The sequence below is a fragment of the Embiotoca jacksoni genome, unplaced genomic scaffold, assembly GCF_022577435.1.
Source record: "Embiotoca jacksoni isolate LCO1_2020_lvr unplaced genomic scaffold, fEmbJac1.0.p SCAF_48, whole genome shotgun sequence".
NCBI lineage: Eukaryota > Metazoa > Chordata > Actinopteri > Embiotocidae > Embiotoca > Embiotoca jacksoni.
This window is the reverse complement of record NW_027185401.1, coordinates 64652-348606: the sequence shown is the minus strand read 5'-3', so window position 1 is coordinate 348606 and position 283955 is coordinate 64652. Positions and strand designations below refer to the sequence as shown.

Here is a 283955-nt window from a genome sequence, read left to right as displayed (position 1 = left end):
CTGCACTGCAGATGACCCCCCTCAGAAACAGGCAGCAGAGGTCACTTCTCTTCATAATAATAATTAAACAAATAAAAAAGGTTTCAAACAAGCTTTGATGCTCTTGTAAACAGCACGGACGATGTTATTTACCAACTAATCACATTATCCGTTAGTGATGCTCAGGATTTCTGTGCAGCGTGCGGACGGAACTTTTTTCATTTCTCTGTGATGTTTCTTCTTTTCATGTCTGTCTTTGATTATCTGTGTGTGCAGTTTGGAGTGTTTTTTTTTTTTTTTTCTGTAAATCCTCTTTAAAAACACCTGACATGATGCTGCTTTTCACGGTGTGTCTTTCGTCGGTAGATTATAGTAACGTCATCCCGGCTCACGATTATCAGTGCCGGTCTCATTAATTCCTGCTCCTGCTGCTCCTCTTTATAGATATCAGGGAATGAAGATACTGAGGGTTTATATTTTCTATTATACATCCTAGTTTTTTCTTCCTTCTGTTGGAAGTTTCTTCCTGTTAAAAGAAAGTTTTTCCTTCCTTCTGTTGGAGGTTTTGTCCTGTTAAGAGAGTTTTTCCCTGATCCCTCGTGGGAATCGTTGAATTGTTGGGTTTCTCTGTATGATGCTGTAAAGTGCTGCTTTAAGGACTTTAATGTGTTAAGGGCCATGAAATAATCTGTGTTGTGATTTGGTGCTATATAGATCAAATTTAATTGAAGTGTATCAGCAACCTGTAACCTTGATCCAGTTTGAACTTCTTCAAGTGGAGCTCGTCCAATCACATGACAGCGTTGTATGACACGTTATACCGTTATAAAAGCATATTTTTGTTGATCTAGGCAGAGTTGACGGGTCGTTATGGTTTGTTTCAGTTATCATCGCTGAAGATAAGCGTTGCCAGCCGATTGGCCGTCTCCACCGAACACCGTGATGAAGCATGTCAGCAGTTGCTAGGCAGATTTTAGGCAGCTTATGTGCACTCTCCTGGCATCACTTACGAGGTTTACATTTAAAAAAAATAAAGAGTTTATACCCTTCGAAGACACAAATGGCAGATTTGTGGTTTTCTAAACTGCAGTATATATACCTGTTGTTTGTTTGAAGTTCTCCTAACAGTCTATTTTCCTCCCGGCATCCCAAAGCGCTCCTTTTTTTTTTTCTCTTCTTCAATTCATTAGTTCTGGAAAAAAAATAAAAAAGTAATTTAGCAGTGGAAAAACAACAAGGAATTCATGCTGGATTGCTCATGCATAATATCCGCGTCTGCCAGTCTGAATTAAGGGAAAAAAAGGGAAGGAAATTGATTCTATTGTTGCTGTGAGTTACAGCATTAATGAGCAGAGCTGGCAGCGAAAATGAAACTGATCAGAGAGATTTGATCATATTTAATGACTTTATAGGAACGGGGAGATATTTAAAGCAGCAGTTATTTAGAGAAACACCTTCTGTAACCTGGATATTTTTAAAACTGCCTCTTTTTCAAAGGCTTTAAAGGGATGTTGCTTAAAGTTGTGTGAGCACTGAAATAAAAAGGAAATAGTGTACATCAGTGTAGATATTTTGAATTCAAGTATCTACTTATGTGCTGAGGTGCGTTTGGTTGGTTGTACGTTATGAAATCTGTGATCCACTCGCGAGGGGAAACATATGAAAGTTCAAAAGCTGAGTGACACGACATCGTTGTAACTTCTTGCACATGAGGACTCATGATGTCATGTTTTCTTTCATGTTTTTTATAGGGTTACAAAAAATAAGTTGCCTGACAGTCGACCCCGTATTTGAGAAATACCATCTTAGACTCGTTATCGGTTCAAACCGGAGACCTCATGCTGGAACTGTTAACCTCGTCTGCCTGAGTTATCGGGTGCGATTAATCCTTTTGAATCTGCTTGCAGGTAAACTTTGGTCCAGAAGTGTGAAGGTGGCGTACAACCTGCTGCACAAACTGGGAACCAAACAAGAACCGCTGGTCAAGCCTGGAGACCGGGTGAGTGAGAAGAAATTAAATGAAATGTAATAATAAAATTATTATTTGGAGCCGACCTCTAGTGGCACTCGCTGGTATTGCGGTTTGTGACACTCCCACAGCTACGTCCACTTTTATACACAATCTGGCGCTCACTATGTTGCGCAACAGGAAAAGTCTTATTTTGGTTTCTATTATTAATTTGGGTATTTTGAGTTAGCTGACTGTTTAACATGAGTCCGAAACAGCTGAACTCACAAACATCAGAACCTCATCCTGTGTTTTCTTTTGGTTTCCTTTGGTATTTAAAACTCACGCTGGGATTTAAGAAAAAAAATAAAAATAAACGTGACATCACCTCTCTGCATTTTTTGATCCTTCTCAACCCGCCACACGGCCATTGACTCAATACCTAAAACATGAAGACGCGTACGGTCCTTCCTTCCTTCTCTTGTCGTTCCAATCATCACATCCCACTCGTGGGCCGCTCCACACGCCTCCACACACGAAGGGACGGTCGCACCGGAGCGGAAACGGATTCGGTAATAGTCCCACATGTTCCTGCTGCCACGCGACGCCTCCGCCCTCTTTCATCTTTATTTTAAGCTCGATTTCCCGCTCGGCTGGAGACTTTTAAGTCGCGGAGCCGCGACGGTGTGCGTTTTAATTACGTTTTTTTTAGTTTTTTTTCTCTTCTTGCTCAGTGTTCATGACAAACTGGTGTTTTTCTCCAGTTTATTTATTTATTTATTTTTCTGCAGCTTTATCAGCTGCACACAGACATATCACAGTGTTGTTGTGTTTTTAAAAAAAAAAATTATTTCAGCAGAGCAGCGGGTCTCGCATGACGATGAGACAAATTAGTTTTAATGAGAGTGTTTAGAAAGCCGAACAGATTTAATTACACCCAGAAACGATAAAGGAGATGTCGTGTTATGAAAATACAAGTTTGTGATTCACAACGAGGAACGAGGCCGGCGGAGAATCAAATGAAGTCTGTCCATTTTGGGTCGAAGAAAACAGGTGTTCTGTTTGCGTTTCATCTTTTATTTATTTTTTATAACAAAGCCGTGTGTTTTTATTGGTTTCAATTAAAACCGTAACGGGAGTCAGTCTAGAGTTATGAAATATAAAAACATCCCCCGGAGCTGCACATGATTGCTGACAACAAACATGAAATGTCATGTAAAATTAAAAAGCCTGAGGACGCTTTGATATACTCACTGTAGTTTATTAAGTATGAATATATTTATGCACACTCTGTGGTCACTTTATTAGGTACACCTGTAACAATTCAACACACCTCTTCTGCCATAAAATCTCCATTTATTATGTTTTTAATTTTCAGATTTTGTCAGAATTGTGCAGGAGATATTTATATTTAGGTATTTCTAACATTTTATTTCCTATTTTCTTACATGAAGCGGGCAGAATATTGGAAAATTGTAAATAATGTAGTCCGGTACACCATCATGAACTAATCTTAATATTGAAACATTAATAGCTGAATTAATACTTATGTGCAAGAGTCAAAAAACTAAAAGGAAACACTAGAGAATATTGAATTGCACCAGGCTGCACAGGTGTACCTAATAAAGTGGCCTCTGTGTATTTCAGTTATTTTAGATATGAAAATTATGTTTTAAAATGAAAATTGGAATTTAAAAATAAAGTTTGCAATCTAAATGTTCTGTATTTGATCAATTTCAGTAACTAAGACAGGCTTCTGCATTCATCAGTTGTAATTTCTAACTAATTTGAAGCGCCACACGTGAATCGTAGTAAAAATATTAATAATAATAATAATAACAATGATACAGACAATAAACTGTATTTATACAGTGACTTTCATACTTAAAATGCAGCTTAATGTGCTTTACAGAAGGAAGAAACAATAACATGAAGCAGTTCGTAAGATAGGATTGCAATAAAAACAAACTTGGGAGAAAAAATACAACTTTTATAAAAGTCAAACAAAGAAGTGTCGAAGAAAAATAATGTAGTAACAGAAAAATGAGTAATTCTGGGTTGTTTCTTCAAACTGTTCACAAAAGTTGCTCCTCCAGTGTTCAGAAAGCTGCTTCACTCTATTTTTTTATAGTTATTTTTTTTTTTTGCTGATGTACAGTTTATGTGCACATAGGTATATTAAAATAAATGTCGATTTAATTCCACACGTTGAATTATATAATTAACATTGTCATTATCGTTTTATTAATTAGGTTTGGTCTGAAACCGTTTGGTCCGAGAAGACTGAAGGGAACAAACTCGGACAGAAAACAGGGTTCGAAGGGAAGGTGAAGCAGAAAATAAGAGAAAGTGGAAGAAGTCTAAAGATAAAGCGTCGGGTCAGACAGGGGGAGATGTTGACCAGATGCCCCCTCCCTCCCTCTCACCCCACCGAAATGATTCGTCTTTATTCCTTCTCTGATAAAAACCCGACTCGACTGCTCGTCTGAACCTTCTGTCTCTCTGGCGGCAGCTCCTATCAGTCATCATCGCTCAGCATCACAGAAACATGCTCGGAGCGCGTCGGCTCGTTCTGTCGTAAAAACAAAAACTAGAGAAAAAAAAAAAGATGCTGCTGTACGATGATTCAAAGTTTTTTATTTTGGGCTGCTGTTGGTTTCAAATCAGAGATATAATTGAATTCTGTTTGCATTAACCAATCAGGACTTTTTTTGTGGATTATTTCCATCTCTCTCTCTCTCTCTTTCTCTCTCTGTGTCCTGCAGGTGGCGCTGGTCTTCCCCAACAATGACCCCGCCGCCTTCATGACGGCTTTTTACGGCTGCCTGCTGGCGGAGGTCGTCCCCGTGCCGATCGAGGTCCCGCTGACCAGGAAGGTGAGAGTCCGCAACCATAACTTCATTTAGATGTAAATTACTGATGAAAAAAAAAACAACCAAAAAACATTTTATGTCCGTATAATTACAAATTTAAATGGAAGCTGTTAATAAGATGTAATTTCTAAGAGGTTAAATGTGTCAAAAAGTTCAGATGGTGACATAACGTGGAGGTTAAACTGCACATTCATTATGAGAGAGGTTTTTGGATTTAATCAAAAAGAAAAGGACAAAACGCATGTCGATATACCGCAGTTCAGTGAAAGTAAAAGAACAGGATGCATCCAAATGGAAAACTGTCCAATAAGAAGAAATTTAAGTGTTAAAAAAGTAGAATACTAAAGATGTTTAGCAGCCAAACTGGTCTGTAACACAGTTAGGCCGCGTAAAGGAGCAGAAAAATATAGATTCTGGGTTGATATGTTTAATAAAACATTTAATAGGAACGTTTTTGCGGGAGAAAAAGTGATTGGCTGTTGTAAGATCATGAAAATGTACTTAATAAACTTCGGACTTGTGTGTTAAACCAGCTTTATTTTTACATTACCGTCCAAGGATTCATGCTGCCTTTTTATGCTTTTTGAAGCCGCCCCCTGGTGGCGCCCGGTGGCATTGCAGCTTAAAGCTCTTCGACGACGAGGGCGACGGTCTGTAGACGGACGTATAAATAAAACCGTGTCACCCAGCGTAGCTACTCGGACGGTGTTACCACGGCAACCCATGCAGATAGGCTGGCGCCGTCACACCAAATCTGATTCGTTCGCTTCCCAACGACAGCGATCTGTTCTGTCTGAACAAAAGACCGGTAAAGGAAAGACTTATCAGTCATTCTGTTGAGGAGAAATAATGACAATTACGAGCACATTTATAATTAAATCCTGCGAGAAACCGCGACGGAGGACTTTTTCAGTTTGTTTTTGTTTTGGGTTTTCAACTTTTTTTTTTGGTTCTTCCCCGTCAAACAGCATATTAGCGAGTTGAAAAGAGGACACGCAGCAGAGTCAGTGCAGCTAATTCACCTCCGGGGGAGATTTTATTAAAAACCATGAGTCATCCGAGGGCGCGCGGTGACGCAACACAGGACACCGAGCTTCGCCGAGGTGTAATCTGAGCCAAATGTCTCTGAAGAAACATCTTCTGCTGCTGGAGGTTTGTTTGAGTCATAGTTTATAACCGGCAGTAATCACGCTCCGGGAGGAGTCGGGAGGAGTCAGGAGGAGTCGGGAGGAGTCGGGAGGGCCGATATGTCTTCCAGCTTTATGAAAACCAAAAACTCTGTTAAATGTTTTTGAATAATTCATTTAAGAAAAGCTACAAAACACAATAAATAGCAAAAACACACATGCATAACTGAATAACATATAGGTAAGTGCAGGAATAAACAAATTAATTCAGGCAAAACAAAAGGGAGTTTTTATAAATATTTTAGTGCATAAAAAAACAAAAGTAGAATTTTTTTTTAAGTTTGTGGATGAATGATAATAATAATGATGCAATTGGATCTTTTTTTTTTTTCATTTTCACTGCAGGAATCACATAAAAGCTTGTTGTGATCTGATTCAGACTGATGAGTGTTTAATCGGGTTTTTCACACTTTCTTTTTTATGTCTACGTGCTTTTACCGTTTTGTACGACAAAGATTTATTTTTATTTTTTTTGCTTTTCGACAACAAAGCTCTCCTTCAGGATCAAAACGACTCGATCGGTCGTCTTGCGATAAAACATCTTCCTCCTTTATGTATTGCGTGCACGTGTAACCATGGAAACCCTTTGTAATCGGGTCCATTTCCAGACATTTCCATTCCTGCGTGATTGCGTTCGTGTGGTTTTCTCGTTCATTTTCAGAGGAGTTTCGCGTAATAGAAATTGCCAACTTCCCTCTTAACCGCTGCATGTACAGAACAGAGAACCAGGGAGCCGCGTATTCATCGATTAAACATCCAATCCAGCTGACTCATCTCGTCTGATCTGTGTGCGTCTCTCTGCAGGACGCCGGCAGTCAGCAGATCGGGTTTCTGCTGGGCAGCTGTGGAGTGACGGTGGCTCTGACCAGCGACGCCTGCCATAAAGGATTACCCAAGAGTCCCACCGGGGAGATCCCACAGTTCAAAGGTCAGACACACACACACACACAGAGCATCTTTCATTACATGTGTGTTCGTAGCAGCGTGGACTGAACACAAAATCTACTCCGTGGGATTTTTCAGCATGTTTAACAGGAAAGATAAATGGATGAACTTCATGTTACGTCTTATTGAGAAATAACAGCATAATTCATTAGAAAATAAGATTCGAATAGACCTGGTTTTTGGGGCGGGCGTGTCTGTTTGATTGACAGGCCTGCGGTGCAGTCAGGTTACAGCTATCGGTGGGCGGGACGTAGTATCGTCAGGTTTCCAGTCAGATCCAGATCCACCGCTGGAAAAAAATGTATTGACTTAATTTTTTGGAGCCATCCTACTAGTGGCGCTCGGTGGTATTGCATCCGCATCGGCTTTATTTTTCAGACCTGGAAGCTACGTCCACTTTTATATTCAGTCTGACTCCAACCTTAATCTGAAATCTTAAACCTTCAAACCCGATCTGACAACGTCCTCACAGAGACACACAGAAACGGGTCCTCACAAAGATCGCTAAACACGACACACACACACGCAGTTCAGAGTTCGGAGTTTGCTGCTCTTGTTTTTCGCGGCCCCTTTTTATATATTATTTTTTTTCAACGTCGGACGAAGGGACAGCCTGATGGCAGCTGACAGCTGGGTTTGAGCAGCAGATGATAGAGAGACGTAGACAGAGACAGAGAGAGAGAGAGAGAGGAAGGAGACGAGCGATGGATGGAAGAAACATTAGCAGCGAACAGAAAGAGAAAATCTCCCCGTGATTAATAACCACTGTTTGCTTTGCAGTAATGGATGTATAAATAGTAACATGATGCCGGCAGATGTATTGCTCCTGACTCAACATGGACTCAGCAGTGTGTGTGTGTGTGTGTGTGTGTGTGTGTGTGTGTGTGTGTGTGTGTGTGTGTGTGTGTGTGTGTGTCATTAAAGTGGAGTGCTCCTCGTATTGATCAGCAGGCTTTAAGCTCATCTCGTCCTCATGGCTCATTGTCTCTTCCGTCTCGCTCCCCCGGCAGCATCAATTCAGACATTAACAGCCTCTTCAATGATACAAGGATTTTACATCAACTCGTTTTCAGCCATGCAAACCCTCCTAATAATAATAATAATAATAATAATAGTAAATGATCATTATAGCAGGACAGCAGTTACAAATATAACATTTATTTGTGAGTGCTATTCATTTTCGATTCAGTCGCTTCCGGGAAAATCAGACACCCTTAATCAAACCTCCAAACCACAGACTGGATAAGAAAATGTAGACGTAGACGTGAAGCTAATGTTGAAGAGCCTTTAGGTGTAATACCACTAACGGTCACTAGGCTGGCTCCAATAAAAAAACAAAAACAAATCTGTCTCCAATCGTTGGATAAATTCCCTCCTTGTGTTCTGGTGAAAATAATCCCGTCATTATTTAGACATGAGTCCTTAAAGAGAGCGATGTTTGTCTTACCCATAATCCCCTAACACATAAAAACACCGGAGGCATTAGTGGACGTTTGTTTTGTGTCCCTGCGCGTGCCAGGCTGGCCCAAGGTGCTGTGGTTCGTCGCCGAGTCCAAACACCTCTCCAAACCGCCCCGAGACTGGTTCCCACACATCAAGGACGCCAACCAGGACACCGCGTACATCGAGGTGAAGCACACTGAAAACACAGAAAGTCTCCCGGGCACCGAAAACATTTTCTACCCGGGTATTTTTTATTTTTTTATTTTGGTTCTCATGAAATCAATGGTGCCGCGTGTCTTTTGTAGCGGAATCACGTGCCGGTCAATGCGATCTGATTGATTTGAATTTACCTAACGGCTCTTTAATCGCCCCCGACAGCGAGGTGAAATGTCTCCTTGATTGTTTCCGCGGATTGAAAACGTCTGAAAGGAAAATGATGAAAGAAGAGAGACGATTGAAAAATGACCTTCTGCAGGGTTTTTTTTATTTATTTTTTTTAAGCCCAGACAGTCGAGACGGATGAAATTACCGCGGGCACTCTTTATTTTTCAAACTTGTCGCTCAGAAAAAACAAAGAAGCTATTTTTCAGGAACATTTCAATGAAAAGATAATGTTTCGGGGTGATTCATAACTTAATGTCTGTTTTTCAACAAAAAAAAAAAAGTTGCCAGGCTTCTTCAGCCTGAAGACGTCATGGATTGCCTTCGACTCCACTCAGACATCATTTCAGTTTCAGACAAAAATATCAATTAATCTGTATTTTCAAACCCTCGAAGATGTCTCAAGATGACTTTTTGTTTTGTATATATATATATATATATATATATATATATATATAATATTCCACTTGTCTCCATCCGTCCAGTACAAGACGTGTAAAGACGGCAGCGTCCTCGGAGTGACGGTGATGAGGATAGCCACGCTCACTCACTGCCAGGCGCTCACACAGTCCTGCTCGTACACAGAAGGTAACACGCGCATTTACACTCAGTTTCAAGTTTTCATTTAACATTTACAAAGCTGACAAAAGTGAAAAAAAAAACCAAAACTGATGTGTTTCAGTTGATCTCCGTTTCTGTTTGTCGTCCAATCAGCTGAGACCATCGTGAATGTATTAGACTTCAAGAAGGATGTGGGACTGTGGCACGCCATCCTGACGGTAAGAGAAACACACATTTAACTCAGTCCAAATATTAAATGAAAGCACAGCACGGCAAAATCTCAAAGTTCTTCTTTTTTATTGTTGACTTCTGAGCAGGAAATAGAGAATATAGAGTTAAATATTAAAATAAGCAGCGGTGGAAGAAGTAGTCTGTTTCTCAAGTAAACCTCAAGTAAAACCAGGTAAAAGAACAATCTGGAAAATGTACTGAAAGTAAAAGTACAAAAAAATGTCATTAACCGGCTGATTATATTTAATTAGATGAATTGATTGATTGTCCAAATTGATGATTTCACAGTGCTTGTTTTATCCAACCAACTTTAAATTTGTTAAAATATATATAATTAAACACACTTGAGATGCTGGAAGTATTTGTTATTTTTGAATGAAAAAAGATTTAATCCAAACTCTTTGTTGGGTTCTTAGTAAAGTAAGTCGTATAGCAAAGTGGTTCGTCCCCAAAAATGCCGGAAGGAAATAACTCAGCTCGGGTACGATATTGAATGAGGCCCTAAAATGGAGTCCAGGTGCTGAAACTGAACCAGGTCTTTATATCCTGACCAAACTCCATCTGTAGTTGGTCCGGATGTGGCTGAATTTTCCAGTTTTATACACCGAACCTGGCAACCATCACCGGGCCGGAGCCAGAACACTATAATAAAAAAAAACACCAACTGTCTACTTTATGTTTCCTGCCTCTTAAATCCGTTTTTAAAAATCCCGTTTTTCCCTGAATCATCCTGCTCTTTCTGTCTCTGTGAATTGATTTTCCCTCAGAGCGTGATGAACATGATGCATGTCATCAGTATTCCCTACGCCCTCATGAAGGTCAACCCCCTGTCCTGGATCCAAAAAGTCTGCCAGTACAAAGGTAACCGAAGCGGCCTCCGATCCGTTGTCTGGATGAAATAACTCATTTCGGCCGTCAGCTCATCGGACCGTCGCCTTGATTTTTCCTGCAGCTCCGTGTTTTTTTTTTACTTTGTGACCGAGCTTCACACATTTCAAAAGGGCGGTTTTACAACATCAATCGAAAGTTTGACTATTATTTTAATAGCGTCAAATTTAATTCCGCGGGCTCCATTATTTATTTTTTTTTTTACCTCCGCTTTTATTAAATTTCATGACATTGTACAGACATCTGAAAAGAAAAATGGGAAGTAGCTGAACAGAAATCAAAAGAGTGTACGCTCACTTTTGATTTGTTTGACCCGGAGTCAGCTCGGCTAATCGTTTACAGGAAAATGTAACGTACATAAAATCCCGTGCGATTGGGGTTTTTTTTGTGTTTTTGTTTTACTTCGTAGCTAAGGTGGCCTGCGTGAAGTCGCGGGACATGCACTGGGCTCTGGTGGCCCACCGGGAGCAGCGCGACGTCAACCTGAGCTCCCTGCGCATGCTGGTGGTCGCCGACGGCTCCAACCCCTGTAAGAAAACGCCAAACGTGCGAAAGCATCGCCGTGACGAGCTACTTTTAAACCTTCGCTTTTGCTACGATGCCGGTAACCGAACTGTTTTTAACGTGTCTCTCAGGGTCGATCTCGTCCTGCGACGCCTTCCTCAACGTCTTCCAGACGAAAGGTTTGAAGCCGGAGGTGATCTGCCCGTGCGCCAGCTCCCCCGAGGCGCTGACTGTCGCCATACGCAGGTACGCCACCACACCAGTGACACGTTTGTTGTCTGTGTGGGTCTTTTTATAGTATTTTTTTTTACTTTTTTTATATTCAAAGAAATTCGACATGAAACTTCTGGGAGTTAACGTCGTGATTACTGACTTTGCTTTCTGTTTAACACATCACGAGAGACATGAACGGACTCGGTTCACTGCTCGAAGACAAACTTCAATTTTATTGGAAAGTCAGTAATCACTACGTCAACTTCCAGAAGTTTCATGTCGAATTTTTAAAAAAAAAATTTACAAAATAATCATCACAAAGAGTCACATCCACCAATTTTAAACACTTATGACTTATTTTATGGCCAATCCAGCACCTTGAGTCTTCAATGATTTTATTAAACAGATGTACCTAGTCCCCTTCACAAGAAGCTTTTGGTGGTGTCGAAATTTTTTGAATTTTGTACAAAATAATCATCACGAAGATTCACATCCTCCAAATTTAGACATTTATCACTTATTTCATGGCTGTACCTCCCATCAATACCTTTCTTCGTTAATGAATTTGACTAAACGCAGATGTATTTCGTCCCTTCAATAAATACGAAGCTTTTAGCGGCTTTGGCTAGCTTCCATTTTACCCCCATTTTTTTTAACCCATTTAAGTTCCTGACTTTAGAGTTTTGTGGCTTCAGAAAACACTAAACTCACATTTCCACCTCTTTCATCATCCTCTTTGTAGTTGCAACATCTGAACTCCACATTACGCTCAAACCAGCTGCCGTTCACAAGCTGGCTGCAGTTTATTTCTTCATTACAACACTGTAAAAGCTGCTTGTGTGTGTGTGTGTGTGTGCTAATAAATAGCACTTTGCCTCATCGGGTGTGGCAGTAATGAACTCACTTTATTTTTAAACCCACTCACACATGTGTTTGTTCTTCTATTTGTGAGCTCCCTCATTGACATTCAGCAGATCCAAGCCTCTAATCCGGACTTCAAGCTGAATTTAATTACCTTCAAATGGTCCGGTAACAACCGGGAGGGGGGTTGGGGTTTGGGGGAGGGGGGAGGGGGGGGTACTTACCGTCACTCTCCCAAACTAACCTCCCTTTTTTTTTTTAAATATCCTGGCTTTAAAAAATATTCAGACTTTATAAAGTTAAATTTTCTTTAAATGTTCTCACTTTCCAGTAATGTCTTTAATTAAAAGGTGAAATCTGCAATTATGAAGAATTCCCTTCGGTTCTGAAAAAGACCAAAAAAAGATCAACTTAACGCTCCAAAATGCATCAACACCTCCGCCTCTGATTGGCTGCTTGCTCGTCCCGTCTGCAGGCCGGCGGAGGAAGGCAGCACCCCTCCGGGTCGCGGCGTGCTGTCCATGCAGGGTCTGAGTCACGGCGTGATCCGGGTCGACTCGGAGGAGAAGCTGTCGGTACTCACGCTGCAGGACGTCGGTTCCGTCATGCCCGGAGGTGAGACCAGATGAAGTCGCGTTTTTATTTTTATTTTTTTTAAGTTGTGGCGTATATTATATTTACATTTTTTTCTTCTCGGATATTAAAATTCATCACTACTTTTGTCCGACCGCTGGAGCGACCGGCCGCTCATAAGAGTCGTAAATCAGCGTTTTTATTTTTAGCTCGATTTCTCTCTGACTTTGAAATATTATCTTAATTTTTAAGACTTTGTTGAATCAGTTTGAGACATTTCTTTGTTTTGTTTCTTTTATTTTTTTTTCGGTCTAGACATTTCCCAACTTTATTCATTGTTTTTTTAGTCCCCTTTTTTTGTTGTTTTTAAGCACATTTTTCTTCCTTTTTGTTCTTTCCTTCTGTCTTCTATCTTTCATTTTTATTTCCAACACGTCTATAAGCATAAAAATCCCCAAAACGTGTAGTTGGAATTATTGAGATCATATTACTGGTATTATTTAATGAACAAATTTAAGACTTGTATTTGAAAGAGCTTATTTCTCCTCTGTGTTATTAATATTTCAGTTCAAGGAATGGTTTGGTATTTTATTTTATTTTATTTTATTTTTGGAATCCCAGATGGAGCTTATTGATTACAAATCGGCCAAAATATGGACACACTTTTTGTAAATAAAACTGAATTAAAGTTTGTTAAAAGCTCCTTATTGATTTGCTATAAAAAGACAAAAAGAATTATATTTCTAGAAGTGTGGATGTCTATCTGATTGGAGTCTGGAGTTTCAAAATAAAACCTGCAGGACCTTGATTTTTTTTTTTCCTTCCATGAAGTGACAAATAGTGATTTGTTTTTTTCTGTCTGCAGGGATGATGTGCGCGGTGAGGCTCGAAGGCGTCCCCCAGCTCTGTAAAACCGACGAGATCGGAGAGTTGTGCGTTTGTACGGTTGCCACGGGAACCTCTTATTACGGCCTGGCCGGTATGACGAAGAACACCTTCGAGGTGAGGGTGTACATGCTTTTGTTAGTTGTATTTTTCCTGTTCTGTGTGTTTCATTCAGATAATTTTTAATCTATTTATGTCTTATAAAAAATTTAAAAAAACAACGCAGGTGTTCCCCGTGTGCAGCAACGGCACGCCCATCAGCGAGTTCCCCTTCACCAGGACCGGCCTGCTGGGATTCATCGGACCCGCGGGTCTGATCTTCGTTGCCGGGAAGATGGACGGTCTGATGGTGGTCGGAGGGCGTCGGCACAACGCCGACGACATCGTTGCCACGGCGCTCGCCGTGGAGCCGATGAAGTTCGTGTACCGGGGCAGGTAGGCGTCAGACAAAATGATTCTGCGCTTCATCTGTCAATCAAACAGGATGAATGGGACTGTAACGACCTCATCTGTTGGTTCATTAAGTTTCTGTCTGTTGAAGAAATCCTGCATGAAAAGTACAAAAAGTTCAAATTCTTCATTCAAATGTGTGCAGAAGGAAAAAGACCGAAAAGTTTAATATTAAATTATACTTCTGAATTGTCTGTGCTGCAATTAATTGCGTTTAAATCTGTATTTACATGTTGCAGTGTTGTAATTTTTTATGAAATATAAAAGCTCATTTTTAATTTGATGGCAGCAAAAAAAAAAAGTTGGGACGGGCAACAAAAAACTGGAACAGTCGTGTGAAGCTGAAAAAAAGAAACAAACAAAAAAAACACCTGGTTGGACATCCCACAACTAATTTGGTTACCTGGCAACAGATCAGGAGCATGATTGGATATAAAAAGATCATCCTGGAATGAAGGTTGTAATGTTTAGGACTCACTGTGTGTGTGTGTGTGTGTGTGTGTGCGTGTGTGTGTGTGTGTGTGTGTGTGTGTTCTGCAGGATAGCGGTGTTTTCCATCACGGTGCTTCATGATGAGAGGATCGTGGTCGCGGCGGAGCAGCGGCCCGACTCGACCGAGGAGGACAGCTTCCAGTGGATGAGCCGAGTTCTGCAGGTGCACGCACACACACACACACACACACACACACACACACACACACACACACACACACACACACACACTTTTGTAAGACTTAGAACAGCAATACGAGTGTGTTTAAACATACATATTATAAACCACAACTTTGCGTTCATCTGAGTAAATACATATCTTATTGTTCTGTGCCATGGAGCTCCATTATTTTACAAAAACTATTAAAAACACATCAGCGAGCCTCACGGTTGCCCAGGGCAACATGTCCCTTTATAACCATGTTGTTTATTTTCTCACATAAACCGCCCTGCTGCCCCCGATTGCCCAACAGAGCGGCCGTAAATGGATCCATCCGCTGCAGAAAATAGTCCTAAAAAAAAAACGGAACCTCCATCTGTTTTTAGTAACATTAATTAAAAACAATCTTTTTTTCTAAATATGTATTACGTCTTCGGAGACGAAGACAGCGTGGAGAAGTGAGGACGTGTTGAAAGACTGAACAGACGTTGCCGGTTTTGGTCTTTTCGTGGGATTTGTTGACGATAAGAAAACGAGAGAATAAAAACCAGACTGATCCTTTAACATGAACCAGACGGTTTAATAGAGCACTTTATGAAGCTTTTCACACCACATCTCTCGTCTCTTTCACTCTAACACACACACACACACACACACACACACACACACACACACTTATATACAGTGTGTGATGCTGAGCTATACGCTCATACTGAGCTGCAGCAGATAAAATCTGAGTCCGTACTTCGGCTCTCTAAGCCGGCGTGGCGACTGTGGTGAAGCTATAAAAGCCGTCTGGACTTTTAACGGCTGCGATTGAAACCAATTCTCTTTATTCCTTTTTTTTTTTTTTTTAATTATTTTATCCATCGCTGTCTGTTTTTTGCATTCAGCTTTTTGAGTTTACAGAAACAGGCAGCAGTTTCAAAACGAGATGACAAAGTGTGACGTTACGGGGCCGAAACATTAACGTTTACTGCAGCTGGTGACGAATACTTAAAGAAAAATGTACTAAGATTGGCTCTTAAATTGTCAATAAAGTACCGATTCAAACCGCAAAATTAAAATCGAATTATTTTGCAGTCATTTTAATCCTTTTATTTTGGGAGGGAGGCTGCTTGAATTTTCACATCGTCTCAGTCTACCTACTTTCAGTCTGAACCGTATTCTTCTCCGAACGCATCCTGAATTTCCAGGCGATAGACGGCATCCACCAGGTCGGGGTCTACTGCCTGGCTCTGGTGCCGTCCAACACGCTGCCCAAGACTCCGCTGGGCGGCATCCACCTCTCCGAGACCAAGCAGCTCTTCCTGGAGGGGGCGCTGCACCCCTGCAACGTGCTCATGTGTCCGCACACCTGCGTCACCAACCTGCCCAAACCGCGGCAGAAACAGCCAGGTACCCCACACAGAAATGACAAAATAATAAATCTCAGTATGTGGAGAGTCACGGTTTATATGAATCTGCAACTCTGGAAAAAAAAAAAGAAAATGGAAAGAAGCTACTAAAAGTTTTGATTTAAATGCCATTTTATTTGGATGATTTTGCACCTAGAACACAATCCATACTAATATCTTCTTTTAGGGCTTCTATATATAACAAACTACTTTTATAAACAACTAAATATTGGCAGCTTATGAGGAGGAAGGATGACTGCAGTTAAATGGAGTTTAAATCATAGGCCGTAGATAAAAATGGACTCCAGGTCTGAAAAGTGCCTTAAAGTGTAATACCAGTGATCGCCACTAGGTGCTGGCTCCAATAGACTCGCATTGAAAAATGTAAATGTTTTCTGCGAGTCATTATGGGGCCATAAGTTAAATTCCCTCCTTCTGATCAGAGTTTCCTTCTGGACATAATTTCGTCATTGATTAGATATTAGGCCTCTAAAAGCAGTGTATTTAGGGGCGTGTCCTCGGGTTCTGGCTCCTCCCCAGTTCGTATAAATAACGTGAAAAAAAATAAAAAGGATAGCAGCGGCCTGAAAGTCCGACTGAAGGCTTCAAAACGTCGCAACACAAACCGATGGGTTCTGGTTTAAATGAAATGATGTCATCGGCGTATCCAATCAGGAGGCAGCAGTGTCTTCAAAGGAACCAATCACCAAGGGGGGAAAAAAACGGGGAAACGAACGCGAAATAAATATCTGATCTTTTCATCTGATCTCCTCTAGAAATCGGTCCTGCGTCCGTGATGGTCGGGAACCTGGTGTCGGGGAAGAGGATCGCTCAGGCCAGCGGCCGCGATCTAGGTCAGATCGAAGACAACGACCAGGCAAGGAAGGTGTGTGTGAGAAGGGGGGCTCTGCTGGTTTTCTTCATCATCATCATCATCATCATCATTATCATCAGAAACATCACACACACACACACATACGTGTACATAATACGGTTTCATTTCATGCTTCCCTCCATCTTGGTTTTATTCGTTCGGATCAATTCTTATCGATTCGTTTGATGTTGTCGTTTTAGTTTGTTTTTTTAGAATCGTCACGTCGAGTTTTGCTTTAATTCATTTCTGCGTTGCGTCGGTGTGCGAGTGTCAACATCTACCGTTAAACAAAACGAACTGTTACACACGAACGCAACTCTAAAAATCGCTGATGACCTTTTGAAGGAAGTTTTCATATTTATCAGATAAGTTTATCTAATGTCAATCAAACAGACACGCCCCCAAAAACAGGTCTTCTTGAATCTTCTTTTTTAATGAATGAGGGATTATTTTCAGATGGACCTCCAGAAAACTAATAAGAAGGAGTGACTTTAGCTAACAACACCGAGATAACTTGTAGGAAAAGATTTATTGACTTGAAGTTGAATGGGAGTCTATGGAGGCTTTTTGGAGCCGACCTCTAGTGGCACCCGGTGGTATTGCAGTTTTAAGGCACTTCTGCGTCGTCCTCGTTTTTCAGACCCGGAAGCTACGAACACTTTTAATATCCAGTCTATGGTTGCAATTCGTAAATATTGCTGAGTCATCACATATTATTCAGGATACCTGGCGGCGTCGTTCGTGGCAGTAAAAAGGAAGACGAGAATCTAAAGTGAACCCGAGAGAACTGGACTGAAAATGGAGGACCGGAGGTCGCGAGAGCAAGAAATCAAAAGAGGAGAGCGGAGGAGACAACAACGATGAGTTCGGAGACAGAAAGGCGTGAGATCGGGGCTGATGGAGAGCAGGAGGCGCCGTGTGTTACCGACACGAGTGATTTCCTCTCCGCTCTCACTCGGGGGGAAAAGAAACGCCATCAGCTGCAAACACGCAGCGTCCTGTCGACTCTGACGAGAAGCGACAGGCCTCCGAGTAACAACGGGCGGCTCGGCGGCCGCTTCGGCTGCACGTCCGACGTCCACGTGGTGGTTTAAAAAAAAAAAAAAACGTCCCCCGTCCTGTTAAAAAAAAAAACAGCCCGAAGACCTCAGATCGACTGAGATATAGTTCAGGAACCCAAAGTGACATGAAAACACCGATCCAACGCTCCGTCGCTTTTTATTTCATCGACTTAAAACGACGTTTTAAAAGTGAAATGCAAAAAGTCGACGAGTCAGAAACCTTTATTTATCCGAACTTTTAATGATTAATATGTCGTTAATTAGTCGCCGCTGAACAACTCGAGGGCTGAACGGATGAATCTGGTCCGTCGGGGTTTGAAAGACAAATCGGAGCTCGTTCGTACTCTGATCTTCGTCCTCGTTGTCGTCGCTTCGTTCTTCCAATCTGTCGACTTGTTCATCCATCATCCCCTTCCCCCCCACCATCACCTCCACCCCCATCATCCCCCCCACCATCACCTCCACCCCCATCATCCTCCCCCTCCCCCCCACCATCACCTCCACCCCATCACCCCCCCCACCATCACCTCCACCCCCATCACCCCCCCCCACCATCACCTCCACCCCCATCATCCCCCCCCCCCCACCATCACCTCCACCCCCATCCTCCTGAAAACCAAGCCCCTCTGTGTGTGTGAGCTCCTTTTTATTCTTACAAACATACTATCGGTGCAGCCGTTATTTAAAGTCTGTGTTTGTTGACATGTTTTTTTTTCTACGTGTGATTAATAACGTTTATTCGTGCCGTGTCCATAAAACGACATCCTAATGTAATTTTTTTTTTTTTTTTTTTTTTTTTAAACCTATATCTTTACTTGACTCACCCGAAGTGTCTGTTGAAGTTTTTTTGTCCACTTTTAAAATTCCTCAAACAAAACAGCGATTTTCAGGAATTTCCTCCAAAGTTTCCGCACCGTCATCACTTTCTAAACGAATCCGAGAGGAGAAATCTTTTTCCTCCTCAAACTAACTCGACAGTACTCTGTCGGATTTGAAGATGTGTGTATTTTAATGCGAATGTCAGTCACGTTGTCCCTGCCGGGCGGGTCGCCGCGTCGGGCTTCGGCGAAGCGACCGATGATGACATCAGATATACGGCCGAGGCGTTAAAAACACGAGACTCCGACGCTGGCGCTGAAAGCCATTTCATTCTCGCTATTTGAGACCAGATTCGTATCTGCGGCCTGGAATTCAAGAGCTCCTTTGTGTCGGCGTTCGGCATGCCGGTCCTCTCTCTTCCAGATAACAGGGTTGTTTTTTATTATCAGCGGTGTATTTTTTTATCTCCCGAGGAGCTCCGCGGAGGTTTAAATGGGGGTCACCGCTTCTCTTACATCCAACACAAACCACTTTAACCGCCTTAAACGTGATCGCTCTGATGGCGGAGTCTGAAATACGCTCGTTTGAAGGGATGATTTGTTATGCAGGCGTTGGCCATAAAATTTAAAAAAACAAATCTGAACGTATTTCTGGATACTCTGAAATGATACCCGGCTCTTCAAGAGTTTCTGTACGCCGGTAGCTATGCTTGGTCTGACGATATGTACCTTTCAGCCTCTTTAAAGTGCTGAAATTTGATCAAATAACAACTGTTGTTACATTACAGAAAAATCACACGGATTTTCAATCTCGTGTGATTTTACACAAGTGAGACGTGGTTTTGAGACATTTTCACGGTGTAATGTGTGAAGTAGATTCCCATGTAAAAAAAACGTTTCCACAAATTTGCCCCACGTGATCATATGTTGCAGACTGGATATAAAAAGTGTTCGTAGCTTCCAGCTCTGAAAGATGAGGCCGATGCAAGAAGTGCTTTAAAGCTGCAATACCAGCGAGTGCCACTAGAGGTCGGCTCCAAAAAGCCTCCGGCTCCATAGACTCCCATTCAACTTCTCTCATCAAATCCAAAGTGAATAAAAAAAAGAAAAGTATCAGGAAAGAGGTTTAAACACCCTAAACAGACCGTCCGTAAAAACACTATATTAAGTCACATAAATACTGAAACCCAAACTACCGCTTTGATTTCCCCGAAGAGGAAAAAAAAAACCAAACAAACCTCTGTCAGCTCTGTCGATCAGAAAAAAACAGATCTCACTCGCAGCCCAGTCGGTCTTTCTTTTTGTACAACTGCTGAGGATACAAAAGGTTCGCAGACTTTACGAGCTCCTTCATCTGCTTCAGTATTCAGTATCTGGTCCCCGTCGGTGAAATTTGCAGCACAAATCAAGCGCACCCCCCGGACCGCAGAGTGGGAGCTTTACGGTCGGAGGGTTCAGACTCTTGAGTCTTCATCTGTCAGCGGAGCGGCCGGCAACACACACACACACACACACACACACACACACACACACACACACACACACACACACACACACACACACACGACTCTGTCTGGCAGAGCAGAACGTAACAGGCATGAGCTCCACTCAGCAGCAATTCCTGAAAAATTCATGAGCCCAGAAACAAACTCGCTCCGTCTTGATTTGTTCTCTCCTCCCGTCTCCAATTTCCATCGCTCCCGTCTTCCTTTTGTCTCCGCTGTCGTAAAGTGTGAAGTCCCCCCCACCACCACCACCACCACCCCCGTTACACTCCCTCCCCTCCCCGCCAAATTAAGAGCACCCCTCCAGCCCCCACCTTAATTTCCCAGCACAGTAAGATCCACTGAGCTGCCAGATTTATATTTTATCAGGAGACTGCTATCGAGGCCCAAAAAAATTCATACATTTACAGGGATGTTTCCAAGAAATTACGCTCACCCAATTAACTGTGGTGATATTTTAAAAAGCTATATAAAAAAAAAAAGACACCATTGAAAGAATTTATTGGAAGTAATAAAGTGAGAACAGCTCCTGAGTTCATGCGCTGGCTTTTCTCCAGGAAGCTGCTGTTAGCTGTACAAAGAAGCTGAGGACATTTTTAAATAGTATTCTGAGTTGGAACTATTTATGAAATAGTTTTTCATTTAAAAATGGAAGTTTGAGGTTTGAGTTAATCATTTCTTAAATTTCTGATTTTTACCATCTGTAAATCTGTTAAGGTTCACTGAACTTGAGAAAAAAAAAGTTGGTTAAAGTCTGTTTGTCTGTTGCATTTTAAAGGGGTCAGTCTGCACCGAGTCCTTTTAAAGCTGCAGGTCATTTTCTGAAATATTATCAGAGGAAACAACCGAGAATTGTCTTAACGCGTACAAAGAGACGTGTAATAAGTTTCCATCAAGAAGAAATAAGGTTTTCTGCAGAATTTTAACTTGTTCAAAGCACACAAGGAAGTATATTAACGTGCTCAGCATGTTTTCTCTGATCCTGTTCAGACGTGGCATCAACATGCCTCTCGAGTGACCTCACTTCTCCGCTCTATATGCAAATGAACACGCGCATCAAAACGAGTAAATAAACACGTGAAAACGTACAGAAACAGGAGAAGAGAGCAGTCGAAGCAGCTGGTGTTTAACACGCCGAGACATCTTTGCTCATTTCAGCCTCATTTTAACGCTCCGGCTGTCAAAAATGTACGACGTGTTTGTAAATGTCTGAATTCTCGAGTTTGTAATTGACAACTTGAACCGTCAGACCCGACCCGATCCTGTCGGTTGAGGCTCCGATTATTGAAATATTCCGGCGGGTTTGAGAGGGTCGGTGTCTGCGCTGCGGTGGGTCGATGAACTGATGTCATTTTTAACAGTGAATCCTCCCGCGGTGTTTGCAGCTCTGTTCCCGGTGTCGATATGATTCAGTATAATCAAATGCGGTGTATATATTATAATTATTTTTGACTGTTTGTGTCTTTCAGTTCCTCTTCCTGTCTGAGGTGTTACAGTGGAGAGCCCAGACCACTCCAGACCACGTCCTGTACACACTCCTCAACTCCAGGGTAACACACACACACACACACACACACACTGTACATGAAGATATCCACCAACTATTGTCTACCTGTTTACAACTTGTATTGCTTTTGAACGGGAGGTCAGCAGCGAGGTCCTGTCGAGGTTAAAACATAAAACAAGTGCAGCAAACAAACAAATCTGTGTATTTTGAAATTTATAGTTGCCAGGATTTCCCCTTTTTTCTTTTTTATGCTGCAAAATCAGCTTTATTTCCAGTGTTGGTTGAAGAAAGAATAGAAATGGTTCTCATGATGCAGTTTGAACGTGAGATCGTGTGAACAGGTCGCGTGTGACCCGTTTGGTTTGTTTGCATGATGACAACACGAACAGCTGGTTTGCTTACAGCTGTCCGGCGCTGAGATGCTGCAGCGGAAAATCTGACATGACGTCTGCTGATACACATCGCTGATTGAACGTGTCAATCATCCGCTGCTGTGTGTGTGTGTGTGTGTGTGTGTGTGTGTGTGTGTGTGTGTGTGTGTGTGTGTGTGTGTGACCTCCTCCAGGGTACGATAGCCAGCTCTCTGACTTGTGTTCAGCTGCACAAGAGAGCAGAGAAGATTGCCGCCATGCTGGGTGAACGGGGCCACCTGCAGGACGGAGACCACGTCGCACTGGTCTACCCTCCGGGTAAACAACACAACAACACAACACAACACAACAACACAACACAACACAACAGCTCGCTCGCCTCATGTCTAACACGCCGATATCTATAAATTCATTCAGGTTTCAAAATAAAAGCTGATCCGACCCAGCGCGCCTTTAGCTTATCTCGTCACAATACGTTGGTGCCGCTTCGATATGTATTGCAATTTATAAATAGCCAAGCAAAGCAAAATAAAGTACTGTTATAATAAATCTCAAATAAATCACGGTTATAATAAAGTAAAAAAAAAAAAAAGTACTGTGAGCAGAGATGCTGGTGCTTTTATTTTGAAGCTCCCAGCTCGTCTCAGGCAGGAAGTGATGTCTTTTAGCAGTTAGCAGAAAGTTAAAACCGCTTCGAGTCAGCGGTGACGTTGACCGGGACGATTTATTCACTTTCGGCGGGAAAACCAGCGACTTTCCGCCGGCGTTGGAACAAACTTCTCCGGTTCAGTTTGTTCACGCGCCAAGACGCCGGGCTAACTGTTAGCTTTTATTATAGTAGCTCGTTATAGCTAAATAATACACTGATTATTCCACAATCAGCGTATCGATAACTTAACTGAATTGATTTATTCAGAATTCATTGAATTAAAATGTAAAAATGTAGAGCCACCAGTTTAATTAAATTCCAGAACTGACTGTAAATAGGAGAAAGTGGAGAAAGATTTTTCTTTTTTTTTCTTTTTTCTCCAAAATCCTGAATTACCTTCTTGTCTCCCTCCTCTTCCTCTTCCTCTTCCTCTTCCTCACCCCTCCCCCCCCCCCCTTTTTTTTTTTTTTAAATCTCCCTCCTCCCTTTGCAGGCATCGACCTCATCGTGGCGTTTTACGGCTGCCTTTACGCCGGCTGCGTGCCGATCACGGTGCGGCCGCCTCACCCGCAGAACATCGCCACCACGCTGCCCACCGTCAAGATGATCGTGGAGGTAAACAACAACAACAACAACAACACCGTCAGCGATTTTACTGTACTCGTAACTAGTCGCATCGTCCTCACGCTGAAGTGGAGGGACCGTTTTTAAGAGAAAGCGGACGGACGCGTTTACTTTTTAAGAATGATCGGACTAAAAAAAGATTGACTGATTATTCTCAGCAGAGAAACTTTCATCTGTTTCAATCCACCTGAAAAGATGGACGCAAAGAAAAGATGCTGTTCGGGGATATAAAAAAAAGATTGTTTGACTAATTTATAAGTTGCATCCAACCGGTGCCGTTAAGAAAATGGGGCAAAATTATGCTTCAAAGTTATTGTTGTTGTGATATATGGGAGATATATTTGCTTCTTTTAACCACAAGTCCTGATTGTATTCGTTCACATTCTTAGCCACGTCTTACCGGAGGCCTCCACCAGAGGGCGCATCACGAAATTTGAGGGATAAAGAAATAGAACATCTGGATTTGCGTGATTTAAAACGATCGATTAAAAAAAATATATAAATATATATATATATTTGAATGCCCTCGTTTAATTGGTCGTCGCAGGTGAGCCGGTCGGTGTGTGTGATGACCACGCAGGTCATCAACAAGCTGCTGAGGTCGAAGGAGGCCTCGGCGGCCGTGGACGTCCGGTCGTGGCCTCCCGTCCTGGACACAGGTACACACACACACACACACACACACACACACACACACACACACACACACACACACACACACACACAGACACTCACACACACACACACACACAGACACAGACACAGATATCTTTTACTGACACACTGAGGCTAAAACTGACATATTTGAATTCCAGTTTCAAAGAGGTCATTTCAGATGAAGTTGGTTTATAGACAGTTTTATCTGTTTATTTGCGGGAATTAATTATTTTTTTCCCCTTAAGTTCTGTTTCAAATCATGGAAATGACGTCGTGCCGATGGTTGATTTTTTTTTTTTTTTTCTTTTTGAAGACGATTTGCCAAAGAAGAAACCTCCTCTGCTGCATAAACCGTCCAACCCCGACACCCTGGCCTACCTGGACTTCAGCGTCTCCACCACCGGCATGCTCGCTGGAGTCAAGGTAATGACTTATAAACAAAAATGTCCAGCCGTGGAGTCAGGAAGGAAGTCTTCCAAAATCACACACACACACACACACACACACACACACACACACACACACACACACACACACACTGCACAAAAATACTCGTTAAAAACAGTCGGATTATTACTTCAATGGCAGAATTTTAAATGTATATCATAATGTCTCAAATTACATTAAAAAACATTGTTTTTGGTCAAATAATTGCCCACCATCTCCGCACTGCTGCGTCAGCACCCAAAGCCCTTTCAGAAACTCTTGAATTTATCGAAGGTTTTCCGACCTAAAATCCTGATTTGTTTCTCGACGTTGCAGCGGGAAAAAAACCAAATACTGTAATCTGTATTTTCTTTGTTTTAACGTTTTTTTTATCTGTCCGTCGTGTCTCCGTCTCCCGGCAGATGTCTCACACAGCCACCAGTGCCTTCTGCCGCTCCATCAAGCTGCAGTGTGAGCTCTACCCGTCCAGGGAGGTCGCCATCTGCCTCGACCCGTACTGCGGCCTGGGCTTCGTCCTCTGGTGCCTTTGCAGGTGAGACGCAAAAAAAAAAAGTATATATTTAAGTGTTCACTCAGACCACGTTTGTTTTTCATAACTTTCCTTTACAAAGTGAGAGTTTTGTAGACAAAACATACAAAAGATATGTTGGAAAATGTGTTATTTACAGATTAAACAACACAAGAGGGAAGAAAAGTTCAGTTTTTAGTTAGAATTAGTGGATTATATTTATTTAAAGTCTTTTAGAGGTTTTTTTTGTATACAAAATTCTGACATATTTTATGGCTCCAGACATTTTTCCCGATCTTTAAAACATTTGTTTCACTTTATTTCTAATAATTTGAAGCAAACAAAAGGCTCCTGTCAATTCGGTCATTTCTTGCCCTCTCTACCATTATAACATTAAAACCACCGTAGCTTCACTATAAACTTTATTTTGCCAACGTTTGGTGATTATGTAGGAGACATATTTTTTTGTATTATTTAATTCAATATTACTTTTAATATATATTGCAATGATAATAGTCTATGGTTGTGAGAAAATGCATCATTTTTTTGTCAAATAAAAAAATAAAAAAAACAAGGGAAAATATATTCTATTCTATATTCTGCTTATTGGCAACAAAATCCATTAAAGCACCAATTTGAAGTTGTGTTAGATTTAGAGTATAGAGTTGGTAGAAACGTCCGGCTCTCTCTTGCAGTGTGTACTCAGGTCACCAGTCCATCCTCATCCCTCCGTCCGAGCTGGAAGTGAACCCGGCTCTCTGGCTGTCGGCCGTCAGCCAGTACAAAGTGCGCGACACCTTCTGCTCCTACAGCGTCATGGAGCTGTGCACCAAAGGCCTCGGCCTGCAGACCGACTCCCTGAAGGTCAGAGGGGGACGGCTTCTGTCTCGCGGTTTTTTTTTTTTGTTGTTTTTTTCAAATCCCGTGAATCGAGGGTCAGAAGTGATGTTTCCTCCAACAAACCTTGTCACCCCCCCCCCACACCCTCCCCTCCCCACCTTCCCCTCCCTACACTCCCCACCCTCCCCTCCCTTCCCTCTCCAGTCTCGAGGTCTGGACTTGTCCCGGGTGAGGACTTGCGTGGTCGTGGCGGAGGAGCGTCCCCGCATCGCCCTGACGCAGTCCTTCTCCAAACTCTTCAAGGATCTGGGACTCCACCCTCGAGCCGTCAGCACCTCCTTCGGCTGCAGAGTCAACCTGGCGATCTGCCTGCAGGTCCGTCACATTTTCACCTTCTCGGTTTTCCATTTCACTTTTTTTTTTTAACAGAGACCGAGGGCATCTCAAGAACCGACCTGCTTCTGTTACAGTTAGCTGCTGTAGACTTTTTTGAATTTCTTTTTGAAAATATTAGTTACTGTAATTAAAATGGTCAAAAATGGTGTAAAATTTCATCATTTTATTTGGAAAAAAAAGTTACATTTTCCGGGAGGAGTTGAACCCTGGAAAACATCCACAAATATGAGACAGGTTGGGAGTTTCAGGAAGGCGTCTCCGTTTACTTTTCCTCCTGCTTCCAGTTTTTGTGCTTAGCTCGGCTAAACTCAGTCTTTATACGCAGAGATTAAACTTCTATCAGTCTTCTCGTCTTAATTCTTGAAACATGCTGAGAATATCTGACTTTTTGTTTTGTGTATATTTTTTGGGGTGAATTTGAACGTTTTAACAACCTTCGTTCATCGCTTGAAAGATTTTCACGGCTCCTCGGGTCATTTGATAACTTTTCATTTTCTGCCTTTGAAGTGTAAAAATATATATTATATACACATCAGTGCAAGAATTACACATTAATCCAGATATTAGCAGAGTTAAAGTCACGGGTCATTCTCTGCAACCTGCTGTCTTTCATCCAATCAGATCAGTTCCTGAGACATTCATTTTTTTTTTTTACTGTATGTCCTTCAGGTTCAGAGTCGTCCCTCCATCTCAAGCTGATCATCGCTTTTACATTTCAACTATGATTTTACAAACCTCGGATTGTTTCACATCGAAATGTGCTGTTATTAAAACCCGTTTTTTTTATTCCTGATAAAAGTATTGTTTCAGATTTTTACCTCAATTTATTCTTTTAATTTTAAGATTTCTAACTGCACGACTCGATTAGTTAACAGACTTTCAACAGTATGTGGAATAATTTTCCTAAATCCTTTTAACAAGCGGCTTTAAAACGACCAAACTAACATTTGGCTGAACAATCTTTTCTGCTCTGACTTTTTTTTTTTTTTGTTTCTTTTGAGTTTTTCCATTTTGACGTGTTTTCCTCCCTCTTCCCTTTCTTGTTTTTGTGCATAACCCCGCCCACATTTCTCATCCTTGGTTTTGTCTCCGCCCTCCCTCCTTCTTTACTTCCTCCTCTGCCCCCTTCACTTTCCTCCTCCTCCTCCTCCTCCTCCGCCCCCTCTTCGCTGCTGTAGCCTCACAGGCTGGGAAAGCTTGCCGACCAGGTAGGGAACCACCATCAACCTCACCCCCCTCCCCCGCCCAACAACCACCACCACCTCCACCACCTACTGCCTGTCAGCACATCACTCATCAGCTGGCTTTCGATCAAACTTTAAAGTACCACTGAAATCTCAGATCTCAAATATCGCACCTAAATATATTTATTATTTTTTTTTTTTGGGGGAACAATCATCGCAAATTCGCGTCGCTGCTGGTTTACGTACTTTTAATGCGTACTTTTCACATTTTCATGTCATTTATTCGTTAACGCATCCAAGTGTGACGAATAAATGACTTTAAGAAGAGCATTCTGGGAAACCCAAAAAAATACCCTAAAAACTTTGCACTGGAAATATTCCTCCAACATTACATCATTTCCTGCAGGATAACTTACCATGGCAACGCTATAGCGGCTAGCTTGTGCTGGCATCAAGGTCAACAGAGGAACTCCACAACAACAACAAAAGACTGTATCTAAAAGGACATAACTTCCAGATCTGAAAATTGAGGCCAATGTGAAAGTGCCTTAAACTGCAATACCACCGAGGGCCACCACTAGGGGTCGGCTTCTATATGCGCCGGCTCCATAGACTCCCATTCAACTTCTCCAATGAAATCTAAAGTCAACACAAAATTTTCCACGTGTCAACTTGGTGTCGTTCACCAAAGTCACGCCTCCTTTATAGTTTTCTGGCGGTTTATCTGAAAATAATCCCGTCGTTTATTAGATATTAGGCCTCAAAAAGCAGCATTATTGGCGGGGTGTCTGTTTGATTGACAGGCCTGTGGTGCAGTCAGGTTTCCGCTATCAGTGGGCGGGGCGTAGTTTCCCCGGGTTCCCAATCAGATCGAGTCAGATCTTGCTCCTCCCACAGCTCCATCCAAATATGGTCACTTCGGACTCCCAACGGACTTATTCCGCTTTCAGGCTTTCGGTTTTACTAATTTTTTTTTAAAGCGTGTTAGCAACTAGCTTATTAGCCACAGTAGCTCGCTAGCCAGCACGGCTGAATTTCCGTCTGCGTTTTTTCTGGTGTAACCGCACTTTTATAAAAGATTCCAGTGTCAAAAGAAATGAAAAACATATCTTCACCTTTGGTCTGTTTGTTCCAATCAAATGCGAATAAATCACTTAATTAAAGTTCTTCTTCTGGGCGGAGTTTCAAACCGCCTGTGATCACTTTCTCCTTGGAGACGCTGGGTTTTTCAGCCTTTTTCAGGGGGGTGGGGGGGGGGGGGGGGGGGGGGGGGGGGGGTTTGGGCCTTTCGACTCCCAGCATGCAGCTGTGTGTCCGGCGTCGGGCTCTTTGTGGATAACGGAGGGATGGTGGAGGAAGAGAGGGGTCGGATCTCTTTTCTTTTTCTCTTGTCTTGATTTTTCTTCCCTAAAAATTTCACTCACGAGTTTCAGCACTTATAAACGATCATAAACTAACAGAGATATAAGAGATGTAAATCAAAATCATGGATATTTTATATTGGTGTATGTGTTTTTCTTCTCAGGGCGTCATCACTCTTCACTTTCCCACCTTTTTCTCTTTCCTCTTCAAAGCACTTTTAATTGTGACGTTTCGTTTGCATGTCAATCAACTAGAATCTGATTTAACACGTTTTTTTTGGGGGGGGGATATCTTCTGTGTTATTTTGATCATTTCCTTTAATAAATTTAATTTAATAAATGCCGTAGAGCTTTTGGGATTCCCACCTTTGTTCTCAAACCCAAAGCTTTGACTTTCCTCTGGCTGTGGAGGTAAAAAAAGAAAAAGCTTTGGTCTCTTGTCGGCACTAATGCACGAGAGGAGTAGCTTCCCGCCGCGGCCCGGTCCGAGTAGAAGTAGCCGTAGTCGTATTTTCTGTAAACGATGGTCGTGGCTAACTGTGCCGTCGCCGGTGTTTCCTCAGGGCACCTCGGGACCCGACCCCACCACCGTGTTTGTCGACATGAGGGCGCTGCGACACGACAGGTGAGTTAACGCTTTATTTATCATTTATCGTATCAAAGAATGAGAAACTTAAGATTACTTTTCCTGATGGAATAAGTCCAAAACGAAGAAAGCTCAGTCATTAAATCATTTGTTTTTAAGTCTTTTTTTTTTTTTTCTCCCAATTATCGATATCAGGTTGATTAAAAACAAAAAAAAAAACGAGGCTCTTCTCCACCATTTATTAAACATGTCAATAATCATCTTTACTTCTCATCGCCGTCATCCATCTTCTCAGTTCACGACAGAATTAAACGAATTGAAGTAGCTGCTTAAAACCACGACAACTTTGGGATTAACTTTACAATAGTTTGAGGCCATATGTTTCATTAGAAATATTACATTCATTTCCATTCATCCGTATGAAATATAACAGAAAGTCACATTTAATCTCTGTATTTAAGTCGTTTTTTCCATCTCATCCTTTTCTTCTTCTTCTTCTTCTTCTTCTGTGGTTTAATGGCACGAGGAGTTTTAGCATCTCCATAGCACATATTTCATTTTGAATGTTGGTATCTTTCATAGTCAGTCATTTCTTTTATATAAAAGTCGTAGGCGTTACATATTTAGGTTCATATTTATGTTTTAAAAAGGCAAACAGAAATGTTATTTTTTATTCATATGTTCTAATGTTAAATGCCAATTCACGGCTGTTCTTCTCCATAAGATGAAATATGTGTATCAGTAAACTATGATTAGGTTTTTTTTCTATAATAGTGACATAAAATGAACACAAAAAGACAATTAAATCATTAACCTCCATTATTTGTACGACAATTAGTCATCGATTAAATTGTTAATGATATGAAGATTGATCAAAAAGGGTTGTTTTTTTTTTACCTTTAAAGTTGCACGCTTGGTCCAGTAATAAACCTCCCGGTGTATTTTATTTTCTCGGCGCAAAATTTCATCTCACATCGAGTCTGTTTCTGGAATCCGCTCTCACGCAGACATTAAATATATATAGTGTGTTTCTAAACTCCTGGGTTCGGTCCTGTGGGATCTCCGTCCTGCTGCGGCCCTCTGCTGGGCAGCTCAGCAAACACGCCGCATAAATAAAGATTTCTATTCTCGTGCCAGACATGTCCTCTACAGCCCGGAGCCCTGTGAAGTTAAAAAGTATGAGTCTAATGAGAAGCTGGAAAGTTTCTCCAAAAAACAATGTGACGCTTTCACCTCCTCTCCACATCCCGTCTGACAAACACGAACTTTTACAAACCCGTCGAAACCCAGTCGGAGTTGCGTCTCGTGCTGATTCAGCAGCTCCTGAATTTGTTTTTTTTTTGGGGGGCTTTCAGCGGGGAGACAAAGTGTGACTTTAATGAACCAGCTAGCGGTTTGGAAATCGCCGCTAGGGCTCAACATTACTGTCAGAGTTCATGTCTGGAGGTGGTGAAACGCTGTCAGTTTCCAGGCAACGGAGATGGACAACGACTCCGGGATAACGAGCGACACGAGGAGTTATTCAAATCTCTCCTGACAAGGTGGTCCCGTGGGGATTAAAGGAGCAACACCTCGGCTCGGGCCGACACCAGCCCCAACTGTAAAATGTAAATTTAAACTTGTCAGGAGTCGTTACCGCTCCCCGAAGTTTCCAGACTGTCATTATGGTGTCTGCAGATTCTCATCCAGAGAAGTCCCAGCGAGGCTGTGCAGCCCCGCTGGGACTAAATATAACCGTCAGCGTGCATGATTACATGTAATCACTGTTGATTTCAGCAGGACTGCTCCTACCAGAGACTCTCCATGTTGCTTGTTTGTAATCTGACAAACCGCATCTGTCGCTTTATATATTTTTTTTTTTGGTGGTCAGGAGGATTTCTGTTGTTCCGCATTCTCCTCTTTATTTCATCTCAAATTTAATTCGGGGAGTTAAATCTCTCGGCAGAGACTCGCGGAAAATTCGATATCACTGCAAAAAAAATGGAGAGTTCCCAGATCGGTTCCCCGGAAATGTCCTGTTAAAGTTCTCTTGAGCTGCAATCACAGCAGAGAAGATGGGAATAATACGAATGTGTCAAAGGGAAATGAAATGTTGAAATATGAAATAGTCCTGAGAGGAGAAGGAACCGGTATTTGGTGAACTCGCGTCTTCTTTTATTCCCCAAAGGGAGAAAAAAAAGTTATAAAATAAAATGAATACATTACTCAAAAAATACATTAAAAAAACAACTTTTCATATTTATATTATATTTATCTATGTAGGATATGAATCTGTTGAAGTACGTTTTTATGTTTGCATTTGTTACTGTTATTTGTTGCTTAAAATGGAGCGTTTCTCAAGCAACTTCTGAATGGGGATGAAATTGTGCCGCAGGTTACGTCTGGTTTTTAGACTGTTTGTTCACATTTTGGAAAATAAGTCCATATATATATAATATATTCATTTATATATATATATATATATAATTGTATATAGATGGAATTAAATTGAATAACCAAAATACTTGAGATAGTTTTCTCATCATTAAAAGAAATGGCGTTGATTAATAATTATCTTTAACCTTGTAATTGCGAGATAAAGTCTCCAAATTTTCTGTTCCTTCAGTAAATACTTTGCACTTACTGCACTTGTCTGAGTGATTGTTTTGTTGTCAGATCGTTTTCTTTCATGGTGTGATGTCGCTTCGCTCCGCAGGGTCAGACTAGTCGAGAGGGGGTCGCCACACAGTCTGCCGCTGATGGAGTCCGGCAAGGTGGGAAGTTCTTCTTCTTCTTCTTCTTTAAAAAAAAAAGATATATTATATTATAAATATGTTGTTTTTCTCCGATTCATCTTCCTCACTCCTCGAGCAGATCCTGCCGGGGGTCCGGATCATCATCGCCAACCCGGAGACCAAGGGACCAATGGGAGAGTCGCACCTGGGAGAGGTTTGTCAGAACATGAATATTCACTGCTGATTATCGCATCTCTAAGTGTTCATTAAAACTAAAAGAACGAACTCGGCTCCCCGATATTTACAAAATGATGAGGATTGTCCTCTAAACTGACAGTTTATAGATAAAAGCAATTCAAAATGAAAAGAATAATTATCCCCCAGTATTAATGAACATAACACTTGATCATTTTTGCGTCAGTAGGTACCTGATTGTCTGTAATGTCTGGACGTGCGTTTGCAGATCTGGGTGCACAGCGGCCACAACGCCAGCGGCTACTTCACCGTCTACGGCGACGAGGCGCTGCAGTCGGACCACTTCAACTCCAGACTGAGCTTCGGAGACACGCAAACCGTCTGGGCTCGGACCGGATACCTGGGCTTCCTGCGCCGGACCGAACTGACCGACGCCAGTGGAGGTGAAAGACTTTTTTATCAACGGGGTTTTTCTCTCTGCAGCTCTGAGGGCTCAGTCCTCTAAATCTGGGGCGAAACTGAAATGTTACTTATTTATAATGGAATAAAACGGTAGTCAGATGTTCAGATGGGGAATTTTGGTAGTAAATGAGCAGGGTGCGGGATTTAAAAGGATTTAAGGGAAGGACAACAATATAATATTCATTAGTATGTTTTAATTAGTGTAAAATCACAACAACAAACTATTTCATCGTTACAGTTTTGAAAAAGATGCATGTTTATTTTTTTATAATGATGAACAGAGACTGTTCAGATATACAGAGCACATCATGTAAAACTTTATTCTGCAACGGCAGCCTTGTTTTAAATGTACGACCTTTAACCTTTGACCCAGTTTCAGATTTCAAATCCACACTGAGGGAGACGACCTCCAAACTCAGCAGCCCGTCACTTCAGACATAAATAAAGCGATTATGAATTAGAAGTTAACATGAGACTAACGTCAAAGCTTATTGTTAGAGTTACAGTTTCTACAGGAGCCCAGAGGGGACAAACCAAACACGAGATCGATCTTTAGTGGGGGTTTTTTGCAATCTGCAACTTCACCACTAGATGGCACCAAATCCAACAGACTGCTCCTTTAAATTCAGGATGTTTATTTGTCAGTCAAGTCGTACAATTGTGTGAAAATTCTTTGGCTGTGAGGCCCCATCACAAAAAATTAATATAGAAAGATATGAGGCAAAAAATAACCACAAATATAACTAAATAATTTTTTTTTTTTAAAAAGAGTCTGAACGACTCAACCAAACAAATTCTGGGTTTGTTTGTTTGTTTGTTTTTTTAAATGTAGGAAACTTCTATGACAGAAAATATTTAACATTGTAAAAACATTTCTCCAAAAAGAAACGCTACTGTCAGAAAAACTCAAGTTTGTGTGCGTGTGTGCGTGTGTGTGTGTGTGCGTGTGCGTGTGCGTGTGCGTGTGCGTGTGTGCGTGTGCGTGTGCGTAGAGCGTCACGACGCCCTGTATGTGGTCGGAGCGCTGGAGGAAGCCATGGAGCTGCGAGGGATGCGCTACCACCCCATCGACATCGAGACCTCCGTCATCAGGACGCACAAGAGCATCACAGAGTGGTGATGAAACACACAACAACAACAACAACTACAGTACCACATTGACAACACAAAAAAAAAAAAAAAAAAAAAAAAAAAAATTTTTTTGGCTGCAACAAACCATCCCAATATAAACAGGTGACTAAAAATAGACTGATTTGTTTACGAGAGTTTAATTGCGGAGCTGGAAAGCATGAACGAAAGAACTAAATTAACCTGTCAGCCCAGGTTCAGGGAAAATTGTCCTTTGGCTTCTAGTTCAGGGTTTTCCAGACTATGATCAATCTTAGTTGCAGCATTCAAGCCATTTTGGACACCATATTAGCCCAATCAATGTAAAACGAATCAATGACTTTTCCCAGATTAAAAGGTTGTAGTTGCTCTGCAGTGAACTTCCTGGGCAAGTTTTGCTTTAAAGCTTTTTAGGTGCTGTTTCTTTATTTGCCATAGTTTTTACAAAGTTTGGATATTTTTTTGCTAAGATTTTATATTAATAAGTCAAAAAGGATGTGAAATTGCTGTTTTTATTTGAAAAACATCAAACTTTGCCTTCACTTTCTGTTTGTCAAATTGAACCCTTTTATTTTGACTTCCTGTACGTGAACTAAACACACATTTTTGGTAACACTTTCAATTGTAATCAATCAACTGAAAAGCGCAGTATTTGAACACTATTTCACCTGCAACCAGAGCCACATTAAATGTTTTCTCAACAGGATGCTTTGAATATACCGACCCGTAAAATAAAGCATTACCGAAAGAGGTGTTAAATTTACCGATGAGTAATTTTTCGTAACGCTATTTAAGAACACAAATATCACCGCTATATTTTTAGCGCTCACATTTTTTTTTAAATGAGCAGCTACTAAAAAACCCAACAACCCTGTATGTGGTTTCTCTGTTCGGTGCCTCCAGCGCGGTGTTCACGTGGACCAACCTGCTGGTGGTGGTGGTGGAGCTGGACGGCTCGGAGCAGGAGGCCCTGGACTTGGTGCCGCTGGTCACCAACGTGGTGCTGGAGGAACACTACCTGATCGTGGGCGTGGTGGTGGTGGTCGACATCGGCGTCATCCCCATCAACTCCCGCGGCGAGAAGCAGCGCATGCACCTGCGCGACGGCTTCCTCGCCGACCAGCTGGACCCCATCTACGTGGCCTACAACATGTAGCGCCCCCCGGTGGGCGGACAATCGTTCGGGGGGAGGGGAGGGGAGGGGAGGGGGGGGACGCAAAGACACTTAAGGTCCTGAGGCTGAAAAGAATAAAACCGGAGTCCGAGGCTGAGTTTCTGGCACGGGGGAGGGAGGGAGGGAGGGAGGGGGAGGACGGCTTGACTTGGTTGGTTTTTTTTTTGGCCCTGAATTTAGTCTCTCAGGCAGCGCTTACTCCCAAGCTAGCTCCCAAAAAAATTGAGTGGTGGTATTCAGGTCATTCGTGTTCAGGGCTGTGGTTTCAGTTCGGAGAGTGAGATTTGTACTCGGCCTGAGAGGAAGGGACGCCACCTCCTTCCAGGGAGAGAAAGTCGCCCATTTTGTGCCGACTGTTTACCGAAAAAGTGGCAATCTTGCAGCCAGGAGGCGGTCGAGGACAATCGTTAACGTAGCAAAGATTCTGGCTTTTAAAACTACGTGTGGCTCACTCTATATTTTCCTGTTAATTGTTTGCTAGTTGCTTGTTTTTTTGTTTTTGTTTTTTTACATGTCCTCGGAAAAGTTTTGGCTATTTTTTGGAAAATGATATATACATGAAAACGAAACAAACTGTAGCAAAAATGATATTTTGAGTTTTTACAATATCAACCATCACAAAGTACCAGATATGTTTTGATACGAGGGCGGGGTCTGAGGTATCGCAGCCGTCCTTCAATTTTACCATGAGGTACGTTCGTTTCATTATTTTTTTTTTAAGCTTTTTTTTTTTAATTTTTTTTTTCGACATTATTTTCTAAACCAACCGTCCCATCTGAGCGGGAAATCAATGTGCTAACTTTCATACAATAACAGCTGCAGCCTTTAAACTGTTTATTTTTCCGTACAAACTAGCAGCTTCAAATGAAGCCAAACAACACACAAATTCATATCATGTAAGTATGTACAAAAAGAAACTGATTTAATTTATTTTGTCTCTCTTTTAGAAGTATATGACGAGACGTTCAAGAATGTTTTGCTCTTGAATATTTGCTAATATAAAAAAATAAAAAAATCATTGTATTATCTTGAGTGAAACAGACGCACATCAAGCATATTATGGAAAATAGAAATATATGATTATAGATTATATTAAAGATGAGTTAAAGCATTACTCGAGGACAAAAGCAGTTTGACATAGGACGCCGTTTGTCTGAAATGTGAGTCAAATGGAAAATTATAAAGTGACGCTTTGAGGAGTTTTATTCCAGCTTTTATACGAAGAGTTCTGATCCAAAATGTGGGGAGCAAAAATGAATTTAATAGTATAGGAGCTTTTTTTTTAATATAAATTATTTGTGATCTTTCCTCAAATTTCAAACTGGTCAATACTTTACTTTTTTTTTTAATTTTTACTAACTCATTTACGTTTGTACTTCCGAAATGTGAGTTTTTAAAAAGTGACAATTGTAACGTCAAACATTAGACTCGACATAATTCAAATATTTTTACCGTTAGGTTTCAGTTTTATTGCTGTTGGGTTTTGACCACTGGTGGCGCTGTGGAGCAATGCTTTTTTTTTTTTTTACATTCAATCTTGTTTTTTGTGGTTTGCAGTACACATTCCTGCCGTCCATTTTTCGCTTTTCCGTTCATCAACAGTTGGTGACGACAGCATGCAAAGAAAACTGCTAGCTACTAAACATGGATTAAAACAACGCAATATTTATTTGCCATTGCAAATGTTTTACTTTTTTTGAGGGAATGCATTCACCGCTTTAACGAAGAGTCTTTACACAGCCTCTTTAAGTTTGAGGCTTCCAATTGGCCATTATCATATATTTCTTTGAATTATTTCAACTTTGAGCTTTTTCTTAAAAGGGAGCGTATTTTGTGCAACGACGAGATTAGAAACTACTCATTGTTCAGTCTGTTAGTCTAAAATCAAAATGAACTTGTTTTAAAGGCTAAACGTAACGTCCTTTTGAGGCATGAAGTAGATAGACATACTATACACTTTATTAATCCCTCAGAGGGAAATTTTTAATGATTGAATGAAGGGGAAAACTCAGAATATCAAGTATTCAAATTGTCATTTTAGGCAGCAGTTTACAATTAAGATCACGTGAGGTTAATTCAAGACAAAGATTCATAATAAACCGTTTCCTCCGACACCTCGGGACATTTTCCGCCCTCTAGTGGTGACCAGGAGGAATTATAGCAGTTTTGCATCAGAACTCTTCACATTTATTAGGGAACAAAGCAGGTTTTCTGCTCTTTAAAATGTAATGAATAGGAGTTTTTCTGTAATTTTTCAAACTCTCTTTCCTGGAATGAAACTCCTCCCTTCTAACAGACCGACAGCAGTACTGGACTTGTTCGGTTTTATCGCCTCCGGCTGGGAAAAGGTGACTCAGCACCTTCGCGAGTGTCCCCCAAAGCGGCAGGCGGGCGGGCCGCCGCTTTGACTGTAAATATCAAAGTGAGAAGTTCTTCATATTTTTACATGGACAGATCAATCAGGGCTCATACAGTGATGTCACGACAGGAAACAATGAGGGCGTTTTACCAGAGACCCTTTAACTCACGAGTTAACTCAAGAGCTGTGCAGAGGTCAAAGGTCGGAGGAGCGCCGCCTTTAGTCCGATTTGAGGTCGACGCTTCTTCTTTGGTGGAGAATGTTCTAGTTTCAACACGTGAGGATTTTTGAAAAGAAAAAAAAAAAAAAGCACTTTCTTCACTGTTTGTTTTCTTTTATCAGCGAAATGTATGTCCCCAGTTTTTTTTTAAGGTTTTAAAAATGTCTTATTTGAGTTGACATACAGTCTTTCACTTAAATAAATATTTCAACAATTTTGACAATGCAAAAATTTGTTTTGGTTTATTTATTCGTCTATATTAGTCTAAAAGTAGTGTTTTATGTTGCCTTTTGGTCATCTGCACACATCATTTTATTCAATAACAGTATGCTTTGAGATTGTCGCACAACTTACTGACGTGACTTATCTTATGAATCTTGAAAAAAAAGTCATCCGGAAAGTGATAAAAAAAAAAAAAGTCATACTATAGCACAATATAATATAGCAAAATAGCAACATATTCGTATTATGGATTTAAGGCAACATACTCATAATCCCATATTCAAAGCCACCAGACTCAACTCCAGCGTTTTACACATTCAAATTACAGCAGAAGGACGAAAGAAACTTCTGTCTTACCTTCAGCTGTATTTTGCCATGAAATCGTTTTTGTTTCCTTCGCGAGGAAATTAAATATGTTCATCAGTCTTCCCAGAAACATCTCGTGGTTGCATATGTCAGGGGTTTATAAAGGAACTATTTCTTCAGCGGAGTAGTTCCAGTTGACCAACATCATTCAGGGTAACTTATAGACTGAGTGTGGAAGAAGACATTAAATCTCTAAAATATGTTTTTCAACTTGGAGAAATGCCACTTTTCCAACATCAAAATCGAGTCATGAAAAGCAGAACCACATGAACTTGTTGATACATTTATTTTCTCCATGTTAGCACATAGAATATATTTATATACATATTGCTAGCTAAAGTGTCAAAAAAAAAAAAAAAAGTCGGGAGCATAGAAAATGTTAAGCCACGATTAATAGTTTACATATGGACAGAACAGAAGATCATGACCTACAGGAGGTGAGAACATCAGAAGCTTTACACCAATTTCATTCCTGTTAAAAGTACTTTAAGTACAAGACGGTAGCGTGTACTAAAATACAGTAAGAGTAGTGAAAAGTACAGTTATGATCGATTTACTCATTATTCCGAGCTGAAATTGGCTCGACAGAAATTTCTCATTGTCATATTGCTTTACTCTGAAAAGGAGTGCAACTATGTCTTTTTTGTTGTTGTTGTTGTTGTTGTTGTTTACATGAGGGGAAGAAAAAAAAAAATTTAAAAAAAAAAGAAACAACAAAAAGAAAAAGAAAGAAAAGAAGCTGGAGATACACACCTTTACTCATGCAGTTAAAAACCAGAGTTACAAACTGGAATGACATCAAAAAGTCGTACACAAAAGGGGACAAAAAAAACAAAACAAAACAAAAATCACTGAAACCTTCACGGCTGGATGGACGAATATAAAAACTGTGAAAAACAAAAAAACAACAACAATAAAATCAGGACGCAGCCTCGCGGGTTTGGGGAGAGAAACATGCATTTCATTGCACCGGTTGGTTTTTTAACAATTAAAAAAAAAAAAAAAATAGCAATCTGATGAAATATTTAGACACATTAAAGGTGCAGTGTATTAAAAAAAAAAAAAAAAAAAAAAAAAAAAAAAAAAGCTGAAAGTAAAACAGATCTGATATGATAAGAGTTGTACAAAACTAAAACGGTAAAAAAAAAAGAATATTTGTGAATTAATTTACAATGTACATACAAGATGAAGGAGAGGGATATTGACAGAATGACATTTTATTTACACGTAGTGCAATGATGAAGGGAAGACGACACGTTTGCAGAGGAGAACTGTGGCAAATACGAGAACATGAAGTCCAGAAACGTCATGTACAAATAACATGTTACATCTTAAAGTGATACACTTAAAAAGGTTTTCAGAGAAAGACGAAGCAAAACTTTTAGAGATGAAGTCTGGAACAAAAAAACGACTGAATTCTCAAACAGTGGGCAGTTCTCAAAATACCAGAATAGTTTTTTTTGTTTTTTTTTGTTTTTTTAATCAACAAAGTCCAGGAAAACACCAAAAAAAAACCTTTTTCTTTTACAAAAACTAGAAATAATGTGAGGCTTTTTTTTTTTTTTTTTTTTTTTCCTTTTAAAGGAATCTTAATATTTGTGTCGGGAAGATTTGTTGAGAAAAAAAGAAACGTACAAAAGAACGCCGACTTTTGCTTTAAAGTTGCTGTTAATGAAACTCCAGCGATTTCAAAATAAACCCCTTTCCAGGTAGAAAATTAAGAGCAACTGTTAATTATGAGAATCGAAAAATACATTATGTAAAAAAATAACTGATTAGTGTGATCGAGAGACAAAATAGTTAGTAACAATTTTGAGGGTTGGTGAATTAAATGAAATCAATTTATCAAACAGAAATTTCCATTATTTCTTCGATTCGCTGCTTCTCTCAGTCACGTCGATATAAACTGAATAAGTTCAGGTTGGTCGGAGAAAACAGGCACTTTGACGATGAGATGACATTTTTAACTCATTACATGAACTGACGATTTCGATTCAAAGAAAAAAAAAAAAAAATAAGCGAAGTAAGTAAATAATCATGAAATAAACAGGGGAGCTGTTAACGTCTGCAAAATATATTAAGTTTATCCCCCAATGAAAATCTAATTTTTGATAGGACAGACAGGGAAAGGTTTCATACATCACAAACCAGAGGAACCTGGAAGTGGGCGGGGCTTTCCATATGATTGAGGAAAGTCAGAAGGGTGGGTGGAGACAGAGGCGGGGACTATTTGCATATCCTGAAGGCGAAGGTGTCGGGTTACAGCTAAGCTACATTAAGGCATGAGGGGATTTATTTTCTCTGAAAAAAAAAAACAAAAAAAAAAAACAACAACTTGTAAATATGTGATTTAGATAAACAGAGATGAGTTTTTCCGATGCACGGAGAGGTAAGAAAAAATAATGGAGTAAAATAAAGGAGCTACTGATATCTGCGAAAAGTAAAAGAAATAAATAGTGTATGGTGGTGAAATGGCTCAAGAATGACAGTAGAAAAACAAACAAACCACAACAAATAATTAAGTCTTTGAAAAACACAAGTTTGAAGAGTCACAACAAAATTGGCCGGCGATCGTTTGGGCACAATTTTTCCTGCGAGAGCTGATTGGAAACCCGACTTCCTTTTAAACGAGCCTTTAAGTAACGAGTACAATATAATGCACATAATGTCTGTAATTGGCATGTAGCGTGGAAAAGAAGATTTCTGTTTCCAACCTGGAAAGATGGAGGAAGTGCTCAGTTTTTCATGAACAGCATTTCAAAAAAAGTTGTTTGTTTTTTTGTTTTTTTAAAAGCACCTTAACACATGAAAATCTAGCTGAATAAAATTCCTGCCCGCTGTGTGAAGATTCACCAAATTTCATTTTCCGTGTTACCAGAAATCTTTGTTAAAAGGCAACGCGTCTGTACAGTGAGTCAATCGTTTTCCTCCGTTCAGATAATCTTCATAACTGAGGAAAAAAGCCAACAGACGTTCAAAAAAAAAAGAATTAAAATATTTAAACCCAGCAATTAAATTGCCCCTTTGACAAAACAAAGTGTTTCCCAAGCATCACATTTACACATCGACACTCGACATCCAGCGCGGGGAAGAAATAAAAAATAAACTACAGAGGAGATTCATTTGATCATTCACATTTGCATAAAGTTTTATATTGGTCCATCCATCGTCACTCCTTTTTAGACACCGTTGAGCTTCTGGTCTTTTTTTTGTTGTTGTTGTTGTTGTTTTTTGTTTTTTTTACCGTAATGATTGAAAAAGACAAAACTATGAAACTATCAACATGCATGTCGCCTCACTGGGGAGCTTAAATAACACATTCGGACACAAAATTAGCACTTCAGTAAAGAAATAAAACACCCAAAAATTAAAAAAAAAAAAAATAAAGATCATACCGCTACTCTGCATTCGAGCCTTTTGCTCTCGGGCAATCTGATCACGATTCAGAGGAAAAACAAAATAAAAAAATAAAAGTATAGAAAGAAAAACAATCAATACAAAGGGTACGTTAAATAATAGAAACAGAAAGAAAAAAAAAAGGAATAAAAAAGAAAAATCGCCGAAAAAAACAACATCGGGTCCACAAAGTTTTCAGGAAGGCAAGTAGAGAAGCAGGAGGGAGAGGTGTGTGTGTGTGTGTGTGTGTGTGTGTGTGTGTGTGTGTGTGTTTTTTTGTAGACACTGACTGACAGGAGGAGGAGAGGGCGAGAGCCAATGGCGCGCTGTGTGTTGAGGGTGGGGGCGGGGCGGGGGCGGGGCTTGTTCATCTCTTCCTGCGGCAGGTTCGTTTGTGGTCGGCGTGCCAGTGCTCCTGCTGACACTTGATGGAGCAGTACGAGGTGTTCCAGCAGCAGTGGTACATGGCCTCCTCCTCGCAGTTATAACACTGGAACACACACCATGACAACAAACTTTATTGTATTATAATAATAATAATAATATCAAGATGTCTATTATAGGTGATCGAACAGCTGGATTGAAAATAACTCATCACTATTTGCATGTCTTTTTTTTTTTGATTGACGGGACGTAAAAAGTGACAAATGAGGCCAACGCAGAAGTGCCTTCAAACTGCAATACCAGCGAGTGCCACCAGAGGTCGGCTAAAAAAACAAAAAACAAAAAAAAGCCTCCGCAGACTCCCGTTCAACTTCTCATTGAATTCTCCGTCAGTAAATGTTTTCCACTGGTTACCTCGGTGTCGTTAGCTGAAGTCGCTCCTACGTATTAGTTTTCTGGCGGTCCACGTGAAAATAATCACGTCATTAATTCAAAAATAAGCCTCAAAAAGACCTGTTTTTTTGGGGGGCGTGCCCGGCAGGCGACTGCGTTTAAAATGACATTTCACTTTATCGCCAATTTCAAATCAAAATCCCAGCCCTTACTTTTTATCAGCTAAATAAACCGAAATATTGAAGAACTCATCAAGTGATTAAAATAACAACGTGCAGCCGCCTCCATTATTTTGTTATGCTCGGTATTTCCAGCGGTGTGATCTGGGGGTGTCCAGGCCCTTTGTGTCGGCGTGCGATGCCCCGACACTCACCCACTGCTTCTTCTTGGTCTGCGAGACGAGCTGCTTGTTTTGCGCCACCAGCTTCTTCACCTCCTCCACCAGCTCGTCTTTACACTTCTCCTTCACCTGCTTGCACTTCCTCTCCATCTCCGCCTGAGCCGCCGCCACCGCCTTGCTCACCGCCTGCCGCTTCTCCTCCTCCATCTCTGCTCGGAGCTGAAGGGGGACAGAGAGGACATGCGGAGGGACTGTTTATTTTTTTTTTTTTTTGTCCTTTAAACCTCGACTAGATCGATTCTTTAAAAAAAAGAAAAAAAAAAAGAAAACGCGACCGCCACCTTTTCCAGAGCTTCCCTGACGACGCGCTCCGTCTCCCTCTTGTTGTCGGCCTTCATCATCTCCTTGACGTCGTTGAAGACCTTGGTGTACTTCTCGTGGCACATGTTCTGGCAGGCGCCGTCGCTGCTGGTCTGGGTGCCGCGGTGGAGCGTGCGCGGCGACCCGCCGCTCGCCTTCTTGGTCTGCGTGGACACCGACAGCTTCTCGGGCTGCGGCGGCGCCGACGACACCGGGATCTCCTGGCTGGAGCTCACCGCCTCCACCTCCGGCTCCAGGTCCTGGGCAGAAGACAACGATATGGAACCGATCCAGGCGGCGGCGTCATTAAAATGTTCACGATTTTTTTTAAGTTGCAATTGGATGTTTTTAATCTTTATTTATCACAGATCCTCTGAGGAGACCGTGACTCGAAGTCTGATTATGTGTAATCAATTATTATTCTCTGGTCGGAGCACAGTTTTAATTCCTAATATCTAAAATGTACCTGTAATATCTGCATCGGTGCGAATATCATTTTTCATCTTATATGATATACAGTTGTTTGTGTTATTTTGTAAATATTAAAACATTTTTTTTAAATGTTTGTTGTAAACATTTCCACCCTGGTTTTGATCATATTTAGTAGAATCTATGCTTTACAGTTGGCACGCAAACCTTTACGTACAGGATTAGAAATTTGGCTCCAAATAAAAACAGAAAAAAGTAAGTAAAACGTTTTCCCACTCCGGCTACAGAGACGGTAAATAGTCAAATAGTTTGTTTGTCAATGAACCGACTTACACTGACTTCCTCTTTCGGCTCGACCATTTGAGTCCGGCGGCTTTTCTTTGCTTTTGGCTCCTGGCTGCCTTTGAGCTGAAAAACAAACAAAAGCAAAAGCAAAAACAAGGTAAATATGAAATAAGTGAATATTTTAGGGTTGCGCAGTATTTGGATTTTTGACATAATGATATTAACAAGGTGTTCCAGCAGAAAACACGTGGAAACGTGAGGTCTTATTTAAGGAAATCAGGCGGCAATATGAAAAACAACATGGCATAAAGTCGCATAAAACACATGAATTAGCCACAAAAGTACCTTTTTAAAACATATTATCGTCAAAGGAACATTTGGAAGTAATAAAAACTTTCTGGTCCTCAAGATGCAAACTTGAATCAAACCCTCAGACTGCTGTCTCTCATCTGTAACCTTTATAATTACTATTTATGATTATTATTTATCTGTCTTATCAGTGTTAAAGATTGTTGATTGTATAGTTTTTAACTTGTAGTCTCATAAAATAAGTTTTACAGCCAAACAAACTGAGAAAAACACTGAAATATTGTGCCACAGTTCAGCCACCAGATGGCACTATTTGCTGTATTAAAGTCTAAAGTGCTGGAATTTGGTGAATTCTGCAACTAGTTTGTAGATGCAATAAAACAACCAAAAAGATCCTAGAGAAGATCCTTTTCGGACCAGGAAACAACAACAGGGTCAGTTTTTGCTGTTTTATGTAATAAATGAATGAAAAGGAGACTGAAGAACCACCACACATGCTTGTTTCACTTATGGCCACAATTCAACATGTGGTTTTGTAAAACTGCGGCGACCGCACTCACATGGCGGACCTGCTCGTTGCTGGTGGAGGAGATGCTGGACTCGGCCTCGTCCGTCCGCTCTAGCCTGTCCGTCCTCCCGCTGCCCTCCTCCTCTTCCTGCTGCTGCTGCCGCTGGCTCTGGCTCTGGTTCTGGTTCTGGTTCTGGCTCTGGCTCTGGTTCTGGTTCTGGTTCGGGCTCTCGTTCTGGTTCTCGTTCTGGTTCTGCTGTTGCGGCAGGCTGGCCTCCTCCATTTTCATTTTCCAGAAGCGCCCCTCCCTGACGAAGCGCTGGTACACCTCCAGCTCCTCGCACGCCTTCTTCCAGCCGTTGCTGCGCTTCACCTGCAGCTGCTGGACGCTCACCTTGATGTCCTGGATGTTGTCGGCGGGGATCCACGCTCTGCGGGGTCACAAAGAAAACACAGATTCAGATTAACAAAGCAGCTCTTTAAAAAAAAAAATATATATATTCTGTGACGTCCACATCAGCAGGTTTAAAGGTCCGAATTGACGAAATAGAAAGCTCGTCCGGGATTTCCGAACTAGACCCAGATCATTTAAACTGGAGCATGATGCTGTGTACTGTTGTGCTGACCTCTGGTGCTGGTGTCCAAAGAAGCGTACGTCCACCTGGTTGTCCTCCCTCTGAAGAACTTTGGCCGGCCAGTAGCCAAAACCTTTCATCTTGGCCCAGACCAGGTCGTGGCTGGGGCTCTGCCGAGGTAACGCACGGAAAGAAATCATATTAGACAGAAGGTCCAACAACTTGTTTCAGTCTAAAAATGGTCAGAAAAAAGTAAAACTGTAATTCTGTAGAGCTCGTTTGTTTTGTGAAAATAACCGTGATCCTGATGGTGAAATACATTTAAAGAAAGAGCCCCTTTTTGCCATTCTTGAATAGCTTCAATCCCCAAAATATCCATTTTTGGGGGGTTTAAAAGGGAGAGGTGTACCAGAGCTGCATCTTACAACTGCTACCCAAGACGTTTGGTTTGTTGATACTCACACAGGGGTAACAGAACCAGTTGTCCGGCCGGGCGTTCGACAAGTAGAAACAGTTCTTACACAACAACAATTCATTCAACTGGAAGACAAAATGAAGGTGTGTTAAGAGGACTTTCTGAAAACATCTGGACTCCACGCAAATTTAAAAATCAAAGTAGACATTTCCGTGACACTAAAAAGATAAAAACAGCCGTACCTCGTGGCACGTGTCGCTGAAGAGCAACCGGGCGATTTCTGCCTGGTCGCTGTGAACTACAACAAAAGCAAAAAAACAAAACAAAAATCTGACAAAGTGTGTTTAAGTGTGCATTTAAAAGAAGAAAAAAAAACTTTAACTTTCATTAATTCTAAATAAAAAAAATAAAAAGTCAGGGTCAGTAGAGGGAAAAGAAAAAGTGATATTAAAAAAAACAAATGAAAGTCTAAGAACAAGAAAAACTGGAACACTGTTTGACAGCAGCAATATTTACATCCTGTACAAAGCCGTGTTTTGGGGTTTGGTTTTAATATCCACTTCTGCTCCTGAGCTCTTTCTGAAATCACCTTCTGCAGGTGTTGCGGTTTACAAATGGTATTTTAATGAATATTTTCATCACTACGTGTGGACAGTTCTGCAGTGATTGCACTGTTTGTTTGGGCCAGTAATGTTTGTTGATTCATTTCCATCATGTTTTCCAGCAGTGGGGTCACACCGTTGGTGGTGACGCTTTAAAAAAAAAAAAGCTTTTTAAAACGTAGCAGCAGCAAAAAGATTTTTGGGCTTTTTTCTTTCTGGAACATTGTCATTTTGCTGCATATCTTTTATAGATGTATTGCTTTTATCCATCTGTTTTTATTTATTATTGTAAAGCTTAAGATAAACAACCCAATTTCTCAATGTATTCTCAATACAATTTTATCTTGTATATATTATTTTTCTTAAAAGGTAATAAAGTCAAAACCCACAATTTATATAAAATACTACCCTGAAATCCTCATATTCCTTTACAATAATTCTATAATATTCCACATACAGTTTGGGTTGATTGTTGAACCTCAACGGACTGAAATGTGTCCACAACACTGATTATTGATGGCTGTCCATCATAAATAACTTCCTGATTAGATTCCTTCTCTTATTCACTGATTCTCTCATCAAATGTTTTTCTGTTTTATTTGGAAAAAAAAATCACTCATCTGTTTTAGACAATAATGAAAAATGTTGGGGTTCAGAAGACAAAAGATTTCTCAACATAAGGTCAGTAGATTATTCTGTACATTAACCAGAAAGCAAAGGAAACCCACGCTGGGCAAGCGTATTCAAAGCTGGACAACTTTCAACCCACCTCCATACAAGATGGCCGTGTTGTGAACAATCAGCTGAGCGTCTGCTTTGAACTCCTCGAAGCTCTTGTACTTCCCTTCAGACAGACTCTGAGGGAGGATGGCAGAAAGAGAGAGAGAGAGAGAGTCAGAGGTAGAGGAGACCAGTACAAAGAGGTCCATTCACATGCTGGCTGAGTGTGTGTGTGTGTGTGTGTGTGTGTGTGTGTGTGTGTGTGTGTGTGTGTGTGTGTGTGTGTGTGTGTGTGTGTGTGTGTGTGTGTGTGTGTGTGTGTGTGTGTGTGTGTGTGTGTGTGTGTGTGTGTGTGTGTGAGTGTTTTTGGTGACCAACATGAGGGAGGTCCAAGAGAGGGCAGTGTGCTTATTAACACTGAAAAACACACACGTCTGGGCAGAGATCCAATATGTCTGGCAGAGGTTGCTGCGTGATGCACCACTGACCAAAGCACAGCAGAGTCCTGCCTGACCTCTCTCACACACACACACACACACACACACACACACACACACACACACACACTAGTGCTGCTAGGAAACACCACAGCTCTGAATGAAGATAAATTAACTGCAGTCACCTTTAAACGCCTTCTACGCTTCTGCCTCGAACATTTCTATCAACAAATTCATAGTAAAATGAACCAAACTCGGCATTATCGTATTAGATCAACATGGAAAGAGTGTTTATTTTAACTTTTAATGTAGTGTAAATAAAGAGTTGAACCTTGTAGAGTATATAAAAGTGGACATCGTGTCCGGGTCTGAAAAATGGTTCCGATGCAAAAGTGTCTTCAGCTGCAATACCAGCGAGTGCCACTAGAGGTCGGCTCCAAAAAGCCTCCGGCTCCATAGACTCCCATTCAACTTCTCTCATCAAATCCAAAGTGAATCAAATGTGTCCATCAGTTATCTTGGTGTTGTTAGCTAAAGTCACTCCTTCTTATTAGTTTTCTGGAGGTCCATCTGAAAATAATCCCTCATTCATTAGAAAAGAAGATTCAAGAAGACCTGTTTTTGGGGGCGTGTCTGTTTGATTGACAGGCCTGTGGGACGGTGAGGTTTCAGCTATCGGTGGGCGGGGCTTAGTATCGTCGGGTTTCCAATCAGATCGAGTCAGCTCGTCCAAATATGCTCACTTCCGGTTCCAAACTAGCAAGATGGCGACGGCGTTTAAACAACCGTCAACAAATCGTAAAAAAAAAATAATTTCCGTATTCATCTTGTGTACAGAAGTAAAGAAAACAAAACAATGACCAAAAAAAAGCTATAAAGGACATAAAATTAGAAGATAAGAACGGGTGAGCTTGTGCGTTTACCTCTTGGATGTTGGAGACGTCCAGTGCGGTGTGGATCAGTCGTTTGTACATGGGATGTTTAGTGTCTTTGCCTTTTTTGTTTAGGTCCACCGCCTGCGATGAAGAGGAGGGATAACAATTTAATACCGTTTCATATAGAGGGGAAGTGATGCCGGGATGAAGGAGGAGATGGAGATGGTGCAGTGGGAGGAGAATATTTCCGCTAAATTGGTGGTGGAGTGAGGATTGTTGGAGTGCAGAATAAAAAGGTAAACAAACTTGTGGTGGTAGCTATAGTTTACAAGCCAACGGGATATATACCGTGTTTGGTTGCAGCAGTATTAAAGAATTAAGGTCAATGAAAATCCAAGGCTGAGTTATACACTACAAAAAATTAAAAGATTTGCTGACGGTAAACATGATTAAAAAAATTCCCTGCGGTGTCAGAAAAAAAAAAAAAAGAAAGCACCAGGCGGAGACAAAAACAAAAATCAGTTTCAATAAACATGGTTTCAATTTTTTTAAATACAGTATTTGTGGTGTTTAAAATGGACAACAGCGTGTTGAAGGTTTGACGAGCCGCAGACGTAAAACAGCGACAACAAAGGGGAAAAATAAATAAAATGATAAAAATCCACGTTCTCACCCTCTCCTTCATCCGCTGGACGATGAAGCGCAGGTATTTACTCATCTCCTGTTTGTTCAGGTTCTTCTTTTTACTTCCCTGAAGGAGATTAAAAAAAAATTACAAAAGAAAATTGGACCCCGTCAGCAAAATCCTCCAATAACACTGACACACTTTCCTTTTAACATTCATTAGAACAAAAATTCTTCCATTTCCAAAATGATGCTCAGGAATTTAAAAAACCCTGACATAATAACAATTCTCACTCAAAGTCAAACTCCCTCCCTTATGTTTTGACTTTCACCGACTAAAAAGCTGAAATTTCATGACCTATAAAGAACAGAAAATCAGGCTGTGCTACTTCACTCTATTTTGGTAAATGGCAACTTAAAAGTTAAACAAAATTCCCTGATATTTCACGACTTGGCCCCAAAAAGAAAAAAAAAGAAAAAAAAGAAATCGATTTCCACGACTTCTCCGGTCTGGAATTCCCCGACCCGTGGAAACCCTGTAATAAGACGTTAAAAAAAAGAAAAAGAAAAGGTAACACCGACCCTGCAGGCGACACACTGCCAGTGGGAGCCTCCGTCTCGGGGCTTGCCGTCCTCCGACAGACACTTGAGATGGTAGACGCGGAAGCAGTTGTCGCACGCCATCACGTCGCCCGGTAGGTGGCAGTCGAAGCAGTACCAGTCGTGGCTCTCGGCCTCCCACTCCTGCAAGGCAGACACGGCGGAGCAAAAAAACAGTTCTGGTGACCCCCACACCTCCCACCACCCACAACCCGCCAAGCACAGCAGGGAGGGCGGGGGGTTGATTTAGTGAACTTTTTCTCTCACTGAAAAGACAGGAACTCTCTGGTTAAATTAAAACCTGAAAACAAAAACAAAAACACACAAAAAAAAGAAGGGAAGGGGGGAGGGAGGGGGGTGCTGTACTCGCAGTTCAAGCTCCGCCTCTTTCTAATTGTGAACTTCCAGACTCAAAAGTAGAAGTTAATAAATTCCAGGTCGGCCTGTAATATTTCTTTCTCTCTGGTATTTAAGCAGCAACTTTAAAAAACACCATTTCATCAAAATGGGGGGGGGGGGGGGGGGGGGCGCTAAATAAATGTACCCGTCGATCGCCCCTCGCCGACGGTCACCAGCTTCGAGTAGCAACCAAAGAGAACGAGTAAAGACTTTTGTCGGGTAAAAGTTGCTTGGCTGGTCTTGAATTTTCCTTGTAGTTTTTTTTTTTCATCACTTCACTTTAATGTATCTTCAATTCGCTGTAAACCAGACGGTGACTTGTGTGATGTTAAATCAAATGTCTGCGACTTCTCGGGACTATCTATCACCGGCGAGTCACATGGCTGGATATCAAAGCTCATTTCTACCACAAATGTGTTTAAATCGCAGGATATTAAAAAACTGTCAAGCAGTAAAACATTGGCACCGATCCGACTTTTTAAGTTCTCGGACCAGATGCTTCTTGTTTGGACAACTTTTTTTCATTTTTTTTTTCATTTGAGGATTTCTGCTTATTTAGTTTTTTCCTAAAAGCATACCGTAACAAATTTCAAGCAAAACACAAAAACGCTCATCGTTAATAACCTTTGAAGCGTTTATGGACGGTAGCGAGTGAAATGAGGCTCGTGTGGAAAACTTGGCCCCAAAATAAATAAATAATTGCCTTCTTTCAATCTCATACAAACAGACTGCAGCAGTTGTGTTTTTTTTTTAATTCATTTTTTTTTTTTCATAAAGGGGTTCAAGTGAAGGGCAGCAGGGCAAGAAGTATGAAGCGCTAGAAACTCCCCTCCTCAGCAGCCTGTCAGGAGTCCAACTCCACCCACTCACCGTCTGGACCGACTCAGTCGTGACCGAGTGCCGCGCAATAAAAACTAGAAGAAGAAAAAAAAGACAGCTCGTCTGTCTCCATTTCTTCTCCATGTGGCGATGGGCTCTGGTTTAAAGGAAGCTCACGACATTTAGCGTACGAACGCACCAGCGACGATCGCGAACGCAACTTCACGACGAAAGTGGGCGTGGCCAGAAAAACCCTGAAAAATCCAGAGCTAGTTTTTTTTTTTTTTAGCCTGCCAGATTGCCTATAACGAATTTGATCGCAATCTACCGGGAAGACAAAGGAGGTCTCGGAGGGGGAAGACGTCGGAGACCGACAAAAGTAGTCGAGCACGTGCCGACACGACGCTTTCAAAACTTTAATTCGGAAAGAAAACAAAATCTTGAATGTGTCGTTCTGCAAAAGTCATATATAAAATATATCATATGTAGCCTCATATATCATCACGTGGACAAAAATAAAGTCCATCCAGGTGTGAATTTACCCCAAAAATCCAACAACGTTCTTCTTTTTTTTCCGTCCTCTTCACCCACACAAACACTTGAAAACACAGCGATGGTCCCTCTTGTGTTCTGCAGAGCGTCAAGAGCCACTTCACTACCGTTGGGACCGTCTGATGAAAGACGAGTGGCTGACTTCAAAAAAAAAAAAAAATACAAAAGCTGCAGCTCTCCGTGGCGTCGGAGAGTTTCGTTTTCTAACATCGATCCATTTTTTCCCCCCAAGAACCTGGTTTTGCCATATTTAAAAGTTACGATGGGTGCCACGGCTGTCTGTGAGGCGGGAGTATTCCCCCGGAGGTCAACCGAAACGTCCAATTCAAGCTCCGGTCCGTCCCACCGAGCGACGGCTAACCAGAACCAGTCGGCCGTGCTGCCGGCGTGGAGGGGGAACAAAAAAAAAAACACTAAAAAAAAAACTAAAGAGCACAAACCACCCAGCTTCCCTCCCTCCTCCACCGTGACGTAGAAATAAAAGAAAGAAGACGACGAGAAGCATGCCAGACAGAAGTTCACAAACACACCGTGGAGGAGAACTTCAACGACCAACACCAAAAGACCACAAACGCACAAATGCTTGCAACCAACCTGCAGCTGCATCGCTGCTCGTCGATTCAATTAGGCAATAATAATAATAATAATAATAATAATAATAATAATAATTTACGTGATATTTGACGAGCAGCGGGGAACACCTGCAGGTTAGCGGCGAGCTCACATTTCATCAAGAACGTTTGGCCACGGAGACACTGCAGACTTTCATGAAGCTTTCTTTTTTTACAGCATAACTGCGTGACAGGAAGTAGCCCCCCCCCTCCTCCCCCTCCGGCGTGATTACCGCTGAGCGATTTCCAAATCTTAAAATAAACAGCGCAGCGAGTGGACACACTTTCCATCTCGTCGTTTTCAAGTCTGTAACTTGGTTTTTAAGGTTTTTTTTTTTTTTTTCTTTTCTGCAGTTTGCTTCAAAAGATTCACTCCAGTCGCTGAGCACGTTGGCAGAATGATGTTAGTAGAGGATTTAAATAAATAAATAAATAAATAATGCAGCCCTTACCTTGCTTCCCTCGGCTTTCGGATCCTGTGATTGCAAGCGATTCAAAGAGTGTTTAAAAGACTTTTTCTGTGATTTTTTTTTTTTCCTGGCCTGCAGTCATAACAAACATTTATATCTACAGCAAAGCGACTAAGAAAAGAAGCTTCGTTTGTTTTTAATCTTTTTTATAAACCTAACAAATCACGGCAGTTTGTTTTCTGGTTTTCCTGCCATGTGTGTATTTATCCTTTTATTGCTCTTATTTTTTCATCTATATTATTTTGTTTATTTCATACGTATTTGTAAATCTGTTCGTACTGTGTGTGCTGCTGTGACGACTAAATGTGGGATTAATAAAAAATCTAATCTAAGATCTATATATTCTGGATGTCCCGCTCACCCAGGACTGATAAACGCTCATTAAAACTGGGATTTTTTTTTTTTTATTATTATTCATTATCAGGTTTCAGTTATTACGTTTTGATGAGAAAACAGGTTTTTCAGCTACAAAAAATTGGATTACTTTTTTTTTTTGTTGTACGAAGGATTCTTTGCCGTTTTATTCTCAGTTAAACCACCGGTGACGACAATGTTTACTGCATTTGAAGATTTCTTTACGGTCGTGTGTCACGGCTGATTTGAAATCGGGAAACTAAAGCAAAGAAAAATTGAATTAATTAAAAACTGAACTTTTTTTAAAATATTTTTTTTAGTGTTGTGTTGTTTTTGCATTTCTTTGTTTTATTACCACAACAGGAAGTCAATTAACCAATTTGTCGATACTTGATTGCGTAACATTTCTAACGTGTTTTTTTTCCAGAAGCGTCGAGCTTCGATTCGACTGGTTTCTGTTCATTTTACACTTCGCAACTAAAACACGTTATAAAACATAAGTCCAATTGATAAAATAGGACTGAAGTCAGGAGGCTGATGAACGAGCTCCCCGGGGGTCTCACCATCTCGTCCCCCGGCAGCCAGTACCCCTCCTGCTCGATGCCGGCCTTGGAGCCCTTGCAGCCGACGGTCAGGGTCTCCACCACCAGGCCGTCCTTCACGGCCAGGCTCAGCTGTCTGGCCGTCTCCTTCGGGTGCATGCCGAACACACGGCTCAGGTACCTGCGGAGAGACGGGATTGAGAAAAATAAATTAATTAAATAAATCGCAAAAGCAGCCGCGCTAATGACGAGTTATTTCACATCCGGAGGTGAACGTTTTAAAAGTGTAAAGGAGGTAAGGAGTCTGCTGCATTAATAGGATTAATTAATATGAAACTGAATCCTTTATCGTCCGTCCGTCCATCCATCCATCCATCCATCTATCCATCCATCTATCCATCCATCCATCCGTCCGTCCATCCATCCATCTATCTATCCGTCCATCTATCCATCCATCCATCCATCCGTCCGTCCATCCATCCATCTATCTATCCGTCCATCTATCCATCCATCCATCCATCTATCCATCCATCCATCCGTCCGTCCATCCATCCATCTATCTATCCATCCATCCATCCGTCCATCCATCCGTCCATCCATCCGTCCGTCCGTCCGTCCATCCATGGGGAAGCAGCTGAGCGTCTGTGTTTACTACCGAGTAACACAAGAGGAGCCCACAGTGTGTCGGGCGACCCGATGTCCAACAGCATTAAATAAACCGGAGGTTCACTCGAGGTATCATCAACCCCCCACCCCCCACCCCCAACACACATCTTTAAATACACGAGAATGACATTTCCATTTATAGTTTTCACTCTCACCGCTATCGTCTTCCAAACTGCAGGAGACAGAAAATAAAGAACAGGTTGTTTATTTTTCTGTGTTGAGTTGTTTAAAAACCTTTATTACCGACTCAATCTGCTCTATAATGGCTTTATTAGCTCAATAAATAAATCAACTAATCCATTTTATATCAGGCAATTAAAGCTGCAACCTTCAATTATTTTTCTTTAAATTTGATCTAAATTTAGTTCATAATTTAAATTATTTTTGTCAATAAAATGTCAGGCAAATAAAATGACAAACTGCCCAGAGGGGGAAAAAATTAATATTTGTGTTGTTTGTGTTTTGTCAAAAGAAAAAACATAAAACAAAGAAAGAAAATAAAAAACAGCAAATGCTCATCGAACGGTTTGAAACATTTGCATAAACAATCAAAGCCTGAAGATATAAGCACAAATAAATGCCACCTAATAGTGAATCCACAAACCATTTCAGCTCTAATCGCTCCAACTCTGCTGACGCGGCAGGTTTTTACACCCGGCTTTGATTACCGAACTATTTCCTTGTGATTATGTATCTAAATTAGAAAACGAAATCAAAAGCAAGAAAACAAACCAACACAATTAAAATTAATCAATTTTACAGCGATTAAGGAAATACAAAGCAAAAAAAAACAAAACCAAAAACACATTTGTCTTTGTGCGTTTTGAGTTTTCTCTCCTCGTTTCATTTGAAAGGAGATTATCCATAAGTTTACCAGCTGGTTAAATATATTCCAGACTTTTGTACATTAGCAGTTAGCTTTGTTAATGACTGACGTATTGATTTGAAGCTGCCTGATAGCGGCAGGTTACCCATTAGCCTCCTCCTCTCCTCAGCCTTCAGCTTCCTCTGTCTCCACATCACACCCTTAAAAAAAAAAAAGAAAACAGCCACGGAGGCTCGCGAAATCAAGCTGCAGAAGGTCGCGCGGCGGCGCCTGCATGCCGCTGCTTGCCGTTGCCGTGGCAACAGCCCGCTCCTGTTTCCCGCCGCCCCGGTAACTCGTCTGGCGAGCCGCCAGCTCCCGAAGGTGCTCGCCAAAACTCGCTGGAAAAAAAAAAAAAGAGAGAGAGATGTGCCGAGGAGTGTTTCCTTTAAGTCTGCGCCCCTGAACGATGGCGAGGTTCCTCCCAGTGGATTGAAAAAATGATAATAAATAAATCACCACGCTTTTAAAGCGGGGAGAAGCCAAGCGCGCTGCGGATTGGAGGCGGGCGGGATTGAGGTGGGATGCAGGCGTACAGGGTGGTCCGGCTTCACGGCAACAATGGCGACCGAGCGAGCAGCAGTCGGAGATCGTCGAGAACTGAGCGTCCGTCGATCCCTTTTGGCTTCGCAGCTTGAACCGACAACCTCACGAACAACGGAAATAAAGCGAGGTCACAGATGAATAAGCTGAGCGGTCCGAGAATCGCTTCAGGATCTCCTCCAGACGTGAAAGCAAGACATAAAAAAACACAAAAAAAACCTCTCTGCTCGGAAACATTCACGTATGTCTGATATGACAAAATAAAAGTTCGATTGTCTCGTTAAACTTCTTAAAATGACATCTTCTCCTTCTGACTAAGTTTAACTTCAGAAGTTTAACGTGCCAACAAAAGGTGAATAAAACAGGTAAACGACAATATTTACTGCATTTGAAGATTTCTTTACTGTTGTGTGTCTGTTTAATCAGGCAGTGATTTGAAATCAGGAAATTAAGCAAAGAAAAATTTAATTAATTAAAAACTGACTTTTTTTTTTTAGATGACTCACACGTGACGTGTTGCTTTTAAACTTTTTTCTTATATTACTGCAACTAAAACTTAAAGCAATTTTGATTGCGTAACATTTTCTAATTTGTGTTTTTTTCAGAAGCGTCGAGCTTTGATTGACGTGTTAACAAATTAATAAGCAGAGTAGTCCGATATGGCTGATAAAAAAAACTCTCTGCTTGAAACAATCACGAATGTCTGATATGGTTTTCCCCACAAAAAAGTCCTTTCCTCAGTCTAGTGAGCAAAAGAGGCTCCACGTTTCCACATTACACCAAGATTGGCCTCCAAATTATTTGTGATGTCACAGATCCTGCACGTCGGCCCCACCCATTAAAAGTTTTCATATTTCACACCGTTTCAGTGCTTTATTTGCAGTTTTGTAGTCCGTAAGAAGGTTTTTGCAACAGGTGGATTTAAAAACGCTGAACTATCCCTCAAAACTATTGAAAAAGCCACAGAAATGTTCCCCCGCTACTTTCTGGCATCTTACAGATAATTAAATGATATAATCAAAGTTATAAAAAATAAATAAGAAACAGATAGAAAATGTGCCCTACACACTGCGAACATACTGTTTACGGTACGATTCAAAAGCAAACATACAGAAATGGACTTACTTGGAGATCCGGTCCATGTTGGCGATTTGTTTCTGGTTGCGAATGACCTCGATGGCCGACCACACGTACTGGACCACCTTGGGGTCCGCCTGCCTCTTCTTCACCACGCGTGACATGATTTCCTTATTCATCTTAACTATAAAAAAATAAAAATAAAAAAAAATCAGCAAGTGAATGAAAAGTAAGATTATTAAATTGCAAAGAAACGTCTCACAAGACGTCACACGTTTGATTGCAGAGATGTTTCATCATTATGTCAAATAATCCAACTCAAAATAAAGTGACATGAAACAAATGTAAAAACAGTTGTTTATATGGTCGCTTATTGCATTTTAAATATGTGGTTTTAAACCAGATTATCTTATAGGGCATGAATGCTTCCAATATATTGTATCGTTCGTGATAATATAATTCAAATTTTTTTATCTTATAAAAAATAATAATATATATATGTCATTATAAATTCAATATTTTGACTTGAAAATGAAAGCCGTGTTTGTTGATGATGGACGTCATCTTGGGACAAGATCATTTTTTAGTTTTTACTTGAAATTTGCAGGTAAACTCTTACGTTTATGCCGACATATAAAACTATAACATTTATTTTGTTGCATCTGTATGTTCTTAAAACTAACAACATTTTCCAGTGTTTTTTTTTTTCATATCAGGAACATCTTTATGGCAGAGATACTCCAAAATATATTATTTTAGGATAGTAGGATTTCACAAAAATATACAATATACAGGAAACTAATATACATTTATCTGTGATCAGTGTAGAAAACGTAGGCAAAATATAATACTGCTTCAACAATCTGGTGAACTAAACAAGAAAGTTATAATAATTAATAATTCTTCAAATAATTCTCAAAACCTTGACTTGCTGAGGATGGTTTAAAAGATTAAAAAAAAAAAACTGCTTCTAATTCAGTCCAAGACAAAAAAACAACCTAAAAAATGCGTGATTTGCGATGGTTTAAAAGAAAAAGCAAAATCAAACTTTTTGGTCCACCAATTTTTTCCCCCCATTTATTTCTAGTCATTAACTCTCATCTCAAATCATTCACAGGATGCACAAATATTATTCCAAACAGAAAAACGTGTAATTTCCTTACAAAAGTACATCAATCACAATATGGGAAGAAGTTTTATCAAAGGCGATGCTCTGAACTTAAGTTCTTGGGAAATTGTACACGCGATCGCTTTGATGCAATGAGAACAAACCCAGCTACAAAACGACATCGTATTTCTGCAGAGAATCATCGAGATTAATTCTCTCCAATCTACGCACCATTTATTTGAAATTCATCACGCGTGAGCCCCGAAAAACTCCGATTACACATCAGCGAGGAGATATTTGTATCACGCCTCGTTGTTCAACACAAGGAAATTCTCAATAGTTCCTTTACAAATATCGCGCCGAGTTAAGCTCACAAAGGGCCAGAAGGGAAACGGGGGGGGGGGGGGGGAGAAAAAACTACCACGAATATCTTAAGAAATTCAAATCCGATTTCACGCGGCCCTCCTCTTCAACAATCCGTGAAACTTGAGATGTCACTTTCTTAAAAAAAAAAAAATCTCAGCCCAAAGCCAACTATGATAATACTTAAAGCGCTTTAATATGAAGGAAGGCGCCTGGCTTTAGTGCCCGTTGTGGTAGGAGAGGCGGTGACGGACGTCGAGAGAGGATGTTCCTTCTTCACACTCTTTTTTTCTTAAATAAATAATACAAAAAATAAAGAGTGTAGGGGAAGGATGCAAATCAGGGGGAAGCTGTGCAGGAAATTAAATAATAATAGCTGTTACAAGTGAAAAGAATGAGAGCCTGAAAGGTTTATAACTCGGATTGCCTCTGATCAAAATCGTGTCATCACATATGATCTGCCTTGATTGGCTCTGATGGTGATTTCCCGGATCGATAAATCACGTTTAATTTTATATATAAAAACAATTCAACAATTTTCAGACAAAATGTAATTCAGAAAAAGATGCTTTAGAAAACTTTTCCTGTAGTAAAAGTTTAGTAAATATACAAACAGAATACTATTGAATTAAACTAAACAACAGTTTAATCTTCTTCTTTTTTTTTTTTGCTTGATATTTGAATCACTTGTTATTCATTGTTTTTAAGTGAAGCACTTTTGGATGTGCTCTACAAATAAAGTCTCTCTCTGCTGGAGGAGGAGGAGGAAGAGGAGGAGGCACCTCCTGCACCCCCCCCCCCCACCTGGTCTCCACCGAGACAAGGTGTGGGACACCGGGAGCCCAATTACAAGGCAGGTTGACAGCTGTTTTGTTTTTGTTTTGTTTTAAACAAAAGACACCACACAAACACTGTGACACCCCCCCCTCTCCTCCCTCCTCCTCCTCCTCCCCAATAACCCCACCTGACATTACGCCAAGTGAACAGTCGCCCTACCCCCCCCCCTCCCCCCCTAATAACCCCCTCAGGTTACAAAACCAAGTAAATAAACAGTTGAGAAGACGCTCAGCTGTTGGAGAGGAAACGACCGGATCTGTTAGCATCGAGCCACGCTAACAGCAAACCATGTGACAACGGCACCGATACGTGGACAAAATATACACCGCGTATATATGTTTGCATATATTACACCCACATTAAAACAACAACAACAACAACAACAAAATCATAACAAACGTTTTAATTTAAATAACACACCGGAAGGTAACTCGGTCATATTTGGCAAAAACAAAGAGACCAGCTGAGGAAGGCCAACGGAGCTGCTAGCAGGCTGCTAAGCTAACGTCCAAAAAAAAAAAAAAAGACAAAGATTTCACCCGTTTATTTATATTTATTGAGTACAAGACTCCGTGACGACGTTAAAACCAGAGAACAAAGCAGCGGTCGGCAGGTGAAACGTGTTGTTGTGGGGAGTTTACTTTTCTTTTTTGGGGTTTTGTTTTTTTTTTGTTGTTGGCGAAGCTAGTAAAGTGCTACCTAGCCGGTGAACCAGCGGAGGGAAAATACAACAAATAAAAAGAAGCTGGCAGGAATTCACACAAAACAAACAAACACCGACGTCTGGTCGTCGTCTTCAAAAAAAACCCAACAACAAATAAAGCAGGGAAACACACCGGGCTGGCGGAGCTCCTCCGACTCGTTTGTTTTGGAGGGCGCCGTGTTCACGATCCTCCATCACGGGAGGCGGACGGGCAGCTAACGGCTAAGCTAACGGAGCTAGTGTTGTCATTGAGCCGTTAATAATCAAAATAAAGAAACCGAACTCACCTCCGGCTGCAGTGAAAACCCGCGGAGGAACCGGGGAGGCGAGGCAGCTCACATCGGCGTGTCCGGAGCCAGCGGAGGCCGCGGATGGTGGTTTTTGTGTGTCCAGCTATGCCAGCGTTGGAAGCGGCGCTGAAAGCTGGGAGGTAAACACAGACGGCGCCGCGGCAAGCGGCGGAGCGGCGGCGCGGCAAGCGGCGCGGCAGCGGCGCGGCAAACGGCGCGGCAGCGGCGCGGCGCAGCCACGAGAGGAGGGTAGGGGGACCTCTAGCGGTGGAACCCGGCTCATTGCACCCTGCACTCTCCAGCCGTGGATTTTTAAAGAGGCACTCTCTGGGATTTTAATTTGAAACAGATACAGGAAGTGTTTAGTTTTGTATTTTGTGTTATTGAACACAACGTGATGACACGAAGATAAAAAAAAAACCAGCGAAGAGACAATAACGAAAGAGATCAACATGAGGGAAGCAGACGAGTCATCTGTTTCCGCTTCGTCTGCTCGGGCAGGACGGAGGCGTCCCAGCAAACAAATTAACTGAACGCGAGGCATTCTGGGATATGTAGTCTTCAGCTGCAACGAGCGCTGTCAGTGGGCAGAGTGCTCCCTCTGGTGGCAATTTTGGAAACAAGCAGCACCATTTTGTCTAATTCAACTCAGACAAGTGGTGGATGAAGTATTCAGAACATTTATTGAAGTAAAAGTACAAATACAGCAAAGAAAACAAAGATACTCCATTACAAGTCAAAGTCCTTAATTAAACAGCTTCCTCAGGTAAAAGTACAGAAGCGTTAGCAGCAACATTTAGTGAAAGTATTAAAGTAAAAGTGCTGCTTTGTTCCCTCTGAATAATCTATATTACTATATATGAAGCAGTGAAAGAATTCAGCTCCTTTATTTCAGAAAAAGTTCTGATACCAGACTGAAAATACTAGAAGTCCTGCATTCAAAACCTTGTTGAAGTTAAAGTATCGTCAGCAAAAATACACTGAAAACACAAAAAGTAAAAGTACACACGAAGCAGAAAATGTTCCCTGTTAGTGTTTTCCTATTATATATGTGATGTTTGTAGATTCATATTGCTGCTGGATTAAAGTGAATTTTACCGTCATAGTCACTGAAGGTTTTGCTCATTTCAACTACTTTATATATTGTTGATTTGTAAAGCGTCATATTGAACCAGATCATCACATATTTGGAGCGTTGCTGTCCTGTGAGAACCACGTATCTAAGAAATAAACACCTTTTCAGCTTTGTTAGGTTTTTAAAATAGTTAATTTAGCAGGAGAATCATCTCAGTCCATAAAAGAACATTTAAATCTCTTTAGTTTATCAGAAAATAATCTAATTCAACTTCACCAAATTTAGAGATACGTGGTTTTCACAACAGGAACGGTGTGAAAAGAGCTTAAAAACAATAATAAAACATATTAACATGAAGATAACAACTATTTAAGAAGACGTCCAGGTGACGCCCATAATGCTTGATTGACAGCAGATCTTTGTTCAGAGCAGAAACGCCTCAATGATGGAGAGAAAATGAAATGGAAAATGAAAATGCAGGTTTAAACCCACTGAAACCTGAAAGACTTCAGTTTATTTCAGTTTACAAAACTCAGCAGTGCTTCCAACGGAGACAAACCCTAACCCGAACCCTAACCCAACGTGGAGCGGCTGAGTGAACGTGGTCTGGACTCTGTGGAGGAGAGTCATGGTCTCAGAGACGCTGTAGAAGGACAGAGTACCTGCACTGTGATCCAGGTACACCCCCACTCTGGAGGATGGAGGACTTGAGACGGGAGTTTCAATGTTGTTGTAACAAAACCTGTTATTGTAACAATTTAATGACCAAGATTTGTCATTACGTCCAAATCTACTTTCCTTCACGCTCCCTGTTCTGTTGATATTCTTGTATGCGACTGCTACATCAACTCCTCTTCCTCTCCTCTCCACCTCAAAGTAACAACGTCCAGTCAGACTCTCTCTACTCAGGACCTGCCAACATCCAATGAATCTGTCTGGATGATCAGAATAAGACTGATTCTGTTTCATTCGTGTTACTTTTCTGTTCCCATCAGATAATAACAGGTAACTGAATGCTGTGTTTGGATCCAGTGTGATTTCTTGTGAATATCTTAAGAATCCAGCTCTGGTCTTTGGTTCTGGTTGTGACAGTAAAACGTCCACTTCATTCACTGACACTGAGATCTTCTTCCATTCTTCATCCAGAACTTGCTGTAGTTTATCTCTGACCTCTGACACAGCTGCTGTCACATCCTGAAAGTAGGTGAGAGGACGGATATGGATGCTGGATGAGTCTGTAGGCTCACTGAGTGCTGACACTGAGGGGTAGTTGTGCAGGAACTCGTTGTGATCCTCTGTGTGTGAGAGCTGCTCCAGCTCGGCGTCTTTCCTCTTCAGCTCAGCGATCTCCTGCTCCAGCTTCTCCTGAAGCTCTTTGACTCGACTCACTTGGGTTTCCTGCTGGGATCTGACCTCCTGCTTCACATCGCGGCTTCTTTCCTGGAGGAGACTCATCAGCTGGGTGAAGAGCTTCTCGTTGCCCTCCAGTGTTTTCTCAGCAGACTGATTGATGTCCTCCACCTCCTGCTGAAGCAGCTTCACATCTTTCTGTCTGTCCTGGATTTTCTGCTGGACGTTTCCTCGACTCCCCTCGAGCTCTCTCTGCCTCTCGGTCCTTTCTGCTGCAGCTGAGACGGTGTCGTGGTCTTTATGTTCCTCCACAGAGCAGAGATAACAGATACTCTGCCGATCGGTGCGGCAGAACATCTTCATCACCTCGTCGTGAAGAGAGCAGATGTTCTCCTGGAGCTTCTTGGAGGGGTTCACCAGCTTGTGTTTCTTGAATGGAGCGACATCATAATGAGGCTGAAGGTGTTTCTCACAATAAGAAGCCAGACAGAATAAACAGGACTTGACAGCTTTCAGTTTTCTCCCAGTGCAGACATCACAGGCCACATCTTCAGGTCCAGCATAGCAGTGATCAGCAGGAGCAGCTTGGAGTCCAGTCTTCTTCAGCTCCTCCACTAAAGCTGCCAACATGGTACTTTTCACCAGGACAGGCCTGGGTATGAACCTCTTCATGCACTGAGGACAGCTGTAGACTCCTGTCCCTTCCTGTCCGTCCCAGTGGACTTTAATACACTCCATGCAGTAGCTGTGTCCACATGGAAGAGTCACCGGATCCTTCAGTAGATCCAGACAGATGCAACAAGAGAAGGTTTCTCGGTCCAACTGAACTCCTTTCTGCTCCATTTCACCTCTCAGCAGCAGTGACTGTGTGAGTTTCACCTCCTCAAAGATAAAACTGGTTTCAGCTGATTTAAATATCATGTGACTCTGCAGCCAATGAGGACGTCAGCTCTTAGACAACACCCACGTTGGCTCCGCCCATCTCCTAGCTGCAGATCTGATGGAGGGAACAAGGAAACGTGACAGACTGCAGCTGCTGAGTTTGAGAGCAGTTTTTTTTATTCCTCCTCAAACTCGTCGTCTCGGCTGTGATTCATGACTAAGTTGAAGTTTCCCCACAAACTGAGACGCCCTCTGTTTCTGCTGCTGTAACATGAAACAAAGATTTGAGGATCTTTGTTTTACCTCTGATAAGTTCACTTATTAGTCTCCAGGGGCAACGAGCGCTGTCAGTGGGCAGAGTGCTCCCTCTGGTGGCCATTCTGGAAACAAGCAGCACCATTTAGTCTAATTCAACTCAGACAAATGGTGGATGAAGTATTCAGAAACATTACAACAGTATTTAGAACAGACGACAGAGTTGTTGAAGTGTTCAACCACCTTATTTAAAGAGCTCTCATGATTATATGGTTCAAGGAGTGTCTTTTGAACCAGAATTTGCCCTTTAGTCGTTGCCATGGTTACAATCACATCACAAAGTACACAGCGATGGTCAGAGAAAGATAATTCACGTCCTGAAACCTGATCCACGTGTAACCCTCTTGTTATCACCAAGTCCAGGGTGTTACCCTGCTGGTGGGCGGCTTCCTTTACATGTTGGGTCACTTCAAAGCTGTCCAGTAAATCCATCAGCTCTGGAGCTTTGTGGTCGTTCTTCTTATTTACATGAATATTAAAGTCTCCGTTCAGAATGAACCTGTCATATCTGGTGATACCTGGTGAGATCGACTCTGAGAGTTCCTGCAGAAATAGTGCCGAGTACGTCGGTGGCCGGTAAACTGTGATGATCAGTACTGTTGATTTACCTTTCAGCTGCAGAGCAACATATTCAAATGATGTCAAATCAGCGAGGTCGATGTCATTACACCCAAACTGTGGTGAAGATCACTGCGATCCCTCCTCCTCTCTTGTTCTGTGTAACTGACTGATAACATTTATAGTGAGGAGGACAAGCCTCTATCAGAGTTGCTTCACCAGTCGTGTTGTTAAGCCACGTTTCAACCAGGAACAGAAAGTACAAAGTCTTATCGATGATGAGATCATTAACCAGAAAAGATTTATCGGTCAAAGATCCGACAATAAAAAAAGGCAATTTCAGCTGCAGGGACTCTCAGACTGGAGAGGAGGCTGGTTGTGGATGAACTTTGACAATTTTGAGATCGCCGTCTAGTAAGATAGTAATTTAGGTTGTAGGTCGGCGCCGAGAAGTCTGGATCCAGTGAAGTTCAGATGAACTCCATCAGGTTGAAACGCTCCTCACGGTTCCACAAAGGGTTAAAACTGTCAATCAAACGTATCCCATGTTTGAGGCGTGTTGACGTCAGCCATGTTTTCAGGATCAGGAGTCCACTGAACGATTCACTTCCTTTCTTGCGCGTCGGAATCGGTCCGGAAATAAACGCGTCTTGTGATCGATGGTCACTCAGGGTTTTCAGCAGCAGTGTGAAATCTTTTTCCAGAGTCTCAGAGCCCGTTCTCTTTTGCAGGATGTCAGAAGAACCCGTGTGGATCAGAACCCTCAGACTTCTTGGACGAGTCCAGAGGATAACTGGGAGGAGCTCCGTTAACTCCTTCACACTGGTGGTATCCAAACACAGATTTTCAGCCATTTTAACGTGCTTGGTGATGGCGTCCTCCATCAAAATACCGCCTGGTGTCTGAGGGACCTGAACTGTGTCTCTTCTGGCTCTTGATCTAGCAGTGGTTTTGAGGCTGTTTCTCGTGCTTCCATCAGCCTTGTTTCTGGTGATGTAATGACCAGTTTCCACAGACTTAGTGTCATCACACACTTCATGAGTCAGCAGCTCATACCTGTTGTGCAGGGAGAGTTCCAGCGGTGGAGTGAGCGTTGGAGCTGTGTTCCTCATGTGTTTGTTTCTGTGGTGGATAACATCAAACTGAGCCCTGGATGGAGGTGATGTTTTGGGCCTCGCTCCAGTGCGATGTGTATTTAAAAACTCTCAGATCATATTTGCTCCGGACTTGCCTGAATACTGAGATCATTTCTGACGTCCTCCCGTGTTAGTCCGCTGATATCTAAGTGGTGGACTGCTGCTTTAACAATGATCTGAATCCTCTCTGGTTTGGATTCGACCTCCATCGTAGCATTTACTACCCCCTGCTGTGAAAGTGACCAGGTTTGTTTGTGTTTTGTAAGTCGACCGTTGTTTCCCCCTCGTTTTGTCTGATGGAGGACTGCTGTGGCTCGTTTTGCCGGCTTTACTTCTTCCATCGGCTCCTCCACTCTGGCTGAACCTCTTCACTGCCTCTGCAGAGGTGGTTTTTATTCTGCACCTTCACCTGCTGTATTTCCCTCTCCCCTTTCTCAATCGTTACTCCACTTACTTTCTTTTTGGATACGGTTTCTATTCACTAGTGATGGTGACATGAAGCCTCATGAGGCATCGAACCACTTCAGCCAATTGGTTCTAGAAAGGGTTCATTTCTCAAAGCTTCACGTGAACACGAAACCACCTGCTGGCCAAGTGTATAATCACAGGCAGCTGTAGCTGAACCACATCATGTGATGCATTGAATTTTTGTGTCTGTTATGGCTGTTGGGAATGACTATGAATTACAAAAATGTATGACCAAATAATTTCTGTACATAAATCATCACATATGTGCATAATAAAATATTTTTTGAATGTATTCTGTGTGTAAATTTTCCCAAAATGGTCGTATCATATGATATGGCAGGTTGTGTAATCATGTTTTTCTGTCACTTTAGGAAAATGTCATGGGCTTAAGCAGGCAGAGGACAGTGGAAGTGTTTGTGGAACTAGGAAGAGGGGACTGAATATGCTTGTGCAACTTGGACAATGATGTACAGGACAGGGGACATTTTATTCATTTTTATTCAGAAATAACAGTTTCTCAACAGTTTTTGGTTTTGTGGATGTCCACATGTCAGAAGTAAGGCTAACAGCAGCCACCTTTTCCACTTTAGCCTTCTCCTTCTCCTTAGCTGACTCATACTTGGCCTCCACCATGGCCTTCAGAGCCTCAAGGAAAAAATACATAGTGCTGAACTGTGAGACACAATAAAGTACTCATTTGTTTCATGCATGCACCCATACATACCTGCCTTGTAGGGAGAACATAATTAGGATCCAGTTTGGACACAAATGCCCTGAATCCAACATCATCCACAATACTGAAGGGCTGTGTGTCCTTCACTATCATGGAGACGAGGGCTTCATCCAGCTCTTGTTTTCTGGTGGCTGGTTAAAAGAGAATAAATACAGTGTCTGGTACCTGTCTTTATTTACACAATAAACAAACGTGAAGAGGGAAAAATTGTGATGGTGCATTTGTAATATTGTAATGACTTACCTTGGCTGGGTGAAGCTCCAGTTTCCTCCTTATTCTCATGCAAGGCACGGTAACGCCTCAGCATGGATGAGGTGTTGTTATTGTACCCCAACTCCTTGGAGCACAATAAACACCTCACCTTTGAATAAAATAAGAAACTGTGAAAAATACAGTTCTTGATAAGCAAACCAAATGTGTCTGAAATAGAGTTAGATTTAGCTTATTAGGAGTTATCAAATCAAAGTGTTCCCACAGGGGAAATCCTCCTCTTCCTAGCTGGCTCCATCTTATCACCTCCTTCTCTCCTCACTCTCCGAAATCTCCAAACTATCTCTCTCTCTCTAACTTCTCCAAACTATCCAAACTCTCAACTGACCTCAACTCTCCACCAACAACCCACATTTTGAATGGAGCCTGAAGAGTTTATATTGATGTCAAACCTCCAGGCAAAATCTGAACCACTTCCTGAAGCAGTCACGTGGTACAGCCGGGCAGCCTGGCTTCGGACGTCATCATTTTTGGCTCCTCCCCTAAATGAAGCAAGCCTCGACACGCGCTTCGAAGCGTCGGCACAACTCGTGACGTCACTACTATTCACTACTTTAAAACGACATGTTTCTTTAATCCCGTCCGCTCGCTCTCTTTGTTCTGCATTTCTACACACAATCAACAGGTTTCCATCTTTCCAAACTTTAGCCTCGAGAATATCCTCAATCTGGGAAGTTTTCACCATCCAACTATAGAAAATTCACCCCGCTCCTCACTTCCTGGGAACGAAGACTGAACGCGAGGCATTCTGGGATATGTAGTCTTCAGAGGCAAACACCGCTGTCAGTGGGCAGAGTGCTCCCTCTGGTGGTCAGTTTGTGAAACAGCAGCATCATGTTGTCTAATTCAACTCAGACAAATGGTGGATGAAGTATTCAGAACATTTATTGAAGTAAAAGTACAAATACAGCAAAGAAAACAAAGATACTCCATTACAAGTCAAAGTCCTTGATTAAACAGCTTACTCAGGTAAAAGTACAGAAGCGTTAGCAGCAACATTTAGTGAAAGTATTAAAGTAAAAGTGCTGCTTTGTTCCCTCTGAATAATCTATATTACTATATATGAAGCAGTGAAAGAATTCAGCTCCTTTATTTCAGAAAAAGTTCTGATACCAGACTGAAAATACTAGAAGTCCTGCATTCAAAACCTTGTATAAGTAAAAGTATCGTCAGCAAAAATACACTGAAAACACAAAAAGTAAAAGTACACACGAAGCAGAAAATGTTCCCTGTTAGTGTTTTACTATTATATATGTGATGTTTGTAGATTCATATTGTTTCTGGATTAAAGTGAATTTTACCGTCATAGTCACTGAAGGTTTTGCTCATTTCAACTACTTTATATATTGTTGATTTGTAAAGCGTCATATTGAACCAGATCATCACGTATTTGGAGCGTTGCTGTCCTGTGAGAACCACGTATCTAAGAAATAAACACCTTTTCAGCTTTGTTAGGTTTTTAAAATAGTTAATTTAGCAGGAGAATCATCTCAGTCCATAAAAGAACATTTAAATCTCTTTAAATTATCAGAAAATAATCGAATTCAACTTCACCAAATTTAGAGATACGTGGTTTTCACTACAGGAACGGTGTGAAAAGAGCTTAAAAACAATAATAAAACATATTAACATGAAGATAACAACTATCAAGAAGACGTCCAGGTGACGCCCATAATGCTTGATTGACAGCAGATCTTTGTTCAGAGCAGAAACGCCTCAATGATGGAGAGAAAATGAAATGGAAAATGAAAATGCAGGTTTAAACCCACTGAAACCTGAAAGACTTCAGTTTATTTCAGTTTACAAAACTCAGCAGAGTTTCCAACGATGTAAATCCAAAGTCCAGCATGGAGCGGCTGAGTGAACGTGGTCTGGACTCTGTGGAGGAGAGTCATGGTCTCAGAGACGCTGTAGAAGGACAGAGTACCTGCACTGTGATCCAGGTACACCCCCACTCTGGAGGATGGAGGACCTGAGACGGGAGTTTTGATGTTGTTGTACTGAAAACTGTTATTGGAACAATCTAATGACCAAGATTTGTCATTATGTGCAAATCTACTTTCCTTCCAGCTCCCTGTTCTGTTGATATTCTTGTATGCGACTGCTACTTCAACTCTTCCTCTTCCTCTCATCTCCACCTCAAAGTAACAACGTCCAGTCAGACTCTCTCTACTCAGGACCTGACAACATCCAATGAATCTGTCTGGATGATCAGAATAAGACTGATTCTGATCCATTCGTGTTACTTTTCTGTTCCCATCAGATAATAACAGGTCTCTGTTTGCTGTGTTTGGATCCAGTGTGATTTCTTGTGAATATCTTAAGAATCCAGCTCTGGTCTTTGGTCCTGGTTGTGACAGTAAAACGTCCACTTCATTCACTGACACTGAGATCTTCTTCCATTCTTCATCCAGAACTTGCTGTAGTTTATCTCTGGCCTCTGACACAGCTGCTGTCACATCCTGAAAGTAGGTGAGAGGACGGATATGGATGCTGGATGAGTCTGTAGGCTCACTGAGTGCTGACACTGAGGGGTAGTTGTGCAGGAACTCGTTGTGATCCTCTGTGTGTGAGAGCTGCTCCAGCTCGGCGTCTTTCCTCTTCAGCTCAGCGATCTCCTGCTCCAGCTTCTCCTGAAGCTCTTTGACTCGACTCACTTGGGTTTCCTGCTGGGATCTGACCTCCTGCTTCACATCGCGGCTTCTTTCCTGGAGGTGACGCATCAGCTGGGTGAAGAGCTTCTTGCTGCCCTCCAGTGTTTTCTCAGCAGACTGATTGATGTCCTCCACCTCCTGCTGAAGCAGCTTCACATCTTTCTGTCTGTCCTGGATTTTCTGCTGGACGTTTCCTCGACTCCCCTCGAGCTCTCTCTGCCTCTCGGTCCTTTCTGCTGCAGCTGAGACGGTGTCGTGGTCTTTATGTTCATCCACAGAGCAGAGATAACAGATACTCTGACGATCGGTGCGGCAGAACATCTTCATCACCTCGTCGTGAAGAGAGCAGATGTTCTCCTGGAGCTTCTTGGAGGGGTTCACCAGCTTGTGTTTCTTTAATGGAGCGACATCATAATGAGGCTGAAGGTGTTTCTCACAATAAGAAGCCAGACAGAATAAACAGGACTTGACAGCTTTCAGTTTTCTCCCAGTGCAGACATCACAGGCCACATCTTCAGGTCCAGCATAGCAGTGATCAGCAGGAGCAGCTTGGAGTCCAGTCTTCTTCAGCTCCTCCACTAAATCTGCCAACATGGTGTTTTTCACCAGGACAGGCCTCTGTATGAACTTCTTCATGCACAGAGGACAGCTGTAGACTCCCATCCCGTCCTGTCCATCCCAGTGGACTTTAATACACTCCATGCAGTAGTTGTGTCCACATGGAAGAGTCACAGGATCCTTCAGTGGATCCAGACAGATGGAACAAGAGAAGGTTTCTCGGTCCAACTGAACTCCTTTCTGCTCCATTTCACCTCTCAGCAGCAGTGACTGTGTGAGTTTCACTTACTGAAAGATCAAAATAGTTTCAGCTGATTTAAATATCATGTGACTCTGCAGCCAATGAGGACATCAGCTCTTAGACTCCACCCATGTTGGCTCCGCCCATCTCCCAGCTGCAGATCTGATGGAGGGAACAAGGAAACGTGACAGACTGCAGCTGCTGAGTTTGAGAGCAGTTTTTTTTATTCCTCCTCAAACTCGTCGTCTCGGCTGTGATTCATGACTAAGTTGAAGTTTCCCCCACAAACTGAGACGCCCTCTGTTTCTGCTGCTGTAACATGAAACAAAGATTTGAGGATCTTTGTTTTACCTCTGATAAGTTCACTTATTAGTCTCCAGGGGCAACGAGCGCTGTCAGTGGGCAGAGTGCTCCCTCTGGTGGCCATTCTGGAAACAAGCAGCACCATTTAGTCTAATTCAACTCAGACAAATGGTGGATGAAGTATTCAGAACATTTATTGAAGTAAAAGTACAAATACAGCAAAGAAAACAAAGATACTCCATTACAAGTCAAAGTCCTTAATTAAACAGCTTACTCAGGTAAAAGTACAGAAGCGTTAGCAGCAACATTTAGTGAAAGTATTAAAGTAAAAGTGCTGCTTTGTTCCCTCTGAATAATCTATATTACTATATATGAAGCAGTGAAAGAATTCAGCTCCTTTATTTCAGAAAAAGTTCTGATACCTGTTGGACTTGGGCTCCTGCTAGTACAAAGCCAATATGTGTCAGACTCCAGTCCTGTGTGTTCTTTAATGAGGCAACAGGAGAAGATGTCAGGCTTCAAGATATTTATTTAACAGCAGCAGAATAATCAGTTTACAGAGCTCTGGGTCCAGACTATGTTTCCCTGACCGCAACAGAGTATGTGTCCGTTCACGAAGTCTGACTCCTGACTCTCCCTGACCCAGTCTTCTTATAGTACAGGAACCAAAAAGTCATGTGTGTTGATATGTCCTTTGTTGGTTGGTCGAGGTGGTGGTTGTCTTCCTTCACACCCTGGAGTTCTCGCGATAGCAGTTTGTTCCTGTTTATGACTCAAAGAACAACAGTATGTGACCCCAAAGGTCACAGACCTCCTCCTGTGACCTTTTGGTTTGGCCCAGCAGTATCACTGTCATTCACAAACACAGCCTTTTGTCTCCACCTTAGGATTAATAGTTGATAAAACGACTTTATATATAAGTAATATGATATGGCATACATATATGTTGTATTATTGTAAACATAACCTCGCAGTGAATCGCACAATTCCCCCTTTTGGTCTCTCACAGGAGACCAACAACCGTAAGAAAGAAAGAACATGCACATACCTGCTGCCGGCGTGGCTCCATTATAACTAAAACGTTCCAGATGTTGCTGTTCAATATCTTCTCTGTATTGTTCGTAAAAATGTTTCTCACAAGCCCTTGTAACCTTCTTATTACAGCTCATTACCGCTACAGCACTTCACACATTGCATATATATCAAAACACACAATCACAGTTCTTTCTCACAGGTGATTCTTTTTTTTTTCACTTACTGTTGATCCTGATGTTTCAGATCAACTGTTACCTGACCCAGCGTCCACTGGGGAGGTTCTGCTGCCGTGCACTGTGACCAGTGGTACCAGTTCTCTCCTTTGCCGTCCAGCCGGACCGCGTGCGTTGTCCTCTCCTTAACTCTGTACGGTCCGGTCCACCTCGGTTCCGACCACTTCCTCTTGATCACCTTTAGGAGGACCCGCTCCGCTGTATGTGGTGTTCCTGGTTCACTGCCCCCTTTGGCCTCCGTCACCTGTGTAGAGAAACCTGACACCAAAGCTGTTAGTTGATCATAGTATGGCTTATATTTCATCCAGGAACTTGTTTCGATCGTCACCGGGTTTCCTGCGCCTGGACCCGGAAACTGCTGTCCAGTCCACAGCTCAAAAGGAGTGAACCCTGTGGTAGAATTCACAGAGCTGTGCACTGCCATCAATGCTACTGGCAGAGCCTCCACCCAGGACAGCTTGGTTTGAGCACATCCTTTACTGATTTTACTTTTCGGTGTCTGATTCATTCTTTCTACCCTCCCCTGTGACTGAGGGTGGTAGACCGGGCCAAATGCGTGTTTTAGGCCCAAATGTTTTTCTCCTTCTTGTAAGTCTTTATTTTTGAAATGGGAGCTGTTATCTGAACGGATGCGACGAGGAAACCCATGCACGGGTATGTAGTGATTTATCAAGAATTGGATCACTGTTTTTGCATCCTCTTTTTTAGCAGGTATTGCCTCTGGCCAGCCAGTGTATGCATCCACGGCTACCAGGAGGTACCTGTGTCCTCCCACTGTGTCAATCATGTCGGTGTAATCAATGAAAATGTCCTGCCCCGGAGCTGTGGCAGGGGAAACTGTCCTTGGTGAGGCTTAATGGTCGCCTTTACATTGTATACCATACACACACTACACTCTCTCACGTGGTTTTCTATCATAGCTGGTAGAAATAGATGCCACCAATGGGTCTGATGTCTCTGCATCTGTTTCTGTCCACAGTGAGTGAGACCATGTGCTTCCTGTAATGTCCTCTGTACCAGGCCTGGTGGCAGAACTAGTCTACCATCCGGGGCTCTCCACAATCCATCCTGTTCTGTGGCTCCTCTGTCCTGCCATACACTGGTGTCCCATGGAGAGGCCTTTGTCTGCTCCTTTCTTATCATGTCTACATCACACTGTGGCAGCATGTCCTGTATTGTCCTGTCAGTTTGCAACATAACGTACTCAGCTCCATATCCTGCCGTTCTCTTGGCAGCCTGGTCAGCTTGATCATTGCCCATTGCAATCCAGGTGTCTGTTTTGTCGTGTCCTTTACACTTCATGATAGCCACAGCTTTTGGCTTCATTAGTGCCTCCACCAGTCTCTTCATGTCTGCTTCATGTCTGATGGGTGTCTTGTCTGCAGTCAGGAATCCTGCTCTGATCCATTGTCTCAGCTCTATATGAACAGCACCCACTACATATGCTGAGTCTGTGTAGATGTTTACAACTTTCCCTTCTGCCCATTCTGGTGCTCTAATCATGGCCTGTAGTTCTGCTATCTGAGCTGACTCTTTTCCAACTACTGGTTCTGCCACCACTTCCTGAAATCCTTCCTGTGTTCTCCTGACCACCGCTAGGGCTGCTTTCAGTCCGTCCGTTGGGTGTCTGTAACAACACCCATCTGTGAACAGGGTTTCATCAACATCAGGGAAAGGGATGTTCTGCAAGCTCTCTATCACCCTGACATCTTTCTGCACTCTTTCCTCACATACATGCGGCTCCCCTTCTCCCATGTTGTCTGCCATGTTTATGCCTTCATGTGTGTATGTGATGTGTGGTGATGTCAGTGTTTTGTCCAGCCTGGTCTGTCTTAGTGATGACATGGTGTGGAGTTCACATATGCCACGACTGTGTGTGTGGTGAGTACTATCAGTTGATGTTGCATGACTATGTGTGCCGTTTTCTGCAAAATGTTCACTACTCCTGCTGCATGTCTTGTGCATGGTGGGTGTCTGTTCTCTGTAGCATCTAGTGTCACACTTACGTACATCAACACCTTCCTGTCACCCCCCTTTTTCTGAAACAGCACATCATTTGCTGTCTGGGCTGTTTCAGAAACATCCAGATAGAATGGATCCGTGTAATCTGGTACCGACAGGTCAGTGGCATTGCTCAGGGCATTTTTGAGTGATATAAACACCATTTCAGCCTGTGTGGTCCAGAATAAGGCGGCAGTAAGGTTCCTCCTCGTCTTTTGCTCATTACCTTTTCTTTTATTTATTTTATGTTGTGGTCCTAATGTTCTATTATTATTTATCTACTTATTCTAATCTGCCCTTCTACTTCTGGTGTGACTACTGCTCTCCTTTACTACACTGTCTTTGGGCCTCTTTAAACTTGAACTTTTACATCTTAAATCTCAGTATTCTCTTATTTTCTTTGATCTATCTTATCCTTAACTTTGATCTATTAACTTCGATCTATCTTTTCTATTAACTCATCTCTAACTAATCTCATATTATTTTAAGTTGATTTATTTTACTTTATCTTATCCAATCAATCAACTATTCTTCTGAGACAGGTTGTGTTTCAGAAGTTGAATTGCTGGTTCATCAGACTTCCTATTTGATTGTTTAACTCATGTTTCCACATCACCGCCCCCTTTGATCCTCTGTAGTATTCTGTTGTTAGCGTCTCCTATCAGTGATCACCTGACAGGTATGAAAGGAGTTGGAGTCGGTGGAGTTTGTCGAGGTCAGCCAACTGTTTCTGACACCCAGATTGTCCGTGCCTCCCGTACTTGTGGGAGGACGTTTCCCCACCGGATCCGTCTCGGTGTTTTACGGCCTCTTGTCATGATTTCAGTGTGTCTTTTCTTTTTTAGTTTTTATTTTGATGCCTGTTGCTGGTGGTTGCTCCGAGGAGGACTGTTTGTCTCTGTCCTCACTCTCTCTGTCCACTTCTTGCGGTGCAGACATGGTGCTGGTCTGCTGTATTGCCTCCTTTGCTCTCAGGGTGTCTTGACTGTGTTGTTGCAGAGTTTCATCTTCCTCTGCACTGGTAGAGTCCTCCTGCTTCCCTCTCTGGCTACCACCCAAACCCTCTCAATCTGTCCGTGATCTTTGCATCTTATAATATCTCTCGTTTTTACTGTGGGTTTGTTTGATTTTCCCACCTTCGGGCTCTCACGGGGCTGTGATGCAGATTTTGATGTCTCTTACCTAATTTTCTCCCTTAATCTCTCCATTGTTTGTGTCCTTTTTACTTATCAGTAGCTTTGCGTCTGGCGTCATCTAATTGGAGTTTTAAAAGCTGAGCCTTTAACAGCTCCTCCTCCTGTTCCTTTTTCCTCTTTTATCTCTATGCTATCACTTATCTTAAGTTATTCTTGTTTATTCATGTATTTTCTTCAATCTTTAACCCATATTTGTCTGTTTCTCTTTTTATTATTATTAATTGGCTTCCTGAACCATATTGCTTCTCTCTATCTTGTTTCATTATTTTATTTTTAACTGTCACTATTATTAATTGTTCCCGTTCTTTTATTTATATGTCATTACGTTCTGAATTATTCTAGTCATTTGTCTGTCTCCGTTGTTCTAAGTTTTTGTTTGTTGTAGCGCGATCTTTCAGCGTTAGTTTTACTCTGTTCTGATTTTATTTTTCGCTTACTTCAATTTTTTTTTTCTGACTGAGATCCTGCCTCTGTTTATGTTATCCTTCTCTCTCAGTAATTTTGTTCATCTGGTCTTTTCTTCACCTGCTCTTTCCGTTTACTCTCCCACACTTGCTGTGTGGCTCCGCCTGCTAATGTCATATTATGCAATCTTCTTCTCCTATCCTGCATCTCTTCCATTTCCTTTTTCCACTTCCTTTTTTCTGTCCACCCCTTAGGACCTTCTTCTTCACGTTTCTTTATGTCTTGTCTGGTCTTATTTTCTGCTCTACTCAGCCATGGCCATATTACCGTCGTGTCCTGGTCCGCGGGGAATCCTTCTGTTTCCTTCAGTTAACTTATCATATTCTCTCATTTCTCTCTTTCTGACTCCCTTGTCACATCCACTACTCAACTGCATCCTAATGAGACCTCACTGTTCTCCTACATTCACTTCTGGGCCACAGCCCCCATACTCCACACACTCTCAATCAAATTCACCTTCCATCTCCTTTTTTTAATTTTTTTTTTTCCTGTTTATTCAATACTATCCCACAGTGATAATTCAACACACACGTGGAGATTGAGTGTGAATGACTTCTTTAGGTCAATTTGTGGATCTAGTGAGACAAGCTTCTAGGCTGAATAACTTCAGTCCGGTCTCACTCTAGGGGTCGCCCCAGATACCACAAATCTTTTAATTCACGCTCACTTTCTCCACCAACACCACCCTTTGTCCCCACAGAACAAGAACTTGCCGAGACTGGATGTCTCTATAAAACTTGCTTAGTTCTTGGAAGCCACCCACATTTCCCCGTATTTAAATGCTTTCAACAATCTTCAATTTCACTTCAACATCAGACTGCAGTGGTCAGTTCTCCATAAGAAAAATTAATGACCTCACACACGTTGTATCGCCGGCCCTCTTTAAGTTTACGCCTTATACAACGATCTTTTGTTCCGCCTCTAACGGATCCAGGTATGTAACCCTTGGGATTTTTGGAGGACTCTAACCTCTCTGGTTTCCAAACCTTTTTGTAGTTCAGACTTCGTCTTGGGCCTCTAACCCCCACTTTTTTTTTTTCCGACGGTGGGCCTGTAACCCCCGTCTGACGCTTATTATTCTGCCGCTTACTAGGACATCTAGGTCCTCACCATGACAACAATATAATTTGACAATATCCAATTGCAGAACTTCGTTAAAACAGGTGTCTGCTTACCTTCTTAGATGTGGGCCCACTGTTGTCACCGTTGACCAGATGTCCGCTGTTGGTTCTGTCTCTTTACCGCCTTCCCTTCTCCGTCCTCATCACGTCGGGGTCACCAAATTGTTGGACTTGGGCTCCTGCTAGTACAAAGCCAATATGTGTCAGCCTTAATGAGTCAATAGGAGAAGATGTCAGGCTTCAAGATATTTATTTAACAGCAGCAGAATAATCAGTTTACAGAGCTCTGGGTCCAGACTATGTTTCCCTGACCGCAACAGAGTATGTGTCAGTTCACAAAGTCTGACTCCTGACTCTCCCTGACCCAGTCTTCTTATAGTACAGGAACCAAAAAGTCATGTATGGTGATGTGTCCTTTGTTGATTGGTCGAGGTGGGGGTCTTGCCTTGTGGGGACGTGTTGCTCAGGTCAGTAACTTATTCCTGTTTTATGACTTGGAAGAAATAAGAAAGACAGGAGGTGAAACTAGTGGTCGTGCCATCAACCGTTACAGCCTTGTTATTATGCACAGCAGCATGCTGACCCCAACAGGATCGCTGACCTCAGCAGAAACAGCCTGTTGCATACGCCTGAGGATTAATAGTTGATTAATACGAGATTGTATATAAGGAATATAATATGGCATACATATATAGTATTATTGTAAGCAAAGACTAGCATAGGATAGCACACTGGAGAAAACCAAGCAGACAACATGAGACCGTCCAACGTCCACACGGAGAAGCTTTCTGCTCTGAGGTGACCGTGCTCAGCACAGAGCCGGGATTTTATTTATCATGGAAGTCATTTCAGGAAGAAACTTTCTCAGCCTGAACATATTGATGAAGCTGAGGGGCGTTCCTCTCTCACAGGGATCTGCACCAAAGGCTGGAAGATTACATTTCATGACCTTTGAGAGTCTTCAGCGGCAACCAGCGCTGTCAGTGGGCAGAGTGCTCCCTCTGGTGGTCAGTTTGTGAAACAGCAGCATCATGTTGTCTAATTCAACTCAGACAAATGGTGGATGAAGTATTCAGAACATTTATTGAAGTAAAAGTACAAATACAGCAAAGAAAACAAAGATACTCCATTACAAGTCAAAGTCCTTAATTAAACAGCTTCCTCAGGTAAAAGTACAGAAGCGTTAGCAGCAACATTGAGTGAAAGTATTAAAGTAAAAGTGCTGCTTTGTTCCCTCTGAATAATCTATATTACTATATATGAAGCAGTGAAAGAATTCAGCTCCTTTATTTCAGAAAAAGTTCTGATACCAGACTGAAAATACTAGAAGTCCTGCATTCAAAACCTTGTTGAAGTAAAAGTATCGTCAGCAAAAATACACTGAAAACACAAAAAGTAAAAGTACACACGTAGCAGAAAATGTTCCCTGTTGGTGTTTTACTATTATATATATGATGTTTGTAGATTCATATTGCTGCTGGATTAAAGTGAATTTTACCGTCATAGTCACTGAAGGTTTTGCTCATTTCAACTACTTTATATATTGTTGATTTGTAAAGCGTCATATTGAACCAGATCATCACATATTTGGAGCGTTGCTGTCCTGTGAGAACCACGTATCTAAGAAATAAACACCTTTTCAGCTTTGTCAGGTTTTTAAAATAGTTAATTTAGCAGGAGAATCATCTCAGTCCATAAACGAACATTTAAATCACTTTAGTTTAACAGAAAATAATTCAAAATTCAACTTCACCAAATTTAGAGATACGTGGTTTTCACTACAGGAACGGTGTGAAAAGAGCTTAAAAACAATAATAAAACATATTAACATGAAGATAACAACTATCAAGAAGACGTCCAGGTGACGCCCATAATGCTTGATTGACAGCAGATCTTTGTTCAGAGCAGAAACGCCTCAATGATGGAGAGAAAATGAAATGGAAAATGAAAATGCAGGTTTAAACCCACTGAAACCTGAAAGACTTCAGTTTATTTCAGTTTACAAAACTCAGCAGAGTTTCCAACGATGTAAATCCAAAGTCCAGCATGGAGCGGCTGAGTGAACGTGGTCTGGACTCTGTGGAGGAGAGTCATGGTCTCAGAGACGCTGTAGAAGGACAGAGTACCTGCACTGTGATCCAGGTACACCCCCACTCTGGAGGATGGAGGACCTGAGACGGGAGTTTCAATGTTGTTGTACCAAAGACTGTTATTGGAACAATTTAATGACCAAGATTTGTTGTTACGTCCAAATCCACTTTCCTTCACGCTCTTTCTGTTGATATTCTTGTATGCGACTGCTACTTCAACTCCTCCTCTCATCTCCACCTCAAAGTAACAACGTCCAGTCAGACTCTCTCTACTCAGGACCTGAAAACATCTACTGAATCTGTCTGGATGATCAGAATAAGACTGATTCTGATTTATTACTGTTACTTTTCTGTTCCCATCAGATAATAACAGGTAACTGAATGCTGTGTTTGGATCCAGTGTGATTTCTTGTGAATATCTTAAGAATCCAGCTCTGGTCTTTGGTCCTGGTTGTGACAGTAAAACGTCCACTTCATTCACTGACACTGAGATCTTCTTCCATTCTTCATCCAGAACTTGCTGTAGTTTATCTCTGACCTCTGACACAGCTGCTGTCACATCCTGAAAGTAGGTGAGAGGACGGATATGGATGCTGGATGAGTCTGTAGGCTCACTGAGTGCTGACACTGAGGGGTAGTTGTGCAGGAACTCGTTGTGATCCTCTGTGTGTGAGAGCTGCTCCAGCTCGGCGTCTTTCCTCTTCAGCTCAGCGATCTCCTGCTCCAGCTTCTCCTGAAGCTCTTTGACTCGACTCACTTGGGTTTCCTGCTGGGATCTGACCTCCTGCTTCACATCGCGGCTTCTTTCCTGGAGGAGACTCATCAGCTGGGTGAAGAGCTTCTCGTTGCCCTCCAGTGTTTTCTCAGCAGACTGATTGATGTCCTCCACCTCCTGCTGAAGCAGCTTCACATCTTTCTGTCTGTCCTGGATTTTCTGCTGGACGTTTCCTCGACTCCCCTCGAGCTCTCTCTGCCTCTCGGTCCTTTCTGCTGCAGCTGAGACGGTGTCGTGGTCTTTATGTTCATCCACAGAGCAGAGAGAACAGATACTCTGCCGATCTGTGCGGCAGAACATCTTCATCACCTCCTCATGAAGAGAGCAGATGTTCTCCTGGAGCTTCTTGGAGGGGTTCACCAGCTTGTGTTTCTTGAATGTTGTGGCATCATAATGAGGCTGAAGGTGTTTCTCACAATAAGAAGCCAGACAGACTAAACAGGACTTGACAGCTTTCAGTTTTCTCCCAGTGCAGACATCACAGGCCACATCTTCAGGTCCAGCATAGCAGTGATCAGCAGGAGCAGCTTGGAGTCCAGTCTTCTTCAGCTCCTCCACTAAAGCTGCCAACATGGTGTTTTTCACCAGGACAGGCCTTGGTATGAACCTCTTCATGCACAGAGGACAGCTGTAGACTCCTGTCCCGTCCTGTCTGTCCCAGTGGACTTTAATACACTCCATGCAGTAGCTGTGTCCACATGGAAGAGTCACCGGATCCTTCAGTGGATCCAGACAGATGGAACAAGAGAAGGTTTCTCGGTCCAGCTGAACTCCTTTCTGCTCCATTTCACCTCTCAGCAGCAGTGACTGTGTGAGTTTCATTTCCTCAAAGATAAAACCAGTTTCAGCTGATTTAAATATCATGTGACTCTGCAGCCAATGAGGACTTCAGCTCTAAGACTCCACCCATGTTGGCTCCGCCCATCTTCCAGATGCAGATCTGATGGAGGGAACAAGGAAACGTGACAGACTGCAGCTGCTGAGTTTGAGAGCAGTTTTTTTTATTCCTCCTCAAACTCGTCGTCTCGGCTGTGATTCATGACTAAGTTGAAGTTTCCCCCACAAACTGAGACGCCCTCTGTTTCTGCTGCTGTAACATGAAACAAAGATTTGAGGATGTTTGTTTTACCTCTGATAAGTTCACTTATTAGTCTCCAGGGGCAACGAGCGATGTCAGTGGGCAGAGTGCTCCCTCTGGTGGCCATTCTGGAAACAAGCAGCACCATTTAGTCTAATTCAACTCAGACAAATGGTGGATGAAGTATTCAGAACATTTATTGAATTAAAAGTACAAATACAGCAAAGAAAACAAAGATACTCCATTACAAGTCAAAGTCCTTAATTAAACAGCTTACTCAGGTAAAAGTACAGAAGCGTTAGCAGCAACATTTAGTGAAAGTATTAAAGTAAAAGTGCTGCTTTGTTCCCTCTGAATAATCTATATTACTATATATGAAGCAGTGAAAGAATTCAGCTCCTTTATTTCAGAAAAAGTTCTGATACCAGACTGAAAATACTAGAAGTCCTGCATTCAAAACCTTGTTGAAGTAAAAGTATCGTCAGCAAAAATACACTGAAAACACAAAAAGTAAAAGTACACACGAAGCAGAAAATGTTCCCTGTTGGTGTTTTCCTATTATATATGTGATGTTTGTAGATTCATATTGCTGCTGGATTAAAGTGAATCTTACCGTCATGATGTTTTGTCCATGAATCTTTATCTGAGCATCAACTCCTCTCTTCCTGGTGAACAACACTGTTTTATGTGGCCTGGTTAAAAGGATGATATGTAGGTAGCATTCATTTCTGATCCATCATCAGCAAAAAGGGATCGTCCAACATCACCCTGAACTTGAGAGGAAACATCATTTATCTCTTTAATCCGATGACATGTTCTGACACATATTCCTATCATATTGAATTTCATCAACAATCCCTCCTTCCAAACCAAATCATGATGCCTTTTCCACATCAAAAAACACATCACTGACTCCTTATTCACTTGAGCTCTTTTTAAATTTCTGTTTCTAAACAAATAACTGGGTCGATAGTTCCTCTACCTTTCTGAAATCCACTTTGATGAGTTGGTATCATTCTCCCTGGTTTCAAAATAAAATGTGAATCTGTCTGTAATCATTATTTCCATAATCTTATAATCTTAACTAACCTGCCGTACTCTTCTAATTCCTCTCCTGCTTCTAATCATCCCCCAAATCTGATCCAATAACTCTTCCAGATTTCCCTCTTTGCTTTCAGAATGATTTTTTATGAACCCTCGTTTCTGCTTGTTCGTATTGTATTAAATTCTGGAAGTGATGTGATTTTTCTTCATAACCTAAGAGAGCTTTGTTTCTTTCTGTCGCTGCTCTCCAACACTCATCTGTCCACCAGGGGGCAGCCTTTCTCTTCATCCTTCCTTCACCTTCAGCACATGTTGGATTTGCAGCTTCCAGCACTGTAAATATTAATTTTCTATCAATCTCTTGAATATCTTCATTTAAATCTATTTGATCCATTTCTCTCTCACATATATATATTTTAAAGACCCACTTACCCACTATATCTCCTGCTTCCTCCTTTGTAATAATACTTTACAACATATTGGAAAATGGCCACCACCCACCGATGTTTCATCTTCTACATCCCACTCACACATCCCTGCTAGATTCCTCCATACTATAGTTAAATGTAGTGCAGACGTGTTCCCCTTGTGAACATCTAATCTAGTTTCAAATTCAACTCAGACAAATGGTGGATGAAGTATTCAGAACATTTATTGAAGTAAAAGTACAAATACAGCAAAGAAAACAAAGATACTCCATTACAAGTCAAAGTCCTTAATTAAACAGCTTACTCAGGTAAAAGTACAGAAGCGTTAGCAGCAACATTTAGTGAAAGTATTAAAGTAAAAGTGCTGCTTTGTTCCCTCTGAATAATCTACATTACTATATATGAAGCAGTGAAAGAATTCAGCTCCTTTATTTCAGAAAAAGTTCTGATACCAGACTGAAAATACTAGAAGCCCTGCATTCAAAACCTTGTTGAAGTAAAAGTTTCGTCAGCAAAAATACACTGAAAACACAAAAAGTAAAAGTACACACGAATCAGAAAATGTTCCCTGTTGGTGTTTTACTATTATATATGTGATGTTTGTAGATTCATATTGTTGCTGGATTAAAGTGAATTTTACCGTCATAGTCACTGAAGGTTTTGCTCATTTCAACTACTTTATATATTGTTGATTTGTAAAGCGTCATATTGAACCAGATCATCACATATTTGGAGCGTTGCTGTCCTGTGAGAACCACGTATCTAAGAAATAAACACCTTTTCAGCTTTGTCAGGTTTTTTAAAATAGTTAATTTAGCAGGAGAATCATCTCAGTCCATAAAAGAACATTTAAATCTCTTTAGTTTAACAGAAAATAATTCAAAATTCAACTTCACCAAATTTAGATACGTGGTTTTCACTACAGGAACGGTGTGAAAAGAGCTTAAAAATAATAATAAAACATATTAACATGAAGATAACAACTATCAAGAAGACGTCCAGGTGACGCCCATAATGCTTGATTGACAGCAGATCTTTGTTCAGAGCAGAAACGCCTCAATGATGGAGAGAAAATGAAATGGAAAATGAAAATGCAGGTTTAAACTCACTGAAACCTGAAAGACTTCAGTTTATTTCAGTTTACAAAACTCAGCAGTGCTTCCAACGAAGACAGACCCTAACCAAAACCCGAACCCTAACCCAACGTGGAGCGGCTGAGTGAACGTGGTCTGGACTCTGTGGAGGAGAGTCATGGTCTCAGAGACGCTGTAGAAGGACAGAGTACCTGCACTGTGATCCAGGTACACCCCCACTCTGGAGGATGGAGGACCTGAGACGGGAGTTTCAATGTTGTTGAACCAAAGACTGTTATTGGAACAATTTAATGACCAAGATTTGTTATTACGTCCAAACACACTTTCCATCCAGCTCCCTGTTCTGTTGATATTCTTGTATGCGACTGCTACATCAACTCCTCCTCTTTCTCTCATCTCTACCTCAAAGTAACAACGTCCAGTCAGACTCTCTCTACTCAGGACCTGACAATATCTACTGAATCTGTCTGGATGATCAGAATAAGACTGATTCTGAATCATGAAAGTTGCTTTTCTGTTCCCATCAGATAATAACAGGTATCTGTTTGCTGTGTTTGGATCCAGTGTGATTTCTTGTGAATATCTTAAGAATCCAGCTCTGGTCTTTGGTTCTGGTTGTGACAGTAAAACGTCCACTTAATTCACTGACACTGAGATCTTCTTCCATTCTTCATCCAGAACTTGCTGTAGTTTATCTCTGACCTCTGACACAGCTGCTGTCACATCCTGAAAGTAGGTGAGAGGACGGATATGGATGCTGGATGAGTCTGTAGGCTCACTGAGTGCTGACACTGAGGGGTAGTTGTGCAGGAACTCGTTGTGATCCTCTGTGTGTGAGAGCTGCTCCATCTCGGCGTCTTTCCTCTTCAGCTCAGCGATCTCCTGCTCCAGCTTCTCCTGAAGCTCTTTGACTCGACTCACTTGGGTTTCCTGCTGGGATCTGACCTCCTGCTTCACATCGCGGCTTCTTTCCAGGAGGAGACTCATCAGCTGGGTGAAGAGCTTCTCGCTGCCCTTCAATGTTTTCTCAGCAGACTGATTGATGTCCTCCACCTCCTGCTGAAGCAGCTTCACATCTTTCTGTCTATGCTGGATTTTCTGCTGGACCTTTCCTCGACTCCCCTCGAGCTCTCTCTGCCTCTCGGTCCTTTCTGCTGCAGCTGAGACGGTGTCGTGGTCTTTATGTTCCTCCACAGAGCAGAGATAACAGATAATCTGCTGATCGGTGCGGCAGAACATCTTCATCACCTCGTCATGAAGAGAGCAGATGTTCTCCTGGAGCTTCTTGGAGGGGTTCACCAGCTTGTGTTTCTTTAATGGAGCGACATCATAATGAGGCTGAAGGTGTTTCTCACAATAAGAAGCCAGACAGACTAAACAGGACTTGACAGCTTTCAGTTTTCTCCCAGTGCAGACATCACAGGCCACATCTTCAGGTCCAGCATAGCAGTGATCAGCAGGAGCAGCTTGGAGTCCAGTCTTCTTCAGCTCCTCCACTAAAGCTGCCAACATGGTGTTTTTGTCCAGGACAGGCCTTGGTATGAACTTCTTCATGCACAGAGGACAGCTGTAGACTCCTGTCCCGTCCTGTCCGTCCCAGTGGACTTTAATACACTCCATGCTGTAGCTGTGTCCACATGGAAGACCCACTGGATCCTTCAGTAGATCCAGACAGATGGAACAAGAGAAGGTTTCTCGGTCCAACTGAACTCCTTTCTGCTCCATTTCACCTCTCAGCAGCAGTGACTGTGTGAGTTTCACTTCCTCAAAGATAAAACTGGTTTCAGCTCTGAATTAAACATCATGTGACTCTGCAGCCAATGAGGACATCAGCTCTTAGACTCCACCCATGTTGGCTCCGCCCATCTTCCAGCTGCAGATCTGAAGGAGGGAACAAGGAAATGTGACAGATAAATAAATAAATGAAAATAAAAATCAACCTAAAATATAAAATATAGGTTTTACCAATTCAGTGAACAAAATTATTTTCCTCAAACCTGTTTCTTTCAAGTATTGTAATAACACTTCCTTCCCATTCAGGTTTATTTCATCTCTTTAACTCAACTTCTAGCTTCTTCTTTAAACTTGTCTCGCTCTCGTGTGAATTTCTGTCAATAACAAATGATATGATCTACAGATTCTGGTATTTTGCAGCACTCACATAATCCCGTCGGGTGTTTTATTCATTAACTGTATTGTTTTGTTCAGCCTTGTGTGTCAGACCCTCAGTCTGGTTCATGTGTTTTCCTCCGGAAATCCGGTGTGTATCACACCTAGACACACAAAAAAGTTACATTGCACTGTTATGTCAACTCGACAGGAAGTCCACCATTTTGAATTTAGTCGCCATTTTGGGCAATTCTGACACGTTGTACTTTGTCAAACTCCTCTGAGGGATTTTGTCGCCCCGACTTGAATTTAGGTTCTCTGGATAGAAAACATGTTTGGGATTAAAAGTTATCAAAATAATTCGTTTTCATCGATGTGTGTGCCGTAGCGTGGCGGCCATTTTTAGCGTCTCGCCATGAAACTACGAGTTGCTTTAAATCTTATGTACATGGACCGACCTTCTCCAAACATCACAGGTATGATAACAGCCCCGCCCTGAAGACCCCTGTGGGGTAATATTCCCTCATAGTCATAGCGCCCCCTGTTGGTCACTGGAAATGACACTTTTCATACTTTCACATTCTACATCGAGCTGGTTGATCCCATGAACCTAAAGTCGCGTCAAAATAACCTAAACATGTAGTTGATGATATATTGAGACATTCCTTCGACTTTGTCAATGGGCGTCGCCGTGACGATGCGGCAGAGTTGGATGTCTCGCTGTGACACAGGAAGTTGATGTTTAAGTAATGAAGTAAAACATTTTGTGATTTAAAAATAGATAGAAGGGAACATGTTTAAAGGAATGCACCTTATCTTATCTCATCTTGTCTGATGAATCGGACGAGTTACCACAGACTCCGTCTACGACTGAAAAACACAAACTACTGCTGAAAACCGGAGTATCCAAACATTTATAAAAACAAAAATAAAAAAAACAGTCACAGAGAGAAACAAATACTTGGAGATGAAAGTAAAAACATCAGAAGTGTTAGTCAGAATATTTAAAATAAAACTCACGGTGTTGCCGGGCGGCCGGAGATGCTGCAGGTGGTGGTGATGGTGATGATGATGAGGAGGAGGTGCTGCTGCGACACACACTGATCACACACTGATACAATGCTGTTAAAAGGGAAATGTGTGTGTGTGAAACGAGCCTTCCTCTTTCACCTCCTCTTTCACCTCCTTCTCTCAGCTTCCCTCAAAGACACCACCTGAACTTCATCTCTGTGATGCGTTCACGTTCATGAGGTGAAACAGGAGGCGGGCCTGTCGCGAAGGAACGTGGTCTGACAGGCCAGTCTGGTTTTCAGGGTGTGAAGCCCTGTTGTTTTTCAAGGAATTATTTTTCTCTTTCCTTATTATTCTTACGTAAAGTGATTTTCCTTTTTGGAGGCTTTATCATATTCAAAAACTCATGAAAGTGGATAAACATTCGTCTCCCGGCGAAAAATTTGGTATTCCAGTGTTGTTGCGAGTGGGCGTGGCCAAATGGCTCGAGAGCGCCCCCTAAAGAGATGCCCCGGCGGCCACATTTACCTAAATTCACGAAATCCGGTGGACAAGTGTATCAGAAAAATGTTACATTGCACCTTTATGTCAACTCGACAGGAAGTCCACCATTTTGAATTTAGTCGCCATTTTGGGTGATTCTGACATGTTGTACTTTGTCGAACTCCTCTGAGGGATTTTGTCGCCCCGACTTGAATTTAGGTTCTCTGGATAGAAAACATGTTTGGGATTAAAAGTTATCAAAATAATTAGTTTTCGTCGATGTGTGTGCCCAGAAGAGGTGGCCATTTTGAGCGTCTCGCCATGAAACTACGAGTTGCTTTAAATCTTATGTACATGGACCGACCTTCTCCAAACATCACAGGTATGATAACAGCCCCGCCCTGAAGACCCCTGTGGGGTAATATTCGCTCATAGTCATAGCGCCCCCTGTTGGCCACTGGAAATGACACTTTTCATACTTTCACATTCTATGTCGAGCTGGTTGATCACATGAACCTAAAGTCGGGTCACAATAACCTAAACATGTAGTTGATGATATATTGAGACATTTGTTCGACTTTGTTAATGGCCGTCGACGTGACGATGTGGCAAAGTTGGATGTCTCGCCGTGACACAGGAAGTTGATGTTTAAGGTCAAAGGATGCTTGAAACCTCACGGAACGTGTGACATACATCCGCCGCAGTGAGACAATACATCTGATATGGGTTTTGCGAGTGGGCGTGGCCAAACGGCTCGAGAGCGCCCCCTAAAGAAATGCCCCGGTGGCCACATTTACCTAAATTCACCAAATCCGGTGGACACGCATATCACACCTGGACGCACAAAAAAGTTATATTGCACCATTATGTCAACTCGACAGGAAGTCCACCATTTTGAATTTAGTCGCCATTTTGGGCAATTCTGACACCTACTTTGTCGAACTCCTCTGAGGGATTTTGTCGCCCGACTTGAATTTAGGTTCTATGGATAGAAAACATGTTTGGGATTAAATCTTCTTAAAATAATTCGTTTTCATCGATGTGTGTGCCCGTAGCGTGGCGGCCATTTTGAGCGTCTCTCCATGAAGCTACCAGTTGCTTTAAATCTTATGTATATGGACCGACCTTCTCCAAACATCACAGATATGATAACAGCCCTGCCCTGAAGGCCCCTGTGGGGTAATATTCGCTCATAGTCATAGCGCCCCCTGTTGGCCACTGAAAATGACACTTTTCATACTTTCACATTCTACATCGAGCTGGTTGATCCCATGAACCTAAAGGCAGGTCACAATAACCTAAACTCAGGTCACAATAACCTAAACATGTAGTTGATGATATATTGAGACATTCGTTCGACTTTGTCAATGGGCGTCGCCGTGACGATGCGGCAAAGTTGGATGACTTGCCGTGGCACAGGAAGTTGATGTTTAAGGTCAAAGGATGCTTGAAACCTCACGAAACGTGTCACATACATCCGGTGTGGTGAGATGATACATTTGATGTGTTTTGCAAGTGGGCGTGGCTAAACGGCTCGCCAGCGCCCCCTGCTGGAGACAGGAAACAAGACAAAAATAGCAACTTTACACAGGGATACTGGGTCCCTGGTGTGCTGCACTTCAGGGAGACTGTCCTTGGGAGTGGGAGGGCCAGTACATCACTGCTTGCAGTTTTAATTAAATTTCTGTTTCTAAACAAATAACTGGGTCCATAGTTCCTCTACCTTTCTGAAATCCACTTTGATGAGTTGGTATCATTCTCCCTGGTTTCAAAATAAAATGTGAATCTGTCTGTAATCATTATTTCCATAATCTTATAATCTTAACTAACCTGCTGTCCTCTACTAATTCCTCTCCTGCTTCTAATCATCCCCCAAATCTGATCCAATAACTCTTCCAGATTTCACTCTTTGCTTTCAGAATGATTTTTTATGAACCCTCGTTTCTGCTTGTTCGTATTGTATTAAATTCTGGAAGTGATGTGATTTTTCTTCGTAACCTAAGAGAGCTTTGTTTCTTTCTGTCGCTGCTCTCCAACACTCATCTGTCCACCAGGGGGCAGCCTTTCTCTTCATCCTTCCTTCACCTTTAGCACTTGTTGGATTTGCAGCTTCCAGCACTGTAAATATTAATTTTCTATCAATCTCTTCAATATCTTCATTTAAATCTATTTGATCCATTTCTCTCTCATATATATATATATTAAAGACCCACTTACCCACTATATCTCCTGCTTCCTCCTTTGTAATGATACTTTACAGCATATTGGAAAATGGCCACCACCGACCAATGTTTCATCTTCTACATCCCACTCACACATCCCTGCTAGATTCCTCCATACTATAGTTAAATGTAGTGCAGACGTGTTCCCCGTGTGAACATCTAATCTCGTTTCAAATTCAACTCAGACAAGTGGTGGATGAAGTATTCAGAACATTTATTGAAGTAAAAGTACAAATACAGCAAAGAAAACAAAGATACTCCATTACAAGTCAAAGGCCTTAATTAAACAGCTTACTCAGGTAAAAGTACAGAAGCGTTAGCAGCAACATTTAGTGAAAGTATTAAAGTAAAAGTGCTGCTTTGTTCCCTCTGAATAATCTATATTACTATATATGAAGCAGTGAAAGAATTCAGCTCCTTTATTTCAGAAAAAGTTCTGATACCAGACTGAAAATACTAGAAGTCCTGCATTCAAAACCTTGTTGAAGTAAAAGTATCGTCAGCAAAAATACACTGAAAACACAAAAAGTAAAAGTACACACGAAGCAGAAAATGTTCCCTGTTGGTGTTTTACTATTATATATGTGATGTTTGTAGATTCATATTGCTGCTGGATTAAAGTGAATTTTACCGTCATAGTCACTGAAGGTTTTGCTCATTTCAACTACTTTATATATTGTTGATTTGTAAAGCGTCATATTGAACCAGATCATCACATATTTGGAGCGTTGCTGTCCTGTGAGAACCACGTATCTAAGAAATAAACACCTTTTCAGCTTTGTTAGGTTTTTAAAATAGTTAATTTAGCAGGAGAATCATCTCAGTCCATAAAAGAACATTTAAATCTCTTTAAATTATCAGAAAATAATTCAAAATTCAACTTCACCAAATTTAGAGATACGTGGTTTTCACTACAGGAACGGTGTGAAAAGAGCTTAAAAACAATAATAAAACATATTAACATGAAGATAACAACTATCAAGAAGACATCCAGGTGACGCCCATAATGCTTGATTGACAGCAGATCTTTGTTCAGAGCAGAAACGCCTCAATGATGGAGAGAAAATGAAATGGAAAATGAAAATGCAGGTTTAAACCCACTGAAACCTGAAAGACTTCAATTCATTTCAGTTTACAAAACTCAGCAGAGTCTCCAACGGAGAAAAACCCGAACCCGAACCCTAACCCAACGTGGAGCGGCTGAGTGAACGTGGTCTGGACTCTGTGGAGGAGAGTCCTGGTCTCAGAGACGCTGTAGAAGGACAGAGTACCTGCACTGTGATCCAGGTACACCCCCACTCTGGAGGATGGAGGACCTGAGACGGGAGTTTCAATGTTGTTGTACCAAAGACTGTTCTTGGAACAATTTAATGACCAAGAATTGTCATTACGTCCAAATCTACTTTCCTCCCAGCTCTCTGTTCTGTTGATATTCTTGTATGCGACTGCTAAATCAACTCCTCCTCCTCTCCTCTCCACCTCAAAGTAACAACGTCCAGTCAGACTCTCTCTACTCAGGACCTGACAACATCTACTGAATCTGTCTGGATGATCAGAATAAGACTGATTCTGATCCATTCCTGTTACTTTTCTGTTCCCATCAGATAATAACATCTGTCTGTTTGCTGTGTTTGGATCCAGTGTGATTTCTTGTGAATATCTTAAGAATCCAGCTCTGGTCTTTGGTCCTGGTTGTGACAGTAAAACGTCCACTTCATTCACTGACACTGAGATCTTCTTCCATTCTTCATCCAGAACTTGCTGTAGTTTATCTCTGACCTCTGACACAGCTGCTGTCACATCCTGAAAGTAGGTGAGAGGACGGATATGGATGCTGGATGAGTCTGTAGGCTCACTGAGTGCTGACACTGAGGGGTAGTTGTGCAGGAACTCGTTGTGATCCTCTGTGTGTGAGAGCTGCTCCATCTCGGCGTCTTTCCTCTTCAGCTCAGCGATCTCCTGCTCCAGCTTCTCCTGAAGCTCTTTGACTCGACTCACTTGGGTTTCCTGCTGGGATCTGACCTCCTGCTTCACATCGCGGCTTCTTTCCAGGAGGAGACTCATCAGCTGGGTGAAGAGCTTCTCGCTGCCCTTCAATGTTTTCTCAGCAGACTGATTGATGTCCTCCACCTCCTGCTGAAGCAGCTTCACATCTTTCTGTCTATGCTGGATTTTCTGCTGGACCTTTCCTCGACTCCCCTCGAGCTCTCTCTGCCTCTCGGTCCTTTCTGCTGCAGCTGAGACGGTGTCGTGGTCTTTATGTTCCTCCACAGAGCAGAGATAACAGATAATCTGCTGATCGGTGCGGCAGAACATCTTCATCACCTCGTCATGAAGAGAGCAGATGTTCTCCTGGAGCTTCTTGGAGGGGTTCACCAGCTTGTGTTTCTTTAATGGAGCGACATCATAATGAGGCTGAAGGTGTTTCTCACAATAAGAAGCCAGACAGACTAAACAGGACTTGACAGCTTTCAGTTTTCTCCCAGTGCAGACATCACAGGCCACATCTTCAGGTCCAGCATAGCAGTGATCAGCAGGAGCAGCTTGGAGTCCAGTCTTCTTCAGCTCCTCCACTAAAGCTGCCAACATGGTGTTTTTGTCCAGGACAGGCCTTGGTATGAACTTCTTCATGCACAGAGGACAGCTGTAGACTCCTGTCCCGTCCTGTCCGTCCCAGTGGACTTTAATACACTCCATGCTGTAGCTGTGTCCACATGGAAGACCCACTGGATCCTTCAGTAGATCCAGACAGATGGAACAAGAGAAGGTTTCTCGGTCCAACTGAACTCCTTTCTGCTCCATTTCACCTCTCAGCAGCAGTGACTGTGTGAGTTTCACTTCCTCAAAGATAAAACTGGTTTCAGCTCTGAATTAAACATCATGTGACTCTGCAGCCAATGAGGACATCAGCTCTTAGACTCCACCCATGTTGGCTCCGCCCATCTTCCAGCTGCAGATCTGAAGGAGGGAACAAGGAAATGTGACAGATAAATAAATAAATGAAAATAAAAATCAACCTAAAATATAAAATATAGGTTTTACCAATTCAGTGAACAAAATTATTTTCCTCAAACCTGTTTCTTTCAAGTATTGTAATAACACTTCCTTCCCATTCAGGTTTATTTCATCTCTTTAACTCAACTTCTAGCTTCTTCTTTAAACTTGTCTCGCTCTCGTGTGAATTTCTGTCAATAACAAATGATATGATCTACAGATTCTGGTATTTTGCAGCACTCACATAATCCCGTCGGGTGTTTTATTCATTAACTGTATTGTTTTGTTCAGCCTTGTGTGTCAGACCCTCAGTCTGGTTCATGTGTTTTCCTCCGGAAATCCGGTGTGTATCACACCTAGACACACAAAAAAGTTACATTGCACTGTTATGTCAACTCGACAGGAAGTCCACCATTTTGAATTTAGTCGCCATTTTGGGCAATTCTGACACGTTGTACTTTGTCAAACTCCTCTGAGGGATTTTGTCGCCCCGACTTGAATTTAGGTTCTCTGGATAGAAAACATGTTTGGGATTAAAAGTTATCAAAATAATTCGTTTTCATCGATGTGTGTGCCGTAGCGTGGCGGCCATTTTTAGCGTCTCGCCATGAAACTACGAGTTGCTTTAAATCTTATGTACATGGACCGACCTTCTCCAAACATCACAGGTATGATAACAGCCCCGCCCTGAAGACCCCTGTGGGGTAATATTCCCTCATAGTCATAGCGCCCCCTGTTGGTCACTGGAAATGACACTTTTCATACTTTCACATTCTACATCGAGCTGGTTGATCCCATGAACCTAAAGTCGCGTCAAAATAACCTAAACATGTAGTTGATGATATATTGAGACATTCCTTCGACTTTGTCAATGGGCGTCGCCGTGACGATGCGGCAGAGTTGGATGTCTCGCTGTGACACAGGAAGTTGATGTTTAAGTAATGAAGTAAAACATTTTGTGATTTAAAAATAGATAGAAGGGAACATGTTTAAAGGAATGCACCTTATCTTATCTCATCTTGTCTGATGAATCGGACGAGTTACCACAGACTCCGTCTACGACTGAAAAACACAAACTACTGCTGAAAACCGGAGTATCCAAACATTTATAAAAACAAAAATAAAAAAAACAGTCACAGAGAGAAACAAATACTTGGAGATGAAAGTAAAAACATCAGAAGTGTTAGTCAGAATATTTAAAATAAAACTCACGGTGTTGCCGGGCGGCCGGAGATGCTGCAGGTGGTGGTGATGGTGATGATGATGAGGAGGAGGTGCTGCTGCGACACACACTGATCACACACTGATACAATGCTGTTAAAAGGGAAATGTGTGTGTGTGAAACGAGCCTTCCTCTTTCACCTCCTCTTTCACCTCCTTCTCTCAGCTTCCCTCAAAGACACCACCTGAACTTCATCTCTGTGATGCGTTCACGTTCATGAGGTGAAACAGGAGGCGGGCCTGTCGCGAAGGAACGTGGTCTGACAGGCCAGTCTGGTTTTCAGGGTGTGAAGCCCTGTTGTTTTTCAAGGAATTATTTTTCTCTTTCCTTATTATTCTTACGTAAAGTGATTTTCCTTTTTGGAGGCTTTATCATATTCAAAAACTCATGAAAGTGGATAAACATTCGTCTCCCGGCGAAAAATTTGGTATTCCAGTGTTGTTGCGAGTGGGCGTGGCCAAATGGCTCGAGAGCGCCCCCTAAAGAGATGCCCCGGCGGCCACATTTACCTAAATTCACGAAATCCGGTGGACAAGTGTATCAGAAAAATGTTACATTGCACCTTTATGTCAACTCGACAGGAAGTCCACCATTTTGAATTTAGTCGCCATTTTGGGTGATTCTGACATGTTGTACTTTGTCGAACTCCTCTGAGGGATTTTGTCGCCCCGACTTGAATTTAGGTTCTCTGGATAGAAAACATGTTTGGGATTAAAAGTTATCAAAATAATTAGTTTTCGTCGATGTGTGTGCCCAGAAGAGGTGGCCATTTTGAGCGTCTCGCCATGAAACTACGAGTTGCTTTAAATCTTATGTACATGGACCGACCTTCTCCAAACATCACAGGTATGATAACAGCCCCGCCCTGAAGACCCCTGTGGGGTAATATTCGCTCATAGTCATAGCGCCCCCTGTTGGCCACTGGAAATGACACTTTTCATACTTTCACATTCTATGTCGAGCTGGTTGATCACATGAACCTAAAGTCGGGTCACAATAACCTAAACATGTAGTTGATGATATATTGAGACATTTGTTCGACTTTGTTAATGGCCGTCGACGTGACGATGTGGCAAAGTTGGATGTCTCGCCGTGACACAGGAAGTTGATGTTTAAGGTCAAAGGATGCTTGAAACCTCACGGAACGTGTGACATACATCCGCCGCAGTGAGACAATACATCTGATATGGGTTTTGCGAGTGGGCGTGGCCAAACGGCTCGAGAGCGCCCCCTAAAGAAATGCCCCGGTGGCCACATTTACCTAAATTCACCAAATCCGGTGGACACGCATATCACACCTGGACGCACAAAAAAGTTATATTGCACCATTATGTCAACTCGACAGGAAGTCCACCATTTTGAATTTAGTCGCCATTTTGGGCAATTCTGACACCTACTTTGTCGAACTCCTCTGAGGGATTTTGTCGCCCGACTTGAATTTAGGTTCTATGGATAGAAAACATGTTTGGGATTAAATCTTCTTAAAATAATTCGTTTTCATCGATGTGTGTGCCCGTAGCGTGGCGGCCATTTTGAGCGTCTCTCCATGAAGCTACCAGTTGCTTTAAATCTTATGTATATGGACCGACCTTCTCCAAACATCACAGATATGATAACAGCCCTGCCCTGAAGGCCCCTGTGGGGTAATATTCGCTCATAGTCATAGCGCCCCCTGTTGGCCACTGAAAATGACACTTTTCATACTTTCACATTCTACATCGAGCTGGTTGATCCCATGAACCTAAAGGCAGGTCACAATAACCTAAACTCAGGTCACAATAACCTAAACATGTAGTTGATGATATATTGAGACATTCGTTCGACTTTGTCAATGGGCGTCGCCGTGACGATGCGGCAAAGTTGGATGACTTGCCGTGGCACAGGAAGTTGATGTTTAAGGTCAAAGGATGCTTGAAACCTCACGAAACGTGTCACATACATCCGGTGTGGTGAGATGATACATTTGATGTGTTTTGCAAGTGGGCGTGGCTAAACGGCTCGCCAGCGCCCCCTGCTGGAGACAGGAAACAAGACAAAAATAGCAACTTTACACAGGGATACTGGGTCCCTGGTGTGCTGCACTTCAGGGAGACTGTCCTTGGGAGTGGGAGGGCCAGTACATCACTGCTTGCAGTTTTAATTAAATTTCTGTTTCTAAACAAATAACTGGGTCCATAGTTCCTCTACCTTTCTGAAATCCACTTTGATGAGTTGGTATCATTCTCCCTGGTTTCAAAATAAAATGTGAATCTGTCTGTAATCATTATTTCCATAATCTTATAATCTTAACTAACCTGCTGTCCTCTACTAATTCCTCTCCTGCTTCTAATCATCCCCCAAATCTGATCCAATAACTCTTCCAGATTTCACTCTTTGCTTTCAGAATGATTTTTTATGAACCCTCGTTTCTGCTTGTTCGTATTGTATTAAATTCTGGAAGTGATGTGATTTTTCTTCGTAACCTAAGAGAGCTTTGTTTCTTTCTGTCGCTGCTCTCCAACACTCATCTGTCCACCAGGGGGCAGCCTTTCTCTTCATCCTTCCTTCACCTTTAGCACTTGTTGGATTTGCAGCTTCCAGCACTGTAAATATTAATTTTCTATCAATCTCTTCAATATCTTCATTTAAATCTATTTGATCCATTTCTCTCTCATATATATATATATTAAAGACCCACTTACCCACTATATCTCCTGCTTCCTCCTTTGTAATGATACTTTACAGCATATTGGAAAATGGCCACCACCGACCAATGTTTCATCTTCTACATCCCACTCACACATCCCTGCTAGATTCCTCCATACTATAGTTAAATGTAGTGCAGACGTGTTCCCCGTGTGAACATCTAATCTCGTTTCAAATTCAACTCAGACAAGTGGTGGATGAAGTATTCAGAACATTTATTGAAGTAAAAGTACAAATACAGCAAAGAAAACAAAGATACTCCATTACAAGTCAAAGGCCTTAATTAAACAGCTTACTCAGGTAAAAGTACAGAAGCGTTAGCAGCAACATTTAGTGAAAGTATTAAAGTAAAAGTGCTGCTTTGTTCCCTCTGAATAATCTATATTACTATATATGAAGCAGTGAAAGAATTCAGCTCCTTTATTTCAGAAAAAGTTCTGATACCAGACTGAAAATACTAGAAGTCCTGCATTCAAAACCTTGTTGAAGTAAAAGTATCGTCAGCAAAAATACACTGAAAACACAAAAAGTAAAAGTACACACGAAGCAGAAAATGTTCCCTGTTGGTGTTTTACTATTATATATGTGATGTTTGTAGATTCATATTGCTGCTGGATTAAAGTGAATTTTACCGTCATAGTCACTGAAGGTTTTGCTCATTTCAACTACTTTATATATTGTTGATTTGTAAAGCGTCATATTGAACCAGATCATCACATATTTGGAGCGTTGCTGTCCTGTGAGAACCACGTATCTAAGAAATAAACACCTTTTCAGCTTTGTTAGGTTTTTAAAATAGTTAATTTAGCAGGAGAATCATCTCAGTCCATAAAAGAACATTTAAATCTCTTTAAATTATCAGAAAATAATTCAAAATTCAACTTCACCAAATTTAGAGATACGTGGTTTTCACTACAGGAACGGTGTGAAAAGAGCTTAAAAACAATAATAAAACATATTAACATGAAGATAACAACTATCAAGAAGACATCCAGGTGACGCCCATAATGCTTGATTGACAGCAGATCTTTGTTCAGAGCAGAAACGCCTCAATGATGGAGAGAAAATGAAATGGAAAATGAAAATGCAGGTTTAAACCCACTGAAACCTGAAAGACTTCAATTCATTTCAGTTTACAAAACTCAGCAGAGTCTCCAACGGAGAAAAACCCGAACCCGAACCCTAACCCAACGTGGAGCGGCTGAGTGAACGTGGTCTGGACTCTGTGGAGGAGAGTCCTGGTCTCAGAGACGCTGTAGAAGGACAGAGTACCTGCACTGTGATCCAGGTACACCCCCACTCTGGAGGATGGAGGACCTGAGACGGGAGTTTCAATGTTGTTGTACCAAAGACTGTTCTTGGAACAATTTAATGACCAAGAATTGTCATTACGTCCAAATCTACTTTCCTCCCAGCTCTCTGTTCTGTTGATATTCTTGTATGCGACTGCTAAATCAACTCCTCCTCCTCTCCTCTCCACCTCAAAGTAACAACGTCCAGTCAGACTCTCTCTACTCAGGACCTGACAACATCTACTGAATCTGTCTGGATGATCAGAATAAGACTGATTCTGATCCATTCCTGTTACTTTTCTGTTCCCATCAGATAATAACATCTGTCTGTTTGCTGTGTTTGGATCCAGTGTGATTTCTTGTGAATATCTTAAGAATCCAGCTCTGGTCTTTGGTCCTGGTTGTGACAGTAAAACGTCCACTTCATTCACTGACACTGAGATCTTCTTCCATTCTTCATCCAGAACTTGCTGTAGTTTATCTCTGACCTCTGACACAGCTGCTGTCACATCCTGAAAGTAGGTGAGAGGACGGATATGGATGCTGGATGAGTCTGTAGGCTCACTGAGTGCTGACACTGAGGGGTAGTTGTGCAGGAACTCGTTGTGATCCTCTGTGTGTGAGAGCTGCTCCAGCTCGGCGTCTTTCCTCTTCAGCTCAGCGATCTCCTGCTCCAGCTTCTCCTGAAGCTCTTTGACTCGACTCACTTGGGTTTCCTGCTGGGATCTGACCTCCTGCTTCACATCGAGGCTTCTTTTCTTGAGGAGACGCATCAGCTGGGTGAAGAGCTTCTCGTTGCCCTCCAGTGTTTTCTCAGCAGACTGATTGATGTCCTCCACCTCCTGCTGAAGCAGCTTCACATCTTTCTGTCTGTCCTGGATTTTCTGCTGGACGTTTCCTCGACTCCCCTCGAGCTCTCTCTGCCTCTCGGTCCTTTCTGCTGCAGCTGAGACGGTGTCGTGGTCTTTATGTTCCTCCACAGAGCAGAGATAACAGATAATCTGACGATCGGTGCGGCAGAACATCTTCATCACCTCGTCGTGAAGAGAGCAGATGTTCTCCTGGAGCTTCTTGGAGGGGTTCACCAGCTTGTGTTTCTTTAATGGAGCGACATCATAATGAGGCTGAAGGTGTTTCTCACAATAAGAAACCAGACAGACTAAACAGGACTTGACAGCTTTCAGTTTTCTCCCAGTGCAGACATCACAGGCCACATCTTCAGGTCCAGCATAGCAGTGATCAGCAGGAGCAGCTTGGAGTCCAGTCTTCTTCAGCTCCTCCACTAAAGCTGCCAACATGGTGTTTTTGTCCAGGACAGGCCTCGGTGTGAAGGCCTGACTGCACTGAGGACAGCTGTAGACTCCCGTCCCGTCCTGTCCGTCCCAGTGGACTTTAATACACTCCATGCAGTAGTTGTGTCCACATGGAAGAGTCACAGGATCCTTCAGTAGATCCAGACAGATGCAACAAGAGAAGGTTTCTCGGTCCAACTGAACTCCTTTCTGCTCCATTTCACCTCTCAGCAGCAGTGACTGTGTGAGTTTCACTTACTGAAAGATCAAAATAGTTTCAGCTGATTTAAATATCATGTGACTCTGCAGCCAATGAGGACATCAGCTCTTAGACTCCACCCATGTTGGCTCCGCCCATCTTCCAGCTGCAGATCTGATGGAGGGAACAAGGAAACGTGACAGACTGCAGCTGCTGAGTTTGAGAGCAGTTTTTTTTATTCCTCCTCAAACTCGTCGTCTCGGCTGTGATTCATGACTAAGTTGAAGTTTCCCCCACAAACTGAGACGCCCTCTGTTTCTGCTGCTGTAACATGAAACAAAGATTTGAGGATCTTTGTTTTACCTCTGATAAGTTCACTTATTAGTCTCCAGGGGCAACGAGCGCTGTCAGTGGCAGAGTGCTCCCTCTGGTGGCCATTCTGGAAACAAGCAGCACCATTTAGTCTAATTCAACTCAGACAAATGGTGGATGAAGTATTCAGAACATTTATTGAAGTAAAAGTACAAATACAGCAAAGAAAACAAAGATACTTCATTACAAGTCAAAGTCCTTAGTTAAACAGCTTACTCAGGTAAAAGTACAGAAGCGTTAGCAGCAACATTTAGTGAAAGTATTAAAGTAAAAGTGCTGCTTTGTTCCCTCTGAATAATCTATATTACTATATATGAAGCAGTGAAAGAATTCAGCTCCTTTATTTCAGAAAAAGTTCTGATACCAGACTGAAAATACTAGAAGTCCTGCATTCAAAACCTTGTTGAAGTAAAAGTATCGTCAGCAAAAATACACTGAAAACACAAAAAGTAAAAGTACACACGAAGCAGAAAATGCTCCCTGTTGGTGTTTTACTATTATATACATGATGTTTTTAGATTCATATTGCTGCTGGATTAAAGTGAATCTTACCGTCATGATGTTTTGTCCATGAATCTTTATCTGAGCATCAACTCCTCTCTTCCTGGTGAACAACACTGATTTATGTGGCCTGGCTAAAAGGATGATATGTAGGTAGCATTCATTTCTGATCCATCATCAGCAAAAAGGGATCGTTCAACATCACCCTGAACTTGAGAGGAAACATCATTTATCTCTTTAATCCGATGACATGTTCTGACACATATTCCTATCATATTTAATTTCATCAACAATCCCTCCTTCCAAACCAAATCATGATGCCTTTTCCACATCAAAAAACACATCACTGAGTCCTTATTCACTTGAGCTCTTTTTAAATTTCTGTTTCTAAACAAATAACTGGGTCGATAGTTCCTCTACCTTTCTGAAATCCACTTTGATGAGTTGGTATCATTCTCCCTGGTTTCAAAATAAAATGTGAATCTGTCTGTAATCATTATTTCCATAATCTTATAATCTTAACTAACCTGCCGTACTCTTCTAATTCCTCTCCTGCTTCTAATCATCCCCCAAATCTGATCCAATAACTCTTCCAGATTTCCCTCTTTGCTTTCAGAATAATTTTTTATGAACCCTCGTTTCTGCTTGTTCGTATTGTATTAAATTCTGGAAGTGATGTGATTTTTCTTCATAACCTAAGAGAGCTTTGTTTCTTTCTGTCGCTGCTCTCCAACACTCATCTGTCCACCAGGGGGCAGCCTTTCTCTTCATCCTTCCTTCACCTTTAACACTTGTTGGATTTGCAGCTTCCAGCACTGTAAATATTAATTTTCTATCAATCTCTTCAATATCTTCATTTAAATCTATTTGATCCATTTCGCTCTTATATATATATATTTTAAAGACCCACTTACCCACTATATCTCCTGCTTCCTCCTTTGTAATGATACTTTACAGCATATTGGAAAATGGCCACCACCCACCGATGTTTCATCTTCTACATCCCACTCACACATCCCTGCTAGATTCCTCCATACTATAGTTAAATGTAGTGCAGACGTGTTCCCCGTGTGAACATCTAATCTAGTTTCAAATTCAACTCAGACAAATGGTGGATGAAGTATTCAGAACATTTATTGAAGTAAAAGTACAAATACAGCAAAGAAAACAAAGATACTCCATTACAAGTCAAAGTCCTTAATTAAACAGCTTAATCAGGTAAAAGTACAGAAGCGTTAGCAGCAACATTTAGTGAAAGTATTCAAGTAAAAGTGCTGCTTTGTTCCCTCTGAATAATCTATATTACTATATATGAAGCAGTGAAAGAATTCAGCTCCTTTATTTCAGAAAAAGTTCTGATACCAGACTGAAAATACTAGAAGTCCTGCATTCAAAACCTTGTTGGAGTAAAAGTATCGTCAGCAAAAATACACTGAAAACACAAAAAGTAAAAGTACACACGAAGCAGAAAACGTTCCCTGTTAGTGTTTTCCTATTATATATGTGATGTTTTTAGATTCATATTGCTGCTGGATTAAAGTGAATTTTACCGTCATAGTCACTGAAGGTTTTGCTCATTTCAACTACTTTATATATTGTTGATTTGTAAAGCGTCATATTGAACCAGATCATCACATATTTGGAGCGTTGCTGTCCTGTGAGAACCACGTATCTAAGAAATAAACACCTTTTCAGCTTTGTCACGTTTTTTAAAATAGTTAATTTAGCAGGAGAATCATCTCAGTCCATAAAAGAACATTTAAATCACTTTAAATTATCAGAAAATAATCTAATTCAACTTCACCACATTTAGAGATACGTGGTTTTCACTACAGGAACGGTGTGAAAAGAGCTTAAAAACAATAATAAAACATATTAACATGAAGATAACAACTATCAAGAAGACGTCCGGGGGCCGCCCATAATGCTTGATTGACAGCAGATCTTTGTTCAGAGCAGAAACGCCTCAATGATGGAGAGAAAATGAAATGGAAAATGAAAATGCAGGTTTAAACCCACTGAAACCTGAAAGACTTCAGTTTATTTCAGTTTACAAAACTCAGCAGAGTCTCCAACGAAAGCAGACAAAAACCCAGCGTGGAGCGGCTGAGTGAACGTGGTCTGGACTCTGTGGAGGAGAGTCATGGTCTCAGAGACGCTGTAGAAGGACAGAGTACCTGCACTGTGATCCAGGTACACCCCCACTCTGGAGGATGGAGGACCTGAGACGGGAGTTTCAATGTTGTTGTACCAAAGACTGTTATTGGAACAATCTAATGACCAAGATTTGTTATTACGTCCAAACACACTTTCCATCCAGCTCTCTGTTCTGTTGATATTCTTGTATGCGACTGCTACATCAACTCCTCCTCTTCCTCTCATCTCCACCTCAAAGTAACAACGTCCAGTCAGACTCTCTCTACTCAGGACCTGACAACATCCAATGAATCTGTCTGGATGATCAGAATAAGACTGATTCTGATCCATTCGTGTTACTTTTCGGTTCCCATCAGATAATAACATCTGTCTGTATGCTGTGTTTGGATCCAGTGTGATTTCTTGTGAATATCTTAAGAATCCAGCTCTGGTCTTTGGGTGTGACAGTAAATCGTCCACTTCCTTCACTGACACTGAGATCTTCTTCCATTCTTCATCCAGAACTTGCTGTAGTTTATCTCTGGCCTCTGACACAGCTGCTGTCACATCCTGAAAGTAGGTGAGAGGACGGATATGGATGCTGGATGAGTCTGTAGGCTCACTGAGTGCTGACACTGAGGGGTAGTTGTGCAGGAACTCGTTGTGATCCTCTGTGTGTGAGAGCTGCTCCAGCTCGGCGTCTTTCCTCTTCAGCTCAGCGATCTCCTGCTCCAGCTTCTCCTGAAGCTCTTTGACTCGACTCACTTGGGTTTCCTGCTGGGATCTGACCTCCTGCTTCACATCGCGGCTTCTTTCCTGGAGGAGACTCATCAGCTGGGTGAAGAGCTTCTCGCTGCCCTCCAGTGTTTTCTCAGCAGACTGATTGATGTCCTCCACCTCCTGCTGAAGCAGCTTCACATCTTTCGGTCTGTCCTGGATTTTCTGCTGGACGTTTCCTCGACTCCCCTCGAGCTCTCTCTGCCTCTCGGTCCTTTCTGCTGCAGCTGAGACGGTGTCGTGGTCTTTATGTTCCTCCACAGAGCAGAGAGAACAGATAATCTGACGATCGGTGCGGCAGAACATCTTCATCACCTCGTCGTGAAGAGAGCAGATGTTCTCCTGGAGCTTCTTGGAGGGGTTCACCAGCTTGTGTTTCTTTAATGGAGCGACATCATAATGAGGCTGAAGGTGTTTCTCACAATAAGAAACAAGACAGAATAAACAGGACTTGACAGCTTTCAGTTTTCTCCCAGTGCAGACATCACAGGCCACATCTTCAGGTCCAGCATAGCAGTGATCAGCAGGAGCAGCTTGGAGTCCAGTCTTCTTCAGCTCCTCCACTAAAGCTGCCAACATGGTGTTTTTGTCCAGGACAGGCCTCGGTATGAAGTCCTGCCTGCACCGAGGACAGCTGTAGACTCCTGTCCCGTCCTGTCCGTCCCAGTGGACTTTAATACACTCCATGCAGTAGTTGTGTCCACATGGAAGAGTCACCGGATCCTTCAGTAGATCCAGACAGATGGAACAAGAGAAGGTTTCTCGGTCCAGCTGAACTCCTTTCTGCTCCATTTCACCTCTCAGCAGCAGTGACTGTGTGAGTTTCACTTCCAGGAAGAGGAGAGAAGCACTTTGTAGTCAAGCCTCCTTTTCAATCATTTCCTGTTTAAAACACTCGTCACCTCAAGTTTTTAAATTCTAGATCCTTCTTTGATTCTGTGTTCACAATTTGCACTCCAGTTTTCTGTTCTCCAAAATGTTGTCCTGTGTTGTGCCCTCAGACTTTATATAAAAGTGGACAAAGATATGAAACAACTCCTCCCATATTATCATATTCCTCCAGATTCTGGCAGTAATCTTCCACTCGAGCTTATCAATTAACCCCAGACCTAAACTTTGTGGTAACTCCTTTAAAAAGTCAGACTTTTAGTCTGTTACACCCAAATTGAACATTTCTCTCCTGTTGAGATCTCCAAGCTAACTTCAATTATTTTCTCATCTGGATCATCTACCGGTCTCTTGGATCTCATCCCAACTAAACTCCTCGAGGAAGTCTTCCCTTTAATTAGTACTTCTATATTAGATCAGATCAAACCTTTCTCATGGAACCGTTTATGTACCACAAGCTTTTAAAGTGTCTGTAATCAAAACTGTACTTAGAAAGCCGACTCTTGATCAGCTGTTTCAGGAAAACTTACAGACCAGTTACCAACCTGCCGTTTGTTTCTAAAATCCTTGAAAAAGTTGTTGCAAATCAACTTTGTGATCATTTCCAGAGGAACGGTCTGTTTGAAGATGTTCAGTCGGGCTTTAGAGTTCATCACAGCACAGAAACAGGACTGGTGAAAGTTACAAACCGTCTTCTAATAGCCTCAGACAATGGACACCGGTCCCCGCGCTCCACACCGGGCAGCAAGGTGGTCTCCGAGGAACCGACGCCGAGCAGGGGGCCGGACACCCGGTGGTCTCCGAGGAACCGACGGAGGACGGCGGGTACGTACCACCTGGTAGCAGACAGACAGGCAGGACCGCGGCAGGCGGGAGACAGACAAGGGGGGTCAGAACCGGACTTACCGAACTTGCAACGTGGTACCAGGTGAGACGATCGGACGGACGGACGGACGCAGGTGGAGTCCAGGTCCGGGGTTCACGTGCTGCCAGGTGGTGATTACCGGGATGAGAAGCAGCTGTGCCAGCTGAAAGAGGTGTGGTAGTGGGAGGTGACTGGAGGCGCTGACCAATGAATCCAAACCCTCCAGACGCAGACCAGAACATAGAAACACCTGGAGGACAGAAACAAACAGGGGAGACAGGAAACACCAGGAAAAGGGAGATCGGGGGAAACGGAGGGAACGACAAACAGAGACAGGCGCAGATCCCGACGGAGAAAATCTGAATCTGTGTGGAATCATTATTTCCATAATCTTATAATCTTAACTAACCTGCCGTACTCTTCTAATTCCTCTCCTGCTTCTAATCATCCCCCAAATCTGATCCAATAACTCTTCCAGATTTCCCTCTTTGCTTTCAGAATGATTTTTTTTATGAACTCTCGTTTCTGCTTGTTCGTATTGTATTAAATTCTGGAAGTGATGTGATTTTTCTTCATAACCTAAGAGAGCTTTGTTTCTTTCTGTCGCTGCTCTCCAACACTCATCTGTCCACCAGGGGGCAGCCTTTCTCTTCATCCTTCCTTCACCTTTAACACTTGTTGGATTTGCAGCTTCCAGCACTGTAAATATTAATTTTCTATTAATCTCTTCAATATCTTCATTTCAATCTATTTGATCCATTTCTCTCTCATATATATATATATATATATATATATATATATATATTAAAGACCCACTTACCCACTATATCTCCTGCTTCCTCCTTTGTAATGATACTTTACAGCATATTGGAAAATGGCCACCACCCACCGATATTTCATCTTCTACATCCCACTCACACATCCCTGCTAGATTCCTCCATACTATAGTTAAATGTAGTGCAGACGTGTTCCCCGTGTGAACATCTAATCTAGTTTCAAATTCAACTCAGACAAATGGTGGATGAAGTATTCAGAACATTTATTGAAGTAAAAGTACAAATACAGCAAAGAAAACAAAGATACTCCATTACAAGTCAAAGTCCTTAATTAAACAGCTTAATCAGGTAAAAGTACAGAAGCGTTAGCAGCAACATTTAGTGAAAGTATTAAAGTAAAAGTGCTGCTTTGTTCCCTCTGAATAATCTATATTACTATATATGAAGCAGTGAAAGAATTCAGCTCCTTTATTTCAGAAAAAGTTCTGATACCAGACTGAAAATACTAGAAGTCCTGCATTCAAAACCTTGTTGGAGTAAAAGTATCGTCAGCAAAAATACACTGAAAACACAAAAAGTAAAAGTACACACGAAGCAGAAAACGTTCCCTGTTAGTGTTTTCCTATTATATATGTGATGTTTTTAGATTCATATTGCTGCTGGATTAAAGTGAATTTTACCATCATAGTCACTGAAGGTTTTGCTCATTTCAACTACTTTATATATTGTTGATTTGTAAAGCGTCATATTGAACCAGATCATCACATATTTGGAGCGTTGCTGTCCTGTGAGAACCACGTATCTAAGAAATAAACACCTTTTCAGCTTTGTCACGTTTTTTAAAATAGTTAATTTAGCAGGAGAATCATCTCAGTCCATAAAAGAACATTTAAATCACTTTAAATTATCAGAAAATAATCTAATTCAACTTCACCACATTTAGAGATACGTGGTTTTCACTACAGGAACGGTGTGAAAAGAGCTTAAAAACAAGAATAAAACATAATAACATGAAGATAACAACTATCAAGAAGACATCCAGGTGACGCCCATAATGGTTGATTGACAGCAGATCTTTGTTCAGAGCAGAAACGCCTCAATGATGGAGAGAAAATGAAATGGAAAATGAAAATGCAGGTTTAAACCCACTGAAACCTGAAAGACTTCAGTTTATTTTATTTTACAAAACTCAGCAGTGCTTCCAACGATGAATAACCCTAACCCAACGTGGAGCGGCTGAGTGAACGTGGTCTGGACTCTGTGGAGGAGAGTCATGGTCTCAGAGACGCTGTAGAAGGACAGAGTACCTGCACTGTGATCCAGGTACACCCCCACTCTGGAGGATGGAGGACCTGAGACGGGAGTTTTGATGTTGTTGTACCAAAGACTGTTATTGGAACAATCTAATGACCAAGATTTGTTATTACCTCCAAATCCACTTTCCTTCCCGCTCTTTCTGTTGATATTCTTGTATGCGACTGCTACTTCAACTCTTCCTCTTCCTCTCATCTCCACCTCAAAGTAACAACGTCCAGTCAGACTCTCTCTACTCAGGACCTGATAACATCTACTGAATCTGTCTGGATGATCAGAATAAGACTGATTCTGATCCATTACTGTTACTTTTCTGTTCCCATCAGATAATAACATCTGTCTGTGTGCTGTGTTTGGATCCAGTGTGATTTCTTGTGAATATCTTAAGAATCCAGCTCTGGTCTTTGGTTCTGGTTGTGACAGTAAAACGTTCACTTCATTCACTGACACTGAGATCTTCTTCCATTCTTCATCCAGAACTTGCTGTAGTTTATCTCTGACCTCTGACACAGCTGCTGTCACATCCTGAAAGTAGGTGAGAGGACGGATATGGATGCTGGATGAGTCTGTAGGCTCACTGAGTGCTGACACTGAGGGGTAGTTGTGCAGGAACTCGTTGTGATCCTCTGTGTGTGAGAGCTGCTCCAGCTCGGCGTCTTTCCTCGTCAGCTCAGCGATCTCCTGCTCCAGCTTCTCCTGAAGCTCTTTGACTCGACTCACTTGGGTTTCCTGCTGGGATCTGACCTCCTGCTTCACATCGCGGCTTCTTTCCTGGAGGAGACTCATCAGCTGGGTGAAGAGCTTCTCGCTGCCCTCCAGTGTTTTCTCAGCAGACTGATTGATGTCCTCCACCTCCTGCTGAAGCAGCTTCACATCTTTCTGTCTGTCCTGGATTTTCTGCTGGACGTTTCCTCGACTCCCCTCGAGCTCTCTCTGCCTCTCGGTCCTTTCTGCTGCAGCTGAGACGGTGTCGTGGTCTTTATGTTCCTCCACAGAGCAGAGATAACAGATAATCTGATGATCGGTGCGGCAGAACATCTTCATCACCTCGTCGTGAAGAGAGCAGATGTTCTCCTGGAGCTTCTTGGAGGGGTTCACCAGCTTGTGTTTCTTTAATGGAGCGACATCATAATGAGGCTGAAGGTGTTTCTCACAATAAGAAGCCAGACAGAATAAACAGGACTTGACAGCTTTCAGTTTTCTCCCAGTGCAGAAATCACAGGCCACTTCTTCAGGTCCAGCATAGCAGTGATCAGCAGGAGCAGCTTGGAGTCCAGTCTTCTTCAGCTCCTCCACTAAAGCTGCCAACATGGTGTTTTTGTCCAGGACAGGCCTAGGTATGAACCTCTTCATGCACAGAGGACAGCTGTAGACTCCTGTCCGGTCCTGTCCATCCCAGTGGACTTTAATACACTCCATGCAGTAGTTGTGTCCACATGGAAGAGCCACTGGATCCTTCAGTAGATCCAGACAGATGCAACAAGAGATGGTTTCTCGGTCCAGTTGAACTCCTTTCTGCTCCATTTCACCTCTCAGCAGCAGTGACTGTGTGAGTTTCACTTCCTCAAAGATAAAACTGGTTTCAGCTGATTTAAATATCATGTGACTCTGCAGCCAATGAGGACATCAGCTCTTAGACTCCACCCATGTTGGCTCCGCCCATCTTCCAGCTGCAGATCTGATGGAGGGAACAAGGAAACGTGACAGACTGCAGCTGCTGAGTTTGAGAGCAGTTTTTTTATTCCTCTACAAACTCGTCGTTTCGGCTGTGATTCATGACTAAGTTGAAGTTTCCCCCACAAACTGAGACGCCCTCTGTTTCTGCTGCTGTAACATGAAACAAAGATTTGAGGATCTTTGTTTTACCTCTGATAAGTTCACTTATTAGTCTCCAGGGGCAACGAGCGCTGTCAGTGGGCAGAGTGCTCCCTCTGGTGGCCATTCTGGAAACAAGCAGCACCATTTAGTCTAATTCAACTCAGACAAATGGTGGATGAAGTATTCAGAAACATTACAACAGTATTTAGAACAGACGACAGAGTTGTTGAAGTGTTCAACCACCTCATTTAAAGAGCACTCATGATTATATGGTTCAAGGAGTGTCTTTTGAACCACAATTTGCCCTTTAGTCGTTGCCATGGTTACAATCACATCATAAAGTATACAGCAATGGTCAGAGAAAGATAATTCACGTCCTGAAACCTGATCCACATGTAACCCTCTTGTTATCACCAAGTCCAGGGTGTTACCCTGCTGGTGGGCGGCTTCCTTTACATGTTGGGTCACTTCAAAGCTGTCCAGTAAATCCATCAGCTCTGGAGCTTTGTGGTCGTTCTTGTTATTTACATGAATATTAAAGTCTCCGTTCAGAATGAACCTGTCATATCTGGTGATACCTGGTGAGATCGACTCTGAGAGTTCCTGCAGAAATAGTGCCGAGTACGTCGGTGGCCGGTAAACTGTGATGATCAGTACTGTTTATTTACCTTTCAGCTGCAGAGCAACATATTCAAATGATGTAAAATCAGCGAGGTCGATGTCATTACACCCAAACTGTGGTGAAGATCACTGCGATCCCTCCTCCTCTCTTGTTCTGTGTAACTGACTGATAACATTTATAGTGAGGAGGACAAGCCTCTATCAGAGTTGCTTCACCAGTCGTGTTGTTAAGCCACGTTTCAACTAGGAGCAGAAAGTACAAAGTCTTATCGATGATGAGATCATTAACCAGAAAAGATTTATCGGTCAAAGATCCGACGATAAAAAAAGGCAATTTCAGCTGCAGGGACTCTCAGACTGGAGAGGAGGCTGGTTGTGGATGAACTTTGACAATTTTGAGATCGCCGTCTAGTAAGATAGTAATTTAGGTTGTAGGTCGGCGCCCAGAAGTCTGGATCCAGTGAAGTTCAGATGAACTCCATCAGGTTGAAACGCTCCTCACGGTTCCACAAAGGGTTAAAACTGTCAATCAAACGTATCCCATGTTTGAGGCGTGTTGACGTCAGCCATGCTTTCAGGATCAGGAGTTCACTGAACGATTCACTTCCTTTCTTGCGCGTCGGAATCGGTCCGGAAATAAACGCGTCTTGTGATCGATGGTCACTCAGGGTTTTCAGCAGCAGTGTGAAATCTTTTTCCAGAGTCTCAGAGCCCGTTCTCTTTTGCAGGATGTCAGAAGAACCCGTGTGGATCAGAACCCTCAGACTTCTTGGACGAGTCCAGAGGATAACTGGGAGGAGCTCCGTTAACTCCTTCACACTGGTGGTATCCAAACACAGATTTTCAGCCATTTTAACGTGCTTGGTGATGGCGTCCTCCATCAAAATACCGCCTGGTGTCTGAGGGACCTGAACTGTGTCTCTTCTGGCTCTTGATCTAGCAGTGGTTTTGAGGCTGTTTCTCGTGCTTCCATCAGCCTTGTTTCTGGTGATGTAATGACCAGTTTCCACAGACTTAGTGTCATCACACACTTCATGAGTCAGCAGCTCATACCTGTTGTGCAGGGAGAGTTCCAGCGGTGGAGTGAGCGTTGGAGCTGTGTTCCTCATGTGTTTGTTTCTGTGGTGGATAACATCAAACTGAGCCCTGGATGGAGGTGATGTTTTGGGCCTCGCTCCAGTGTGATGTGTATTTAAAAACTCTCAGATCATATTTGCTCCGGACTTGCCTGAATACTGAGATCATTTCTGACGTCCTCCCGTGTTAGTCCGCTGATACCTAAGTGGTGGACTGCTGCTTTAACAATGATCTGAATCCTCTCTGGTTTGGATTCGACCTCCATCGTAGCATTTACTACCCCCTGCTGTGAAAGTGACCAGCTTTGTTTGTGTTTTGTAAGTCGACCGTTGTTTCCCCCTCGTTTTGTCTGATGGAGGACTGCTGTGGCTCGTTTTGACGGCTTTACTTCTTCCATCGGCTCCTCCACTCTGGCTGAACCTCTTCACTGCCTCTGCAGAGGTGGTTTTATTCTGCACCTTCACCTGCTGTATTTCCCTCTCCCCTTTCTCAATCATTACTCCACTTACTTTCTTTTTGGATACGGTTTCTATTCACTAGTGATGGTGAGATGAAGCCTCATGAGGCATCGAACCACTTCAGCCAATTGGTTCTAGAAAGGGTTCATTTCTCGAAGCTTCACGTGAACACGAAACCACCTGCTGGCCAAGTGTATAATCACAGGCAGCTGTATCTGAACCACATCATGTGATGCATTGAATTTTTGTGTCTGTTATGGCTGTTGGGAATGACTATGAATTACAAAAATGTATGACCAAATAATTTCTGTACATAAATTATCACATATGTGCATAATAAAATATTTTTTGAATGTATTCTGTGCGTAAATTTCCCCAAAATGGTCGTATCATATGATATGGCAGGTTGTGTAATCATGTTTTTCTGTCACTTTAGGAAAATGTCATGAGCTTAAGCAGGCAGAGGACAGTGGAAGTGTTTGTGGAACTAGGAAGAGGGGACTGAATATGCTTGTGTAACTTGGACAATGATGTACAGGACAGGGGACATTTTATTCATTTTTATTCAGAAATAACAGTTTCTCAACAGTTTTTGGTTTTGTGGATGTCCACATGTCAGAAGTAAGGCTAACAGCAGCCACCTTTTCCACTTTAGCCTTCTCCTTCTCCTTAGCTGACTCATACTTGGCCTCCACCATGGCCTTCAGAGCCTCAAGGAAAAAATACATAGTGCTGAACTGTGAGACACAATAAAGTACTCATTTGTTTCATGCATGCAGCCATACATACCTGCCTTGTAGGGAGGACATAATTAGGATCCAGTTTGGACACAAATGCCCTGAATCCAACATCATCCACAATACTGAAGGGCTGTGTGTCCTTCACTATCATGGAGACGAGGGCTTCATCCAGCTCTTGTTTTCTGGTGGCTGGTTAAAAGAGAATAAATACAGTGTCTGTTACCTGTCTTTATTTACACAATAAACAAACGTGAACAGGGAAAAATTGTGATGGTGCATTTGTAATATTGTAATGACTTACCTTGGCTGGGTGAAGCTCCAGTTTCCTCCTTATTCTCATGCAAGGCACGGTAACGCCTCAGCATGGATGAGGTGTTGTTATTGTACCCCAACTCCTTGGAGCACAATAAACACCTCACCTTGGAATAAAATAAGAAACTGTTAAAAATACAGTTCTTGATAAGCAAACCTAATGTGTCTGAAATAGAGTTAGATTTAGCTTATTAGGAGTTATCAAATCAAAGTGTTCCCACAGGGGAAATCCTCCTCTTCCTAGCTGGCTCCATCTTATCACCTCCTTCTCTCCTCACTCTCCTAAATCTCCAAACTATCTCTCTCTCTCTAACTTCTCCAAACTATCCAAACTCTCAACTGACCTCAACTCTCCACCAACAACCCACATTTTGAATGGAGCCTGAAGAGTTTATATTGCTGTCAAACCTCCAGGCAAAATCTGAACCACTTCCTGAAGCAGTCACGTGGTACAGCAGGGCAGCGAGGCTTCGGACGTCATCATTTGTGGCTCCTCCCCTAAATGAAGCAAGCCTCGACACGCGCTTCGAAGCGTCGGCACACCTCGTGACGTCACTACTATTCACTACTTTAAAACGACATGTTTCTTTAATCCCGTCCGCTCGCTCTCTTTGTTCTGCATTTCTACACACAATCAACAGGTTTCCATCTTTCCAAACTTTAGCCTCGAGAATATCCTCAATCTGGGAAGTTTTCACCATCCAACTATAGAAAATTCACCCCGCTCCTCACTTCCAGGGAACGAAGACTGAACGCGAGGCATTCTGGGATATGTAGTCTTCAGAGGCAACGAGCGCTGTCAGTGGGCAGAGTGCTCCCTCTGGTGGCCATTCTGGAAACAAGCAGCATCATGTTGTCTAATTAAACTCAGACAAATGGTGGATGAAGTATTCAGAACATTTATTGAAGTAAAAGTACAAATACAGCAAAGAAAACAAAGATACGCCATTACAAGTCAAAGTCCTTAATTAAACAGCTTCCTCAGGTAAAAGTACAGAAGCGTTAGCAGCAACATTTAGTGAAAGTATTAAAGTAAAAGTGCTGCTTTGTTCCCTCTGAATAATCTATATTACTATATATGAAGCAGTGAAAGAATTCAGCTCCTTTATTTCAGAAAAAGTTCTGATACCAGACTGAAAATACTAGAAGTCCTGCATTCAAAACCTTGTTGAAGTAAAAGTATCGTCAGCAAAAATACACTGAAAACACAAAAAGTAAAAGTACACACGAAGCAGAAAATGTTCCCTGTTAGTGTTTTCCTATTATATATATGATGTTTTTAGATTCATATTGCTGCTGGATTAAAGTGAATTTTACCATCATAGTCACTGAAGGTTTTGCTCATTTCAACTACTTTATATATTGTTGATTTGTAAAGCGTCATATTGAACCAGATCATCACATATTTGGAGCGTTGCTGTCCTGTGAGAACCACGTATCTAAGAAATAAACACCTTTTCAGCTTTGTCAGGTTTTATAAAATAGTTAATTTAGCAGGAGAATCATCTCAGTCCATAAAAGAACATTTAAATCACTTTAAATTATCAGAAAATAATCTAATTCAACTTCACCAAATTTAGAGATACGTGGTTTTCACTACAGGAACGGTGTGAAAAGAGCTTAAAAACAAGAATAAAACATATTAACATGAAGATAACAACTATCAAGAAGACGTCCAGGTGACGCCCATAATGCTTGATTGACAGCAGATCTTTGTTCAGAGCAGAAACGCCTCAATGATGGAGAGAAAATGAAATGGAAAATGAAAATGCAGGTTTAAACCCACTGAAACCTGAAAGACTTCAGTTTATTTCAGTTTACAAAACTCAGCAGAGTTTCCAACGAACGCAGACCAAAACCCAACGTGGAGCGGCTGAGTGAACGTGGTCTGGACTCTGTGGAGGAGAGTCATGGTCTCAGAGACGCTGTAGAAGGACAGAGTACCTGCACTGTGATCCAGGTACACCCCCACTCTGGAGGATGGAGGACCTGAGACGGGAATTTGAATGTTGTTGTACCAAAGACTGTTATTGGAACAATCTAATGACCAAGATTTGTCATTATGTCCAAATCCACTTTCCATCCAGCTCCCTGTTCTGTTGATATTCTTGTATGCGACTGCTACATGAACTCCTCCTCTTCCTCTCCTCTCCACCTCAAAGTAACAACGTCCAGTCAGACTCTCTCTACTCAGGACCTGACAACATCTACTGAATCTGTCTGGATGATCAGAATAAGACTGATTCTGATTCATGAAAGTTACTTTTCTGTTCCCATCAGATAATAACATCTGTCTGTATGCTGTGTTTGGATCCAGTGTGATTTCTTGTGAATATCTTAAGAATCCAGCTCTGGTCTTTGGTCCTGGTTGTGACAGTAAAACGTCCACTTCCTTCACTGACACTGAGATCTTCTTCCATTCTTCATCCAGAACTTGCTGTAGTTTATCTCTGACCTCTGACACAGCTGCTGTCACATCCTGAAAGTAGGTGAGAGGACGGATATGGATGCTGGATGAGTCTGTAGGCTCACTGAGTGCTGACACTGAGGGGTAGTTGTGCAGGAACTCGTTGTGATCCTCTGTGTGTGAGAGCTGCTCCAGCTCGGCGTCTTTCCTCTTCAGCTCAGCGATCTCCTGCTCCAGCTTCTCCTGAAGCTCTTTGACTCGACTCACTTGGGTTTCCTGCTGGGATCTGACCTCCTGCTCCACATCGCGGCTTCTTTTCTTGAGGAGACTCATCAGCTGGGTGAAGAGCTTCTCGCTGCCCTCCAGTGTTTTCTCAGCAGACTGATTGATGTCCTCCACCTCCTGCTGAAGCAGCTTCACATCTTTCTGTCTGTCCTGGATTTTCTGCTGGACGTTTCCTCGACTCCCCTCGAGCTCTCTCTGCCTCTCGGTCCTTTCTGCTGCAGCTGAGACGGTGTCGTGGTCTTTATGTTCATCCACAGAGCAGAGAGAACAGATAATCTGAAGATCGGTGTGGCAGAACATCTTCATCACCTCGTCGTGAAGAGAGCAGATGTTCTCCTGGAGCTTCTTGGAGGGGTTCACCAGCTTGTGTTTCTTGAATGTTGCGGCATCATAATGAGGCTGAAGGTGTTTCTCACAATAAGAAGCCAGACAGAATAAACAGGACTTGACAGCTTTCAGTTTTCTCCCAGTGCAGACATCACAGGCCACATCTTCAGGTCCAGCATAGCAGTGATCAGCAGGAGCAGCTTGGAGTCCAGTCTTCTTCAGCTGCTCCACTAAATCTGCCAACATGGTGTTTTTGTCCAGGACAGGCCTCGGTATGAACCTCTTCCTGCACAGAGGACAGCTGTAGACTCCCGTCCCGTCCTGTCCGTCCCAGTGGACTTTAATACACTCCATGCAGTAGTTGTGTCCACATGGAAGACCCACCGGATCCTTCAGTAGATCCAGACAGATGGAACAAGAGAAGGTTTCTCGGTCCAACTGAACTCCTTTCTGCTCCATTTCACCTCTCAGCAGCAGTGACTGTGTGAGTTTCACTTACTGAAAGATCAAAATAGTTTCAGCTGATTTAAATATCATGTGACTCTGCAGCCAATGAGGACATCAGCTCTTAGACTCCACCCATGTTGGCTCCGCCCATCTCCCAGCTGCAGATCTGATGGAGGGAACAAGGAAACGTGACAGACTGCAGCTGCTGAGTTTGAGAGCAGTTTTTTTTATTCCTCCTCAAACTCGTCGTCTCGGCTGTGATTCATGACTAAGTTGAAGTTTCCCCCACAAACTGAGACGCCCTCTGTTTCTGCTGCTGTAACATGAAACAAAGATTTGAGGATCTTTGTTTTACCTCTGATAAGTTCACTTATTAGTCTCCAGGGGCAACGAGCGCTGTCAGTGGGCAGAGTGCTCCCTCTGGTGGCCATTCTGGAAACAAGCAGCACCATTTAGTCTAATTCAACTCAGACAAGTGGTGGATGAAGTATTCAGAACATTTATTGAAGTAAAAGTACAAATACAGCAAAGAAAACAAAGATACTCCATTACAAGTCAAAGTCCTTAATTAAACAGCTTACTCAGGTAAAAGTACAGAAGCGTTAGCAGCAACATTTAGTGAAAGTATTAAAGTAAAAGTGCTGCTTTGTTCCCTCTGAATAATCTATATTACTATATATGAAGCAGTGAAAAAATTCAGCTCCTTTATTTCAGAAAAAGTTCTGATACCAGACTGAAAATACTAGAAGCCCTGCATTCAAAACTTGTTGAAGTAAAAGTATCGTCAGCAAAAATACACTGAAAACACAAAAAGTAAAAGTACACACGAACCAGAAAATGTTCCCTGTTGGTGTTTTACTATTATATAGTAAAACATATATAGTAAACTAGTTTCAGCGCTGATTTAAACATCATGTGACTCTGCAGCCAATGAGGACATCAGCTCTTAGACTCCACCCATGTTGGTTCCGCCCATCTTCCAGCTGCAGATCTGAAGGAGGGAACAAGGAAATGTGGACAGATAAATAAATAAATAAATATCAAAATCAACCTAAAATATAAAATATAGGTTTTACCAATTCAGTGAACTAAATTCTTTTCCTCAATCCTGTTTCTTTCAAGTATTGTAATAACACTTCCTTCCCCTTCAGGTTTATTGCATCTCTTTAGCTCCTCAACTTCCAGCTTCTTCTTTAAACTCGTCTCGCTCTCGTGTGAATTTCTGTCAATAACAAATGATATGATCTACAGATTCTGGTATTTTGCAGCACTCACATAATCCCGTCGGGTGTTTTATTCATTAACTGCATTGTTTTGTTCAGCCTTGTGTGTCCGACCCTCAGTCTGGTTCATGTGTTTTCCTCCGGACGTCCTCCCTTTGCCAACTTCTCTCTGAATAGCATGAAGGCGTCTTCCCGTGTCTCCAAACTGTGCTGCCGCTCCTTCACCATGTTTCTTCTCTATTAATTTAGCTTCTGCTTCGCTGAATAAAATCTCTGTACTGTGCTGACACTCCAGAGCTTGTTTTGATAATTCCCTGACAGAGCAGTTTGGACCCACGTTCTTTATTTCTTTGGCTGTTAATTTATGGTTGATTTGATTTTTGTATTAAACATAGTTATTTCAACCCCTTCATTATTCCCTGTGTTTAGTTGGATTATCCAGTCGACTGGAGATACGTTTTATTTTCTATAATGTAATAAAGTTCACATCTTTGTCTCCGTCGGTCTCAAGTTCCAGTTTATTCTGTCTCCTGTGTTTTCTCACCTGGTCACATATACAATAACCCACACACCCATGTGCTTCCAATTACTGCTACCAGGTCTCCAAAAAATAAGATCGCAAAACATCTAATCAAAGATTTGTTTTTCTCTCTTTTGTATTTCATGAGATTCGAAGGAACGTTTTTTGTGTCATTTTTACATTTTCTAATACATTTTTACACTTTGTTGTTTTACTCCAATAAAACGACAGCAAGACCGCCAAACAATCTAATCAAAGATTGTGGTCCATCCCTTCACTCAAGGCCTTGTGAGATAGAGGGAAGATAAATCACTCTCTGGGAAACAGGAGAGTTTAGATCGTGTCCACAGACGCTGGTTTGGGGAAGCGTTCTGCAAAGTGTGATGTAAAGTCACTTCAACACCAACCTGTGACTAACGGTAAAAAGGACACTGGAAGGAAAGGATTAGCTTTACAACTACTGATAGTCCAAATGATAAAGAAGTTTTGGAAATGAAATCCCTTCCTCTAAATTATATCCCTCCAATCTTACCTACAAGCATTATGAAGAATTCTGTTGCTCTTTATGACAAAAACTAAAATGCTGAAATGTTTTGACCAGCATTTTATATTATTTTTGTATATTTTGTGTTCCGGCCCGGTTCTTGGCCGCAGCAAAGACGGAGCACATCAGGGATTTAACAAAAAGAAACGCATTTCATAATCAAACTTAACCAAAAGACGCATACGGGGCGAGGCAGACAGGAGCTGATGACTGAACAGGCTGCAATCCAGGAAGCAACAACAAAAAAACAAGTTAAACAAGTTACACAGAGACTGAAACTACCACCTGGCGTGACTTCATTTGGCACAGAGTAGTTGAAGGACCAGATAATTTCAGCAGGAGAAGCTGATGAGTTCACTGAGTGCAGTTTTGTCACTTGTGATCAGGAGCAGGTGAGGCGGAGCTGCGACTCAGGAGAGGACGGCTCGGACACGTTCCACAAATAATCAGTCAGACAAAGAAACCGAGAATCGCTGCTGAAGCCCGACTGTATTTAGGAAAGATGTTGGTCGTTAGTCGTTCTTACGTAAAGTGATTTTCCTTTTTGGAGGCTTTATCATATTCAAAGACTCATGAAAGTGGATAAACATTTGTATCCCGGCGAAAAATGTCGTATTCCCCTGGAGTCGCAAGTGGGCGTGGCCAAATGGCTCAAGAGCGCCCCCTAAAGAGATGCCTCGGCGGCCATATTTACCTAAATTCACCAAATCCGGTGGACATGTGTATCACATGGAGAAGCAGAAAAAAGTTACATTGCAACTTTATGTCAACTCGACAGGAAGTCCACCATTTTGAATTTAGTCGCCATTTTGGGTGATTCTAACACGTTGTACTTTGTCGAACTCCTCCGAGGGATTTTGTCGCCCCGACTTGAATTTAGGTTCTCTGGATAGAAAACATGTTTGGGATTAAAAGTTATCAAAATAATTCGTTTTCATCGATGTGTGTGCCTGTAGCGTGGCGGCCATTTTGAGCGTCTCGCCATGAAACTACGAGTTGCTTTAAATCTTATGTACATGGACCGACCTTCTCCAAACATCACAGGTATGATAACAGCCCCGCCCTGAAGACCTCTGTGGGGTAACATTCGCTCATAGTCATAGCGCCCCCTGTTGGCCACTGGAAATGACACTTTTCATACTTTCACTTTCTACGTCCAACTGGTTGATCCCATGAACCTAAAGTTGGGTCACAATAACCTAAACATGTCCTTGATGATATATTGAGACATTCGTTCGACTTTGTCAATGGGCGTCGCCGTGACGATGCTGCAAAGTTGGATGTCTCGCCGTGACACAGGAAGTTGATGTTTAAGGTCAAAGGATGCTTGAAACCTCATGAAACGTGTGACATACATCCGGCGTGGTGAGATGATACATGTGATGTGTTTTGCAAGTGGGCGTGGCCAAACGGCTCACTTGCCCTGACACAGGAAGTTGATGTTTAAGTAATGAATAAAACATTTTGTGATTTAAAAATAGATCGAAGGGAATGTGTTTAAAGGAATGCGCCTTATCTTATCTGATGAATCGGACGAGTTACCACAGACTCCGTCTACGACTGAAAAACACAAACTACTGCTGAAAACCGGAGTATCCAAACATTTAAAAAAAAAAAAAAAACAGTCACAGACAGAAACAAATACTTGGAGATGAAAGTAAAAACATCAGAAGTGTCAGTCGGAATATTTAAAATAAAACTCACGGTGTTGCCGGGCGGCCGGAGATGCTGCAGGTGTTGGTGATGATGATGATGATGATGAGTAGGAGGAGGAGGAGGTGCTGCTGCGACACACACTGATCACACACTGACACAATGCTGTTAAAAGGGAAATGTGTGTGTGTGAAACGAGCCTTCCTCTTTCACCTCCTCTTTCACCTCCTTCTCTCAGCTTCCCTCAAAGACACCACCTGAACTTCATCTCTGTGATGCGTTCACGTTCATGAGGTCAAACAGGAGGCGGGCCTGTCGCGAAGGAACGTGGTCTGACAGGCCAGTCTGGTTTTCAGGGTGAGAAGCCCTGTTGTTTTTCAAGGAATTATTTTTCTCTTTCCTTATTATTCTTATGTAAAGTGATTTTCCTTTTTGGAATCTTTATCATATTCAAAGACTCATGAAAGTGGACAAACATTTGTCTCCCGGCGAAAAATTTGGTATTCCAGTGTTGTTGCGAGTGGGCGTGGCCAAATGGCTCGAGAGCGCCCCCTAAAGAGATGCCCCGGCGGCCACATTTACCTAAATTCACGAAATCCGGTGGACAAGTGTATCAGAAAAAAGTTACATTGCACCTTTATGTCAACTCGACAGGAAGTCCACCATTTTGAATTTAGTCGCCATTTTGGGTGATTCTGACATGTTGTACTTTGTCGAACTCGTCCGAGGGATTTTGTCGCCCCGACTTGAATTTAGGTTCTCTGGATAGAAAACATATTTGGGATTAAAAGTTATCAAAATAATTCGTTTTCATCGATGTGTGTGCCTGTAGCGTGGCGGCCATTTTGAGTGTCTCGCCATGAAACTACGAGTTGCTTTAAATCTTATGTACATTGATCGACCTTCTCCAAACATCACAGGTATGATAACAGCCCCGCCCTGAAGACCCCTGTGGGGTAATATTCGCTCATAGTCATAGCGCCCCCTGTTGGCCACTGGAAATGACACTTTTCATACTTTCACTTTCTACGTCCAACTGGTTGATCCCATGAACCTAAAGTTGGGTCACAATAACCGAAACATGTCGTTGATGATATATTGAGACATTCGTTCGACTTTGTCAATGGGCGTCGCCGTGACGATGCGGCAAAGTTGGATGTCTCGCCGTGACACAGGAAGTTGATGTTTAAGGTCAAAGGATGCTTGAAACCTCATGAAACGTGTGACATACATCCGGCGTGGTGAGATGATACATGTGATGTGTTTTGAAAGTGGGCGTGGCCAAACGGCTCACTTGCCCTGACACAGGAAGTTGATGTTTAAGTAATGAATAAAACATTTTGTGATTTAAAAATAGATCGAAGGGAACGTGTTTAAAGGAATGCACCTCATCTTATCTGATGAATCGGACGAGTTACCACAGACTCCGTCTACGACTGAAAAACACAAACTACTGCTGAAAACCGGAGTATCCAAACATTTATAAAAAAAAAAAAAAACAGTCACAGAGAGAAACAAATACTTGGAGATGAAAGTAAAAACATCAGAAGTGTCAGTCGGAATATTTAAAATAAAACTCACGGTGTTGCCGGGCGGCCGGAGATGCTGCAGGTGTTGGTGATGATGATGATGATGATGAGGAGGAGGAGGAGGAGGTGCTGCTGCGACACACACTGATCACACACTGACACAATGCTGTTAAAAGGGAAATGTGTGTGTGTGAAACGAGCCTTCCTCTTTCACCTCCTCTTTCACCTCCTTCTCTCAGCTTCCCTCAAAGACACCACCTGAACTTCATCTCTGTGATGCGTTCACGTTCATGAGGTAAAACAGGAGGCGGGCCTGTCGTGAAGGAACGTGGTCTGACAGGCCAGTCTGGTTTTCAGGGTGAGAAGCCCTGTTGTTTTTCAAGGAATTATTTTTCTCTTTCCTTATTATTCTTGTGTAAAGTGATTTTCCTTTTTGGAAGCTTTATCATATTCAAAGACTCATGAAAGTGGACAAACATTTGTCTCCCGGCGAAAAATTTGGTATTCCAGTGTTGTTGCGAGTGGGCGTGGCCAAATGGCTCGAGAGCGCCCCCTAAAGAGATGCCCCGGCGGCCACATTTACCTAAATTCACAAAATCCGGTGGACAAGTGTATCAGAAAAAAGTTACATTGCACCTTTATGTCAACTCGACAGGAATTCCACCATTTTGAATTTAGTCGCCATTTTGGGTGATTCTGACATGTTGTACTTTGTCGAACTCGTCCGAGGGATTTTGTCGCCCCGACTTGAATTTAGGTTCTCTGGATAGAAAACATGTTTGGGATTAAAAGTTATCAAAATAATTCGTTTTCGTCGATGTGTGTGCCCGTAGCGTGGCGGCCATTTTGAGCGTCTCGCCATGAAACTACGAGTTGCTTTAAATATTATGTCCATGGACTGACCTTCTCCAAACATCACAGGTATGATAACAGCCCCGCCCTGAAGACCCCTGTGCGGTAATATTCGCTCATAGTCATAGCGCCCCCTGTTGGCCACTGGAAATGACACTTTTCATACTTTCGCATTCTACATCGAGCTGGTTGATCACATGAACCTAAAGTCGGGTCACAATAACCTAAACATGTAGTTGATGATTTATTGAGACATTCGTTCGACTTTGTCAATGGGCGTCGCCGTGACGATGCGGCAAAGTTGGATGACTTGCCCTGGCAAAGGAAGTTGATGTTTAAGGTCAAAGGATGCTTGAAACCTCACGAAACGTGTCACATACATCCGGCGTGGTGAGATGATACATTTGATGTGTTTTGCAAGTGGGCGTAGCAAAACGGCTGGCCAGCGCCCCCTGCTGGAGATAGGAAACGAGACAAAAATAGCAACTTTACACAGGGATACTGGGTCCCTGGCGTGCTGCACTTCAGGGAGACTGTCCTTGGGAGTGGGAGGGCCAGTACATCACTGCTTGCAGTTTTAATTAAATTTCTGTTTCTAAACAAATAACTGGGTCCATAGTCCCTCTACCTTTCTGAAATCCACTTTGATGAGTTGGTATCATAATCCCTGGTTTCAAAATAAAATGTGAATCTGTCTGTAATCATTATTTCCTTAATCTTATAATCTTAACTATCCTGCCGTACTCTTCTAATTCCTCTCCTGCTTCAAATCATCCCCCAAATCTGATCCAATAACTCTTCCAGAATTCCCTCTTTGCTTTCAGAATGATTTTTTATGAACCCTCGTTTCTGATTGTTCGTATTGTATTAAATTCTGGAAGTGATGTGATTTTTCTTCTTAACCTAAGAGAGCTTTGTTTCTTTCTGTCGCTGCTCTCCAACACTCATCTGTCCACCAGGGGGCAGCCTTTCTCTTCATCCTTCCTTCACCTTTAGCACATGTTGGATTTGCAGCTTCCAGCACTGTAAATATTAATTTTCTATTAATCTGTTCAATATCTTCATTTCAATCTATTTGATCCATTTCTCGCTCATATATATATATATATTTTAAAGACCCACTTACCCACTATATCTCCTGCTTCCTCCTTTGTAAAGATACTTTACAACATATTGGAAAATGGCCACCACCCACAGATGTTTCATCTTCTACATCCCACTCACACATCCCTGCTAGATTCCTCCATACTATAGTTAAATGTAGTGCAGACGTGTTCCCCGTGTGAACATCTAATCTAGTTTCAAATTCAACTCAGACAAGTGGTGGATGAAGTATTCAGAACATTTATTGAAGTAAAAGTACAAATACAGCAAAGAAAACAAAGATACTCCATTACAAGTCAAAGTCCTTAATTAAACAGCTTACTCAGGTAAAAGTACAGAAGCGTTAGCAGCAACATTTAGTGAAAGTATTAAAGTAAAAGTGCTGCTTTGTTCCCTCTGAATAATCTATATTACTATATATGAAGCAGTGAAAGAATTCAGCTCCTTTATTTCAGAAAAAGTTCTGATACCAGACTGAAAATACTAGAAGCCCTGCATTCAAAACCTTGTTGAAGTAAAAGTATCGTCAGCAAAAATACACTGAAAACACAAATAGTAAAAGTACACACGAACCAGAAAATGTTCCCTGTTGGTGTTTTACTATTATATATATGATGTTTTTAGATTCATATTGCTGCTGGATTAAAGTGAATCTTACCGTCATAGTCACTGAAGGTTTTGCTCATTTCAACTACTTTATATATTGTTGATTTGTAAAGCGTCATATTGAACCAGATCATCACATATTTGGAGCGTTGCTGTCCTGTGAGAACCACGTATCTAAGAAATAAACACCTTTTCAGCTTTGTCAGGATTTATAAAATAGTTAATTTAGCAGGAGAATCATCTCAGTCCATAAAAGAACGTTTAAATCTCTTTAGTTTATCAGAAAATAATTCAAAATTCAACTTCACCAAATTTAGAGATACGTGGTTTTCACTACAGGAACGGTGTGAAAAGAGCTTAAAAACAATAATAAAATTTATTAACATGAAGATAACAACTATCAAGAAGACGTCCAGGTGACGCCCATAATGCTTGATTGACAGCAGATCTTTGTTCAGAGCAGAAACGCCTCAATGATGGAGAGAAAATGAAATGGAAAATGAAAACGCAGGTTTAAACCCACTGAAACCTGAAAGACTTCAGTTTATTTCAGTTTACAAAACTCAGCAGAGTTTCCAACGAAGGCAGACCAAAGTCCAACGTGGAGCGGCTGAGTGAACGTGGTCTGGACTCTGTGGAGGAGAGTCATGGTCTCAGAGACGCTGTAGAAGGACAGAGTACCTGCACTGTGATCCAGGTACACCCCCACTCTGGAGGATGGAGGACCTGAGACGGGAGTTTCAATGTTGTTGTACCAAAGACTGTTATTGGGACAATCTAATGACCAAGATTTGTTATTACGTCCAAATCTACTTTGTCTGTTGATATTCTTGTATGCGACTGCTACAAGAACTCTTCCTCTCATCTCCACCTCAAAGTAACAATGTCCAGTCAGACTCTCTCTACTCAGGACCTGACAATATATACTGAATCTGTCTGGATGATCAGAATAAGACTGATCATGATCCATTAATGTTACTTTTCTGTTCTCATCAGATAATAACATCTGTCTGTATGCTGTGTTTGGATCCAGTGTGATTTCTTGTGAATATCTTAAGAATCCAGCTCTGGTCTTTGGTTCTGGTTGTGACAGTAAAACGTCCACTTCATTCACTGACACTGAGATCTTCTTCCATTCTTCACCCAAAACTTGCTGTAGTTTATCTCTGACCTCTGACACAGCTGCTGTCACATCCTGAAAGTAGGTGAGAGGACGGATATGGATGCTGGATGAGTCTGTAGGCTCACTGAGTGCTGACACTGAGGGGTAGTTGTGCAGGAACTCGTTGTGATCCTCTGTGTGTGAGAGCTGCTCCAGCTCGGCGTCTTTCCTCTTCAGCTCAGCGATCTCCTGCTCCAGCTTCTCCTGAAGCTCTTTGACTCGACTCACTTGGGTTTCCTGCTGGGATCTGACCTCCTGCTTCACATCGCGGCTTCTTTTCTTGAGGAGACTCATCAGCTGGGTGAAGAGCTTCTCGTTGCCCTCCAGTGTTTTCTCAGCAGACTGATTGATGTCCTCCACCTCCTGCTGAAGCAGCTTCACATCTTTCTGTCTGTCCTGGATTTTCTGCTGGACGTTTCCTCGACTCCCCTCGAGCTCTCTCTGCCTCTCGGTCCTTTCTGCTGCAGCTGAGACGGTGTCGTGGTCTTTATGTTCATCCACAGAGCAGAGATAACAGATAATCTGACGATCGGTGCGGCAGAACATCTTCATCACCTCGTCGTGAAGAGAGCAGATGTTCTCCTGGAGCTTCTTGGAGGGGTTCACCAGCTTGTGTTTCTTTAATGGAGCGACATCATAATGAGGCTGAAGGTGTTTCTCACAATAAGAAGCCAGACAGACTAAACAGGACTTGACAGCTTTCAGTTTTCTCCCAGTGCAGACATCACAGGCCACATCTTCAGGTCCAGCATAGCAGTGATCAGCAGGAGCAGCTTGGAGTCCAGTCTTCTTCAGCTCCTCCACTAAAGCTGCTAACATGGTGTTTTTCACCAGGACAGGCCTCGGTATGAAGTCCTGCCTACACTGAGGACAGCTGTAGACTCCTTTCCATTCCTGTCCGTCCCAGTGGACTTTAATACACTCCATGCAGTAGTTGTGTCCACATAGAAGAGTCACTGGATCCTTCAGTAGATCCAGACAGATGGAACAAGAGAAGGTTTCTCGGTCCAACGGAACTCCTTTCTGCGCCATTTCACCTCTCAGCAGCAGTGACTGTGTGAGTTTCACTTCCTCAAAGATAAAACTAGTTTCAGCTCTGACTTAAATATCATGTGACTCTGCAGCCAATGAGGACATCAGCTCTTAGACTCCACCCCATGTTGGCTCCGCTAATCTTCAAGCTGCAGATCTGAAGGAGGGAACAAGGAAATGTGACAGATAAATAAATAAATGAAAATAAAAATCAAACTAAAATATAAAATATAGGTTTTACCAATTCAGTGAAATAAATTATTTTCCTCAATCCTGTTTCTTTCAAGTATTGTAATGACACTTCCTTCCCCTTCAGGTTTATTTCATCTCTGTAGCTCCTCAACTTCCAGCTTCTTCTTTAAACTCGTCTTGCTCTCGTGTGAATTTCTGTCAATAACAAATGATATGATCTACAGATTCTGGTATTTTGCAGCACTCACATAATCCCGTCGGGTGTTTTATTCATTAACTGCATTGTTTTGTTCAGCCTTGTGTGTCCGACCCTCAGTCTGGTTCATGTGTTGTCCTCCGGACGTCCTCCCTTTGCCAACTTCTCTCTGAATAGCATGAAGGCGTCTTCCTGTGTCTCCAAACTGTGCTGCCGCTCCTTCACCATGTTTCTTCTCTATTAATTTAGCTTCCGCTTCACTGAATAAAATCTCTGTACTGTGCTGACACTCCAGATTCAGATTAAACTTTATTGTCATTGCACAGTGTACAAGTACTTGGACAACAAAAATCAGTTTTAGTATCTGACCAGAAGTGCAAAAGAAAGCAGTAAAAGTGCAGTGTGTTAGATGAATGAAGTATAAAAAGTTTCAACAGTATGGACAGATAAATACAGTCATGTATATATATATAGTATAAACAGTCAGTGTATAGTCATTGGAGGAAGGTGTCTGGTGTGTGTGGGAGGGGAGGGGTTGGTATTGGTTGGTGTTGAGGGCAAGGTTGTTGTTGGCGCGCCACACCGCCAGGTGCCGGACCTCCTCCCTGTAGGCCGACTCATCATTGTTGTTGATGAGGCCCACCACCGTCGTGTCGTCTGCAAACTTGATAATGGTATTGGAACCATGTACAGGCGTGCAGTCATAGGTGAACAGGGAGTAGAGGAGAGGACTCAGTACACAGCCCTGTGGAACGCCAGTGTTCAGGGTGAGGGTGGAGGAGGTGTGATTGCCTAATCTAACATACTGGGGTCTGTTGGTTAGGAAATCCAGTATCCAGCTCCAGAGGGAGGTGTTGATGCTAAGGTCACCCTGTTTGGTATTCAGTTTGGACAGGATGATGGTGTTGAATGCTGAACTGAAATCGATGAACAGCATTCTCACATAGGTGTTGTTGTTGTCCAGGTGGGAGAGGGCGGAGTGAAGTGCTGTGGAGATGGCGTCCTCTGTACACCTGTTCTGGCGGTAGGTGAATTGGAGGGGGTCCAGTGTGGGTGGTAGGCAGGTTTTGAGATGAGCCAGGACCAGCCTCTCGAAGCACTTCATGATGATGGGGGTAAGTGCAACAGGACGGAAGTCGTTTAGGCTCGCTGCAGTGGATTGTTCCAGAGCTCGTTTTGATCATTTATCTGCTCTGTATCGTTTTCCCTTCATCCCTCTGTGAGCCAGCACCCACATAAGTGATGCAAATATACCCATATTTTTAAGTGGGAACAGCATTTCCTATATTTCGTTGATTAAATCGTATCTGTTGTGAGATGTGAATGATTGTAATGACAATAATGTTGAACTGGAATCTGAACAGATGTTGACCTTTCTGATCTGAACCTCCTCCAACTGCTGCAGTGCTGTTAACATGGCCGACGTCTCCACTGTATAAACAGACAGATGGTCTGACGTCCTTCTTTTGACTGCGCATGGTGACCGCAACAACAACAACAACAACAACCCAGTTCTACCTGTATTAGGATCTTTAGATCCGTCCGTGTGTGCTGAGGTAAATGACTGATATGTCGTCTGTAGTCGATCCGCCACCACTCCTGCAATATTACCAAGATCGTTAAGTACTTGGGTTTGTTCCAAAAAATAAGTATCAACTGTAAAATCTGTTGATGTTTGACAAGTATCCTCTGAATATGATCACTCCATGTTAATTTATCATTTAACAAACACCTAAAAAAACAAAAAACTTTCACTTGTTTGATCTTTCATCCATGAATCTTTATCCGAGTGTGACCAGGTGATAAAACTCAGGAGACAGAATAAACTGGAACTTGAGACCGACGTAGACAAAGATGTGAACTTTATTACATTGTAGAAAATAAAACGTATCTCCAGTCGACTGGATAATCCAACTAAACACAGGGAATAATGAAGGGGTTGAAATAACTATGTTTAATACAAAAATCAAATCAACCATAAATTAATAACCAAAGAAATAAAGAACGTGGGTCCAAACTGCTCTGTCAGGGAGGCTGGTGGAAAGTAAGGTGGACAACAATTAAACACCACTGCAAACAAACTGATTGGAGCTAAACCAACCTATTTAACAGCACTACAATATGCTGAAACTTAAAGACACTCAAACAAAACATGCATAAAGACCGCTACCATTTTGTTCTCCCTGGCAGCCACACTGGAAGGAAATTAAACAGGAAAACAGCCCAAACTATTTCATATTAAAACAAACTAAAACCTAACAAACGGTGGGAAAAGAACAGTAGCCGGCTTCTCTTAGAAGTATCTGGTAAAAAAAACTAAAGGAAACAAACAAACAAATAAATATACAAAAGAAGCGTTAAGACAACATTTGACAAACTATATGCAGAGTGGAAACAAAAGCAAAATACCTTCCAGGCCTGAAACGAAGCCCTTCCCCTCAGCTGGAAACATGCAGGTGCCTGGAGACTATTTATAAAACAAAAAGGCCACGTTAATGTGTTAAAAAGAACAATTGATTAATGCATCTTTTATTTGGTCTTAAAAACTAAAAGACACAGTTCATCTTTATATTTGTTCACTACTAACACCGTCTTTTTCAACAAATCTTTTAAAACAAAGGGAGCCTACCAAAATCACCACCAAATGAAGGCGGGGCCTCAGCTGGAGCTCAGGTGTGCAGGAAAGAGGCCCAGGTGAGCGTCCTGCCTCCCTTTATAGCCTCTCTCTTCCGCTCCTGCCTGGGTCCTAGTGCTAGACTGGTATCTGCCCGTCCACGTGAGCATCAACTCCTCTCTTTCTGGTAAACATGACTGTTTTAGTTGTTTTATTCCACAGAAATCTTGAATCTCCATGAATAAGACCATCTTTCTACCACGTTCACAACCTCTTGGACTTTTCCCTTTAATAAAGGAGTCTTTCGTTGGAGTCTTCGGGGGTCACTGAGTATAACTACTGCTATCTAAATATGTGTTTACTTTCCGTGCCTGTGCGTATATCTACTCGTAGATATTACAGGCCTCACACTCGTTCACACCAACACTGTAACCTTCCCTGTGTTATCTAGTCCACCCGTTCCACTCATACCCAACACCTCGTCACCGGAGGACTCTGGAACTGTCAGTCAGCTGCAAGACAGACTTCATCTCTGGCTTTGCTATCCAGCAATCGCTGGACTTCCTTGGATCACACCGGACAACACATCCACCCTGCTGCTCTCAGACCCACTGGTAGGGGGTGGAGGGAGGGAGGGTGGTGGTGGTGGTGGTGGTGGGGGGGTACAGGTCTACTCATCTCCCCCAAATGGAGGTTTTCTCTTTACCCACTTCCACTTCCTACCTCACTGTCTTTTGAGTTTCATGCTGTGACAGTTTCTCATCCGGTCCAATGAAACATTGTTGTCCTCTACCGTCCTCCAGGTCCTTTGGGAGATTTATTGGACGAATTAGACGTCCTCCTGTCAAACTTCCCAGAAAATGGTCCTCCACTTGTCCTTCTGGGTGACTTTAACATCCAGACAGAGAAGTCATCTGACCTTTTCCTTCTACTGTCTTCCTTTGCTGTCTCCCTCAGTCCTTCCTCTCCTCCTCACAAAGCCAGAAACCACCTGGACTATATTTCACCAGAAACTGCTCCACATCTAACCTCACTGTAACTCCACTTCATGTCTCCGACCACTTCTTTATCTCTGACTCTCTCAAACTGACAACCTGACCACATCAACAGACTCTGGACCTGTCAGTCACAACATTCACTCCCTCTCTCCCTCCTCTCTCCCTCCTCTCTGGTCTCCTCTCTGGCCTCCTCTCTCCTCCCTCTCTCCCTCCTCTCTGGCCTCCTCTCTGGCATCCTCTCTGGCCTCCTCTCTCCTCCCTCTCTCCCCCTTTCCCCCTTCTCTCCCCCTCCTCTCCCCCTCCTCTCTCCTCCCTCTCTCCCTCCTCTCTTCCTCCTCTCTCCCTCCTCCTCCTCTCCCCCTCCTCTCTCCCTCCTCTCTTCTTCCTCTCCTCCTCCTCTCCCTCTCCTCTCTCCCTCCTCTCTTCCTCCTCTCCTCCTCCTCTCCCTCCTCTTCCTCCTCTTCCCCTCCTCTCTTCCTCCTCTCTTTCTCCTCTCTCCCTCCTCTTTCTCCTCACCCCCTCCTCTCTCCCTCCTCTCTTCCTCCTCTCCCCCTCCTCTCTCCCTCCTCTCTTCCTCCTCTCTCCCTCCTCCTCCTCTCCCCCTCCTCTCTCCCTCCTCTCTTCTTCCTCTCCTCCTCCTCTCTCCCTTCTCTCCTCCTCCTCTCCCCCTCCTCTCTCTCCTCTCCCTCCTCTCCCTCCTCTCTCGCTCCTCTCCCCCCTCTCTCTCCTCTCCCTCCTCTCCCTCCTCTCTCTCTCCTCTAATAAAAAATAAAATATGATTTCTTCAAAACATCGGTATATATTTTATTAGTGCACAAAATGAACCACGCATCAGTTGCACACAAAATCATTGTGTGCAAAGAACAAAACCAACAAAACATGAATTTCACACAAAAACATAAGTCAATGAATGATTTGCGATCAGGGACGCAACTTGGTCCGATGCTGAGAGGATCGGTTTGTCGATGGGTACGAAGCCGAGAACAGGCAGAGTCGCCTTTTCATGGAGTCTGGCTCTCTTCACCTTGAATTCAGCGAGCGTTGTGTTCTTGTGTTTCCCATCATGACTCCCATCACGTTCCTCTTTACACGTGAATCCATGTCGGACGTATTCGTTCAACCGCTTTCTTTTTTTGCTCCACATGTTAGTATGAAGGGATTGAAAATCACAAATGGCGAACAACGACAGAGCGCAATGTGGCGTGATCAGCTGCAGCCAATGATGGCCAAGCGCAGCATGACGTCACCAATAATACGTGGGCTGAATTTATTTTGAAAAAAATTGCGTGTTGCCAAATTGTCTGAAGAAAATGTTTTGACAGCTGACAAAAACGGCCGACATTGCTGGTGTGAACCGGGCTGTACTGCGTGTGTCTTACTGCGGTCAAGTGAGCCGTCGATTTACAAATTAATGACCGTCTATTCCTGAAGGTGCGTTCACACCGAGCGCCCCGTTCGGCCTGAACGCACCTTCAGTTTTAGCTTTCTCCGTGATTTTTGGGCGACACAAGCCACCGTACCGTTATGCTGCGTTCACACCAAGTAAGAGAATCTTTAGCGAACTTGGGTTTTTCTTTTTGGGGTAAACAACCTCTTTCTGAGGTCGAGAATACAAACTATATCTGCACACCTCCAGATCTAAATGCAAAACATCTGTTTGTTTGATTTTGGGGAGAATTTGAGTGAAACAAACCGTTAATTCTCATTCAAGAAAACCTTTGGACGTGTTCATAAATGTCAGCATATGCAGCATGTGACGACACCACAATGTACTTTATCTGACTTTTACAATTACCAGCATTCATTTCTAAACTTTGCAGAGATACAGAATACAGCCGGGACAAGCTGTTAACTGACCAACACATTCACAGCTAGCAGATTTACCAGTTAACCGACCTGCAAGTATCTAAACTGGCAGGAAAACAGAGCAGCTGGAGAAAACCAAGCAGACAACGTGAGACCGTCCAACGTCCACACGGAGAAGCTTTCTGCTCTGAGGTGACCGTGCTCAGCACAGAGCCGGGATTTGATTTATCATGGAAGTCATTTCAGGAAGAAACTTTCTCAGCCTGAACATATTGATGAAGCTGAGGGGCGTTCCTCTCTCACAGGGATCTGCACCAAAGGCAGGAAGATGACATTTCATGACCTTTGAGAGTCTTCAGCTGCAACCAGCGCTGTCAGTGGGCAGAGTGCTCCCTCAGGTGGTCAGTTTCTGAAACAGCAGCATCATGTTGTCTAATTCAACTCAGACAAATGGTGGATGAAGTATTCAGAACATTTATTGAAGTAAAAGTACAAATACAGCAAAGAAAACAAAGATACTCCATTACAAGTCAAAGTCCTTAATTAAACAGCTTACTCAGGTAAAAGTACAGAAGCGTTAGCAGCAACATTTAGTGAAAGTATTAAAGTAAAAGTGCTGCTTTGTTCCCTCTGAATAATCTATATTACTATATATGAAGCAGTGAAAGAATTCAGCTCCTTTATTTCAGAAAAAGTTCTGATACCAGGCTGAAAATACTAGAAGTCCTGCATTCAAAACCTTGTTGAAGTAAAAGTATCATCAGCAAAAATACACTGAAAACACAAAAAGTAAAAGTACACACGAAGCAGAAAATGTTCCCTGTTAGTGTTTTACTATTATATATCTGATGTTTGTAGATTCATATTGCTGCTGGATTAAAGTGAATTTTACCGTCATAGTCACTGAAGGTTTTGCTCATTTCAACTACTTTATATATTGTTGATTTGTAAAGCGTCATATTGAACCAGATCATCACATATTTGGAGCGTTGCTGTCCTGTGAGAACCACGTATCTAAGAAATAAACACCTTTTCAGCTTTGTCAGGTTTTTTAAAATAGTTAATTTAGCAGGAGAATCATCTCAGTCCATAAAAGAACATTTAAATCTCTTTAAATTATCAGAAAATAATCTAATTCAACTCCACCAAATTTGGAGATACGTGGTTTTCACTACAGGAACGGTGTGAAAAGAGCTTAAAAACAAGAATAAAACATATTAACATGAAGACAACAACTATCAAGAAGACGTCCAGGTGACGCCCATAATGCTTGATTGACAGCAGATCTTTGTTCAGAGCAGAAACGCCTCAATGATGAAGAGAAAATGAAATGGAAAATGAAAATGCAGGTTTAAACCCACTGAAACCTGAAAGACTTCAGTTTATTTCAGTTTACAAAACTCAGCAGAGTTTCCAACGAAGTCAAACCCGAACCCAACGTGGAACGGCTGAGTGAACGTGGTCTGGACTCTGTGGAGGAGAGTCATGGTCTCAGAGACGCTGTAGAAGGACAGAGTACCTGCACTGTGATCCAGGTACACCCCCACTCTGGAGGGTGGAGGACCTGAGACGGGAGTTTTGATGTTGTTGTACTGAAAACTGTTATTGGAACAATCTAATGACCAAGATTTGTTATTACATCCAAATCCACTTTCCTTCCAGCTCCCTGTTCTGTTGATATTCTTGTATGCCACTGCTACATCAACTCCTCCACTCCTCCCCACCTCAAAGTAACAACGTCCAGTCAGACTCTGTCTACTCAGGACCTGAAACCATTCACTGAATCTGTCTGGATGATCAGAATAAGACTGATTCTGATCCATTACTGTTACTTTTCTGTTCCCATCAGATAATAACATCCGTCCGTTTACTGTGTTTGGATCCAGTGTGATTTCTCTTGAATATCTTAAGAATCCAGCTCTGGTCTTTGGTTCTGGTTGTGACAGTAAAACGTCCACTTCCTTCACTGACACTGAGATCTTCTTCCATTCTTCATCCAGAACTTGCTGTAGTTTATCTCTGACCTCTGACACAGCTGCTGTCACATCCTGAAAGTAGGTGAGAGGACGGATATGGATGCTGGATGAGTCTGTAGGCTCACTGAGTGCTGACACTGAGGGGTAGTTGTGCAGGAACTCGTTGTGATCCTCTGTGTGTGAGAGCTGCTCCAGCTCGGCGTCTTTCCTCTTCAGCTCAGCGATCTCCTGCTCCAGCTTCTCCTGAAGCTCTTTGACTCGACTCACTTGGGTTTCCTGCTGGGATCTGACCTCCTGCTTCACATCGCGGCTTCTTTCCTGGAGGAGACTCATCAGCTGGGTGAAGAGCTTCTCGTTGCCCTCCAGTGTTTTCTCAGCAGACTGATTGATGTCCTCCACCTCCTGCTGAAGCAGCTTCACATCTTTCTGTCTGTCCTGGATTTTCTGCTGGACGTTTCCTCGACTCCCCTCGAGCTCTCTCTGCCTCTCGGTCCTTTCTGCTGCAGCTGAGACTGTGTCGTGGTCTTTATGTTCATCCACAGAGCAGAGAGAACAGATAATCTGACGATCGGTGCGGCAGAACATCTTCATCACCTCGTCGTGAAGAGAGCAGATGTTCTCCTGGAGCTTCTTGGAGGGGTTCACCAGCTTGTGTTTCTTGAATGGAGCAACATCATAATGAGGCTGAAGGTGTTTCTCACAATAAGAAGCCAGACAGAATAAACAGGACTTGACAGCTTTCAGTTTTCTCCCAGTGCAGACATCACAGGCCACATCTTCAGGTCCAGCATAGCAGTGATCAGCAGGAGCAGCTTGGAGTCCAGTCTTCTTCAGCTCCTCCACTAAAGCTGCCAACATGGTGTTTTTCACCAGGACAGGCCTCAGTGTGAACCTCTTCCTGCACTGAGGACAGCTGTAGACTCCTGTCCTGTCCTGTCCGTCCCAGTGGACTTTAATACACTCCATGCAGTAGTTGTGTCCACATGGAAGAGTCACCGGATCCTTCAGTAGATCCAGACAGATGGAACAAGAGAAGGTTTCTCGGTCCAGCTGAACTCCTTTCTGCTCCATTTCACCTCTCAGCAGCAGTGACTGTGTGAGTTTCACCTCCTCAAAGATAAAACCAGTTTCAGCTGATTTAAATATCATGTGACTCTGCAGCCAATGAGGACATCAGCTCTTAGACTCCACCCATGTTGGCTCCGCCCATCTTCCAGCTGCAGATCTGATGGAGGGAACAAGGAAACGTGACAGACTGCAGCTGCTGAGTTTGAGAGCAGTTTTTTTTATTCCTCCTCAAACTCGTCGTCTCGGCTGTGATTCATGACTAAGTTGAAGTTTCCCCCACAAACTGAGACGCCCTCTGTTTCTGCTGCTGTAACATGAAACAAAGATTTGAGGATCTTTGTTTTACCTCTGAAAAGTTCACTTATTAGTCTCCAGGGGCAACGAGCGCTGTCAGTGGGCAGAGTGCTCCCTCTGGTGGCCATTCTGGAAACAAGCAGCACCATTTAGTCTAATTCAACTCAGACAAATGGTGGATGAAGTATTCAGAACATTTATTGAAGTAAAAGTACAAATACAGCAAAGAAAACAAAGATACTCCATTACAAGTCAAAGTCCTTAATTAAACAGCTTACTCAGGTAAAAGTACAGAAGCGTTAGCAGCAACATTTAGTGAAAGTATTAAAGTAAAAGTGCTGCTTTGTTCCCTCTGAATAATCTATATTACTATATATGAAGCAGTGAAAGAATTCAGCTCCTTTATTTCAGAAAAAGTTCTGATACCAGACTGAAAATACTAGAAGTCCTGCATTCAAAACCTTGTTGAAGTTAAAGTATCGTCAGCAAAAATACACTGAAAACACAAAAAGTAAAAGTACACACGAAGCAGAAAATGTTCCCTGTTAGTGTTTTCCTATTATATATGTGATGTTTTTAGATTCATATTGCTGCTGGATTAAAGTGAATTTTACCGTCATAGTCACTGAAGGTTTTGCTCATTTCAACTACTTTATATATTGTTGATTTGTAAAGCGTCATATTGAACCAGATCATCACATATTTGGAGCGTTGCTGTCCTGTGAGAACCACGTATCTAAGAAATAAACACCTTTTCAGCTTTGTCACGTTTTTTAAAATAGTTAATTTAGCAGGAGAATCATCTCAGTCCATAAAAGAACATTTAAATCACTTTAAATTATCAGAAAATAATCTAATTCAACTTCACCACATTTAGAGATACGTGGTTTTCACTACAGGAACGGTGTGAAAAGAGCTTAAAAACAATAATAAAACATATTAACATGAAGATAACAACTATCAAGAAGACGTCCGGGGGCCGCCCATAATGCTTGATTGACAGCAGATCTTTGTTCAGAGCAGAAACGCCTCAATGATGGAGAGAAAATGAAATGGAAAATGAAAATGCAGGTTTAAACCCACTGAAACCTGAAAGACTTCAGTTTATTTCAGTTTACAAAACTCAGCAGAGTTTCCAACGATGTAAATCCAAAGTCCAGCATGGAGCGGCTGAGTGAACGTGGTCTGGACTCTGTGGAGGAGAGTCATGGTCTCAGAGACGCTGTAGAAGGACAGAGTACCTGCACTGTGATCCAGGTACACCCCCACTCTGGAGGATGGAGGACCTGAGACGGGAGTTTTGATGTTGTTGTACTGAAAACTGTTATTGGAACAATCTAATGACCAAGATTTGTCATTATGTGCAAATCTACTTTCCTTCCAGCTCCCTGTTCTGTTGATATTCTTGTATGCGACTGCTACTTCAACTCTTCCTCTTCCTCTCCTCTCCACCTCAAAGTAACAACGTCCAGTCAGACTCTCTCTACTCAGGACCTGACAACATCCAATGAATCTGTCTGGATGATCAGAATAAGACTGATTCTGATCCATTCGTGTTACTTTTCTGTTCCCATCAGATAATAACAGGTCTCTGTTTGCTGTGTTTGGATCCAGTGTGATTTCTTGTGAATATCTTAAGAATCCAGCTCTGGTCTTTGGTCCTGGTTGTGACAGTAAAACGTCCACTTCATTCACTGACACTGAGATCTTCTTCCATTCTTCATCCAGAACTTGCTGTAGTTTATCTCTGACCTCTGACACAGCTGCTGTCACATCCTGAAAGTAGGTGAGAGGACGGATATGGATGCTGGATGAGTCTGTAGGCTCACTGAGTGCTGACACTGAGGGGTAGTTGTGCAGGAACTCGTTGTGATCCTCTGTGTGTGAGAGCTGCTCCAGCTCGGCGTCTTTCCTCTTCAGCTCAGCGATCTCCTGCTCCAGCTTCTCCTGAAGCTCTTTGACTCGACTCACTTGGGTTTCCTGCTGGGATCTGACCTCCTGCTTCACATCGCGGCTTCTTTCCTGGAGGTGACGCATCAGCTGGGTGAAGAGCTTCTCGCTGCCCTCCAGTGTTTTCTCAGCAGACTGATTGATGTCCTCCACCTCCTGCTGAAGCAGCTTCACATCTTTCTGTCTGTCCTGGATTTTCTGCTGGACGTTTCCTCTACTCCCCTCGAGCTCTCTCTGCCTCTCGGTCCTTTCTGCTGCAGCTGAGACGGTGTCGTGGTCTTTATGTTCATCCACAGAGCAGAGATAACAGATACTCTGACGATCGGTGCGGCAGAACATCTTCATCACCTCGTCGTGAAGAGAGCAGATGTTCTCCTGGAGCTTCTTGGAGGGGTTCACCAGCTTGTGTTTCTTTAATGGAGCGACATCATAATGAGGCTGAAGGTGTTTCTCACAATAAGAAGCCAGACAGAATAAACAGGACTTGACAGCTTTCAGTTTTCTCCCAGTGCAGACATCACAGGCCACATCTTCAGGTCCAGCATAGCAGTGATCAGCAGGAGCAGCTTGGAGTCCAGTCTTCTTCAGCTCCTCCACTAAATCTGCCAACATGGTGTTTTTCACCAGGACAGGCCTCTGTATGAACTTCTTCATGCACAGAGGACAGCTGTAGACTCCCATCCCGTCCTGTCCATCCCAGTGGACTTTAATACACTCCATGCAGTAGTTATGTCCACATGGAAGAGTCACAGGATCCTTCAGTGGATCCAGACAGATGGAACAAGAGAAGGTTTCTCGGTCCAACTGAACTCCTTTCTGCTCCATTTCACCTCTCAGCAGCAGTGACTGTGTGAGTTTCACTTACTGAAAGATCAAAATAGTTTCAGCTGATTTAAATATCATGTGACTCTGCAGCCAATGAGGACATCAGCTCTTAGACTCCACCCATGTTGGCTCCGCCCATCTCCCAGCTGCAGATCTGATGGAGGGAACAAGGAAACGTGACAGACTGCAGCTGCTGAGTTTGAGAGCAGTTTTTTTTATTCCTCCTCAAACTCGTCGTCTCGGCTGTGATTCATGACTAAGTTGAAGTTTCCCCCACAAACTGAGACGCCCTCTGTTTCTGCTGCTGTAACATGAAACAAAGATTTGAGGATCTTTGTTTTACCTCTGATAAGTTCACTTATTAGTCTCCAGGGGCAACGAGCGCTGTCAGTGGGCAGAGTGCTCCCTCTGGTGGCCATTCTGGAAACAAGCAGCACCATTTAGTCTAATTCAACTCAGACAAATGGTGGATGAAGTATTCAGAAACATTACAACAGTATTTAGAACAGACGACAGAGTTGTTGAAGTGTTCAACCACCTCATTTAAAGAGCTCTCATGATTATATGGTTCAAGGAGTGTCTTTTGAACCAGAATTTGCCCTTTAGTCGTTGCCATGGTTACAATCACATCATAAAGTATACAGCGATGGTCAGAGAAAGATAATTCACGTCCTGAAACCTGATCCACGTGTAACCCTCTTGTTATCACCAAGTCCAGGGTGTTACCCTGCTGGTGGGCGGCTTCCTTTACATGTTGGGTCACTTCAAAGCTGTCCAGTAAATCCATCAGCTCTGGAGCTTTGTGGTCGTTCTTGTTATTTACATGAATATTAAAGTGTCCGTTCAGAATGAACCTGTCATATCTGGTGATACCTGGTGAGATCGACTCTGAGAGTTCCTGCAGAAATAGTGCCGAGTACGTCGGTGGCCGGTAAACTGTGATGATCAGTACTGTTGATTTACCTTTCAGCTGCAGAGCAACATATTCAAATGATGTAAAATCAGCGAGGTCGATGTCATTACACCCAAACTGTGGTGAAGATCACTGCGATCCCTCCTCCTCTCTTGTTCTGTGTAACTGACTGATAACATTTATAGTGAGGAGGACAAGCCTCTATCAGAGTTGCTTCACCAGTCGTGTTGTTAAGCCACGTTTCAACCAGGAACAGAAAGTACAAAGTCTTATCGATGATGAGATCATTAACCAGAAAAGATTTATCGGTCAAAGATCCGACGATAAAAAAAAGGCAATTTCAGCTGCAGGGACTCTCAGACTGGAGAGGAGGCTGGTTGTGGATGAACTTTGACAATTTTGAGATCGCCGTCTAGTAAGATAGTAATTTAGGTTGTAGGTCGGCGCCGAGAAGTCTGGATCCAGTGAAGTTCAGATGAACTCCATCAGGTTGAAACGCTCCTCACGGTTCCACAAAGGGTTAAAACTGTCAATCAAACGTATCCCATGTTTGAGGCGTGTTGACGTCAGCCATGTTTTCAGGATCAGGAGTCCACTGAACGATTCACTTCCTTTCTTGCGCGTCGGAATCGGTCCGGAAATAAACGCGTCTTGTGATCGATGGTCACTCAGGGTTTTCAGCAGCAGTGTGAAATCTTTTTCCAGAGTCTCAGAGCCCGTTCTCTTTTGCAGGATGTCAGAAGAACCCGTGTGGATCAGAACCCTCAGACTTCTTGGACGAGTCCAGAGGATAACTGGGAGGAGCTCCGTTAACTCCTTCACACTGGTGGTATCCAAACACAGATTTTCAGCCATTTTAACGTGCTTGGTGATGGCGTCCTCCATCAAAATACCGCCTGGTGTCTGAGGGACCTGAACTGTGTCTCTTCTGGCTCTTGATCTAGCAGTGGTTTTGAGGCTGTTTCTCGTGCTTCCATCAGCCTTGTTTCTGGTGATGTAATGACCAGTTTCCACAGACTTAGTGTCATCACACACTTCATGAGTCAGCAGCTCATACCTGTTGTGCAGGGAGAGTTCCAGCGGTGGAGTGAGCGTTGGAGCTGTGTTCCTCATGTGTTTGTTTCTGTGGTGGATAACATCAAACTGAGCCCTGGATGGAGGTGATGTTTTGGGCCTCGCTCCAGTGCGATGTGTATTTAAAAACTCTCAGATCATATTTGCTCCGGACTTGCCTGAATACTGAGATCATTTCTGACGTCCTCCCGTGTTAGTCCGCTGATATCTACGTGGTGGACTGCTGCTTTAACAATGATCTGAATCCTCTCTGGTTTGGATTCGACATCCATCGTAGCATTTACTACCCCCTGCTGTGAAAGTGACCAGCTTTGTTTGTGTTTTGTAAGTCGACCGTTGTTTCCCCCTCGTTTTGTCTGATGGAGGACTGCTGTGGCTCGTTTTGACGGCTTTACTTCTTCCATCGGCTCCTCCACTCTGGCTGAACCTCTTCACTGCCTCTGCAGAGGTGGTTTTATTCTGCACCTTCACCTGCTGTATTTCCCTCTCCCCTTTCTCAATCATTACTCCACTTACTTTCTTTTTGGATACGGTTTCTATTCACTTGTGATGGTGAGATGAACCCTCATGAGGCATCGAACCACTTCAGCCAATTGGTTCCAGAAAGGGTTCATTTCTCGAAGCTTCACGTGAACACGAAACCACCTGCTGGCCAAGTGTATAATCACAGGCAGCTGTATCTGAACCACATCATGTGATGCATTGAATTTTTGTGTCTGTTATGGCTGTTGGGAATGACTATGAATTACAAAAATGTATGACCAAATCATTTCTGTACATAAATGATCACATATGTGCATAATAAAATATTTTTTGAATGTATTCTGTGTGTAAATTTTCCCAAAATGGTCGTATCATATGATATGGCAGGTTGTGTAATCATGTTTTTCTGTCACTTTAGTAAAATGTCATGGGCTTAAGCAGGCAGAGGACAGTGGAAGTGCTTGTGGAACTAGGAAGAGGGGACTGAATATGCTTGTGTAACTTGGACAATGATGTACAGGACAGGGGACATTTTATTCATTTTTATTCAGAAATAACAGTTTCTCAACAGTTTTTGGTTTTGTGGATGTCCACATGTCAGAAGTAAGGCTAACAGCAGCCACCTTTTCCACTTTAGCCTTCTCCTTCTCCTTAGCTGACTCATACTTGGCCTCCACCATGGCCTTCAGAGCCTCAAGGAAAAAATATATAGTGCTGAACTGTGAGACACAATAAAGTACTCATTTGTTTCATGCATGCAGCCATACATACCTGCCTTGTAGGGAGAACATAATTAGGATCCAGTTTGGACACAAATGCCCTGAATCCAACATCATCCACAATACTGAAGGGCTGTGTGTCCTTCACTATCATGGAGACGAGGGCTTCATCCAGCTCTTGTTTTCTGGTGGCTGGTTAAAAGAGAATAAATACAGTGTCTGTTACCTGTCTTTATTTGCACAATAAACAAAAGTGAACAGGGAAAAATTGTGATGGTGCATTTGTAATATTGTAATGACTTACCTTGGCTGGGTGAAGCTCCAGTTTCCTCCTTATTCTCATGCAAGGCACGGTAACGCCTCAGCATGGATGAGGTGTTGTTATTGTACCCCAACTCCTTGGAGCACAATAAACACCACACCTTTGAATAAAATAAGAAACTGTGAAAAATACAGTTCTTGATAAGCAAACCTAATGTGTCTGAAATAGAGTTAGATTTAGCTTATTAGGAGTTATCAAATCAAAGTGTTCCCACAGGGGAAATCCTCCTCTTCCTAGCTGGCTCCATCTTATCACCTCCTTCTCTCCTCACTCTCCGAAATCTCCAAACTATCTCTCTCTCTCTAACTTCTCCAAACTATCCAAACTCTCAACTGACCTCAACTCTCCACCAACAACCCACATTTTGAATGGAGCCTGAAGAGTTTATATTGCTGTCAAACCTCCAGGCAAAATCTGAACCACTTCCTGAAACAGTCACGTGGTACAGCAGGGCAGCGAGGCTTCAGACGTCATCATTTGTGGCTCCTCCCCTAAATGAAGCAAGCCTCGACACGCGCTTCGAAGCGTCGGCACACCTCGTGACGTCACTACTATTCACTACTTTAAAACGACATGTTTCTTTAATCCCGTCCGCTCGCTCTCTTTGTTCTGCATTTCTACACACAATCAACAGGTTTCCATCTTTCCAAACTTTAGCCTCGAGAATATCCTCAATCTGGGAAGTTTTCACCATCCAACTATAGAAAATTCACCCCGCTCCTCACTTCCTGGGAACGAAGACTGAACGCGAGGCATTCTGGGATATGTAGTCTTCAGAGGCAAACACCGCTGTCAGTGGGCAGAGTGCTCCCTCTGGTGGTCAGTTTGTGAAACAGCAGCATCATGTTGTCTAATTCAACTCAGACAAATGGTGGATGAAGTATTCAGAACATTTATTGAAGTAAAAGTACAAATACAGCAAAGAAAACAAAGATACTCCATTACAAGTCAAAGTCCTTGATTAAACAGCTTACTCAGGTAAAAGTACAGAAGCGTTAGCAGCAACATTTAGTGAAAGTATTAAAGTAAAAGTGCTGCTTTGTTCCCTCTGAATAATCTATATTACTATATATGAAGCAGTGAAAGAATTCAGCTCCTTTATTTCAGAAAAAGTTCTGATACCAGACTGAAAATACTAGAAGTCCTGCATTCAAAACCTTGTATAAGTAAAAGTATCGTCAGCAAAAATACACTGAAAACACAAAAAGTAAAAGTACACACGAAGCAGAAAATGTTCCCTGTTAGTGTTTTACTATTATATATGTGATGTTTGTAGATTCATATTGTTTCTGGATTAAAGTGAATTTTACCGTCATAGTCACTGAAGGTTTTGCTCATTTCAACTACTTTATATATTGTTGATTTGTAAAGCGTCATATTGAACCAGATCATCACGTATTTGGAGCGTTGCTGTCCTGTGAGAACCACGTATCTAAGAAATAAACACCTTTTCAGCTTTGTTAGGTTTTTAAAATAGTTAATTTAGCAGGAGAATCATCTCAGTCCATAAAAGAACATTTAAATCTCTTTAAATTATCAGAAAATAATCGAATTCAACTTCACCAAATTTAGAGATACGTGGTTTTCACTACAGGAACGGTGTGAAAAGAGCTTAAAAACAATAATAAAACATATTAACATGAAGATAACAACTATCAAGAAGACGTCCAGGTGACGCCCATAATGCTTGATTGACAGCAGATCTTTGTTCAGAGCAGAAACGCCTCAATGATGGAGAGAAAATGAAATGGAAAATGAAAATGCAGGTTTAAACCCACTGAAACCTGAAAGACTTCAGTTTATTTCAGTTTACAAAACTCAGCAGAGTTTCCAACGATGTAAATCCAAAGTCCAGCATGGAGCGGCTGAGTGAACGTGGTCTGGACTCTGTGGAGGAGAGTCATGGTCTCAGAGACGCTGTAGAAGGACAGAGTACCTGCACTGTGATCCAGGTACACCCCCACTCTGGAGGATGGAGGACCTGAGACGGGAGTTTTGATGTTGTTGTACTGAAAACTGTTATTGGAACAATCTAATGACCAAGATTTGTCATTATGTGCAAATCTACTTTCCTTCCAGCTCCCTGTTCTGTTGATATTCTTGTATGCGACTGCTACTTCAACTCTTCCTCTTCCTCTCATCTCCACCTCAAAGTAACAACGTCCAGTCAGACTCTCTCTACTCAGGACCTGACAACATCCAATGAATCTGTCTGGATGATCAGAATAAGACTGATTCTGATCCATTCGTGTTACTTTTCTGTTCCCATCAGATAATAACAGGTCTCTGTTTGCTGTGTTTGGATCCAGTGTGATTTCTTGTGAATATCTTAAGAATCCAGCTCTGGTCTTTGGTCCTGGTTGTGACAGTAAAACGTCCACTTCATTCACTGACACTGAGATCTTCTTCCATTCTTCATCCAGAACTTGCTGTAGTTTATCTCTGGCCTCTGACACAGCTGCTGTCACATCCTGAAAGTAGGTGAGAGGACGGATATGGATGCTGGATGAGTCTGTAGGCTCACTGAGTGCTGACACTGAGGGGTAGTTGTGCAGGAACTCGTTGTGATCCTCTGTGTGTGAGAGCTGCTCCAGCTCGGCGTCTTTCCTCTTCAGCTCAGCGATCTCCTGCTCCAGCTTCTCCTGAAGCTCTTTGACTCGACTCACTTGGGTTTCCTGCTGGGATCTGACCTCCTGCTTCACATCGCGGCTTCTTTCCTGGAGGTGACGCATCAGCTGGGTGAAGAGCTTCTTGCTGCCCTCCAGTGTTTTCTCAGCAGACTGATTGATGTCCTCCACCTCCTGCTGAAGCAGCTTCACATCTTTCTGTCTGTCCTGGATTTTCTGCTGGACGTTTCCTCGACTCCCCTCGAGCTCTCTCTGCCTCTCGGTCCTTTCTGCTGCAGCTGAGACGGTGTCGTGGTCTTTATGTTCATCCACAGAGCAGAGATAACAGATACTCTGACGATCGGTGCGGCAGAACATCTTCATCACCTCGTCGTGAAGAGAGCAGATGTTCTCCTGGAGCTTCTTGGAGGGGTTCACCAGCTTGTGTTTCTTTAATGGAGCGACATCATAATGAGGCTGAAGGTGTTTCTCACAATAAGAAGCCAGACAGAATAAACAGGACTTGACAGCTTTCAGTTTTCTCCCAGTGCAGACATCACAGGCCACATCTTCAGGTCCAGCATAGCAGTGATCAGCAGGAGCAGCTTGGAGTCCAGTCTTCTTCAGCTCCTCCACTAAATCTGCCAACATGGTGTTTTTCACCAGGACAGGCCTCTGTATGAACTTCTTCATGCACAGAGGACAGCTGTAGACTCCCATCCCGTCCTGTCCATCCCAGTGGACTTTAATACACTCCATGCAGTAGTTGTGTCCACATGGAAGAGTCACAGGATCCTTCAGTGGATCCAGACAGATGGAACAAGAGAAGGTTTCTCGGTCCAACTGAACTCCTTTCTGCTCCATTTCACCTCTCAGCAGCAGTGACTGTGTGAGTTTCACTTACTGAAAGATCAAAATAGTTTCAGCTGATTTAAATATCATGTGACTCTGCAGCCAATGAGGACATCAGCTCTTAGACTCCACCCATGTTGGCTCCGCCCATCTCCCAGCTGCAGATCTGATGGAGGGAACAAGGAAACGTGACAGACTGCAGCTGCTGAGTTTGAGAGCAGTTTTTTTTATTCCTCCTCAAACTCGTCGTCTCGGCTGTGATTCATGACTAAGTTGAAGTTTCCCCCACAAACTGAGACGCCCTCTGTTTCTGCTGCTGTAACATGAAACAAAGATTTGAGGATCTTTGTTTTACCTCTGATAAGTTCACTTATTAGTCTCCAGGGGCAACGAGCGCTGTCAGTGGGCAGAGTGCTCCCTCTGGTGGCCATTCTGGAAACAAGCAGCACCATTTAGTCTAATTCAACTCAGACAAATGGTGGATGAAGTATTCAGAACATTTATTGAAGTAAAAGTACAAATACAGCAAAGAAAACAAAGATACTCCATTACAAGTCAAAGTCCTTAATTAAACAGCTTACTCAGGTAAAAGTACAGAAGCGTTAGCAGCAACATTTAGTGAAAGTATTAAAGTAAAAGTGCTGCTTTGTTCCCTCTGAATAATCTATATTACTATATATGAAGCAGTGAAAGAATTCAGCTCCTTTATTTCAGAAAAAGTTCTGATACCTGTTGGACTTGGGCTCCTGCTAGTACAAAGCCAATATGTGTCAGACTCCAGTCCTGTGTGTTCTTTAATGAGGCAACAGGAGAAGATGTCAGGCTTCAAGATATTTATTTAACAGCAGCAGAATAATCAGTTTACAGAGCTCTGGGTCCAGACTATGTTTCCCTGACCGCAACAGAGTATGTGTCCGTTCACGAAGTCTGACTCCTGACTCTCCCTGACCCAGTCTTCTTATAGTACAGGAACCAAAAAGTCATGTGTGTTGATATGTCCTTTGTTGGTTGGTCGAGGTGGTGGTTGTCTTCCTTCACACCCTGGAGTTCTCGCGATAGCAGTTTGTTCCTGTTTATGACTCAAAGAACAACAGTATGTGACCCCAAAGGTCACAGACCTCCTCCTGTGACCTTTTGGTTTGGCCCAGCAGTATCACTGTCATTCACAAACACAGCCTTTTGTCTCCACCTTAGGATTAATAGTTGATAAAACGACTTTATATATAAGTAATATGATATGGCATACATATATGTTGTATTATTGTAAACATAACCTCGCAGTGAATCGCACAATTCCCCCTTTTGGTCTCTCACAGGAGACCAACAACCGTAAGAAAGAAAGAACATGCACATACCTGCTGCCGGCGTGGCTCCATTATAACTAAAACGTTCCAGATGTTGCTGTTCAATATCTTCTCTGTATTGTTCGTAAAAATGTTTCTCACAAGCCCTTGTAACCTTCTTATTACAGCTCATTACCGCTACAGCACTTCACACATTGCATATATATCAAAACACACAATCACAGTTCTTTCTCACAGGTGATTCTTTTTTTTTTCACTTACTGTTGATCCTGATGTTTCAGATCAACTGTTACCTGACCCAGCGTCCACTGGGGAGGTTCTGCTGCCGTGCACTGTGACCAGTGGTACCAGTTCTCTCCTTTGCCGTCCAGCCGGACCGCGTGCGTTGTCCTCTCCTTAACTCTGTACGGTCCGGTCCACCTCGGTTCCGACCACTTCCTCTTGATCACCTTTAGGAGGACCCGCTCCGCTGTATGTGGTGTTCCTGGTTCACTGCCCCCTTTGGCCTCCGTCACCTGTGTAGAGAAACCTGACACCAAAGCTGTTAGTTGATCATAGTATGGCTTATATTTCATCCAGGAACTTGTTTCGATCGTCACCGGGTTTCCTGCGCCTGGACCCGGAAACTGCTGTCCAGTCCACAGCTCAAAAGGAGTGAACCCTGTGGTAGAATTCACAGAGCTGTGCACTGCCATCAATGCTACTGGCAGAGCCTCCACCCAGGACAGCTTGGTTTGAGCACATCCTTTACTGATTTTACTTTTCGGTGTCTGATTCATTCTTTCTACCCTCCCCTGTGACTGAGGGTGGTAGACCGGGCCAAATGCGTGTTTTAGGCCCAAATGTTTTTCTCCTTCTTGTAAGTCTTTATTTTTGAAATGGGAGCTGTTATCTGAACGGATGCGACGAGGAAACCCATGCACGGGTATGTAGTGATTTATCAAGAATTGGATCACTGTTTTTGCATCCTCTTTTTTAGCAGGTATTGCCTCTGGCCAGCCAGTGTATGCATCCACGGCTACCAGGAGGTACCTGTGTCCTCCCACTGTGTCAATCATGTCGGTGTAATCAATGAAAATGTCCTGCCCCGGAGCTGTGGCAGGGGAAACTGTCCTTGGTGAGGCTTAATGGTCGCCTTTACATTGTATACCATACACACACTACACTCTCTCACGTGGTTTTCTATCATAGCCGGTAGAAATAGATGCCACCAATGGGTCTGATGTCTCTGCATCTGTTTCTGTCCACAGTGAGTGAGACCATGTGCTTCCTGTAATGTCCTCTGTACCAGGCCTGGTGGCAGAACTAGTCTACCATCCGGGGCTCTCCACAATCCATCCTGTTCTGTGGCTCCTCTGTCCTGCCATACACTGGTGTCCCATGGAGAGGCCTTTGTCTGCTCCTTTCTTATCATGTCTACATCACACTGTGGCAGCATGTCCTGTATTGTCCTGTCAGTTTGCAACATAACGTACTCAGCTCCATATCCTGCCGTTCTCTTGGCAGCCTGGTCAGCTTGATCATTGCCCATTGCAATCCAGGTGTCTGTTTTGTCGTGTCCTTTACACTTCATGATAGCCACAGCTTTTGGCTTCATTAGTGCCTCCACCAGTCTCTTCATGTCTGCTTCATGTCTGATGGGTGTCTTGTCTGCAGTCAGGAATCCTGCTCTGATCCATTGTCTCAGCTCTATATGAACAGCACCCACTACATATGCTGAGTCTGTGTAGATGTTTACAACTTTCCCTTCTGCCCATTCTGGTGCTCTAATCATGGCCTGTAGTTCTGCTATCTGAGCTGACTCTTTTCCAACTACTGGTTCTGCCACCACTTCCTGAAATCCTTCCTGTGTTCTCCTGACCACCGCTAGGGCTGCTTTCAGTCCGTCCGTTGGGTGTCTGTAACAACACCCATCTGTGAACAGGGTTTCATCAACATCAGGGAAAGGGATGTTCTGCAAGCTCTCTATCACCCTGACATCTTTCTGCACTCTTTCCTCACATACATGCGGCCCTCCTTCTCCCATGTTGTCTGCCATGTTTATGTCTTCATGTGTGTATGTGATGTGTGGTGATGTCAGTGTTTTGTCCAGCCTGGTCTGTCTTAGTGATGACATGGTGTGGAGTTCACATATGCCACGACTGTGTGTGTGGTGAGTACTATCAGTTGATGTTGCATGACTATGTGTGCCGTTTTCTGCAAAATGTTCACTACTCCTGCTGCATGTCTTGTGCATGGTGGGTGTCTGTTCTCTGTAGCATCTAGTGTCACACTTACGTACATCAACACCTTCCTGTCACCCCCCTTTTTCTGAAACAGCACATCATTTGCTGTCTGGGCTGTTTCAGAAACATCCAGATAGAATGGATCCGTGTAATCTGGTACCGACAGGTCAGTGGCATTGCTCAGGGCATTTTTGAGTGATATAAACACCATTTCAGCCTGTGTGGTCCAGAATAAGGCGGCAGTAAGGTTCCTCCTCGTCTTTTGCTCATTACCTTTTCTTTTATTTATTTTATGTTGTGGTCCTAATGTTCTATTATTATTTATCTACTTATTCTAATCTGCCCTTCTACTTCTGGTGTGACTACTGCTCTCCTTTACTACACTGTCTTTGGGCCTCTTTAAACTTGAACTTTTACATCTTAAATCTCAGTATTCTCTTATTTTCTTTGATCTATCTTATCCTTAACTTTGATCTATTAACTTCGATCTATCTTTTCTATTAACTCATCTCTAACTAATCTCATATTATTTTAAGTTGATTTATTTTACTTTATCTTATCCAATCAATCAACTATTCTTCTGAGACAGGTTGTGTTTCAGAAGTTGAATTGCTGGTTCATCAGACTTCCTATTTGATTGTTTAACTCATGTTTCCACATCACCGCCCCCTTTGATCCTCTGTAGTATTCTGTTGTTAGCGTCTCCTATCAGTGATCACCTGACAGGTATGAAAGGAGTTGGAGTCGGTGGAGTTTGTCGAGGTCAGCCAACTGTTTCTGACACCCAGATTGTCCGTGCCTCCCGTACTTGTGGGAGGACGTTTCCCCACCGGATCCGTCTCGGTGTTTTACGGCCTCTTGTCATGATTTCAGTGTGTCTTTTCTTTTTTAGTTTTTATTTTGATGCCTGTTGCTGGTGGTTGCTCCGAGGAGGACTGTTTGTCTCTGTCCTCACTCTCTCTGTCCACTTCTTGCGGTGCAGACATGGTGCTGGTCTGCTGTATTGCCTCCTTTGCTCTCAGGGTGTCTTGACTGTGTTGTTGCAGAGTTTCATCTTCCTCTGCACTGGTAGAGTCCTCCTGCTTCCCTCTCTGGCTACCACCCAAACCCTCTCAATCTGTCCGTGATCTTTGCATCTTATAATATCTCTCGTTTTTACTGTGGGTTTGTTTGATTTTCCCACCTTCGGGCTCTCACGGGGCTGTGATGCAGATTTTGATGTCTCTTACCTAATTTTCTCCCTTAATCTCTCCATTGTTTGTGTCCTTTTTACTTATCAGTAGCTTTGCGTCTGGCGTCATCTAATTGGAGTTTTAAAAGCTGAGCCTTTAACAGCTCCTCCTCCTGTTCCTTTTTCCTCTTTTATCTCTATGCTATCACTTATCTTAAGTTATTCTTGTTTATTCATGTATTTTCTTCAATCTTTAACCCATATTTGTCTGTTTCTCTTTTTATTATTATTAATTGGCTTCCTGAACCATATTGCTTCTCTCTATCTTGTTTCATTATTTTATTTTTAACTGTCACTATTATTAATTGTTCCCGTTCTTTTATTTATATGTCATTACGTTCTGAATTATTCTAGTCATTTGTCTGTCTCCGTTGTTCTAAGTTTTTGTTTGTTGTAGCGCGATCTTTCAGCGTTAGTTTTACTCTGTTCTGATTTTATTTTTCGCTTACTTCAATTTTTTTTTTCTGACTGAGATCCTGCCTCTGTTTATGTTATCCTTCTCTCTCAGTAATTTTGTTCATCTGGTCTTTTCTTCACCTGCTCTTTCCGTTTACTCTCCCACACTTGCTGTGTGGCTCCGCCTGCTAATGTCATATTATGCAATCTTCTTCTCCTATCCTGCATCTCTTCCATTTCCTTTTTCCACTTCCTTTTTTCTGTCCACCCCTTAGGACCTTCTTCTTCACGTTTCTTTATGTCTTGTCTGGTCTTATTTTCTGCTCTACTCAGCCATGGCCATATTACCGTCGTGTCCTGGTCCGCGGGGAATCCTTCTGTTTCCTTCAGTTAACTTATCATATTCTCTCATTTCTCTCTTTCTGACTCCCTTGTCACATCCACTACTCAACTGCATCCTAATGAGACCTCACTGTTCTCCTACATTCACTTCTGGGCCACAGCCCCCATACTCCACACACTCTCAATCAAATTCACCTTCCATCTCCTTTTTTTAATTTTTTTTTTTCCTGTTTATTCAATACTATCCCACAGTGATAATTCAACACACACGTGGAGATTGAGTGTGAATGACTTCTTTAGGTCAATTTGTGGATCTAGTGAGACAAGCTTCTAGGCTGAATAACTTCAGTCCGGTCTCACTCTAGGGGTCGCCCCAGATACCACAAATCTTTTAATTCACGCTCACTTTCTCCACCAACACCACCCTTTGTCCCCACAGAACAAGAACTTGCCGAGACTGGATGTCTCTATAAAACTTGCTTAGTTCTTGGAAGCCACCCACATTTCCCCGTATTTAAATGCTTTCAACAATCTTCAATTTCACTTCAACATCAGACTGCAGTGGTCAGTTCTCCATAAGAAAAATTAATGACCTCACACACGTTGTATCGCCGGCCCTCTTTAAGTTTACGCCTTATACAACGATCTTTTGTTCCGCCTCTAACGGATCCAGGTATGTAACCCTTGGGATTTTTGGAGGACTCTAACCTCTCTGGTTTCCAAACCTTTTTGTAGTTCAGACTTCGTCTTGGGCCTCTAACCCCCACTTTTTTTTTTTCCGACGGTGGGCCTGTAACCCCCGTCTGACGCTTATTATTCTGCCGCTTACTAGGACATCTAGGTCCTCACCATGACAACAATATAATTTGACAATATCCAATTGCAGAACTTCGTTAAAACAGGTGTCTGCTTACCTTCTTAGATGTGGGCCCACTGTTGTCACCGTTGACCAGATGTCCGCTGTTGGTTCTGTCTCTTTACCGCCTTCCCTTCTCCGTCCTCATCACGTCGGGGTCACCAAATTGTTGGACTTGGGCTCCTGCTAGTACAAAGCCAATATGTGTCAGCCTTAATGAGTCAATAGGAGAAGATGTCAGGCTTCAAGATATTTATTTAACAGCAGCAGAATAATCAGTTTACAGAGCTCTGGGTCCAGACTATGTTTCCCTGACCGCAACAGAGTATGTGTCAGTTCACAAAGTCTGACTCCTGACTCTCCCTGACCCAGTCTTCTTATAGTACAGGAACCAAAAAGTCATGTATGGTGATGTGTCCTTTGTTGATTGGTCGAGGTGGGGGTCTTGCCTTGTGGGGACGTGTTGCTCAGGTCAGTAACTTATTCCTGTTTTATGACTTGGAAGAAATAAGAAAGACAGGAGGTGAAACTAGTGGTCGTGCCATCAACCGTTACAGCCTTGTTATTATGCACAGCAGCATGCTGACCCCAACAGGATCGCTGACCTCAGCAGAAACAGCCTGTTGCATACGCCTGAGGATTAATAGTTGATTAATACGAGATTGTATATAAGGAATATAATATGGCATACATATATAGTATTATTGTAAGCAAAGACTAGCATAGGATAGCACACTGGAGAAAACCAAGCAGACAACATGAGACCGTCCAACGTCCACACGGAGAAGCTTTCTGCTCTGAGGTGACCGTGCTCAGCACAGAGCCGGGATTTTATTTATCATGGAAGTCATTTCAGGAAGAAACTTTCTCAGCCTGAACATATTGATGAAGCTGAGGGGCGTTCCTCTCTCACAGGGATCTGCACCAAAGGCTGGAAGATTACATTTCATGACCTTTGAGAGTCTTCAGCGGCAACCAGCGCTGTCAGTGGGCAGAGTGCTCCCTCTGGTGGTCAGTTTGTGAAACAGCAGCATCATGTTGTCTAATTCAACTCAGACAAATGGTGGATGAAGTATTCAGAACATTTATTGAAGTAAAAGTACAAATACAGCAAAGAAAACAAAGATACTCCATTACAAGTCAAAGTCCTTAATTAAACAGCTTCCTCAGGTAAAAGTACAGAAGCGTTAGCAGCAACATTGAGTGAAAGTATTAAAGTAAAAGTGCTGCTTTGTTCCCTCTGAATAATCTATATTACTATATATGAAGCAGTGAAAGAATTCAGCTCCTTTATTTCAGAAAAAGTTCTGATACCAGACTGAAAATACTAGAAGTCCTGCATTCAAAACCTTGTTGAAGTAAAAGTATCGTCAGCAAAAATACACTGAAAACACAAAAAGTAAAAGTACACACGTAGCAGAAAATGTTCCCTGTTGGTGTTTTACTATTATATATATGATGTTTGTAGATTCATATTGCTGCTGGATTAAAGTGAATTTTACCGTCATAGTCACTGAAGGTTTTGCTCATTTCAACTACTTTATATATTGTTGATTTGTAAAGCGTCATATTGAACCAGATCATCACATATTTGGAGCGTTGCTGTCCTGTGAGAACCACGTATCTAAGAAATAAACACCTTTTCAGCTTTGTCAGGTTTTTAAAATAGTTAATTTAGCAGGAGAATCATCTCAGTCCATAAACGAACATTTAAATCACTTTAGTTTAACAGAAAATAATTCAAAATTCAACTTCACCAAATTTAGAGATACGTGGTTTTCACTACAGGAACGGTGTGAAAAGAGCTTAAAAACAATAATAAAACATATTAACATGAAGATAACAACTATCAAGAAGACGTCCAGGTGACGCCCATAATGCTTGATTGACAGCAGATCTTTGTTCAGAGCAGAAACGCCTCAATGATGGAGAGAAAATGAAATGGAAAATGAAAATGCAGGTTTAAACCCACTGAAACCTGAAAGACTTCAGTTTATTTCAGTTTACAAAACTCAGCAGAGTTTCCAACGATGTAAATCCAAAGTCCAGCATGGAGCGGCTGAGTGAACGTGGTCTGGACTCTGTGGAGGAGAGTCATGGTCTCAGAGACGCTGTAGAAGGACAGAGTACCTGCACTGTGATCCAGGTACACCCCCACTCTGGAGGGTGGAGGACCTGAGACGGGAGTTTCAATGTTGTTGTACCAAAGACTGTTATTGGAACAATTTAATGACCAAGATTTGTTGTTACGTCCAAATCCACTTTCCTTCACGCTCTTTCTGTTGATATTCTTGTATGCGACTGCTACTTCAACTCCTCCTCTCATCTCCACCTCAAAGTAACAACGTCCAGTCAGACTCTCTCTACTCAGGACCTGAAAACATCTACTGAATCTGTCTGGATGATCAGAATAAGACTGATTCTGATTTATTACTGTTACTTTTCTGTTCCCATCAGATAATAACAGGTAACTGAATGCTGTGTTTGGATCCAGTGTGATTTCTTGTGAATATCTTAAGAATCCAGCTCTGGTCTTTGGTCCTGGTTGTGACAGTAAAACGTCCACTTCATTCACTGACACTGAGATCTTCTTCCATTCTTCATCCAGAACTTGCTGTAGTTTATCTCTGACCTCTGACACAGCTGCTGTCACATCCTGAAAGTAGGTGAGAGGACGGATATGGATGCTGGATGAGTCTGTAGGCTCACTGAGTGCTGACACTGAGGGGTAGTTGTGCAGGAACTCGTTGTGATCCTCTGTGTGTGAGAGCTGCTCCAGCTCGGCGTCTTTCCTCTTCAGCTCAGCGATCTCCTGCTCCAGCTTCTCCTGAAGCTCTTTGACTCGACTCACTTGGGTTTCCTGCTGGGATCTGACCTCCTGCTTCACATCGCGGCTTCTTTCCTGGAGGAGACTCATCAGCTGGGTGAAGAGCTTCTCGTTGCCCTCCAGTGTTTTCTCAGCAGACTGATTGATGTCCTCCACCTCCTGCTGAAGCAGCTTCACATCTTTCTGTCTGTCCTGGATTTTCTGCTGGACGTTTCCTCGACTCCCCTCGAGCTCTCTCTGCCTCTCGGTCCTTTCTGCTGCAGCTGAGACGGTGTCGTGGTCTTTATGTTCATCCACAGAGCAGAGAGAACAGATACTCTGCCGATCTGTGCGGCAGAACATCTTCATCACCTCCTCATGAAGAGAGCAGATGTTCTCCTGGAGCTTCTTGGAGGGGTTCACCAGCTTGTGTTTCTTGAATGTTGTGGCATCATAATGAGGCTGAAGGTGTTTCTCACAATAAGAAGCCAGACAGACTAAACAGGACTTGACAGCTTTCAGTTTTCTCCCAGTGCAGACATCACAGGCCACATCTTCAGGTCCAGCATAGCAGTGATCAGCAGGAGCAGCTTGGAGTCCAGTCTTCTTCAGCTCCTCCACTAAAGCTGCCAACATGGTGTTTTTCACCAGGACAGGCCTTGGTATGAACCTCTTCATGCACAGAGGACAGCTGTAGACTCCTGTCCCGTCCTGTCTGTCCCAGTGGACTTTAATACACTCCATGCAGTAGCTGTGTCCACATGGAAGAGTCACCGGATCCTTCAGTGGATCCAGACAGATGGAACAAGAGAAGGTTTCTCGGTCCAGCTGAACTCCTTTCTGCTCCATTTCACCTCTCAGCAGCAGTGACTGTGTGAGTTTCATTTCCTCAAAGATAAAACCAGTTTCAGCTGATTTAAATATCATGTGACTCTGCAGCCAATGAGGACTTCAGCTCTAAGACTCCACCCATGTTGGCTCCGCCCATCTTCCAGATGCAGATCTGATGGAGGGAACAAGGAAACGTGACAGACTGCAGCTGCTGAGTTTGAGAGCAGTTTTTTTTATTCCTCCTCAAACTCGTCGTCTCGGCTGTGATTCATGACTAAGTTGAAGTTTCCCCCACAAACTGAGACGCCCTCTGTTTCTGCTGCTGTAACATGAAACAAAGATTTGAGGATGTTTGTTTTACCTCTGATAAGTTCACTTATTAGTCTCCAGGGGCAACGAGCGATGTCAGTGGGCAGAGTGCTCCCTCTGGTGGCCATTCTGGAAACAAGCAGCACCATTTAGTCTAATTCAACTCAGACAAATGGTGGATGAAGTATTCAGAACATTTATTGAATTAAAAGTACAAATACAGCAAAGAAAACAAAGATACTCCATTACAAGTCAAAGTCCTTAATTAAACAGCTTACTCAGGTAAAAGTACAGAAGCGTTAGCAGCAACATTTAGTGAAAGTATTAAAGTAAAAGTGCTGCTTTGTTCCCTCTGAATAATCTATATTACTATATATGAAGCAGTGAAAGAATTCAGCTCCTTTATTTCAGAAAAAGTTCTGATACCAGACTGAAAATACTAGAAGTCCTGCATTCAAAACCTTGTTGAAGTAAAAGTATCGTCAGCAAAAATACACTGAAAACACAAAAAGTAAAAGTACACACGAAGCAGAAAATGTTCCCTGTTGGTGTTTTCCTATTATATATGTGATGTTTGTAGATTCATATTGCTGCTGGATTAAAGTGAATCTTACCGTCATGATGTTTTGTCCATGAATCTTTATCTGAGCATCAACTCCTCTCTTCCTGGTGAACAACACTGTTTTATGTGGCCTGGTTAAAAGGATGATATGTAGGTAGCATTCATTTCTGATCCATCATCAGCAAAAAGGGATCGTCCAACATCACCCTGAACTTGAGAGGAAACATCATTTATCTCTTTAATCCGATGACATGTTCTGACACATATTCCTATCATATTGAATTTCATCAACAATCCCTCCTTCCAAACCAAATCATGATGCCTTTTCCACATCAAAAAACACATCACTGACTCCTTATTCACTTGAGCTCTTTTTAAATTTCTGTTTCTAAACAAATAACTGGGTCGATAGTTCCTCTACCTTTCTGAAATCCACTTTGATGAGTTGGTATCATTCTCCCTGGTTTCAAAATAAAATGTGAATCTGTCTGTAATCATTATTTCCATAATCTTATAATCTTAACTAACCTGCCGTACTCTTCTAATTCCTCTCCTGCTTCTAATCATCCCCCAAATCTGATCCAATAACTCTTCCAGATTTCCCTCTTTGCTTTCAGAATGATTTTTTATGAACCCTCGTTTCTGCTTGTTCGTATTGTATTAAATTCTGGAAGTGATGTGATTTTTCTTCATAACCTAAGAGAGCTTTGTTTCTTTCTGTCGCTGCTCTCCAACACTCATCTGTCCACCAGGGGGCAGCCTTTCTCTTCATCCTTCCTTCACCTTCAGCACATGTTGGATTTGCAGCTTCCAGCACTGTAAATATTAATTTTCTATCAATCTCTTGAATATCTTCATTTAAATCTATTTGATCCATTTCTCTCTCACATATATATATTTTAAAGACCCACTTACCCACTATATCTCCTGCTTCCTCCTTTGTAATAATACTTTACAACATATTGGAAAATGGCCACCACCCACCGATGTTTCATCTTCTACATCCCACTCACACATCCCTGCTAGATTCCTCCATACTATAGTTAAATGTAGTGCAGACGTGTTCCCCTTGTGAACATCTAATCTAGTTTCAAATTCAACTCAGACAAATGGTGGATGAAGTATTCAGAACATTTATTGAAGTAAAAGTACAAATACAGCAAAGAAAACAAAGATACTCCATTACAAGTCAAAGTCCTTAATTAAACAGCTTACTCAGGTAAAAGTACAGAAGCGTTAGCAGCAACATTTAGTGAAAGTATTAAAGTAAAAGTGCTGCTTTGTTCCCTCTGAATAATCTACATTACTATATATGAAGCAGTGAAAGAATTCAGCTCCTTTATTTCAGAAAAAGTTCTGATACCAGACTGAAAATACTAGAAGCCCTGCATTCAAAACCTTGTTGAAGTAAAAGTTTCGTCAGCAAAAATACACTGAAAACACAAAAAGTAAAAGTACACACGAATCAGAAAATGTTCCCTGTTGGTGTTTTACTATTATATATGTGATGTTTGTAGATTCATATTGTTGCTGGATTAAAGTGAATTTTACCGTCATAGTCACTGAAGGTTTTGCTCATTTCAACTACTTTATATATTGTTGATTTGTAAAGCGTCATATTGAACCAGATCATCACATATTTGGAGCGTTGCTGTCCTGTGAGAACCACGTATCTAAGAAATAAACACCTTTTCAGCTTTGTCAGGTTTTTTAAAATAGTTAATTTAGCAGGAGAATCATCTCAGTCCATAAAAGAACATTTAAATCTCTTTAGTTTAACAGAAAATAATTCAAAATTCAACTTCACCAAATTTAGATACGTGGTTTTCACTACAGGAACGGTGTGAAAAGAGCTTAAAAATAATAATAAAACATATTAACATGAAGATAACAACTATCAAGAAGACGTCCAGGTGACGCCCATAATGCTTGATTGACAGCAGATCTTTGTTCAGAGCAGAAACGCCTCAATGATGGAGAGAAAATGAAATGGAAAATGAAAATGCAGGTTTAAACTCACTGAAACCTGAAAGACTTCAGTTTATTTCAGTTTACAAAACTCAGCAGTGCTTCCAACGAAGACAGACCCTAACCAAAACCCGAACCCTAACCCAACGTGGAGCGGCTGAGTGAACGTGGTCTGGACTCTGTGGAGGAGAGTCATGGTCTCAGAGACGCTGTAGAAGGACAGAGTACCTGCACTGTGATCCAGGTACACCCCCACTCTGGAGGATGGAGGACCTGAGACGGGAGTTTCAATGTTGTTGAACCAAAGACTGTTATTGGAACAATTTAATGACCAAGATTTGTTATTACGTCCAAACACACTTTCCATCCAGCTCCCTGTTCTGTTGATATTCTTGTATGCGACTGCTACATCAACTCCTCCTCTTTCTCTCATCTCTACCTCAAAGTAACAACGTCCAGTCAGACTCTCTCTACTCAGGACCTGACAATATCTACTGAATCTGTCTGGATGATCAGAATAAGACTGATTCTGAATCATGAAAGTTGCTTTTCTGTTCCCATCAGATAATAACAGGTATCTGTTTGCTGTGTTTGGATCCAGTGTGATTTCTTGTGAATATCTTAAGAATCCAGCTCTGGTCTTTGGTTCTGGTTGTGACAGTAAAACGTCCACTTAATTCACTGACACTGAGATCTTCTTCCATTCTTCATCCAGAACTTGCTGTAGTTTATCTCTGACCTCTGACACAGCTGCTGTCACATCCTGAAAGTAGGTGAGAGGACGGATATGGATGCTGGATGAGTCTGTAGGCTCACTGAGTGCTGACACTGAGGGGTAGTTGTGCAGGAACTCGTTGTGATCCTCTGTGTGTGAGAGCTGCTCCATCTCGGCGTCTTTCCTCTTCAGCTCAGCGATCTCCTGCTCCAGCTTCTCCTGAAGCTCTTTGACTCGACTCACTTGGGTTTCCTGCTGGGATCTGACCTCCTGCTTCACATCGCGGCTTCTTTCCAGGAGGAGACTCATCAGCTGGGTGAAGAGCTTCTCGCTGCCCTTCAATGTTTTCTCAGCAGACTGATTGATGTCCTCCACCTCCTGCTGAAGCAGCTTCACATCTTTCTGTCTATGCTGGATTTTCTGCTGGACCTTTCCTCGACTCCCCTCGAGCTCTCTCTGCCTCTCGGTCCTTTCTGCTGCAGCTGAGACGGTGTCGTGGTCTTTATGTTCCTCCACAGAGCAGAGATAACAGATAATCTGCTGATCGGTGCGGCAGAACATCTTCATCACCTCGTCATGAAGAGAGCAGATGTTCTCCTGGAGCTTCTTGGAGGGGTTCACCAGCTTGTGTTTCTTTAATGGAGCGACATCATAATGAGGCTGAAGGTGTTTCTCACAATAAGAAGCCAGACAGACTAAACAGGACTTGACAGCTTTCAGTTTTCTCCCAGTGCAGACATCACAGGCCACATCTTCAGGTCCAGCATAGCAGTGATCAGCAGGAGCAGCTTGGAGTCCAGTCTTCTTCAGCTCCTCCACTAAAGCTGCCAACATGGTGTTTTTGTCCAGGACAGGCCTTGGTATGAACTTCTTCATGCACAGAGGACAGCTGTAGACTCCTGTCCCGTCCTGTCCGTCCCAGTGGACTTTAATACACTCCATGCTGTAGCTGTGTCCACATGGAAGACCCACTGGATCCTTCAGTAGATCCAGACAGATGGAACAAGAGAAGGTTTCTCGGTCCAACTGAACTCCTTTCTGCTCCATTTCACCTCTCAGCAGCAGTGACTGTGTGAGTTTCACTTCCTCAAAGATAAAACTGGTTTCAGCTCTGAATTAAACATCATGTGACTCTGCAGCCAATGAGGACATCAGCTCTTAGACTCCACCCATGTTGGCTCCGCCCATCTTCCAGCTGCAGATCTGAAGGAGGGAACAAGGAAATGTGACAGATAAATAAATAAATGAAAATAAAAATCAACCTAAAATATAAAATATAGGTTTTACCAATTCAGTGAACAAAATTATTTTCCTCAAACCTGTTTCTTTCAAGTATTGTAATAACACTTCCTTCCCATTCAGGTTTATTTCATCTCTTTAACTCAACTTCTAGCTTCTTCTTTAAACTTGTCTCGCTCTCGTGTGAATTTCTGTCAATAACAAATGATATGATCTACAGATTCTGGTATTTTGCAGCACTCACATAATCCCGTCGGGTGTTTTATTCATTAACTGTATTGTTTTGTTCAGCCTTGTGTGTCAGACCCTCAGTCTGGTTCATGTGTTTTCCTCCGGAAATCCGGTGTGTATCACACCTAGACACACAAAAAAGTTACATTGCACTGTTATGTCAACTCGACAGGAAGTCCACCATTTTGAATTTAGTCGCCATTTTGGGCAATTCTGACACGTTGTACTTTGTCAAACTCCTCTGAGGGATTTTGTCGCCCCGACTTGAATTTAGGTTCTCTGGATAGAAAACATGTTTGGGATTAAAAGTTATCAAAATAATTCGTTTTCATCGATGTGTGTGCCGTAGCGTGGCGGCCATTTTTAGCGTCTCGCCATGAAACTACGAGTTGCTTTAAATCTTATGTACATGGACCGACCTTCTCCAAACATCACAGGTATGATAACAGCCCCGCCCTGAAGACCCCTGTGGGGTAATATTCCCTCATAGTCATAGCGCCCCCTGTTGGTCACTGGAAATGACACTTTTCATACTTTCACATTCTACATCGAGCTGGTTGATCCCATGAACCTAAAGTCGCGTCAAAATAACCTAAACATGTAGTTGATGATATATTGAGACATTCCTTCGACTTTGTCAATGGGCGTCGCCGTGACGATGCGGCAGAGTTGGATGTCTCGCTGTGACACAGGAAGTTGATGTTTAAGTAATGAAGTAAAACATTTTGTGATTTAAAAATAGATAGAAGGGAACATGTTTAAAGGAATGCACCTTATCTTATCTCATCTTGTCTGATGAATCGGACGAGTTACCACAGACTCCGTCTACGACTGAAAAACACAAACTACTGCTGAAAACCGGAGTATCCAAACATTTATAAAAACAAAAATAAAAAAAACAGTCACAGAGAGAAACAAATACTTGGAGATGAAAGTAAAAACATCAGAAGTGTTAGTCAGAATATTTAAAATAAAACTCACGGTGTTGCCGGGCGGCCGGAGATGCTGCAGGTGGTGGTGATGGTGATGATGATGAGGAGGAGGTGCTGCTGCGACACACACTGATCACACACTGATACAATGCTGTTAAAAGGGAAATGTGTGTGTGTGAAACGAGCCTTCCTCTTTCACCTCCTCTTTCACCTCCTTCTCTCAGCTTCCCTCAAAGACACCACCTGAACTTCATCTCTGTGATGCGTTCACGTTCATGAGGTGAAACAGGAGGCGGGCCTGTCGCGAAGGAACGTGGTCTGACAGGCCAGTCTGGTTTTCAGGGTGTGAAGCCCTGTTGTTTTTCAAGGAATTATTTTTCTCTTTCCTTATTATTCTTACGTAAAGTGATTTTCCTTTTTGGAGGCTTTATCATATTCAAAAACTCATGAAAGTGGATAAACATTCGTCTCCCGGCGAAAAATTTGGTATTCCAGTGTTGTTGCGAGTGGGCGTGGCCAAATGGCTCGAGAGCGCCCCCTAAAGAGATGCCCCGGCGGCCACATTTACCTAAATTCACGAAATCCGGTGGACAAGTGTATCAGAAAAATGTTACATTGCACCTTTATGTCAACTCGACAGGAAGTCCACCATTTTGAATTTAGTCGCCATTTTGGGTGATTCTGACATGTTGTACTTTGTCGAACTCCTCTGAGGGATTTTGTCGCCCCGACTTGAATTTAGGTTCTCTGGATAGAAAACATGTTTGGGATTAAAAGTTATCAAAATAATTAGTTTTCGTCGATGTGTGTGCCCAGAAGAGGTGGCCATTTTGAGCGTCTCGCCATGAAACTACGAGTTGCTTTAAATCTTATGTACATGGACCGACCTTCTCCAAACATCACAGGTATGATAACAGCCCCGCCCTGAAGACCCCTGTGGGGTAATATTCGCTCATAGTCATAGCGCCCCCTGTTGGCCACTGGAAATGACACTTTTCATACTTTCACATTCTATGTCGAGCTGGTTGATCACATGAACCTAAAGTCGGGTCACAATAACCTAAACATGTAGTTGATGATATATTGAGACATTTGTTCGACTTTGTTAATGGCCGTCGACGTGACGATGTGGCAAAGTTGGATGTCTCGCCGTGACACAGGAAGTTGATGTTTAAGGTCAAAGGATGCTTGAAACCTCACGGAACGTGTGACATACATCCGCCGCAGTGAGACAATACATCTGATATGGGTTTTGCGAGTGGGCGTGGCCAAACGGCTCGAGAGCGCCCCCTAAAGAAATGCCCCGGTGGCCACATTTACCTAAATTCACCAAATCCGGTGGACACGCATATCACACCTGGACGCACAAAAAAGTTATATTGCACCATTATGTCAACTCGACAGGAAGTCCACCATTTTGAATTTAGTCGCCATTTTGGGCAATTCTGACACCTACTTTGTCGAACTCCTCTGAGGGATTTTGTCGCCCGACTTGAATTTAGGTTCTATGGATAGAAAACATGTTTGGGATTAAATCTTCTTAAAATAATTCGTTTTCATCGATGTGTGTGCCCGTAGCGTGGCGGCCATTTTGAGCGTCTCTCCATGAAGCTACCAGTTGCTTTAAATCTTATGTATATGGACCGACCTTCTCCAAACATCACAGATATGATAACAGCCCTGCCCTGAAGGCCCCTGTGGGGTAATATTCGCTCATAGTCATAGCGCCCCCTGTTGGCCACTGAAAATGACACTTTTCATACTTTCACATTCTACATCGAGCTGGTTGATCCCATGAACCTAAAGGCAGGTCACAATAACCTAAACTCAGGTCACAATAACCTAAACATGTAGTTGATGATATATTGAGACATTCGTTCGACTTTGTCAATGGGCGTCGCCGTGACGATGCGGCAAAGTTGGATGACTTGCCGTGGCACAGGAAGTTGATGTTTAAGGTCAAAGGATGCTTGAAACCTCACGAAACGTGTCACATACATCCGGTGTGGTGAGATGATACATTTGATGTGTTTTGCAAGTGGGCGTGGCTAAACGGCTCGCCAGCGCCCCCTGCTGGAGACAGGAAACAAGACAAAAATAGCAACTTTACACAGGGATACTGGGTCCCTGGTGTGCTGCACTTCAGGGAGACTGTCCTTGGGAGTGGGAGGGCCAGTACATCACTGCTTGCAGTTTTAATTAAATTTCTGTTTCTAAACAAATAACTGGGTCCATAGTTCCTCTACCTTTCTGAAATCCACTTTGATGAGTTGGTATCATTCTCCCTGGTTTCAAAATAAAATGTGAATCTGTCTGTAATCATTATTTCCATAATCTTATAATCTTAACTAACCTGCTGTCCTCTACTAATTCCTCTCCTGCTTCTAATCATCCCCCAAATCTGATCCAATAACTCTTCCAGATTTCACTCTTTGCTTTCAGAATGATTTTTTATGAACCCTCGTTTCTGCTTGTTCGTATTGTATTAAATTCTGGAAGTGATGTGATTTTTCTTCGTAACCTAAGAGAGCTTTGTTTCTTTCTGTCGCTGCTCTCCAACACTCATCTGTCCACCAGGGGGCAGCCTTTCTCTTCATCCTTCCTTCACCTTTAGCACTTGTTGGATTTGCAGCTTCCAGCACTGTAAATATTAATTTTCTATCAATCTCTTCAATATCTTCATTTAAATCTATTTGATCCATTTCTCTCTCATATATATATATATTAAAGACCCACTTACCCACTATATCTCCTGCTTCCTCCTTTGTAATGATACTTTACAGCATATTGGAAAATGGCCACCACCGACCAATGTTTCATCTTCTACATCCCACTCACACATCCCTGCTAGATTCCTCCATACTATAGTTAAATGTAGTGCAGACGTGTTCCCCGTGTGAACATCTAATCTCGTTTCAAATTCAACTCAGACAAGTGGTGGATGAAGTATTCAGAACATTTATTGAAGTAAAAGTACAAATACAGCAAAGAAAACAAAGATACTCCATTACAAGTCAAAGGCCTTAATTAAACAGCTTACTCAGGTAAAAGTACAGAAGCGTTAGCAGCAACATTTAGTGAAAGTATTAAAGTAAAAGTGCTGCTTTGTTCCCTCTGAATAATCTATATTACTATATATGAAGCAGTGAAAGAATTCAGCTCCTTTATTTCAGAAAAAGTTCTGATACCAGACTGAAAATACTAGAAGTCCTGCATTCAAAACCTTGTTGAAGTAAAAGTATCGTCAGCAAAAATACACTGAAAACACAAAAAGTAAAAGTACACACGAAGCAGAAAATGTTCCCTGTTGGTGTTTTACTATTATATATGTGATGTTTGTAGATTCATATTGCTGCTGGATTAAAGTGAATTTTACCGTCATAGTCACTGAAGGTTTTGCTCATTTCAACTACTTTATATATTGTTGATTTGTAAAGCGTCATATTGAACCAGATCATCACATATTTGGAGCGTTGCTGTCCTGTGAGAACCACGTATCTAAGAAATAAACACCTTTTCAGCTTTGTTAGGTTTTTAAAATAGTTAATTTAGCAGGAGAATCATCTCAGTCCATAAAAGAACATTTAAATCTCTTTAAATTATCAGAAAATAATTCAAAATTCAACTTCACCAAATTTAGAGATACGTGGTTTTCACTACAGGAACGGTGTGAAAAGAGCTTAAAAACAATAATAAAACATATTAACATGAAGATAACAACTATCAAGAAGACATCCAGGTGACGCCCATAATGCTTGATTGACAGCAGATCTTTGTTCAGAGCAGAAACGCCTCAATGATGGAGAGAAAATGAAATGGAAAATGAAAATGCAGGTTTAAACCCACTGAAACCTGAAAGACTTCAATTCATTTCAGTTTACAAAACTCAGCAGAGTCTCCAACGGAGAAAAACCCGAACCCGAACCCTAACCCAACGTGGAGCGGCTGAGTGAACGTGGTCTGGACTCTGTGGAGGAGAGTCCTGGTCTCAGAGACGCTGTAGAAGGACAGAGTACCTGCACTGTGATCCAGGTACACCCCCACTCTGGAGGATGGAGGACCTGAGACGGGAGTTTCAATGTTGTTGTACCAAAGACTGTTCTTGGAACAATTTAATGACCAAGAATTGTCATTACGTCCAAATCTACTTTCCTCCCAGCTCTCTGTTCTGTTGATATTCTTGTATGCGACTGCTAAATCAACTCCTCCTCCTCTCCTCTCCACCTCAAAGTAACAACGTCCAGTCAGACTCTCTCTACTCAGGACCTGACAACATCTACTGAATCTGTCTGGATGATCAGAATAAGACTGATTCTGATCCATTCCTGTTACTTTTCTGTTCCCATCAGATAATAACATCTGTCTGTTTGCTGTGTTTGGATCCAGTGTGATTTCTTGTGAATATCTTAAGAATCCAGCTCTGGTCTTTGGTCCTGGTTGTGACAGTAAAACGTCCACTTCATTCACTGACACTGAGATCTTCTTCCATTCTTCATCCAGAACTTGCTGTAGTTTATCTCTGACCTCTGACACAGCTGCTGTCACATCCTGAAAGTAGGTGAGAGGACGGATATGGATGCTGGATGAGTCTGTAGGCTCACTGAGTGCTGACACTGAGGGGTAGTTGTGCAGGAACTCGTTGTGATCCTCTGTGTGTGAGAGCTGCTCCATCTCGGCGTCTTTCCTCTTCAGCTCAGCGATCTCCTGCTCCAGCTTCTCCTGAAGCTCTTTGACTCGACTCACTTGGGTTTCCTGCTGGGATCTGACCTCCTGCTTCACATCGCGGCTTCTTTCCAGGAGGAGACTCATCAGCTGGGTGAAGAGCTTCTCGCTGCCCTTCAATGTTTTCTCAGCAGACTGATTGATGTCCTCCACCTCCTGCTGAAGCAGCTTCACATCTTTCTGTCTATGCTGGATTTTCTGCTGGACCTTTCCTCGACTCCCCTCGAGCTCTCTCTGCCTCTCGGTCCTTTCTGCTGCAGCTGAGACGGTGTCGTGGTCTTTATGTTCCTCCACAGAGCAGAGATAACAGATAATCTGCTGATCGGTGCGGCAGAACATCTTCATCACCTCGTCATGAAGAGAGCAGATGTTCTCCTGGAGCTTCTTGGAGGGGTTCACCAGCTTGTGTTTCTTTAATGGAGCGACATCATAATGAGGCTGAAGGTGTTTCTCACAATAAGAAGCCAGACAGACTAAACAGGACTTGACAGCTTTCAGTTTTCTCCCAGTGCAGACATCACAGGCCACATCTTCAGGTCCAGCATAGCAGTGATCAGCAGGAGCAGCTTGGAGTCCAGTCTTCTTCAGCTCCTCCACTAAAGCTGCCAACATGGTGTTTTTGTCCAGGACAGGCCTTGGTATGAACTTCTTCATGCACAGAGGACAGCTGTAGACTCCTGTCCCGTCCTGTCCGTCCCAGTGGACTTTAATACACTCCATGCTGTAGCTGTGTCCACATGGAAGACCCACTGGATCCTTCAGTAGATCCAGACAGATGGAACAAGAGAAGGTTTCTCGGTCCAACTGAACTCCTTTCTGCTCCATTTCACCTCTCAGCAGCAGTGACTGTGTGAGTTTCACTTCCTCAAAGATAAAACTGGTTTCAGCTCTGAATTAAACATCATGTGACTCTGCAGCCAATGAGGACATCAGCTCTTAGACTCCACCCATGTTGGCTCCGCCCATCTTCCAGCTGCAGATCTGAAGGAGGGAACAAGGAAATGTGACAGATAAATAAATAAATGAAAATAAAAATCAACCTAAAATATAAAATATAGGTTTTACCAATTCAGTGAACAAAATTATTTTCCTCAAACCTGTTTCTTTCAAGTATTGTAATAACACTTCCTTCCCATTCAGGTTTATTTCATCTCTTTAACTCAACTTCTAGCTTCTTCTTTAAACTTGTCTCGCTCTCGTGTGAATTTCTGTCAATAACAAATGATATGATCTACAGATTCTGGTATTTTGCAGCACTCACATAATCCCGTCGGGTGTTTTATTCATTAACTGTATTGTTTTGTTCAGCCTTGTGTGTCAGACCCTCAGTCTGGTTCATGTGTTTTCCTCCGGAAATCCGGTGTGTATCACACCTAGACACACAAAAAAGTTACATTGCACTGTTATGTCAACTCGACAGGAAGTCCACCATTTTGAATTTAGTCGCCATTTTGGGCAATTCTGACACGTTGTACTTTGTCAAACTCCTCTGAGGGATTTTGTCGCCCCGACTTGAATTTAGGTTCTCTGGATAGAAAACATGTTTGGGATTAAAAGTTATCAAAATAATTCGTTTTCATCGATGTGTGTGCCGTAGCGTGGCGGCCATTTTTAGCGTCTCGCCATGAAACTACGAGTTGCTTTAAATCTTATGTACATGGACCGACCTTCTCCAAACATCACAGGTATGATAACAGCCCCGCCCTGAAGACCCCTGTGGGGTAATATTCCCTCATAGTCATAGCGCCCCCTGTTGGTCACTGGAAATGACACTTTTCATACTTTCACATTCTACATCGAGCTGGTTGATCCCATGAACCTAAAGTCGCGTCAAAATAACCTAAACATGTAGTTGATGATATATTGAGACATTCCTTCGACTTTGTCAATGGGCGTCGCCGTGACGATGCGGCAGAGTTGGATGTCTCGCTGTGACACAGGAAGTTGATGTTTAAGTAATGAAGTAAAACATTTTGTGATTTAAAAATAGATAGAAGGGAACATGTTTAAAGGAATGCACCTTATCTTATCTCATCTTGTCTGATGAATCGGACGAGTTACCACAGACTCCGTCTACGACTGAAAAACACAAACTACTGCTGAAAACCGGAGTATCCAAACATTTATAAAAACAAAAATAAAAAAAACAGTCACAGAGAGAAACAAATACTTGGAGATGAAAGTAAAAACATCAGAAGTGTTAGTCAGAATATTTAAAATAAAACTCACGGTGTTGCCGGGCGGCCGGAGATGCTGCAGGTGGTGGTGATGGTGATGATGATGAGGAGGAGGTGCTGCTGCGACACACACTGATCACACACTGATACAATGCTGTTAAAAGGGAAATGTGTGTGTGTGAAACGAGCCTTCCTCTTTCACCTCCTCTTTCACCTCCTTCTCTCAGCTTCCCTCAAAGACACCACCTGAACTTCATCTCTGTGATGCGTTCACGTTCATGAGGTGAAACAGGAGGCGGGCCTGTCGCGAAGGAACGTGGTCTGACAGGCCAGTCTGGTTTTCAGGGTGTGAAGCCCTGTTGTTTTTCAAGGAATTATTTTTCTCTTTCCTTATTATTCTTACGTAAAGTGATTTTCCTTTTTGGAGGCTTTATCATATTCAAAAACTCATGAAAGTGGATAAACATTCGTCTCCCGGCGAAAAATTTGGTATTCCAGTGTTGTTGCGAGTGGGCGTGGCCAAATGGCTCGAGAGCGCCCCCTAAAGAGATGCCCCGGCGGCCACATTTACCTAAATTCACGAAATCCGGTGGACAAGTGTATCAGAAAAATGTTACATTGCACCTTTATGTCAACTCGACAGGAAGTCCACCATTTTGAATTTAGTCGCCATTTTGGGTGATTCTGACATGTTGTACTTTGTCGAACTCCTCTGAGGGATTTTGTCGCCCCGACTTGAATTTAGGTTCTCTGGATAGAAAACATGTTTGGGATTAAAAGTTATCAAAATAATTAGTTTTCGTCGATGTGTGTGCCCAGAAGAGGTGGCCATTTTGAGCGTCTCGCCATGAAACTACGAGTTGCTTTAAATCTTATGTACATGGACCGACCTTCTCCAAACATCACAGGTATGATAACAGCCCCGCCCTGAAGACCCCTGTGGGGTAATATTCGCTCATAGTCATAGCGCCCCCTGTTGGCCACTGGAAATGACACTTTTCATACTTTCACATTCTATGTCGAGCTGGTTGATCACATGAACCTAAAGTCGGGTCACAATAACCTAAACATGTAGTTGATGATATATTGAGACATTTGTTCGACTTTGTTAATGGCCGTCGACGTGACGATGTGGCAAAGTTGGATGTCTCGCCGTGACACAGGAAGTTGATGTTTAAGGTCAAAGGATGCTTGAAACCTCACGGAACGTGTGACATACATCCGCCGCAGTGAGACAATACATCTGATATGGGTTTTGCGAGTGGGCGTGGCCAAACGGCTCGAGAGCGCCCCCTAAAGAAATGCCCCGGTGGCCACATTTACCTAAATTCACCAAATCCGGTGGACACGCATATCACACCTGGACGCACAAAAAAGTTATATTGCACCATTATGTCAACTCGACAGGAAGTCCACCATTTTGAATTTAGTCGCCATTTTGGGCAATTCTGACACCTACTTTGTCGAACTCCTCTGAGGGATTTTGTCGCCCGACTTGAATTTAGGTTCTATGGATAGAAAACATGTTTGGGATTAAATCTTCTTAAAATAATTCGTTTTCATCGATGTGTGTGCCCGTAGCGTGGCGGCCATTTTGAGCGTCTCTCCATGAAGCTACCAGTTGCTTTAAATCTTATGTATATGGACCGACCTTCTCCAAACATCACAGATATGATAACAGCCCTGCCCTGAAGGCCCCTGTGGGGTAATATTCGCTCATAGTCATAGCGCCCCCTGTTGGCCACTGAAAATGACACTTTTCATACTTTCACATTCTACATCGAGCTGGTTGATCCCATGAACCTAAAGGCAGGTCACAATAACCTAAACTCAGGTCACAATAACCTAAACATGTAGTTGATGATATATTGAGACATTCGTTCGACTTTGTCAATGGGCGTCGCCGTGACGATGCGGCAAAGTTGGATGACTTGCCGTGGCACAGGAAGTTGATGTTTAAGGTCAAAGGATGCTTGAAACCTCACGAAACGTGTCACATACATCCGGTGTGGTGAGATGATACATTTGATGTGTTTTGCAAGTGGGCGTGGCTAAACGGCTCGCCAGCGCCCCCTGCTGGAGACAGGAAACAAGACAAAAATAGCAACTTTACACAGGGATACTGGGTCCCTGGTGTGCTGCACTTCAGGGAGACTGTCCTTGGGAGTGGGAGGGCCAGTACATCACTGCTTGCAGTTTTAATTAAATTTCTGTTTCTAAACAAATAACTGGGTCCATAGTTCCTCTACCTTTCTGAAATCCACTTTGATGAGTTGGTATCATTCTCCCTGGTTTCAAAATAAAATGTGAATCTGTCTGTAATCATTATTTCCATAATCTTATAATCTTAACTAACCTGCTGTCCTCTACTAATTCCTCTCCTGCTTCTAATCATCCCCCAAATCTGATCCAATAACTCTTCCAGATTTCACTCTTTGCTTTCAGAATGATTTTTTATGAACCCTCGTTTCTGCTTGTTCGTATTGTATTAAATTCTGGAAGTGATGTGATTTTTCTTCGTAACCTAAGAGAGCTTTGTTTCTTTCTGTCGCTGCTCTCCAACACTCATCTGTCCACCAGGGGGCAGCCTTTCTCTTCATCCTTCCTTCACCTTTAGCACTTGTTGGATTTGCAGCTTCCAGCACTGTAAATATTAATTTTCTATCAATCTCTTCAATATCTTCATTTAAATCTATTTGATCCATTTCTCTCTCATATATATATATATTAAAGACCCACTTACCCACTATATCTCCTGCTTCCTCCTTTGTAATGATACTTTACAGCATATTGGAAAATGGCCACCACCGACCAATGTTTCATCTTCTACATCCCACTCACACATCCCTGCTAGATTCCTCCATACTATAGTTAAATGTAGTGCAGACGTGTTCCCCGTGTGAACATCTAATCTCGTTTCAAATTCAACTCAGACAAGTGGTGGATGAAGTATTCAGAACATTTATTGAAGTAAAAGTACAAATACAGCAAAGAAAACAAAGATACTCCATTACAAGTCAAAGGCCTTAATTAAACAGCTTACTCAGGTAAAAGTACAGAAGCGTTAGCAGCAACATTTAGTGAAAGTATTAAAGTAAAAGTGCTGCTTTGTTCCCTCTGAATAATCTATATTACTATATATGAAGCAGTGAAAGAATTCAGCTCCTTTATTTCAGAAAAAGTTCTGATACCAGACTGAAAATACTAGAAGTCCTGCATTCAAAACCTTGTTGAAGTAAAAGTATCGTCAGCAAAAATACACTGAAAACACAAAAAGTAAAAGTACACACGAAGCAGAAAATGTTCCCTGTTGGTGTTTTACTATTATATATGTGATGTTTGTAGATTCATATTGCTGCTGGATTAAAGTGAATTTTACCGTCATAGTCACTGAAGGTTTTGCTCATTTCAACTACTTTATATATTGTTGATTTGTAAAGCGTCATATTGAACCAGATCATCACATATTTGGAGCGTTGCTGTCCTGTGAGAACCACGTATCTAAGAAATAAACACCTTTTCAGCTTTGTTAGGTTTTTAAAATAGTTAATTTAGCAGGAGAATCATCTCAGTCCATAAAAGAACATTTAAATCTCTTTAAATTATCAGAAAATAATTCAAAATTCAACTTCACCAAATTTAGAGATACGTGGTTTTCACTACAGGAACGGTGTGAAAAGAGCTTAAAAACAATAATAAAACATATTAACATGAAGATAACAACTATCAAGAAGACATCCAGGTGACGCCCATAATGCTTGATTGACAGCAGATCTTTGTTCAGAGCAGAAACGCCTCAATGATGGAGAGAAAATGAAATGGAAAATGAAAATGCAGGTTTAAACCCACTGAAACCTGAAAGACTTCAATTCATTTCAGTTTACAAAACTCAGCAGAGTCTCCAACGGAGAAAAACCCGAACCCGAACCCTAACCCAACGTGGAGCGGCTGAGTGAACGTGGTCTGGACTCTGTGGAGGAGAGTCCTGGTCTCAGAGACGCTGTAGAAGGACAGAGTACCTGCACTGTGATCCAGGTACACCCCCACTCTGGAGGATGGAGGACCTGAGACGGGAGTTTCAATGTTGTTGTACCAAAGACTGTTCTTGGAACAATTTAATGACCAAGAATTGTCATTACGTCCAAATCTACTTTCCTCCCAGCTCTCTGTTCTGTTGATATTCTTGTATGCGACTGCTAAATCAACTCCTCCTCCTCTCCTCTCCACCTCAAAGTAACAACGTCCAGTCAGACTCTCTCTACTCAGGACCTGACAACATCTACTGAATCTGTCTGGATGATCAGAATAAGACTGATTCTGATCCATTCCTGTTACTTTTCTGTTCCCATCAGATAATAACATCTGTCTGTTTGCTGTGTTTGGATCCAGTGTGATTTCTTGTGAATATCTTAAGAATCCAGCTCTGGTCTTTGGTCCTGGTTGTGACAGTAAAACGTCCACTTCATTCACTGACACTGAGATCTTCTTCCATTCTTCATCCAGAACTTGCTGTAGTTTATCTCTGACCTCTGACACAGCTGCTGTCACATCCTGAAAGTAGGTGAGAGGACGGATATGGATGCTGGATGAGTCTGTAGGCTCACTGAGTGCTGACACTGAGGGGTAGTTGTGCAGGAACTCGTTGTGATCCTCTGTGTGTGAGAGCTGCTCCAGCTCGGCGTCTTTCCTCTTCAGCTCAGCGATCTCCTGCTCCAGCTTCTCCTGAAGCTCTTTGACTCGACTCACTTGGGTTTCCTGCTGGGATCTGACCTCCTGCTTCACATCGAGGCTTCTTTTCTTGAGGAGACGCATCAGCTGGGTGAAGAGCTTCTCGTTGCCCTCCAGTGTTTTCTCAGCAGACTGATTGATGTCCTCCACCTCCTGCTGAAGCAGCTTCACATCTTTCTGTCTGTCCTGGATTTTCTGCTGGACGTTTCCTCGACTCCCCTCGAGCTCTCTCTGCCTCTCGGTCCTTTCTGCTGCAGCTGAGACGGTGTCGTGGTCTTTATGTTCCTCCACAGAGCAGAGATAACAGATAATCTGACGATCGGTGCGGCAGAACATCTTCATCACCTCGTCGTGAAGAGAGCAGATGTTCTCCTGGAGCTTCTTGGAGGGGTTCACCAGCTTGTGTTTCTTTAATGGAGCGACATCATAATGAGGCTGAAGGTGTTTCTCACAATAAGAAACCAGACAGACTAAACAGGACTTGACAGCTTTCAGTTTTCTCCCAGTGCAGACATCACAGGCCACATCTTCAGGTCCAGCATAGCAGTGATCAGCAGGAGCAGCTTGGAGTCCAGTCTTCTTCAGCTCCTCCACTAAAGCTGCCAACATGGTGTTTTTGTCCAGGACAGGCCTCGGTGTGAAGGCCTGACTGCACTGAGGACAGCTGTAGACTCCCGTCCCGTCCTGTCCGTCCCAGTGGACTTTAATACACTCCATGCAGTAGTTGTGTCCACATGGAAGAGTCACAGGATCCTTCAGTAGATCCAGACAGATGCAACAAGAGAAGGTTTCTCGGTCCAACTGAACTCCTTTCTGCTCCATTTCACCTCTCAGCAGCAGTGACTGTGTGAGTTTCACTTACTGAAAGATCAAAATAGTTTCAGCTGATTTAAATATCATGTGACTCTGCAGCCAATGAGGACATCAGCTCTTAGACTCCACCCATGTTGGCTCCGCCCATCTTCCAGCTGCAGATCTGATGGAGGGAACAAGGAAACGTGACAGACTGCAGCTGCTGAGTTTGAGAGCAGTTTTTTTTATTCCTCCTCAAACTCGTCGTCTCGGCTGTGATTCATGACTAAGTTGAAGTTTCCCCCACAAACTGAGACGCCCTCTGTTTCTGCTGCTGTAACATGAAACAAAGATTTGAGGATCTTTGTTTTACCTCTGATAAGTTCACTTATTAGTCTCCAGGGGCAACGAGCGCTGTCAGTGGCAGAGTGCTCCCTCTGGTGGCCATTCTGGAAACAAGCAGCACCATTTAGTCTAATTCAACTCAGACAAATGGTGGATGAAGTATTCAGAACATTTATTGAAGTAAAAGTACAAATACAGCAAAGAAAACAAAGATACTTCATTACAAGTCAAAGTCCTTAGTTAAACAGCTTACTCAGGTAAAAGTACAGAAGCGTTAGCAGCAACATTTAGTGAAAGTATTAAAGTAAAAGTGCTGCTTTGTTCCCTCTGAATAATCTATATTACTATATATGAAGCAGTGAAAGAATTCAGCTCCTTTATTTCAGAAAAAGTTCTGATACCAGACTGAAAATACTAGAAGTCCTGCATTCAAAACCTTGTTGAAGTAAAAGTATCGTCAGCAAAAATACACTGAAAACACAAAAAGTAAAAGTACACACGAAGCAGAAAATGCTCCCTGTTGGTGTTTTACTATTATATACATGATGTTTTTAGATTCATATTGCTGCTGGATTAAAGTGAATCTTACCGTCATGATGTTTTGTCCATGAATCTTTATCTGAGCATCAACTCCTCTCTTCCTGGTGAACAACACTGATTTATGTGGCCTGGCTAAAAGGATGATATGTAGGTAGCATTCATTTCTGATCCATCATCAGCAAAAAGGGATCGTTCAACATCACCCTGAACTTGAGAGGAAACATCATTTATCTCTTTAATCCGATGACATGTTCTGACACATATTCCTATCATATTTAATTTCATCAACAATCCCTCCTTCCAAACCAAATCATGATGCCTTTTCCACATCAAAAAACACATCACTGAGTCCTTATTCACTTGAGCTCTTTTTAAATTTCTGTTTCTAAACAAATAACTGGGTCGATAGTTCCTCTACCTTTCTGAAATCCACTTTGATGAGTTGGTATCATTCTCCCTGGTTTCAAAATAAAATGTGAATCTGTCTGTAATCATTATTTCCATAATCTTATAATCTTAACTAACCTGCCGTACTCTTCTAATTCCTCTCCTGCTTCTAATCATCCCCCAAATCTGATCCAATAACTCTTCCAGATTTCCCTCTTTGCTTTCAGAATAATTTTTTATGAACCCTCGTTTCTGCTTGTTCGTATTGTATTAAATTCTGGAAGTGATGTGATTTTTCTTCATAACCTAAGAGAGCTTTGTTTCTTTCTGTCGCTGCTCTCCAACACTCATCTGTCCACCAGGGGGCAGCCTTTCTCTTCATCCTTCCTTCACCTTTAACACTTGTTGGATTTGCAGCTTCCAGCACTGTAAATATTAATTTTCTATCAATCTCTTCAATATCTTCATTTAAATCTATTTGATCCATTTCGCTCTTATATATATATATTTTAAAGACCCACTTACCCACTATATCTCCTGCTTCCTCCTTTGTAATGATACTTTACAGCATATTGGAAAATGGCCACCACCCACCGATGTTTCATCTTCTACATCCCACTCACACATCCCTGCTAGATTCCTCCATACTATAGTTAAATGTAGTGCAGACGTGTTCCCCGTGTGAACATCTAATCTAGTTTCAAATTCAACTCAGACAAATGGTGGATGAAGTATTCAGAACATTTATTGAAGTAAAAGTACAAATACAGCAAAGAAAACAAAGATACTCCATTACAAGTCAAAGTCCTTAATTAAACAGCTTAATCAGGTAAAAGTACAGAAGCGTTAGCAGCAACATTTAGTGAAAGTATTCAAGTAAAAGTGCTGCTTTGTTCCCTCTGAATAATCTATATTACTATATATGAAGCAGTGAAAGAATTCAGCTCCTTTATTTCAGAAAAAGTTCTGATACCAGACTGAAAATACTAGAAGTCCTGCATTCAAAACCTTGTTGGAGTAAAAGTATCGTCAGCAAAAATACACTGAAAACACAAAAAGTAAAAGTACACACGAAGCAGAAAATGTTCCCTGTTGGTGTTTTACTATTATATATGTGATGTTTGTAGATTCATATTGCTGCTGGATTAAAGTGAATTTTACCGTCATAGTCACTGAAGGTTTTGCTCATTTCAACTACTTTATATATTGTTGATTTGTAAAGCGTCATATTGAACCAGATCATCACATATTTGGAGCGTTGCTGTCCTGTGAGAACCACGTATCTAAGAAATAAACACCTTTTCAGCTTTGTCACGTTTTTTAAAATAGTTAATTTAGCAGGAGAATCATCTCAGTCCATAAAAGAACATTTAAATCACTTTAAATTATCAGAAAATAATCTAATTCAACTTCACCACATTTAGAGATACGTGGTTTTCACTACAGGAACGGTGTGAAAAGAGCTTAAAAACAATAATAAAACATATTAACATGAAGATAACAACTATCAAGAAGACGTCCGGGGGCCGCCCATAATGCTTGATTGACAGCAGATCTTTGTTCAGAGCAGAAACGCCTCAATGATGGAGAGAAAATGAAATGGAAAATGAAAATGCAGGTTTAAACCCACTGAAACCTGAAAGACTTCAGTTTATTTCAGTTTACAAAACTCAGCAGAGTCTCCAACGAAAGCAGACAAAAACCCAGCGTGGAGCGGCTGAGTGAACGTGGTCTGGACTCTGTGGAGGAGAGTCATGGTCTCAGAGACGCTGTAGAAGGACAGAGTACCTGCACTGTGATCCAGGTACACCCCCACTCTGGAGGATGGAGGACCTGAGACGGGAGTTTCAATGTTGTTGTACCAAAGACTGTTATTGGAACAATCTAATGACCAAGATTTGTTATTACGTCCAAACACACTTTCCATCCAGCTCTCTGTTCTGTTGATATTCTTGTATGCGACTGCTACATCAACTCCTCCTCTTCCTCTCATCTCCACCTCAAAGTAACAACGTCCAGTCAGACTCTCTCTACTCAGGACCTGACAACATCCAATGAATCTGTCTGGATGATCAGAATAAGACTGATTCTGATCCATTCGTGTTACTTTTCGGTTCCCATCAGATAATAACATCTGTCTGTATGCTGTGTTTGGATCCAGTGTGATTTCTTGTGAATATCTTAAGAATCCAGCTCTGGTCTTTGGGTGTGACAGTAAATCGTCCACTTCCTTCACTGACACTGAGATCTTCTTCCATTCTTCATCCAGAACTTGCTGTAGTTTATCTCTGGCCTCTGACACAGCTGCTGTCACATCCTGAAAGTAGGTGAGAGGACGGATATGGATGCTGGATGAGTCTGTAGGCTCACTGAGTGCTGACACTGAGGGGTAGTTGTGCAGGAACTCGTTGTGATCCTCTGTGTGTGAGAGCTGCTCCAGCTCGGCGTCTTTCCTCTTCAGCTCAGCGATCTCCTGCTCCAGCTTCTCCTGAAGCTCTTTGACTCGACTCACTTGGGTTTCCTGCTGGGATCTGACCTCCTGCTTCACATCGCGGCTTCTTTCCTGGAGGAGACTCATCAGCTGGGTGAAGAGCTTCTCGCTGCCCTCCAGTGTTTTCTCAGCAGACTGATTGATGTCCTCCACCTCCTGCTGAAGCAGCTTCACATCTTTCGGTCTGTCCTGGATTTTCTGCTGGACGTTTCCTCGACTCCCCTCGAGCTCTCTCTGCCTCTCGGTCCTTTCTGCTGCAGCTGAGACGGTGTCGTGGTCTTTATGTTCCTCCACAGAGCAGAGAGAACAGATAATCTGACGATCGGTGCGGCAGAACATCTTCATCACCTCGTCGTGAAGAGAGCAGATGTTCTCCTGGAGCTTCTTGGAGGGGTTCACCAGCTTGTGTTTCTTTAATGGAGCGACATCATAATGAGGCTGAAGGTGTTTCTCACAATAAGAAACAAGACAGAATAAACAGGACTTGACAGCTTTCAGTTTTCTCCCAGTGCAGACATCACAGGCCACATCTTCAGGTCCAGCATAGCAGTGATCAGCAGGAGCAGCTTGGAGTCCAGTCTTCTTCAGCTCCTCCACTAAAGCTGCCAACATGGTGTTTTTGTCCAGGACAGGCCTCGGTATGAAGTCCTGCCTGCACCGAGGACAGCTGTAGACTCCTGTCCCGTCCTGTCCGTCCCAGTGGACTTTAATACACTCCATGCAGTAGTTGTGTCCACATGGAAGAGTCACCGGATCCTTCAGTAGATCCAGACAGATGGAACAAGAGAAGGTTTCTCGGTCCAGCTGAACTCCTTTCTGCTCCATTTCACCTCTCAGCAGCAGTGACTGTGTGAGTTTCACTTCCAGGAAGAGGAGAGAAGCACTTTGTAGTCAAGCCTCCTTTTCAATCATTTCCTGTTTAAAACACTCGTCACCTCAAGTTTTTAAATTCTAGATCCTTCTTTGATTCTGTGTTCACAATTTGCACTCCAGTTTTCTGTTCTCCAAAATGTTGTCCTGTGTTGTGCCCTCAGACTTTATATAAAAGTGGACAAAGATATGAAACAACTCCTCCCATATTATCATATTCCTCCAGATTCTGGCAGTAATCTTCCACTCGAGCTTATCAATTAACCCCAGACCTAAACTTTGTGGTAACTCCTTTAAAAAGTCAGACTTTTAGTCTGTTACACCCAAATTGAACATTTCTCTCCTGTTGAGATCTCCAAGCTAACTTCAATTATTTTCTCATCTGGATCATCTACCGGTCTCTTGGATCTCATCCCAACTAAACTCCTCGAGGAAGTCTTCCCTTTAATTAGTACTTCTATATTAGATCAGATCAAACCTTTCTCATGGAACCGTTTATGTACCACAAGCTTTTAAAGTGTCTGTAATCAAAACTGTACTTAAAAAGCCGACTCTTGATCAGCTGTTTCAGGAAAACTTACAGACCAGTTACCAACCTGCCGTTTGTTTCTAAAATCCTTGAAAAAGTTGTTGCAAATCAACTTTGTGATCATTTCCAGAGGAACGGTCTGTTTGAAGATGTTCAGTCGGGCTTTAGAGTTCATCACAGCACAGAAACAGGACTGGTGAAAGTTACAAACCGTCTTCTAATAGCCTCAGACAATGGACACCGGTCCCCGCGCTCCACACCGGGCAGCAAGGTGGTCTCCGAGGAACCGACGCCGAGCAGGGGGCCGGACACCCGGTGGTCTCCGAGGAACCGACGGAGGACGGCGGGTACGTACCACCTGGTAGCAGACAGACAGGCAGGACCGCGGCAGGCGGGAGACAGACAAGGGGGGTCAGAACCGGACTTACCGAACTTGCAACGTGGTACCAGGTGAGACGATCGGACGGACGGACGGACGCAGGTGGAGTCCAGGTCCGGGGTTCACGTGCTGCCAGGTGGTGATTACCGGGATGAGAAGCAGCTGTGCCAGCTGAAAGAGGTGTGGTAGTGGGAGGTGACTGGAGGCGCTGACCAATGAATCCAAACCCTCCAGACGCAGACCAGAACATAGAAACACCTGGAGGACAGAAACAAACAGGGGAGACAGGAAACACCAGGAAAAGGGAGATCGGGGGAAACGGAGGGAACGACAAACAGAGACAGGCGCAGATCCCGACGGAGAAAATCTGAATCTGTGTGGAATCATTATTTCCATAATCTTATAATCTTAACTAACCTGCCGTACTCTTCTAATTCCTCTCCTGCTTCTAATCATCCCCCAAATCTGATCCAATAACTCTTCCAGATTTCCCTCTTTGCTTTCAGAATGATTTTTTTTATGAACTCTCGTTTCTGCTTGTTCGTATTGTATTAAATTCTGGAAGTGATGTGATTTTTCTTCATAACCTAAGAGAGCTTTGTTTCTTTCTGTCGCTGCTCTCCAACACTCATCTGTCCACCAGGGGGCAGCCTTTCTCTTCATCCTTCCTTCACCTTTAACACTTGTTGGATTTGCAGCTTCCAGCACTGTAAATATTAATTTTCTATTAATCTCTTCAATATCTTCATTTCAATCTATTTGATCCATTTCTCTCTCATATATATATATATATATATATATATATATATATATTAAAGACCCACTTACCCACTATATCTCCTGCTTCCTCCTTTGTAATGATACTTTACAGCATATTGGAAAATGGCCACCACCCACCGATATTTCATCTTCTACATCCCACTCACACATCCCTGCTAGATTCCTCCATACTATAGTTAAATGTAGTGCAGACGTGTTCCCCGTGTGAACATCTAATCTAGTTTCAAATTCAACTCAGACAAATGGTGGATGAAGTATTCAGAACATTTATTGAAGTAAAAGTACAAATACAGCAAAGAAAACAAAGATACTCCATTACAAGTCAAAGTCCTTAATTAAACAGCTTAATCAGGTAAAAGTACAGAAGCGTTAGCAGCAACATTTAGTGAAAGTATTAAAGTAAAAGTGCTGCTTTGTTCCCTCTGAATAATCTATATTACTATATATGAAGCAGTGAAAGAATTCAGCTCCTTTATTTCAGAAAAAGTTCTGATACCAGACTGAAAATACTAGAAGTCCTGCATTCAAAACCTTGTTGGAGTAAAAGTATCGTCAGCAAAAATACACTGAAAACACAAAAAGTAAAAGTACACACGAAGCAGAAAACGTTCCCTGTTAGTGTTTTCCTATTATATATGTGATGTTTTTAGATTCATATTGCTGCTGGATTAAAGTGAATTTTACCATCATAGTCACTGAAGGTTTTGCTCATTTCAACTACTTTATATATTGTTGATTTGTAAAGCGTCATATTGAACCAGATCATCACATATTTGGAGCGTTGCTGTCCTGTGAGAACCACGTATCTAAGAAATAAACACCTTTTCAGCTTTGTCACGTTTTTTAAAATAGTTAATTTAGCAGGAGAATCATCTCAGTCCATAAAAGAACATTTAAATCACTTTAAATTATCAGAAAATAATCTAATTCAACTTCACCACATTTAGAGATACGTGGTTTTCACTACAGGAACGGTGTGAAAAGAGCTTAAAAACAAGAATAAAACATAATAACATGAAGATAACAACTATCAAGAAGACATCCAGGTGACGCCCATAATGGTTGATTGACAGCAGATCTTTGTTCAGAGCAGAAACGCCTCAATGATGGAGAGAAAATGAAATGGAAAATGAAAATGCAGGTTTAAACCCACTGAAACCTGAAAGACTTCAGTTTATTTTATTTTACAAAACTCAGCAGTGCTTCCAACGATGAATAACCCTAACCCAACGTGGAGCGGCTGAGTGAACGTGGTCTGGACTCTGTGGAGGAGAGTCATGGTCTCAGAGACGCTGTAGAAGGACAGAGTACCTGCACTGTGATCCAGGTACACCCCCACTCTGGAGGATGGAGGACCTGAGACGGGAGTTTTGATGTTGTTGTACCAAAGACTGTTATTGGAACAATCTAATGACCAAGATTTGTTATTACCTCCAAATCCACTTTCCTTCCCGCTCTTTCTGTTGATATTCTTGTATGCGACTGCTACTTCAACTCTTCCTCTTCCTCTCCTCTCCACCTCAAAGTAACAACGTCCAGTCAGACTCTCTCTACTCAGGACCTGATAACATCTACTGAATCTGTCTGGATGATCAGAATAAGACTGATTCTGATCCATTACTGTTACTTTTCTGTTCCCATCAGATAATAACATCTGTCTGTGTGCTGTGTTTGGATCCAGTGTGATTTCTTGTGAATATCTTAAGAATCCAGCTCTGGTCTTTGGTTCTGGTTGTGACAGTAAAACGTTCACTTCATTCACTGACACTGAGATCTTCTTCCATTCTTCATCCAGAACTTGCTGTAGTTTATCTCTGACCTCTGACACAGCTGCTGTCACATCCTGAAAGTAGGTGAGAGGACGGATATGGATGCTGGATGAGTCTGTAGGCTCACTGAGTGCTGACACTGAGGGGTAGTTGTGCAGGAACTCGTTGTGATCCTCTGTGTGTGAGAGCTGCTCCAGCTCGGCGTCTTTCCTCGTCAGCTCAGCGATCTCCTGCTCCAGCTTCTCCTGAAGCTCTTTGACTCGACTCACTTGGGTTTCCTGCTGGGATCTGACCTCCTGCTTCACATCGCGGCTTCTTTCCTGGAGGAGACTCATCAGCTGGGTGAAGAGCTTCTCGCTGCCCTCCAGTGTTTTCTCAGCAGACTGATTGATGTCCTCCACCTCCTGCTGAAGCAGCTTCACATCTTTCTGTCTGTCCTGGATTTTCTGCTGGACGTTTCCTCGACTCCCCTCGAGCTCTCTCTGCCTCTCGGTCCTTTCTGCTGCAGCTGAGACGGTGTCGTGGTCTTTATGTTCCTCCACAGAGCAGAGATAACAGATAATCTGATGATCGGTGCGGCAGAACATCTTCATCACCTCGTCGTGAAGAGAGCAGATGTTCTCCTGGAGCTTCTTGGAGGGGTTCACCAGCTTGTGTTTCTTTAATGGAGCGACATCATAATGAGGCTGAAGGTGTTTCTCACAATAAGAAGCCAGACAGAATAAACAGGACTTGACAGCTTTCAGTTTTCTCCCAGTGCAGAAATCACAGGCCACTTCTTCAGGTCCAGCATAGCAGTGATCAGCAGGAGCAGCTTGGAGTCCAGTCTTCTTCAGCTCCTCCACTAAAGCTGCCAACATGGTGTTTTTGTCCAGGACAGGCCTAGGTATGAACCTCTTCATGCACAGAGGACAGCTGTAGACTCCTGTCCGGTCCTGTCCATCCCAGTGGACTTTAATACACTCCATGCAGTAGTTGTGTCCACATGGAAGAGCCACTGGATCCTTCAGTAGATCCAGACAGATGCAACAAGAGATGGTTTCTCGGTCCAGTTGAACTCCTTTCTGCTCCATTTCACCTCTCAGCAGCAGTGACTGTGTGAGTTTCACTTCCTCAAAGATAAAACTGGTTTCAGCTGATTTAAATATCATGTGACTCTGCAGCCAATGAGGACATCAGCTCTTAGACTCCACCCATGTTGGCTCCGCCCATCTTCCAGCTGCAGATCTGATGGAGGGAACAAGGAAACGTGACAGACTGCAGCTGCTGAGTTTGAGAGCAGTTTTTTTATTCCTCTACAAACTCGTCGTTTCGGCTGTGATTCATGACTAAGTTGAAGTTTCCCCCACAAACTGAGACGCCCTCTGTTTCTGCTGCTGTAACATGAAACAAAGATTTGAGGATCTTTGTTTTACCTCTGATAAGTTCACTTATTAGTCTCCAGGGGCAACGAGCGCTGTCAGTGGGCAGAGTGCTCCCTCTGGTGGCCATTCTGGAAACAAGCAGCACCATTTAGTCTAATTCAACTCAGACAAATGGTGGATGAAGTATTCAGAAACATTACAACAGTATTTAGAACAGACGACAGAGTTGTTGAAGTGTTCAACCACCTCATTTAAAGAGCACTCATGATTATATGGTTCAAGGAGTGTCTTTTGAACCACAATTTGCCCTTTAGTCGTTGCCATGGTTACAATCACATCATAAAGTATACAGCAATGGTCAGAGAAAGATAATTCACGTCCTGAAACCTGATCCACATGTAACCCTCTTGTTATCACCAAGTCCAGGGTGTTACCCTGCTGGTGGGCGGCTTCCTTTACATGTTGGGTCACTTCAAAGCTGTCCAGTAAATCCATCAGCTCTGGAGCTTTGTGGTCGTTCTTGTTATTTACATGAATATTAAAGTCTCCGTTCAGAATGAACCTGTCATATCTGGTGATACCTGGTGAGATCGACTCTGAGAGTTCCTGCAGAAATAGTGCCGAGTACGTCGGTGGCCGGTAAACTGTGATGATCAGTACTGTTTATTTACCTTTCAGCTGCAGAGCAACATATTCAAATGATGTAAAATCAGCGAGGTCGATGTCATTACACCCAAACTGTGGTGAAGATCACTGCGATCCCTCCTCCTCTCTTGTTCTGTGTAACTGACTGATAACATTTATAGTGAGGAGGACAAGCCTCTATCAGAGTTGCTTCACCAGTCGTGTTGTTAAGCCACGTTTCAACTAGGAGCAGAAAGTACAAAGTCTTATCGATGATGAGATCATTAACCAGAAAAGATTTATCGGTCAAAGATCCGACGATAAAAAAAGGCAATTTCAGCTGCAGGGACTCTCAGACTGGAGAGGAGGCTGGTTGTGGATGAACTTTGACAATTTTGAGATCGCCGTCTAGTAAGATAGTAATTTAGGTTGTAGGTCGGCGCCCAGAAGTCTGGATCCAGTGAAGTTCAGATGAACTCCATCAGGTTGAAACGCTCCTCACGGTTCCACAAAGGGTTAAAACTGTCAATCAAACGTATCCCATGTTTGAGGCGTGTTGACGTCAGCCATGCTTTCAGGATCAGGAGTTCACTGAACGATTCACTTCCTTTCTTGCGCGTCGGAATCGGTCCGGAAATAAACGCGTCTTGTGATCGATGGTCACTCAGGGTTTTCAGCAGCAGTGTGAAATCTTTTTCCAGAGTCTCAGAGCCCGTTCTCTTTTGCAGGATGTCAGAAGAACCCGTGTGGATCAGAACCCTCAGACTTCTTGGACGAGTCCAGAGGATAACTGGGAGGAGCTCCGTTAACTCCTTCACACTGGTGGTATCCAAACACAGATTTTCAGCCATTTTAACGTGCTTGGTGATGGCGTCCTCCATCAAAATACCGCCTGGTGTCTGAGGGACCTGAACTGTGTCTCTTCTGGCTCTTGATCTAGCAGTGGTTTTGAGGCTGTTTCTCGTGCTTCCATCAGCCTTGTTTCTGGTGATGTAATGACCAGTTTCCACAGACTTAGTGTCATCACACACTTCATGAGTCAGCAGCTCATACCTGTTGTGCAGGGAGAGTTCCAGCGGTGGAGTGAGCGTTGGAGCTGTGTTCCTCATGTGTTTGTTTCTGTGGTGGATAACATCAAACTGAGCCCTGGATGGAGGTGATGTTTTGGGCCTCGCTCCAGTGTGATGTGTATTTAAAAACTCTCAGATCATATTTGCTCCGGACTTGCCTGAATACTGAGATCATTTCTGACGTCCTCCCGTGTTAGTCCGCTGATACCTAAGTGGTGGACTGCTGCTTTAACAATGATCTGAATCCTCTCTGGTTTGGATTCGACCTCCATCGTAGCATTTACTACCCCCTGCTGTGAAAGTGACCAGCTTTGTTTGTGTTTTGTAAGTCGACCGTTGTTTCCCCCTCGTTTTGTCTGATGGAGGACTGCTGTGGCTCGTTTTGACGGCTTTACTTCTTCCATCGGCTCCTCCACTCTGGCTGAACCTCTTCACTGCCTCTGCAGAGGTGGTTTTATTCTGCACCTTCACCTGCTGTATTTCCCTCTCCCCTTTCTCAATCATTACTCCACTTACTTTCTTTTTGGATACGGTTTCTATTCACTAGTGATGGTGAGATGAAGCCTCATGAGGCATCGAACCACTTCAGCCAATTGGTTCTAGAAAGGGTTCATTTCTCGAAGCTTCACGTGAACACGAAACCACCTGCTGGCCAAGTGTATAATCACAGGCAGCTGTATCTGAACCACATCATGTGATGCATTGAATTTTTGTGTCTGTTATGGCTGTTGGGAATGACTATGAATTACAAAAATGTATGACCAAATAATTTCTGTACATAAATTATCACATATGTGCATAATAAAATATTTTTTGAATGTATTCTGTGCGTAAATTTCCCCAAAATGGTCGTATCATATGATATGGCAGGTTGTGTAATCATGTTTTTCTGTCACTTTAGGAAAATGTCATGAGCTTAAGCAGGCAGAGGACAGTGGAAGTGTTTGTGGAACTAGGAAGAGGGGACTGAATATGCTTGTGTAACTTGGACAATGATGTACAGGACAGGGGACATTTTATTCATTTTTATTCAGAAATAACAGTTTCTCAACAGTTTTTGGTTTTGTGGATGTCCACATGTCAGAAGTAAGGCTAACAGCAGCCACCTTTTCCACTTTAGCCTTCTCCTTCTCCTTAGCTGACTCATACTTGGCCTCCACCATGGCCTTCAGAGCCTCAAGGAAAAAATACATAGTGCTGAACTGTGAGACACAATAAAGTACTCATTTGTTTCATGCATGCAGCCATACATACCTGCCTTGTAGGGAGGACATAATTAGGATCCAGTTTGGACACAAATGCCCTGAATCCAACATCATCCACAATACTGAAGGGCTGTGTGTCCTTCACTATCATGGAGACGAGGGCTTCATCCAGCTCTTGTTTTCTGGTGGCTGGTTAAAAGAGAATAAATACAGTGTCTGTTACCTGTCTTTATTTACACAATAAACAAACGTGAACAGGGAAAAATTGTGATGGTGCATTTGTAATATTGTAATGACTTACCTTGGCTGGGTGAAGCTCCAGTTTCCTCCTTATTCTCATGCAAGGCACGGTAACGCCTCAGCATGGATGAGGTGTTGTTATTGTACCCCAACTCCTTGGAGCACAATAAACACCTCACCTTGGAATAAAATAAGAAACTGTTAAAAATACAGTTCTTGATAAGCAAACCTAATGTGTCTGAAATAGAGTTAGATTTAGCTTATTAGGAGTTATCAAATCAAAGTGTTCCCACAGGGGAAATCCTCCTCTTCCTAGCTGGCTCCATCTTATCACCTCCTTCTCTCCTCACTCTCCTAAATCTCCAAACTATCTCTCTCTCTCTAACTTCTCCAAACTATCCAAACTCTCAACTGACCTCAACTCTCCACCAACAACCCACATTTTGAATGGAGCCTGAAGAGTTTATATTGCTGTCAAACCTCCAGGCAAAATCTGAACCACTTCCTGAAGCAGTCACGTGGTACAGCAGGGCAGCGAGGCTTCGGACGTCATCATTTGTGGCTCCTCCCCTAAATGAAGCAAGCCTCGACACGCGCTTCGAAGCGTCGGCACACCTCGTGACGTCACTACTATTCACTACTTTAAAACGACATGTTTCTTTAATCCCGTCCGCTCGCTCTCTTTGTTCTGCATTTCTACACACAATCAACAGGTTTCCATCTTTCCAAACTTTAGCCTCGAGAATATCCTCAATCTGGGAAGTTTTCACCATCCAACTATAGAAAATTCACCCCGCTCCTCACTTCCAGGGAACGAAGACTGAACGCGAGGCATTCTGGGATATGTAGTCTTCAGAGGCAACGAGCGCTGTCAGTGGGCAGAGTGCTCCCTCTGGTGGCCATTCTGGAAACAAGCAGCATCATGTTGTCTAATTAAACTCAGACAAATGGTGGATGAAGTATTCAGAACATTTATTGAAGTAAAAGTACAAATACAGCAAAGAAAACAAAGATACGCCATTACAAGTCAAAGTCCTTAATTAAACAGCTTCCTCAGGTAAAAGTACAGAAGCGTTAGCAGCAACATTTAGTGAAAGTATTAAAGTAAAAGTGCTGCTTTGTTCCCTCTGAATAATCTATATTACTATATATGAAGCAGTGAAAGAATTCAGCTCCTTTATTTCAGAAAAAGTTCTGATACCAGACTGAAAATACTAGAAGTCCTGCATTCAAAACCTTGTTGAAGTAAAAGTATCGTCAGCAAAAATACACTGAAAACACAAAAAGTAAAAGTACACACGAAGCAGAAAATGTTCCCTGTTAGTGTTTTCCTATTATATATATGATGTTTTTAGATTCATATTGCTGCTGGATTAAAGTGAATTTTACCATCATAGTCACTGAAGGTTTTGCTCATTTCAACTACTTTATATATTGTTGATTTGTAAAGCGTCATATTGAACCAGATCATCACATATTTGGAGCGTTGCTGTCCTGTGAGAACCACGTATCTAAGAAATAAACACCTTTTCAGCTTTGTCAGGTTTTATAAAATAGTTAATTTAGCAGGAGAATCATCTCAGTCCATAAAAGAACATTTAAATCTCTTTAAATTATCAGAAAATAATTCAAAATTCAACTTCACCAAATTTAGAGATACGTGGTTTTCACTACAGGAACGGTGTGAAAAGAGCTTAAAAACAAGAATAAAACATATTAACATGAAGATAACAACTATCAAGAAGACGTCCAGGTGACGCCCATAATGCTTGATTGACAGCAGATCTTTGTTCAGAGCAGAAACGCCTCAATGATGGAGAGAAAATGAAATGGAAAATGAAAATGCAGGTTTAAACCCACTGAAACCTGAAAGACTTCAGTTTATTTCAGTTTACAAAACTCAGCAGAGTTTCCAACGAACGCAGACCAAAACCCAACGTGGAGCGGCTGAGTGAACGTGGTCTGGACTCTGTGGAGGAGAGTCATGGTCTCAGAGACGCTGTAGAAGGACAGAGTACCTGCACTGTGATCCAGGTACACCCCCACTCTGGAGGATGGAGGACCTGAGACGGGAATTTGAATGTTGTTGTACCAAAGACTGTTATTGGAACAATCTAATGACCAAGATTTGTCATTATGTCCAAATCCACTTTCCATCCAGCTCCCTGTTCTGTTGATATTCTTGTATGCGACTGCTACATGAACTCCTCCTCTTCCTCTCCTCTCCACCTCAAAGTAACAACGTCCAGTCAGACTCTCTCTACTCAGGACCTGACAACATCTACTGAATCTGTCTGGATGATCAGAATAAGACTGATTCTGATTCATGAAAGTTACTTTTCTGTTCCCATCAGATAATAACATCTGTCTGTATGCTGTGTTTGGATCCAGTGTGATTTCTTGTGAATATCTTAAGAATCCAGCTCTGGTCTTTGGTCCTGGTTGTGACAGTAAAACGTCCACTTCCTTCACTGACACTGAGATCTTCTTCCATTCTTCATCCAGAACTTGCTGTAGTTTATCTCTGACCTCTGACACAGCTGCTGTCACATCCTGAAAGTAGGTGAGAGGACGGATATGGATGCTGGATGAGTCTGTAGGCTCACTGAGTGCTGACACTGAGGGGTAGTTGTGCAGGAACTCGTTGTGATCCTCTGTGTGTGAGAGCTGCTCCAGCTCGGCGTCTTTCCTCTTCAGCTCAGCGATCTCCTGCTCCAGCTTCTCCTGAAGCTCTTTGACTCGACTCACTTGGGTTTCCTGCTGGGATCTGACCTCCTGCTCCACATCGCGGCTTCTTTTCTTGAGGAGACTCATCAGCTGGGTGAAGAGCTTCTCGCTGCCCTCCAGTGTTTTCTCAGCAGACTGATTGATGTCCTCCACCTCCTGCTGAAGCAGCTTCACATCTTTCTGTCTGTCCTGGATTTTCTGCTGGACGTTTCCTCGACTCCCCTCGAGCTCTCTCTGCCTCTCGGTCCTTTCTGCTGCAGCTGAGACGGTGTCGTGGTCTTTATGTTCATCCACAGAGCAGAGAGAACAGATAATCTGAAGATCGGTGTGGCAGAACATCTTCATCACCTCGTCGTGAAGAGAGCAGATGTTCTCCTGGAGCTTCTTGGAGGGGTTCACCAGCTTGTGTTTCTTGAATGTTGCGGCATCATAATGAGGCTGAAGGTGTTTCTCACAATAAGAAGCCAGACAGAATAAACAGGACTTGACAGCTTTCAGTTTTCTCCCAGTGCAGACATCACAGGCCACATCTTCAGGTCCAGCATAGCAGTGATCAGCAGGAGCAGCTTGGAGTCCAGTCTTCTTCAGCTGCTCCACTAAATCTGCCAACATGGTGTTTTTGTCCAGGACAGGCCTCGGTATGAACCTCTTCCTGCACAGAGGACAGCTGTAGACTCCCGTCCCGTCCTGTCCGTCCCAGTGGACTTTAATACACTCCATGCAGTAGTTGTGTCCACATGGAAGACCCACCGGATCCTTCAGTAGATCCAGACAGATGGAACAAGAGAAGGTTTCTCGGTCCAACTGAACTCCTTTCTGCTCCATTTCACCTCTCAGCAGCAGTGACTGTGTGAGTTTCACTTACTGAAAGATCAAAATAGTTTCAGCTGATTTAAATATCATGTGACTCTGCAGCCAATGAGGACATCAGCTCTTAGACTCCACCCATGTTGGCTCCGCCCATCTCCCAGCTGCAGATCTGATGGAGGGAACAAGGAAACGTGACAGACTGCAGCTGCTGAGTTTGAGAGCAGTTTTTTTTATTCCTCCTCAAACTCGTCGTCTCGGCTGTGATTCATGACTAAGTTGAAGTTTCCCCCACAAACTGAGACGCCCTCTGTTTCTGCTGCTGTAACATGAAACAAAGATTTGAGGATCTTTGTTTTACCTCTGATAAGTTCACTTATTAGTCTCCAGGGGCAACGAGCGCTGTCAGTGGGCAGAGTGCTCCCTCTGGTGGCCATTCTGGAAACAAGCAGCACCATTTAGTCTAATTCAACTCAGACAAGTGGTGGATGAAGTATTCAGAACATTTATTGAAGTAAAAGTACAAATACAGCAAAGAAAACAAAGATACTCCATTACAAGTCAAAGTCCTTAATTAAACAGCTTACTCAGGTAAAAGTACAGAAGCGTTAGCAGCAACATTTAGTGAAAGTATTAAAGTAAAAGTGCTGCTTTGTTCCCTCTGAATAATCTATATTACTATATATGAAGCAGTGAAAAAATTCAGCTCCTTTATTTCAGAAAAAGTTCTGATACCAGACTGAAAATACTAGAAGCCCTGCATTCAAAACTTGTTGAAGTAAAAGTATCGTCAGCAAAAATACACTGAAAACACAAAAAGTAAAAGTACACACGAACCAGAAAATGTTCCCTGTTGGTGTTTTACTATTATATAGTAAAACATATATAGTAAACTAGTTTCAGCGCTGATTTAAACATCATGTGACTCTGCAGCCAATGAGGACATCAGCTCTTAGACTCCACCCATGTTGGTTCCGCCCATCTTCCAGCTGCAGATCTGAAGGAGGGAACAAGGAAATGTGGACAGATAAATAAATAAATAAATATCAAAATCAACCTAAAATATAAAATATAGGTTTTACCAATTCAGTGAACTAAATTCTTTTCCTCAATCCTGTTTCTTTCAAGTATTGTAATAACACTTCCTTCCCCTTCAGGTTTATTGCATCTCTTTAGCTCCTCAACTTCCAGCTTCTTCTTTAAACTCGTCTCGCTCTCGTGTGAATTTCTGTCAATAACAAATGATATGATCTACAGATTCTGGTATTTTGCAGCACTCACATAATCCCGTCGGGTGTTTTATTCATTAACTGCATTGTTTTGTTCAGCCTTGTGTGTCCGACCCTCAGTCTGGTTCATGTGTTTTCCTCCGGACGTCCTCCCTTTGCCAACTTCTCTCTGAATAGCATGAAGGCGTCTTCCCGTGTCTCCAAACTGTGCTGCCGCTCCTTCACCATGTTTCTTCTCTATTAATTTAGCTTCTGCTTCGCTGAATAAAATCTCTGTACTGTGCTGACACTCCAGAGCTTGTTTTGATAATTCCCTGACAGAGCAGTTTGGACCCACGTTCTTTATTTCTTTGGCTGTTAATTTATGGTTGATTTGATTTTTGTATTAAACATAGTTATTTCAACCCCTTCATTATTCCCTGTGTTTAGTTGGATTATCCAGTCGACTGGAGATACGTTTTATTTTCTATAATGTAATAAAGTTCACATCTTTGTCTCCGTCGGTCTCAAGTTCCAGTTTATTCTGTCTCCTGTGTTTTCTCACCTGGTCACATATACAATAACCCACACACCCATGTGCTTCCAATTACTGCTACCAGGTCTCCAAAAAATAAGATCGCAAAACATCTAATCAAAGATTTGTTTTTCTCTCTTTTGTATTTCATGAGATTCGAAGGAACGTTTTTTGTGTCATTTTTACATTTTCTAATACATTTTTACACTTTGTTGTTTTACTCCAATAAAACGACAGCAAGACCGCCAAACAATCTAATCAAAGATTGTGGTCCATCCCTTCACTCAAGGCCTTGTGAGATAGAGGGAAGATAAATCACTCTCTGGGAAACAGGAGAGTTTAGATCGTGTCCACAGACGCTGGTTTGGGGAAGCGTTCTGCAAAGTGTGATGTAAAGTCACTTCAACACCAACCTGTGACTAACGGTAAAAAGGACACTGGAAGGAAAGGATTAGCTTTACAACTACTGATAGTCCAAATGATAAAGAAGTTTTGGAAATGAAATCCCTTCCTCTAAATTATATCCCTCCAATCTTACCTACAAGCATTATGAAGAATTCTGTTGCTCTTTATGACAAAAACTAAAATGCTGAAATGTTTTGACCAGCATTTTATATTATTTTTGTATATTTTGTGTTCCGGCCCGGTTCTTGGCCGCAGCAAAGACGGAGCACATCAGGGATTTAACAAAAAGAAACGCATTTCATAATCAAACTTAACCAAAAGACGCATACGGGGCGAGGCAGACAGGAGCTGATGACTGAACAGGCTGCAATCCAGGAAGCAACAACAAAAAAACAAGTTAAACAAGTTACACAGAGACTGAAACTACCACCTGGCGTGACTTCATTTGGCACAGAGTAGTTGAAGGACCAGATAATTTCAGCAGGAGAAGCTGATGAGTTCACTGAGTGCAGTTTTGTCACTTGTGATCAGGAGCAGGTGAGGCGGAGCTGCGACTCAGGAGAGGACGGCTCGGACACGTTCCACAAATAATCAGTCAGACAAAGAAACCGAGAATCGCTGCTGAAGCCCGACTGTATTTAGGAAAGATGTTGGTCGTTAGTCGTTCTTACGTAAAGTGATTTTCCTTTTTGGAGGCTTTATCATATTCAAAGACTCATGAAAGTGGATAAACATTTGTATCCCGGCGAAAAATGTCGTATTCCCCTGGAGTCGCAAGTGGGCGTGGCCAAATGGCTCAAGAGCGCCCCCTAAAGAGATGCCTCGGCGGCCATATTTACCTAAATTCACCAAATCCGGTGGACATGTGTATCACATGGAGAAGCAGAAAAAAGTTACATTGCAACTTTATGTCAACTCGACAGGAAGTCCACCATTTTGAATTTAGTCGCCATTTTGGGTGATTCTAACACGTTGTACTTTGTCGAACTCCTCCGAGGGATTTTGTCGCCCCGACTTGAATTTAGGTTCTCTGGATAGAAAACATGTTTGGGATTAAAAGTTATCAAAATAATTCGTTTTCATCGATGTGTGTGCCTGTAGCGTGGCGGCCATTTTGAGCGTCTCGCCATGAAACTACGAGTTGCTTTAAATCTTATGTACATGGACCGACCTTCTCCAAACATCACAGGTATGATAACAGCCCCGCCCTGAAGACCTCTGTGGGGTAACATTCGCTCATAGTCATAGCGCCCCCTGTTGGCCACTGGAAATGACACTTTTCATACTTTCACTTTCTACGTCCAACTGGTTGATCCCATGAACCTAAAGTTGGGTCACAATAACCTAAACATGTCCTTGATGATATATTGAGACATTCGTTCGACTTTGTCAATGGGCGTCGCCGTGACGATGCTGCAAAGTTGGATGTCTCGCCGTGACACAGGAAGTTGATGTTTAAGGTCAAAGGATGCTTGAAACCTCATGAAACGTGTGACATACATCCGGCGTGGTGAGATGATACATGTGATGTGTTTTGCAAGTGGGCGTGGCCAAACGGCTCACTTGCCCTGACACAGGAAGTTGATGTTTAAGTAATGAATAAAACATTTTGTGATTTAAAAATAGATCGAAGGGAATGTGTTTAAAGGAATGCGCCTTATCTTATCTGATGAATCGGACGAGTTACCACAGACTCCGTCTACGACTGAAAAACACAAACTACTGCTGAAAACCGGAGTATCCAAACATTTAAAAAAAAAAAAAAAACAGTCACAGACAGAAACAAATACTTGGAGATGAAAGTAAAAACATCAGAAGTGTCAGTCGGAATATTTAAAATAAAACTCACGGTGTTGCCGGGCGGCCGGAGATGCTGCAGGTGTTGGTGATGATGATGATGATGATGAGTAGGAGGAGGAGGAGGTGCTGCTGCGACACACACTGATCACACACTGACACAATGCTGTTAAAAGGGAAATGTGTGTGTGTGAAACGAGCCTTCCTCTTTCACCTCCTCTTTCACCTCCTTCTCTCAGCTTCCCTCAAAGACACCACCTGAACTTCATCTCTGTGATGCGTTCACGTTCATGAGGTCAAACAGGAGGCGGGCCTGTCGCGAAGGAACGTGGTCTGACAGGCCAGTCTGGTTTTCAGGGTGAGAAGCCCTGTTGTTTTTCAAGGAATTATTTTTCTCTTTCCTTATTATTCTTATGTAAAGTGATTTTCCTTTTTGGAAGCTTTATCATATTCAAAGACTCATGAAAGTGGACAAACATTTGTCTCCCGGCGAAAAATTTGGTATTCCAGTGTTGTTGCGAGTGGGCGTGGCCAAATGGCTCGAGAGCGCCCCCTAAAGAGATGCCCCGGCGGCCACATTTACCTAAATTCACGAAATCCGGTGGACAAGTGTATCAGAAAAAAGTTACATTGCACCTTTATGTCAACTCGACAGGAAGTCCACCATTTTGAATTTAGTCGCCATTTTGGGTGATTCTGACATGTTGTACTTTGTCGAACTCGTCCGAGGGATTTTGTCGCCCCGACTTGAATTTAGGTTCTCTGGATAGAAAACATATTTGGGATTAAAAGTTATCAAAATAATTCGTTTTCATCGATGTGTGTGCCTGTAGCGTGGCGGCCATTTTGAGTGTCTCGCCATGAAACTACGAGTTGCTTTAAATCTTATGTACATTGATCGACCTTCTCCAAACATCACAGGTATGATAACAGCCCCGCCCTGAAGACCCCTGTGGGGTAATATTCGCTCATAGTCATAGCGCCCCCTGTTGGCCACTGGAAATGACACTTTTCATACTTTCACTTTCTACGTCCAACTGGTTGATCCCATGAACCTAAAGTTGGGTCACAATAACCGAAACATGTCGTTGATGATATATTGAGACATTCGTTCGACTTTGTCAATGGGCGTCGCCGTGACGATGCGGCAAAGTTGGATGTCTCGCCGTGACACAGGAAGTTGATGTTTAAGGTCAAAGGATGCTTGAAACCTCATGAAACGTGTGACATACATCCGGCGTGGTGAGATGATACATGTGATGTGTTTTGAAAGTGGGCGTGGCCAAACGGCTCACTTGCCCTGACACAGGAAGTTGATGTTTAAGTAATGAATAAAACATTTTGTGATTTAAAAATAGATCGAAGGGAACGTGTTTAAAGGAATGCACCTCATCTTATCTGATGAATCGGACGAGTTACCACAGACTCCGTCTACGACTGAAAAACACAAACTACTGCTGAAAACCGGAGTATCCAAACATTTATAAAAAAAAAAAAAAACAGTCACAGAGAGAAACAAATACTTGGAGATGAAAGTAAAAACATCAGAAGTGTCAGTCGGAATATTTAAAATAAAACTCACGGTGTTGCCGGGCGGCCGGAGATGCTGCAGGTGTTGGTGATGATGATGATGATGATGAGGAGGAGGAGGAGGAGGTGCTGCTGCGACACACACTGATCACACACTGACACAATGCTGTTAAAAGGGAAATGTGTGTGTGTGAAACGAGCCTTCCTCTTTCACCTCCTCTTTCACCTCCTTCTCTCAGCTTCCCTCAAAGACACCACCTGAACTTCATCTCTGTGATGCGTTCACGTTCATGAGGTAAAACAGGAGGCGGGCCTGTCGTGAAGGAACGTGGTCTGACAGGCCAGTCTGGTTTTCAGGGTGAGAAGCCCTGTTGTTTTTCAAGGAATTATTTTTCTCTTTCCTTATTATTCTTGTGTAAAGTGATTTTCCTTTTTGGAAGCTTTATCATATTCAAAGACTCATGAAAGTGGACAAACATTTGTCTCCCGGCGAAAAATTTGGTATTCCAGTGTTGTTGCGAGTGGGCGTGGCCAAATGGCTCGAGAGCGCCCCCTAAAGAGATGCCCCGGCGGCCACATTTACCTAAATTCACAAAATCCGGTGGACAAGTGTATCAGAAAAAAGTTACATTGCACCTTTATGTCAACTCGACAGGAATTCCACCATTTTGAATTTAGTCGCCATTTTGGGTGATTCTGACATGTTGTACTTTGTCGAACTCGTCCGAGGGATTTTGTCGCCCCGACTTGAATTTAGGTTCTCTGGATAGAAAACATGTTTGGGATTAAAAGTTATCAAAATAATTCGTTTTCGTCGATGTGTGTGCCCGTAGCGTGGCGGCCATTTTGAGCGTCTCGCCATGAAACTACGAGTTGCTTTAAATATTATGTCCATGGACTGACCTTCTCCAAACATCACAGGTATGATAACAGCCCCGCCCTGAAGACCCCTGTGCGGTAATATTCGCTCATAGTCATAGCGCCCCCTGTTGGCCACTGGAAATGACACTTTTCATACTTTCGCATTCTACATCGAGCTGGTTGATCACATGAACCTAAAGTCGGGTCACAATAACCTAAACATGTAGTTGATGATTTATTGAGACATTCGTTCGACTTTGTCAATGGGCGTCGCCGTGACGATGCGGCAAAGTTGGATGACTTGCCCTGGCAAAGGAAGTTGATGTTTAAGGTCAAAGGATGCTTGAAACCTCACGAAACGTGTCACATACATCCGGCGTGGTGAGATGATACATTTGATGTGTTTTGCAAGTGGGCGTAGCAAAACGGCTGGCCAGCGCCCCCTGCTGGAGATAGGAAACGAGACAAAAATAGCAACTTTACACAGGGATACTGGGTCCCTGGCGTGCTGCACTTCAGGGAGACTGTCCTTGGGAGTGGGAGGGCCAGTACATCACTGCTTGCAGTTTTAATTAAATTTCTGTTTCTAAACAAATAACTGGGTCCATAGTCCCTCTACCTTTCTGAAATCCACTTTGATGAGTTGGTATCATAATCCCTGGTTTCAAAATAAAATGTGAATCTGTCTGTAATCATTATTTCCTTAATCTTATAATCTTAACTATCCTGCCGTACTCTTCTAATTCCTCTCCTGCTTCAAATCATCCCCCAAATCTGATCCAATAACTCTTCCAGAATTCCCTCTTTGCTTTCAGAATGATTTTTTATGAACCCTCGTTTCTGATTGTTCGTATTGTATTAAATTCTGGAAGTGATGTGATTTTTCTTCTTAACCTAAGAGAGCTTTGTTTCTTTCTGTCGCTGCTCTCCAACACTCATCTGTCCACCAGGGGGCAGCCTTTCTCTTCATCCTTCCTTCACCTTTAGCACATGTTGGATTTGCAGCTTCCAGCACTGTAAATATTAATTTTCTATTAATCTGTTCAATATCTTCATTTCAATCTATTTGATCCATTTCTCGCTCATATATATATATATATTTTAAAGACCCACTTACCCACTATATCTCCTGCTTCCTCCTTTGTAAAGATACTTTACAACATATTGGAAAATGGCCACCACCCACAGATGTTTCATCTTCTACATCCCACTCACACATCCCTGCTAGATTCCTCCATACTATAGTTAAATGTAGTGCAGACGTGTTCCCCGTGTGAACATCTAATCTAGTTTCAAATTCAACTCAGACAAGTGGTGGATGAAGTATTCAGAACATTTATTGAAGTAAAAGTACAAATACAGCAAAGAAAACAAAGATACTCCATTACAAGTCAAAGTCCTTAATTAAACAGCTTACTCAGGTAAAAGTACAGAAGCGTTAGCAGCAACATTTAGTGAAAGTATTAAAGTAAAAGTGCTGCTTTGTTCCCTCTGAATAATCTATATTACTATATATGAAGCAGTGAAAGAATTCAGCTCCTTTATTTCAGAAAAAGTTCTGATACCAGACTGAAAATACTAGAAGCCCTGCATTCAAAACCTTGTTGAAGTAAAAGTATCGTCAGCAAAAATACACTGAAAACACAAATAGTAAAAGTACACACGAACCAGAAAATGTTCCCTGTTGGTGTTTTACTATTATATATATGATGTTTTTAGATTCATATTGCTGCTGGATTAAAGTGAATCTTACCGTCATAGTCACTGAAGGTTTTGCTCATTTCAACTACTTTATATATTGTTGATTTGTAAAGCGTCATATTGAACCAGATCATCACATATTTGGAGCGTTGCTGTCCTGTGAGAACCACGTATCTAAGAAATAAACACCTTTTCAGCTTTGTCAGGATTTATAAAATAGTTAATTTAGCAGGAGAATCATCTCAGTCCATAAAAGAACGTTTAAATCTCTTTAGTTTATCAGAAAATAATTCAAAATTCAACTTCACCAAATTTAGAGATACGTGGTTTTCACTACAGGAACGGTGTGAAAAGAGCTTAAAAACAATAATAAAATTTATTAACATGAAGATAACAACTATCAAGAAGACGTCCAGGTGACGCCCATAATGCTTGATTGACAGCAGATCTTTGTTCAGAGCAGAAACGCCTCAATGATGGAGAGAAAATGAAATGGAAAATGAAAACGCAGGTTTAAACCCACTGAAACCTGAAAGACTTCAGTTTATTTCAGTTTACAAAACTCAGCAGAGTTTCCAACGAAGGCAGACCAAAGTCCAACGTGGAGCGGCTGAGTGAACGTGGTCTGGACTCTGTGGAGGAGAGTCATGGTCTCAGAGACGCTGTAGAAGGACAGAGTACCTGCACTGTGATCCAGGTACACCCCCACTCTGGAGGATGGAGGACCTGAGACGGGAGTTTCAATGTTGTTGTACCAAAGACTGTTATTGGGACAATCTAATGACCAAGATTTGTTATTACGTCCAAATCTACTTTGTCTGTTGATATTCTTGTATGCGACTGCTACAAGAACTCTTCCTCTCATCTCCACCTCAAAGTAACAATGTCCAGTCAGACTCTCTCTACTCAGGACCTGACAATATATACTGAATCTGTCTGGATGATCAGAATAAGACTGATCATGATCCATTAATGTTACTTTTCTGTTCTCATCAGATAATAACATCTGTCTGTATGCTGTGTTTGGATCCAGTGTGATTTCTTGTGAATATCTTAAGAATCCAGCTCTGGTCTTTGGTTCTGGTTGTGACAGTAAAACGTCCACTTCATTCACTGACACTGAGATCTTCTTCCATTCTTCACCCAAAACTTGCTGTAGTTTATCTCTGACCTCTGACACAGCTGCTGTCACATCCTGAAAGTAGGTGAGAGGACGGATATGGATGCTGGATGAGTCTGTAGGCTCACTGAGTGCTGACACTGAGGGGTAGTTGTGCAGGAACTCGTTGTGATCCTCTGTGTGTGAGAGCTGCTCCAGCTCGGCGTCTTTCCTCTTCAGCTCAGCGATCTCCTGCTCCAGCTTCTCCTGAAGCTCTTTGACTCGACTCACTTGGGTTTCCTGCTGGGATCTGACCTCCTGCTTCACATCGCGGCTTCTTTTCTTGAGGAGACTCATCAGCTGGGTGAAGAGCTTCTCGTTGCCCTCCAGTGTTTTCTCAGCAGACTGATTGATGTCCTCCACCTCCTGCTGAAGCAGCTTCACATCTTTCTGTCTGTCCTGGATTTTCTGCTGGACGTTTCCTCGACTCCCCTCGAGCTCTCTCTGCCTCTCGGTCCTTTCTGCTGCAGCTGAGACGGTGTCGTGGTCTTTATGTTCATCCACAGAGCAGAGATAACAGATAATCTGACGATCGGTGCGGCAGAACATCTTCATCACCTCGTCGTGAAGAGAGCAGATGTTCTCCTGGAGCTTCTTGGAGGGGTTCACCAGCTTGTGTTTCTTTAATGGAGCGACATCATAATGAGGCTGAAGGTGTTTCTCACAATAAGAAGCCAGACAGACTAAACAGGACTTGACAGCTTTCAGTTTTCTCCCAGTGCAGACATCACAGGCCACATCTTCAGGTCCAGCATAGCAGTGATCAGCAGGAGCAGCTTGGAGTCCAGTCTTCTTCAGCTCCTCCACTAAAGCTGCTAACATGGTGTTTTTCACCAGGACAGGCCTCGGTATGAAGTCCTGCCTACACTGAGGACAGCTGTAGACTCCTTTCCATTCCTGTCCGTCCCAGTGGACTTTAATACACTCCATGCAGTAGTTGTGTCCACATAGAAGAGTCACTGGATCCTTCAGTAGATCCAGACAGATGGAACAAGAGAAGGTTTCTCGGTCCAACGGAACTCCTTTCTGCGCCATTTCACCTCTCAGCAGCAGTGACTGTGTGAGTTTCACTTCCTCAAAGATAAAACTAGTTTCAGCTCTGACTTAAATATCATGTGACTCTGCAGCCAATGAGGACATCAGCTCTTAGACTCCACCCCATGTTGGCTCCGCTAATCTTCAAGCTGCAGATCTGAAGGAGGGAACAAGGAAATGTGACAGATAAATAAATAAATGAAAATAAAAATCAAACTAAAATATAAAATATAGGTTTTACCAATTCAGTGAAATAAATTATTTTCCTCAATCCTGTTTCTTTCAAGTATTGTAATGACACTTCCTTCCCCTTCAGGTTTATTTCATCTCTGTAGCTCCTCAACTTCCAGCTTCTTCTTTAAACTCGTCTTGCTCTCGTGTGAATTTCTGTCAATAACAAATGATATGATCTACAGATTCTGGTATTTTGCAGCACTCACATAATCCCGTCGGGTGTTTTATTCATTAACTGCATTGTTTTGTTCAGCCTTGTGTGTCCGACCCTCAGTCTGGTTCATGTGTTGTCCTCCGGACGTCCTCCCTTTGCCAACTTCTCTCTGAATAGCATGAAGGCGTCTTCCTGTGTCTCCAAACTGTGCTGCCGCTCCTTCACCATGTTTCTTCTCTATTAATTTAGCTTCCGCTTCACTGAATAAAATCTCTGTACTGTGCTGACACTCCAGATTCAGATTAAACTTTATTGTCATTGCACAGTGTACAAGTACTTGGACAACAAAAATCAGTTTTAGTATCTGACCAGAAGTGCAAAAGAAAGCAGTAAAAGTGCAGTGTGTTAGATGAATGAAGTATAAAAAGTTTCAACAGTATGGACAGATAAATACAGTCATGTATATATATATAGTATAAACAGTCAGTGTATAGTCATTGGAGGAAGGTGTCTGGTGTGTGTGGGAGGGGAGGGGTTGGTATTGGTTGGTGTTGAGGGCAAGGTTGTTGTTGGCGCGCCACACCGCCAGGTGCCGGACCTCCTCCCTGTAGGCCGACTCATCATTGTTGTTGATGAGGCCCACCACCGTCGTGTCGTCTGCAAACTTGATAATGGTATTGGAACCATGTACAGGCGTGCAGTCATAGGTGAACAGGGAGTAGAGGAGAGGACTCAGTACACAGCCCTGTGGAACGCCAGTGTTCAGGGTGAGGGTGGAGGAGGTGTGATTGCCTAATCTAACATACTGGGGTCTGTTGGTTAGGAAATCCAGTATCCAGCTCCAGAGGGAGGTGTTGATGCTAAGGTCACCCTGTTTGGTATTCAGTTTGGACAGGATGATGGTGTTGAATGCTGAACTGAAATCGATGAACAGCATTCTCACATAGGTGTTGTTGTTGTCCAGGTGGGAGAGGGCGGAGTGAAGTGCTGTGGAGATGGCGTCCTCTGTACACCTGTTCTGGCGGTAGGTGAATTGGAGGGGGTCCAGTGTGGGTGGTAGGCAGGTTTTGAGATGAGCCAGGACCAGCCTCTCGAAGCACTTCATGATGATGGGGGTAAGTGCAACAGGACGGAAGTCGTTTAGGCTCGCTGCAGTGGATTGTTCCAGAGCTCGTTTTGATCATTTATCTGCTCTGTATCGTTTTCCCTTCATCCCTCTGTGAGCCAGCACCCACATAAGTGATGCAAATATACCCATATTTTTAAGTGGGAACAGCATTTCCTATATTTCGTTGATTAAATCGTATCTGTTGTGAGATGTGAATGATTGTAATGACAATAATGTTGAACTGGAATCTGAACAGATGTTGACCTTTCTGATCTGAACCTCCTCCAACTGCTGCAGTGCTGTTAACATGGCCGACGTCTCCACTGTATAAACAGACAGATGGTCTGACGTCCTTCTTTTGACTGCGCATGGTGACCGCAACAACAACAACAACAACAACCCAGTTCTACCTGTATTAGGATCTTTAGATCCGTCCGTGTGTGCTGAGGTAAATGACTGATATGTCGTCTGTAGTCGATCCGCCACCACTCCTGCAATATTACCAAGATCGTTAAGTACTTGGGTTTGTTCCAAAAAATAAGTATCAACTGTAAAATCTGTTGATGTTTGACAAGTATCCTCTGAATATGATCACTCCATGTTAATTTATCATTTAACAAACACCTAAAAAAACAAAAAACTTTCACTTGTTTGATCTTTCATCCATGAATCTTTATCCGAGTGTGACCAGGTGATAAAACTCAGGAGACAGAATAAACTGGAACTTGAGACCGACGTAGACAAAGATGTGAACTTTATTACATTGTAGAAAATAAAACGTATCTCCAGTCGACTGGATAATCCAACTAAACACAGGGAATAATGAAGGGGTTGAAATAACTATGTTTAATACAAAAATCAAATCAACCATAAATTAATAACCAAAGAAATAAAGAACGTGGGTCCAAACTGCTCTGTCAGGGAGGCTGGTGGAAAGTAAGGTGGACAACAATTAAACACCACTGCAAACAAACTGATTGGAGCTAAACCAACCTATTTAACAGCACTACAATATGCTGAAACTTAAAGACACTCAAACAAAACATGCATAAAGACCGCTACCATTTTGTTCTCCCTGGCAGCCACACTGGAAGGAAATTAAACAGGAAAACAGCCCAAACTATTTCATATTAAAACAAACTAAAACCTAACAAACGGTGGGAAAAGAACAGTAGCCGGCTTCTCTTAGAAGTATCTGGTAAAAAAAACTAAAGGAAACAAACAAACAAATAAATATACAAAAGAAGCGTTAAGACAACATTTGACAAACTATATGCAGAGTGGAAACAAAAGCAAAATACCTTCCAGGCCTGAAACGAAGCCCTTCCCCTCAGCTGGAAACATGCAGGTGCCTGGAGACTATTTATAAAACAAAAAGGCCACGTTAATGTGTTAAAAAGAACAATTGATTAATGCATCTTTTATTTGGTCTTAAAAACTAAAAGACACAGTTCATCTTTATATTTGTTCACTACTAACACCGTCTTTTTCAACAAATCTTTTAAAACAAAGGGAGCCTACCAAAATCACCACCAAATGAAGGCGGGGCCTCAGCTGGAGCTCAGGTGTGCAGGAAAGAGGCCCAGGTGAGCGTCCTGCCTCCCTTTATAGCCTCTCTCTTCCGCTCCTGCCTGGGTCCTAGTGCTAGACTGGTATCTGCCCGTCCACGTGAGCATCAACTCCTCTCTTTCTGGTAAACATGACTGTTTTAGTTGTTTTATTCCACAGAAATCTTGAATCTCCATGAATAAGACCATCTTTCTACCACGTTCACAACCTCTTGGACTTTTCCCTTTAATAAAGGAGTCTTTCGTTGGAGTCTTCGGGGGTCACTGAGTATAACTACTGCTATCTAAATATGTGTTTACTTTCCGTGCCTGTGCGTATATCTACTCGTAGATATTACAGGCCTCACACTCGTTCACACCAACACTGTAACCTTCCCTGTGTTATCTAGTCCACCCGTTCCACTCATACCCAACACCTCGTCACCGGAGGACTCTGGAACTGTCAGTCAGCTGCAAGACAGACTTCATCTCTGGCTTTGCTATCCAGCAATCGCTGGACTTCCTTGGATCACACCGGACAACACATCCACCCTGCTGCTCTCAGACCCACTGGTAGGGGGTGGAGGGAGGGAGGGTGGTGGTGGTGGTGGTGGTGGGGGGGTACAGGTCTACTCATCTCCCCCAAATGGAGGTTTTCTCTTTACCCACTTCCACTTCCTACCTCACTGTCTTTTGAGTTTCATGCTGTGACAGTTTCTCATCCGGTCCAATGAAACATTGTTGTCCTCTACCGTCCTCCAGGTCCTTTGGGAGATTTATTGGACGAATTAGACGTCCTCCTGTCAAACTTCCCAGAAAATGGTCCTCCACTTGTCCTTCTGGGTGACTTTAACATCCAGACAGAGAAGTCATCTGACCTTTTCCTTCTACTGTCTTCCTTTGCTGTCTCCCTCAGTCCTTCCTCTCCTCCTCACAAAGCCAGAAACCACCTGGACTATATTTCACCAGAAACTGCTCCACATCTAACCTCACTGTAACTCCACTTCATGTCTCCGACCACTTCTTTATCTCTGACTCTCTCAAACTGACAACCTGACCACATCAACAGACTCTGGACCTGTCAGTCACAACATTCACTCCCTCTCTCCCTCCTCTCTCCCTCCTCTCTGGTCTCCTCTCTGGCCTCCTCTCTCCTCCCTCTCTCCCTCCTCTCTGGCCTCCTCTCTGGCATCCTCTCTGGCCTCCTCTCTCCTCCCTCTCTCCCCCTTTCCCCCTTCTCTCCCCCTCCTCTCCCCCTCCTCTCTCCTCCCTCTCTCCCTCCTCTCTTCCTCCTCTCTCCCTCCTCCTCCTCTCCCCCTCCTCTCTCCCTCCTCTCTTCTTCCTCTCCTCCTCCTCTCCCTCTCCTCTCTCCCTCCTCTCTTCCTCCTCTCCTCCTCCTCTCCCTCCTCTTCCTCCTCTTCCCCTCCTCTCTTCCTCCTCTCTTTCTCCTCTCTCCCTCCTCTTTCTCCTCACCCCCCTCCTCTCTCCCTCCTCTCTTCCTCCTCTCCCCCTCCTCTCTCCCTCCTCTCTTCCTCCTCTCTCCCTCCTCCTCCTCTCCCCCTCCTCTCTCCCTCCTCTCTTCTTCCTCTCCTCCTCCTCTCTCCCTTCTCTCCTCCTCCTCTCCCCCTCCTCTCTCTCCTCTCCCTCCTCTCCCTCCTCTCTCGCTCCTCTCCCCCCTCTCTCTCCTCTCCCTCCTCTCCCTCCTCTCTCTCTCCTCTAATAAAAAATAAAATATGATTTCTTCAAAACATCGGTATATATTTTATTAGTGCACAAAATGAACCACGCATCAGTTGCACACAAAATCATTGTGTGCAAAGAACAAAACCAACAAAACATGAATTTCACACAAAAACATAAGTCAATGAATGATTTGCGATCAGGGACGCAACTTGGTCCGATGCTGAGAGGATCGGTTTGTCGATGGGTACGAAGCCGAGAACAGGCAGAGTCGCCTTTTCATGGAGTCTGGCTCTCTTCACCTTGAATTCAGCGAGCGTTGTGTTCTTGTGTTTCCCATCATGACTCCCATCACGTTCCTCTTTACACGTGAATCCATGTCGGACGTATTCGTTCAACCGCTTTCTTTTTTTGCTCCACATGTTAGTATGAAGGGATTGAAAATCACAAATGGCGAACAACGACAGAGCGCAATGTGGCGTGATCAGCTGCAGCCAATGATGGCCAAGCGCAGCATGACGTCACCAATAATACGTGGGCTGAATTTATTTTGAAAAAAATTGCGTGTTGCCAAATTGTCTGAAGAAAATGTTTTGACAGCTGACAAAAACGGCCGACATTGCTGGTGTGAACCGGGCTGTACTGCGTGTGTCTTACTGCGGTCAAGTGAGCCGTCGATTTACAAATTAATGACCGTCTATTCCTGAAGGTGCGTTCACACCGAGCGCCCCGTTCGGCCTGAACGCACCTTCAGTTTTAGCTTTCTCCGTGATTTTTGGGCGACACAAGCCACCGTACCGTTATGCTGCGTTCACACCAAGTAAGAGAATCTTTAGCGAACTTGGGTTTTTCTTTTTGGGGTAAACAACCTCTTTCTGAGGTCGAGAATACAAACTATATCTGCACACCTCCAGATCTAAATGCAAAACATCTGTTTGTTTGATTTTGGGGAGAATTTGAGTGAAACAAACCGTTAATTCTCATTCAAGAAAACCTTTGGACGTGTTCATAAATGTCAGCATATGCAGCATGTGACGACACCACAATGTACTTTATCTGACTTTTACAATTACCAGCATTCATTTCTAAACTTTGCAGAGATACAGAATACAGCCGGGACAAGCTGTTAACTGACCAACACATTCACAGCTAGCAGATTTACCAGTTAACCGACCTGCAAGTATCTAAACTGGCAGGAAAACAGAGCAGCTGGAGAAAACCAAGCAGACAACGTGAGACCGTCCAACGTCCACACGGAGAAGCTTTCTGCTCTGAGGTGACCGTGCTCAGCACAGAGCCGGGATTTGATTTATCATGGAAGTCATTTCAGGAAGAAACTTTCTCAGCCTGAACATATTGATGAAGCTGAGGGGCGTTCCTCTCTCACAGGGATCTGCACCAAAGGCAGGAAGATGACATTTCATGACCTTTGAGAGTCTTCAGCTGCAACCAGCGCTGTCAGTGGGCAGAGTGCTCCCTCAGGTGGTCAGTTTCTGAAACAGCAGCATCATGTTGTCTAATTCAACTCAGACAAATGGTGGATGAAGTATTCAGAACATTTATTGAAGTAAAAGTACAAATACAGCAAAGAAAACAAAGATACTCCATTACAAGTCAAAGTCCTTAATTAAACAGCTTACTCAGGTAAAAGTACAGAAGCGTTAGCAGCAACATTTAGTGAAAGTATTAAAGTAAAAGTGCTGCTTTGTTCCCTCTGAATAATCTATATTACTATATATGAAGCAGTGAAAGAATTCAGCTCCTTTATTTCAGAAAAAGTTCTGATACCAGGCTGAAAATACTAGAAGTCCTGCATTCAAAACCTTGTTGAAGTAAAAGTATCATCAGCAAAAATACACTGAAAACACAAAAAGTAAAAGTACACACGAAGCAGAAAATGTTCCCTGTTAGTGTTTTACTATTATATATCTGATGTTTGTAGATTCATATTGCTGCTGGATTAAAGTGAATTTTACCGTCATAGTCACTGAAGGTTTTGCTCATTTCAACTACTTTATATATTGTTGATTTGTAAAGCGTCATATTGAACCAGATCATCACATATTTGGAGCGTTGCTGTCCTGTGAGAACCACGTATCTAAGAAATAAACACCTTTTCAGCTTTGTCAGGTTTTTTAAAATAGTTAATTTAGCAGGAGAATCATCTCAGTCCATAAAAGAACATTTAAATCTCTTTAAATTATCAGAAAATAATCTAATTCAACTCCACCAAATTTGGAGATACGTGGTTTTCACTACAGGAACGGTGTGAAAAGAGCTTAAAAACAAGAATAAAACATATTAACATGAAGACAACAACTATCAAGAAGACGTCCAGGTGACGCCCATAATGCTTGATTGACAGCAGATCTTTGTTCAGAGCAGAAACGCCTCAATGATGAAGAGAAAATGAAATGGAAAATGAAAATGCAGGTTTAAACCCACTGAAACCTGAAAGACTTCAGTTTATTTCAGTTTACAAAACTCAGCAGAGTTTCCAACGAAGTCAAACCCGAACCCAACGTGGAACGGCTGAGTGAACGTGGTGTGGACTCTGTGGAGGAGAGTCATGGTCTCAGAGACGCTGTAGAAGGACAGAGTACCTGCACTGTGATCCAGGTACACCCCCACTCTGGAGGGTGGAGGACCTGAGACGGGAGTTTTGATGTTGTTGTACTGAAAACTGTTATTGGAACAATCTAATGACCAAGATTTGTTATTACATCCAAATCCACTTTCCTTCCAGCTCCCTGTTCTGTTGATATTCTTGTATGCCACTGCTACATCAACTCCTCCACTCCTCCCCACCTCAAAGTAACAACGTCCAGTCAGACTCTGTCTACTCAGGACCTGAAACCATTCACTGAATCTGTCTGGATGATCAGAATAAGACTGATTCTGATCCATTACTGTTACTTTTCTGTTCCCATCAGATAATAACATCCGTCCGTTTACTGTGTTTGGATCCAGTGTGATTTCTCTTGAATATCTTAAGAATCCAGCTCTGGTCTTTGGTTCTGGTTGTGACAGTAAAACGTCCACTTCCTTCACTGACACTGAGATCTTCTTCCATTCTTCATCCAGAACTTGCTGTAGTTTATCTCTGACCTCTGACACAGCTGCTGTCACATCCTGAAAGTAGGTGAGAGGACGGATATGGATGCTGGATGAGTCTGTAGGCTCACTGAGTGCTGACACTGAGGGGTAGTTGTGCAGGAACTCGTTGTGATCCTCTGTGTGTGAGAGCTGCTCCAGCTCGGCGTCTTTCCTCTTCAGCTCAGCGATCTCCTGCTCCAGCTTCTCCTGAAGCTCTTTGACTCGACTCACTTGGGTTTCCTGCTGGGATCTGACCTCCTGCTTCACATCGCGGCTTCTTTCCTGGAGGAGACTCATCAGCTGGGTGAAGAGCTTCTCGTTGCCCTCCAGTGTTTTCTCAGCAGACTGATTGATGTCCTCCACCTCCTGCTGAAGCAGCTTCACATCTTTCTGTCTGTCCTGGATTTTCTGCTGGACGTTTCCTCGACTCCCCTCGAGCTCTCTCTGCCTCTCGGTCCTTTCTGCTGCAGCTGAGACTGTGTCGTGGTCTTTATGTTCATCCACAGAGCAGAGAGAACAGATAATCTGACGATCGGTGCGGCAGAACATCTTCATCACCTCGTCGTGAAGAGAGCAGATGTTCTCCTGGAGCTTCTTGGAGGGGTTCACCAGCTTGTGTTTCTTGAATGGAGCAACATCATAATGAGGCTGAAGGTGTTTCTCACAATAAGAAGCCAGACAGAATAAACAGGACTTGACAGCTTTCAGTTTTCTCCCAGTGCAGACATCACAGGCCACATCTTCAGGTCCAGCATAGCAGTGATCAGCAGGAGCAGCTTGGAGTCCAGTCTTCTTCAGCTCCTCCACTAAAGCTGCCAACATGGTGTTTTTCACCAGGACAGGCCTCAGTGTGAACCTCTTCCTGCACTGAGGACAGCTGTAGACTCCTGTCCTGTCCTGTCCGTCCCAGTGGACTTTAATACACTCCATGCAGTAGTTGTGTCCACATGGAAGAGTCACCGGATCCTTCAGTAGATCCAGACAGATGGAACAAGAGAAGGTTTCTCGGTCCAGCTGAACTCCTTTCTGCTCCATTTCACCTCTCAGCAGCAGTGACTGTGTGAGTTTCACCTCCTCAAAGATAAAACCAGTTTCAGCTGATTTAAATATCATGTGACTCTGCAGCCAATGAGGACATCAGCTCTTAGACTCCACCCATGTTGGCTCCGCCCATCTTCCAGCTGCAGATCTGATGGAGGGAACAAGGAAACGTGACAGACTGCAGCTGCTGAGTTTGAGAGCAGTTTTTTTTATTCCTCCTCAAACTCGTCGTCTCGGCTGTGATTCATGACTAAGTTGAAGTTTCCCCCACAAACTGAGACGCCCTCTGTTTCTGCTGCTGTAACATGAAACAAAGATTTGAGGATCTTTGTTTTACCTCTGAAAAGTTCACTTATTAGTCTCCAGGGGCAACGAGCGCTGTCAGTGGGCAGAGTGCTCCCTCTGGTGGCCATTCTGGAAACAAGCAGCACCATTTAGTCTAATTCAACTCAGACAAATGGTGGATGAAGTATTCAGAACATTTATTGAAGTAAAAGTACAAATACAGCAAAGAAAACAAAGATACTCCATTACAAGTCAAAGTCCTTAATTAAACAGCTTACTCAGGTAAAAGTACAGAAGCGTTAGCAGCAACATTTAGTGAAAGTATTAAAGTAAAAGTGCTGCTTTGTTCCCTCTGAATAATCTATATTACTATATATGAAGCAGTGAAAGAATTCAGCTCCTTTATTTCAGAAAAAGTTCTGATACCAGACTGAAAATACTAGAAGTCCTGCATTCAAAACCTTGTTGAAGTTAAAGTATCGTCAGCAAAAATACACTGAAAACACAAAAAGTAAAAGTACACACGAAGCAGAAAATGTTCCCTGTTAGTGTTTTCCTATTATATATGTGATGTTTTTAGATTCATATTGCTGCTGGATTAAAGTGAATTTTACCGTCATAGTCACTGAAGGTTTTGCTCATTTCAACTACTTTATATATTGTTGATTTGTAAAGCGTCATATTGAACCAGATCATCACATATTTGGAGCGTTGCTGTCCTGTGAGAACCACGTATCTAAGAAATAAACACCTTTTCAGCTTTGTCACGTTTTTTAAAATAGTTAATTTAGCAGGAGAATCATCTCAGTCCATAAAAGAACATTTAAATCACTTTAAATTATCAGAAAATAATCTAATTCAACTTCACCACATTTAGAGATACGTGGTTTTCACTACAGGAACGGTGTGAAAAGAGCTTAAAAACAATAATAAAACATATTAACATGAAGATAACAACTATCAAGAAGACGTCCGGGGGCCGCCCATAATGCTTGATTGACAGCAGATCTTTGTTCAGAGCAGAAACGCCTCAATGATGGAGAGAAAATGAAATGGAAAATGAAAATGCAGGTTTAAACCCACTGAAACCTGAAAGACTTCAGTTTATTTCAGTTTACAAAACTCAGCAGAGTTTCCAACGATGTAAATCCAAAGTCCAGCATGGAGCGGCTGAGTGAACGTGGTCTGGACTCTGTGGAGGAGAGTCATGGTCTCAGAGACGCTGTAGAAGGACAGAGTACCTGCACTGTGATCCAGGTACACCCCCACTCTGGAGGATGGAGGACCTGAGACGGGAGTTTTGATGTTGTTGTACTGAAAACTGTTATTGGAACAATCTAATGACCAAGATTTGTCATTATGTGCAAATCTACTTTCCTTCCAGCTCCCTGTTCTGTTGATATTCTTGTATGCGACTGCTACTTCAACTCTTCCTCTTCCTCTCCTCTCCACCTCAAAGTAACAACGTCCAGTCAGACTCTCTCTACTCAGGACCTGACAACATCCAATGAATCTGTCTGGATGATCAGAATAAGACTGATTCTGATCCATTCGTGTTACTTTTCTGTTCCCATCAGATAATAACATCTGTCTGTTTGCTGTGTTTGGATCCAGTGTGATTTCTTGTGAATATCTTAAGAATCCAGCTCTGGTCTTTGGTCCTGGTTGTGACAGTAAAACGTCCACTTCATTCACTGACACTGAGATCTTCTTCCATTCTTCATCCAGAACTTGCTGTAGTTTATCTCTGACCTCTGACACAGCTGCTGTCACATCCTGAAAGTAGGTGAGAGGACGGATATGGATGCTGGATGAGTCTGTAGGCTCACTGAGTGCTGACACTGAGGGGTAGTTGTGCAGGAACTCGTTGTGATCCTCTGTGTGTGAGAGCTGCTCCAGCTCGGCGTCTTTCCTCTTCAGCTCAGCGATCTCCTGCTCCAGCTTCTCCTGAAGCTCTTTGACTCGACTCACTTGGGTTTCCTGCTGGGATCTGACCTCCTGCTTCACATCGCGGCTTCTTTCCTGGAGGTGACGCATCAGCTGGGTGAAGAGCTTCTCGCTGCCCTCCAGTGTTTTCTCAGCAGACTGATTGATGTCCTCCACCTCCTGCTGAAGCAGCTTCACATCTTTCTGTCTGTCCTGGATTTTCTGCTGGACGTTTCCTCTACTCCCCTCGAGCTCTCTCTGCCTCTCGGTCCTTTCTGCTGCAGCTGAGACGGTGTCGTGGTCTTTATGTTCATCCACAGAGCAGAGATAACAGATACTCTGACGATCGGTGCGGCAGAACATCTTCATCACCTCGTCGTGAAGAGAGCAGATGTTCTCCTGGAGCTTCTTGGAGGGGTTCACCAGCTTGTGTTTCTTTAATGGAGCGACATCATAATGAGGCTGAAGGTGTTTCTCACAATAAGAAGCCAGACAGAATAAACAGGACTTGACAGCTTTCAGTTTTCTCCCAGTGCAGACATCACAGGCCACATCTTCAGGTCCAGCATAGCAGTGATCAGCAGGAGCAGCTTGGAGTCCAGTCTTCTTCAGCTCCTCCACTAAATCTGCCAACATGGTGTTTTTCACCAGGACAGGCCTCTGTATGAACTTCTTCATGCACAGAGGACAGCTGTAGACTCCCATCCCGTCCTGTCCATCCCAGTGGACTTTAATACACTCCATGCAGTAGTTATGTCCACATGGAAGAGTCACCGGATCCTTCAGTGGATCCAGACAGATGGAACAAGAGAAGGTTTCTCGGTCCAACTGAACTCCTTTCTGCTCCATTTCACCTCTCAGCAGCAGTGACTGTGTGAGTTTCACTTACTGAAAGATCAAAATAGTTTCAGCTGATTTAAATATCATGTGACTCTGCAGCCAATGAGGACATCAGCTCTTAGACTCCACCCATGTTGGCTCCGCCCATCTCCCAGCTGCAGATCTGATGGAGGGAACAAGGAAACGTGACAGACTGCAGCTGCTGAGTTTGAGAGCAGTTTTTTTTATTCCTCCTCAAACTCGTCGTCTCGGCTGTGATTCATGACTAAGTTGAAGTTTCCCCCACAAACTGAGACGCCCTCTGTTTCTGCTGCTGTAACATGAAACAAAGATTTGAGGATCTTTGTTTTACCTCTGATAAGTTCACTTATTAGTCTCCAGGGGCAACGAGCGCTGTCAGTGGGCAGAGTGCTCCCTCTGGTGGCCATTCTGGAAACAAGCAGCACCATTTAGTCTAATTCAACTCAGACAAATGGTGGATGAAGTATTCAGAAACATTACAACAGTATTTAGAACAGACGACAGAGTTGTTGAAGTGTTCAACCACCTCATTTAAAGAGCTCTCATGATTATATGGTTCAAGGAGTGTCTTTTGAACCAGAATTTGCCCTTTAGTCGTTGCCATGGTTACAATCACATCATAAAGTATACAGCGATGGTCAGAGAAAGATAATTCACGTCCTGAAACCTGATCCACGTGTAACCCTCTTGTTATCACCAAGTCCAGGGTGTTACCCTGCTGGTGGGCGGCTTCCTTTACATGTTGGGTCACTTCAAAGCTGTCCAGTAAATCCATCAGCTCTGGAGCTTTGTGGTCGTTCTTGTTATTTACATGAATATTAAAGTGTCCGTTCAGAATGAACCTGTCATATCTGGTGATACCTGGTGAGATCGACTCTGAGAGTTCCTGCAGAAATAGTGCCGAGTACGTCGGTGGCCGGTAAACTGTGATGATCAGTACTGTTGATTTACCTTTCAGCTGCAGAGCAACATATTCAAATGATGTAAAATCAGCGAGGTCGATGTCATTACACCCAAACTGTGGTGAAGATCACTGCGATCCCTCCTCCTCTCTTGTTCTGTGTAACTGACTGATAACATTTATAGTGAGGAGGACAAGCCTCTATCAGAGTTGCTTCACCAGTCGTGTTGTTAAGCCACGTTTCAACCAGGAACAGAAAGTACAAAGTCTTATCGATGATGAGATCATTAACCAGAAAAGATTTATCGGTCAAAGATCCGACGATAAAAAAAAGGCAATTTCAGCTGCAGGGACTCTCAGACTGGAGAGGAGGCTGGTTGTGGATGAACTTTGACAATTTTGAGATCGCCGTCTAGTAAGATAGTAATTTAGGTTGTAGGTCGGCGCCGAGAAGTCTGGATCCAGTGAAGTTCAGATGAACTCCATCAGGTTGAAACGCTCCTCACGGTTCCACAAAGGGTTAAAACTGTCAATCAAACGTATCCCATGTTTGAGGCGTGTTGACGTCAGCCATGTTTTCAGGATCAGGAGTCCACTGAACGATTCACTTCCTTTCTTGCGCGTCGGAATCGGTCCGGAAATAAACGCGTCTTGTGATCGATGGTCACTCAGGGTTTTCAGCAGCAGTGTGAAATCTTTTTCCAGAGTCTCAGAGCCCGTTCTCTTTTGCAGGATGTCAGAAGAACCCGTGTGGATCAGAACCCTCAGACTTCTTGGACGAGTCCAGAGGATAACTGGGAGGAGCTCCGTTAACTCCTTCACACTGGTGGTATCCAAACACAGATTTTCAGCCATTTTAACGTGCTTGGTGATGGCGTCCTCCATCAAAATACCGCCTGGTGTCTGAGGGACCTGAACTGTGTCTCTTCTGGCTCTTGATCTAGCAGTGGTTTTGAGGCTGTTTCTCGTGCTTCCATCAGCCTTGTTTCTGGTGATGTAATGACCAGTTTCCACAGACTTAGTGTCATCACACACTTCATGAGTCAGCAGCTCATACCTGTTGTGCAGGGAGAGTTCCAGCGGTGGAGTGAGCGTTGGAGCTGTGTTCCTCATGTGTTTGTTTCTGTGGTGGATAACATCAAACTGAGCCCTGGATGGAGGTGATGTTTTGGGCCTCGCTCCAGTGCGATGTGTATTTAAAAACTCTCAGATCATATTTGCTCCGGACTTGCCTGAATACTGAGATCATTTCTGACGTCCTCCCGTGTTAGTCCGCTGATATCTACGTGGTGGACTGCTGCTTTAACAATGATCTGAATCCTCTCTGGTTTGGATTCGACATCCATCGTAGCATTTACTACCCCCTGCTGTGAAAGTGACCAGCTTTGTTTGTGTTTTGTAAGTCGACCGTTGTTTCCCCCTCGTTTTGTCTGATGGAGGACTGCTGTGGCTCGTTTTGACGGCTTTACTTCTTCCATCGGCTCCTCCACTCTGGCTGAACCTCTTCACTGCCTCTGCAGAGGTGGTTTTATTCTGCACCTTCACCTGCTGTATTTCCCTCTCCCCTTTCTCAATCATTACTCCACTTACTTTCTTTTTGGATACGGTTTCTATTCACTTGTGATGGTGAGATGAACCCTCATGAGGCATCGAACCACTTCAGCCAATTGGTTCCAGAAAGGGTTCATTTCTCGAAGCTTCACGTGAACACGAAACCACCTGCTGGCCAAGTGTATAATCACAGGCAGCTGTATCTGAACCACATCATGTGATGCATTGAATTTTTGTGTCTGTTATGGCTGTTGGGAATGACTATGAATTACAAAAATGTATGACCAAATCATTTCTGTACATAAATGATCACATATGTGCATAATAAAATATTTTTTGAATGTATTCTGTGTGTAAATTTTCCCAAAATGGTCGTATCATATGATATGGCAGGTTGTGTAATCATGTTTTTCTGTCACTTTAGTAAAATGTCATGGGCTTAAGCAGGCAGAGGACAGTGGAAGTGCTTGTGGAACTAGGAAGAGGGGACTGAATATGCTTGTGTAACTTGGACAATGATGTACAGGACAGGGGACATTTTATTCATTTTTATTCAGAAATAACAGTTTCTCAACAGTTTTTGGTTTTGTGGATGTCCACATGTCAGAAGTAAGGCTAACAGCAGCCACCTTTTCCACTTTAGCCTTCTCCTTCTCCTTAGCTGACTCATACTTGGCCTCCACCATGGCCTTCAGAGCCTCAAGGAAAAAATATATAGTGCTGAACTGTGAGACACAATAAAGTACTCATTTGTTTCATGCATGCAGCCATACATACCTGCCTTGTAGGGAGAACATAATTAGGATCCAGTTTGGACACAAATGCCCTGAATCCAACATCATCCACAATACTGAAGGGCTGTGTGTCCTTCACTATCATGGAGACGAGGGCTTCATCCAGCTCTTGTTTTCTGGTGGCTGGTTAAAAGAGAATAAATACAGTGTCTGTTACCTGTCTTTATTTGCACAATAAACAAAAGTGAACAGGGAAAAATTGTGATGGTGCATTTGTAATATTGTAATGACTTACCTTGGCTGGGTGAAGCTCCAGTTTCCTCCTTATTCTCATGCAAGGCACGGTAACGCCTCAGCATGGATGAGGTGTTGTTATTGTACCCCAACTCCTTGGAGCACAATAAACACCACACCTTTGAATAAAATAAGAAACTGTGAAAAATACAGTTCTTGATAAGCAAACCTAATGTGTCTGAAATAGAGTTAGATTTAGCTTATTAGGAGTTATCAAATCAAAGTGTTCCCACAGGGGAAATCCTCCTCTTCCTAGCTGGCTCCATCTTATCACCTCCTTCTCTCCTCACTCTCCGAAATCTCCAAACTATCTCTCTCTCTCTAACTTCTCCAAACTATCCAAACTCTCAACTGACCTCAACTCTCCACCAACAACCCACATTTTGAATGGAGCCTGAAGAGTTTATATTGCTGTCAAACCTCCAGGCAAAATCTGAACCACTTCCTGAAACAGTCACGTGGTACAGCAGGGCAGCGAGGCTTCAGACGTCATCATTTGTGGCTCCTCCCCTAAATGAAGCAAGCCTCGACACGCGCTTCGAAGCGTCGGCACACCTCGTGACGTCACTACTATTCACTACTTTAAAACGACATGTTTCTTTAATCCCGTCCGCTCGCTCTCTTTGTTCTGCATTTCTACACACAATCAACAGGTTTCCATCTTTCCAAACTTTAGCCTCGAGAATATCCTCAATCTGGGAAGTTTTCACCATCCAACTATAGAAAATTCACCATGCTCCTCTCTTCCTGGGAAGGAAGACTGAACGCGAGGCATTCTGGGATATGTAGTCTTCAGAGGCAACCAGCGCTGTCAGTGGGCAGAGTGCTCCCTCTGGTGGCCATTCTGGAAACAAGCAGCATCATGTTGTCTAATTCAACTCAGACAAATGGTGGATGAAGTATTCAGAACATTTATTGAAGTAAAAGTACAAATACAGCAAAGAAAACAAAGATACTCCATTACAAGTCAAAGTCCTTAATTAAACAGCTTACTCAGGTAAAAGTACAGAAGCGTTAGCAGCAACATTTAGTGAAAGTATTAAAGTAAAAGTGCTGCTTTGTTCCCTCTGAATAATCTATATTACTATATATGAAGCAGTGAAAGAATTCACCTCCTTTATTTCAGAAAAAGTTCTGATACCAGACTGAAAATACTAGAAGTCCTGCATTCAAAACCTTGTTGAAGTAAAAGTATCGTCAGCAAAAATACACTGAAAACACAAAAAGTAAAAGTACACACGAAGCAGAAAATGTTCCCTGTTGGTGTTTTCCTATTATATATATGATGTTTGTAGATTCATATTGCTGCTGGATTAAAGTGAATCTTACCGTCATGATGTTTTGTCCATGAATCTTTATCTGAGCATCAACTCCTCTCTTCCTGGTGAACAACACTGTTTTATGTGGCCTGGTTAAAAGGATGATATGTAGGTAGCATTCATTTCTGATCCATCATCAGCAAAAAGGGATCGTCCAACATCACCCTGAACTTGAGAGGAAACATCATTTATCTCTTTAATCCGATGACATGTTCTGACACATATTCCTATCATATTTAATTTCATCAACAATCCCTCCTTCCAAACCAAATCATGATGCCTTTTCCACATCAAAAAACACATCACTGACTCCTTATTCACTTGAACTCTTTTTAAATTTCTGATCTAAACAAATAACTGGGTCCATAGTTCCTCTACCTTTCTGAAATCCACTTTGATGAGTTGGTATCATTCTCCCTGGTTTCAAAATAAAATGTGAATCTGTCTGTAATCATTATTTCCATAATCTTATAATCTTAACTAACCTGCCGTACTCTTCTAATTCCTCTCCTGCTTCTAATCATCCCCCAAATCTGATCCAATAACTCTTCCAGATTTCCCTCTTTGCTTTCAGAATGATTTTTTATGAACCCTCGTTTCTGCTTGTTCGTATTGTATTAAATTCTGGAAGTGATGTGATTTTTCTTCATAACCTAAGAGAGCTTTGTTTCTTTCTGTCGCTGCTCTCCAACACTCATCTGTCCACCAGGGGGCAGCCTTTCTCTTCATCCTTCCTTCACCTTTAACACTTGTTGGATTTGCAGCTTCCAGCACTGTAAATATTAATTTTCTATTAATCTCTTCAATATCTTCATTAAAATCTATTTGATCCATTTCGCTCTTATATATATATATATTTTAAAGACCCACTTACCCACTATATCGCCTGCTTCCTCCTTTGTAATGATACTTTACAGCATATTGGAAAATGGCCACCACCCACCGATGTTTCATCTTCTACATCCCACTCACACATCCCTGCTAGATTCCTCCATACTATAGTTAAATGTAATGCAGACGTGTTCCCCGTGTGAACATCTAATCTAGTTTCAAATTCAACTCAGACAAATGGTGGATGAAGTATTCAGAACATTTATTGAAGTAAAAGTACAAATACAGCAAAGAAAACAAAGATACTCCATTACAAGTCAAAGTCCTTAATTAAACAGCTTACTCAGGTAAAAGTACAGAAGCGTTAGCAGCAACATTTAGTGAAAGTATTAAAGTAAAAGTGCTGCTTTGTTCCCTCTGAATAATCTATATTACTATATATGAAGCAGTGAAAGAATTCAGCTCCTTTATTTCAGAAAAAGTTCTGATACCAGACTGAAAATACTAGAAGTCCTGCATTCAAAACCTTGTTGAAGTAAAAGTATCGTCAGCAAAAATACACTGAAAACACAAAAAGTAAAAGAACACACGAAGCAGAAAATGTTCCCTGTTAGTGTTTTACTATTATATATCTGATGTTTGTAGATTCATATTGCTGCTGGATTAAAGTGAATTTTACCGTCATAGTCACTGAAGGTTTTGCTCATTTCAACTACTTTATATATTGTTGATTTGTAAAGCGTCATATTGAACCAGATCATCACATATTTGGAGCGTTGCTGTCCTGTGAGAACCACGTATCTAAGAAATAAACACCTTTTCAGCTTTGTCAGGTTTTTTTTTAAATAGTTAATTTAGCAGGAGAATCATCTCAGTCCATAAAAGAACATTTAAATCACTTTAGTTTAACAGAAAATAATTCAAAATTCAACGTCACCAAATTTAGAGATGCGTGGATTTCACTACAGGAATGGTGTGAAAAGAGCTTAAAAACAATAATAAAACATATTAACATGAAGATAACAACTATCAAGAAGACGTCCAGGTGACGCCCATAATGCTTGATTGACAGCAGATCTTTGTTCAGAGCAGAAACGCCTCAATGATGGAGAGACAATGAAATGGAAAATGAAAATGCAGGTTTAAACCCACTGAAACCTGAAAGACTTCAGTTTATTTCAGTTTACAAAACTCAGCAGTAAAACGTCCACTTCATTCACTGACACTGAGATCTTCTTCCATTCTTCATCCAGAACTTGCTGTAGTTTATCTCTGACCTCTGACACAGCTGCTGTCACATCCTGAAAGTAGGTGAGAGGACGGATATGGATGCTGGATGAGTCTGTAGGCTCACTGAGTGCTGACACTGAGGGGTAGTTGTGCAGGAACTCGTTGTGATCCTCTGTGTGTGAGAGCTGCTCCAGCTCGGCGTCTTTCCTCTTCAGCTCAGCGATCTCCTGCTCCAGCTTCTCCTGAAGCTCTTTGACTCGACTCACTTGGGTTTCCTGCTGGGATCTGACCTCCTGCTTCACATCGCGGCTTCTTTCCTGGAGGAGACTCATCAGCTGGGTGAAGAGCTTCTCGCTGCCCTCCAGTGTTTTCTCAGCAGACTGATTGATGTCCTCCACCTCCTGCTGAAGCAGCTTCACATCTTTCTGTCTGTCCTGGATTTTCTGCTGGACGTTTCCTCGACTCCCCTCGAGCTCTCTCTGCCTCTCGGTCCTTTCTGCTGCAGCTGAGACGGTGTCGTGGTCTTTATGTTCCTCCACAGAGCAGAGAGAACAGATAATCTGACGATCGGTGCGGCAGAACATCTTCATCACCTCGTCGTGAAGAGAGCAGATGTTCTCCTGGAGCTTCTTGGAGGGGTTCACCAGCTTGTGTTTCTTTAATGGAGCGACATCATAATGAGGCTGAAGGTGTTTCTCACAATAAGAAACAAGACAGAATAAACAGGACTTGACAGCTTTCAGTTTTCTCCCAGTGCAGACATCACAGGCCACATCTTCAGGTCCAGCATAGCAGTGATCAGCAGGAGCAGCTTGGAGTCTAGTCTTTTTCAGCTCCTCCACTAAAGCTGCCAACATGGTGTTTTTGTCCAGGACAGGCCTCGGTATGAAGTCCTGCCTGCACCGAGGACAGCTGTAGACTCCTGTCCCGTCCTGTCCGTCCCAGTGGACTTTAATACACTCCATGCAGTAGTTGTGTCCACATGGAAGAGTCACCGGATCCTTCAGTAGATCCAGACAGATGGAACAAGAGAAGGTTTCTCGGTCCAGCTGAACTCCTTTCTGCTCCATTTCACCTCTCAGCAGCAGTGACTGTGTGAGTTTCACTTCCAGGAAGAGGAGAGAAGCACTTTGTAGTCAAGCCTCCTTTTCAATCATTTCCTGTTTAAAACACTCGTCACCTCAAGTTTTTAAATTCTAGATCCTTCTTTGATTCTGTGTTCACAATTTGCACTCCAGTTTTCTGTTCTCCAAAATGTTGTCCTGTGTTGTGCCCTCAGACTTTATATAAAAGTGGACAAAGATATGAAACAACTCCTCCCATATTATCATATTCCTCCAGATTCTGGCAGTAATCTTCCACTCGAGCTTATCAATTAACCCCAGACCTAAACTTTGTGGTAACTCCTTTAAAAAGTCAGACTTTTAGTCTGTTACACCCAAATTGAACATTTCTCTCCTGTTGAGATCTCCAAGCTAACTTCAATTATTTTCTCATCTGGATCATCTACCGGTCTCTTGGATCTCATCCCAACTAAACTCCTCGAGGAAGTCTTCCCTTTAATTAGTACTTCTATATTAGATCAGATCAAACCTTTCTCATGGAACCGTTTATGTACCACAAGCTTTTAAAGTGTCTGTAATCAAAACTGTACTTAGAAAGCCGACTCTTGATCAGCTGTTTCAGGAAAACTTACAGACCAGTTACCAACCTGCCGTTTGTTTCTAAAATCCTTGAAAAAGTTGTTGCAAATCAACTTTGTGATCATTTCCAGAGGAACGGTCTGTTTGAAGATGTTCAGTCGGGCTTTAGAGTTCATCACAGCACAGAAACAGGACTGGTGAAAGTTACAAACCGTCTTCTAATAGCCTCAGACAATGGACACCGGTCCCCGCGCTCCACACCGGGCAGCAAGGTGGTCTCCGAGGAACCGACGCCGAGCAGGGGGCCGGACACCCGGTGGTCTCCGAGGAACCGACGGAGGACGGCGGGTACGTACCACCTGGTAGCAGACAGACAGGCAGGACCGCGGCAGGCGGGAGACAGACAAGGGGGGTCAGAACCGGACTTACCGAACTTGCAACGTGGTACCAGGTGAGACGATCGGACGGACGGACGGACGCAGGTGGAGTCCAGGTCCGGGGTTCACGTGCTGCCAGGTGGTGATTACCGGGATGAGAAGCAGCTGTGCCAGCTGAAAGAGGTGTGGTAGTGGGAGGTGACTGGAGGCGCTGACCAATGAATCCAAACCCTCCAGACGCAGACCAGAACATAGAAACACCTGGAGGACAGAAACAAACAGGGGAGACAGGAAACACCAGGAAAAGGGAGATCGGGGGAAACGGAGGGAACGACAAACAGAGACAGGCGCAGATCCCGACGGAGAAAATCTGAATCTGTGTGGAATCATTATTTCCATAATCTTATAATCTTAACTAACCTGCCGTACTCTTCTAATTCCTCTCCTGCTTCTAATCATCCCCCAAATCTGATCCAATAACTCTTCCAGATTTCCCTCTTTGCTTTCAGAATGATTTTTTTTATGAACTCTCGTTTCTGCTTGTTCGTATTGTATTAAATTCTGGAAGTGATGTGATTTTTCTTCATAACCTAAGAGAGCTTTGTTTCTTTCTGTCGCTGCTCTCCAACACTCATCTGTCCACCAGGGGGCAGCCTTTCTCTTCATCCTTCCTTCACCTTTAACACTTGTTGGATTTGCAGCTTCCAGCACTGTAAATATTAATTTTCTATTAATCTCTTCAATATCTTCATTTCAATCTATTTGATCCATTTCTCTCTCATATATATATATATATATATATATATATATATATATATATATATATATTAAAGACCCACTTACCCACTATATCTCCTGCTTCCTCCTTTGTAATGATACTTTACAGCATATTGGAAAATGGCCACCACCCACCGATATTTCATCTTCTACATCCCACTCACACATCCCTGCTAGATTCCTCCATACTATAGTTAAATGTAGTGCAGACGTGTTCCCCGTGTGAACATCTAATCTAGTTTCAAATTCAACTCAGACAAATGGTGGATGAAGTATTCAGAACATTTATTGAAGTAAAAGTACAAATACAGCAAAGAAAACAAAGATACTCCATTACAAGTCAAAGTCCTTAATTAAACAGCTTAATCAGGTAAAAGTACAGAAGCGTTAGCAGCAACATTTAGTGAAAGTATTAAAGTAAAAGTGCTGCTTTGTTCCCTCTGAATAATCTATATTACTATATATGAAGCAGTGAAAGAATTCAGCTCCTTTATTTCAGAAAAAGTTCTGATACCAGACTGAAAATACTAGAAGTCCTGCATTCAAAACCTTGTTGGAGTAAAAGTATCGTCAGCAAAAATACACTGAAAACACAAAAAGTAAAAGTACACACGAAGCAGAAAACGTTCCCTGTTAGTGTTTTCCTATTATATATGTGATGTTTTTAGATTCATATTGCTGCTGGATTAAAGTGAATTTTACCATCATAGTCACTGAAGGTTTTGCTCATTTCAACTACTTTATATATTGTTGATTTGTAAAGCGTCATATTGAACCAGATCATCACATATTTGGAGCGTTGCTGTCCTGTGAGAACCACGTATCTAAGAAATAAACACCTTTTCAGCTTTGTCACGTTTTTTAAAATAGTTAATTTAGCAGGAGAATCATCTCAGTCCATAAAAGAACATTTAAATCACTTTAAATTATCAGAAAATAATCTAATTCAACTTCACCACATTTAGAGATACGTGGTTTTCACTACAGGAACGGTGTGAAAAGAGCTTAAAAACAATAATAAAACATATTAACATGAAGATAACAACTATCAAGAAGACGTCCGGGGGCCGCCCATAATGCTTGATTGACAGCAGATCTTTGTTCAGAGCAGAAACGCCTCAATGATGGAGAGAAAATGAAATGGAAAATGAAAATGCAGGTTTAAACCCACTGAAACCTGAAAGACTTCAGTTTATTTCAGTTTACAAAACTCAGCAGAGTCTCCAACGAAAGCAGACCAAAACCCAGCGTGGAGCGGCTGAGTGAACGTGGTCTGGACTCTGTGGAGGAGAGTCATGGTCTCAGAGACGCTGTAGAAGGACAGAGTACCTGCACTGTGATCCAGGTACACCCCCACTCTGGAGGATGGAGGACCTGAGACGGGAGTTTCAATGTTGTTGTACCAAAGACTGTTATTGGAACAATCTAATGACCAAGATTTGTTATTACGTCCAAACACACTTTCCATCACGCTCCCTGTTCTGTTGATATTCTTGTATGCGACTGCTACATCAACTCCTCCTCTTCCTCTCATCTCCACCTCAAAGTAACAACGTCCAGTCAGACTCTCTCTACTCAGGACCTGACAACATCCAATGAATCTGTCTGGATGATCAGAATAAGACTGATTCTGATCCATTCGTGTTACTTTTCTGTTCCCATCAGATAATAACATCTGTCTGTATGCTGTGTTTGGATCCAGTGTGATTTCTTGTGAATATCTTAAGAATCCAGCTCTGGTCTTTGGGTGTGACAGTAAATCGTCCACTTCCTTCACTGACACTGAGATCTTCTTCCATTCTTCACCCAGAACTTGCTGTAGTTTATCTCTGACCTCTGACACAGCTGCTGTCACATCCTGAAAGTAGGTGAGAGGACGGATATGGATGCTGGATGAGTCTGTAGGCTCACTGAGTGCTGACACTGAGGGGTAGTTGTGCAGGAACTCGTTGTGATCCTCTGTGTGTGAGAGCTGCTCCAGCTCGGCGTCTTTCCTCTTCAGCTCAGCGATCTCCTGCTCCAGCTTCTCCTGAAGCTCTTTGACTCGACTCACTTGGGTTTCCTGCTGGGATCTGACCTCCTGCTTCACATCGCGGCTTCTTTCCTGGAGGAGACTCATCAGCTGGGTGAAGAGCTTCTCGCTGCCCTCCAGTGTTTTCTCAGCAGACTGATTGATGTCCTCCACCTCCTGCTGAAGCAGCTTCACATCTTTCTGTCTGTCCTGGATTTTCTGCTGGACGTTTCCTCGACTCCCCTCGAGCTCTCTCTGCCTCTCGGTCCTTTCTGCTGCAGCTGAGACGGTGTCGTGGTCTTTATGTTCCTCCACAGAGCAGAGAGAACAGATAATCTGACGATCGGTGCGGCAGAACATCTTCATCACCTCGTCGTGAAGAGAGCAGATGTTCTCCTGGAGCTTCTTGGAGGGGTTCACCAGCTTGTGTTTCTTTAATGGAGCGACATCATAATGAGGCTGAAGGTGTTTCTCACAATAAGAAACAAGACAGAATAAACAGGACTTGACAGCTTTCAGTTTTCTCCCAGTGCAGACATCACAGGCCACATCTTCAGGTCCAGCATAGCAGTGATCAGCAGGAGCAGCTTGGAGTCTAGTCTTCTTCAGCTCCTCCACTAAAGCTGCCAACATGGTGTTTTTGTCCAGGACAGGCCTCGGTATGAAGTCCTGCCTGCACCGAGGACAGCTGTAGACTCCTGTCCCGTCCTGTCCGTCCCAGTGGACTTTAATACACTCCATGCAGTAGTTGTGTCCACATGGAAGAGTCACCGGATCCTTCAGTAGATCCAGACAGATGGAACAAGAGAAGGTTTCTCGGTCCAGCTGAACTCCTTTCTGCTCCATTTCACCTCTCAGCAGCAGTGACTGTGTGAGTTTCACTTCCAGGAAGAGGAGAGAAGCACTTTGTAGTCAAGCCTCCTTTTCAATCATTTCCTGTTTAAAACACTCGTCACCTCAAGTTTTTAAATTCTAGATCCTTCTTTGATTCTGTGTTCACAATTTGCACTCCAGTTTTCTGTTCTCCAAAATGTTGTCCTGTGTTGTGCCCTCAGACTTTATATAAAAGTGGACAAAGATATGAAACAACTCCTCCCATATTATCATATTCCTCCAGATTCTGGCAGTAATCTTCCACTCGAGCTTATCAATTAACCCCAGACCTAAACTTTGTGGTAACTCCTTTAAAAAGTCAGACTTTTAGTCTGTTACACCCAAATTGAACATTTCTCTCCTGTTGAGATCTCCAAGCTAACTTCAATTATTTTCTCATCTGGATCATCTACCGGTCTCTTGGATCTCATCCCAACTAAACTCCTCGAGGAAGTCTTCCCTTTAATTAGTACTTCTATATTAGATCAGATCAAACCTTTCTCATGGAACCGTTTATGTACCACAAGCTTTTAAAGTGTCTGTAATCAAAACTGTACTTAGAAAGCCGACTCTTGATCAGCTGTTTCAGGAAAACTTACAGACCAGTTACCAACCTGCCGTTTGTTTCTAAAATCCTTGAAAAAGTTGTTGCAAATCAACTTTGTGATCATTTCCAGAGGAACGGTCTGTTTGAAGATGTTCAGTCGGGCTTTAGAGTTCATCACAGCACAGAAACAGGACTGGTGAAAGTTACAAACCGTCTTCTAATAGCCTCAGACAATGGACACCGGTCCCCGCGCTCCACACCGGGCAGCAAGGTGGTCTCCGAGGAACCGACGCCGAGCAGGGGGCCGGACACCCGGTGGTCTCCGAGGAACCGACGGAGGACGGCGGGTACGTACCACCTGGTAGCAGACAGACAGGCAGGACCGCGGCAGGCGGGAGACAGACAAGGGGGGTCAGAACCGGACTTACCGAACTTGCAACGTGGTACCAGGTGAGACGATCGGACGGACGGACGGACGCAGGTGGAGTCCAGGTCCGGGGTTCACGTGCTGCCAGGTGGTGATTACCGGGATGAGAAGCAGCTGTGCCAGCTGAAAGAGGTGTGGTAGTGGGAGGTGACTGGAGGCGCTGACCAATGAATCCAAACCCTCCAGACGCAGACCAGAACATAGAAACACCTGGAGGACAGAAACAAACAGGGGAGACAGGAAACACCAGGAAAAGGGAGATCGGGGGAAACGGAGGGAACGACAAACAGAGACAGGCGCAGATCCCGACGGAGAAAATCTGAATCTGTGTGGAATCATTATTTCCATAATCTTATAATCTTAACTAACCTGCCGTACTCTTCTAATTCCTCTCCTGCTTCTAATCATCCCCCAAATCTGATCCAATAACTCTTCCAGATTTCCCTCTTTGCTTTCAGAATGATTTTTTTTATGAACTCTCGTTTCTGCTTGTTCGTATTGTATTAAATTCTGGAAGTGATGTGATTTTTCTTCATAACCTAAGAGAGCTTTGTTTCTTTCTGTCGCTGCTCTCCAACACTCATCTGTCCACCAGGGGGCAGCCTTTCTCTTCATCCTTCCTTCACCTTTAACACTTGTTGGATTTGCAGCTTCCAGCACTGTAAATATTAATTTTCTATTAATCTCTTCAATATCTTCATTTCAATCTATTTGATCCATTTCTCTCTCATATATATATATATATATATATATATATATATATATATATATATATATTAAAGACCCACTTACCCACTATATCTCCTGCTTCCTCCTTTGTAATGATACTTTACAGCATATTGGAAAATGGCCACCACCCACCGATATTTCATCTTCTACATCCCACTCACACATCCCTGCTAGATTCCTCCATACTATAGTTAAATGTAGTGCAGACGTGTTCCCCGTGTGAACATCTAATCTAGTTTCAAATTCAACTCAGACAAATGGTGGATGAAGTATTCAGAACATTTATTGAAGTAAAAGTACAAATACAGCAAAGAAAACAAAGATACTCCATTACAAGTCAAAGTCCTTAATTAAACAGCTTAATCAGGTAAAAGTACAGAAGCGTTAGCAGCAACATTTAGTGAAAGTATTAAAGTAAAAGTGCTGCTTTGTTCCCTCTGAATAATCTATATTACTATATATGAAGCAGTGAAAGAATTCAGCTCCTTTATTTCAGAAAAAGTTCTGATACCAGACTGAAAATACTAGAAGTCCTGCATTCAAAACCTTGTTGGAGTAAAAGTATCGTCAGCAAAAATACACTGAAAACACAAAAAGTAAAAGTACACACGAAGCAGAAAACGTTCCCTGTTAGTGTTTTCCTATTATATATGTGATGTTTTTAGATTCATATTGCTGCTGGATTAAAGTGAATTTTACCATCATAGTCACTGAAGGTTTTGCTCATTTCAACTACTTTATATATTGTTGATTTGTAAAGCGTCATATTGAACCAGATCATCACATATTTGGAGCGTTGCTGTCCTGTGAGAACCACGTATCTAAGAAATAAACACCTTTTCAGCTTTGTCACGTTTTTTAAAATAGTTAATTTAGCAGGAGAATCATCTCAGTCCATAAAAGAACATTTAAATCACTTTAAATTATCAGAAAATAATCTAATTCAACTTCACCACATTTAGAGATACGTGGTTTTCACTACAGGAACGGTGTGAAAAGAGCTTAAAAACAATAATAAAACATATTAACATGAAGATAACAACTATCAAGAAGACGTCCGGGGGCCGCCCATAATGCTTGATTGACAGCAGATCTTTGTTCAGAGCAGAAACGCCTCAATGATGGAGAGAAAATGAAATGGAAAATGAAAATGCAGGTTTAAACCCACTGAAACCTGAAAGACTTCAGTTTATTTCAGTTTACAAAACTCAGCAGAGTCTCCAACGAAAGCAGACAAAAACCCAGCGTGGAGCGGCTGAGTGAACGTGGTCTGGACTCTGTGGAGGAGAGTCATGGTCTCAGAGACGCTGTAGAAGGACAGAGTACCTGCACTGTGATCCAGGTACACCCCCACTCTGGAGGGTGGAGGACCTGAGACGGGAGTTTCAATGTTGTTGTACCAAAGACTGTTATTGGAACAATCTAATGACCAAGATTTGTTATTACGTCCAAACACACTTTCCATCACGCTCCCTGTTCTGTTGATATTCTTGTATGCGACTGCTACATCAACTCCTCCTCTTCCTCTCATCTCCACCTCAAAGTAACAACGTCCAGTCAGACTCTCTCTACTCAGGACCTGACAACATCCAATGAATCTGTCTGGATGATCAGAATAAGACTGATTCTGATCCATTCGTGTTACTTTTCTGTTCCCATCAGATAATAACATCTGTCTGTATGCTGTGTTTGGATCCAGTGTGATTTCTTGTGAATATCTTAAGAATCCAGCTCTGGTCTTTGGGTGTGACAGTAAATCGTCCACTTCCTTCACTGACACTGAGATCTTCTTCCATTCTTCACCCAGAACTTGCTGTAGTTTATCTCTGACCTCTGACACAGCTGCTGTCACATCCTGAAAGTAGGTGAGAGGACGGATATGGATGCTGGATGAGTCTGTAGGCTCACTGAGTGCTGACACTGAGGGGTAGTTGTGCAGGAACTCGTTGTGATCCTCTGTGTGTGAGAGCTGCTCCAGCTCGGCGTCTTTCCTCTTCAGCTCAGCGATCTCCTGCTCCAGCTTCTCCTGAAGCTCTTTGACTCGACTCACTTGGGTTTCCTGCTGGGATCTGACCTCCTGCTTCACATCGCGGCTTCTTTCCTGGAGGAGACTCATCAGCTGGGTGAAGAGCTTCTCGCTGCCCTCCAGTGTTTTCTCAGCAGACTGATTGATGTCCTCCACCTCCTGCTGAAGCAGCTTCACATCTTTCTGTCTGTCCTGGATTTTCTGCTGGACGTTTCCTCGACTCCCCTCGAGCTCTCTCTGCCTCTCGGTCCTTTCTGCTGCAGCTGAGACGGTGTCGTGGTCTTTATGTTCCTCCACAGAGCAGAGAGAACAGATAATCTGACGATCGGTGCGGCAGAACATCTTCATCACCTCGTCGTGAAGAGAGCAGATGTTCTCCTGGAGCTTCTTGGAGGGGTTCACCAGCTTGTGTTTCTTTAATGGAGCGACATCATAATGAGGCTGAAGGTGTTTCTCACAATAAGAAACAAGACAGAATAAACAGGACTTGACAGCTTTCAGTTTTCTCCCAGTGCAGACATCACAGGCCACATCTTCAGGTCCAGCATAGCAGTGATCAGCAGGAGCAGCTTGGAGTCTAGTCTTCTTCAGCTCCTCCACTAAAGCTGCCAACATGGTGTTTTTGTCCAGGACAGGCCTCGGTATGAAGTCCTGCCTGCACCGAGGACAGCTGTAGACTCCTGTCCCGTCCTGTCCGTCCCAGTGGACTTTAATACACTCCATGCAGTAGTTGTGTCCACATGGAAGAGTCACCGGATCCTTCAGTAGATCCAGACAGATGGAACAAGAGAAGGTTTCTCGGTCCAGCTGAACTCCTTTCTGCTCCATTTCACCTCTCAGCAGCAGTGACTGTGTGAGTTTCACTTCCAGGAAGAGGAGAGAAGCACTTTGTAGTCAAGCCTCCTTTTCAATCATTTCCTGTTTAAAACACTCGTCACCTCAAGTTTTTAAATTCTAGATCCTTCTTTGATTCTGTGTTCACAATTTGCACTCCAGTTTTCTGTTCTCCAAAATGTTGTCCTGTGTTGTGCCCTCAGACTTTATATAAAAGTGGACAAAGATATGAAACAACTCCTCCCATATTATCATATTCCTCCAGATTCTGGCAGTAATCTTCCACTCGAGCTTATCAATTAACCCCAGACCTAAACTTTGTGGTAACTCCTTTAAAAAGTCAGACTTTTAGTCTGTTACACCCAAATTGAACATTTCTCTCCTGTTGAGATCTCCAAGCTAACTTCAATTATTTTCTCATCTGGATCATCTACCGGTCTCTTGGATCTCATCCCAACTAAACTCCTCGAGGAAGTCTTCCCTTTAATTAGTACTTCTATATTAGATCAGATCAAACCTTTCTCATGGAACCGTTTATGTACCACAAGCTTTTAAAGTGTCTGTAATCAAAACTGTACTTAGAAAGCCGACTCTTGATCAGCTGTTTCAGGAAAACTTACAGACCAGTTACCAACCTGCCGTTTGTTTCTAAAATCCTTGAAAAAGTTGTTGCAAATCAACTTTGTGATCATTTCCAGAGGAACGGTCTGTTTGAAGATGTTCAGTCGGGCTTTAGAGTTCATCACAGCACAGAAACAGGACTGGTGAAAGTTACAAACCGTCTTCTAATAGCCTCAGACAATGGACACCGGTCCCCGCGCTCCACACCGGGCAGCAAGGTGGTCTCCGAGGAACCGACGCCGAGCAGGGGGCCGGACACCCGGTGGTCTCCGAGGAACCGACGGAGGACGGCGGGTACGTACCACCTGGTAGCAGACAGACAGGCAGGACCGCGGCAGGCGGGAGACAGACAAGGGGGGTCAGAACCGGACTTACCGAACTTGCAACGTGGTACCAGGTGAGACGATCGGACGGACGGACGGACGCAGGTGGAGTCCAGGTCCGGGGTTCACGTGCTGCCAGGTGGTGATTACCGGGATGAGAAGCAGCTGTGCCAGCTGAAAGAGGTGTGGTAGTGGGAGGTGACTGGAGGCGCTGACCAATGAATCCAAACCCTCCAGACGCAGACCAGAACATAGAAACACCTGGAGGACAGAAACAAACAGGGGAGACAGGAAACACCAGGAAAAGGGAGATCGGGGGAAACGGAGGGAACGACAAACAGAGACAGGCGCAGATCCCGACGGAGAAAATCTGAATCTGTGTGGAATCATTATTTCCATAATCTTATAATCTTAACTAACCTGCCGTACTCTTCTAATTCCTCTCCTGCTTCTAATCATCCCCCAAATCTGATCCAATAACTCTTCCAGATTTCCCTCTTTGCTTTCAGAATGATTTTTTTTATGAACTCTCGTTTCTGCTTGTTCGTATTGTATTAAATTCTGGAAGTGATGTGATTTTTCTTCATAACCTAAGAGAGCTTTGTTTCTTTCTGTCGCTGCTCTCCAACACTCATCTGTCCACCAGGGGGCAGCCTTTCTCTTCATCCTTCCTTCACCTTTAACACTTGTTGGATTTGCAGCTTCCAGCACTGTAAATATTAATTTTCTATTAATCTCTTCAATATCTTCATTTCAATCTATTTGATCCATTTCTCTCTCATATATATATATATATATATATATTAAAGACCCACTTACCCACTATATCTCCTGCTTCCTCCTTTGTAATGATACTTTACAGCATATTGGAAAATGGCCACCACCCACCGATATTTCATCTTCTACATCCCACTCACACATCCCTGCTAGATTCCTCCATACTATAGTTAAATGTAGTGCAGACGTGTTCCCCGTGTGAACATCTAATCTAGTTTCAAATTCAACTCAGACAAATGGTGGATGAAGTATTCAGAACATTTATTGAAGTAAAAGTACAAATACAGCAAAGAAAACAAAGATACTCCATTACAAGTCAAAGTCCTTAATTAAACAGCTTAATCAGGTAAAAGTACAGAAGCGTTAGCAGCAACATTTAGTGAAAGTATTAAATTAAAAGTGCTGCTTTGTTCCCTCTGAATAATCTATATTACTATATATGAAGCAGTGAAAGAATTCAGCTCCTTTATTTCAGAAAAAGTTCTGATACCAGACTGAAAATACTAGAAGTCCTGCATTCAAAACCTTGTTGGAGTAAAAGTATCGTCAGCAAAAATACACTGAAAACACAAAAAGTAAAAGTACACACGAAGCAGAAAACGTTCCCTGTTAGTGTTTTCCTATTATATATGTGATGTTTTTAGATTCATATTGCTGCTGGATTAAAGTGAATTTTACCATCATAGTCACTGAAGGTTTTGCTCATTTCAACTACTTTATATATTGTTGATTTGTAAAGCGTCATATTGAACCAGATCATCACATATTTGGAGCGTTGCTGTCCTGTGAGAACCACGTATCTAAGAAATAAACACCTTTTCAGCTTTGTCACGTTTTTTAAAATAGTTAATTTAGCAGGAGAATCATCTCAGTCCATAAAAGAACATTTAAATCTCTTTAAATTATCAGAAAATAATCTAATTCAACTTCACCACATTTAGAGATACGTGGTTTTCACTACAGGAACGGTGTGAAAAGAGCTTAAAAACAATAATAAAACATATTAACATGAAGATAACAACTATCAAGAAGACGTCCGGGGGCCGCCCATAATGCTTGATTGACAGCAGATCTTTGTTCAGAGCAGAAACGCCTCAATGATGGAGAGAAAATGAAATGGAAAATGAAAATGCAGGTTTAAACCCACTGAAACCTGAAAGACTTCAGTTTATTTCAGTTTACAAAACTCAGCAGAGTCTCCAACGAAAGCAGACAAAAACCCAGCGTGGAGCGGCTGAGTGAACGTGGTCTGGACTCTGTGGAGGAGAGTCATGGTCTCAGAGACGCTGTAGAAGGACAGAGTACCTGCACTGTGATCCAGGTACACCCCCACTCTGGAGGGTGGAGGACCTGAGACGGGAGTTTCAATGTTGTTGTACCAAAGACTGTTATTGGAACAATCTAATGACCAAGATTTGTTATTACGTCCAAACACACTTTCCATCACGCTCCCTGTTCTGTTGATATTCTTGTATGCGACTGCTACATCAACTCCTCCTCTTCCTCTCATCTCCACCTCAAAGTAACAACGTCCAGTCAGACTCTCTCTACTCAGGACCTGACAACATCCAATGAATCTGTCTGGATGATCAGAATAAGACTGATTCTGATCCATTCGTGTTACTTTTCGGTTCCCATCAGATAATAACATCTGTCTGTATGCTGTGTTTGGATCCAGTGTGATTTCTTGTGAATATCTTAAGAATCCAGCTCTGGTCTTTGGGTGTGACAGTAAATCGTCCACTTCCTTCACTGACACTGAGATCTTCTTCCATTCTTCATCCAGAACTTGCTGTAGTTTATCTCTGGCCTCTGACACAGCTGCTGTCACATCCTGAAAGTAGGTGAGAGGACGGATATGGATGCTGGATGAGTCTGTAGGCTCACTGAGTGCTGACACTGAGGGGTAGTTGTGCAGGAAGTCGTTGTGATCCTCTGTGTGTGAGAGCTGCTCCAGCTTGGCGTCTTTCCTCTTCAGCTCAGCGATCTCCTGCTCCAGCTTCTCCTGAAGCTCTTTGACTCGACTCACTTGGGTTTCCTGCTGGGATCTGACCTCCTGCTTCACATCGCGGCTTCTTTCCTGGAGGAGACTCATCAGCTGGGTGAAGAGCTTCTCGCTGCCCTCCAGTGTTTTCTCAGCAGACTGATTGATGTCCTCCACCTCCTGCTGAAGCAGCTTCACATCTTTCTGTCTGTCCTGGATTTTCTGCTGGACGTTTCCTCGACTCCCCTCGAGCTCTCTCTGCCTCTCGGTCCTTTCTGCTGCAGCTGAGACGGTGTCGTGGTCTTTATGTTCCTCCACAGAGCAGAGAGAACAGATAATCTGACGATCGGTGCGGCAGAACATCTTCATCACCTCGTCGTGAAGAGAGCAGATGTTCTCCTGGAGCTTCTTGGAGGGGTTCACCAGCTTGTGTTTCTTTAATGGAGCGACATCATAATGAGGCTGAAGGTGTTTCTCACAATAAGAAACAAGACAGAATAAACAGGACTTGACAGCTTTCAGTTTTCTCCCAGTGCAGACATCACAGGCCACATCTTCAGGTCCAGCATAGCAGTGATCAGCAGGAGCAGCTTGGAGTCCAGTCTTCTTCAGCTCCTCCACTAAAGCTGCCAACATGGTGTTTTTGTCCAGGACAGGCCTCGGTATGAAGTCCTGCCTGCACCGAGGACAGCTGTAGACTCCTGTCCCGTCCTGTCCGTCCCAGTGGACTTTAATACACTCCATGCAGTAGTTGTGTCCACATGGAAGAGTCACCAGATCCTTCAGTAGATCCAGACAGATGGAACAAGAGAAGGTTTCTCGGTCCAGCTGAACTCCTTTCTGCTCCATTTCACCTCTCAGCAGCAGTGACTGTGTGAGTTTCACTTCCAGGAAGAGGAGAGAAGCACTTTGTAGTCAAGCCTCCTTTTCAATCATTTCCTGTTTAAAACACTCGTCACCTCAAGTTTTTAAATTCTAGATCCTTCTTTGATTCTGTGTTCACAATTTGCACTCCAGTTTTCTGTTCTCCAAAATGTTGTCCTGTGTTGTGCCCTCAGACTTTATATAAAAGTGGACAAAGATATGAAACAACTCCTCCCATATTATCATATTCCTCCAGATTCTGGCAGTAATCTTCCACTCGAGCTTATCAATTAACCCCAGACCTAAACTTTGTGGTAACTCCTTTAAAAAGTCAGACTTTTAGTCTGTTACACCCAAATTGAACATTTCTCTCCTGTTGAGATCTCCAAGCTAACTTCAATTATTTTCTCATCTGGATCATCTACCGGTCTCTTGGATCTCATCCCAACTAAACTCCTCGAGGAAGTCTTCCCTTTAATTAGTACTTCTATATTAGATCAGATCAAACCTTTCTCATGGAACCGTTTATGTACCACAAGCTTTTAAAGTGTCTGTAATCAAAACTGTACTTAGAAAGCCGACTCTTGATCAGCTGTTTCAGGAAAACTTACAGACCAGTTACCAACCTGCCGTTTGTTTCTAAAATCCTTGAAAAAGTTGTTGCAAATCAACTTTGTGATCATTTCCAGAGGAACGGTCTGTTTGAAGATGTTCAGTCGGGCTTTAGAGTTCATCACAGCACAGAAACAGGACTGGTGAAAGTTACAAACCGTCTTCTAATAGCCTCAGACAATGGACACCGGTCCCCGCGCTCCACACCGGGCAGCAAGGTGGTCTCCGAGGAACCGACGCCGAGCAGGGGGCCGGACACCCGGTGGTCTCCGAGGAACCGACGGAGGACGGCGGGTACGTACCACCTGGTAGCAGACAGACAGGCAGGACCGCGGCAGGCGGGAGACAGACAAGGGGGGTCAGAACCGGACTTACAGAACTTGCAACGTGGTACCAGGTGAGACGATCGGACGGACGGACGGACGCAGGTGGAGTCCAGGTCCGGGGTTCACGTGCTGCCAGGTGGTGATTACCGGGATGAGAAGCAGCTGTGCCAGCTGAAAGAGGTGTGGTAGTGGGAGGTGACTGGAGGCGCTGACCAATGAATCCAAACCCTCCAGACGCAGACCAGAACATAGAAACACCTGGAGGACAGAAACAAACAGGGGAGACAGGAAACACCAGGAAAAGGGAGATCGGGGGAAACGGAGGGAACGACAAACAGAGACAGGCGCAGATCCCGACGGAGAAAATCTGAATCTGTGTGGAATCATTATTTCCGTAACCTCATACCTACGTGAGATGTTAGTCGGTCTGTAATTGGTTGGATTTGATGAGTCTTTGCCCGGTTTCCCGATCGGGATGATCACAGCTTCCTTCCAAACAACGAGGTCGTCTCCCCACTTCCCAAACCTGATTATAAAAACAATTTCATCGTTGCTGAACTACCGAAACGCTTTCACGTTGTGTAACAAATGTCCATCCTTCCCTGGAGATGTAAGTCCTCCTCTTTCTCTTCTCAGCTCCTCTAAAGTAAAACGGGGGAATCAGTTGGACTGTTAGTATTGTCTCTTCTTTCAAGAACAGCAGGATGAGCTGATCGTGTCCTTTCTCTTCCTCTCTCACCTTCTACTGTCAGCTTGGCAGAGTTGTGGATTTCTGTTGGTGCTTCTGCCGTCATCTCTGCCCTCTCCCCATCCGACACTGCTGTTTACCAATGATTTTTTTTTTATGAACCCTCATTTCTGCTTGTTCGTATTGTATTAAATTCTGGAAGTGATGTGATTTTTCTTCATAACCTAAGAGAGCTTTGTTTCTTTCTGTCGCTGCTCTCCAACACTCATCTGTCCACCAGGGGGCAGCCTTTCTCTTCATCCTTCCTTCACCTTTAACACTTGTTGGATTTGCAGCTTCCAGCACTGTAAATATTAATTTTCTATCAATCTCTTCAATATCTTCATTTAAATCTATTTGATCCATTTCTCTCTCACATATATATATTTTAAAGACCCACTTACCCACTATATCTCCTGCTTCCTCCTTTGTAAAGATATTTTACAACATATTGGAAAATGGCCACCACACACCGATGTTTCATCTTCTACATCCCACTTACACATCCCTGCTAGATTCCTCCATACTATAGTTAAATGTAGTGCAGACGTGTTCCCCGTGTGAACATCTAATCTAGTTTCAAATTCAACTCAGACAAATGGTGGATGAAGTATTCAGAACATTTATTGAAGTAAAAGTACAAATACAGCAAAGAAAACAAAGATACTTCATTACAAGTCAAAATCCTTAATAAACCAGCATTTTATATTATTTTTGTATATTTTGTGTTCTGGCCCGGTTCTTGGCCGCAGCAAAGACGGAGCACATCAGGGATTTAACAAAAAGAAACGCATTTTATAATCAAACTTAACCAAAAGACGCATACGGGGCGAGGCAGACAGGAGCTGATGACTGAACAGGCTGCAATCCAGGAAGCAACAACAAAAAACAAGTTAAACAAGTTACACAGAGACTGAAACTACCACCTGGCGTGACTTCATTTGGCACAGAGTAGTTGAAGGACCAGATAATTTCAGCAGGAGAAGCTGATGAGTTCACTGAGTGCAGTTTTGTCACTTGTGATCAGGAGCAGGTGAGGCGGAGCTGCGACTCAGGAGAGGACGGCTCGGACACGTTCCACAAATAATCAGTCAGACAAAGAAACACGGGAAACGTGAGGAATCTGAGAGAGATGATGATGGGAAATAATGAGCTCATCATACTTGTCAAATGTTTGTCTATCTGTTGCATAACATGTTCCTGTTGTCTCAGGAAAGATGAACCCATTTATCTGCACAACATGGTTCTCTAGTCTCAGTTACAACGTCTCTGTACCTTTATCTGGTGACCTACGACCTCACTCAGTACTATCTACAAAATCAGATCTACAGAGGAAGTGGGGATGACTGTCAACTGTTTGTCACGCTGTGTAAAAGCTGAACTACGGAGGAGAGACTTCGAGCAATGCTGGACACCTTTCTTTGAGTGAACATGTATTTGCTCCTTCTTGCAAGAATAAATGTCCGATGTGTTTGATTTTGAATTCAGCCTCGGAGTCATTTTTCTAACAGATGATGTCTGACTGCTGTTGTGACAACGACAGAAAGTTTGAGAGGAGTTGAAGAATCTCCTCATTCACTCAAATGTTACAAATATGTTCAAAAAAATGATAAATGTTTGAAAAAAGATGAATGTCGGCGTAAATGTCCTGAAAGAGTTGAACAATTTCAAATGTGAATGGTTGAACTCGGTGAGTATGCAGAAGTAGTGAGCGACCAAAACAAACCGCGTGGAAGAAGTCAGAAACAGGATGTCAACAGTGTAAATGCTGAATCAGCATTCACACAATAAAGGCCAGTTATTTGTTCTAATTTCACTTGGATACGGAGAACGCTGCCTCAGATGGAGGCGCTAAAATAGTTCAAATAACTCCTGTAAAACATTACAAAGGCTTAAATCATCGTACACGTGAACATTTAGTGACAATCTATACAATTCACAACGTCACGATAACATATGACCTTGTTGATTAGCTCGGAGCAAATAGGATCAAATCCAGCAATCTCTATATGTCACGAAGAAAAATATCCCTTTTGTTTTTTAAACAAGTCTTCTTTCATCACTTTGTTGTCACTCCAGAAGAAGAACACTATGTTTAGTATCAGAGTCTCTTTAAATATTGCTGTTGCTCAGCTGTTCGTCTTCCACGATGGACAACGGTCACAAAGATGAAACCTCTTCAGCAGAAAGCTAAAAGATCAGAAGAACAGGTAACAGGTGCAGCACTCTGTCACCGCTAACATGAAGGAAACACATGCTGCCTGGCCGGCTGCTGCTGCTTCTTCATTTGGATTAGAAATCTAGTGACTAAAGGAAACATTGAACAGGACGTCCTCACCGTCCGCTACGTCTTTTTAGCCCGTCTGTCCCAAAGCGAGCTGAGACAGGAAACCGGAAACAGAACGCGGAGACCTGCAACGAGCCGACGAGGAGACGTTCAGGTTGAAAGAAGAACAAAGTCCAACGTTGTTGAGAAGCGGAGACGTGACGAGCGAGACGAGAAGCAGGTTGAAGGTTCACTTCTGTTTCTGTGCTCACTGGAAACATCTTCATTTCAGATTTAAGCAGCCTTTTTCAGCCGTTACTACATTTGATCTGATTCCATAAAGATGGACGAGGTCTGTGTTTGGTTTTGTCGTTTGAAAAGGTCACTTATTGAAAAGAGATTCTCTTCAACCATGTGAGTGACCTGCAGAGGGATCCTGAAGATAGAATATGAATTGGACCTCCCGTTTCATGTCGGTGGTCGAAGGTGAGTAACACTGATATCAAAAGTAAAAGAATTGTCCCGTGCTTGTTTCCTCTGCTTTAGCCGGCTCAGTACAGGTCTGTACCGGCAGCACAACTCTGGATTCTCATGTCCTGAAGAACTTTCTCTCTCCTCATCATCTAAACCTCAGCGCTTCAATGTTTGAGGAGAGACGACAAAAGAAGTCTGATTGTGTCGTGATTCAAATGTAACGTGATCGAGCTCAAAAGACGGTCGGGATGAAAAAGCTCGTTTTCAACGTGATTTGAGGTCCGACTGTTTCCATTTATATGGATGGTTTGGTAAAACATCAAATCAAGGAGGAGGGAGAAGTCAGGAGACATTTTCAGAGTCTGAATTTAGAGTCTGTGCTTACAGCTGTTTCTTGGAAGCAGTACGTACCATACAAATTCAATCTGGATCAAAGGATTAAAAGTACCAGCAGAAGGGATTTTTAAATGGATTTGTGGTGAGCACTACTTATTTCTAGAAGTGGAGAGCCATACAGCTGAAAAATACATTTCAAAGGAAATAGATATGAGTTTTAAATGTCTTCAGTGTTGTTCTACAGGGTAGAAAAAAAGGCAAAAGTTCAGGAACCCTTGAATGACTTGGTGTGTTTCTACATTACAGTTTACTGACAAAGACCACGACATGCATTTAGAAGCTTCTGGAAAAACAAGTAAGAGAATCTTTAGCGAACTTGGGTTTTTCTTTTGGGGGTAAACAACCTCTTTCTGAGGTCGAGAATACAAACTATATCTGCACACCTCCAGATCGAAATGCAAAACATCTGTTTGTTTGATTTTGGGGAGAATTTGAGTGAAACAAACCGTTAATTCTCATTCAAGAAAACCTTTGGACGTGTTCATATATGTCAGCATATGCAGCATGTGACGACACCACAATGTACTTTATCTGACTTTTACAATTACCAGCATTCATTTCTAAACTTTGCAGAGATGCAGAATACAGCCGGGACAAGCTGTTAACTGACCAACACATTCACAGCTAGCAGATTTACCAGTTAACCGACCTGCAAGTATCTAAACTGGCAGGAAAACAGAGCAGCTGGAGAAAACCAAGCAGACAACGTGAGACCGTCCAACGTCCACACGGAGAAGCTTTCTGCTCTGAGGTGACCGTGCTCAGCACAGAGCCGGGATTTGATTTATCATGGAAGTCATTTCAGGAAGAAACTTTCTCAGCCTGAACATATTGATGAAGCTGAGGGGCGTTCCTCTCTCACAGGGATCTGCACCAAAGGCTGGAAGATGACATTTCATGACCTTTGAGAGTCTTCAGCGGCAACCAGCGCTGTCAGTGGGCAGAGTGCTCCCTCTGGTGGTCAGTTTGTGAAACAGCAGCATCATGTTGTCTAATTCAACTCAGAGAAGTGGTGGATGAAGTATTCAGAACATTTATTGAAGTAAAAGTACAAATACAGCAAATAAAACAAAGATACTCCATTACAAGTCAAAGTCCTTAATTAAACAGCTTACTCAGGTAAAAGTACAGAAGCGTTAGCAGCAACATTTAGTGAAAGTATTAAAGTAAAAGTGCTGCTTTGTTCCCTCTGAATAATCTATATTACTATATATGAAGCAGTGAAAGAATTCAGCTCCTTTATTTCAGAAAAAGTTCTGATACCAGACTGAAAATACTAGAAGTCCTGCATTCAAAACCTTGTTGAAGTAAAAGTATCGTCAGCAAAAATACACTGAAAACACAAAAAGTAAAAGTACACACGAAGCAGAAAATGTTCCCTGTTGGTGTTTTACTATTATATATATGATGTTTGTAGATTCATATTGCTGCTGGATTAAAGTGAATTTTACCGTCATAGTCACTGAAGGTTTTGCTCATTTCAACTACTTTATATATTGTTGATTTGTAAAGCGTCATATTGAACCAGATCATCACATATTTGGAGCGTTGCTGTCCTGTGAGAACCACGTATCTAAGAAATAAACACCTTTTCAGTTTTGTCAAGTTTTTAAAATAGTTAATTTAGCAGGAGAATCATCTCAGTCCATAAAAGAACATTTAAATCACTTTAAATTATCAGAAAATAATCTAATTCAACTTCACCACATTTAGAGATACGTGGTTTTCACTACAGGAACGGTGTGAAAACAGCTTAAAAACAATAATAAAACATATTAACATGAAGATAACAACTATCAAGAAGACGTCCAGGTGACGCCCATAATGCTTGATTGACAGCAGATCTTTGTTCAGAGCAGAAACGCCTCAATGATGGAGAGAAAATGAAATGGAAAATGAAAATGCAGGTTTAAACCAACTGAAACCTGAAAGACTTCAGTTTATTTTAGTTTACAAAACTCAGCAGAGTTTCCAGCGAAGACTAACCCTAACCCAACGTGGAGCGGCTGAGTGAACGTGGTCTGGACTCTGTGGAGGAGAGTCATGGTCTCAGAGACGCTGTAGAAGGACAGAGTACCTGCACTGTGATCCAGGTACACCCCCACTCTGGAGGATGGAGGACCTGAGACGGGAGTTTTGATGTTGTTGAAACAAAGACTGTTATTGTAACAATCTAATGACCAAGATTTGTTATTACGTCCAAATCCACTTTCCTTCCAGCTCCCTGTTCTGTTGATATTCTTGTATGCGACTGCTACATCAACTCCTCCTCTTCCTCTCCACTCCACCTCAAAGTAACAACGTCCAGTCAGACTCTCTCTACTCAGGACCTGCCAATATCCACTGAATCTGTCTGGATGATCAGAATAAGACTGATTCTGATCCATTACTGTTACTTTTCTGTTCCCATCAGATAATAACATCTGTCTGTGTGCTGTGTTTGGATCCAGTGTGATTTCTCTTGAATATCTTAAGAATCCAGCTCTGGTCTTTGGTCCTGGTTGTGACAGTAAAACGTCCACTTCCTTCACTGACACTGAGATCTTCTTCCATTCTTCATCCAGAACTTGCTGTAGTTTATCTCTGACCTCTGACACAGCTGCTGTCACATCCTGAAAGTAGGTGAGAGGACGGATATGGATGCTGGATGAGTCTGTAGGCTCACTGAGTGCTGACACTGAGGGGTAGTTGTGCAGGAACTCGTTGTGATCCTCTGTGTGTGAGAGCTGCTCCAGCTCGGCGTCTTTCCTCTTCAGCTCAGCGATCTCCTGCTCCAGCTTCTCCTGAAGCTCTTTGACTCGACTCACTTGGGTTTCCTGCTGGGATCTGACCTCCTGCTTCACATCGCGGCTTCTTTCCTGGAGGAGACTCATCAGCTGGATGAAGAGCTTCTCGCTGCCCTCCAGTGTTTTCTCAGCAGACTGATTGATGTCCTCTACCTCCTGCTGAAGCAGCTTCACATCTTTCTGTCTGTCCTGGATTTTCTGCTGGACGTTTCCTCGACTCCCCTCGAGCTCTCTCTGCTTCTCGGTCCTTTCTGCTGCAGCTGAGACGGTGTCGTGGTCTTTATGTTCATCCACAGAGCAGAGATAACAGATAATCTGACGATCGGTGCGGCAGAACATCTTCATCACCTTGTCGTGAAGAGAGCAAATGTTCTCCTGGATCTTCTTGGAGGGGTTCACCAGCTTGTGTTTCTTTAATGGAGCGGCATCATAATGAGGCTGAAGGTGTTTCTCACAATAAGAAGCCAGACAGACTAAACAGGACTTGACAGCTTTCAGTTTTCTCCCAGTGCAGACATCACAGGCCACATCTTCAGGTCCAGCATAGCAGTGATCAGCAGGAGCAGCTTGGAGTCCAGTCTTCTTCAGCTCCTCCACTAAAGCTGCCAACATGGTACTTTTCACCAGGACAGGCCTCGGTATGAACCTCTTCATGCACTGAGGACAGCTGTAGACTCCTGTCCCGTCCTGTCCGTCCCAGTGGACTTTAATACACTCCATGCAGTAGCTGTCCCCACATGGAAGAGTCACAGGATCCTTCAGTAGATCCAGACAGATGGAACAAGAGAAGGTTTCTCGGTCCAGCTGAACTCCTTTCTGCTCCATTTCACCTCTCAGCAGCAGTGACTGTGTGAGTTTCACTTCCAGGAAGAGGAGAGAAGCACTTTGTATTCAAGCCTCCTTTTCAATCATTTCCTGTTTAAAACACTCGTCACCTCAAGTTTTTAAATTCTAGATTCTTATTTGATTCTGTGTTCACAATTTGCACTCCAGTTTTTTATTCTCCAAAATGTTGTCCTGTGTTGTGCCCTCAGACTTTATATAAAAGTGGACAAAGATATGAAACAACTCCTCCCATATTATCATATTCCTCCAGATTCTGGCAGTAATCTTCCACTCGAGCTTATCAATTAACCCCAGACCTAAACTTTGTGGTAACTCCTTTAAAAAGTCAGACTTTTAGTCTGTTACACCCAAATTGAACATTTCTCTCCTGTTGAGATCTCTGAGCTAACTTCAATTATTTTCTCATCTGGATCATCTACCGGTCTCTTGGATCTCATCCCAACTAAACTCCTCGAGGAAGTCTTCCCTTTAATTAGTACTTCTATATTAGATCAGATCAAACCTTTCTCATGGAACCGTTTATGTACCACAAGCTTTTAAAGTGTCTGTAATCAAAACTGTACTTAAAAAGCCGACTCTTGATCAGCTGTTTCAGGAAAACTTACAGACCAGTTACCAACCTGCCGTTTGTTTCTAAAATCCTTGAAAAAGTTGTTGCAAATCAACTTTGTGATCATTTCCAGAGGAACGGTCTGTTTGAAGATGTTCAGTCGGGCTTTAGAGTTCATCACAGCACAGAAACAGGACTGGTGAAAGTTACAAACCGTCTTCTAATAGCCTCAGACAATGGACACCGGTCCCCGCGCTCCACACCGGGCAGCAAGGTGGTCTCCGAGGAACCGACGCCGAGCAGGGGGCCGGACACCCGGTGGTCTCCGAGGAACCGACGGAGGACGGCAGGTACGTACCACCTGGTAGCAGACAGACAGGCAGGACCGCGGCAGGCGGGAGACAGACAAGGGGGGTCAGAACCGGACTTACAGAACTTGCAACGTGGTACCAGGTGAGACGATCGGACGGACGGACGGACGCAGGCGGAGTCCAGGTCCGGGGTTCACGTGCTGCCAGGTGGTGATTACCGGGATGAGAAGCAGCTGTGCCAGCTGAAAGAGGTGTGGTAGTGGGAGGTGACTCGAGGCGCTGACCAATGAATCCAAACCCTCCAGACGCAGACCAGAACATAGAAACACCTGGAGGACAGAAACAAACAGGGGAGACAGGAAACACCAGGAAAAGGGAGATCGGGGGAAACGGAGGGAACGACAAACAGAGACAGGCGCAGATCCCGACGGAGAAAATCTGAATCTGTCTGTAATCATTATTTCCATAATCTTATAATCTTAACTAATCTGCCGTACTCTACTAATTCCTCTCCTGCTTCTAATCATCCCCCAAATCTGATCCAATAACTCTTCCAGATTTCACTCTTTGCTTTCAGAATGATTTTTTATGAACCCTCGTTTCTTCTTGTTCGTATTGTATTAAATTCTGGAAGTGATGTGATTTTTCTTCATAACCTAAGAGAGCTTTGTTTCTTTCTGTCGCTGCTCTCCAACACTCATCTGTCCACCAGGGGGCAGCCTTTCTCTTCATCCTTCCTTCACCTTTAGCACTTGTTGGATTTGCAGCTTCCAGCACTGTAAATATTAATTAGGGCCGGAGCACCGAGAATCGGTGCGACAGCCGTGTTGTTTTTCGTAAAGCTGTTCTTGGACGTTCTTCTTCTTACGTAAAGTGATTTTCCTTTTTGGAGGCTTTATCATATTCAAAGACTCATGAAAGTCGATAAACATATGTCTCCCGTCTAAAATTTTGTATTCTCGTGGAGTCGCGAGTGGGCGTGGCCAAATGGCTCGAGAGCGCCCCCTAAAGAGATGCCCCGGCGGCCACATTTACCTAAATTCACCAAATCCGGTGGACACGTGTATCACACCTCGACGCAGAAAAAAGATACATTGCACCATTAGGTCAACTCGACAGGAAGTCCACCATTTTGAATTTAGTCGCCATTTTGGGCAATTCTGACACGTTGTACTTTGTCAAACTCCTCCGAGGGATTTTTTTCGCCCCGACTTGAATTTAGGTTCTCTGGATAGAAAACATGTTTGGGATTAAAAGTTATCAAAATAATTCGTTTTCATCGACGTGTGTGCCCGTACCGTGGCGGCCATTTTGAGCGTCTCGCCATGAAACTACGAGTTGCTTTAAATCTTATGAACATGGACCGACCTTCTCCAAACATCACAGGTATGATAACAGCCCCGCCCTGAAGACCCCTGTGGGGTAATATTCGCTCATAGTCATAGCGCCCCCTGTTGGCCACTGGAAATGACACTTTTCATACTTTCACATTCTACATTGAGCTGGTTGATCACATGAACCTAAAGTTGGGTCACAATAACCTAAACATATAGTTGATGATATATTGAGACATTCCTTCGACTTTGTCAATGGGCGTCGCCGTGACGATGCGGCAAAGTTGGATGACTTGCCGTGGCACAGGAAGTTGATGTTTAAGGTCAAAGGATGCTTGAAACCTCATGAAACGTGTCACATACATCCGGCGTAGTGAGACAATACATCTGATGTGTTTTGCAAGTGGGCGTGGCCAAACGGCTCGCCAGCGCACCCTGCTGGAGACAGGAAACGAGACAAAAATAGCAACTTTACCCTGGGATATGTGGTCCCTCGCCTGCTGCACTATTGGGAGGCGGCGCGTGGGAGTGTGAGGGCCAGTACATCACTGCTTGCAGTTTTAATTAAATTTCTGTTTCTAAACAAATAACTGGGTCCATAGTTCCTCTACCTTTCTGAAATCCACTTTGATGAGTTGGTATCATTCTCCCTGGTTTCAAAATAAAATGTGAATCTGTCTGTAATCATTATTTCCATAATCTTATAATCTTAACTAACCTGCTGTCCTCTACTAATTCCTCTCCTGCTTCTAATCATCCCCCAAATCTGATCCAATAACTCTTCCAGATTTCACTCTTTGCTTTCAGAATGATTTTTTATGAACCCTCGTTTCTGCTTGTTCGTATTGTATTAAATTCTGGAAGTGATGTGATTTTTCTTCGTAACCTAAGAGAGCTTTGTTTCTTTCTGTCGCTGCTCTCCAACACTCATCTGTCCACCAGGGGGCAGCCTTTCTCTTCATCCTTCCTTCACCTTTAGCACTTGTTGGATTTGCAGCTTCCAGCACTGTAAATATTAATTTTCTATCAATCTCTTCAATATCTTCATTTAAATCTATTTGATCCATTTCTCTCTCATATATATATATATTAAAGACCCACTTACCCACTATATCTCCTGCTTCCTCCTTTGTAATGATACTTTACAGCATATTGGAAAATGGCCACCACCGACCAATGTTTCATCTTCTACATCCCACTCACACATCCCTGCTAGATTCCTCCATACTATAGTTAAATGTAGTGCAGACGTGTTCCCCGTGTGAACATCTAATCTCGTTTCAAATTCAACTCAGACAAGTGGTGGATGAAGTATTCAGAACATTTATTGAAGTAAAAGTACAAATACAGCAAAGAAAACAAAGATACTCCATTACAAGTCAAAGGCCTTAATTAAACAGCTTACTCAGGTAAAAGTACAGAAGCGTTAGCAGCAACATTTAGTGAAAGTATTAAAGTAAAAGTGCTGCTTTGTTCCCTCTGAATAATCTATATTACTATATATGAAGCAGTGAAAGAATTCAGCTCCTTTATTTCAGAAAAAGTTCTGATACCAGACTGAAAATACTAGAAGTCCTGCATTCAAAACCTTGTTGAAGTAAAAGTATCGTCAGCAAAAATACACTGAAAACACAAAAAGTAAAAGTACACACAAAGCAGAAAATGTTCCCTGTTGGTGTTTTCCTATTATATATATGATGTTTGTAGATTCATATTGCTGCTGGATTAAAGTGAATCTTACCGTCATGATGTTTTGTCCATGAATCTTTATCTGAGCATCAACTCCTCTCTTCCTGGTGAACAACACTGTTTTATGTGGCCTGGTTAAAAGGATGATATGTAGGTAGCATTCATTTCTGATCCATCATCAGCAAAAAGGGATCGTCCAACATCACCCTGAACTTGAGAGGAAACATCATTTATCTCTTTAATCCGATGACATGTTCTGACACATATTCCTATCATATTTAATTTCATCAACAATCCCTCCTTCCAAACCAAATCATGATGCCTTTTCCACATCAAAAAACACATCACTGACTCCTTATTCACTTGAGCTCTTTTTAAATTTCTGTTTCTAAACAAATAACTGGGTCGATAGTTCCTCTACCTTTCTGAAATCCACTTTGATGAGTTGGTATCATTCTCCCTGGTTTCAAAATAAAATGTGAATCTGTCTGTAATCATTATTTCCATAATCTTATAATCTTAACTAACCTGCCGTACTCTTCTAATTCCTCTCCTGCTTCTAATCATCCCCCAAATCTGATCCAATAACTCTTCCAGATTTCCCTCTTTGCTTTCAGAATGATTTTTTATGAACTCTCGTTTCTGCTTGTTCGTATTGTATTAAATTCTGGAAGTGATGTGATTTTTCTTCATAACCTAAGAGAGCTTTGTTTCTTTCTGTCGCTGCTCTCCAACACTCATCTGTCCACCAGGGGGCAGCCTTTCTCTTCATCCTTCCTTCACCTTTAACACTTGTTGGATTTGCAGCTTCCAGCACTGTAAATATTAATTTTCTATCAATCTCTTCAATATCTTCATTTAAATCTATTTGATCCATTTCTCTCTCATATATATATATATATTTTAAAGACCCACTTACCCACTATATCTCCTGCTTCCTCCTTTGTAATGATACTTTACAGCATATTGGAAAATGGCCACCACCGACCGATGTTTCATCTTCTACATCCCACTCACACATCCCTGCTAGATTCCTCCATACTATAGTTAAATGTAGTGCAGACGTGTTCCCCGTGTGAACATCTAATCTAGTTTCAAATTCAACTCAGAGAAATGGTGGATGAAGTATTCAGAACATTTATTGAAGTAAAAGTACAAATACAGCAAAGAAAACAAAGATACTCCATTACAAGTCAAAGTCCTTAATTAAACAGCTTCCTCAGGTAAAAGTACAGAAGCGTTGGCAGCAACATTTAGTGAAAGTATTAAAGTAAAAGTGCTGCTTTGTTCCCTCTGAATAATCTATATTACTATATATGAAGCAGTGAAAGAATTCAGCTCCTTTATTTCAGAAAAAGTTCTGATACCAGACTGAAAATACTAGAAGTCCTGCATTCAAAACCTTGTTGAAGTAAAAGTATCGTCAGCAAAAATACACTGAAAACACAAAAAGTAAAAGTACAAACGAAGCAGAAAATGTTCCCTGTTGGTGTTTTACTATTATATATATGATGTTTTTAGATTCATATTGTTGCTGGATTAAAGTGAATTTTACCGTCATAGTCACTGAAGGTTTTGCTCATTTCAACTACTTTATATATTGTTGATTTGTAAAGCGTCATATTGAACCAGATCATCACATATTTGGAGCGTTGCTGTCCTGTGAGAACCACGTATCTAAGAAATAAACACCTTTTCAGCTTTGTCAGCTTTTTTTAAATAGTTAATTTAGCAGGAGAATCATCTCAGTCCATAAAAGAACATTTAAATCTCTTTAAATTATCAGAAAATAATTCAAAATTCAACTTCACCAAATTTAGAGATACGTGGTTTTCACTACAGGAACGGTGTGAAAAGAGCTTAAAAACAATAATAAAACATATTAACATGAAGATAACAACTATCAAGAAGACGTCCAGGTGACGCCCATAATGGTTGATTGACAGCAGATCTTTGTTCAGAGCAGAAACGTTTCAATGATGGAGAGAAAATGAAATGGAAAATGAAAATGCAGGTTTAAACCCACTGAAATCTGAAAGACTTCAGTTTATTTCAGTTTACAAAACTCAGCAGAGTTTCCAACGGAGACAAACCCTAACCCGAACAAAAACCCAACATGGAGCGGCTGAGTGAACGTGGTCTGGACTCTGTGGAGGAGAGTCATGGTCTCAGAGACGCTGTAGAAGGACAGAGTACCTGCACTGTGATCCAGGTACACCCCCACTCTGGAGGATGGAGGACCTGAGACGGGAGTTTGAATGTTGTTGTACCAAAGACTGTTATTGTAACAATTTAATGACCAAGATTTGTTATTACCTCCAAATCCACTTTCCTCCCAGCTCCCTGTTCTGCTGATATTCTTGTATGCGACTGCTACCTGAACTCTTCCTCTCATCTCCACCTCAAAGTAACAACGTCCAGTCAGACTCTCTCTACTCAGGACCTGAAACCATCCAATGAATCTCTCTGGATGATCAGAATAAGACTGAGTCTGATTCATTGCTGTTACTTTTCTGTTCCCATCAGATAATAACAGGTAACTGAATGCTGTGTTTGGATCCAGTGTGATTTCTTGTGAATATCTTAAGAATCCAGCTCTGGTCTTTGGTCCTGGTTGTGACAGTAAAACGTCCACTTCATTCACTGACACTGAGATCTTCTTCCATTCTTCATCCAGAACTTGCTGTAGTTTATCTCTGACCTCTGACACAGCTGCTGTCACATCCTGAAAGTAGGTGAGAGGACGGATATGGATGCTGGATGAGTCTGTAGGCTCACTGAGTGCTGACACTGAGGGGTAGTTGTGCAGGAACTCGTTGTGATCCTCTGTGTGTGAGAGCTGCTCCAGCTCGGCGTCTTTCCTCTTCAGCTCAGCGATCTCCTGCTCCAGCTTCTCCTGAAGCTCTTTGACTCGACTCACTTGGGTTTCCTGCTGGGATCTGACCTCCTGCTTCACATCGCGGCTTCTTTCCTGGAGGAGACTCATCAGCTGGGTGAAGAGCTTCTCGCTGCCCTCCAGTGTTTTCTCAGCAGACTGATTGATGTCCTCCACCTCCTGCTGAAGCAGCTTCACATCTTTCTGTCTGTCCTGGATTTTCTGCTGGACGTTTCCTCGACTCCCCTCGAGCTCTCTCTGCCTCTCGGTCCTTTCTGCTGCAGCTGAGACGGTGTCGTGGTCTTTATGTTCATCCACAGAGCAGAGATAACAGATAATCTGACGATCGGTGCGGCAGAACATCTTCATCACCTCGTCGTGAAGAGAGCAGATGTTCTCCTGGAGCTTCTTGGAGGGGTTCACCAGCTTGTGTTTCTTGAATGTTGCGGCATCATAATGAGGCTGAAGGTGTTTCTCACAATAAGAAGCCAGACAGAATAAACAGGACTTGACAGCTTTCAGTTTTCTCCCAGTGCAGACATCACAGGCCACATCTTCAGGTCCAGCATAGCAGTGATCAGCAGGAGCAGCTTGGAGTCCAGTCTTCTTCAGCTCCTCCACTAAAGCTGCCAACATGGTGTTTTTGTCCAGGACAGGCCTCGGTGTGAACGCCTTCATGCACTGAGGACAGCTGTAGACTCCAGTCCTGTCCTGTCCATCCCAGTGGACTTTAATACACTCCATGCAGTAGCTGTCCCCACATGGAAGAGTCACAGGATCCTTCAGTAGATCCAGACAGATGGAACAAGAGAAGGTTTCTTGGTCCAGCTGAACTCCTTTCTGCTCCATTTCACCTCTCAGCAGCAGTGACTGTGTGAGTTTCACCTCTTCAAAGATAAAACTAGTTTCAGCTCTGATTCAAATATCATGTGACTCTGCAGCCAATGAGGACATCAGCTCTTAGACTCCACCCATGTTGGTTCCGCCCATCTTCCAGCTGCAGATCTGAAGGAGGGAACAAGGAAAGGTGGACAGATAAATAAATAAATGAAAACAAAAATCAACCTAAAATATAAAATATAGGTTTTACCAATTCAGTGAACTAAATTCTTTTCCTCAATCCTGTTTCTTTCAAGTATTGTAATAACACTTCCTTCCCCTTCAGGTTTATTTCATCTCTTTAGCTCCTCAACTTCCAGCTTCCTCTTTAAACTCGTCTCACTCTCGTGTGAATTTCTGTCAATAACAAATGATATGATCTACAGATTCTGGTATTTTGCAGCACTCACATAATCCCGTCGGGTGTTTTATTCATTAACTGCATTGTTTTGTTCAGCCTTGTGTGTCCGACCCTCAGTCTGGTTCATGTGTTTTCCTCCGGACGTCCTCCCTTTGCCAACTTCTCTCTGAATAGCATGAAGTCGTCTTCCCGTGTCTCCAAACTGTGCTGCCGCTCCTTCACCATGTTTCTTCTCTATTAATTTAGCTTCTGCTTCGCTGAATAAAATCTCTGTACTGTGCTGACACTCCAGAGCTTGTTTTGATAATTCCCTGACAGAGCAGTTTGGACCCACGTTCTTTATTTCTTTGGCTGTTAATTTATGGTTGATTTGATTTTTGTATTAAACATAGTTATTTCAACCCCTTCATTATTCCCTGTGTTTAGTTGGATTATCCAGTCGACTGGAGATACGTTTTATTTTCTATGATGTAATAAAGTTCACATCTTTGTCTCCGTCGGTCTCAAGTTCCAGTTTATTCTGTCTCCTGTGTTTTCTCACCTGGTCACATATACAATAACCCACACACCCATGTGCTTCCAATTACTGCTACCAGGTCTCCAAAAAATAAGATCGCAAAACATCGAATCAAAGATTTGTTTTTCTCTCTTTTGTATTTCATGAGATTAGAAGGAAAATTTGTTTTTACATTTTCTAATACATTTTTACACTTTGTTGATTTTACTCTAATAAAACGACAGCAAGACCGCCAAACAATCTGATCAAAGATTGTGGTACAGCCCTTCACTCAAGGCCTTGTGAGATAGAGGGAAGATAAATCACTCGCTGGGAAACAGGAGAGTTTAGATCGTGTCCACAGACGCTGGTTTGGGGAAGCGTTCTGCAAAGTGTGAAGTAAAGTCACTTCAACACCAACCTGTGACTAACGGTAAAAAGGACACTGGAAGGAAAGGATTAGCTTTACAACTACTGATAGTCCAAATGATAAAGAAGTTTTGGAAATGAAATCCCTTCCTCTAAATTATATCCCTCCAATCTTACCTGCAAACATTATGAAGAATTATGTTGCTCTTTATGACAAAAACTAAAATGCTGAAATGTTTTGACCAGCATTTTATATTATTTTTGTATATTTTGTGTTCCGGCCCGGTTCTTGGCCGCAGCAAAGACGGAGCACACCAGGGATTTAACAAAAAGAAACGCATTTCATAATCAAACTTAACCAAAAGACGCATACGGGGCGAGGCAGACAGGAGCTGATGACTGAACAGGCTGCAATCCAGGAAGCAACAACAAAAAAACAAGTTAAACAAGTTACACAGAGACTGAAACTACCACCTGGCGTGACTTCATTTGGCACAGAGTAGTTGAAGGACCAGATAATTTCAGCAGGAGAAGCTGATGAGTTCACTGAGTGCAGTTTTGTCACATGTGATCAGGAGCAGGTGAGGCGGAGCTGCGACTCAGGAGAGGACGGCTCGGACACGTTCCACAAATAATCAGTCAGACAAAGAAACCGAGAATCGCTGCTGAAGCCCGACTGTATTTAGGAAAGATGTTGGTCGTTAGTCGTTCTTACGTAAAGTGATTTTCCTTTTTGGAGGCTTTATCATCTTCAAAAACTCATGAAAGTGGATAAACATTTGTCTCCCAGCGAAAAATGTCATATTCCAGTGGAGTCGCAAGTGGGCGTGGCCAAACGGCTCGAGAGCTCCCCCTACAGAGATGCCCCGGCGGCCACATTTACCTAAATTCACCAAATCCGGTGGACATGTGTATCACAGGGAGAAGCAGAAAAAAGTTACATTGCAACTTTATGTCAACTCGACAGGAAGTCCACCATTTTGAATTTAGTCGCCATTTTGGGTGATTCTAACACGTTGTACTTTGTCGAACTCCTCCGAGGGATTTTGTCGCCCCGACTTGAATTTAGGTTCTCTGGATAGAAAACATGTTTGGGATTAAAAGTTATCAAAATAATTCGTTTTCATCGATGTGTGTGCCCGTAGCATGGCGGCCATTTTGAGCGTCTCGCCATGAAACTTGGAGTTGCTTTAAATCTTATGTACATGGACCGACCTTCTCCAAACATCACAGGTATGATAACAGCCCCGCCCTGAAGACCCCAGTGGGGTAATATTCGCTCATAGTCATAGCGCCCCCTGTTGGCCACTGGAAATAACACTTTTCATACTTTCACATTCCACGTCCAGCTGGTTGATCACATGAACCTAAAGTCAGGTCACAATAACCTAAACTCAGGTCACAATAACCTAAACATGTCGTTGATGATATATTGAGACATTCGTTCGACTTTGTCAATGGGCGTCGCCGTGACGATGCGGCAAAGTTGGATGTCTCGCCGTGACACAGGAAGTTGATGTTTAAGGTCAAGGGATGCTTGAAACCTCATGAAACGTGTGACATACATCCAGCATGGTGAGATGATACATGTGATGTGTTTTGCAAGTGGGCGTGGCCAAACGGCTCGCTCACCATGACACAGGAAGTTGATGTTTAAGTAATGAATAAAACATTTTGTGATTTAAAAATAGATCGAATGGAACGTGTTTAAAGGAATGCGCCTTATCTTATCTGATGAATCGGACGACTTACCACAGACTCCGTCTACGACTGAAAAACACAAACTACTGCTGAAAACCGGAGTATCCAAACATTTATAAAAACAAAAATAAAAAAAACAGTCACAGAGAGAAACAAATACTTGGAGATGAAAGTAAAAACATCAGAAGTGTCAGTCAGAATATTTAAAATAAAACTCACGGTGTTGCCGGGCGGCCGGAGATGCTGCAGCTGGTGGTGATGATGATGATGATGATGATGATGAGGAGGAGGTGCTGCTGCGACACACACTGATCACACACTGACACGATGCTGTTAAAAGGGAAATGTGTGTGTGTGAAACGAGCCTTCCTCTTTCACCTCCTCTTTCACCTCCTTCTCTCAGCTTCCCTCAAAGACACCACCTGAACTTCATCTCTGTGATGCGTTCACGTTCATGAGGTAAAACAGGAGGCGGGCCTGTCGGGAAGGAACGTGGTCTGACAGGCCAGTCTGGTTTTCAGGGTGTGAAGCCCTGTTGTTTTTCAAGGAATTATTTTTCTCTTTCCTTATTATTCTTATGTAAAGTGATTTTCCTTTTTGGAAGCTTTATCATATTCAAAAACTCATGAAAGTGGATAAACATATGTCTCCCGGTGAAAAATGTCTTATTCCAAGTGGAGTCGCGAGTGGGCGTGGCCAAATGGCTCGAGAGCGCCCCCTAAAGAGATGCCCCGGCGGCCACATCTACCTAAATTCACCAAATCCAGTGGACAAGTGTATCACACCTGGACGCACAAAAAAGTTACATTGCACCGTTACGTTAACTCGACAGGAAGTCCACCATTTTGAATTTAGTCGCCATTTTGGGCAATTCTGAGGTGTTGTACTTTGTCGAACTCCTCAGAGGGATTTTGTCGCCCCGACTTGAATTTAGGTTCACTGAATAGAAAACATGTTTGGGATTAAAAGTTATCAAAATAATTCGTTTTCGTCGATGTGTGAGCCCGTGAGAGGCGGCCATTTTGATGGACATGGCACACTGGCTCCTTCGCCGTGACAAAAGAAGTTAATTTTAAGGTCAAAGGATGTTTGAAACCTCACGAAACTTGGAGCAAACATCCTGCGTGGTGAGACGATACACGTGATATGTGTTTCGCGAGCGGGCGTGGCCAAACGGTTCGCCAGCGCCCCCTGCTGGAGACAGGAAACGAGACAAAAATAGCAACTTTTAGCGGGTATACAGGTCTCTCGCGCGCTGTCATCGGGGGGATGGCGCGCAGGAGTGTGAGGGCCCGTACATCACTGTTTGCAGTTTTAATTAAATTTCTGTTTCCAAATAAATAACTTGGTCCATAGTTCCTCTACCTTTCTGAAATCAATTTGATGAGTTGGTATCATTCTCCCTGGTTTCAAAATAAAATGTGAATCTGTCTGTAATCATTATTTCCATAATCTTATAATCTTAACTAACCTGCCGTACTCTACTAATTCCTCTCCTGCTTCTAATCATCCCCCAAATCTGATCCAATAACTCTTCCAGATTTCCCTCTTTGCTTTCAGAATGATTTTTTTATGAACCCTCGTTTCGGCTTGTTCGTATTGTATTAAATTCTGGAAGTGATGTGATTTTTCTTCATAACCTAAGAGAGCTTTGTTTCTTTCTGTCGCTGCTCTCCAACACTCATCTGTCCACCAGGGGGCAGCCTTTCTCTTCATCCTTCCTTCACCTTTAACACTTGTTGGATTTGCAGCTTCCAGCACTGTAAATATTAATTTTCTATTAATCTGTTCAATATCTTCATTTCAATCTATTTGATCCATTTCTCGCTCATATATATATATATATATTAAAGACCCACTTACCCACTATATCTCCTGCTTCCTCCTTTGTAAAGATACTTTCCAACATATTGGAAAATGGCCACCACCCACCGATGTTTCATTTTCTACATCCCACTCACACATCCCTGCTAGATTCCTCCATACTATAGTTAAATGTAGTGCAGACGTGTTCCCCGTGTGAACATCTAATCTAGTTTCAAATTCAACTCAGACAAATGGTGGATGAAGTATTCAGAACATTTATTGAAGTAAAATTACAAATACAGCAAAGAAAACAAAGATACTCCATTACAAGTCAAAGTCCTTAATTAAACAGCTTCCTCAGGTAAAAGTACAGAAGCGTTAGCAGCAACATTTAGTGAAAGTATTAAAGTAAAAGTGCTGCTTTGTTCCTTCTGAATAATCTATATTACTATATATGAAGCAGTGAAAGAATTCAGCTCCTTTATTTCAGAAAAGGTTGTGATACCAGACTGAAAATACTAGAAGTCCTGCATTCAAAACCTTGTTGAAGTAAAAGTATCGTCAGCAAAAATACACTGAAAACACAAAAAGTAAAAGTACACACGAAGCAGAAAATGTTCCCTGTTGGTGTTTTACTATTATATATGTGATGTTTGTAGATTCATATTGCTGCTGGATTAATGTGAATTTTACCGTCATAGTCACTGAAGGTTTTGCTCATTTCAACTACTTTATATATTGTTGATTTGTAAAGCGTCATGTTGAACCAGATCATCACATATTTGGATCGTTGCTGTCCTGTGAGAACCACGTATCTAAGAAATAAACACCTTTTCAGCTTTGTTAGGTTTTTAAAATAGTTAATTTAGCAGGAGAATCATCTCAGTCCATAAAAGAACATTTAAATCTCTTTAAATTATCAGAAAATAATCTAATTCAACTTCACCAAATTTAGAGATACGTGGTTTTCACTACAGGAACGGTGTGAAAAGAGCTTAAAAACAAGAATAAAACATAATAACATGAAGATAACAACTATCAAGAAGACATCCAGGTGACGCCCATAATGGTTGATTGACAGCAGATCTTTGTTCAGAGCAGAAACGCCTCAATGATGGAGAGAAAATGAAATGGAAAATGAAAATGCAGGTTTAAACCCACTGAAACCTGAAAGACTTCAGTTTATTTTAGTTTACAAAATTCAGCAGTGCTTCCAACGATGAATAACCCTAACCCAACGTGGAGCGGCTGAGTGAACGTGGTCTGGACTCTGTGGAGGAGAGTCATGGTCTCAGAGACGCTGTAGAAGGACAGAGTACCTGCACTGTGATCCAGGTACACCCCCACTCTGGAGGATGGAGGACCTGAGACGGGAGTTTTGATGTTGTTGTACCAAAGACTGTTATTGGAACAATCTAATGACCAAGATTTGTTATTACCTCCAAATCCACTTTCCTTCCCGCTCTTTCTGTTGATATTCTTGTATGCGACTGCTACTTCAACTCTTCCTCTTCCTCTCCTCTCCACCTCAAAGTAACAACGTCCAGTCAGACTCTCTCTACTCAGGACCTGATAACATCTACTGAATCTGTCTGGATGATCAGAATAAGACTGATTCTGATCCATTACTGTTACTTTTCTGTTCCCATCAGATAATAACATCTGTCTGTGTGCTGTGTTTGGATCCAGTGTGATTTCTTGTGAATATCTTAAGAATCCAGCTCTGGTCTTTGGCTCTGGTTGTGACAGTAAAACGTTCACTTCATTCACTGACACTGAGATCTTCTTCCATTCTTCATCCAGAACTTGCTGTAGTTTATCTCTGACCTCTGACACAGCTGCTGTCACATCCTGAAAGTAGGTGAGAGGACGGATATGGATGCTGGATGAGTCTGTAGGCTCACTGAGTGCTGACACTGAGGGGTAGTTGTGCAGGAACTCGTTGTGATCCTCTGTGTGTGAGAGCTGCTCCAGTTCGGCGTCTTTCCTCGTCAGCTCAGCGATCTCCTGCTCCAGCTTCTCCTGAAGCTCTTTGACTGGACTCACTTGGGTTTCCTGCTGGGATCTGACCTCCTGCTTCACATCGCGGCTTCTTTCCTGGAGGAGACTCATCAGCTGGGTGAAGAGCTTCTCGCTGCCCTCCAGTGTTTTCTCAGCAGACTGATTGATGTCCTCCACCTCCTGCTGAAGCAGCTTCACATCTTTCTGTCTGTCCTGGATTTTCTGCTGGACATTTCCTCGACTCCCCTCGAGCCCTCTCTGCCTCTAGGTCCTTTCTGCTGCAGCTGAGACGGTGTCGTGGTCTTTGTGTTCTTCCACAGAGCAGAGATAACAGATGATCTGATGATCGGTGCGGCAGAACATCTTCATCACCTCGTCGTGAAGAGAGCAGATGTTCTCCTGGAGCTTCTTGGAGGGGTTCACCAGCTTGTGTTTCTTTAATGGAGCGACATCATAATGAGGCTGAAGGTGTTTCTCACAATAAGAAGCCAGACAGAATAAACAGGACTTGACAGCTTTCAGTTTTCTCCCAGTGCAGAAATCACAGGCCACTTCTTCAGGTCCAGCATAGCAGTGATCAGCAGGAGCAGCTTGGAGTCCAGTCTTCTTCAGCTCCTCCACTAAAGCTGCCAACATGGTGTTTTTGTCCAGGACAGGCCTCGGTATGAACCTCTTCATGCACAGAGGACAGCTGTAGACTCCTGTCCGGTCCTGTCCATCCCAGTGGACTTTAATACACTCCATGCAGTAGTTGTGTCCACATGGAAGAGCCACTGGATCCTTCAGTAGATCCAGACAGATGCAACAAGAGATGGTTTCTCGGTCCAACTGAACTCCTTTCTGCTCCATTTCACCTCTCAGCAGCAGTGACTGTGTGAGTTTCACTTCCTCAAAGATAAAACTGGTTTCAGCTCTGATTTAAATATCATGTGACTCTGCAGCCAATGAGGACATCAGCTCTTAGACTCCACCCATGTTGGCTCCGCCCATCTTCCAGCTGCAGATCTGATGGAGGGAACAAGGAAACGTGACAGACTGCAGCTGCTGAGTTTGAGAGCAGTTTTTTTTATTCCTCCTCAAACTCGTCGTTTCGGCTGTGATTCATGACTAAGTTGAAGTTTCCCCCACAAACTGAGACGCCCTCTGTTTCTGCTGCTGTAACATGAAACAAAGATTTGAGGATCTTTGTTTTACCTCTGATAAGTTCACTTATTAGTCTCCAGGGGCAACGAGCGCTGTCAGTGGGCAGAGTGCTCCCTCTGGTGGCCATTCTGGAAACAAGCAGCACCATTTAGTCTAATTCAACTCAGACAAATGGTGGATGAAGTATTCAGAAACATTACAACAGTATTTAGAACAGACGACAGAGTTGTTGAAGTGTTCAACCACCTCATTTAAAGAGCACTCATGATTATATGGTTCAAGGAGTGTCTTTTGAACCACAATTTGCCCTTTAGTCGTTGCCATGGTTACAATCACATCATAAAGTATACAGCAATGGTCAGAGAAAGATAATTCACGTCCTGAAACCTGATCCACGTGTAACCCTCTTGTTATCACCAAGTCCAGGGTGTTACCCTGCTGGTGGGCGGCTTGCTTTACATGTTGGGTCACTTCAAAGCTGTCCAGTAAATCCATCAGCTCTGGAGCTTTGTGGTCGTTCTTGTTATTTACATGAATATTAAAGTCTCCGTTCAGAATGAACCTGTCATATCTGGTGATACCTGGTGAGATCGACTCTGAGAGTTCCTGCAGAAATAGTGCCGAGTACGTCGGTGGCCGGTAAACTGTGATGATCAGTACTGTTGATTTACCTTTCAGCTGCAGAGCAACATATTCTAATGATGTAAAATCAGCGAGGTCGATGTCATTACACCCAAACTGTGGTGAAGATCACTGCGATCCCTCCTCCTCTCTTGTTCTGTGTAACTGACTGATAACATTTATAGTGAGGAGGACAAGCCTCTATCAGAGTTGCTTCACCAGTCGTGTTGTTAAGCCACGTTTCAACCAGGAACAGAAAGTACAAAGTCTTATCGATGATGAGATCATTAACCAGAAAAGATTTATCGGTCAAAGATCCGACGATAAAAAAAAGGCAATTTCAGCTGCAGGGACTCTCAGACTGGAGAGGAGGCTGGTTGTGGATGAACTTTGACAATTTTGAGATCGCCGTCTAGTAAGATAGTAATTTAGGTTGTAGGTCGGCGCCGAGAAGTCTGGATCCAGTGAAGTTCAGATGAACTCCATCAGGTTGAAACGCTCCTCACGGTTCCACAAAGGGTTAAAACTGTCAATCAAACGTATCCCATGTTTGAGGCGTGTTGACGTCAGCCATGTTTTCAGGATCAGGAGTTCACTGAACGATTCACTTCCTTTCTTGCGCGTCGGAATCGGTCCGGAAATAAACGCGTCTTGTGATCGATGGTCACTCAGGGTTTTCAGCAGCAGTGTGAAATCTTTTTCCAGAGTCTCAGAGCCCGTTCTCTTTTGCAGGATGTCAGAAGGACCCGTGTGGATCAGAACCCTCAGACTTCTTGGACGAGTCCAGAGGATAACTGGGAGGAGCTCCGTTAACTCCTTCACACTGGTGGTATCCAAACACAGATTTTCAGCCATTTTAACGTGCTTGGTGATGGCGTCCTCCATCAAAATACCGCCTGGTGTCTGAGGGACCTGAACTGTGTCTCTTCTGGCTCTTGATCTAGCAGTGGTTTTGAGGCTGTTTCTCGTGCTTCCATCAGCCTTGTTTCTGGTGATGTAATGACCAGTTTCCACAGACTTAGTGTCATCACACACTTCATGAGTCAGCAGCTCATACCTGTTGTGCAGGGAGAGTTCCAGCGGTGGAGTGAGCGTTGGAGCTGTGTTCCTCGTGTGTTTGTTTCTGTGGTGGATAACATCAAACTGAGCCCTGGATGGAGGTGATGTTTTGGGCCTCGCTCCAGTGCGATGTGTATTTAAAAACTCTCAGATCATATTTGCTCCGGACTTGCCTGAATACTGAGATCATTTCTGACGTCCTCCCGTGTTAGTCCGCTGATATCTAAGTGGTGGACTGCTGCTTTAACAATGATCTGAATCCTCTCTGGTTTGGATTCGACCTCCATCGTAGCATTTACTACCCCCTGCTGTGAAAGTGACCAGCTTTGTTTGTGTTTTGTAAGTCGACCGTTGTTTCCCCCTCGTTTTGTCTGATGGAGGACTGCTGTGGCTCGTTTTGACGGCTTTACTTCTTCCATCGGCTCCTCCACTCTGGCTGAACCTCTTCACTGCCTCTGCAGAGGTGGTTTTATTCTGCACCTTCACCTGCTGTATTTCCCTCTCCCCTTTCTCAATCATTACTCCACTTACTTTCTTTTTGGATACGGTTTCTATTCACTAGTGATGGTGAGATGAAGCCTCATGAGGCATCGAACCACTTCAGCCAATTGGTTCTAGAAAGGGTTCATTTCTCGAAGCTTCACGTGAACACGAAACCACCTGCTGGCCAAGTGTATAATCACAGGCAGCTGTATCTGAACCACATCATGTGATGCATTGAATTTTTGTGTCTGTTATGGCTGTTGGGAATGACTATGAATTACAAAAATGTATGACCAAATAATTTCTGTACATAAATGATCACATATGTGCATAATAAAATATTTTTTGAATGTATTCTGTGTGTAAATTTTCCCAAAATGGTCGTATCATATGATATGGCAGGTTGTGTAATCATGTTTTTCTGTCACTTTAGGAAAATGTCATGAGCTTAAGCAGGCAGAGGACAGTGGAAGTGTTTGTGGAACTAGGAAGAGGGGACTGAATATGCTTGTGTAACTTGGACAATGATGTACAGGACAGGGGACATTTTATTCATTTTTATTCAGAAATAACAGTTTCTCAACAGTTTTTGGTTTTGTGGATGTCCACATGTCAGAAGTAAGGCTAACAGCAGCCACCTTTTCCACTTTAGCCTTCTCCTTCTCCTTAGCTGACTCATACTTGGCCTCCACCATGGCCTTCAGAGCCTCAAGGAAAAAATACATAGTGCTGAACTGTGAGACACAATAAAGTACTCATTTGTTTCATGCATGCACCCATACATACCTGCCTTGTAGGGAGGACATAATTAGGATCCAGTTTGGACACAAATGCCCTGAATCCAACATCATCCACAATACTGAAGGGCTGTGTGTCCTTCACTATCATGGAGACGAGGGCTTCATCCAGCTCTTGTTTTCTGGTGGCTGGTTAAAAGAGAATAAATACAGTGTCTGTTACCTGTCTTTATTTGCACAATAAACAAAAGTGAACAGGGAAAAATTGTGATGGTGCATTTGTAATATTGTAATGACTTACCTTGGCTGGGTGAAGCTCCAGTTTCCTCCTTATTCTCATGCAAGGCACGGTAACGCCTCAGCATGGATGAGGTGTTGTTATTGTACCCCAACTCCTTGGAGCACAATAAACACCTCACCTTTGAATAAAATAAGAAACTGTGAAAAATACAGTTCTTGATAAGCAAACCTAATGTGTCGGAAATAGAGTTAGATTTAGCTTATTAGGAGTTATCAAATCAAAGTGTTCCCACAGGGGAAATCCTCCTCTTCCCAGCTGGCTCCATCTTATCACCTCCTTCTCTCCTCACTCTCCGAAATCTCCAAACTATCTCTCTCTCTCTCTAACTTCTCCAAACTATCCAAACTCTCAACTGACCTCAACTCTCCACCAACAACCCACATTTTGAATGGAGCCTGAAGAGTTTATATTGCTGTCAAACCTCCAGGCAAAATCTGAACCACTTCCTGAAACAGTCACGTGGTACAGCAGGGCAGCGAGGCTTCGGACGTCATCATTTGTGGCTCCTCCCCTAAATGAAGCAAGCCTCGACACGCGCTTCGAAGCGTCGGCACACCTCGTGACGTCACTACTATTCACTACTTTAAAACGACATGTTTCTTTAATCCCGTCCGCTCGCTCTCTTTGTTCTGCATTTCTACACACAATCAACAGGTTTCCATCTTTCCAAACTTTAGCCTCGAGAATATCCTCAATCTGGGAAGTTTTCACCATCCAACTATAGAAAATTCACCCCGCTCCTCTCTTCCTGGGAACGAAGACTGAACGCGAGGCATTCTGGGATATGTAGTCTTCAGAGGCAACGAGCGCTGTCAGTGGGCAGAGTGCTCCCTCTGGTGGCCATTCTGGAAACAAGCAGCATCATGTTGTCTAATTAAACTCAGACAAATGGTGGATGAAGTATTCAGAACATTTATTGAAGTAAAAGTACAAATACAGCAAAGAAAACAAAGATACTCCATTACAAGTCAAAGTCCTTAATTAAACAGCTTCCTCAGGTAAAAGTACAGAAGCGTTAGCAGCAACATTTAGTGAAAGTATTAAAGTAAAAGTGCTGCTTTGTTCCCTCTGAATAATCTATATTACTATATATGAAGCAGTGAAAGAATTCAGCTCCTTTATTTCAGAAAAAGTTCTGATACCAGACTGAAAATACTAGAAGTCCTGCATTCTAAACCTTGTTGAAGTAAAAGTATCGTCAGCAAAAATACACTGAAAACACAAAAAGTAAAAGTACACACGAAGCAGAAAATGTTCCCTGTTAGTGTTTTCCTATTATATATATGATGTTTTTAGATTCATATTGCTGCTGGATTAAAGTGAATTTTACCATCATAGTCACTGAAGGTTTTGCTCATTTCAACTACTTTATATATTGTTGATTTGTAAAGCGTCATATTGAACCAGATCATCACATATTTGGAGCGTTGCTGTCCTGTGAGAACCACGTATCTAAGAAATAAACACCTTTTCAGCTTTGTCAGGTTTTATAAAATAGTTAATTTAGCAGGAGAATCATCTCAGTCCATAAAAGAACATTTAAATCTCTTTAAATTATCAGAAAATAATTCAAAATTCAACTTCACCAAATTTAGAGATACGTGGTTTTCACTACAGGAACGGTGTGAAAAGAGCTTAAAAACAAGAATAAAACATATTAACATGAAGATAACAACTATCAAGAAGACGTCCAGGTGACGCCCATAATGCTTGATTGACAGCAGATCTTTGTTCAGAGCAGAAACGCCTCAATGATGGAGAGAAAATGAAATGGAAAATGAAAATGCAGGTTTAAACCCACTGAAACCTGAAAGACTTCAGTTTATTTCAGTTTACAAAACTCAGCAGAGTTTCCAACGAACGCAGACCAAAACCCAACGTGGAGCGGCTGAGTGAACGTGGTCTGGACTCTGTGGAGGAGAGTCATGGTCTCAGAGACGCTGTAGAAGGACAGAGTACCTGCACTGTGATCCAGGTACACCCCCACTCTGGAGGATGGAGGACCTGAGACGGGAGTTTGAATGTTGTTGTACCAAAGACTGTTATTGGAACAATCTAATGACCAAGATTTGTCATTATGTCCAAATCCACTTTCCATCCAGCTCCCTGTTCTGTTGATATTCTTGTATGCGACTGCTACATGAACTCCTCCTCTTCCTCTCCTCTTCACCTCAAAGTAACAATGTCCAGTCAGACTCTCTCTACTCAGGACCTGACAACATCTACTGAATCTGTCTGGATGATCAGAATAAGACTGATTCTGATTCATGAAAGTTACTTTTCTGTTCCCATCAGATAATAACATCTGTCTGTATGCTGTGTTTGGATCCAGTGTGATTTCTTGTGAATATCTTAAGAATCCAGCTCTGGTCTTTGGTCCTGGTTGTGACAGTAAAACGTCCACTTCATTCACTGACACTGAGATCTTCTTCCATTCTTCATCCAGAACTTGCTGTAGTTTATCTCTGACCTCTGACACAGCTGCTGTCACATCCTGAAAGTAGGTGAGAGGACGGATATGGATGCTGGATGAGTCTGTAGGCTCACTGAGTGCTGACACTGAGGGGTAGTTGTGCAGGAACTCGTTGTGATCCTCTGTGTGTGAGAGCTGCTCCAGCTTGGCGTCTTTCCTCTTCAGCTCAGCGATCTCCTGCTCCAGCTTCTCCTGAAGCTCTTTGACTCGACTCACTTGGGTTTCCTGCTGGGATCTGACCTCCTGCTTCACATCGCGGCTTCTTTCCTGGAGGAGACTCATCAGCTGGGTGAAGAGCTTCTCGCTGCCCTCCAGTGTTTTCTCAGCAGACTGATTGATGTCCTCCACCTCCTGCTGAAGCAGCTTCACATCTTTCTGTCTGTCCTGGATTTTCTGCTGGACGTTTCCTCGACTCCCCTCGAGCTCTCTCTGCCTCTCGGTCCTTTCTGCTGCAGCTGAGACGGTGTCGTGGTCTTTATGTTCATCCACAGAGCAGAGATAACAGATAATCTGACGATCGGTGCGGCAGAACATCTTCATCACCTCGTCATGAAGAGAGCAGATGTTCTCCTGGAGCTTCTTGGAGGGGTTCACCAGCTTGTGTTTCTTGAATGTTGAGGCATCATAATGAGGCTGAAGGTGTTTCTCACAATAAGAAGCCAGACAGACTAAACAGGACTTGACAGCTTTCAGTTTTCTCCCAGTGCAGACATCACAGGCCACATCTTCAGGTCCAGCATAGCAGTGATCAGCAGGAGCAGCTTGGAGTCCAGTCTTCTTCAGCTCCTCCACTAAAGCTGCCAACATGGTGTTTTTCACCAGGACAGGCCTTGGTATGAACCTCTTCCTGCACAGAGGACAGCTGTAGACTCCCGTCCCGTCCATCCCAGTGGACTTTAATACACTCCATGCAGTAGTTGTGTCCACATGGAAGAGCCACCGGATCCTTCAGTAGATCCAGACAGATGGAACAAGAGAAGGTTTCTAGGTCCAACTGAACTCCTTTCTGCTCCATTTCACCTCTCAGCAGCAGTGACTGTGTGAGTTTCACTTACTGAAAGATCAAAATAGTTTCAGCTGATTTAAATATCATGTGACTCTGCAGCCAATGAGGACATCAGCTCTTAGACTCCACCCATGTTGGCTCCGCCCATCTCCCAGCTGCAGATCTGATGGAGGGAACAAGGAAACGTGACAGACTGCAGCTGCTGAGTTTGAGAGCAGTTTTTTTTATTCCTCCTCAAACTCGTCGTCTCGGCTGTGATTCATGACTAAGTTGAAGTTTCCCCCACAAACTGAGACGCCCTCTGTTTCTGCTGCTGTAACATGAAACAAAGATTTGAGGATCTTTGTTTTACCTCTGATAAGTTCACTTATTAGTCTCCAGGGGCAACGAGCGCTGTCAGTGGGCAGAGTGCTCCCTCTGGTGGTCATTCTGGAAACAAGCAGCACCATTTAGTCTAATTCAACTCAGACAAGTGGTGGATGAAGTATTCAGAACATTTATTGAAGTAAAAGTACAAATACAGCAAAGAAAACAAAGATACTCCATTACAAGTCAAAGTCCTTAATTAAACAGCTTACTCAGGTAAAAGTACAGAAGCTTTAGCAGCAACATTTAGTGAAAGTATTAAAGTAAAAGTGCTGCTTTGTTCCCTCTGAATAATCTATATTACTATATATGAAGCAGTGAAAGAATTCAGCTCCTTTATTTCAGAAAAAGTTCTGATACCAGACTGAAAATACTAGAAGCCCTGCATTCAAAACCTTGTTGAAGTAAAAGTATCGTCAGCAAAAATACACTGAAAACACAAAAAGTAAAAGTACACACGAACCAGAAAATGTTCCCTGTTGGTGTTTTACTATTATATAGTAAAACATATATAGTAAACTAGTTTCAGCTCTGATTTAAACATCATGTGACTCTGCAGCCAATGAGGACATCAGCTCTTAGACTCCACCCATGTTGGTTCCGCCCATCTTCCAGCTGCAGATCTGAAGGAGGGAACAAGGAAATGTGGACAGATAAATAAATAAATAAATATCAAAATCAACCTAAAATATAAAATATAGGTTTTACCAATTCAGTGAACTAAATTCATTTCCTCAATCCTGTTTCTTTCAAGTATTGTAATAACACTTCCTTCCACTTCAGGTTTATTGCATCTCTTTAGCTCCTCAACTTCCAGCTTCTTCTTTAAACTCGTCTCGCTCTCGTGTGAATTTCTGTCAATAACAAATGATATGATCTACAGATTCTGGTATTTTGCAGCACTCACATAATCCCGTCGGGTGTTTTATTCATTAACTGCATTGTTTTGTTCAGCCTTGTGTGTCCGACCCTCAGTCTGGTTAATGTGTTTTCCTCCGGACGTCCTCCCTTTGCCAACTTCTCTCTGAATAGCATGAAGTCGTCTTCCTGTGTCTCCAAACTGTGCTGCCGCTCCTTCACGATGTTTCTTCTCTATTAATTTAGCTTCTGCTTCGCTGAATAAAATCTCTGTACTGTGCTGACACTCCAGAGCTTGTTTTGATAATTCCCTGACAGAGCAGTTTGGACCCACGTTCTTTATTTCTTTGGCTGTTAATTTATGGTTGATTTGATTTTTGTATTAAACATAGTTATTTCAACCCCTTCATTATTCCCTGTGTTTAGTTGGATTATCCAGTCGACTGGAGATACGTTTTATTTTCTATAATGTAATAAAGTTCACATCTTTGTCTCCGTCGGTCTCAAGTTCCAGTTTATTCTGTCTCCTGTGTTTTCTCACCTGGTCACATATACAATAACCCACACACCCATGTGCTTCCAATTACTGCTACCAGGTCTCCAAAAAATAAGATCGCAAAACATCTAATCTAATATTTGTTTTTCTCTCTTTTGTATTTCATGAGATTAGAAGGAACGTTTTTTTTTTGTCATTTTTACATTTTCTCATACATTTTTACACTTTGTTGTTTTACTCCAATAAAACGACAGCAAGACCGCCAAACAATCTAATCAAAGATTGTGGTCCAGCCCTTCACTCAAGGCGTTGTGAGATAGAGGGAAGATAAATCACTCGCTGGGAAACAGGAGAGTTTAGATCGTGTCCACAGAAGCTGGTTTGGGGAAGCGTTCTGCAAAGTGTGATGTAAAGTCACTTCAACACCAACCTGTGACTAACGGTAAAAAGGACACTGGAAGGAAAGGATTAGCTTTACAACTACTGATAGTCCAAATGACAAAGAAGTTTTGGAAATGAAATTCCTTCCTCTCAATTATATCCCTCCAATCTTACCTACAATCATTATGAAGAATTCTGTTGCTCTTTATGACAAAAACTAAAATGCTGAAATGTTTTGACCAGCATTTTATATTATTTTTGTATATTTTGTGCTCCGGCCTGGTTCTTGGCCGCAGCAAAGACGGAGCACACCAGGGATTTAACAAAAAGAAACGCATTTTATAATCAAACTTAACCAAAAGACGCATACGGGGCGAGGCAGACAGGAGCTGATGACTGAACAGGCTGCAATCCAGGAAGCAACAACAAAAAAACAAGTTAAACAAGTTACACAGAGACTGAAACTACCACCTGGCGTGACTTCATTTGGCACAGAGTAGTTGAAGGACCAGATAATTTCAGCAGGAGAAGCTGATGAGTTCACTGAGTGCAGTTTTGTCACTTGTGATCAGGAGCAGGTGAGGCGGAGCTGCGACTCAGGAGAGGACGGCTCGGACACGTTCCACAAATAATCAGTCAGACAAAGAAACACGGGAAACGTGAGGAATCTGAGAGAGATGATGATGGGAAATAATGAGCTCATCATACTTGTCAAATGTTTGTCTGTCTGTTGCATAACATGTTCCTGTTGTCTCAGGAAAGATGAACCCATTTATCTGCACAACATGGTTCTCTAGTCTCAGTTACAACGTCTCTGTACCTTTATCTGGTGACCTACGACCTCACTCAGTACTATCTACAAAATCAGATCTACAGAGGAAGTGGGGATGACTGTCAACTGTTTGTCACGCTGTATAAAAGCTGAACTACGGAGGAGAGACTTCGAGCAATGCTGGACACCTTTCTTTGAGTGAACATGTATTTGCTCCTTCTTGCAAGAATAAATGTCCGATGTGTTTGATTTTGAATTCAGCCTCGGAGTCATTTTTCTAACATAATTGGTCCTTCGAGCCGGATCCCAACATCCCCTCCTCTCTCCGGACACAGCCTGAAACCGTTCACGGGGGAGTCTGGGACTCCTGAGGAAAGACCTCCGCCCTGTTTCTTTATCGAAACAGTTTGGACATTGGTGAGGCCAGGACGAACTGGAGAGAGGAGGGGTGACGGGATCCTAGAACAAGACTGATTCACCATCAAACGTCAGACACCCGTGTAAGACATTTTTTTTTTTGTTGTTGTTGTATTACTAAAGAGTCAGGTCAGGGACCTACTAAAAAGTCTGAGTAGACAAAGTAAACTAAAGAGTCTGAGTAGACTAGGTAAACTAAAGAGTATGAATAGACTAGGTAAACTAAAGGGTCTGAGTAGACTAGGTAAACTAAAGAGTCTGAGTAGACTAGGTAAACTAAAGAGTATGAATAGACTAGGTAAACTAAAGAGTATGAATTGACTAGGTAAACTAAAGAGTCTGAGTAGACTAGGTAAACTAAAGAGTCTGAATAGACTAGGTAAACTAAAGAGTCTGAATTGACTCGGTAAACTAAAGAGTCTGAGTAGACTAGGTAAACTAAAAAGTCTGAGTAGACTAGGTAAACTAAAGAGTCTGAATTGACTCGGTAAACTAAAGAGTCTGAGTAGACTAGGTAAACTAAAAAGTCTGAGTAGACTAGGTAAACTAAAGAGTCTGAATAGACTAGGTAAACTAAAGAGTCTGAATTGACTCGGTAAACTAAAAAGTCTGAGTAGACTAGGTAAACTAAAGAGTCTGAGTAGACTAGGTAAACTAAAGAGTCTGAGTAGACTAGGTAAACTAAAGAGTCTGAATTGACTCGGTAAACTAAAGAGTCTGAGTAGACTAGGTAAACTAAAAGTCATGCGCGCAAAAATAGGTCAGGGACCTCCAGATAAATACAGAAAAAAACTTCCGGAAGATGAAATAAATAGAAATATACAAATAATTAGATACTGTGAGCGTCCGGTTGCTCGGGTGAACTCCATACAAACTGGTTGACTCACAGACAGAAAAAATGGGATTATGCTGTAGTAAGATCGAAGAGATACCTCTGGAGGGAGACGTAAAACACATGCACTCAAAAGGTGCAGATAACGTAAAATATTTGAAAAAAATGGGAAAAGGAACACAGATTCAAGGGAAAACTGACAATGATAGCATGTAGAGAGTTGACAGAGAAGATAGAGAGCAAGTGTGAGGGAAATAAAAGAAAAAAGTTGAAAAGAGGAGAGGAAAAGTACAAAAAAAAAGAGAAAGAGAACTGATCTGGGAGAGATTAAAAACAAAAAGGCGGGGGAAGGTAGTATAGCTCTTAATGCACCAATACTATATCTAATAATTGAAATACATTTCTCCCGGAAAAATGATGAAGATGATGATTATGTGGTACAAAAACGACCCAACATGGGACCGCGGCCCGATCCTCCTCCATACCCTAACATGGGAGACGTCCCGGTAACAGCTGATCCGCCCGTTACCGTCTATTCCGTCTCCGGCTGCTCAGCCAGCTTCCGTCTCCGAACCCACGACACCGTCACCAAACTCCACCCCCTCTACTCCAACCAGAAGGAGGAAGCGAGGTGGATGGAGAGGGGCTGGCGGCCGTGGGGGAGGACCACCAGAGACAGGTAAGGACACCTGCTATAATTGCAGGAGGAATGGACACTGGGCAAGAGACTGCAGGGGGTGGAGAGACGGGAGGGGCGGAGGAGGAGGAGGAGGAGGAGGAGACGGTTGGCGGTGGCAGACAGGTTCAACATGACTAACCACAACCACTCCAGGATCAGGTCATACAGAAACACACACATTCACATGATTCACAGACACAGACCAACTAGAAACTAAAGAGGAGGAGACCAGTGATGTGTTAGAGATAAGTACAGTTGAAATACTACTCACAGAACAAGATCAACCTTTTGTGACTCTACTGATAGAAGAGATTGAAGTAACCTTATTGTGCGATTCAGGAGCATGTAGGTCACTTATTAGGAGTGATGAGGACCCAAAATTACAGAAATTGGCACAAGAACAGATCTGAGTAAGATCAGCAAACGGAGAAGTATTTGCAGAAATGACTTCCCCACTGTCTAAACTCATTTATGATGACCCTGTGGCTGCCCACCATAAAATACAATGGACACCAGAAACAGAAAACGATTTTGGGAAAATATGAAAAATTACACCCTGCAGTACCACCACAGACCCCCTAGGGGTCGCGGACCCCCTGTTGAGAACCTTTGCCCTCAACCAGGGGTGTCCAAACTTTTTGCAAAGAGGGCCAAATTTGATAAAGTGAAGATGCCCGGGGGCCAATAGTTCCTTCTGACATTTTTTTAACCACAAAAGTTACATGAAAATACACACTGTTATAAAACTATTTTCATTGTCACAATTACCTTTATTTTTCAAATGACAATGTCACCAAATATAAGCCACTCAGGCAGACGTGAACAACTCTAAAAACACAATTCTGCCTTTCATTCAGTCAGATAACATTGAACAAACTGTATAGAATACCTTCAATTTCCACGAGTTAAATATCTTTGCCTCATGAACATTTTAAACAGGAGTTATAAGTAATGCGAAGTGGTCTGTTACCATTAAACTTTAAAACAAGTGAATTTTGCCTTTGTCTTTTACAAGATCTTTCAGAAAGCAATAGTTTGTGTCACATCTACAGGTACATAACATCAACAGTTATAACACACATCTTATTCAAGAGTTTAATAACAGAAGTGCCATAAGTCCAAGTGCATTAGTGTGCTTTAGGCTTTTCACTGTTAATAGTGACAGATGTTACCGTTCAAAACACTCAATTTCAGATTGATCAAGGAACAGATAACTTGCTGACACTAATGTCACACATTCATAAATTCTTGCTTCTTCTCGGGGCAAATGTTCTCCACCATTTTCATGACACAGTCTTTGATGAACGCACCTTCAGTAAAAGGTTTGCCATGTTTAGCTGTTAACATAGCTGGCTTTTGTTGTGTTTTCCTTTGACTCAGAGGCCCGTGAAGACTCTCTGTTGTGATGCCGGAGCAGCTTGGAGTTGCTTCACTTTTTCAGCGCGGCCTCTCCCTGTTAGGTTGCCGTACGTTGGAGCATGTTTAGTCTCGTAGTGTCTCTTTACGTTGAAATCCTTAAACAAGGCAACCGCCTCTTTACAAATTAGACAAACACAATTGCCTCGATTTTCAGTGAAGAAGTATTGTAATTCCCACCGCTCCTGAAAGCGGCGGCCCTCACTGTCATAGCTCATAGTATTCTTGCAAGAATAAATGTCCGATGTGTTTGATTTTGAATTCAGCCTCGGAGTCATTTTTCTAACAGATGATGTCTGACTGCTGTTGTGACAACGACAGAAAGTTTGAGAGGAGTTGAAGAATCTCCTCATTCACTCAAATGTTACAAATATGTTCAAAAACATGATAAATGTTTGAAAAAAGTTGAATGTCGGCATAAATGTCCTGAAAGAGTTGAACAATTTCAAATGTGAATGGTTGAACTCGGTGAGTATGCAGAAGTAGTGAGCGACCAAAACAAACCGCGTGGAAGAAGTCAGAAACAGGATGTCAACAGTGTAAATGCTGAATCAGCATTCACACAATAAAGGCCAGTTATTTGTTCTAATTTCACTTGGATACGGAGAACGCTGCCTCAGATGGAGGCGCTAAAATAGTTCAAATAACTCTTGTAAAACATTACAAAGGCTTAAATCATCGTACACGTGAACATTTAGTGACAATCTATACAATTCACAACGTCACGATAACATATGACCTTGTTGATTAGCTCGGAGCAAATAGGATCAAATCCAGCAATCTCTATATGTCACGAAGAAAAATATCCCTTTTGTTTTTTAAACAAGTCTTCTTTCATCACTTTGTTGTCACTCCAGAAGAAGAACACTATGTTTAGTATCAGAGTCTCTTTAAATATTGCTGTTGCTCAGCTGTTCATCTTCCACGATGGACAACGGTCACAAAGATGAAACCTCTTCAGCAGAAAGCTAAAAGATCAGAAGAACAGGTAACAGGTGCAGCACTCTGTCACCGCTAACATGAAGGAAACACATGCTGCCTGGCCGGCTGCTGCTGCTTCTTCATTTGGATTAGAAATCTAGTGACTAAAGGAAACATTGAACAGGACGTCCTCACCGTCCGCTACGTCTTTTTAGCCCGTCTGTCCCAAAGCGAGCTGAGACAGGAAACCGGAAACAGAACGCGGAGACCTGCAACGAGCCGACGAGGAGACGTTCAGGTTGAAAGAAGAACAAAGTCCAACGTTGTTGAGAAGCGGAGACGTGACGAGCGAGACGAGAAGCAGGTTGAAGGTTCACTTCTGTTTCTGTGCTCACTGGAAACATCTTCATTTCAGATTTAAGCAGCCTTTTTCAGCCGTTACTACATTTGATCTGATTCCATAAAGATGGACGAGGTCTGTGTTTGGTTTTGTCGTTTGAAAAGGTCACTTATTGAAAAGAGATTCTCTTCAACCATGTGAGTGACCTGCAGAGGGATCCTGAAGATAGAATATGAATTGGACCTCCCGTTTCATGTCGGTGGTCGAAGGTGAGTAACACTGATATCAAAAGTAAAAGAATTGTCCCGTGCTTGTTTCCTCTGCTTTAGCCGGCTCAGTACAGGTCTGTACCGGCAGCACAACTCTGGATTCTCATGTCCTGAAGAACTTTCTCTCTCCTCATCATCTAAACCTCAGCGCTTCAATGTTTGAGGAGAGACGACAAAAGAAGTCTGATTGTGTCGTGATTCAAATGTAACGTGATCGAGCTCAAAAGACGGTCGGGATGAAAAAGCTCGTTTTCAACGTGATTTGAGGTCCGACTGTTTCCATTTATATGGATGGTTTGGTAAAACATCAAATCAAGGAGGAGGGAGAAGTCAGGAGACATTTTCAGAGTCTGAATTTAGAGTCTGTGCTTACAGCTGTTTCTTGGAAGCAGTACGTACCATACAAATTCAATCTGGATCAAAGGATTAAAAGTACCAGCAGAAGGGATTTTTAAATGGATTTGTGGTGAGCACTACTTATTTCTAGAAGTGGAGAGCCATACAGCTGAAAAATACATTTCAAAGGAAATAGATATGAGTTTTAAATGTCTTCAGTGTTGTTCTACAGGGTAGAAAAAAAGGCAAAAGTTCAGGAAGCCTTGAATGACTTGGTGTGTTTCTACATTACAGTTTACTGACAAAGACCACGACATGCATTTAGAAGCTTCTGGAAAAACAAGGAAGTGAATCTTTAGCGAACTTGGGTTTTTCTTTTGGGGGTAAACAACCTCTTTCTGAGGTCGAGAATACAAACTATATCTGCACACCTCCAGATCTAAATGCAAAACATCTGTTTGTTTGATTTTGGGGAGAATTTGAGTGAAACAAACCGTTAATTCTCATTCAAGAAAACCTTTGGACGTGTTCATAAATGTCAGCATATGCAGCATGTGACGACACCACAATGTACTTTATCTGACTTTTACAATTACCAGCATTCATTTCTAAACTTTGCAGAGATACAGAATACAGCCGGGACAAGCTGTTAACTGACCAACACATTCACAGCTAGCAGATTTACCAGTTAACCGACCTGCAAGTATCTAAACTGGCAGGAAAACAGAGCAGCTGGAGAAAACCAAGCAGACAACGTGAGACCGTCCAACGTCCACACGGAGAAGCTTTCTGCTCTGAGGTGACCGTGCTCAGCACAGAGCCGGGATTTGATTTATCATGGAAGTCATTTCAGGAAGAAACTTTCTCAGCCTGAACATATTGATGAAGCTGAGGGGCGTTCCTCTCTCACAGGGATCTGCACCAAAGGCTGGAAGATTACATTTCATGACCTTTGAGAGTCTTCAGCGGCAACCAGCGCTGTCAGTGGGCAGAGTGCTCCCTCTGGTGGTCAGTTTGTGAAACAGCAGCATCATGTTGTCTAATTCAACTCAGACAAATGGTGGATGAAGTATTCAGAACATTTATTGAAGTAAAAGTACAAATACAGCAAAGAAAACAAAGATACTCCATTACAAGTCAAAGTCCTTAATTAAAAAGCTTACTCAGGTAAAAGTACAGAAGCGTTAGCAGCAACATTTAGTCATATTGATGCTGGATTAATGTGAATTTTACCGTCATAGTCACTGAAGGTTTTGCTCATTTCAACTACTTTATATATTGTTGATTTGTAAAGCGTCATATTGAACCAGATCATCACATATTTGGAGCGTTGCTGTCCTGTGAGAACCACGTATCTAAGAAATAAACACCTTTTCAGCTTTGTCAGGTTTTTTAAAATAGTTAATTTAGCAGGAGAATCATCTCAGTCCATAAAAGAACATTTAAATCTCTTTAGTTTATCAGAAAATAATTCAAAACTCAAATTCACCAAATTTAGAGATACGTGGTTTTCACTACAGGAACGGTGTGAAAAGAGCTTAAAAACAATAATAAAACATATTAACATGAAGATAACAACTATCAAGAAGACGTCCAGGTGACGCCCATAATGCTTGATTGACAGCAGATCTTTGTTCAGAGCAGAAACGCCTCAATGATGGAGAGAAAATGAAATGGAAAATGAAAATGCAGGTTTAAACCCACTGAAACCTGAAAGACTTCAGTTTATTTCAGTTTACAAAACTCAGCAGAGTTTCCAACGGAGAAAAACCTGAACCCAGCGTGGAGCGGCTGAGTGAACGTGGTCTGGACTCTGTGGAGGAGAGTCATGGTCTCAGAGACGCTGTAGAAGGACAGAGTACCTGCACTGTGATCCAGGTACACCCCCACTCTGGAGGATGGAGGACCTGAGACGGGAGTTTTGATGTTGTTGAACCAAAGACTGTTATTGGAACAATCTAATGACCAAGATTTGTTATTACGTCCAAATCCACTTTCCTTCCAGCTCCCTGTTCTGTTGATATTCTTGTATGCGACTGCTACATCAACTCCTCCTCTTCTCTTCTCCACCTCAAAGTAACAACGTCCAGTCAGACTCTCTCTACTCAGGACCTGACACCATTCACTGAATCTGTCTGGATGATCAGAATAAGACTGATTCTGATGAATGAAAACTGCTTTTCTGTTCCCATCAGATAATAACAGGAATGTGTGTGCTGTGTTTGGATCCAGTGTGATTTCTTGTGAATATCTTAAGAATCCAGCTCTGGTCTTTGGGTGTGACAGTAAATCGTCCACTTCCTTCACTGACACTGAGATCTTCTTCCATTCTTCATCCAGAACTTGCTGTAGTTTATCTCTGACCTCTGACACAGCTGCTGTCACATCCTGAAAGTAGGTGAGAGGACGGATATGGATGCTGGATGAGTCTGTAGGCTCACTGAGTGCTGACACTGAGGGGTAGTTGTGCAGGAACTCGTTGTGATCCTCTGTGTGTGAGAGCTGCTCCAGCTCGGCGTCTTTCCTCTTCAGCTCAGCGATCTCCTGCTCCAGCTTCTCCTGAAGCTCTTTGACTCGACTCACTTGGGTTTCCTGCTGGGATCTGACCTCCTGCTTCACATCGCGGCTTCTTTCCTGGAGGAGACTCATCAGCTGGGTGAAGAGCTTCTCGTTGCCCTCCAGTGTTTTCTCAGCAGACTGATTGATGTCCTCCACCTCCTGCTGAAGCAGCTTCACATCTTTCTGTCTGTCCTGGATTTTCTGCTGGACGTTTCCTCGACTCCCCTCGAGCTCTCTCTGCCTCTCGGTCCTTTCTGCTGCAGCTGAGACGGTGTCGTGGTCTTTATGTTCCTCCACAGAGCAGAGAGAACAGATAATCTGACGATCGGTGCGGCAGAACATCTTCATCACCTCGTCGTGAAGAGAGCAGATGTTCTCCTGGAGCTTCTTGGAGGGGTTCACCAGCTTGTGTTTCTTTAATGGAGCGACATCATAATGAGGCTGAAGGTGTTTCTCACAATAAGAAACAAGACAGAATAAACAGGACTTGACAGCTTTCAGTTTTCTCCCAGTGCAGAAATCACAGGCCACATCTTCAGGTCCAGCATAGCAGTGATCAGCAGGAGCAGCTTGGAGTCCAGTCTTCTTCAGCTCCTCCACTAAAGCTGCCAACATGGTGTTTTTGTCCAGGACAGGCCTCGGTATGAAGTCCTGCCTGCACCGAGGACAGCTGTAGACTCCTGTCCCGTCCTGTCCGTCCCAGTGGACTTTAATACACTCCATGCAGTAGTTGTGTCCACATGGAAGAGTCACAGGATCCTTCAGTAGATCCAGACAGATGGAACAAGAGAAGGTTTCTCGGTCCAACTGAACTCCTTTCTGCTCCATTTCACCTCTCAGCAGCAGTGACTGTGTGAGTTTCACTTCCAGGAAGAGGAGAGAAGCACTTTGTAGTCAAGCCTCCTTTTCAATCATTTCCTGTTTAAAACACTCGTCACCTCAAGTTTTTAAATTCTAGATTCTTCTTTGATTCTGTGTTCACAATTTGCACTCCAGTTTTTTATTCTCCAAAATGTTGTCCTGTGTTGTGCCCTCAGACTTTATATAAAAGTGGACAAAGATATGAAACAACTCCTCCCATATTATCATATTCCTCCAGATTCTGGCAGTAATCTTCCACTCGAGCTTATCAATTAACCCCAGACCTAAACTTTGTGGTAACTCCTTTAAAAAGTCAGACTTTTAGTCTGTTACACCCAAATTGAACATTTCTCTCCTGTTGAGATCTCCAAGCTAACTTCAATTATTTTCTCATCTGGATCATCTACCGGTCTCTTGGATCTCATCCCAACTAAACTCCTCGAGGAAGTCTTCCCTTTAATTAGTACTTCTATATTAGATCAGATCAAACCTTTCTCATGGAACCGTTTATGTACCACAAGCTTTTAAAGTGTCTGTAATCAAAACTGTACTTAGAAAGCCGACTCTTGATCAGCTGTTTCAGGAAAACTTACAGACCAGTTACCAACCTGCCGTTTGTTTCTAAAATCCTTGAAAAAGTTGTTGCAAATCAACTTTGTGATCATTTCCAGAGGAACGGTCTGTTTGAAGATGTTCAGTCGGGCTTTAGAGTTCATCACAGCACAGAAACAGGACTGGTGAAAGTTACAAACCGTCTTCTAATAGCCTCAGACAATGGACACCGGTCCCCGCGCTCCACACCGGGCAGCAAGGTGGTCTCCGAGGAACCAACGCCGAGCAGGGGGCCGGACACCCGGTGGTCTCCGAGGAACCGACGGAGGACGGCGGGTACGTACCACCTGGTAGCAGACAGACAGGCAGGACCGCGGCAGGCGGGAGACAGACAAGGGGGGTCAGAACCGGACTTACCGAACTTGCAACGTGGTACCAGGTGAGACGATCGGACGGACGGACGGACGCAGGTGGAGTCCAGGTCCGGGGTTCACGTGCTGCCAGGTGGTGATTACCGGGATGAGAAGCAGCTGTGCCAGCTGAAAGAGGTGTGGTAGTGGGAGGTGACTGGAGGCGCTGACCAATGAATCCAAACCCTCCAGACGCAGACCAGAACATAGAAACACCTGGAGGACAGAAACAAACAGGGGAGACAGGAAACACCAGGAAAAGGGAGATCGGGGGAAACGGAGGGAACGACAAACAGAGACAGGCGCAGATCCCGACGGAGAAAATCTGAATCTGTGTGGAATCATTATTTCCGTAATCTTATAATCTTAACTAACCTGCCGTACTCTTCTAATTCCTCTCCTGCTTCTAATCATCCCCCAAATCTGATCCAATAACTCTTCCAGATTTCCCTCTTTGCTTTCAGAATGATTTTTTTTATGAACTCTCGTTTCTGCTTGTTCGTATTGTATTAAATTCTGGAAGTGATGTGATTTTTCTTCATAACCTAAGAGAGCTTTGTTTCTTTCTGTCGCTGCTCTCCAACACTCATCTGTCCACCAGGGGGCAGCCTTTCTCTTCATCCTTCCTTCACCTTTAACACTTGTTGGATTTGCAGCTTCCAGCACTGTAAATATTAATTTTCTATTAATCTGTTCAATATCTTCATTTAAATCTATTTGATCCATTTCTCTCTCATATATATATATATATATATATATATATTAAAGACCCACTTACCCACTATATCTCCTGCTTCCTCCTTTGTAATGATACTTTACAGCATATTGGAAAATGGCCACCACCCACCGATATTTCATCTTCTACATCCCACTCACACATCCCTGCTAGATTCCTCCATACTATAGTTAAATGTAGTGCAGACGTGTTCCCCGTGTGAACATCTAATCTAGTTTCAAATTCAACTCAGACAAATGGTGGATGAAGTATTCAGAACATTTATTGAAGTAAAAGTACAAATACAGCAAAGAAAACAAAGATACTCCATTACAAGTCAAAGTCCTTAATTAAACAGCTTAATCAGGTAAAAGTACAGAAGCGTTAGCAGCAACATTTAGTGAAAGTATTAAAGTAAAAGTGCTGCTTTGTTCCCTCTGAATAATCTATATTACTATATATGAAGCAGTGAAAGAATTCAGCTCCTTTATTTCAGAAAAAGTTCTGATACCAGACTGAAAATACTAGAAGTCCTGCATTCAAAACCTTGTTGGAGTAAAAGTATCGTCAGCAAAAATACACTGAAAACACAAAAAGTAAAAGTACACACGAAGCAGAAAACGTTCCCTGTTAGTGTTTTCCTATTATATATGTGATGTTTTTAGATTCATATTGCTGCTGGATTAAAGTGAATTTTACCATCATAGTCACTGAAGGTTTTGCTCATTTCAACTACTTTATATATTGTTGATTTGTAAAGCGTCATATTGAACCAGATCATCACATATTTGGAGCGTTGCTGTCCTGTGAGAACCACGTATCTAAGAAATAAACACCTTTTCAGCTTTGTCACGTTTTTTAAAATAGTTAATTTAGCAGGAGAATCATCTCAGTCCATAAAAGAACATTTAAATCACTTTAAATTATCAGAAAATAATCTAATTCAACTTCACCACATTTAGAGATACGTGGTTTTCACTACAGGAACGGTGTGAAAAGAGCTTAAAAACAATAATAAAACATATTAACATGAAGATAACAACTATCAAGAAGACGTCCGGGGGCCGCCCATAATGCTTGATTGACAGCAGATCTTTGTTCAGAGCAGAAACGCCTCAATGATGGAGAGAAAATGAAATGGAAAATGAAAATGCAGGTTTAAACCCACTGAAACCTGAAAGACTTCAGTTTATTTCAGTTTACAAAACTCAGCAGAGTCTCCAACGAAAGCAGACCAAAACCCAGCGTGGAGCGGCTGAGTGAACGTGGTCTGGACTCTGTGGAGGAGAGTCATGGTCTCAGAGACGCTGTAGAAGGACAGAGTACCTGCACTGTGATCCAGGTACACCCCCACTCTGGAGGATGGAGGACCTGAGACGGGAGTTTCAATGTTGTTGTACCAAAGACTGTTATTGGAACAATCTAATGACCAAGATTTGTTATTACGTCCAAACACACTTTCCATCACGCTCCCTGTTCTGTTGATATTCTTGTATGCGACTGCTACATCAACTCCTCCTCTTCCTCTCATCTCCACCTCAAAGTAACAACGTCCAGTCAGACTCTCTCTACTCAGGACCTGACAACATCCAATGAATCTGTCTGGATGATCAGAATAAGACTGATTCTGATCCATTCGTGTTACTTTTCTGTTCCCATCAGATAATAACATCTGTCTGTATGCTGTGTTTGGATCCAGTGTGATTTCTTGTGAATATCTTAAGAATCCAGCTCTGGTCTTTGGGTGTGACAGTAAATCGTCCACTTCCTTCACTGACACTGAGATCTTCTTCCATTCTTCACCCAGAACTTGCTGTAGTTTATCTCTGACCTCTGACACAGCTGCTGTCACATCCTGAAAGTAGGTGAGAGGACGGATATGGATGCTGGATGAGTCTGTAGGCTCACTGAGTGCTGACACTGAGGGGTAGTTGTGCAGGAACTCGTTGTGATCCTCTGTGTGTGAGAGCTGCTCCAGCTCGGCGTCTTTCCTCTTCAGCTCAGCGATCTCCTGCTCCAGCTTCTCCTGAAGCTCTTTGACTCGACTCACTTGGGTTTCCTGCTGGGATCTGACCTCCTGCTTCACATCGCGGCTTCTTTCCTGGAGGAGACTCATCAGCTGGGTGAAGAGCTTCTCGCTGCCCTCCAGTGTTTTCTCAGCAGACTGATTGATGTCCTCCACCTCCTGCTGAAGCAGCTTCACATCTTTCTGTCTGTCCTGGATTTTCTGCTGGACGTTTCCTCGACTCCCCTCGAGCTCTCTCTGCCTCTCGGTCCTTTCTGCTGCAGCTGAGACGGTGTCGTGGTCTTTATGTTCCTCCACAGAGCAGAGAGAACAGATAATCTGACGATCGGTGCGGCAGAACATCTTCATCACCTCGTCGTGAAGAGAGCAGATGTTCTCCTGGAGCTTCTTGGAGGGGTTCACCAGCTTGTGTTTCTTTAATGGAGCGACATCATAATGAGGCTGAAGGTGTTTCTCACAATAAGAAACAAGACAGAATAAACAGGACTTGACAGCTTTCAGTTTTCTCCCAGTGCAGACATCACAGGCCACATCTTCAGGTCCAGCATAGCAGTGATCAGCAGGAGCAGCTTGGAGTCTAGTCTTCTTCAGCTCCTCCACTAAAGCTGCCAACATGGTGTTTTTGTCCAGGACAGGCCTCGGTATGAAGTCCTGCCTGCACCGAGGACAGCTGTAGACTCCTGTCCCGTCCTGTCCGTCCCAGTGGACTTTAATACACTCCATGCAGTAGTTGTGTCCACATGGAAGAGTCACCGGATCCTTCAGTAGATCCAGACAGATGGAACAAGAGAAGGTTTCTCGGTCCAGCTGAACTCCTTTCTGCTCCATTTCACCTCTCAGCAGCAGTGACTGTGTGAGTTTCACTTCCAGGAAGAGGAGAGAAGCACTTTGTAGTCAAGCCTCCTTTTCAATCATTTCCTGTTTAAAACACTCGTCACCTCAAGTTTTTAAATTCTAGATCCTTCTTTGATTCTGTGTTCACAATTTGCACTCCAGTTTTCTGTTCTCCAAAATGTTGTCCTGTGTTGTGCCCTCAGACTTTATATAAAAGTGGACAAAGATATGAAACAACTCCTCCCATATTATCATATTCCTCCAGATTCTGGCAGTAATCTTCCACTCGAGCTTATCAATTAACCCCAGACCTAAACTTTGTGGTAACTCCTTTAAAAAGTCAGACTTTTAGTCTGTTACACCCAAATTGAACATTTCTCTCCTGTTGAGATCTCCAAGCTAACTTCAATTATTTTCTCATCTGGATCATCTACCGGTCTCTTGGATCTCATCCCAACTAAACTCCTCGAGGAAGTCTTCCCTTTAATTAGTACTTCTATATTAGATCAGATCAAACCTTTCTCATGGAACCGTTTATGTACCACAAGCTTTTAAAGTGTCTGTAATCAAAACTGTACTTAGAAAGCCGACTCTTGATCAGCTGTTTCAGGAAAACTTACAGACCAGTTACCAACCTGCCGTTTGTTTCTAAAATCCTTGAAAAAGTTGTTGCAAATCAACTTTGTGATCATTTCCAGAGGAACGGTCTGTTTGAAGATGTTCAGTCGGGCTTTAGAGTTCATCACAGCACAGAAACAGGACTGGTGAAAGTTACAAACCGTCTTCTAATAGCCTCAGACAATGGACACCGGTCCCCGCGCTCCACACCGGGCAGCAAGGTGGTCTCCGAGGAACCGACGCCGAGCAGGGGGCCGGACACCCGGTGGTCTCCGAGGAACCGACGGAGGACGGCGGGTACGTACCACCTGGTAGCAGACAGACAGGCAGGACCGCGGCAGGCGGGAGACAGACAAGGGGGGTCAGAACCGGACTTACCGAACTTGCAACGTGGTACCAGGTGAGACGATCGGACGGACGGACGGACGCAGGTGGAGTCCAGGTCCGGGGTTCACGTGCTGCCAGGTGGTGATTACCGGGATGAGAAGCAGCTGTGCCAGCTGAAAGAGGTGTGGTAGTGGGAGGTGACTGGAGGCGCTGACCAATGAATCCAAACCCTCCAGACGCAGACCAGAACATAGAAACACCTGGAGGACAGAAACAAACAGGGGAGACAGGAAACACCAGGAAAAGGGAGATCGGGGGAAACGGAGGGAACGACAAACAGAGACAGGCGCAGATCCCGACGGAGAAAATCTGAATCTGTGTGGAATCATTATTTCCATAATCTTATAATCTTAACTAACCTGCCGTACTCTTCTAATTCCTCTCCTGCTTCTAATCATCCCCCAAATCTGATCCAATAACTCTTCCAGATTTCCCTCTTTGCTTTCAGAATGATTTTTTTTATGAACTCTCGTTTCTGCTTGTTCGTATTGTATTAAATTCTGGAAGTGATGTGATTTTTCTTCATAACCTAAGAGAGCTTTGTTTCTTTCTGTCGCTGCTCTCCAACACTCATCTGTCCACCAGGGGGCAGCCTTTCTCTTCATCCTTCCTTCACCTTTAACACTTGTTGGATTTGCAGCTTCCAGCACTGTAAATATTAATTTTCTATTAATCTCTTCAATATCTTCATTTCAATCTATTTGATCCATTTCTCTCTCATATATATATATATATATATATATATATATATATATATATTAAAGACCCACTTACCCACTATATCTCCTGCTTCCTCCTTTGTAATGATACTTTACAGCATATTGGAAAATGGCCACCACCCACCGATATTTCATCTTCTACATCCCACTCACACATCCCTGCTAGATTCCTCCATACTATAGTTAAATGTAGTGCAGACGTGTTCCCCGTGTGAACATCTAATCTAGTTTCAAATTCAACTCAGACAAATGGTGGATGAAGTATTCAGAACATTTATTGAAGTAAAAGTACAAATACAGCAAAGAAAACAAAGATACTCCATTACAAGTCAAAGTCCTTAATTAAACAGCTTAATCAGGTAAAAGTACAGAAGCGTTAGCAGCAACATTTAGTGAAAGTATTAAAGTAAAAGTGCTGCTTTGTTCCCTCTGAATAATCTATATTACTATATATGAAGCAGTGAAAGAATTCAGCTCCTTTATTTCAGAAAAAGTTCTGATACCAGACTGAAAATACTAGAAGTCCTGCATTCAAAACCTTGTTGGAGTAAAAGTATCGTCAGCAAAAATACACTGAAAACACAAAAAGTAAAAGTACACACGAAGCAGAAAACGTTCCCTGTTAGTGTTTTCCTATTATATATGTGATGTTTTTAGATTCATATTGCTGCTGGATTAAAGTGAATTTTACCATCATAGTCACTGAAGGTTTTGCTCATTTCAACTACTTTATATATTGTTGATTTGTAAAGCGTCATATTGAACCAGATCATCACATATTTGGAGCGTTGCTGTCCTGTGAGAACCACGTATCTAAGAAATAAACACCTTTTCAGCTTTGTCACGTTTTTTAAAATAGTTAATTTAGCAGGAGAATCATCTCAGTCCATAAAAGAACATTTAAATCACTTTAAATTATCAGAAAATAATCTAATTCAACTTCACCACATTTAGAGATACGTGGTTTTCACTACAGGAACGGTGTGAAAAGAGCTTAAAAACAATAATAAAACATATTAACATGAAGATAACAACTATCAAGAAGACGTCCGGGGGCCGCCCATAATGCTTGATTGACAGCAGATCTTTGTTCAGAGCAGAAACGCCTCAATGATGGAGAGAAAATGAAATGGAAAATGAAAATGCAGGTTTAAACCCACTGAAACCTGAAAGACTTCAGTTTATTTCAGTTTACAAAACTCAGCAGAGTCTCCAACGAAAGCAGACAAAAACCCAGCGTGGAGCGGCTGAGTGAACGTGGTCTGGACTCTGTGGAGGAGAGTCATGGTCTCAGAGACGCTGTAGAAGGACAGAGTACCTGCACTGTGATCCAGGTACACCCCCACTCTGGAGGGTGGAGGACCTGAGACGGGAGTTTCAATGTTGTTGTACCAAAGACTGTTATTGGAACAATCTAATGACCAAGATTTGTTATTACGTCCAAACACACTTTCCATCACGCTCCCTGTTCTGTTGATATTCTTGTATGCGACTGCTACATCAACTCCTCCTCTTCCTCTCATCTCCACCTCAAAGTAACAACGTCCAGTCAGACTCTCTCTACTCAGGACCTGACAACATCCAATGAATCTGTCTGGATGATCAGAATAAGACTGATTCTGATCCATTCGTGTTACTTTTCTGTTCCCATCAGATAATAACATCTGTCTGTATGCTGTGTTTGGATCCAGTGTGATTTCTTGTGAATATCTTAAGAATCCAGCTCTGGTCTTTGGGTGTGACAGTAAATCGTCCACTTCCTTCACTGACACTGAGATCTTCTTCCATTCTTCACCCAGAACTTGCTGTAGTTTATCTCTGACCTCTGACACAGCTGCTGTCACATCCTGAAAGTAGGTGAGAGGACGGATATGGATGCTGGATGAGTCTGTAGGCTCACTGAGTGCTGACACTGAGGGGTAGTTGTGCAGGAACTCGTTGTGATCCTCTGTGTGTGAGAGCTGCTCCAGCTCGGCGTCTTTCCTCTTCAGCTCAGCGATCTCCTGCTCCAGCTTCTCCTGAAGCTCTTTGACTCGACTCACTTGGGTTTCCTGCTGGGATCTGACCTCCTGCTTCACATCGCGGCTTCTTTCCTGGAGGAGACTCATCAGCTGGGTGAAGAGCTTCTCGCTGCCCTCCAGTGTTTTCTCAGCAGACTGATTGATGTCCTCCACCTCCTGCTGAAGCAGCTTCACATCTTTCTGTCTGTCCTGGATTTTCTGCTGGACGTTTCCTCGACTCCCCTCGAGCTCTCTCTGCCTCTCGGTCCTTTCTGCTGCAGCTGAGACGGTGTCGTGGTCTTTATGTTCCTCCACAGAGCAGAGAGAACAGATAATCTGACGATCGGTGCGGCAGAACATCTTCATCACCTCGTCGTGAAGAGAGCAGATGTTCTCCTGGAGCTTCTTGGAGGGGTTCACCAGCTTGTGTTTCTTTAATGGAGCGACATCATAATGAGGCTGAAGGTGTTTCTCACAATAAGAAACAAGACAGAATAAACAGGACTTGACAGCTTTCAGTTTTCTCCCAGTGCAGACATCACAGGCCACATCTTCAGGTCCAGCATAGCAGTGATCAGCAGGAGCAGCTTGGAGTCTAGTCTTCTTCAGCTCCTCCACTAAAGCTGCCAACATGGTGTTTTTGTCCAGGACAGGCCTCGGTATGAAGTCCTGCCTGCACCGAGGACAGCTGTAGACTCCTGTCCCGTCCTGTCCGTCCCAGTGGACTTTAATACACTCCATGCAGTAGTTGTGTCCACATGGAAGAGTCACCGGATCCTTCAGTAGATCCAGACAGATGGAACAAGAGAAGGTTTCTCGGTCCAGCTGAACTCCTTTCTGCTCCATTTCACCTCTCAGCAGCAGTGACTGTGTGAGTTTCACTTCCAGGAAGAGGAGAGAAGCACTTTGTAGTCAAGCCTCCTTTTCAATCATTTCCTGTTTAAAACACTCGTCACCTCAAGTTTTTAAATTCTAGATCCTTCTTTGATTCTGTGTTCACAATTTGCACTCCAGTTTTCTGTTCTCCAAAATGTTGTCCTGTGTTGTGCCCTCAGACTTTATATAAAAGTGGACAAAGATATGAAACAACTCCTCCCATATTATCATATTCCTCCAGATTCTGGCAGTAATCTTCCACTCGAGCTTATCAATTAACCCCAGACCTAAACTTTGTGGTAACTCCTTTAAAAAGTCAGACTTTTAGTCTGTTACACCCAAATTGAACATTTCTCTCCTGTTGAGATCTCCAAGCTAACTTCAATTATTTTCTCATCTGGATCATCTACCGGTCTCTTGGATCTCATCCCAACTAAACTCCTCGAGGAAGTCTTCCCTTTAATTAGTACTTCTATATTAGATCAGATCAAACCTTTCTCATGGAACCGTTTATGTACCACAAGCTTTTAAAGTGTCTGTAATCAAAACTGTACTTAGAAAGCCGACTCTTGATCAGCTGTTTCAGGAAAACTTACAGACCAGTTACCAACCTGCCGTTTGTTTCTAAAATCCTTGAAAAAGTTGTTGCAAATCAACTTTGTGATCATTTCCAGAGGAACGGTCTGTTTGAAGATGTTCAGTCGGGCTTTAGAGTTCATCACAGCACAGAAACAGGACTGGTGAAAGTTACAAACCGTCTTCTAATAGCCTCAGACAATGGACACCGGTCCCCGCGCTCCACACCGGGCAGCAAGGTGGTCTCCGAGGAACCGACGCCGAGCAGGGGGCCGGACACCCGGTGGTCTCCGAGGAACCGACGGAG

General features: G+C 42.7%; 29 protein-coding genes and 2 long non-coding RNA genes across 38 annotated transcripts in view; 1 reads left to right on the top strand and 30 right to left on the bottom strand.

Annotated features, from left to right (window-relative positions):
- LOC138210814 (disco-interacting protein 2 homolog C) overlaps nt 1-35029 on the top strand; it is a 133236-nt gene extending 98207 nt beyond the window's left edge. For 3 of the 6 annotated variants that reach the window (XM_069170140.1, XM_069170145.1, XM_069170144.1), the window contains 30 exons: nt 1887-1978; nt 4693-4803; nt 6792-6915; nt 8452-8561; nt 9242-9344; nt 9471-9535; nt 10316-10409; nt 10846-10965; nt 11072-11186; nt 12490-12629; nt 13453-13589; nt 13699-13907; nt 14463-14577; nt 15771-15972; nt 16748-16857; nt 21699-21779; nt 22302-22425; nt 23250-23371; nt 23928-24039; nt 24351-24460; nt 24886-25016; nt 25688-25856; nt 26037-26207; nt 27407-27436; nt 29337-29398; nt 32055-32112; nt 32213-32287; nt 32537-32711; nt 33723-33846; nt 34741-35029. In XM_069170140.1, the coding sequence (XP_069026241.1) occupies nt 1887-1978; nt 4693-4803; nt 6792-6915; nt 8452-8561; nt 9242-9344; nt 9471-9535; nt 10316-10409; nt 10846-10965; nt 11072-11186; nt 12490-12629; nt 13453-13589; nt 13699-13907; nt 14463-14577; nt 15771-15972; nt 16748-16857; nt 21699-21779; nt 22302-22425; nt 23250-23371; nt 23928-24039; nt 24351-24460; nt 24886-25016; nt 25688-25856; nt 26037-26207; nt 27407-27436; nt 29337-29398; nt 32055-32112; nt 32213-32287; nt 32537-32711; nt 33723-33846; nt 34741-34993 (3644 nt within the window). In that variant the 3' untranslated portion in view covers nt 34994-35029. The remainder of the gene's footprint in view (nt 1-1886; nt 1979-4692; nt 4804-6791; nt 6916-8451; nt 8562-9241; nt 9345-9470; nt 9536-10315; nt 10410-10845; nt 10966-11071; nt 11187-12489; nt 12630-13452; nt 13590-13698; nt 13908-14462; nt 14578-15770; nt 15973-16747; nt 16858-21698; nt 21780-22301; nt 22426-23249; nt 23372-23927; nt 24040-24350; nt 24461-24885; nt 25017-25687; nt 25857-26036; nt 26208-27406; nt 27437-29336; nt 29399-32054; nt 32113-32212; nt 32288-32536; nt 32712-33722; nt 33847-34740) is intronic. The other 3 variants (XM_069170141.1, XM_069170143.1, XM_069170142.1) reach the window with 3 other exon arrangements.
- Nucleotides 35030-38447: 3418 nt separating this feature from the next.
- Nucleotides 38448-59797, bottom strand: zmynd11 (zinc finger, MYND-type containing 11). 3 transcript variants are annotated; one of them, XM_069170136.1, is made up of 16 exons: nt 59627-59797; nt 56377-56512; nt 53199-53358; nt 52264-52287; nt 49413-49574; nt 48880-48957; nt 48255-48347; nt 46944-47031; nt 45815-45870; nt 45620-45697; nt 45209-45327; nt 44635-45013; nt 43814-43888; nt 43033-43311; nt 42725-42910; nt 38448-42064 (listed from the first exon to the last, which is right to left on the bottom strand). In XM_069170136.1, exons 2-16 carry the CDS (start codon nt 56505-56507, stop codon nt 41942-41944), a joined length of 2031 nt encoding a protein of 676 aa, XP_069026237.1. In that variant the 5' UTR covers nt 56508-56512; nt 59627-59797; the 3' UTR covers nt 38448-41941. The 3 variants fall into 3 exon arrangements, with proteins under 3 accessions (XP_069026237.1, XP_069026239.1, XP_069026238.1); XM_069170138.1 differs by having other exon boundaries at nt 44644-45013; XM_069170137.1 differs by lacking the exon at nt 59627-59797 and adding an exon at nt 59473-59552.
- A 504-nt stretch (nt 59798-60301) lies between these two features.
- Nucleotides 60302-62897, bottom strand: LOC138210847 (tripartite motif-containing protein 16-like). The gene has a single exon (XM_069170185.1). It carries the CDS (start codon nt 62895-62897, stop codon nt 61218-61220), a length of 1680 nt encoding a protein of 559 aa, XP_069026286.1. The 3' UTR covers nt 60302-61217.
- A 4382-nt stretch (nt 62898-67279) lies between these two features.
- Nucleotides 67280-69895, bottom strand: LOC138210848 (tripartite motif-containing protein 16-like). The gene has a single exon (XM_069170186.1). It carries the CDS (start codon nt 69875-69877, stop codon nt 68207-68209), a length of 1671 nt encoding a protein of 556 aa, XP_069026287.1. The 5' UTR covers nt 69878-69895; the 3' UTR covers nt 67280-68206.
- Nucleotides 69896-77293: 7398 nt separating this feature from the next.
- Nucleotides 77294-79874, bottom strand: LOC138210797 (tripartite motif-containing protein 16-like). The gene has a single exon (XM_069170118.1). It carries the CDS (start codon nt 79872-79874, stop codon nt 78213-78215), a length of 1662 nt encoding a protein of 553 aa, XP_069026219.1. The 3' UTR covers nt 77294-78212.
- A 1979-nt stretch (nt 79875-81853) lies between these two features.
- Nucleotides 81854-84514, bottom strand: LOC138210837 (E3 ubiquitin/ISG15 ligase TRIM25-like). Its single transcript, XM_069170170.1, has one exon. It carries the CDS (start codon nt 84455-84457, stop codon nt 83369-83371), a length of 1089 nt encoding a protein of 362 aa, XP_069026271.1. The 5' UTR covers nt 84458-84514; the 3' UTR covers nt 81854-83368.
- A 4240-nt stretch (nt 84515-88754) lies between these two features.
- On the bottom strand, nt 88755-91416 carry LOC138210836 (tripartite motif-containing protein 16-like). Its single transcript, XM_069170169.1, has one exon. The coding sequence runs from the start codon at nt 91357-91359 to the stop codon at nt 89680-89682; it is 1680 nt and encodes a 559-aa protein (XP_069026270.1). The 5' UTR covers nt 91360-91416; the 3' UTR covers nt 88755-89679.
- Nucleotides 91417-95656: 4240 nt separating this feature from the next.
- LOC138210816 (tripartite motif-containing protein 16-like) lies at nt 95657-98261 on the bottom strand. Its single transcript, XM_069170147.1, has one exon. It carries the CDS (start codon nt 98259-98261, stop codon nt 96582-96584), a length of 1680 nt encoding a protein of 559 aa, XP_069026248.1. The 3' UTR covers nt 95657-96581.
- Nucleotides 98262-100209: 1948 nt separating this feature from the next.
- Nucleotides 100210-104437, bottom strand: LOC138210817 (tripartite motif-containing protein 16-like). The gene has a single exon (XM_069170149.1). It carries the CDS (start codon nt 102817-102819, stop codon nt 101155-101157), a length of 1665 nt encoding a protein of 554 aa, XP_069026250.1. The 5' UTR covers nt 102820-104437; the 3' UTR covers nt 100210-101154.
- A 247-nt stretch (nt 104438-104684) lies between these two features.
- Nucleotides 104685-107551, bottom strand: LOC138210815 (tripartite motif-containing protein 16-like). The gene has a single exon (XM_069170146.1). It carries the CDS (start codon nt 107470-107472, stop codon nt 105727-105729), a length of 1746 nt encoding a protein of 581 aa, XP_069026247.1. The 5' UTR covers nt 107473-107551; the 3' UTR covers nt 104685-105726.
- A 4221-nt stretch (nt 107552-111772) lies between these two features.
- Nucleotides 111773-114400, bottom strand: LOC138210799 (tripartite motif-containing protein 16-like). The gene has a single exon (XM_069170120.1). It carries the CDS (start codon nt 114372-114374, stop codon nt 112704-112706), a length of 1671 nt encoding a protein of 556 aa, XP_069026221.1. The 5' UTR covers nt 114375-114400; the 3' UTR covers nt 111773-112703.
- Nucleotides 114401-114845: 445 nt separating this feature from the next.
- Nucleotides 114846-120038, bottom strand: LOC138210807 (uncharacterized). Its single transcript, XR_011179283.1, has 3 exons — nt 119884-120038; nt 118354-118467; nt 114846-115353 (listed from the first exon to the last, which is right to left on the bottom strand). It is a non-coding gene; the product is annotated as an uncharacterized lncRNA (long non-coding RNA).
- A 2024-nt stretch (nt 120039-122062) lies between these two features.
- LOC138210791 (tripartite motif-containing protein 16-like) lies at nt 122063-124587 on the bottom strand. The gene has a single exon (XM_069170112.1). It carries the CDS (start codon nt 124585-124587, stop codon nt 122938-122940), a length of 1650 nt encoding a protein of 549 aa, XP_069026213.1. The 3' UTR covers nt 122063-122937.
- Nucleotides 124588-130881: 6294 nt separating this feature from the next.
- Nucleotides 130882-133466, bottom strand: LOC138210805 (tripartite motif-containing protein 16-like). The gene has a single exon (XM_069170129.1). It carries the CDS (start codon nt 133438-133440, stop codon nt 131776-131778), a length of 1665 nt encoding a protein of 554 aa, XP_069026230.1. The 5' UTR covers nt 133441-133466; the 3' UTR covers nt 130882-131775.
- Nucleotides 133467-133946: 480 nt separating this feature from the next.
- On the bottom strand, nt 133947-136506 carry LOC138210787 (tripartite motif-containing protein 16-like). Its single transcript, XM_069170107.1, has one exon. The coding sequence runs from the start codon at nt 136504-136506 to the stop codon at nt 134836-134838; it is 1671 nt and encodes a 556-aa protein (XP_069026208.1). The 3' UTR covers nt 133947-134835.
- Nucleotides 136507-140889: 4383 nt separating this feature from the next.
- Nucleotides 140890-143487, bottom strand: LOC138210796 (tripartite motif-containing protein 16-like). Its single transcript, XM_069170117.1, has one exon. The coding sequence runs from the start codon at nt 143485-143487 to the stop codon at nt 141817-141819; it is 1671 nt and encodes a 556-aa protein (XP_069026218.1). The 3' UTR covers nt 140890-141816.
- Nucleotides 143488-150903: 7416 nt separating this feature from the next.
- On the bottom strand, nt 150904-153484 carry LOC138210798 (tripartite motif-containing protein 16-like). Its single transcript, XM_069170119.1, has one exon. It carries the CDS (start codon nt 153482-153484, stop codon nt 151823-151825), a length of 1662 nt encoding a protein of 553 aa, XP_069026220.1. The 3' UTR covers nt 150904-151822.
- A 1979-nt stretch (nt 153485-155463) lies between these two features.
- On the bottom strand, nt 155464-158124 carry LOC138210835 (E3 ubiquitin/ISG15 ligase TRIM25-like). The gene has a single exon (XM_069170168.1). It carries the CDS (start codon nt 158065-158067, stop codon nt 156979-156981), a length of 1089 nt encoding a protein of 362 aa, XP_069026269.1. The 5' UTR covers nt 158068-158124; the 3' UTR covers nt 155464-156978.
- Nucleotides 158125-162364: 4240 nt separating this feature from the next.
- Nucleotides 162365-165026, bottom strand: LOC138210834 (tripartite motif-containing protein 16-like). The gene has a single exon (XM_069170167.1). It carries the CDS (start codon nt 164967-164969, stop codon nt 163290-163292), a length of 1680 nt encoding a protein of 559 aa, XP_069026268.1. The 5' UTR covers nt 164970-165026; the 3' UTR covers nt 162365-163289.
- A 4240-nt stretch (nt 165027-169266) lies between these two features.
- On the bottom strand, nt 169267-171871 carry LOC138210819 (tripartite motif-containing protein 16-like). The gene has a single exon (XM_069170151.1). It carries the CDS (start codon nt 171869-171871, stop codon nt 170192-170194), a length of 1680 nt encoding a protein of 559 aa, XP_069026252.1. The 3' UTR covers nt 169267-170191.
- Nucleotides 171872-173819: 1948 nt separating this feature from the next.
- LOC138210820 (tripartite motif-containing protein 16-like) lies at nt 173820-178047 on the bottom strand. Its single transcript, XM_069170152.1, has one exon. It carries the CDS (start codon nt 176427-176429, stop codon nt 174765-174767), a length of 1665 nt encoding a protein of 554 aa, XP_069026253.1. The 5' UTR covers nt 176430-178047; the 3' UTR covers nt 173820-174764.
- A 247-nt stretch (nt 178048-178294) lies between these two features.
- LOC138210818 (tripartite motif-containing protein 16-like) lies at nt 178295-181161 on the bottom strand. The gene has a single exon (XM_069170150.1). The coding sequence runs from the start codon at nt 181080-181082 to the stop codon at nt 179337-179339; it is 1746 nt and encodes a 581-aa protein (XP_069026251.1). The 5' UTR covers nt 181083-181161; the 3' UTR covers nt 178295-179336.
- Nucleotides 181162-185382: 4221 nt separating this feature from the next.
- Nucleotides 185383-188012, bottom strand: LOC138210801 (tripartite motif-containing protein 16-like). The gene has a single exon (XM_069170122.1). The coding sequence runs from the start codon at nt 187984-187986 to the stop codon at nt 186316-186318; it is 1671 nt and encodes a 556-aa protein (XP_069026223.1). The 5' UTR covers nt 187987-188012; the 3' UTR covers nt 185383-186315.
- A 445-nt stretch (nt 188013-188457) lies between these two features.
- On the bottom strand, nt 188458-193650 carry LOC138210808 (uncharacterized). The gene is made up of 3 exons (XR_011179284.1): nt 193496-193650; nt 191966-192079; nt 188458-188965 (listed from the first exon to the last, which is right to left on the bottom strand). It is a non-coding gene; the product is annotated as an uncharacterized lncRNA (long non-coding RNA).
- Nucleotides 193651-195674: 2024 nt separating this feature from the next.
- LOC138210792 (tripartite motif-containing protein 16-like) lies at nt 195675-198199 on the bottom strand. Its single transcript, XM_069170113.1, has one exon. The coding sequence runs from the start codon at nt 198197-198199 to the stop codon at nt 196550-196552; it is 1650 nt and encodes a 549-aa protein (XP_069026214.1). The 3' UTR covers nt 195675-196549.
- Nucleotides 198200-205388: 7189 nt separating this feature from the next.
- LOC138210690 (tripartite motif-containing protein 16-like) lies at nt 205389-207079 on the bottom strand. The gene has a single exon (XM_069169982.1). It carries the CDS (start codon nt 207051-207053, stop codon nt 205389-205391), a length of 1665 nt encoding a protein of 554 aa, XP_069026083.1. The 5' UTR covers nt 207054-207079.
- Nucleotides 207080-207559: 480 nt separating this feature from the next.
- Nucleotides 207560-210119, bottom strand: LOC138210833 (tripartite motif-containing protein 16-like). Its single transcript, XM_069170166.1, has one exon. The coding sequence runs from the start codon at nt 210117-210119 to the stop codon at nt 208449-208451; it is 1671 nt and encodes a 556-aa protein (XP_069026267.1). The 3' UTR covers nt 207560-208448.
- Nucleotides 210120-237622: 27503 nt separating this feature from the next.
- Nucleotides 237623-240596, bottom strand: LOC138210866 (tripartite motif-containing protein 16-like). Its single transcript, XM_069170208.1, has one exon. The coding sequence runs from the start codon at nt 240214-240216 to the stop codon at nt 238546-238548; it is 1671 nt and encodes a 556-aa protein (XP_069026309.1). The 5' UTR covers nt 240217-240596; the 3' UTR covers nt 237623-238545.
- A 4654-nt stretch (nt 240597-245250) lies between these two features.
- LOC138210794 (tripartite motif-containing protein 16-like) lies at nt 245251-247871 on the bottom strand. Its single transcript, XM_069170115.1, has one exon. The coding sequence runs from the start codon at nt 247843-247845 to the stop codon at nt 246169-246171; it is 1677 nt and encodes a 558-aa protein (XP_069026216.1). The 5' UTR covers nt 247846-247871; the 3' UTR covers nt 245251-246168.
- Nucleotides 247872-259857: 11986 nt separating this feature from the next.
- On the bottom strand, nt 259858-262441 carry LOC138210788 (tripartite motif-containing protein 16-like). The gene is given in 2 exon segments (XM_069170109.1): nt 259858-262300; nt 262302-262441. Coding segments are annotated over 2 exon segments (1665 nt in total). The 3' UTR covers nt 259858-260775.
- Nucleotides 262442-271583: 9142 nt separating this feature from the next.
- LOC138210863 (tripartite motif-containing protein 16-like) lies at nt 271584-274753 on the bottom strand. Its single transcript, XM_069170204.1, has one exon. The coding sequence runs from the start codon at nt 273900-273902 to the stop codon at nt 272241-272243; it is 1662 nt and encodes a 553-aa protein (XP_069026305.1). The 5' UTR covers nt 273903-274753; the 3' UTR covers nt 271584-272240.
- Nucleotides 274754-283955: the final 9202 nt, after the last annotated feature.

Excerpts from the sequence above, each read along its gene's own strand:
- zmynd11 (XM_069170136.1), bottom strand. The coding sequence starts at position 56,507 with ATGAATAAGGAAATCATGTCACGCGTGGTGAAGAAGAGGCAGGCGGAC. Across the intron at positions 45,871-46,943 it reads CACGGCCATCTTGTATGGAG|TTCACAGCGACCAGGCAGAA; the intron begins GTGGGTTGAAAG and ends CTTTTGTTGTAG. Across the intron at positions 42,065-42,724 it reads AGACCAAGAAGAAGCAGTGG|TGTTATAACTGCGAGGAGGA; the intron begins GTGAGTGTCGGG and ends TGTGTGTTCCAG.
- LOC138210847 (XM_069170185.1), bottom strand. The coding sequence starts at position 62,897 with ATGGAGCAGAAAGGAGTTCAGTTGGACCGAGAAACCTTCTCTTGTTGC.
- LOC138210848 (XM_069170186.1), bottom strand. The coding sequence starts at position 69,877 with ATGGAGCAGAAAGGAGTTCAGTTGGACCGAGAAACCTTCTCTTGTTCC.
- LOC138210797 (XM_069170118.1), bottom strand. The coding sequence starts at position 79,874 with ATGGAGCAGAAAGGAGTTCAGCTGGACCGAGAAACCTTCTCTTGTTCC.
- LOC138210837 (XM_069170170.1), bottom strand. The coding sequence starts at position 84,457 with ATGGAGCAGAAAGGAGTTCAGTTGGACCGAGAAACCTTCTCTTGTTCC.
- LOC138210836 (XM_069170169.1), bottom strand. The coding sequence starts at position 91,359 with ATGGAGCAGAAAGGAGTTCAGTTGGACCGAGAAACCTTCTCTTGTTCC.
- LOC138210816 (XM_069170147.1), bottom strand. The coding sequence starts at position 98,261 with ATGGAGCAGAAAGGAGTTCAGTTGGACCGAGAAACCTTCTCTTGTTGC.
- LOC138210817 (XM_069170149.1), bottom strand. The coding sequence starts at position 102,819 with ATGGAGCAGAAAGGAGTTCAGCTGGACCGAGAAACCTTCTCTTGTTCC.
- LOC138210815 (XM_069170146.1), bottom strand. The coding sequence starts at position 107,472 with ATGATATTTAAATCAGCTGAAACCAGTTTTATCTTTGAGGAAGTGAAA.
- LOC138210799 (XM_069170120.1), bottom strand. The coding sequence starts at position 114,374 with ATGGAGCAGAAAGGAGTTCAGTTGGACCGAGAAACCTTCTCTTGTTCC.
- LOC138210791 (XM_069170112.1), bottom strand. The coding sequence starts at position 124,587 with ATGGCGCAGAAAGGAGTTCCGTTGGACCGAGAAACCTTCTCTTGTTCC.
- LOC138210805 (XM_069170129.1), bottom strand. The coding sequence starts at position 133,440 with ATGGAGCAGAAAGGAGTTCAGCTGGACCGAGAAACCTTCTCTTGTTCC.
- LOC138210787 (XM_069170107.1), bottom strand. The coding sequence starts at position 136,506 with ATGGAGCAGAAAGGAGTTCAGTTGGACCGAGAAACCTTCTCTTGTTCC.
- LOC138210796 (XM_069170117.1), bottom strand. The coding sequence starts at position 143,487 with ATGGAGCAGAAAGGAGTTCAGTTGGACCGAGAAACCTTCTCTTGTTCC.
- LOC138210798 (XM_069170119.1), bottom strand. The coding sequence starts at position 153,484 with ATGGAGCAGAAAGGAGTTCAGCTGGACCGAGAAACCTTCTCTTGTTCC.
- LOC138210835 (XM_069170168.1), bottom strand. The coding sequence starts at position 158,067 with ATGGAGCAGAAAGGAGTTCAGTTGGACCGAGAAACCTTCTCTTGTTCC.
- LOC138210834 (XM_069170167.1), bottom strand. The coding sequence starts at position 164,969 with ATGGAGCAGAAAGGAGTTCAGTTGGACCGAGAAACCTTCTCTTGTTCC.
- LOC138210819 (XM_069170151.1), bottom strand. The coding sequence starts at position 171,871 with ATGGAGCAGAAAGGAGTTCAGTTGGACCGAGAAACCTTCTCTTGTTGC.
- LOC138210820 (XM_069170152.1), bottom strand. The coding sequence starts at position 176,429 with ATGGAGCAGAAAGGAGTTCAGCTGGACCGAGAAACCTTCTCTTGTTCC.
- LOC138210818 (XM_069170150.1), bottom strand. The coding sequence starts at position 181,082 with ATGATATTTAAATCAGCTGAAACCAGTTTTATCTTTGAGGAAGTGAAA.
- LOC138210801 (XM_069170122.1), bottom strand. The coding sequence starts at position 187,986 with ATGGAGCAGAAAGGAGTTCAGTTGGACCGAGAAACCTTCTCTTGTTCC.
- LOC138210792 (XM_069170113.1), bottom strand. The coding sequence starts at position 198,199 with ATGGCGCAGAAAGGAGTTCCGTTGGACCGAGAAACCTTCTCTTGTTCC.
- LOC138210690 (XM_069169982.1), bottom strand. The coding sequence starts at position 207,053 with ATGGAGCAGAAAGGAGTTCAGCTGGACCGAGAAACCTTCTCTTGTTCC.
- LOC138210833 (XM_069170166.1), bottom strand. The coding sequence starts at position 210,119 with ATGGAGCAGAAAGGAGTTCAGTTGGACCGAGAAACCTTCTCTTGTTCC.
- LOC138210866 (XM_069170208.1), bottom strand. The coding sequence starts at position 240,216 with ATGGAGCAGAAAGGAGTTCAGCTGGACCGAGAAACCTTCTCTTGTTCC.
- LOC138210794 (XM_069170115.1), bottom strand. The coding sequence starts at position 247,845 with ATGGAGCAGAAAGGAGTTCAGCTGGACCAAGAAACCTTCTCTTGTTCC.
- LOC138210863 (XM_069170204.1), bottom strand. The coding sequence starts at position 273,902 with ATGGAGCAGAAAGGAGTTCAGTTGGACCGAGAAACCTTCTCTTGTTCC.